At 41.7% G+C, this 288,358-nt stretch overlaps 1 protein-coding gene across 2 annotated transcripts; it reads right to left on the reverse strand.

Annotated features, from left to right (window-relative positions):
* Window positions 1–23,949: 23,949 nt before the first annotated feature.
* On the reverse strand, window positions 23,950–193,713 carry LOC124593973 (lysosomal alpha-mannosidase-like). Of its 2 annotated transcripts, none has more exons than XM_047132425.1 (17): window positions 193,444–193,713; window positions 142,360–142,462; window positions 104,265–104,346; window positions 101,003–101,188; window positions 100,263–100,468; window positions 90,568–90,704; window positions 65,020–65,153; window positions 64,324–64,543; window positions 63,998–64,197; window positions 56,049–56,257; window positions 55,728–55,939; window positions 55,332–55,548; window positions 43,894–44,011; window positions 37,098–37,368; window positions 34,923–35,174; window positions 31,454–31,603; window positions 23,950–24,436 (listed from the first exon to the last, which is right to left on the reverse strand). In XM_047132425.1, exons 1-17 carry the CDS (start codon window positions 193,606–193,608, stop codon window positions 24,185–24,187), a joined length of 3,114 nt encoding a protein of 1,037 aa, XP_046988381.1. In that variant the 5' UTR covers window positions 193,609–193,713; the 3' UTR covers window positions 23,950–24,184. The 2 variants fall into 2 exon arrangements, with proteins under 2 accessions (XP_046988381.1, XP_046988313.1); XM_047132357.1 differs by lacking the exon at window positions 65,020–65,153 and adding an exon at window positions 84,886–85,019.
* Window positions 193,714–288,358: the final 94,645 nt, after the last annotated feature.

Below are 288,358 nucleotides of genomic sequence, written 5' to 3' on the forward strand. Positions count from 1 at the left end.
TGAGAGTTACACGTCTGCATTGCCACCAGAGTGGGGCAGGATTTACGCAGTTAAGTGAAGCAACTGTTAGGCACTATTTACTGTGACGTGTTTCATTTGGTCTGAATTCTTCTAGAAAGATTAACTACGTGTCGCATCACTTGACAATAAGATGATCTTGTCCTTGAGGGTGTTGCATTTTTTTTCATCAGTGTATGTAAAGAGTAAAAGTCGCCGTCATTGTTTTCTACTTAATATAACATCAGTTGTCATAAGGTTGAAGAGGACTGCTCAACAAATACATTTAAAATTTTAGACATTAATTTGACGGATGTATTTGGAGGAGCAGCGACCGAATTTGGAATTGCGTGGGAGAGGGACTAAATTCTTATGAGAGCCCTAACACACTTCAACAAATTGCAAAGGTGAAGAACCTCCAATCCCTTCCTCTCTTTCTCTCTCTCTCACACACACACTCTGTCGTATGAACGTTTTCCTGTACAGTCTCGGATCTAAGGTGAGGTTCATGGGGTGGGGGTTACAATCTGATACTGCCCACCCTCCCCTCCAGCCTAAATATAACATGCCGTCACTCTCATTTTTAACGAGCCACAGGTGCCCAAGACTTTAAAAACAATAACAATATATCGTTATTGTGTTAAAACATTTTGTTTACTGGTAGCTTGTTTACATCAGCTCTTTTTATATAGATCAGAAAATTTCCGAAGTATTACAATTCATATAAACAAAAATGTGGAAAGCATTTGTCCAAAAATTTGAGAATATACCTCTGTTACACAGTTGTTTTAAGAACTACAGTACCAGAAAACAATTAGCGCAACCCTTTAGAGGTTTCCAAATCACCGAAGATTTATTGTTGCGACTGTGCATATGGAGAGCACGCTGAGCTTTGTGGGCAACGGCTGGGCAAGCATTATCCTGTTGCAACAACACATCACTTTTCTGTTTTGAGGTACCAGGTTGAAACACCCATATTAGTATGTGGTGCAACCTCCATGGGCGGCAGTATAGGTGCTCACATCCAGTCGATCATACAGGTGGCGAATATCGTCCTGAGATACGTTATGCCATACCTGTTCGAACTGTTCGTGTAGTTCTGCTAGAGTTGTTGGTTGATGAGTCACACAAATCACTTTTCATCCAATAATTGGAGACAAGTCTGAAGACTGTGCTGGCCAGGGTAGATGCTGGACGTTCTGCTGAGCATGTTGAGTTTTGTGGGCAGTGGGTGTGCAACCATTACCCTGTTGCAACAACACATCACTTTCCTGCTGCAAGAATGGCAAAAGAACGAGTTTAGCAACATTCTGCACCTACCGAGTGCTGGTTAATGTAGCCTCCAGAAACACCAAAGGTGAACGAGCAATGTAGCTTATAGCAAACCAGGTTGGGGCCGTGTGTCTTCGATGAATGCACTCTACGACAGAGTGTTCACAAAGTCTATGTCGTACGTGCCAAGTACCGTCACCGGTGTGCAGGCAGTATTTGCTCTCATTGCTGAAGACAATTGTGGCACTCCACCTTCCAAGTGATCCTGTTGTGTCATCAGTCGAGCAGACCATGTCGATGCTGTGGCATGAGTGAGAGATGGGCTAGAAGTGCGCATGCCCTTAGTCCCATTGCTAACAACTGATTCGCAACAGTTTGTGTTGACATGTCTGGCCTCACAAGCACTCTTATATATGGTGTGGTAGCTGTACGATCTGCCAATGCTGCCTTTACAATATGACGATTCTGGCGGGTATCAGTGCTGTGTGGACATCCAGAATCTCGTCTACGGGTATGAGAATGATCGCGTGACCACTGATACCAGCATCATTGCACAACTGATGCAGCACGCCCAATGTGTGTGGCAACTCTGCCAAAGGACCATCCTGCGACTCAGAAGACCACAATTTCACCCCTTTCAAACTCGCTCATTTGACTGTAAGAAACACGAGGGTGTCTCTGTGGCATGGTTGCCTGCTTGCTTCACACGTCTGCACCACACTGAACCTTCTGGCTGTGAGCATACCCTGTTAAAAGGTAAACACAGATGACACTCTGGTAGCTGTGCCACTCACCATCTGTTGGCGGACGATGTTGAAACTGTTATCAGTACGTCTAGTATTCCCCAGGTGTCATATGCTGTCATTGGATCAAAATCGACGTCGTCTTTCCAGGAGTACCAATTTCTTTTTCTGGCAGAGTATAAAGGCAACAGATTTTTGCATAACTGGCAATGCCATAATTTTTACAGTGCAAAATCAAAGTGTGCACTCATGGCATTATTTCACTTATTGTGAACACAGATCTATGGACTAGAACACAGATCTATGGACTAAGGCTATGCGAGCACATAAAAGTGGGGAATACTCTGTTGTTCTGTCATTTCCTCTTACGTTCGTGAAGGTCAGTCCTTCTGTTACATTTTCTTGGTGGTACATTTTTCCCCTTCTGCTTTGCCTTCCCTCAGCTTCAGGTTGTTTGTGGAATCCATCCATGGACCATGGACTCCTGGCCCATGTCCGATTTGTTATTGGCAGCATATACGGTCAGCCTGTGAAGGGCCACCTGTTGTCACTTGTTTTTTTTTCAGCCCCAGACCACAGACCAACAAATACGAGCCAACCTTCAGCAAATCAAATGAGCACTGTCTTGCTATGAAACAAAACTTGTAATTTTCTTTTTATGAGTTTACGTAGTGTGTAAGTCTAGGGACCGACGACCTCAGCAGTTTGGTCACTAAGGAGTTCAGGTGAAGAACATCACACACCCATGCTCGAGGGATGACTCAAACCTCCGGTGGGAGGGGCCGCGCAATCTGTGACATGGTGCCTCAAACCATGCGGCCACTCCGCACAGCAAATTAATTTAAAACCAGTATTGTGGAATAGTAGAAAGGTAAAGGATGTATGCTTTGTTCATGAGTTCCTTTAGTAGACCTGTGTGACAGTTGACCTACACCATACACTGACAGGGAAAAAAATCGTAAAACCAAAAAATAATTAACAAAGAGTAATGAAAAAGGTAGGAGGAAACTACTCAGGAAACAGAGGAAAAAGGAAGGGAAAGAATGGCTTCCTAAAGACAAATAGAGGGAATTAAAGGGACTTGAACCTGAGACCCCCTAGGAAAAACTGTCTCAGGTTGAAGAGAATACACAGACGCCCACTATGTTAAAGACAGGCAGCAAGAGGCTAAGGGAGGAATCTAAGACTCCCTCCTCCCTGGATAACTGAGCCCAGAAAAAACAAAGGCAAGAAATTGGGAAACAGACCTATAGTACTGCAGTCTCGGTTTTTAAGATGGCAAGTATCCGGGAAGGCTATCCACTGGTGGCCATCACCTCGTAGCAGGATTAATCTGTACAGATGACCCTCTTTGAAAAGATTGGGGGGAATGCTGGTCCACGACCCAACTTTAGGAGGTCCTGTCTAGATCATGGTGCCCTCATTTTTGTCTGTGAGGTGGTGCACATGGTGGAATGGTTTAATAACAAGGTGCCCATGATATCCCCATGGGAGGATGCAAAGCTGCTGGTCAAGATGGCAGCAGAACTTCTTAAGACTGCAAAGGTATCAATATGGGTACCAAAGATCCTTAAGAATGTCTCTCCTAAGACTGTTCGAGAAAATAGGGGCTCAGAACCCAAAAGTCTCGACAGAAGACAGGAGAGTGATCAACCAGAAGGTTGTGCCAGAAGGACGAACCCCCGTGGTGGAGGTCGGAGAGAAGTCCCTGAAGGCAATGTGATAGCAGGATCTGAAATTGTTTTTAGGGTTCTCGCAGGTCACAGTCAGGGTTCTCAAAGACCTCTAAGGCAATGATGGCAGCAAGACAGAGACTGGAGGTGCTGCAGATTAATCTGCAGCACAGTAAAGGGGCCTGTGCTGCCCCGAGCCACTGCCTGGGGAGGTAGGAAGTGAACGTGGCTCTGATACAAGAACCCTATTTATATAAAGAGGGCGTATTGGGCCTTGGTGGCACTGGAGGTAAGCTGATTTATGCTAGAAATCTAAGAAACTCCAGAACATGCATCTATGTAAGAAATGGAATTTCCTTCATGCCAATGATGGATTTCTGCTCCAGGGACCTAGTGACCATTAAAATTCAGCATTGTGAGGGAGGTATCACGAGGGAAATTATTTTGGCCTCACCATACCTTCCTTATGAAGACAGCTCTCCTCCTTCTTTGTAGGTGAGGAGATGCGACGCCAGTGCCCACAACCTAGTGTGGGGCAGCAAGGACATCAACAGCAGAGGTGAGTACCTTCTTAAATTTCGTTTAGCTAACAACTTGGTGGTCCTAAATAGGGGTAATGAACCTACATTCAGGAATAGGAGAAGGGAAGAAGTAATTGACATAACTTTTGGTTCCGTGATGATGGGCAGCTATGTCAAACAATGGCATGTGGTGTTAGAGCCAACCTCATTGGACCACATGTACATTAAATTCAAGGTTGAAATGGGAATCAGACAGACCATGACCTATAGGAATCCCAGGAAAACAGACTGGGAGACATATAGGAGGGACCTTAACTTAGGCTTATCAGAAATTAAAATCTCGATAAGGAATCCAGTAGAGTTTGAGGATGTAGCAGAGGGTGTTACCTCTGCCATAGTGACTTCATGTCAGGACAACTGCACAATCACCAAGAAGTGCACAAGGAGGAATGTGCCTTGGTGGAATAATAACTTGGAAATTCAAAGAAAACGGGTACAAAGACTGTTTAACAATGTGAGAAGTAAAGGACAATGGGCTAAACATCATGAGGCCCTTGACAACTACAACCTTGCAATCAGACAAGCAAAGAAGACATCCTGGAAGGCATTCTGTGAAGAAGTGGAGAGCATGTCTGCTCAAGCCAGACTTCACAGAATCCTTGCTAGAGTGCTAATCAATCCAGGAGGTACATTGAGGAAGAAGGATGGGGAATATACAAAGACAGCATATGAGATGCTGGAACTGCTCCTCAAAACTCACTTTCCTCAATATGCTCTGCCAGACAACACAGACCAGAATGTGATACCAATGGTTCTCAGGCACTCTAAGAGAGGACTGGGAATCGGCCAAGGAGTGTGTGGACTTTAATAAAATCCAATGTGTGGTGGTAACATTCCAACTGCTCAAGTCACCTGGCTCAAATGGAATTTTTCCAGCTCTCCTGTAACAGGCAGAAGAGAATCTCATAAGAGTCCTATGCATGTTATTCAGGGTTAGTCTAGCAGTAGGAATCATTCCCAATGCTTGGAGGGCAGTGAAGGTTGTCTTCATTCCAAAGGCAGGGAGAACTGATCATACCAAGGATATGAGACCAATCAGTCTGTCGTCCTTCATTCTCAAAACATTGGAAAAACTGGTTAATGTATACGTTGGGGAGAGGAGGCTAATTCAAACCAACATGCATATCAACCAGGTAAATCATGTGAAGCAGCTCTCCACCAACTATTTGGGAGGGTGGAGAAAGCACTTCACTTCCAAGAAATAGCCCTCTGCATCTTCCTGGATGTCGAGATGACCTTCAATAACACAACCTTCGATTCCATGATAAGGGCAGCAGACGTGCACGACCTAGAGACCACTATATGTAGGTGGACCAGGGTCATACTTAGTGGAAGAAAGATAGAGGCTACCATGATGAATGAAAAGATGGTAATTAACACCACTAGAGGCTGCCCAAAGGAGGAGTTCTGTCCCCTTTATTGTGGAACCTAGTGGTGAACTAACTCATTGAGGAACTAAATTCCAGACAATGCTTCTGCCAAGGGTACACAGATGACCTGGTCATACTAATACTTGGAAAATTTACTGGCACAGTTAGAAATGTGGCACAAGGAAGATTGGACATTGTGCAAAATTGGGGCATTAAACATCTGAGGATTAATGCTAAGAACACTGTTGTGGTGCCATTTATGAAGAAGCATATCCAACACTCAAGTTGTAATCTAAAGCTCTTCGATCAAACTCTACCTGTGAAAGGGATAGTGAAATACCTACGGGTAACCTTAGATGAGAAGCTAATGTGGACCCCTCATATTAAGAGTATCTGCTCCAAGGCAAAAAGTACTCTAGTGGGTACCAGAAGGGCTCATGGTAAAAACTGGGGCCTCAGCTCCAGAGGTATGCACTGGATGTACACCACAGTGGTTAGACCTAGGTTTTCCTATGGGACCGTAGGGTGGTGGAAGAAGGTAGAACAGCAGGTTGCAGCTAAGGAGGTTGCTAAAGTGCAGAGATTGGTCTGCTTAGCCATAACAGGCAGAATTAGCAGCACACCAATCGCTGGGATGGAAGCCATGCTGGACATGCCTCCACTACACCTTTGGGTCAAGATGGAGGCAGCAGCTGGGACATACAGTCTTAAAGCTGGCAAACTGGATCTCATCGAGATATCCAGAATCACACACTAACATAGTGAGTGAGGTAGACATAGGAATGGTTGGGGAAATGCCTGCTGACTATATAATAACTCACAACTGCTTCAACAAACCTTACAATATAATAATTGGAATGAGGGAGCAGTGGGAAAAAACAGTTCAACACTGTACAGGGGACACTGTTTGGTTCACCGATGAGTGAAGACCAAGGCACTGTGGCAGGCGTGTATGGGGTTCAGCCAGAAAAACTGGCCTCTGCATTCCAAGCTGAAATTACTGCAATCAGGACATGTGTGGAGGAGATTGGGCATAGATGCTACAATGACCGTAGCATCTACATGTATTCAGACAGCCAGGCCACCCTGAAATCACTGGCAGCTCTTGCAACAAGATCTAAGATTGTTGCAGAATGCCACAGGGCTCTGGTGGAGCTAGGGGGAAGCAATAGGGTAAACCTAGTGTGAGTCCCTGGCCACTCAGGTATCTGTGGTAATGAACAAGCCGACAAATTGGCCAGGATGGGGGCAATGACTCCATTTATTGGACTGGAACCTGTCCTGACAATCACCAAGACTATGATCAAACTAGAGCTACAGAACTGGCTCAGGAAACAGCATGTAGAATATTGGACCAAGGTCTGTAAACAAAAACATGGTAAGGTAATGATGTCCAAGCCATGTTTTAAAAGAAGCTCTGTAATCCTCAGACTGAACAGGAAAGACATCAAACTCATGACTGGACTGATGATCAGCCATGGGAATTTCAAAAAACACCTACACACAGTGGGTATAATGGAAGAAGACCCTAAATGTGGGATCTGTGATGAGGGTGAAGAAACTGCATCACACCTAATCTTTGAATGCATAGCATTGGAAAGCAAAAGGCACAGAATCTTCGGGTCAACTAAACTTGAAGAAATTATGTCTAACAAAAAACTGGTAAAGGGACTCGTTGCACTATTTAAGGGTATTGGTTGGCTTTACTAGATATACAGGGAGCGATACCGCACAATAAACTCAGTTTCGGTGCGGGCAGTGGCGGGTTATACCTAAGCTGTTTTAGTTTCCCTGTCAAAATCAGATCAGATCAAATCAAATGAAATTTCAGGAATACCTTTGTCTAGGTAAAATATGTAAATGATTAACATTGCAAGAGCACAGACTACCGTAAGCAACTGCAATAGGGTATTTGACTATTTTCTGGAAATTATCTTAAATGATTAATTATGTCATTTTATGTTCTTAACATGATTTTTTCCCCTCTTTAATTTCTGTATTCTTTTATAAAAACAGAAATGAAATGTAAATAATTTGAAAGCCTGCTAAAACACTCCATTCAAGTCATGTGATGCCTGTGTCGTCACTGGCTAGCTCGCTGCTCCTACTGTCATAATGCTAATTCACAGTGATGTCTTTGTTTTGTAATTTATGTTTCAGAATATGTGTCACAAATAGTGTGTAGAACTATACTGTACAACTACATCTACAAAAACTCCAAAAATCTGTTTTTGAGTGCTCCAGACAATGAAAAGATGCGTAAACTGTGGTTGCACTTTACTGACAAATTGCCGCCATGTGGACGCACAAGTTCACTAACTTGATTAAAAATGTGTTGCCCTGTGAAGTTAACATTAATTAACCTCCAAGATATGCTTTCCCACTATTACAATGAGCGATAGCGTCATGCAACAAAATTAGACTCTTGATGAAAATTGTCGTTTTACCCACCTCTACATTAATCACGTAGTAGTACAGATGCTACAGTGGTAGAACGTCGCACTGAATAAGATGACGACAATAGATCACTGGTTCGAATCCAACCTGAAAGAGTGTTTTAAGTTATTTGGAAAAGGACTTGACAATCATCTCATATGAAAATCAAATCACATCCACAGAACTTCACCGCACTGATCAGAAACAGTATGTTATGGTATTGTGTTTTCCTTGCTGTTTACAAGCGCTTACATTTGCAATCAGTGTTCACATACTGTACAATCAAACAGATATTTTCTAGTTAAAGTGACCCCACACATTTTAATTTATTATAAACATTTCTTTTTTGTCTTCGTACTGTCCACCTAGGATCCTTATTGTTTAAACTTTTGAAGTTTCATCATCTTACACAGAGATGAAGTAAGTCTGCTTCAAACACTGATGCTAGTTTGCACCCATGAACATCAAGCCCTTACACTTGTGTTACCCACTTGTTTTACTTGCTTTATATCTCTCCATATAGAAAATCTCATCATCCTACATCTCATTGTACGATGGGCATATGGTGATGTCTTCACTCGTAGCAATGTTTTCCCCAAAAAGTGATTTGTTTGTTCATGCAGTAAATGTGTTTATCCTCTGGTGCCCATTTTTCAGACTAAGATTAATGTGGAGCTTTATGTAGAACATCCCACCATCGAAACATCTGCTATAATCAATCTTTGCTAATGCTATTTTCGTGTTTCATATGAAACTTTAAAAATATATGACACATCCAAGATTCAAATATGTGTCTTCTGTGCCCACACTCAGATGCACTACCATTGCGTCACTGAGCTCCTGCTTGTTGTGGAATATCTGCTGATTGTCTTCTAGAGAGGAACTCACCTCTAAGATTTGTCAAGAATAATCATATTGTACCTTGGGCCGTAGCTCATGACTGATAGTTGACAGTCTATTTAGAATATGCTGAGCAGTTTGCAAAAGTTCTACAATTACCAGAGTTTAATGATGTCCATATTGCCACTCTAAATGGGTGGAGCAATAAAGCATTAACTTTCGCAAGGTTTCCATTATCAGTGTTCACAAAATTCCTTTCTATTGTTACTTAAAAGCTGTAATTGCGCTTTCTATCGGTAAACAGCTAAACTGTTTCCAGAGAAAGTACATAAAAGCCCCATAACTTTGGCTAACACTTCTATAACACACGTATAGCATTGGCTTACTCCTAGCCTGTGAAGCCACCAGACCTTCAGCCAATAAGAGAGCGTTTTCGATCACGTGACCAAATCTTGATACAAATGATTTTCAAGCTTTAATTACATAAAGATAACAGATATTTTGTGAGAATATTGACCATAAATCCTATTTGAATATTATAATCAATCATAATAACAATAATCTGAACCATATTTTTAACAGAGGAAAATAGCATATTGTAAATGCCGGTATGTTAATAACTGGTGTAACCGCCAGAATATTGAATGTAAGCATGGAAATGTCCATCCACTGAGTTTTACAGGTGCCAGATGTCGATTTGTGGGATGGAGTTCCATGCCTGTTGCACTTGTTCCGTCAATGCAAGGACATGTCAATGCAAGATCAATGTGGATGACTTTGACGTTGTCGGCTGATGATGTCCGTATGAGCTCGATTGGAGACAGAGCAAGCCAAGGCAAAATGTTGACATACCCAGGGGATGTGGGGTTGTATCACTGGTATGTGGCTGAGTGTTATCTTGTTGGAAAACACCTCCTGGAATTCTGTTCATGAATGGCGGCACAACAGTTCGAATCACCAGCCTGACATACAAATTTGCAGTCAGGATGTGTGGGGTAAATCAGGAGGACGCTCCTTTCTCATATGAATTTGCACCCCAGACCATAACTGTTGATGCATTTTTTCATCTTTGGGTTATTTAGGGCACAAGAAATGAAATTCTTTCGGGGTGTTAAATGTTGCACAAGAGAAGACAGGCTAAAAAATAAAGATATTAGGGAAGAACTGCAAATCTGTAGCCTCAATGATAAAATTCGAGATTACAGAAGAAAATGGAATTAACATCTACAAAGAATGGAGAGCGAGAGACTTCCCTTAAAGGGAAGAAATTATAAGTGCCTTGGGAGAAGAGACAGAGGAAGATCCTGACAAAATGGGTACCGTAACAGGAAATTCCTGCCTAATACCTGAAGACAAGATGAAGATAAAGGTGATGATTACTTAGTACGGTACCGTAACTGAACTCTGTATCTTCGTATTCAGCAGTTGGCAGTACAATTGTGTAATTTTTTGCCTTTTGGTCATGTGCCTTTGTGTGGCATGTTCTTGAATAAAGCATGTGTCGCTGAAGTGTGTAAATGTTCATTTTCTTCACGTGTTATTTCAATTGTGTAAATGTTCATTTGTGGTACAGTAAATCTCAGCAGATTATGGGCCCTTGTGTGCGTTAGAAGTGCTCTAAAACGAAAATATAATGCCTTGCTACAAGTATTTTTAAAGTTATGTCCACAAAACTTGTTGTTTTATTCGTGAGGCTATTGATTGCAACCAATGATGGATCCTACAAGAATTGTCAATTGGCTCCAGGAAGAGGAGTTTGGAACTGGATGAGCTTATTCACAAAGACCTGTGTGGTCTGTTTCAGAATTCAGTGATGGGAAATCAGTATTTTGTACTTTTCAAAGATGATTATGCAAAGTTTAGGGCAGTATACTTCATCAAAGAAAATTCTGTAGCTGCAGATAAGTTATGTCAGTTCATAGCTGAAGCAAAAACTGCTAGACATATCATCATTGAACTTCTGAGTGACAATGGAACAGAATTTGACAATAAAGAAGTTAAAGAAATTCTTCAGAAAGAAGGTATGAATCACAATCTCACAATGCTGTACACTATAGAACAGAATAAATGCAGTGAAAGAGAGAACCATACAGTCATGGAAACTGCCAGAGCCATAATGCATGCACATTATGCCACAAGAGCATTGGGCAGAGTTGGTGAATACTAAAACCTACATCTTGAACTGAACAAGGCCTTCCAGTGCTCTAGGAACATATTGATATGAAGTGTGGTGTAGCAAGAAGCCAAGACTGAAACATTTGTGGGTGATAGGCTCCACCTGCTATGCTCATATCGCAAAACATCAAAGAAGGAAGATGGATCAGGAAGCAGTGAAAGGAATTCTTATTGTATATGATCACAGTGAATGTTACAGAATGTATTGTGAAGAAGAAGTGCAAACTCATTAGATCACGAGATGTAATCTTTGAAGAGAGACCACTGAAATCTGAAAAAGTTTTAACTCCTCCAGCAACTACTTTTAATCTCTGCGAACCGACCCCTGAGACTGATGACAAGTCTGTTATTGATACGAGGGTGTTGAGGGTGATAGATCTGTGAATATAGATGAAGACCCACACAAGGAGGATTAAGAAGACATAAATGAAGAAGCCTTACCTCATCTGCATAATCGATCAACTTTCAGAGCTCCCAAAAATGTTTAAGATTTATGTGATGCATCTCTCAACAATGTTCCATAAACCAAAAACATACAGAGAAGCCATTAGGTCTATTCACCAGGAAACATTCTCAACAAATGGGTGTACAAATTGAAAACAAATGCTAATGGATCAATCAATTAATTCAAGGGAAGATTGGTGATCAAGGGTTACTCATAGCAGAGAGGAGTTGAAAATAATCAAATCTTAAAGTCCTGTAGCTAGAATGTCTACCATTCAAGCACTACTCAGTGTTGCAGCAAGTAAGAGCATGAAACTTGCACAAATTGATATTTCAACAGCTTTTCTTTATGGTGGTTTGAAAGAAACCATATAGAAACAGCAACCTGAAAGATATGATGATGGGTCTGGGAGAGTATGTCACTTGAAGAAAAGTCTGTATGGACTGAAGCAGGCACCTCATTACTGGAATGCAAAGTTCAGTAAACACCAGACTAAATTTGGTTTCCAGAGGTGTGAAACCGATTCTTGTCTTTTCATGAGACAGAAGGGCTTTAAGAAAGTATCCAATGTGCTTTATATTGATGATGGTTTGATTTCAGCTCACAGTGAACAGGAACTTTGAGAATTTATTAGTGATTTAAGAGAAGAGTTCAAAATTACTTCAAAAGCTGCATTTCTTCTTAGATCTGGAAACTGATTAACAAAAGGATGGATCTGTTCATGTAAGTCAGTCTCGCTATGCAGGTAAGATATTAGAGTGCTTCCAAAAACTGTGATGCAGAAGAAAGTCCTCATAACTCTTAAGTTTCTGTACAGGCAAGCTGTTGGAGGACTAATGTTGTGTGGGCACATCCTAATATTGCCAAAGCTGTCTAATATTGCCTATTATGTCAGTGTGGTATCTAGAAATCAGGAAAAACCAACAGATCACGATGTGGGAGTGATGATGATTCTACATACTGAGGGGTTCAACAAGTTTCAGGCTTTTTATAAAAACAGCTTAAAAAGGGTATTTTAAAATGCTATAGTGATGCTGATGGTGACATTGGCATGGGACACTGAACATCAGGTGATCTTTTTCTATATTCTGGGGTGCCTATCTCCTGGATTAGTCAAAGGCAATCTTCAGTTGCCATATCCACAACTGAAGATGAGATTGTAGCTCATAGCAAAGCTGCTCGAGAGATAGTCTGAATGAAGAAGCTTTTCACAGAATTGAGTCAGTTGAAAGCAATACCAAAATTACAGATTGAAAACAAAGCTGTTATCTAGCTTGCCCAGAATCCTGAATTTCATTGATAAATGAAGCATGTTCATATAAAACACTTCTTTGTCCATGAGTTAGTGAGTGCTAGTGAAGTTACATTCTTAAAAGTAGACACTGAAGGACAACTTGCAGATATGTTAATGAAAGCATTGTTTTCACTTAGATTTCAGTGTTTGTGTAATAATGTTGTGTCTGCAAGTTATTAAATAATGGAGAGTGTTGTATTTTTCAGTTTTGGTTTATTTAATAACGGAACTCTGTATCTTTGTATTCAGCATTTGGCAGTACAAGTGTGTAATCTTTTGCCTTTTGGTCTTGTGCCTTTTTGTGGGATATTTTTGAATGAAGGATGTGTTGTTCAAGTGTGTAAATGTTCATTCTTCTTCATATGCGTTTTCAAGTGTGTAAATGTTCGTTTGTGGTACAGAAAATCTCAGCAATAACCCCAGGTTTAGGTCCAATGTGTGTAGCACATGGACGAGTTGGTTGCAGGTACTCAACTGACCTCCTTCCAACCAACACACAGCCATCACAAGCACCATGGCAGAAGCAGCTTTCATCAGGAAACACAACAGATATCCAACTTGCCCTTCAATGAGCTCTCGCTTGCCACCACTGATATTTGCAAATGGTGGTGCTTTGGGGTCAGTGAAATGGACACCATAGGGTGTCTGGCTTGGAGCTGTCTTGAAGCAGCTGATTTGTAACAGTTCATTGTGTCACTTTGGTGCCAACTATTGCTCAATTTGCTGCAGAGATGCAGTATGATGAGACACAGTCATAAACTGAACATAGTGGTCTTCTCTTTCAGTAGTGCTGCAAAGCTGTCCAGAGCACAGTCTTATTGCGATCGTACATTCTACCAGTAACCACATACAGTGACTACATTCCTGCCAAGTTTTTCTGCAGTATTGCAGAAGGGACATCCAGTTTCTCATAGCCATATTGCCTTTAAAAACTTTTTCTTGCTGACACTCTCCATTAAATGATGAAAGAAAGAAGTTTATTGCTTACTACATTTTTGCTGTTGATGCAGTAAAACTGCCATATCAGCCATAATACCAGAAATGTCTATCAGTAAGGAGCAACCACAGCAATATGGAGACACACCCACATAATCCCCATTCATGCAGTTGATTTACAACATTATATCTCCAGGTGATATTGTACGCGCTAATGATAAGTAAACAAGATACTTTATTTTATAATCGTACTAGCCTGATCCTCAGGGCTTTGCCCCATACCTGTATGTCACATGTAAGGCACACATCTCATCCTCCTCCTCTCTTCTGGTCATGTTTTCCTCCTCCTCTGCCCTCCTCCCCCTCTTTCTATCCATACCCTTCTGCCACCTCTCAGTGCATTTCCTCCTTGCATCCTGTAGTGCACACTTCCTCCTGTTTCTCCTGGCACCCTCTTTGCCTAGCTCCTGCTCCCCCTCCCTGCCCATCTCTTCCTCCTCACTTTCTCTGCCCAACTCCACTTCCCCCATCTCTGCCCATCACCTGCCCCTCCTGCTTTCTGCCCATCCCCACCTCTCCAATCTCTCTATCCATCTATTTCCTAATCCATTCTCTTTGTGCCAATCTCCTATTCCCTCCCCTCTCTGCCCCTCTCCTCATCCATCTTTTTGTCCAGTTCCTTCTCCCCATTCTCTCTGTTCTACTCCCCTACCCTCTTCTCTCTTTGTCCGTTGTCTCCAACCCCTCTCTTTCTGTCCATCTCCTTCTCCTCCTTTCTCTGTCCATCTCCTCCTTCCCAGTATCTTTACCCATCTCTTCTTTCCCACTCTCTCTGTCCATCTCTCTCTCTCTCTACATTTCTCCAAGTTCATTTTCTCCTGCCCCCTTTCCCTATCCATCTCCTCTTCCCTCAACCTTCTCCTCCCCTCCCTATACATCTCTTCCTCAGCAATCTCCCTATCTGTCTCACCCCTGTTCCTTTTTCACCTGCCCACTACACCTCTGTACTTTCCACATACCTCCTGCTTCTCTCCCTCTCACTCTGACCATCTCCTCCTCCCCCCCCCCCTCTCTCTCCACCTCCCACTGCCCCACTCTTTGATCATCTGCTTCTACCCCTCTCTCTGTCCATTCTATCCTTCCCCACTCTCTTATTGTCTATCTCCTACTCCCCATCTCCCCTGTCCATCATCTCCTCCCCCTTTCTCCATATCCATTTCCCTTATTCCCCACTCTCTCTGTCCATCTCCTCCTGTCCCCTTCTCTCTTTCCATCTCTTCCACCCCTCCTCTCCCTATCATCTCCTTCTGCCCCCTCTCTCCTCTCCCTGTTCAACTCCTCCTCTCTCTCTCTCTGTCTACCTCTCTCTCCCTGTCCATACCCTCTGATCTGCCACTCTTTGCCCATCCTCAACCTTCTCCCAACCATGCCCAACCACCCCATCCACTGCCCCACCTGTAAAACAAGTCAATAAAGAAGACTGTCACTACTCTCATCTTGCATTCTACCAGGGGCTGGTGAAACGATTTTTGCCCCTGACATAAAGAGTGCCATGAAAAAGAAGATTGATAAAGCCAAGTGATACTACTCCAACACACCACATGTGTTGTGCAGGGCAGCCTACGTGTGTGGGACTGTAAAACCGTATGTTGCCCCTGACATGTAGGCTACCCTGCAAAACAGATCGTTTGGGCAGACCAATAGTATTCCCACACAACATAGATGTCATGCTCGACAGCCTAAATGGCAGGGACTGAAAAAAAAACACGTTTTTACTTATATTTGCGCTCCTGTTGGAACTAGCAGGTTGTAAAACTCACATTGCTGATACTTGTGAAGTTGCTGTTTGTGTTCCCAATTTAGCTTAAATCGATCCTGGAGTTTAGGAGATCCTGGATGTACACACACACATACATACATACATACATACATACATGTGGTCTGCTTTATATATCCTAACTGAATACCTGTGGCTTCAACCATAAATGTATATGTCACATGTAGTTTACACATCTCTTCCACCCCCCAATCTTAGTCCCTCTCCTCCTGCTATGTGCCAATCTTCTCCACCCCCTCTCTTCCTTCCCCTCTCCCCATTCATAACCACCTTCTTACTTTCTCTGTCCACCACCTCCCTCTCTTGCCATCTCCCCCTCATTTCCCACTCTGCCTATCTCCACCTCCCCCTCCCTGACCATTTCCTCCTTCCCTATCTCTCAGTCCATCTCTTCCTACCTTCTTTCTCCTCTTCTTTTGCCTCTTTTGAGGTCAATACTACTTCCACAGCCCACCTCTTGTGAAAGGCATTCTATATGCCAGTGTCGTGGAATTGTTGGCCTTATGAACAGCTGGTTTGAATCATACTTAATAAACAGAAAGCAAACGGTTGCACTAAATAATTCAAATGATGTTGCAAGGGTAAGAAATGTTAGTGAGGGGAAAAATCACAAAGAGAGTTGACTGTACCCCATCACAGCTGTGGCGCCACTTAACCATCCTTGTGGACACAGACTTTCTACCAGACGTTGCACTTTGGACAATTTGGCTACTTAAACTTCCTTCTGAGCTACAACTTCAGCTACTGCCCCATGTCTCTGAGCCCCTCGAAGCACGCCTGCGCATCACCGACAGTGCCTATAGCATCATCCAACACCGGTACCTCCAGCATTCGAGTCCGGCATCCGCCGCCCCCATGCATTATGCAGTAACAGAAGCCACACCTACCCGTGGCCGCGGCATGACACGCGCCTCACTGTCAGTGCAAGCAACAGCCCTGCCACCCCGTGGTCGCCCGACTGCACTACCTACTTCTACGTTGCCACCCCAAAGGTCACTGGAGAAGGCCGAGCGAGCACCTGAGTACACTCCGGCCGCGCAGCTGGCTGCCTCGCTACCCAGCCATGCTCCTGCACCACAAGCTGGCTTTCCTTATTGCTGGTTCCACGCTAACTTTGGTGACGCGGCTTGCAACTGCAAACACCCGTGCGCTTTCCCAAACACTTATGGCGGGCACGTTTAGGCACCATGTCCTGCCGCGCTGCCTCACGGCACCTACCGGCATCTCGTCCGACGCCTGCTACACTGTCATCTGCTTCGCGCCTCTTCGTCAAGGACACCAACTTCGTTTTCTAGTGGACAATGGAGCTGACATTAGTGTTACCCCACTCTCCCTCGCCGCTAACATAGATCCCTTATCTGCACCGCCACTGATAGCTGCTAACAATTCCCCGATTCCGGTGCTAGGTTACTCAAATCTCCTGCTCAAATTTGCCCCAGATCAGGTTCTCCCCTGGACATTTTACGTCACGGAAGTTGATGCGCCTGTACTGGGCCTCTATTTCCTTCATCACTATGCCCTCTCCCCTAATCTGCAAGCTGGCTGTCTGACTCACGTCTCCGGTTTGAGTGTTCCTGGTGCGTCACACCATTCCCCCCTTCAGCTCGAAGTTTCTACTGACTGTTCACTCTCTGCCCTTTCAAAGTGTATGTCACTTGCTGCAAGCCTTTCCTCTGCTCTCTCAGCTTTCTTGCACGAGTGTTCAGATGTCATTGTGTTGCGCACTTAGAATGTTGACCTGCATGTTTGCATTGACGAAGTATATGCAAAACTGTTGCAGACGCAACAGCAACTTCTGCAGCTCTGCACACCCACTCTTGCAATCGTGGACACACCTCCTCAGCCTGGACATTGTTCTGCAGCTGCGACCCCATTAACGGTTCGGCCGGCCTCTGCCCCTGCCCCCCCTGGCCCTACCCCTACTGCCCCTACCCCCTACTGCCCCTACCCCCTCCTGCCCCCACCCCTCCTGCCCCCACCCCTCCTGCCCCTACCCCTCCTGCCCCTACCCCTCCTGCCCCTACCCCTCCTGCCCCTACCCCTCCTGCCCCTACCCCAGTGCTTCACCCACATTCTTGCATGCAATTGCCAATGGCACGTGCCACAGAATAAACACGACTGAAGGACCCCCTGTGCGGCATAAGGCACGCCGCCTAAGCGTGCAGAAACATCGCCATGCTAAAGACATTGTTAAAGATTTTTTGGATTCCAACATTCTCCGGCAATCTGATAGTAACTGGTCATTGCCAATCCATCTCGTGCCAAAGAAGGACGGTACTTTCCACCTCTGTGGTGACTACCGTGCTCTTAATGCACGCACTACCATCGATAACTACCCTATCCCTCATATTCAAGACTTCACTCAGATGTTGCATGGTTCCCAGCTCTTCTCCATTCTCGATTGTAGCAAAGCATATCATCAGATTCCCATGTTCCCCGACGATATCCACAAGACAGCCATAATCACTCCATTTGGTCTCTTCGAGTACTGTTCCATGCCATATGGTCTCAAAAATGCTGCACAGACATGGCAACACTTCATTGACTCACTGTTGTTTGACCTCCCTTTCACCTATGCCTACTTAGACGATATACTGATTTTCTCTCCCTCACCTGAGGAACACACTCTCCATCTTTCCAGAGTGCTTGCACTGCTCGCTGCTAATGGAGTGGAAATCAACCACGAGAAGTCTCAGCTTAGCAGTCCTGAGGTCACCTTCTCATGTCACACAGTCACGGCTGAGGGCGTCCACCCTACTTCCTCTCGGGTTGAACTCATACTTAGCCTCCCTCCCCCAGAGGACTTCGTTGAACTTCACCATTTTCTAGGCATGGTGAACTTCTACAGGCTCCACCTGCCCCATGCTGCGTCGATCCAGATCCCTCTGACCGACGCTCTGGCGGGTAAGGATACTAAAGGCAAACGCAAACTCGTTTGGACACTGGAGATGGCCGATTCATTCAAAAATCTCAAAACCGCCCTCTCTAAAGCTGCCACACTCGCTCCTGATGCACCCATTTCTATTACAGCTGATGCAAGTGACACTGCAATTGGCGCGGTCCTTCAGCATGATGTATTGGATACCCCCCAACCCCTCCGTTTCTTCTCCAAGAAAATAACCAAATCCCAGTCCAAATGGTCCACCTTCGACCATGAACTCCTCGCCCTGTATGAGGCCGTCAAATATTTCAGAGCTGATGTCGAGGGTCGTCCGTTCACGATTTATACAGATCACAGACCCTTGGCAGATGCAACCCGTAACCCCTCACGCGATCTCCCCCCCACAATGCTTCCGCCATATGGATTTCATATCCCAATATTTCACTGATGCACAATATATCCAAGGCACTGACAATGTAGTCACTGACTACCTGTCTCGTGTCAACATGATCCCTACCCCACTTAACCTTACCGACCTGGCCCGCCGGCAAACCGAAGACCCCGATATTCGTGCCTTGCAACAAGACACAACCTCTTCCCTCCAACTGGAACAATGTACATTCCCTGGCACCACAGAACCCATCTGGTGTGATGTTTTCACTGGTAGCCCCCGCCCTCTTGTACCCGCAGCTCTGTTTTTGATGCACTCCACAACCTAGCTCACCCAGGCATCAAAGCCTCCACCAGATTGGTCACGGAAAGGTACATCTGGCCCGGTGTTTGCAGGATGTGGGCTCGTGCCTGTGTACCGTGTCAGAGAGCTAACTAAAGTGGGCCGCCACGCACTTCCTCCACCAGGCACCTTCGTCATACCTAAAGGACGTTTACGACATGCCCATATTGATATCGTAGGTCCCCTCCCTCCCTCCAAGGGCTTTCAATATATGCTGTCCGTTACTGATAGGGTCCCTAGATGGCTCGAGGCAGTCCCTTTGGAAGATATTTCGGCGGAGTCTGTGGCTCGGGCCTTTGTTGCCACTTGGATTTCCTGATTCGGAAGCCCTACCTCACTGACCACTGACCAAGGTAGGTAGTTTGAATCACAGCTGTTTGCCTCCCTCTGTTCATACTGTGGTGTCGTTAAGTTTCACACAACCGCTTATCGCCCCCAGGCCAATGGACTTGTGGAGCGCTGGCACCGCACACTTAAAGCCGCACTTATGTGCCACGATGGCCAGTGGTCTGACGCTCTCCCCTGGGTTTTGCTACGCCTCCGCACCGCATACAAAGAGGACTTGCAAGCCTCCCTCGCCGAGATCCTTTATGGGGAGCCCCTGGTTTTACCAGCCAAATTTGTCGAGGATACGCCGCACCAAGTTCTTCCGAGCTCCCAGCACTCGTCGAGAGCGTCTGAGGGCACATCGCGCTCATCAAACCTCCCTTTCCCTCTGCCCACTGTAGGCCTCGTGTGTGCATGCATAAGGAACTGGCCACATGTGAATTTATCATGTTATGTGATGACACAGTAGGGACAACCCTGCAGCCTCCCTACCCTGGTCCATTTAAAGTCCTGTCCCGAGGCCCTTCCACGTTGTCGATACTTAACAACAGCAAACCAGTACCTGTTTCACTCCTCCAGGTGAAACCTGCGTGGACCTTGCAGGAGCACTCTGCAAGTGACCCCGACGTACGCGACACCTGCCCTCCTTCCCAGGAATCCTATCATGATTTGGATGGGCCCACCACCCCTCCCCCCTTGCATCCTACATCACGGGCCGGACGACCGGTGGTTCCAACCCGTTGGCACAGTGATTATGTACTAGCTACAGTCGAGCTTGCTACACCTACTCCCAAGTGTTGTGCGTGTGATTTCACCATAGACAAGTGCTTTTGTGATCATCAAGTGTTCCACCTCCACCGGGCTGGCACAAGACTTGACGCACCACCGTGCTCCACACTGCAAGGGGGGGGGGGGGGGGGAGGGGCTTTGTGACTATTGACTCTAGAAGTGATATATCTTTGCCATAGCAGGCTCTCTGACCCATGCAGACCTATTGTGCGCCGCCATATTGCTTTTCATTCTGTTTTGTGCCGCCGACTGTGTATGACTTTGTAAATATTCACGGATAATGAAGTTGTCTTCACGTATTTTGGTGTGTTATTTAATGGTCGCCGCCACTCCGCATATCAGGAATAGCCACAAACATCAGCTTGGTGCTATAATGTTTGACAAATCAATAGCCTTGTCCCTAGTCGCCCTCAAAGCACCATCACATCACAATTATGTCAGTTCCTGCAAAAAGTAGTGTGAAACTTATTTGACTCATCATTGTGCAACTGTGTTAGCAACACCAATCATGGATTACATTAGCATTTACTCTCTTACGTTTCCCTTCTCTGCAATGGCATAAAATATTCCTGTAACTCTGCCACCACTCACAGTGCAAACCGTCTCTATTTTGTGCCACTTATAACTCAGTCACATCAAATGTCAGTACGAAGAAAACGGGACAAAGTCAAGCGAGACATCAAATAAGAATGTAGAATCGAATAAACTTTTCCAGGAAGAAACATAAAATGAGCATTGACTTTCATAGGCGCTATGAGTTTATGGTACCTAACTGTGACAAACATAAAATCGGAGTACTTGAAATCAAAGTTCCACTCTATTACTAATGCATCAAATTCAATGGAAACATTTAACTTAATGCTAATGAATTGCTTTAGTTTATTATGAATGACTAATTATAACCATTCTGATTTTTCCTTCAGTTACTGATCATAAATGAGATTATTTTGATGTCACTAACTACAATAATTTTATTTTAATTAAGGATATATGAAATTTCTATCACTGGCACTGTGGAGATATTTATGAAATATTTGCATTAAAATCATTCAGAATTTCACTAAAAACAACTAAGAACAAATGCTGTACAATATATTGACTAATGAAAAATGAGCATATGTAGATATACTGTTAACTGCACGGTCCTCCAGAAGTATAAGGGGCGTTCAAAAAGAAAAGAGCAGGAGCTTGAAATGCGCGAACTGGTGACAGGATGGTAATATCGTGGCATGTGTAACAAGGTGTGGTTCCGACCAGAGCATGGAAGTTCACAGCCCACTGCTAGACGACACGCGTGCATGTCATGTGACTACACAGAGCTAGCAGCAGTATGCATCAGTCAACCAATGCTCTCAGGCGCATTGCAGACAGTGACATGGGGCGTCAAAAGAAGAGCAAAGAGGTGTTGTTTGTTTTCTGACAGCGGAAGGAGTAGGAGGAACGAACAGTCATCAACGAATATCACTGGCGAACACTGCATGTCCCTTGCAAGGGTCCAGGCATGGCACAAGCACTTCAGGGAAGGACGGTTGTCGTTAGCCCATTATGCACGGTCTGGAGCACCACACTGCATTACCAGTGACATCATCCAGCTGGTGGATGCACTCATTACCCAGGACTGCTAAGTGTCAGCGAAAGCCATAGCCACCATCGTTGGATTGAGCGTTGGAAGTGTTCACACACTCATGAAGGAATGACTGCACATGTGCAAAGTGTGTGCCCAATGGGTGCCCCACAATCTTGAACCACACCAGGAAACATGTTGAATGGCCCACTGTCTTGCTCATCTGCAGCGCTATGTTCTGGAGGGGAATGAGTTCCTGGCATGAGTGGTAGCTGGAGATGAGTCATGGTGTTGTCACTTCAAACCAGAATCAAATCGACAAAGCCAAGGCCATCCAAAGAAGTGCAGGAAAGGTTATGCTGGCATTCTTCTTTGACCAAGATGGCTCCATTCTGATTCACTTCCTGCAGCACGGGACAACACTGAATGCCCAGCATTACTTGTGAACTTTGACCACCCTTCGCGAAGCGATCAAATCAAAATAACCAGGCAATCTCACCCATGGGCTCATTCTGCTCCATGACAATGCAAAGCCTCAAATGGCCAACACAGTCGTGGCACTCCTGAAGAAATTCAAATGGGAGGTTCTCAGCCACCCTCCATACAGTCCAGACCTCTCTTCCTGTGATTGCGCCATTTCTGGTCCCCTTAAAAAGGCTTAGAGGGGCAAATGATTCACCTTGGATGACAATGTCCAACTGTACGTGTGGAACTTGTTAACATCACAGCCCCAAGAATTTTATGAGACAGCCATTCACCGCCTTGTGTCACAGTGGGACAAGTGTCTCAACAGACAGGGTCAATACTTCTAACATACAGGTGGTTCCTGTAATGATACCTTTGGCACGTTTTTCTTTAACGCCCTTATATAAATCAAGCATGTTATCCTGGTGTGTATTTCCGCAGCAACAAATATTATTTTATTCATTGCTGTCATTTTCAGCAACTGTAGTATTTTTTCCACAATAAATTCTAGTCATCAGTAGCATATAAACTTTATTAAGCTTCACCAGTTTTGACAATTAGTCATCTTTAGAAGCTTAGTTTAGCAGATGTCAATATCTTCCTCATAGAAGGATAATGCTACGGTATGCTCAGAAATATACAATGTATGTGATAATTGTTAACACTGTTTGACAATTTAGAATAACTGAATCATATCACCATGGCATTTTTTTCCCCATGAACCTGCTAAACTAGGCTTCTGAAGATGACAAATTAATTTGTCAAAACCAGTAAAGCATAATAAAATTTATTTGCAATTTATATCTGAAACTGATACTGGAAAAAGATGTAAAAAATATGTTTTAAGAAAATTTTTTATAATATATATATGATGTTTCCCCTCATCAGAAAGCAGCAAGTATCATCCAGAACTTTACACAGTCCAGGTGTCCACTGTTATGATATCATATGAATCCTTACCCCATTTTCAAATTTTCGAAATCAGCAATTTCAAGCATGTTGGAATTGGTATATGTTTCACAAAAATGTGAGATGACCAGGTAAAAGCATGATAAACTTGGTATCTATCACTTTGCAAACAACTTGCAATGCATATCAAATTGAAAGATTTTTATGTGATATCAGATGAATGGTATAAATCATGTCTAAGGCCTCTGAAGAATTTCTAGAGTTAAAATGATATCCTTAATACTTAATCTATCAAAATAATCTTACTCCAAGATGCCTCATTGTGTAGATGGTATACACAGTCACAGAATGCACCACTGTTGATTAACTGTCTCTCTCTGTTTATATGTAATACAATGGGTGACAAGAAATCTCTTCTCTCTATAAAGGATATCCCTAATATACTAGACAACAGGAAATCTCTTTTGTATTAGTCACATGAGTATATGACAGCAATGTGCTTTTAAAATGTTCCCACGCTGTCATTTATTATAGTCAATATAAAGTTATGAACTTTTACTTTCTTATCCTACAAAAGTGGGCCACTGACAGACTTATGAAGTTTTGCACTAAGCAGTATGAGCTGCATATAATTTACAATAATCAGAGTATGTACCACTTTCACACAAAACAGAAAACGAGATTACAAAAAGATAGAAAACACTTTATTTACAAAAATGTATAACAGAGAAACTTAAAACACTTTTTCAACTACACAAACATAACAGTTAGCTAAAACTTAATAATATCTCCTTACCTAAAAATGGAAACCACAAATAGCACAATAATTGAGCACTTCTTTTGTTGTAGACTAAAATTTTAAACACCAGTGGCATAAATAATATCTGCCTCCGTATTACACACTATTGTCCTTGTTGTTAACTTCTTGATTTGATACCATAAAATTTCCCTTTCACTTCAATAATGAAGGTACGAATTTGCATTGGATTGAGTGTAATGGTGAGATCATCATCATCATAATAATAAGAGGATGAATGACGAGAGTAAGTATCACGATGAATATCATTTGATTCTACTCTCCATTTCAGACGTTTCGAATCAGACAGCCATTGATTTGCTCCAAGAGTTGTTTCACGAGCAGATTTAATCGAAAATGGAGCAAAGACATCCTGCAGAAAAACAAGGACATAGATTAGGCACAACAAATTATTGCTTCCATGTTTTATTAATTTACACAGTAAACTATAAAATGAGGAACACCCGCTACATATGTTTCAAAGCAGCAGTACATTAAGCTTAGTTTACACAAAAACATTTCCTTTACTATAAAAGTTCAGCTTGAGTGGGTGAGGATGAGAAACCACACATAAATCACTTAATTAGTTTAAGAATATTACAACAGGGGAAACATACATGGATCACCCATTTCATTTCGTGCATGGCATTTTAGTCATTCTGATGATTAACTTCTAATCATAACCAAATGCATAGGATGTGATAGTCTGAATCAAGAAGCTCAAATGTTAATGAATCCACTGGAATATCCTACAATGGTTATACAAGCATATTCAAATCAGCAACTAGTGCAAGAATGACGATAACTCACTGCGTTTAGGACAAGTATATCGAAACACAAAAAGAACATATGAAGAGCAAACAAGCTGCAATGATTAGAAGTGTGAAAATATACAACATAAAATCACTCTTTCTGATGGATTTTACTCTTTACAAAGTATTTCATTTCATTTTCATTTCACTTACTTTTCATTTCATTCGTACAGAAAAACACTTGATGATATGGTAACCAGAATATGTGATAAATGATTTTTTTTTTTTAACTGCACTGATGGACTCTTATAAGGTACACAATATCACATATCAAACAGTTGCTTGAGGAGAAAACAGATATTTCAGGAACAAAATATATAATTCAGGAATTTTGCAATAAAAGCTATCAAAAATTCAAATATGCATAAGAAATGGTAGTGATGTGTTCTTCTGGGTAGCACTGAATTCTCCTGTTAAATGTTGTAGGCTGTGACACTGGCCATCTGTATGGGAACCATACTATCACCCTTACACATGTCTTTGTTCAAGTTTCATACTTTGTACGAGTGAGATACAAAAATGTACAAGCAAAGAATTTAGCTCAATTGCTGTCAAAAATGAGTGAAAACCACATCCAAGTTGGCAATTATACCAGCAGCAATTTATAGTACATCTTGATGATATAGTCAGTGCTGTTGCTGTTGACAAAATCAATCTGAAGATGGAACTGATGCAACTCTCCATACCATCCTGTCAAACTCTTTTCAACTCTGCATAACTGTTGCACTCTTCATTTATCTGGATCTGTTTACTGTGTTCAAGTACTCATCTCCTTCTGAAATCCTAGTGACAGTGAAACTGAAAAATTTCTCAATAAGAGTCATGAATCAAGCTATTATATAAGTGATTATCTGTGCAGAATTTGACAGTTGGTCAAGTGATGACGGTTTGTCCCAAAACTATAATTTGACTGGTGAATGCAGTGATGTGCACAATAGCAAATTGGGTCCTGATGTTTGGAGAAGTGTGCATTACCTAGTGTGAATAACATTACAGAAAAAAATAGTTAACTATTCAAAGCATCCAGTCACCAGAAACAGTGCAATTTTTCCTTCTATTTTAAGTGGTCAACTTCTACAGACCATTGCAGACAAAACATATCAACATATTGTATCAAAACTTGCTTTTTCCACATTAAACAAGAATTCTATAAGGAATGACTGAAGAAATGAGACTGTAAATGAATTGAAAATATTTTCAGGAGGTGCTGCCCTACAGCTTATAAATATTTGACAAATGTCATGTTAATTGACTGACTATCCTCAGGTTCATAAAAGTATTTGCAGTATCATATTATGTGAAATATAAAAATCATTTCTGTAAATTGATAAAACCATGGATTAGACACTATTAACTTATAAATTATTTATTATAATATAAATAAATTGTGCTAGGTAGTGCACTTGTTAGTGCTATAATTGCAATTGCCGTCAATGTTGTGATATGGATCTGTTCACAACATTACCACCAATCACAGTTATAACACGAATGACTGCACTACCTAGCACAGTTTTACACACTGACTATTTAATTTATATTACAGTATGATTACAGGTTTTATCATCTGACATTAATGGTTTTATATTTTGCCAAACATGATGCAGCAGATATTTTTATGAACCTGAGGATGGTTAGTCAACTGAAACTGGTTCTGTAATCATCAAAAACTTTTTCAGCAGCTCGGGGTGGTAACATGGCATTTTTCAAATTGAAAATACATTTGAGACCAAGGCTGTTGATTCAAAGCCCCTATACCAGAAAGCTATTTATTGAGTTAATTACAATGTATTTTATTTGGATGTGTTTTCAGTTCATAGATTCATACAAATGTTTTGTATGTTATGTGTAAGCCCTCCATCAAAGACTCACATATTCCAAAGTTGCCCGAGTAAGGTACAAAATTCTTTACTGCACCTGAAGATAACATTCTTGTAATACTTTACTCGGAGCCATCACGTTACCACAGACAAAACCAGAGTATGTTCTCACAGATGCATCACCTTCAAAAAGTACAATCCATAAAACCAGCAAAATGGGGCGTGTGTATTTATGTTCTACCTAAGCTGACTCAGGTAATACACTATTACAGCAGCCCTACCACCAGTGTGCTGATGAGACCAGACCTTTAATTGAAAACTCAAATAATTTTTAATTTGTCCAATGAATTATTGTAGAATTCATATGGCTCATGTTTCCACATGTTCATAGATAGGTTCTATACATGTAATATTCTACATATCAGTGCAGCAAAATATGAGACCAGTGCTGACGCTGAGCACTTGCCACAATGTTGATAAACAAAAAGTACATTACAAAGAGCAACTACTACGTAACATTAAGGTTTGGTCTAAAAATCACTGCAGCAGTAGAGAAAAGCATTCTTCTGATTCCTTGAGGTGCCTGTGGTAAACAATTTTAGACTGTCTTCACTTAAAACTTCCGGGCTGATAGGCCGTGGTCGAAGTATAAAACTCTCTCCTGACGTTTCGTCTCCGACTGCGGGAGACGAAACGTCAGGAGAGAGTTTTATACTTCGACCACGGCCTATCAGCCCGGAAGTTTTAAGTGAAGACAATACCGACCGTGAAAGCTTACATTGTATGATCAATTTTAGACTGTATAATAAATGACAAAAAAACAAGGTAGTTAAAATAGTGTTCACACCTTCAGCACAGGAATAAAATTAACTAAGATACTTGTTCCCAAAGTTCAAAGGAGCATGCCAGAACTAAGTGGTCATCTATCATTTACAGACACTGAAGAATGGCTAAGAAGCTGGAAACACTTTGTTACTGTTTCCCTAACAAGAAGAGAGAAGACTGTGTCGAATGAAGTGATTGCATGGCACCAAGCGGATCAGGTGAAAAACTGTTTTACTGCCAGACACACACACACAAAATCCAGAACTTCATCCTAACAGTTTCTGAGATGTATCATACTTTGCAGGAACATACTAATGATGAATCTTGATCAATATTGTATTTTTTTTTTAAATCATGAATCAAAAGAAACTTGTTAGTGTGCATATGTGTATATGTGGATGGCTTTGTTTCATATGGACTGCTGGGTGCCACCAGGAGCAATACAACAGGTTAGTAAAGAATTAACGCACCTAAATTTGCACACACAACTGACTTTTCTTATAAATTTAATAAAGAGTCAGCTTCCTGCACCAAGTATTGTATCAACTCTACAATGATCTACAAAACTGATTTTGCAGGTAGTTAAGAATAAAACAACACACTAAATCATGTGACAAATGCTGCAGTGTTTCTTTTTTCCCTCGAGCTGTATTTATATGGTGTGAAAATATATAAATGCAATTAAGTTAAAATTAGTATCCATTTCCCAAACTTTGTGTAATGATGATGCTTAAGAACAATACTAACTGTTTTTGTCGAAGTAGAGATCAGTCCCAAGTTAACAGTGACATGATCAAATGCAGATACAGCTGAATCATTGCAAAATGAAACAATGAATGTTCATGACCAAAATAATGTAAATAGCAATGTATTCTCAAACTAAGACCTTGAAAAATCATTACATATCTATCTAAATGACATCAATCTTCTTGTTAATATTTGAACAGAAAGTTAGGAATGAACTGGATATGTTTTTTATACCAAGAAGCATGAGTAAACAATGCCATCAAGAATCATAATAATATGCTATATTAAATAACATATAAGAATAAAACAATTAAACTTGGCTGGGATCTAACTGCAATTAGCATTAATTAAATCAACTGAAGTCACCACACTTTAAACTGCATGTAAGAAAAAAGTATATCCTACCAATATTAATTAATTTTAGATTAAAAATTTAGATTTCCTTACGTTAACTGCTTCAAAAAGCAATTCAAATAAATGTTGATCAATATGGGCAAATTTAATAGTATGAAAAAAAGTTACGATAATTTTTATGGCCCCATTGCATTTTCAGTAATCTATGTAGTACTATCCTTTCAAACAATGGAAAATCGAGGATGGAATGTAACACCACCTCCAGTAACTCTCCACAGTTCCCGTTCCTTTACCACACGGTACCCTGCTTGTCACTACTGATACCACTTCCCTGTACACTAATATTCCTAATGCCCATGGCCTTACTGCTATTGAACACTAAATTTCCCAACGCCCCAAAGATTCCAAACCAACAACCACCTTCCTAGTTGCCATGACCAACTACATCATCAACCACAATTATTTCTCCTTTAGAGGCATTACCTACAAACAAATCTGGGGTATGGCTATGGGCACCCACACGGCGCCATTCTATGCCAACCTATTCATGGGCCATCTAGAGGAATCCTTCCTAAAAACTCAGAATCCTAAACCCCTCACATGGTTCAGATTCACTGATGACATCTTTGTTTTATGGATTGAAGGTGAGAACACCCTATCCACATTCCTCCAGAACCTCAACAACTTCGCCCCCATTTGCTTCACTTGGTCCTACTCAACCCACCAAGCCACCATCCAAGATGTTGACCTCCACCTCAAAGATGGCTTCATCAATACCTTCATCCATATCAAATATACGAACCACCAGCACTACCTCACCTTCGACAGCTGCCAGCCATTCCATACCAAAAAATACCTTCCGTACAGTCTAGCCATCCATGGTCATTGCATCTGCTGTGATGAGTACTCCCTCTCAAAATATACCGAAGGTCTCACTGAAGCCTTCACTGACCATAATTACCCTTCCAACCCTTTACAGAAACAAATCTCCCTTGCCTCATCTTTCCAGCCTCCCACCACCTCCCAAAGCCACAGAGGAGCATCCTCCTCATAACTCAGAACCACCTAGGACTGGAGCAACTGAACTACAATTTTGGTAAACATTTTTGGAAACAGCGATCAATAGAGTATTATATTTTAACTAAAGTTCAGTCTTGATCACAACACTTATGTCTCAATAACATAGATGGCCGGTTTCGGTTATATTTATATAACCATTTTCAGACCCATGGCTTCCTTGGAAGATGGTAGGCAGAGTTGACTTCATAGCAGCTGAGGAGAGCTCCACCTACCATCCTCCAAGGAAGCCATGGGTCTGAAGATGGTTATATAAATATAACCGAAACCGGTCACCTATGTTATTGAGACGTAAGTGTTGTGATCAAGACTGAACTTTAGTTAAAATATAACTGAATTACATTCTCTGCCAGCATTTTGATTACCTCTCATCGTGTCCTGAAATGAGAAATGTCCTGCTCACTATCCTTCCAACCCCTCCCACAGTGGTATTCTGCCGTCCACCAAACCTACACAATATACACATCAATCCTTACACAACCCTTGCTCCCAATCCCTTACCTCATGGCTCATACCCCTGTAATAGACCTAGATGTAAGACCTGTCCTATACATCCTTCCACCACCCTCTACTCCAGTCAAGTCACTATAATCAACTATCCCAACAAAGGCAGGACTACCTGTGAAACCAGTCAAATAGTCTACTAGCTAGGCTGCAATCACAGTGCTGCATTCTACGTAGGCACGACAACCAACACGCTGTTTATCCACATGAATGGCCACAGATAAACTGTGGCCAAGAAACAAGTGGACCACTCTGTTTTTGAACACGCTGTCAAACAAAATATCCTTCATTTCAATGACGGCTTCACAACCTGTGCCATATGGATCCCTCCCACCAACACCAGCTTTTCTGAACTGTGCAGGTGGGTACTTTCCCTGTGATACATCCTACATTCCCATAACCCTCCTGGCCTCAACCTCCGTTAGCCACTGTCCTCACCCATCCAGCCCCTTCCCTGTTCCCATAGTCCACAGCTCGTGGTCGTGCGATAGCGTTCTCACTTCCCGCGCCCGAGTTCCCGGGTTCGATTCCCGGCGGGGTCAGGGATTTTCTCTGCCTCGTGATGACTGGGTGTTGTGTGTTGTCCTTAGGTTAGTTAGGTTTAAGTAGTTCTAAGTTCTAGGAGACTGATGACCATAGATGTTAAGTCCCATAGTGCTCAGAGCCATTTGAACCTGTTCCCATTCCAGCACTACACAGTCGCCATTACACCACCATACCCAGTATTTTCATTTCTCTCTTTTATTTCTCTCCTTTTCCATTACTTCCTCCCCCTCCCCCCCCCCCCCTCCCTCCCTGCACACAGCTCTCGTATAACCTGCAGCCTGCAGCACTTCACTGTCCACCACCCCCACCATACTATCCCTCCCCCTCCCCGTCCCCGTCCCAGCCTCCTCCTTACCCCCATCCTGTCGCCACTCTCATCATGCACTCGTGCTACTGCTCGCAGTGTGTTTTCAGCTGCCTGAGACTGCAGTTGTGTGTGTGAGCTGCATTTGCATATGAGTGCGTGTGCGTGCATGTGTGAGTATATGTGTGGCTATTGTTGATGAAGGCCAATGGCCGAAAGCTTTAATTGTCAGAGTATTTTTGTTGTGCCTATCTGCGACTGAGCATCTCCACTATATGTTAGTACTATCCTTTGCCATTCAAAGTGTGCACATAAAGAAATAATATTAGAAATACATCAGAAAACTGATTCCAGCAACAACACATCGAAAACTAACAGGTTGCATAATTTCCTCATAAAATTACCTTAAGATTGATGGTAACTGGTTTTGACAAATCAGGGTCATCAGTTTTTTCCAGAATGTGTTCAATACGCAAAAGCAATGCTGTACCCTTCCACTGTTCCAGTGTAAGTATTTGCACATTCGGTGGCAAGCTCTTCTTCAGTCCAGAATACTGAAACAGATTTAAAGATGATGACGATTAAAAATGTAAACGTACATTAACCTTATGCCACATTTGTTTCCACAGTAACAGTCATTAAGGTGCGACCTCACTCAAAGGTACTCTAGGCCCCAGGCTCACTTTGGGCCAACTTGCATTTGGACAACATCATGACATTGTACAGGCATAGATTGTTCTACTGTTGTTGCTATGCTAAAACCTAAAATATCTGATTTTTTAAGAAGTTAAATAAATTTAACACTTTAATGTAAAATCCTGTGTTATCTAGTTTTTAGTTACTTCAACAGAAATTTAAAATCCCATATATACTTGTGCAACTTGAAAAGAGACCTTTGAAAAAATTAAACTCCGCTTATATCCACTTCAGCACTAACAGTCACTACAGAACATCTGGTACTACATTTGTATCCTGGCTGTCATGTTTTGGTTGAGGTGGTTGCCACCAGAAATTGTCTTTACTGTGTGCAGCTTTGGACACTCGACAACAAAAAGCAGGCTTTCAGACACACTCCTACATTGTTGTATAGGCAACACTTTCAAAAACAGATAGCTATAGTGATTCTGAATTTGACACTGAATTTCACAGCTTAGAAAATTAAGAAGAATGTGATATTATTTCATTAGAGACTGAAATTGGTGACAGTTCATCAGTTGAGCAACAAGTGCTCGTCAGTGTTACAAGATAAATACATCCACTGTGCTTGAACCAGCTCTCAAGGAGTTATGTTCTCAGGAAATCTTTGTGAAATACATGGATAGGCTATGTTGAAACTAAAAAATAACTTCAAGTTTCATGATATTTTAGTCAAAGTCCAGTGTATGAGTATACTCGGGATTTTATTATTCGTGATCTTCAAAATTTTTTAATTCATTATTTTGAGCTTCAAGAGCCTTCTTTATATGTCCCAGAAGTAGACAACATTGCATCAGAACTACCAATAGCACTGGGAGAGCCAGCCACAACAAAAATCTTCCGTCTGGTGTGCAAGATTTATGAGACATGCAAAGCAGCCTCAGATATCAAAAAGAATGTAATAACTGGGTAGTTACATGAGTAACTGAATGAGTCTCAGTGATTGTTTTTGCTCTTTAAGCATAGAAAAGACCAAGAATCATGCTAAAAGACAAAACATTTAATACTGTATTTTCTACATAAGCAAAGGAACACAATTTATTTAATTTAATAGTTTAAGTTTCATTCATATAATGACACTTAATGCAACAAAAAACTTTTTGGTAACAGAATGATATAATTAAGACATTCATATTGTTCTCATTTATAATGCAACAATAATTCACCTCACCCATTCCCCACAAGAAACACCAAAATTTTATTGTGAAAAGGAATACATGGGAAACAAGATGGTATAGAAGATAAATGCATTAAACTAATATTTTACTAACAAAAAAATTGCTAGTAACAGAATGACACTTAATAGTAATGGAATGACACTTTCACTTGAAAATTATCAGTTTTATTATGCACTGCTGATTGAGTAGGGAAAATGGTACTTAGTGCAGCTACTTTCTCTACAATTTGGTCTTTTTCTCTTCCTTTCAGGGAAATGTAAATATCTTTTCATTTGCATCATTCTTTCTAAGATATTAAATTTCGTAACTATCTTAAACATAAATCAGCAACCCCACAAAAAATCTTTATCTGTTTCTTCCAGCAGAGGAAACCAGAGCAAAATCCCCTTCATGCAAGGCCGTATGATTGATCAGATCCTGTGAATTTTGTTTGGCTGAAGATCGCTTTTGAAATTGTGCACAAACCTCTGGGGAGATAGCGAGTAATGCTGGTACTCAATAGTATATGGAGCGAAAGGTGTAACAGCACAGATGGTTTCGGTCTGCTCTATTGGAACTATTCCAATCCACATTTGATCCAATTCCTCCCTATTCTCTGCAATTTGCAAGGCAGAGATATAAAAAATGTTTATGCCTTGACATCTTTCACATGCCATTTTTGCAAAGTCCTCAGCACCAGGTAGTTTGCGTTTCCCAACTTTGCAGATATTCCCGACTGCACACTATCTCGACTGTCATGTTTTGGTTGAGGTGGTTGCCACCAGAAATTGTCTTTACTGTGTGCAGCTTTGGACACTCGACAACAAAAAGCAGACACCTTGCCGTGTGATATGGCACAGAAGTCTCGTAAAATATTTATTCCATAGCATTCTCTGAAAAATGTCAACTTGGCAAACAAGAAATGCTTCTTAAATTGACTGGCTGCACCATTATTCATGCATGTGACAGATTCTACCTCTGGGTTCGTGGATATAATGTGCTCAACAATCTTACTTAGGAAAGCATGCACTGAATATTTATTATGATCAAGTGCATCACTAACAATAGTACAAGAATATCCATTTTTTGTGAGTCCCAAACACATGCTGTAAACAAAATGATTTGTGGTTTTGGCCAATGGGTGCTCTGGACTTCATTCTGCAGTTGAACAGTATAATTTTCTGCGAAATCTACTTGCACCAGGATGCCCTTGTTTGCAGAATTCTTTTTGTTTTCAAAAAAATTTTGATTGTTGTCTTTTAATAAATGTATGTTGTAAGAATTGGGGTAGCATGTTTCAAAGAGCATCAAGATTCTGACCTGCAGTACCATGAATCTCTTTCAGAGTGAATCACTGGTTCACTGTTACAAATCATAGAGGGAGACCAACAGATGAATACACTAACCAGATTCAGAAGGATGTAGGTTGCAGTAGTTATTTGAAGATGAAGAGGCTTGCACAGGATACAGTAGCATGGGGAGCTGCAGCAAATCAGTCTTTGAACTAAAGACCATAACAACATGCAAAATTTGGAAAAAAAGAAAAAAAAAGAAGTTATGTTTAAGGGTTAAAAATCTAATTGCACCATTTCTGTTGTTGTCTCCAACAAAAAGAGAACAACTGTTGTACAGAAAATTATGGTAAAAACACAGTCTAATTTCCAAAACATGTCACTAAGGAATAAAAACAGTGACTACCTCAAACTGGTTATGATGTTCATGACAATGGTTTTTTTTAAACAATATAAAGATCATGGTCCTGTCCCCTTATATCAATGAATGGCAGTGACACACATAGTATTGGAGTTATTTTTTACGCTTCCCCTTTCCCATTTTTCCTCCTCATTATCAAAACTAACCATAATGTTAGGATGAGTATTAACTATAAAGAAAGTCAACAAGCTGAAGAAATGAAATTTAGATAGTAGAAAGTACTGTCCAATATTTATAACTGGTTATAAATCAGTCCTAATTTTTATATGTTAAAACAGATGTTCAAATGGAAAGAAGGTAGATGTACCTCCATCTTGTATGTCTCTTGCCACTGCTCAAAACAAATATCATCTGCTGGAGCAAGGAATATCCAGGGAGCTAACACTTTCTGTTGGATTAGCATTCGCTCTTGAGCAGCCAAAGAAATGTTCTTAAATGTCTTTATGGCACCTCCTACAATGTAGTGTTGTCCTCTTGCAATGAGGCCTTTGCCATATGCAGTTTCATTCAGTGCTTCACCCACACCAAATGCATCATCGTGGAGTAGTCGACGATGCACCTAATGGAAAGAAAAGTAACAAAGTTATTCTTCCATGAATTGAAACCTATTGTATTACAGTCAGAATATGAAAATAGTTTACCACAACACTTTCAATATTATGTTTTTCTGCTGATATTATTATCAAGTTCAATTACACTTACAAAATTTTAGCTTTAACCTGTTAGAGATTATAATCTTACACAAAAAACATGAATAAAGAGAAAAAATACTGCATTTTCCCTACACAAACATAAAAATCTTTACTATTTTCAATATTATGAATAGGATAGTAGTCAATGTCAGTAAAATGAAAATGCCTGTACACTGAAAGGACAGTCTGTGTATGTGCGGATGGATACGTGTGTGTGTGTGTGTGCGCGCGAGTGTATACCTGTAATTTTTTCCCTCCTAGGGTAAGTCTTTCCGCTCCCGATATTGGAATGACTTCTTACCCTCTCCCTTAAAATCCACATCCTTTCGTCTTTCCCTCTCCTTCCCTCTTTCCTGATGAAGCAACCTTGGGTTGCGAAAGCTTGAAATTTGTGTGTGTGTTTTTTATTGTGTCTATCTACCAACCTTTCTCATTCGGTAAGTTACAGCATCTTTGTTTTTATATATATAATTTTTTTTTTTTTTTTTTTTTTTTTTTTCAAACGCATCTCACACACACGACTTCAGTCTCGGGCAAGTGTAGTCACTCAGAGCAAGAGTACCAATGGTAGGAGTGGCAACTGGGTGGTGGTAAAGGGGAGGCTGGGGCATGGAGAAGGATAGTAGGGTAACAGTGGCAGACAGTGCAGTGCTGCTGGGGAGCACACAGGGACGAGGTGGATAGAGGGTAGGGCAGCTATGTGCAGTCAGGAGGTTAGATCGAGGGCAGGGGAGAGGTGGGGAAGGGTGGGGTAGCAGAAAAGGAGAGAAGTAAAAATACTGGTGCAATGGTGGAATGCGGGCCAGATAGTGCTGGAATGGGAACAGAGATGCTGGATGGGTGAGGACAATGACTAATGAAGGTTGAGGCCAGTAGGGTTACGGGAACACAGGATATATTGCAGGGAAAATTCCCACCTGCGTAATTCAGAAAAGCTGGTGTTGTTGGGACCGAAACATATGGCACAGGCTGTGAAGCAGTCATTGAAATGAAGGATGTCATGTTTGGCAGTATGCTCAGCAACAAGATGGTCCACTTATTTCTTGGCCACAGTTTGTCAGTGGCCATTTATGTGGTTGTCATGTCCACATAGAATGCAGCATAGTGGTTGTAGCTTAGCTTGCTGATTACATGCGTAGTTTCACAGGTAGCCCTGCCTTTGATGGGATAGGTGATGCTTGTGACCGGATTGGAGTAGGTGGTGGTGTGAGGATGTGTGGGGCTGGTCTTACATACACATCTATAGGTCTATATACTCATCCATCCCTACACAACTCCTGCTTCCAACCCCATACCTCATGACTTATGCACCTGTAATAGACCTAGATGTAAGACCTGTCCCATACATCCTCCCACACTATCCACTCCCGTCCAGTCACAAACATCACCTATTCCACAAAGGCAGGGCTACCTGTGCAACCAGTCATGTGATCTACAAGCTAAACTGCAACAACTGTGTTGCATTTTATGTGAGCATGACAACCAACAAGCTGTCTGTCCGTATGAATGGCCACTGACAAACTGTGGCCCAAGAAACAAGTGGACCACCCTGTTGCTGAGCACGCTGCCAAACATGACATCCTTCAAAGTATTGTTACATTCAATCCTGGATTTTCCATTGTTTCATTTCTTGTGAGAAAGATATAACACTGGAGGTCATTTTAATTATTCAAAATATTTCTATACCAAAGCAGAGTAGTCTAATCATTCTTCACCACATCTTAACTTTTACGGACATCAAGCTGTTATACTTTACACATTATTAACTTTTTAGGAATAAATCATATTACCATTAGTTCTATCTCTCCATCCTTTATACTAGATCCTCCTTGAGCTCTGTCAGGTATGACTGCCAACTCTGCATCCTTGTCCCGTATGAGAATTCTTGTTGTCACAGGGTAGTAATTTCCTGCAATTGGTTCAGCATTGCTGAGATTCCAAGTGGGTCGGTAATTACGCTTACGCCATAGGAGTTCTCTGCCATTTGAGTCAGTATAAAATACGCCCCGATTTTGAATTGAGGAACTAAACTTGGTAATTACTTCTTTGCCAATATTATCCCTGAAATTAAGGTAAGTACTACTTAACATTTTGTGCACAAGAGCAATTTTACTTCCTACAGGATATAAAAACGATTAAAGCATGGTAGGTACAAAAATTTAACTGAGTATCAAAAGAGTTTAACAATTTTCTATGCAGATTAAAGGTATACAGAGTGTCTCAGCTTGCACAGATATTCAAATAGTTTTCATTATTTAAAGAGAAAAACAACCACAGTCTAAACACACTACGTAGGGCTACCAACAATTTTTGGATGTGGAAAAGGAGGTAAAAGTTACAAATTTGACAAAAAGTGCCTAAAAGTGGCTAACTTTATTAAGGATGTGACAACATCTATTTCAAAAACAACATTATTGATTTAAACAAAATACTCTACCAAAAACGACACTTAAAAACAAAATTAACTGTTTGCATATAAGAAAAAAATAATTTCTTTAACCTTTATTCTAATGTCTGTCAAAATTGACTTGCTTCAAATATGTTTTACCTTTTTATTCTTGTATAAAGAGAAAAAAATTCAATATACCACATAGATACTGATAGGAAATGAATGATTTTGGACATGATTTGGCCACTGATTCCTGTAATTAGATAATTTGTCTACAGTTTACAAACTTTCTAACATTACTAATAAATATGATAATATACGTATTTAAAGTAAGATAAGATTAAAAATTAGCATGTAACTGCACAGAAAATTACATTGGAGTAATTAACACTTAATTCTTTGATTTTTTTGTTAAAAATGGTGTCATACAAACACATTTACTTTCATCACTTTTACACTAGAGAGCATCTTTAATCTTGTTTCCGATTCTGAGCTACTTTCTGGACCTGCAGAGCACCTGTCAACATAGCCTGGGCAAGTCTTGCATTTTAAAAGTCTTTCTTATATACGGCAACCATAAGTCTCATTAGTTTCATAGGCCAGCTTATTAGGTGCCATAACTCTTTTCTATTAATGCCTTTTTCGTTTTTGTTTAAGTATTGCTTCCAGTGATGAAATCCCCTTTTTCTCAAATGTAAGTTTTTGACGACTTCTTGCTGACCTGCTCTTCGTTCCTCTTCATATTTTTGTCTTTTCTTTTCTTCCTTCTTTCTTCTTCTGGACAGTTGTGGCATTTCTTATAACAGTGCACCAAAGAAAGCAAGTATATCTGTAAGATATCTTGTTGATGCAGAAAACCTTTCAATCTCAGCATTCCTGGGAGACAGAGCCAAAGCTGCTTTCACCACATTACATGACTGTGGACATTTTAATTCTCCTGTCATACTTTTCCTACCAATAAACTGGTTCCAATAACTGACAATTGCAGTTTGTGTTGTATTTGAATTTTTTCTGGTTTCCAACAGGAGAAGTTTCCATTCACCTACTGGTTGACCATAATCAATATCCAGCAGTAATGCTTTTGCAGTGCTTCCAAAATCATTGAAACTTTCTGGTCATGTTCTGTTACATGGTTGAAGACACTGGAACTGCTCCACATTCCTTGAACCTGCTGTGTTGTCTTTAAGATGAACATATTTACATGCATCAGTACAATATTTCTTAACAAGCATCTAGGACTGAAGCCCATCCTTTTCAAATAGCTTATGGTAAACTGCTGTAACAAAATCATCACAAAACAGTCTTGTTAAGGCAGAAAATTGGAGTCTTGTGAAATATCATCTGACATTTCACAAGTCTTCAATGCCAGTGATTCACAATGTCTTCCTAGCAACACTTCAACAAGTCTCTTTATTTCACTGTGAAGCAAATGTATCAATGGCTCCTATTTCCGAAATGCTCCAGTGAACTGGGTAAAAATGCGTGCATTGTATTTGAGGTGAATACTACAAGCCTACATCATTAAGTATATTTTTTCTTACACGATAAACTTGTTCGTTAAGCAGTCTCATTACTTTTTAACATTGGGGTTATCACTCCCAGATTTAAGAGTTTATACAATGAAAGGTTTGCTGAAACTAATGTGCTTATAAGTTTACCAACAATATCCTCAGATGTTTTACCAATGAAAAATGTCAGTAAATGATGGCTCACAATTTTATTCTGAGATGCTGACCAATAATGAACCACCATTTCTAACTTCTCTGTACCAGCATTCTTTGTTGTTTCACCAAAAACAGTGATTAATACACATTATTAATGTCATTCAGCAGCTCCTCCTTAAAATACAATTCTAGGGCTTTAGTCAGAATGTGCTAGAATTTAGTTCTATTCAAACTGAGGCCTTGTGGAACAGCTTCAGGAAACAGACTCAAGAAGATCACAAATGCCTTGACAGGCAGCAGCTCAAAATTTGAACAAAAGCTTTTTAAACACATACAGTATTAGTACAGCAATACTGATGCTGTCTTTGACATTATGTAACTTTGCTGTTTCAAAAGACTGTGATGAACTGCCACTTTTCACAGAGGTTGCTGAGCTCCACGATGCAGATTCAATATGGAAGCTATGGTGGTGCCATTTTTATACAAAATAACTGTTTGTGTCTCGATGTCATGTATCTGCATAAACAGGTCAAAAGGTGGTCAAATACAAGTTGTCTGTAGATAGTAACATGCAGATAAGTATGAAGGATCTTGTTAATGACAATGAACCCCTTGAGTGTAAGGTTGCAAAAGGCCAATGATGTTAAAGAAGGCATTCAATGGCCCACACATTGTCTGACTTGAAAACTACAATATTGGTTGCTAATGGCAGCAGAGGGGTGTGACTGGAGGTATCTAGTGGTGAGCACAGCATGAGGCTATAAAGCGTAGTTGAAATGCTTAGTCGACAAGTAACTGGCAACGGTACTACAGTGTAAGTGGTGTTGATACAAAGCAGAGCAATGACAATGACAAATGTTGTATTATATGTGCCACAACAGTTGTTGAAGTTGACATTTTGTCAGAATGGAACCCAAGGAATTTCGCACAGTGAGGAAGAAGTGGCATATAAGATATTAGAGTTTCAGCAGTGTGAGTCAGTGGAATGTGTGGTCTCATATGTTCAACCTTGCGGGCAATTGCTTGAGGAGTACAGTGATCGCCACCTGTGTTTAGCAAGCGAGTGATGCAGAAACATGTGTCAAGCCATGCAGTTCATTATCTTTCTTGGATAGGGAGCCACAAAGGCCATCTCTAATTAAATGTAGTAAAGGACAATCACTCGCCACAGAGTGGGCACTAAGCATAATTATGTACACGGAAAATCATCCACAGCGCAGCAGAAAAACAATTATGAACAGATTTCAAATAAGTCTGCAGCATTACGACCATGTAGTGCATAAGAAAAATTGTGGATATTCAAGGGACAACAAGGCACACTTATGAAAATTGGTGTTTGCATGTTTCAAGGATGCTTGATACAATTTATAGGATGTGCATGACAGTGACTTATGATGTTATGCACATCCAATTGCACACAACATAGATCACAGTGATTTCAAGGGAAGCAATGGACAGCTGCAGAACTTCAAACAGTGCAACAGAATTGGAAGATGTAAGATAACAAAATTTTAAACAAAGCGTCAACCTGACGATGCACAATAAACTGGTGAACCAGACCGAAAATTTGGCGACAAGAGAAACAAACTTATCCCATCATTCAGTAATGAATTTGTTTTCAAATCTGATCAATTGAGATTTGAAAAGGGAATGCGTTTGAAAGTAATCCTGGAAATTCATGGCATTAAAAGAGTTGCATCAAGATCAACTAACATCAATGCCTTAATACATTTGTATACAGTTATGTTGGCTGTTAATCTGGATGGTAGACTTGCTGGAAAGTTATTTATTGTGCTGGGAGAAGTTGGAGGTGCTCTGCCTCCTATGATTCTTTCTCCCGTGCATGATATTGCAAAGGTAGTAGAAAATATTTATGTGAGTGGGAAAATGGGTGTAAGAGAACTACAATTATGGTATGAGCACTGCTTTTGGCCAACAGCTGTTCAAAATAACTTGCTTTTCCTTGATTCCTGGCCTGGATACAAAATCTTACTCCTTTAGAGCAAACTATCCCTCCTGAAAAGTGTGTGACATTGCAATTCATGCCACCTGGAACCAATGAACAAATTCAGTCTCTGGCTGTTTGTTTTTTCCACAGCTAAAACACATTATTGTATTGTCTGCACCTGCACCTTAAAGGATAGCAGTTTCATGACGCACTCCATGACAAACTGTTTTGCATTCGATTGCATGTCATCAAATTCCACCAGTTCTCATCATCCCATTACACCAATACAATTCTATATGCATTCTTTGAGACTGGATAACCTACCTGAACATCCTACAGAGTTTGTAACTCCCAAAGAGTAGGCCTTTGAACCAGCGAACTTGCACTCGAGGGGTTCCTTGCAAGATAGATTGTGATGAATAAACAGTCAAGAAAATTTTAGAAAAATATTACAACAAGACAAAGAGGTGGTCTCAGAAGATTGCACTGCAATCACTGGCACAACTGTTGGAAAGTTGGCAATATTTTCTGTATGTTTTCTTTGGTTGGCAACCATAAAAAGAAGCAGAATGTGAGCTGTTAAGAGTGTGTGCTGTCTGCATCTGTGGTGTGCACATCTGAAGAAGACAATAAAAACTCATGCAGTTTAATGAGTGTGTTTTGTAATATTCAGATAAAGTGAAAACAAAAGAGTAAAAATGCAATAACAATATCTTAAAAGGTACCCTGGCACATGTAGTTAAAATTATAAAGTCCATGGTGTGCTGCATTTAATGGTCCCTGTTGATATTAACTGGTGTTTCTAGTTTGATTTAAATGAAACCTGTTACAGTACTTAATAGCAAGGAATATCATTTTCAAGCCTAATGAAATTCAGTGAGCAAAATTCATTTACAAAATCAATACATCACCATGACTTTGATTTGTTGAGGATTGAAGATTATAATTAACTGCCCCCCAGAACAGAAATAAGACCTGGAAACTAGAAAAAGTTTAGGTTGAACTCTCACTTTTCCAGAGCTTTAGCCTTAAGTGACTACAAAATTACTTCATGTCATTAGCAGGTTTCTATGTTGCCAATATTTCCAGTTTCAAAATTGGTGCATTGCAAGTGCCTTAACACCAATAATATTTTGAAATAATTTATTACTTTTAAATTTTTTAAATATAACGCTCGTGCAGAAAAATAACTGATGTTGACTGAAGTAAGGAGGGTACAAATGAGAAAGAAAAGCCATCCTGAAAAAGAGAAATATGTTAACATGAAACAGAAAATTTAAATGTTAGGAAGTCTTTTCTCAAAGTACTTGTCTGGAGTGTAAAACTACTGTGGCTGCTAAACAGTACAAACAATAAGAGAAAAGAAGGTTCTGAAATGTGGTGTTAGAGAAGAACACTGAAGATTAGATACGTAGACTGAGTAACTGAAGGGGAGGTACTACATCAAATTGGAAATAAAATAACTCTATGACCCAAGTTCAACTGAAGAAACCATATATTGATAAGACACAGCCTGGGGCATAAATGAATACTTAATTTTTTTGTGTAATGAAGGGGAGTTTGGACTGTGGGGGGCAGGTTAAAAATTGTAGGTGGAATGTGTGAGATTTGGGGGGCAAGGGGTGCAGAGCATGAAAATTGTATGAAAAGCTCAACATCTGAGCACACTAAGCATGTTTAAGTGGATGTAGGACATGGTAGTTACGCAAATATGAGAAGATATGCTCAGGATATATTAGTGATGAGAGTTGCTTCAAACGATTCTTCAGACTGATGACTCCAACAGCACTGCTTATGTGTCTAGCGACTCCTTTCACTGTTGCTGACTTGAACCCAAATCAACACCAACCCTCAAATTCTCAAACTTAACCCCCACCCCCATGTTTTCTGCCACATAGGCAGATTCAGCATTGTTATTAAAAAAATTTGGCATGGTTAATTTAAGGGTTGGCAAGGGCCATTCTGTTATCACTGGGACAGAATGAATCTACCCCAACTGTCTGTGGTAGTGTTAGTTGTGAAAGTGAGTGAAAGTTTTCTATAAATTGTGAAACGTATAACTGAGGTGGGACTTGGGTACCAGCCCAGTAATCACTTAGTGGGATGTGGGAAACTGCCTAAAAACCACATCCAGGCTGGCTGGCACAGCAATCCTTGTTGTTAATCCATCAGGCACACCAGAAGTGGTGCTTCAGCATGCACAAGAGTCCAGGAGTGTTTTGAATTCTAAAACCTCTGCAGCCTGGTTTCAGGGAAAATCTTATTACCCTTTTGAGTAAACCACCAGTTCTCTGTGTAACCTAATGGTAATGTATTTCACTTCAGGTTAGAAAAATGCACATAATATAGAAATAAATAACAGTTTAAAATTTCTTCTGTGAATGTAAATCTGTTACTTTACTTCATGCAATGTTACTGGTAAGTAAATCACGAAACATTGTTTAATATTATGTACAAGTAGTTAATTTTATATATAGCTGCAGTGTTAAGATATATCATATCACCAACAATTCAGTGGCAAACTTTTAACTTCTCAATTTTAATACTGTTAATTTTTAAATGTGATCTATGAATACTACACTTACTCAATTGGTATAGGTCCAACCATCCATTCTAGCTCTGCATGGTTCTCTCCTTTGTAAACTCGAACAACTTGGCTAATCCAATCTGAGAAGACTTGATGAACTTCATCAACAAGTGGACCTTAAGGAACACATACAACAATGACAAATAGATCCGTGCACATTTATATCTTTTTTGGAGTGTTACAATTTTACATATACAATTTGAATGATTAATATTAGATCACAAATGCAATCAGATTTATTTAAAACAAAAAAGAAAGGATTGTTTTTTTGAACACTGTATTTCTGAATCACGCAAAGACAAAATGAATATGAAGTCAAACAATGGAAAATACAGCATGGAATAATAACAAAACTTTGAAAAGGATAGTTGCTACTCGCCATTTAGTGAAGATGTCGACTCATAGATAGGCACAACAAAAATACTGTCTAACAAAGCTTAATCTGGAGACTGTGGTCATGTATGAGTGAGTTGCATTGTGTGTGTGTGTGTGTGTGTGTGTGTGTGTGTGTGTGTGTGTGTGTGTGTGTGTGTGTGTGTGTATGTGTGTATGTGTGTGTGTGTGTGTGTGTGTTCTGATGAAGGCCTGTTTGGCCGAAAGCTTTGTTTGACAGTCTTTTTGTTGTGTCTATCTGTGACTCGGCGTCTCCACCATATGAGTAGCAACTATCATATCCATAAGATATTAAATATGAAGTCAATCAATTTAGGTACGTGTTACAATAAAGGACTTCCTGACAAATGGGGAAAAAATGAAAGAGATGACTAGTTAAGACATAATTCACTCAGAACTGATTTGACTTAAAAAACACAGAACAGCCAGTGCATCATGGTTACAGTGGAGTACTAATTAACTGTGCTGTAGAGGCACTACACAAAATGTGCTATTTCAGTGCAAGTAGTAGACTACAAGGAAATTAAAATGAAGGTGTTTGCGACTACACAGTCGTGAGTAGAGGAAAAGCATGACATGTACTGAGGAAATCTACATCTATACTCGATAATCCACTTTACAGTGTGTAGTGGAGCTCACTTCAGTACCACCATCTTTCCCCCATTTCCTGTTCCATTCGTAAATAGAAAGTGGGAAGACTGACTGTTAGTAAGGCTCTGTACAAGCTCTGACCTCCACATCATGGCCATTCGACAAGATATATGTGAGAAGAAATAATATGTTGTCCATATCATCTTGGAGTGCACATACTCAAATTTTCAACAGTAAACATCTCCTTGACACATAATGGCTTTCTTGTATTGTGTACCACTGGGGTTTGTTAAGGATCTCCATAACGCTCATACAATTAGTTGTAATTCTGATTTAGGACAGTTTCAGTTGATATTCCTTAGTATTCTATGGTAGTTACTGTTTCCAGTAATTCATCACCAATAGTGTTTTCAACGAGCAGAGGACCTGTTCACCTACTTATGTGTAATGTGTTCCATTAATTTACATTCAGGGTCACCTGAAAGACACTGCACCAATCAACAATCCCCTGCAGGTCCCCTTGCATTTCACTACAGTCTTCTGCAACCTCACAGAGCCTCCAACACTGTCCTCTAGATTGTTAATGCAAAATGTAAACAATGATGGCCTTGTAACACTCTCTTGGGGTATTGCCGAAATTACCTTCACATCTACCAAAAAATTTTGTTGCATCATGAATGAAGAGTTTTATCTGCAAGGGGTTTCAAAATCAAATCACAAATCTGGTAATGTACTAGGCCAGCAGGTATTTGGCTCACTAAACAACAGAAGTTTTTTTTTTTTTTTTTTTTTTTTTTGTTTTTAATTGTGGTTAGGGCGCTCAACTACTAACGTCATTAGTGCCCAGTCACAAATGTTAGTACACTAATAGTGTAGAAAAACGCAAGGGGGCAACACCAGAAAGTTCTTAAAAAGATGCAGATAAACAAAATAAAAGAGTTAGATCTCTTTGGACAAGTCCATCAATGTAATAAAATTAAGGACATGAGCAGCTGCTCGAGCGTCATCAGCTAAAAGTTCCTGTAAGGTAGACAACACACACAGGACAACACGAGAGTGAATAAAACGGGGACAGGACAATAAAACATGGTGCACCGTCAATGGATGACCACAGGGGCACTGCGGGGTGGGGTTACCGGACAACATGTAGCAGTGGCTAAATTGGCACTGCCCAATCCGCAACCTGGCCACAATGACCTCCTCTCGCTGGGAAGGGCGGGAGGAGGTCGTCCAAGCCACCGGGATCGGTTTGATGGCCCTAAGCTTATTTTCATGGAGAGAGGACCAAGCCTCATGCCACAATGATGAAACGCGCCGACAAAGAACCCCACTAACATCAGTTGATGGGACACAAAAGGAAGCTGTCCGAGGCAGGAGGACAGCAGCCTTGGCCGCAGTATCAGCAGTTTCATTCCCAGGCACACCAACGTGGCCAGGAATCCACAAAAAAAAAAAAAAAAAAAAAAAAAAAAAAAAAAAAAAAAAAAAAAAAAAAAAAGGGCACGAGTGCCAGTATCAGCTAGCGACTGAAGGGACCGTTGAATTCGTTGCACGAGAGGGTGGTCCGTATATGGGTCACGGAGACTCTGAATGGCGCTCAAAGCATCAGAGCAGATAGCATAGGGAGAATGATGATGGTGGTGGATATACTGAACAGCCTGATAGAGAGCAAAAAGCTCAGCCGTAAAGCTTGAACACTCGTCAAGGAGCCGTTATTGAAAGGTATCATCCCCAACGACGAAGACACATCCGACGCCAGCAGTAGTCTTGGAGCCATCTGTGTAAATAAAGACATTATTAGCAAGCCTCGAACGAAGTTCGACAAGCCTCGAGTGGTATATCGAATCCGTGGTCCTCTCTTTTTGGGAGTGAGCTGAGTTCAAGGTGAACGCGAACCAGAGCCTGGAGCCAAGATGGCGTCAGGCTCTCACCCACTCGTAAAGTCGTAGGGAGGGTAAAATCAAGTTGCTGAAGCAAGCGACGAAAGTGAACTCCAGTAGGTAACAGGGCAGATACATACAGCCCGTATTGGTGGTCAAGAGAGTCGTCAAAGAAGGAGAAATATGACAGGTGGTCAGGCATTGACATCAGTCGGCAGGCGTACCGACAAAGCAACATATCGCGCTGGTAGTTTAGCGGTAATGCGGCAGCTTCAGCATTCAGACTCTCAACAGGGCTGGTGTAGAATGCTCCAGTGGCCAGACGTAACCCCCGATGGTGGATAGAGTTTAGACAGCGTAAGATGGATGGCTGGGCAGAAGAGTAGACGAAGCTCCCATAATCCAGCTTTGATCGGACAATGGACCGATATAAGCGAAGCAGAACCATTCAATCTGCTCCCCATGACGTACCGCTGAGAACACGGAGGACATTTACGGAACAGGTACAACGAGCAGCCAAGTAAGACACATGTGGAGACCAGCAAAGTTTCCTGTCAAATGTAAGACCTAAAAATTTTGTTGTCTCCACGAATGGGAGAGCAACAGGACCGAGATGTAAGGATGGTTGAAGAAACTGTTTGTAATGACAGAAGTTCATACAGACCGTTTTCTCACCAGAGAAACGAAACCGTTAGTGGCACTCCTGGAATATAGATGGTCTAGACAACGCTGAAGACAGCGCTCCAGGAGACATGTTCTCTGAGCGCTGCAGTAGATCGTAAAGTCATCCACGAAAAGGGAGCCTGAAACAACAGCTGTAAGGCATTCCATTATTGGATTGATAGCTGTGGCAAAAAGGGCCACGGTCAAAATGGAGCCCTGGGGCACCCCATTCTCCTGACGAAAGGCATCTGACAAAACAGAACCCATACGTACCCTGAAAATACGACCCATTTAATAAATAGAGGGAGGCGACCGCGAGGGCCCCAAGTGTGCATGGTGCGGAGAATGCCCACCCTCCAACAGGTCTCGTAAGCCTTCCCCAAATCGAAGAACACAGCCACCGTCTGGAGCTTACGCAAAAAGTTGTTCATAATGAAGGTCGACAAGGTAACTAGGAGGTCAACAGCAGAGCGGCGCCTACAAAAGCCACATTGGACATTGGTAAGGAGGCGTTGAGATTCAGGGAGCCAAACCAATCGAGAGTTTACCATGCACTCCATCACCTTGCAGACGCAACTGGTATGGGAGATGGGGCGATAACTAGAAGGAATGTATTTGTCCTTTCCTGGTTTGGGTATGGGAACAACAATTGCTTCATGCCAGTGTGTGGGAACATAACCTTCAGTCCAGATACGATTATAGGCATGAAGAAGAAAGCTTTTACCTGCAGGAGAAAGTTTCTTCATCATCTGAATATGGATACCATCGGGCCCCGGAGCAGAAGATCAGGACCGGACGAGTGCACTTTCGAGTTCCCACACGGTGAAGGTGGCACTGTAACTTTCACGATTCAAAGACTGGAAAGAAGGTGGCCGTGCCCCCACTGCTTGTTTACGGGGGAGGAAGGCACGGTGGTAATGGGCAGAGCTCAAGACCTATGCGAAAAAGTGGCCGAAGGCATTTGAGACATCCTCAGGATCCACAAGGACTTCATCATTCGCTACAGTCAGGCCAGAAATCGGGGAGTGGACCTTGGTGCCAGATAGCCGGCGCAGGGCACCCCAGACAATCTCCACTGCCATCCTTAGCCTGACGTTCCTTCCATAGTGTGGCCAGGAAGGGAACGATTTGGGATCGTACTTTTGTGCGTTGAATTGAGCTCGTGATCGCTTAGGGACTGCTGGTGTTTCACCACCTGCAAGAAATGATGGACTAGCCTCATCGCGTGTCATCCGCCCTACTGCCACTCACTCCGACCAGGGGCTCTCCCCAGGGTGCCACCCAGCTGCAGCAACGGCCACATGGCAGGATGGCCATTGCTGGGCGTCCCAATCCCCCAAGGGGATAGGCATCTATCCTTTGGCATATGTGGGGAGTTAATGATGCAGGCATCAGCAGAGCGATCCATGTGTGGTCAGGGGGCTATAACCAACAGGGTGAATGGCAGCCCCACCACAATGGACTGGCTACCATGCTGGATACCAGGTGCAAAGAAGTCCATGGTCATCGTCAACGCAGAAATCAACACAGCGTAGTGCATGTTGGAAAACGCACCCAGGAAGGTGTCCTTGCCCAAGAGATGGAGAATGGGCAGGACTGCAATGCGGCGATGAGAGAGTGGGCTAAAAATCTCAATGCACGATGGACACAATGCACCTTGTAAGGCACCCTTCCCCAATTGGCTTGCTCTTCGGGAAAATTTTGAAGAATGGAGGTCAAACCCTACAGCGGACCATCACATAAAGGCTGAAACATCTGAAACTCCTTTTAGTCGCCTCGTACGACAGGCAGGAATACCTCGGGCCTATTCAAACCCCCGGACCCACAGAGGGGTACGATGAAGTGCTCGATACAGTATCATCATAGTTTGAACAATTATGTGACATCTGACTCACATGGTGCTCGTGCATGGGATACACAAGAAACTATAAACCAACCAGTATAAAAGTCTATTGGTCTGCTTAAAATCTGACAGCTTTGTGAAACACAGCAGGAAATAGCACCAAATTTTATCATCTTACAAACTCTTCTTGTATCTGAACAGGTTTGCAATAAAGTTCTCATACATGTATGGATACCATACACAAACATTATGCTGTTTGCTGCCAATAAAACTCTTCTGAGCTGTTGACCATATTGTCAATATATAAAATTGTCCAACGTTTCGGTCACTACTGCAAATGGCCTTCCTCAGTTCTTTGTGCTGAGCTGACGGCTGAATGAGAGACTTTAGATCTTATATAGCAGCAGAGGAAGCTGTTTATGCAATTTGATTGGGTACTTGAAGATGGGAGGACAGAGGATTAGGCATTCTTTATTGGTCTTTATATTGTTCCTTGTCATTGGTGGATAAAGATGTGCTTGATCGGTGTTTACATTACATCTTACCATTGGTGGAAACAGATGAATTGGAAACAGGCGGCAGCTGTGACATAGCGTTGTTTGCTGGTTGCCAGATGTGGGTTGCGCGTGCCTGTGTTCTATCTACATACAACCACCGTGGTCTGCCACATGCCTGAGTGAGTTGCTTTGCACATTCTGTCCTCCCACAGTGCTGTCGCTGCTGGCAGCCTATACGTGTCCTCTCTATTTATGTAGGTGGGTTGCTCGACTATTTCTATTGCCTCTCTAATCTTTCTCCTCAAAGTAGATGGCTGTTCCGCCAGTATGCGGGCTTCACGGATTACCAGGATGAGTATGACAAAGGAATAATATTCCATGAAGCCCATGTTCTGGCGAAACAGCCATTTACATTGAGGAGGAAGGTTAGAGAGTGATAGAAATAGCCAAGTGATCCGCCAACATGAATAGAGAGGATGGGTATAGGCTTCTGGTGTTGTGGCTGCTAGCAGAGCATCTAACACAGGCGCATGGGAGACCGTGGTCACATGTACATAGAGTGCAGGCATGCCAAAGTCCACACGTGGCAGCAAGTAAAGGGCACTACGTCACAGCAACCTCCCTTTTTTAATTCATGTTTTCACCAATGGCAAGAAATAATATAAACACCAGTCAAATCCTTTTTTATCCACCAATGACAAGGAATAATATAAAGACCAATAAAGAACACCTAACATTCCTCCTCCTATCCTCAAGTACCCTATCAAATTACATAAACAGTTTCCTCTGCTATTATATAAGATAAAAAGTCTCTCTCATTCAGCAGTCAACTTAGCACAGCCCTGAGGAAGGCCACTTGCGATGGTGGCCAAAATGTCTGACAATTTTATATACTGACAATATGATCAACCGCCCAGAAGAATTTTATTGACAGTGACAATGGCTGCAGAAGCCTACACTTACGTTATGCTACTTTTTACTTGAGAGTAGCATTCAACTGCGAAAATGTCCTTCCAAAAAACATTGCTTGTTTCTGAAACCAGATCAATATTTTATCTGATTATGGAAGACTGTAATGATTTACTAATGAGAAATTCAGTCACTGTTCATGTATTAGAATACTGGGTAAAAACATTACCAGCTTTTAATCAATTTTAGAACATGATTCAGATGAAACAAGGAGGAAAATTTATCAAGAACGAAATGTCTAAAAAACGAAATAAACTGATTACAACTGTTGTCAGGAGAATAAATTACGGCTACTCAAGCTTAGCACTACAGAAGAGTTGGAGGGGGAACAGTGATACCAGCTTGCGTGCGAAGTGAGAACTATGGAAGTAGGGAGGCAACTAGTGAGCAGACCACAAATTACATCATTTTGCCAACTATGGGAATGCATACCGCATACCTGGCTTTACAAGAACATGTATCATGTTTAAACTACATGTTTGCCTGAATCCATTTGTACTCTAAATTGAACTGACCTTAAAATTGGACAAATACTCAACAAGAGTATTCACTTCTGCAGTTGATGGTTAAAGTCTAGATGGGGACCAATGGCATACAAATGTATTTCGCACTGTAATGTTCTCGACGCTCAGCGTGACATATGACAGGAATGAAAGGGGGTATGTCAACTGCTGGTTCTATGCAGCCAATGAGAGCGGCGGGCAGGTGATATGTGTATAAGCAAGAGACATTGTAACATTTCACATCAGAATGTAAGTGAAACCCGATATGTATTTGGATAAAAACAAATGTGTTCTCAGGTCCCATATAATCACAACCTCAGAAATCACAACATATGCGGAAGAAACACAATGAAAATTCAAATTTCACAGCTGTGCAGTGAGTATGATGATTAAAAATAGTGATACCACAGATGACAGGCATCAGCAAGTGAAAAATGTGGAAAAGGAAATTATTGTAAAGCATTTCTTTTCATTAATTTTATTTCTCCTTGTATTACAAAAAGTAGACGATCAATAAATGGCATAAATTTAGAATAGGTATAATGTTATCTTTTTAGGCAGATACTTTACGTCAATACAACAGTTTGTAATTTTGACTAGTCAGAACACGTTGAAAATAAGTTTTTCACAAGAGGTCTCTTGGGGGGAGGGGGGGAAGGGGGGGGGGAGTGGTAAGGGGGGTTGTCTTATAATCAATGTCATCTTGTACTCGGATAAATACAGTAGCTTCTTCTTATTCATCTTCATCTCATTTTGGCCATCTGAGGACCATATAAATTCATGTCAGCTTTGTTTCTTCTGATGTTTCTCCTTGTCCAATATTCTTCCACTCTCATACTTTGCAACTTCCTTCACTCTTCTTCCCACGATGATTTTTTTCTGGGCCTAGTCCTGTTTTTGAAACCTGTGAAAGCCTAGTTTTCTATTTAAAGTTCACCATGTTGTATATCTCTGGTTCCTGTATTCCAATTTCCTCCAGATCTCTCGGTACCTCTTGGATCTTAAGTACTTTTGTTTTCTCGTTCACCAGAAACTGTACGAAATGCACTAACCTCCCCTGGTTCATTCTAAGGATGTGTCCAAAAACAAGCTCCTCCTTTTCCTGATGATGTCTGAGAGTCTACCTGGTACACAGTTCTTGGTTTGCTCTTCTTCTAAATCCACCATCTTCTGTCCTTTTAGGTCCGAATATTGTCCTGAGAATCTTTTGTTTCACCACCTCTAGTCTCATAAGTACTCCTGCTCTTACTAGGTCAAGAGATTCTGCTGCATATAAAGCTTCAGGGCAGATCACTGGCTGGTAATGTCTCAGTTTTTCATTAATTAAAATATTATTCTTATTGTAGATGTTCATAGTTTGTATGCTAAATTCATTTTGTGTATGTGTGTGTGTGTGTGTGTGTGTGTGTGTGTGTGTGTGTGTGTGTGTGTGTGTGTTCTCACTGCTTCCTTTCCTGTCAGGCCAGTTTATATCCTATCAATTCTCCCAGGAATTTAAATCTCTCCACATTCTGAATATATACTGCCATCCATCTAGGAGCTGCCTTGATTTTTGTTATGAACTGCATCTTCTTGACAGAGATCTTAGGCTTACTTTAGTTGCTTGTCCCTGTAGTTCTGTCATTTAGCTAACCATCTCTTCTAATGATTCCAACGATATCACAATATCATCTGTGAATGCTAGACCATCTACTTGTATTCTTTTTTTCTTGCACACCAGTCATATTTCACCCATTCCTTTCCTTTCTAATTGCCACTCCCTGATCACCTTATCAAGAACACAGTTAAACGGCAAAGCGGAGAGTCCATCTCTCTGTTTCACACCTGTTTTAATATTTATGGCCACAGAAAGCTTTCCTCTGACCTTCGACTTGTTATTTCACTTAAAGCCTGTTTAATCAGTGCACTGGATTTTCTATCCAAACTCATCTACTCTAAAATTTGGAACAGTGCTCATCTATCTACTGAATCTTAAGATTTCTTGAAGGATGCAAATGTGAGCACAAACTTTTTGCTTCCTTTGTTTTTGATACATGATTACCAGTTTCAGATTCAAAATTTGCTCGGCACATGATATCCATTTTCTGAAGACTCCTTGGTTCTTACCAGTTTAAGCTTCTATTCTCTTCTTGTGAATACTGTTATTTGCCCAGATATGACTTCCTTATAAGGTTACACTCCAAACAAATTCTTCAAAGACTCCCTGACACTAATTTTTTATCAATGTAAAGCTATTGCTCTTTTCCACAAAAGCTTTTCTTTCTATTGCCAGTCTACATTTTATATCTTTCCTTTTATTGTCATTAGTTCCTTTGCTCCCTAAATAGCAAAACCCACCAGCTATTCATGTCTCTGCTCTGGCTGGGCATCCTGATCTAGGTTTTCCTAACTGATTTCAGACAATCTATCTTGTCCACTCTTCATTAAACACATATGTATATTCACACATGTATCTACATGACTTTTGTTTTCCCATTATTTAGTTGACAGAACTATTTCCCATTATTTAGTTGACAGATCATTGTATAGTGCTACTTTGACAGATAAATTGCTAATACAGACACATGCAAGTCTCTCTTATAGTATCATCTGCCTTACACTCTATTGCCCCTAGTTTTAATTTTATTAATGTTCACCTTACAACCTATTTTCTACGCAATATCCATTCCTTGCAGCTCATTTGCGAAGTCCTCGACTACCCTTGACTCACTATGTTCTCAACAAACCTTCAAATTTTGATATCTTCACCATGAACTTTTACTCTCTTTCCAAGTTTCTTTTCAAGTTTCCTTCATGGTTTGCTCAGTGTGCAGATTGATTAACATGGGAGATAGCTACAATCCTGTCTCATTCACTTATCAACTTCTTCAAGCTACCGACTCCTTTCACACCCTTCGATTCTTAGAACTGCAGTTGGGCTTCTGTAGAAGTTGTGAATAGGCTTTTGCCCCCTGATTTTTATTTGTGATGATTCCAGAACCCGAAAGATGTATTCTAGTCAAGCGTCAATAGCTTTTTCTAGCTTTCAAAGGTGAACATTTTAGGATAGGCCTGAATGTCAAATTTATTCATATCAACTGAAAATACAACTTACTTTAACCAGTCATATTTATTATTCTTCTCACAATGAGTCTCTGAAGATTATAGCTTACTCGCCTCATGTATTTACGTCAATTACTTAGTCATGGGCAATTTGCTGTGTATGAATTTTAGATAACTTTTAGCACTGTCTTCTAGTAAGCAAAGGCTGATTTTCAATTCATATTTACATCACAAATGCTTTCTATAAACTGAGCTAAGCAATGATGCTGTATTGATAGTACTGCTATTGCTTTCTGTTGCACATCTCTCTTCATCACAGAAATATACCCTTCCATCATATACTTGGATCACAGTAAAAAGAGAATTGTTCAAAACAAAATATTCCCTAGTTACTGTAACTCCATCTTGTTCCATTATGATAACTTCATCTTGATCATGGCAGATATGGCTACGACTCCTATATCAACTCCCCAAGTAATCATGACAGCTGCAGAGATGGCAATAATATCGATGTCCAGCATTCAATTTTAATTACTTGGTATGTACTATAATAATAATAATAATAATAATAATAACAAAGTCATCATATTTTATAAAAATAAAAAGGGATAATTGTTGCACCATAACTTTTGTGTCCTTTTACAATGGAGAGAAAAAAAATTCATTATGATCTGCATCACATAATATGTGAAAAAATAATATGTAAAATACTACATACAGTATGTTAAATCTGCTCCATCGTCAGGCCAGCACTTATAACAATTTATTTTCATAGATTTATTTAAAGGAAATGACTATACCTAAGACCAGAAATTTTTTAGATGTTATGCACGAATTTCAATGGGTGAATCATACTGCACTAATGCCACATAAGACAACATTGTGTTTCTTGAAGGCAGGCTGCCTGCTTATGCTGTTATCACTGGCCCATTGTATGTTTCTACATGTAAATTTGATGATATACTGTGTGTGTGTGTGTGTGTGTGTGTGTGTGTGTGTGCGCGCGCATGCATGTAGGACATAACTACTTCCATTATAAATGAATGCTTCTTTACCTTTGATAATTTTCTGTTTTACAGATGAACTTGCAAGCACTGCTTCAGAGCCATTAGGTCTAAAAATATATGCACCTGAAGATCTGTTCTCAAATACTTCATTATTTCCAAGGAACCCTTTGTAGTAGTAGAAATCCTGCTTAACTTTTATCTCATGTCCTTGGCTCACAATACTTTTTATTTTCCCAGTAACATCATCAAACTTCAGACTAAATTTCTACAAAAGAACACTTGTATTAATTAATTATAAAGTTAATGCTTAAATGGAAAATCAGTAAATTAATTAGACAAGTCTGTATTTTTGTAAGATATTCCGGAAATTAATTTCAAGCATAAAAAAGGAGCAAGAGTTTAGAGTCTACAGTTGATAAACAGCGTTTTTAATATAGAGCTTACCTTATGACCTATTTCATGTGCTTCATCAAGTTTTTCACTTGTATGTTCTTTCTGTTGCTCTTTATTCAGTTTGGTAACGTAATAGGCTCGGAACCCTAATGGCGGCAAGTCTGTGGCTTTGAATATCAGGTCATTTTTAGCGTCACTCATTCTACCAGGTGCGGTCAGGACAGGCTCAGGTATCGGGACCAGCTGAGTAATTTGTTCCTTCCCTTTTTGAACAAACATAAAAATGAGATGAACATATGTTCATTATTCTTTGGCATAATAACATACAGAATATCAATTCCATATAACAACTTGCTGCACAAATATGCATACCATTTGGGTCTTTTACGCTGTATGAAGTTGAAGTCACTGGAAGTCTCACATAGTGAGATGTAGGATAGCTCAATGGATTGTATACAAAAACAACAAAAGAATTATTCACTTCCGATACCTGGCACTCACTCACATTGAGCTTCAAACATGGCTTGATTGGTATTTCTGAAAGTTCATCTTTCACCACTGATGACTTTGGTATAATTTTCCTGTAAACAGATTTTATTAATTATCCATCACAATCCATAACTATGGAAACCAATGTGAAAAAAAAGGGTAATGGAAAGATCACTAATAATCTCAAAATAACAATTGTTCAGCAATTACTTTGAACATGTGCTATCAGATTATAAACTTTTAATGTGTTTTCAGCTAACAGCTTTATTTCAATGCACCTATTGCATAGTTGCCATTAACATATGTATATGAAAGATGTAACTGCTGTTTTACATCTTTAGAGTGCAAAAATACTGCCTTCTGCCCTTTCTTTTTCCACAATTATCAGATATATTCTTCACCATTTACATTTTTTATACTAATTGTAACCTCAACAATCTACATGGCATTCTCCATCTGTTATCTTCCATAATAACTTTTGTTCAGTACAGCTCACACATTCAGGAAATGAAAAAGTTATTCACTTCTTAAACAAAAAGTCTGTTTTCCTATCTGTTTTCGCTCTCTATGGGCTCTACAACTTGATTTCTCATCCTGTACCTTCTACTAAGTAATCATCTCTTCTGTTCCACTGTTCCCACAATTCATGATTTACTCCCACTCAGTGCTGTGCTCTTGATGCATACTGAAAACTTTCTTCTTCAAATTAAGACCTAAGTTTGATGCTAGTCGACCTCATTTAGTGAAATATGTTCTCTTTGTCTGTGATAGTCCACTTCTTATTATCCTCCATGATTTGCATGTAACATGTGATTTTGCTTCTGCGGTAGCAAAATCCCTTCACTTCGTATACTGCCTGGATTACAAATTTTTACGTTTAAGTTTGTCACTTACCTCATTTCTGCTACTACTCATTGTTCTTATCTTTCATTGGTTTCCTCTAAATCCAAATTCTTTGCTCATTAGCCTCTGCATTCCATTCCATTGGTCAAGTAAATTTTCCTCACTTTCATTAAGCATAGTGTTGTCACTGCTAGTCTTATTGTTGATACCTTTTCACCTGAAGTTCCAGTTTCATTCCAGAATCTCTTTTTTATTTCTGTCATTGCATCTTCTATGTACAGGTTTAAATGTAGGGGATAGTGATAGCACCTCTCTCTCAATAATTTTTTTTTTTTTTTTTTTTTTTTTTACCCGAACTTTTCTCTCTTGTGATCACATCTGTAGCTGAATGGTTACTGTTGCTTGATGTAGAGAGGTTCGGAAGAGGATCAACTCAGCCTCATGAGTCCAAAAGAGGAGCTGTTCGAATAAAGAAACAGTGGCATTGTCAAGATTTATCTACTGGCAATAATAGCTGGAGGGATTGGTGATATCATAGCTGGCTTCTCGTACCGCCTTTTAGGCAGCAGCCAGCCAGTCAGAGCAGGCCTAAGACCTAATCCATGAGTGCTATTTACGTTTACTCTTCTCTCTTGGTCTTCGATTCTACTTGCTCCCTCCTACTTCTTTTACATATTGTACTCATATATTATCTGTCTTTCCTGGCAGCTTATTTTTGTGTTTCTGAGATTTTTAAACATTTGCACCGTTTTGCATTGCTGGATTTTTTTTTAATTGGCGAATCCTATGAAAAGGTTTTTATTTTTCGAAGTATATTTCCAGTAGCAAGCTCTCCATTAGAAAGCACAATGCCAGAATCTCTTCACTTGTGCCTTCGCCTCTCCTAACGTCACACTGATTGTCATCTAACATCGCCTCAATTTTCTATTCCATCACCTTGTAAATTATTCTTGTCAGCAGCTTAGTTGCACAAGGAGTTAAATATTTATCTGCCTTTGAATCACTGAGATTGTGTGGACAATATTCTTCCAAAATTCTGATGTTATGTCTCCAGTCTCAGATTCTAAACACTTAGCTCGAATAATTGTTTAGTTGCTCTTCCCAAAATGATTTTAGAAATTCCAAGGCAATGTTATCAATTCCTTTTGCTTTCTTTCATTATAAGTCTTCCAAAGCTCTGTTAAACAATCTCTACAACTAGGTCACCTATGTCTTTCACACAGACACTTTTATTCTATTACATCAGCAAATAGTTCCTCCCTCTTGTAGAGACAATCAATGTAGTATTTCCACTTATTTGCTCTCTCTTCTGCACTTAAAAGTGGAGCTATTTTTTGCACTTGAAATGTTGACAGCTTTGCTTTTTATTATGCACTATGTTATTTTGACCTTTCTATGTGCTTCATGTCTCCTTTGAATGGCTGTTTCCTTTTTTCTTTATTCACATTTTTTCTATGGCCAATTCAATTCAGCTTCTTTGCAGTTCCTGTTGATTTTACTCCTAAGTGACTTGTATTGCTGTATAACTTCCTTATTTTCCTGTGCATGTCTTTATTTCTTTCTTATGTTGACAAATTAATTTTTTTTCTTTTGTTATCCAATGTTTCTTTTCACAGTTCCGTTCCTTGTATCAACTCCTGTGAATGGCATTTTTAAGGATCTCCATTTGCCTTAACTGAACTGCTTAGTGTAGTATTGATCATCACAATACTTAGAGCCTAAGAGGACTTGAAATACCCAACATCATTGCTTAATATTTCAGTATTACACTTCTTTACACATTGCTTCTTTCTGATGATTTTCTTAAATTTTAAACTATTCTTCACCATTACTAAATTGTAGGATGAGTCTATTCTGCACCTGGGCATACCTTACAATCCAGCATCTGATTTCAGAATCTCTCTCACATCATGAAGTAATCGAGGTCTTTTTCCTGGTATATCTCCTCCTCTTGTGATTTCTGATCAGTATATTTGTTATTACTAGTGAAAATTTATTTCAGTACTCAAAAGAGTCTTTCACCTCTCTCATCCCTACTACTGAGTCCATATTCTACAGTAACTCTGTCTTTATTAGGTTTCCCTATCATATCACCCATGAGTATTAGAGTAGAGTTATCCATTCAACACACTCCTGCACTTTCTCTACCCCTCTATCTTCTGCCTTTGACACGGGCATATATACCTGAACTATTGTAGTTGTCATTGGTTCATTATCAATTCTGAGACAGTAATTCAACCCCTGTACTTTTCATAGTAACTCACTCTTTGTTCTGCTTTCCTATTCATAACTACGCCTACACCATTATGTCCATTTCTGTTGTCACTGATAAATTATATAAATATGTCTGATCATAGAGTCTTATTTTCTTTCCTATTATTTTTAGATTAGAGCTTTCCATTTCTCTTTTCATATTTTGTAGCTTCCCTACCCCACTGAGACTTCTACACTGAGTGCTTCAACACAAGGAATGTTACCCTTTTATTGGTTTTACAATCATTGTCTCACAGTCATCTATCCCTTGGCTTCACTAAGTACTTTCTTTACTCACCAAAAATTTGCTTTAACTTTCTGAGGTCAAGAAATTTCTACAATATAACCCAGAATTCTCTTCTCCATTTATGATCATTGAACTTGAGACAGCCCTTAGCCATACAAAATGTAGAAAAGCTATAGGTACAGATGGGCTACATCCTGATTTTTTTGTGTACAGTGGTCCTACAAAGTGAAAGCAGCTAGTTACCCTTTTCAATGAAATGCTTTGGATAGGAACATCACCAGTGAGTGATAAAGTTATATAAACCAGGAGGAAGGAACAGCTGCAGAGCACTTTCACCCAATATCTTTACTTAGCTTCCCCTTGCAAATTAGTGAAAAGAATCTTCTCAGACCAAATAATAGGACAAACTAATTCTGTGGTACCACTTAAACTAGTTAGATTCAGGCCTCATAGAAGCTGCTGTGAGCAGGTACTCTGACTTCTCACATACAAACTGCATGCCAGGAGAAACTGAAGACCAGGAAAGTTTTTGTTGAACTGCCAACAACTTATGGCATGGTGTAGTGCAAGGCCCTAACACTGAAATTTCTGAAATCAGTACCTCGGAAGACTGTACGTAACCTCTTAGGCAATCTGAGCAATCAATGGTTTCAAGCGTGCTAAGGTAAAGAAGGAGAGTGAATGATGCATACTCGGTGACAGCTTGGCTCAAGGATATGTTCTTGCTCTGGTGTAATTCAGCCTCTACACAACAGTTCTGTCAAACTTGACCAGCAAGAAATTTCAGTATGTAGCTTACCTTGCAATTTCATACTGGAGGTAAGATTTTTCTGAATGTGAAAAACACCTAACAAACAGTCTCATTAAATTGTATGACTATCTTAAGACATGGCAACTTAGACCTAATGTTCCTGAAATGGAAGTACTGTTTGCCCATGATAACTTGACGACTGTGGTACTGCTGCCAGAAGAGGAGAAAATCAGTGCCATTTTAAAGATATTCACTTGTCTCTGTGTGCTACCAACATCAAGCTGTCCCTGAAGTCAAAGTATTATGAAAGGCTTGTGTCCACTACCAAGTAATTTCTGTAAGCACTTGCTGCAAGCACTTTTTGCACAAGTGCCATTACTCTTAAAAATCAGAGCGATCTCCACTGTTGTTACATTATTATTAATGAATAAAAATTGTGAATAAGCACTAAAAAAAAAACACAGAAATGTTAAGAAGAGTACATATTGATGTTACCAAGAAATGTTATTCAGTTAACTAAAATCAGAGGTCTTCACTCAGATTAAAGACTTCGAGGGCATCATATGTAAATTTCAAACATCTCTTGTATTTTGTATAATCAAATATTCGGTAACAGGAAACAAAAATGTGGCACCGTGTCTCACCAAGAGACTGCCTTTTAATTACTCTCATTTTTGCACACAGTATTAATGGCTTTTATCACAAACGTATGCATTTATGTTTATAGTAACTTTAAAAACCAGCAAAACTTTAAAGACATCTGTACGGCCACTTTGCTTTCCCTTTTGGTGGAACACATTGATTGATAAACTCATTTCATACTTGTTTTTCTGATGGTGTCAATTATGTGTGTTTATATGATACCTTTGTTTTGGCCCATTTGTTTTTGTGCCATTCTTCTTTTCAACACTGATATTTTCAAACCAGTACTGAACACACACAGCTTATGTAAGTTTGAGAAAAACTTACACAAAATGAGAAATTCAGCAAGTATTTGCAGCAAGATACAAGAAACTAGAACAAATCTTCAGCCTGCAGCAGGGTGTATGCTGATTTGAAACTTCCTGACAAATTAGAACTGTGTGTCAGACCGTGAGTCAAACCTGAGAATCCGGTTTGACACACAGTTACAAGTTGTCAGGAAGTTTCATGCAAGAAACTGTTTCCCCTTACTTGCAATATGATTTCATGATTATGATGTCAGAATGGTTGCGAGACAGGCAAATAAACTGCAATGTCTCCATGACGAAGGCTGAACTGTTATCCAAAATAAAGGAAAAAAACCAGCCATGAAATTGTACATCATGAACAAAATCGCTGAAAGTAGTGGCCACAAAGCAGACCATTTGCCACCCTGCAACTGCGATCTACATCCAATAAAACTGGCAGGGGCCACGTAAAATACAATTTCAGGCAGAACAATGTCACTGGTGACATGTCAAAGGAAAGAGTGCAGAATGTTATTAATGTTGCTTTTTTTTCAGTAACCCACATGACTTGCAAGGTTACTGCTGGTATGTAGCAGCAGGAGTTAAGAGTATTGGGCACGAGATGCAATAATGGAAATAGCCATCAATGAAGTTATCGTCAATTCCACACCCTCGAGCAATGATTACCATGATCTTGAATCAAACACAAATGACAGATCACTTTCAGGCACAGTTAATTACACTTTGTGAACATTACTACATACTGTCTTGGGTTTAATAAATGCAATGTGCAAACATTAAAAAAATCAGTTCTTGACTTTTGACTTTCGACTTGATGTGCCGTAAGCTCTACATTCATCTACTTTCATTTTTCACTATTTGTGATAAATAAAGAATACATAAGTTGTAGGTAAAACTCTCGGGCTTGAATATGTCAACAAATTAAATGATTTCTGATCTGAGGAAAGTGCCACTTAAGCAGGCAATATTTCTACAAGTGCCACCCCTGATTTCATGTTAAGCACAGAAAGCAGGTAGTGGTGCAGAGCAAGCAGCCAGCACTGCCTTCCCCTCACCGATCCTCTCCCATCTGCAACCTTAACGTGGGGGCATAGCTCGACAGCCACTGCGACAATTGCCAGCTTATCAAGGACAAACAATTTGTCTTTTCCACCTCTCTAACCATCTATAATCAGCAAAGATCAGTTCATGGTTTGGTCACCTTGACATAGTCAAGTGCAATGGTAAGCTAAGATAGCTTTGTGTCACATTAGACAGAATGTTGACATACACAAAAGCCTTTCCAACACAAGTAAGAAAGTATAAACATGGGTGCACCTAGTGAGAAACAGGCAGATAGTATATGGGGAACAAATACATTAGTTCTCTATGGAGCTTCCCATGTGTTATACTCTGCAGCAAAATACAGCAGATCAGTCTCACGACAAAGTGCTCACTAGACGAAAGCTGTCGTTTATTTGACCGAAGCTAAGAGAAACATTAGCAGCAGAGTCAGATTTACTCCTGCATGCTGACTAACAGTACTACTGAACATCTCCCCAGTTCACCTTCATTGAAAGGCAGCTATTTGCAAACTCTGTCATCAATATTGAAAAATTTAATCAATCCTTCTTCACAGACTGAATCTCACTGCCTGTTAGACCATCTCAAAGACAGAAGACTAACATGAGAAGGAATCCAAATGCTCTCCACTTGATTCAGCCAGGGTGCTAAATGGAAAAATGAGTGGAAGGTATGAAAAGCCAGGACCAGGAGCTTATTCAACTGTTAAAAAGTTCCAGGCTTTCATCGTCTTACAGTGGTGTGGGTACAGCTGAATAGATTCAAGACTGAAGAAGTTATGTGCAAATATGCACAAGTGGGGCTTTTGCACTGACAGTACATGTGACAAAGATTCAGGTAGTGAGCCACATTGCAAATGAGTGCCTGACAGAAATTTTCTTGGTGATATCAAGAGCCTACATGAAACATTTGATGAAGTGCTCCATTGAATTGAGTCTTCTGACATTCATGTGTAGCACAAGCTGTTGAATGTTTATATTGCGTAAATAGTTAAACACATCTGTATATTTTGCTTAAGAATGTAAAACAGTTTGTGGATCACTAAAACCCCTTGACCATCCCCACCCAAACTGGAAGACACTTTAATAGAAAAGGGATATTACACTGTTAAGGATTACCTAATAAACTAAATCTGTAAGTAATGTTATATAAAACTAATAGTGTTATCAATACAAGTCAAAGTGTTGCTCCAAGTAAACATGTTTTATTGAATGTCTTAATATTCTTGACTTGCCCTGCATTAGATGTCTACTCAATGTATGCAATGTAACCATAAAACAAAAATAAAAAGCAAAATAATCACTACTGAAAACATCAAAATTTTGTTCCTCCGATATGCCTGTCGGTAAAGTGTTCTACCCTCACCTATATGTCCTTTAACCTCTCTGTATCCAACTTTGACTTTTATACTTAAGCACAATATCTTACTTTAATTGCTTCCACATTTTCTCATACACATTTCCAGAGTACAGAGTGTTGTTAATATACTTCAAACATAACATATCCTTTAAATGTCATTGGTTTCCAAAAATAAATTATACTATTTATAGGATTACCACAAAGTCTACAATATTTATTGACGAGTACAGACATTTGACCTTAATTTCACCCAGAAAAAGATCATTGTTATGGAATATTACTTAAGACTGTACATTAATCACAACATAAGTTATTTTACAAAGAATCCCCAACATAGAACAAGTGGCAATCATGTTTTCAAACTTACTTAAAAGCTGCCTCAATAGCTTCAAGGCATTCTGAAAAGCCATCTGACAATATCCGGGCATAATCCTTTGCTACATGCTCCTTCTCTGTACCTGTTATAGCATCGTGGTGCTGCATGACACCCATTGCCTCTCTCATCCTGTTCAGATCTTTCCAGTCTTCGGGTCCCACACTAGCCAGGGCATAAAGTTGTTTGCAGACCTGTATATGTTAAAGAAGTTTGTTCTAGATGAAAACTCCACTTCAATTGTATTACAGTTTCTGGTTCTAAAAGATACAGGATGAAAAGGGGGAAGGAAACTAATATCCATTTAAATATTCACTCACCTGCAAAAAATTATTCCCTAATCGTTCAAACCTTTTCATGGTTGGCCTTGATGTAAAATAACCAGTCCAGTAGGAATGTGGATCACTTGCATAAGGGAAAAAGTCATCATTTTTCACAGGCCACATCAGATCTTGATCATTAAGAGCCTTTAAATAGCACGCAGGTGTTGAGTAGAACACATTTAATTTGGTTCCATTTGATTTGTTTGCATTGACATACCTATCAACAAAAATAAGGTCAAATAAAATAAATTGGAAACAAAGACCATTATGCAGTCCATCAAATAATCATTCAAACTAAACAAAAAATATTGCATCTCCTTTCAATTAAGAACATAATTGCTGCAAAAATGTACAGGTATTTTGCCTTTTCCTACAAGAGCTATTTCTGCTATGTTGTTTCTTTGCATTCTCATTGTGCTGTACAGAAAGGTCTTATAAATAGTGTTAGAAGTGACTAGCTGTTGATGAAGAAAAGCATTTAATTCACTATAACTTCTTTCTCGCAAAAACAAATCACAGCATCATTGTTACACTTATAAGTCTCTAAAAGGAATAAATTCTTCTTATGAATTCTACAACAAGAATGAAATAATTCATGGATGACTATGGATACTATAAATTGAATGTATTCTGTGCATAGACTATGTCACTGCACTTCAAATTCAGGTTGGCATATAAAAGAGAACTCCTTACCAAATTAGTTTATCCAGATTCTTAAACCACATATGAGCATCCTGATAGTGAAAATCATCTCCCATTGTGATTAATATGTTGCTGGAAGTGTAAAAGTCAGCTTGTTTTTCTGCATATTTAGTAAAAAGTTTCACCTGCAGATAAATACTTTTGTTTTACTTTATAGTTATGAAGCAACCAGCATCAGTTTCAATTACTGTTTGGAACACACACGCAATACTAAATAACACAGGATTAATTGGTAAAGCACAATAATCCAAACACAATAGTTCTGCAGCTAATGATACCATAGTCTGACATATGTCTCTGTTATATATGGCTGTCTACTAACAAGTACACTAATTAAATATTGAGGCTGTAGTTTTAAGAACTTTTAAATTTTTTAAATATTGTGAAAAAGAGAAATGTAGGAATCAAGATGAAAAGAGCAAGATGTATGAGAGCTGGAGAGAAGGGCAGAGGCAGTCAGGAGATGAGTCTCAAAAGCACTAAAAAATCAATAGCTGAGAGTCAGATTGCAGAAAATTATTAATGGGTTTGTAGGGAAACAAGTCACCAGCATCAATTTTTCTATACAATTGGCTACACATGCATTCAGTTCCCACCCCATGATATCTGGGCATCGTTAGTGATTTGGGTTTTGATGAGTTTAAGATCTTCCTCTGAAGCATGACGTGACACCACAGACCCAGCACTGTACCTCTGGTAAAACAGGGTAGCAGGTGCAGATATGGTTACCAGCCACTGCCAGCTAACTTGGTGGAACTCTTGAAAAATCATCAAGGAAAAATGGGTGCTGCATACAATTCCATGTAGTGACTTCACAATATAATTGGTATAATGAACTTACAGGAGGAGTGATACTCCTGTTACATAAGATTTCTTGGGTTGGTCAGACTAAAGAGCTCAATTTGTAAACATCTCATAATTTCTGTTATCTCTAATAAATATGATGTTCATGTTAACGGTGGGGAAGATGATGAAATTTAATATCTTGTAGAATATTAAAAGTTTTTCAAATCAGTATAAGAAATAAGATAACTCAATAAAATATTTGTGCATGGTGCTGCTGATTTCAGAAATGGAAGATTGCTTTTTAAGACTTCCATGCAACGAGCGAAGACCTCACAAGTTGTCAGAAAATTGTAGTCCAAAGAACTAAACTTGAAAGAAATCAGCGTGTGCAAGTGGTGGTGGGAACGTTTTGTAAACAGAAACGAGTGGCTGTTATACAATATATACCAGTTCTTGCTTCTTGTATTTAAGTCAGCATGAACTGAGAAAGTGCCACATCTTGCCTTTTTCACACACAATATTCTGTAAATCCTGCACGTACAAAGCAGATTCTGCATTCCTAATTTCTTAACAGCATTCAAGATTTTATCACACTTTGGACCATTAACAAAAAGCATATGGAATGGGTTCTCAAATATGTGACTGCCCTGAAGGCATTTTAAATAATGTAATGCAGTATGTTGTCCTTGGCTGTGAGTGCTCCTCAGAGACAAAGATAACACCAGATAAGTGTGATTAACTGTTCAGGTTCCTTATGTACTGAGATGGTCAACTAGTGTGGGCAATAATCTAAGACTATTTATCAATAAGAGCTCAGGTACTGAGCATTACATCAGATGGACAGGTGTGATAAAAGAGATTGACTGTGCTTCTTTTGGAGGAACCAAACATTCTTTTAAAATGAGTATGGTAGCAGCACAACCCTGGAACAAAACTGTAAGCACTGTTAAGAACAAATTTAGAGTTTAATGCCTTATTACAGTAGCTCCATTGAAGAAGAACAGGAAAAGGGGGCAGTTAAAGCCCTGTTAACCAATATATTCATTTACAGTGATTTAGGGAAACCACAGAGCATCCAAATCAAAATGCTCACATCAGGATTTGAAACATTTCCTCCCAAGTCCCAGTTGAGGTATTAATAATAACCAATGCGTCAACACACCACAGTTTTCTGCTGATGTCTAGTTTGCATTAACAAGCGTTACTATCACTGGGACTGCTTAACAGTTACTGTGGACTTACTGCTGTCGTGATTCGTAACAAGAGACTAACTGCTTTAAAAGTGTAAGCATATTTTCCAAATTTTTAGCTCTTGCAGTCAGATAGCTTTCATACTTAAATAATTCTTACAATTGACACACATAGCTGCCAACATTGAGAAGTGACTGCCAGTAATCACATGGCAAATATGAAAGTTGGGGTCTCCCATGAAAAATTTGGGGGGGGGGGGGGGGGGAGGGGGGGGGGGCAGCTTAGATCTTAAGAGTTTAAGAGTTCAACAACCCATTGACATCGAGGTCATTTAGAGATGGAGCTGGAGCTCAGGTTGTGTCAAGGATGGGGACAGAAATCGGCCGTACCCTTTCAAAGGAACCATCCTTTCATTTGCCTGGAGTGATTCGGTTGGAAAATTTTAAAAATTAGAGTTGTGTGTTAGGCCTTTAAACACTGTATTTCAGACACTTTCTAGCCCTAAATAATGAAGATCTTCCAGCAATTAAAACAATTGTAAATGAAATATGGCTAAAGCTAAAAATGGAAAAAGCTAAAAATCAGTTTGATAAACAAATATGCTTTAGAAACATTTGTGATTTACAAACACTGCAAAATCAAAACATGCATATATCTCAAATTATTAATTAAAAGGAAAGTAAAAGATGTGAACAAAATCCACTTACATAATGAGATGAGAGGCCTGTCTTCAGTGTTTTATACAAAAATATTTACAAGTATTCTCATCTGCCTCTTCTTCCTGGATCTGCCTCTACTTGTATAACACAGTATCTTCACTGGTGACTGAAGACAATTTTCTCATCAGTGATACTCTTTTTGCACTCTTCGCAGCCTGAATCTGAACTTTGAAAAATTATTTTGGTAACGTGCTCTTCCTGAAGATAAATGTTTTATTTTACTGATGCTCAAAGAATCCGAGGTTCCCATATTCATACTAGACCAAAATTCAACACTGTTTTCCCTATCACTTCAAAAAACTCTCTCACAGGCAGCATTACTATAAGGAATAAGCAGTAAAGCAGACGTAAGCTGGTTAAGTAATGTGTGTTTTTTAATGCCTGATGCATCACTCATAGCAGATATTTTGTACCAAGCAGTACCAGCTCTTTCTTCTTCCACCATTACAAAGTCATCAAACTCTATTTTTTCCCCCCACAATTACTCAGGATGTCAGGAAATATCTCATTTAGCTTTACAACAGATTAAGATTTTGTTTTCCTAGATCCAGTATCCTATAACTTTAAAGTTTTTTAATAAGTCATCATGTAGTGAAAATTTTTCTTTGATTACCTACAGAAGTTGATAAAAATTCTTCTGACATTTTCATAAAAGTTTGTAACTACAGATTTTTCAAGCTTGATATAATGATTGTAGCTTATAGTGTCTGCACCAATGACAATAACTTCATCCCCTTTGTGATATTTTTTTTTTTTTTTTTTTTTGAAATTTCAGTTTCAGCAGACTATCAGAAATATGTGCCACAGAAGAATTGACAAATCTTACAAGCAAATCTGTGAATAAGTTATTTAGGATGCTATGAAGTCTGTGAATTACTGGCTATTCTTTCAGAAGGAATACATTTGCTTTGGTAAATAATGAAAGGTATTACATGAGAAAAGAAGATATGCTTAGTTACTGTATCTTTTACAATAGGGCGCACTCTAGATAAGTGAGAGTTGTTTACAGTTTTTGAAGTTCCCTCCTGAAAAAATTTACAAGAAGTTCCCATTGTTCAATTATTCTTTTCTATTGACTGGAGCAGAGAGCTATCTTGAACAAGCAGAATTAAGCGATTTTATGGGGTTTATTGCCATATATATATATATTTTGACAGAGTTTAAAAGTAAACTGTCTTTTTTGGAGAGAGTAGAAAATCCATTACAAATTCTTCAGCATCACAATATTGTAGGCTTTTCATGCCTTTTTCTGCAGCTAAATGAAACAGGTGCCAGGAACAAGACTAAATTCTTATGTGTGGCTGAACTTTCTTCAAAAAAGCAGCATTGTATCTGCATTATCACATGCAAATGAAATGCAATTTTTCCAGGGAATTCGTTTTCTTAGGAGCTCTCACTACTCAAGAAGTTAAAAATTCCTTCGGCAGTATTTAAATCTGATTCCAGCAAGGATAGTATTGTGGCACACATCTTTCTATGTTTAACATAAAAGTAAGTAACAACAGTTGGATATATGAGGTGCGGCTAGAAAAAAACCGGACTGATGCTAGAAAAAACATTTATTTACAATTATTTACAATTTCATGTTATCTCCTTCAATGTACTCTCCTCCTCGGTCTCTACACCGCTCCATACGAATTTTCCAGTGTTCATAGCAATGCTGCAGATAATTTTCGGTAAGTCCATACATTACTTCCGTCGCTTTTTCTTTTACTGCTTCAACAGTCTCAAATCTAGTTCCTTTCAAAGTTGACTTGACTTTAGGGAAAAGAAAAAAGTCACAGGGGGCCAAATCAGGTGAGTAGGGTGGATGATCTAAGATGGGAATGTTGTGTTTTGCCAAAAACGTCTTCACTGACAACGCACTGTGAGCTGGGGCATTGTCTTGGTGAAGGATCCATGACTTTTTTCTCCACAAATTGTTCCGTTTTCTCCGTACTCGCTCACGTAGGGTAGCCAGGACGCTAATGTAGTAATGCTGATTCACTGTTTGTCCCTCTGGTACCCAATCAATGTGCACAATCCCTTTGATGTCAAAAAAAAACAATCATCATTGCCTTGAATTTCGATTTTGACATTCGTGCTTTTTTTTGTCGTGGAGAACCAGGAGTTTTCCAATGCATTGATTGGCGTTTAGTTTCGGGATTGTAAGTAAAAAACCACGATTCATCGCAAGTAATAACATTTTGTAAGAAAGTGGGATCACTTTCAATGTTTTCCAGGATGTCAGAACAAATCATTCTTCGGCGTTCCTTCTGTTCAATTGTGAGACACTTTGGAACCATTTTTGAACACACTTTGTTCATGTTGAAACTTTCATGAAGAATCTGCCTAACACTTTCCTTGTCAACTCCTGTTAACTCAGACACTGCTCTGATTGTTAAACGGCGATCTTGTCGAACAAGTTTACCGATTTTTTCAATGTTTGCATCAGTTTTTGCTGACAATGGTCTGCCAGTGCGAGTGTCATCACTGGTGTCTTCGCGGCCATCTTTAAATCGTTTAAACCACTCAAACACTTGAGTTCGCGATAAACAATCATCGCCGTACACTTGTTGTTACATTACAAACGTTTCACTTGCAGATTTTCCTAGTTTGAAACAAAATTTGATGTTAACACGCTGTTCTTTCTGTACACTCAACATTTTCCAACGCACAGACAAAACGTCAACTACTTAAAACAGACGCCACGGGCAGACTGAGTGCAGGAGGCAGATGAAACTCGAGCAGTAGGCGGAGTGAGAGTCACGTGACAGGCCACGCGACTTTCAGCCTTATTGCATTCGTTTTATTGTTTCACCAGTACTAGTCCGGTTTTTTTCTAGCCACACCTCGTAGTTTCACATCTTTAATGTCTGTGCTATCATCAGTTGCAATAGAAAAGGTGTTTTCTTTTAAGTATTCTACTACATCATTGTATGTTCCAGATGTTGTTTTAGTTCTTCCACAACTGTATTTTTTAGCAATATGATAATCAGGAAACATGTTTTTGAACAGCTGTGAATTATGATCTGCACAAGAAATTGGCAGGTCTTGTTCAGCAATAAATGAACTACAAATCATTTCAGCACTGGTGACTGAGTCTTCATACAATAATGCATTTGAAGAGTTAAGGTTTGTTAAGTCTGCACGTACTTTAGACAGAACACAACAGCAGTCATCACGACCAGTATGCTTTATAGAAATGTCTCGTGAACACATTGTACAAAACACAAGTCAGTCTGATTTATATGACTTTCCTAAACATGGCCATTCTTTACTTCGCTGTTTCTGAAATTCCCGTCCAATTTTACATTTTTTCATAACACTGCCATCCACTGTACTGACACTTTGGTGTTACACAATATGACTGACTGAACTTGGTACAGTACTTTTCTCACTTTCACTTGGGATATCTTTCGCTCCGTTTAATTTTGCATTATCATTTTTGTCAGGCTTTTCTTTACCAACACTACGAACAGTTGCTGAAAAAACAAAAAAAGTCTAATTACTTACATTTTTAACAAACGACTAAAACTCTTCTTAATGGCTTACACAGTGTTTTTGAATTCTAAATGGATGAATATTACCACCGAACACAATGTAATGAAAAAATGATTTATGGCATTGTTGGCCGGGAGGCCCCATACGGGGAAGTTTGGCTGCCGAGGGCAAGTCTTATTTCAGTTGACACCACATCGGGCGACTTCCATGCCAGACATGAGGATGAAATGATGAGGACAACACAACACCCAGCCCATGAGCAGAGAAAATCTCCAACATAGCCAGGAAACGAATCCGGGTCTGCTGCATGGTAGGTAAGCATGTTACCACTCAGCTAAGCAGGCGGACACACAATGTAATGATTACCAAGCAGTCTATACACAACACATGAGGCACAGTCCTGGCATGTCTCTGTGCATGTGCACTAGGCTTAAATACCCTGATCACTGGAAATACTGTGTGAAACTCTAAGCGGACTGTATGATTTTTGTGGAGTAACTCATTCAAATTAAAAATTTCAGACTCAGGGATGCTGTTTATTAAGCAATTGGTTTTTTTTATTGTTAATTAGGTAATTTTTGTTCCCTTATGTAAATATCAGAACTATGTTCTGGATGCACAGGCACATTATCGCTTCCTAGCATGCATGCTCATATTCACAGGTCATTACAACTTCTGAGCAAAAATGATGAGTCTACCAAATTCTCAATTCCACCGCTAGATGCTGTCACACTAGACTTGTACATTGAAATCATTTGTAGACACATTTATTACACACTCTGCAAAGAAATCACTACAATCTATAAAATGTTTTAGTAGCTTATGACTGGCAGAAAGCTAACTATGCAGTGAAAATGAGAAATCCATAATAATTACACACAATCTGTAATAGTTGGCTGCTATGGGCACATAATGAAATTAAACACTACATGATGTCAAAACGTTTGTATCTCATCTTATGTGGCAATCAACACCTATAGTGACAAGTTGTGTGGTATTAGACACACATCTACGTGAATTAATAAAAGTATCACCCACAGAAAAAAAAGTTACAAGATAGTACTATAGTTTCCATAACCTTTGAACTTCTTCAAAAAGAAATCAGAAAGTAACAACTACACCTCAAATTAAAGAATGTTTATTTCTTTTTTCTGTTTTATTAATAATTATTTATAGAAATGTTTTAAATCAAAGACACAAATTTCTGAAAATACATATATACCTGACTGTTAAATCAGTCAGTAACAGTTTCTTTCAACACGTCGTCATTTTCCAAGTACTTTCCACTACAAATATCTTTCAGTTCTGGTAACAGATGAAAGTCTGTGGTGGATAACCAAGTAATTCCCAATGTCATCATTCCTGCTGTAATGTGAGGCCAAGCAATGTTGTGAAGCAGAATGACACTGCTAGAGAGCAGACCCCGCCGGTGATTTTGAACAGTGCGCCTATGCTTTAATAATGTTTCACAGCAACTGTTGGCATTTACTGTCATTCCTCTTGGCAATAAGTCTACCAAAAGAATGCCTTTCTGATCCCAAAAAACAGTGGCCATGATATTTCCGTATTGAAGATTCTTGCTTGAATTGTCATGGTTTCGTTGAGAAGTTTGAATGATGCCCCTCACAGGTTTGATGTTTATTCTCTGGAGTGTAGTGTGCAATCCACATTTCATCATCAGTCACAATTTGGCTCAAGAGCTCATTATCACCCTTGTGATAGAGCTCCAAAACAGACAAAGAATGTGCAGTTCGCTTTGTTTTGTGTTCTTCTATCAACATTTTCAGCACCCATCTCACACACATTTTTTTATAGTGAAATTAGTGAATCTTGTCAGTAACAATGTGAAAAACTACTGATCTTGAAGCGTGAGGAAATTTCTGATGCCTGTTGTCTAATAGTGAAGCACCTGAACTGCCTCAACTTTTTGTGTCAAACCTTTTAGGGGTTTCAAAAAGGCCTAAAAGGTTTCAGATAGATTATGTAATGGTAAGACAGAGATTTAGGAACCAGAGTTTAAATTGTAAGACATTTCCAGGGGCAGATGTGGACTCTGATCACAATCTACTGGTTATGAACTGTAGATTAAAACTGAAGAAACTGCAAAAAGGTGGGAATTTAAGGAGATGGGACCTGGATAAACTGAAAGAACCAGAGGTTGCACAGAGTTTCAGGGAGAGCATAAGGGAACAATTGACAGGAATGGGGGAAAGAAATACCATAGAAGAAGAATGGGTAACTTTGAGGAATGAAATAGTGGAGGCAGCAGAGGATCAAGTAGGTAAAAAGACGAGGGCTAGTAGAAATCCTTGGGTAACAGAAGAGATACTGAATTTAATTGATGAAAGGAGAAAATACAAAAATGTAGCAAGTGAAGCAGGCAAAAAGTAATACAAACGTCTCAAAAATGAGATCGACAGGAAGTGCAGAATGGCTAAGCAGGGATGGCTAGAGGACAAATGTAAGGATGTAGAGGTTTATCTCACGAGGGGTAAGATAGACACTGCCTACAGGAAAATTAAAGAGACCTTTGGAGAAAAGAGAACCACTTGCATGAATATCAAGAGCTCAGATGGAAACCCAGTTCTAAGCAAATAAGGGAAAGCAGAAAGGTGGAAGGAGTATATAGAGGGTCTATACAGGGGCGTGTTCTTGAGGACAATATTGTGGAATGGAAGAGGAGGTAGATGAAATGAGAGGTATGATACTGTGTGAAGAGTTTGACAGAGCACTGAAAGACCTAAGTCGAAACAAGGCCCCGGGAGTAGACAACATTCCATTAGAACTACTGACAGCCTTGGACCTACATTTCTAGCATTTGTAGACTTAGAGAAAGTTTTTGACAATGCTGACTGGAATACTCTCTTTCAAATTCTGAAGGTGGCAGGGGTAAAATACAGGGAGCGAAAGGCTATTTACAATTTGTACAGAAACCAGATGGCAGTTATAAGAGTGGAGGGGCATGAAAGGGAAGCAGTGGTTGGGAAGGGAGTGATACAGGGTCATAGCCTCTCCCTGATGCTATTCAATCTGTATATTGAGCAAGCAGTAAAGGAAACAAAAGAAAAGTTCAGAGTAGGTATTAAAATCCCTGGAGAAGAAATAAAAACTTTGAGGTTCGCTGATGACATTGTAATTCTGTCAGAGACAGCAAAGGACTTGCAAGAGCAGTTGAACAGAATGGACAGTGTCTTGAAAGGAGGGTATAAGATGAACATCAACAAAAGCAAAACGAGGATAATGGAAGGTAGTCCAATTAAGTCGGGTGATGCTGCAGGAATTAGATTAGGAAATGGAGACGCTTAAAGTAGTAAAGGAGTTTTGCTATTTGGGGAGCAAAATAACTGATGATGGTCGAAGTAGAGAGGATATAAAATGTAGACTGGCAATGGCAAGAAAAGCGTTCCTGAAGAAGAGAAATTTGTTAACATCAAGTGTTGATTTAAGTGTCAGGAAGTTGTTTCTGAAAGTATTTGTATGGAGTGTAGCCATGTATGGAAGTGAAACATGGACGATAAATAGTTTGGACAAGAAGAGAATAGAAGCTTTCGAAATGTGGTGCTACAGAAGAATGCTGAAGATTAGATGGGTGGATCACATAACTAATGAGGAGGTATTGAATAGGATTGGGTAGAAGAGGAGTTTGCGGCACAACTCGACTAGAAGAAGGGATCGGTTGGTAGGACATGTTCTGAGGCATCAAGGAATCAACAATTTAGTACAGGAGGGCAGCATGGGGGGGTAAAAATCGTAGAGGGAGACCAAGAGATGAATACACTAAGCAGATTCAGAAGGATGTAGGCTGCAGTAGGTACTGGGAGATGAAGAGGCTTGCACAGGATAGAGTAGCATGGAGAGCTGCATCAAACCAGTCTCAGGACTGAAGACCACAACAACAACAACAACAACAACAACAACAGTACACTGTCCAGATCATTCTTCATCATTTGTCCTTCCGCCATTAAACAGCCTATACCATTTATGCACATTTCCATCACTCATTGCACCCGCACCATAAACTTAAGCAATCTGCCAGCAAATTTCTGCAGGATGAAGTTGTTCTGCATGTAAGAACTGGATACTGGGCCCACATTACAATCGGCAGAATTTCTGGTTGACTTGGCAACAAACGAAGCAGTGTAACCACACAACCAACACCGGCGCAGACATAAAACGCAATGGTGGCATAGTGAGAGCGGCTGACCATGAACGTACGTCACATGACACAATGTGTGGACACAAAGCTCTGTTGATTCTTACTTTAAAAATTCCCGTTGTACATTTTGTAGAGAAATCAGTGATTATTTTACTGCTTCAGTGACCTTCAGCATGCCTGGTCAAGGATATTTTCTATTGCAATCAAAGCATCATCATCATCTATTTCTATTATATTGGTCCACAGGTGCAACATTTACAAGGACAGCATTGCCACTTTTTTTTTTTTTTTTTTTTTTTGCTCTGCAGGCTTCCACACTATTATAAAAATGTACAAAATCATCAAATATCACTTTTTCTCCAAAATTATAGGAGTGCTCCATTTATTGTGGAAATCCAAGTACATTTCTCTGATCTCCACTTCATTCTGAGCTCCCTTGATGAACCCACATCTCTACAGTTCAAAACTACTGTCAGGGTAACATTCTTCCACGCCATCACTTTCAAAAGATGATATTTGATGATATCCACAATATGGGAGAATGTGTTACATTATCTAGAAGCGATAGATTACGGTAGACAGTATAATTGTCCATAAAGAGCAAGATTTTCCACTTCTGTTGTTTCATGTCTTCGTCCATGGTCAAGAGCCACTCTCTGAAACCCCTTTTGTTGGGGTGATAAGACACAGAAAATGTCATAATATTCTTCAAACATCTGGGGTTAACAGCTTTCACTATCAACAAAGGTTTTGGTTTCTGATACCCTTCAATGTTTACTGCACACAAAAGTATCACATCATTATTTGCCAAATCTCCTCCTCCTCCCCCCCCCCCCCCCCCCCCTCCCCTCCCCCAACCACTCCAATGAAATTTTTAATCCTTAAAAGTTAACATTTGGTTACGAATACATTCGAAAAAAAGTCCCTTTTCATTATGAATCATAATTTGCCAGAAGGCTTTCTAGTTCATTTTTACATATCAGAAAAATGTTATGAATGCTCACATTTCCTCCACAAATCTTCTTAAAATGATGTTAAACAATGGAAACTCCAGGTTGGAATATCAAGAATTATGGAAAGGACAGACTGTTGCTCACCAAAAGATGACAGGGTGAGTTGCAGACAGGCACAATGAAAAGACTGTTATGGAATTATGCTTTTCGTCAAGCCTTCATCATTATTATACCCGTTAAAAATGATGTTATAACTTTGAGTTAGTGAACCATCCCACACTAACTGTGAACCCTTCAGTTCTCAGACTAACAATGGAAGACAGATGTGGTCTTCTGCTTAATAAGCATTTTTCAAGACACAGGCAAGCACCTTGCTGAGTCTGCTTCCTCCTTCCACATGAGATGTTTTCACCCTTATGATTTTTCTGTTTCAGGATTGTCAGCAGCACAAATGGCAGAATCATGAAAGCACCACTACTTCTCTTTTTTACACTCAGTTTTTCATAACCTCAATAATCTTTTTCTTTTCCTGAAATAAATATTTCTCTGGAGTCATTTTTACAAGACTGATGAACAGTCTTAGATACAAAAACTGACCACCGGCCGGCCACCACAGAGACAGTCCAGGTCGTTGACTTAAGGTGGTCAATACAACCGATCGCCCCTGACAATGGTAAGTCTGGCAATCTACACAATTTGGCAACACTGTAACTGTAAAATGCGGAAGTGTCAGGAGGAAGTGTTGTCTACTTCTGAGATGATGTGTGGTGTGAGCCCATAGCCTAGTGGTAATCGGCGTGCATTCTAAACTTACAGTCACATGTTCGCATCCGACTGTATCTAAAGTTATGAGTGTGATTGAACATCGAAGATAATTCACTTCACATTCTACCCACCAGTAATAACAAATCCTTCCAGAAACAATTCCTCAGGATACCTCGTGGCTGCGTTGCAATCATGACAGCTTATGCTTAAGTGTTTCCTTGCACTGCAGTGGCTACCAACCACTGGCCAGATGCCACCTGCTGCCGCCACATGAAATTGGGCGCTGCCCAGGTGAACACAGCACGATGCTATCAGTGTATGTATCAATTGTCATTTTCGAATTGAAGTTCTAGTTATCATCTTGCAGTTTAGCACTGGATTTTGCACACTTGAAAATCATGAACTACAGTTAAGCATTGCAAAATTGGATGGCAGGTGGAAAAAGGTGTAATATCTGCAACACAGTATTTATTTTTGGTATAACAGAGGTGTGAATGCAGCCGAGAGAGCTCAAAAGATTTTAACTGTGTGTGGAGTAAGTACTTTTGGGAAAAATGCGGCAAAAAAATATATTCTTGTTTCAATGAAAATTGTTCTGGCACAAATGATTTTCCACATTAAGGAACAAATGATTTTCCACATTAAGGAAGTCTTGACTACTGATATAAGTGATGGATTACCATTTAACCATCATGCTGCATTTGCATTCAAATAGGCAAGTCTCAGATGTGTGGTATAGGAGTACTGCATGCCCTAATTCGAAATAACAAAAATTGACAGAGCAGCTATTATTGCAGTTTTGCTTGAACATCACCAGGTTGCTCTTTGTGCATTCCTATGCAATACTGTTACTGGTGATGTATTACGGCACTATTATCGTTAGCTTCCTAAAAAGAAATGAATGTGAGCCCTACCAAAAGACAAACTGGAGCAAAGAGTAGTGTGAACATAATATTTTCAATCTGATACCTCCAAAAGTGTGTTCTGCACTACGAATATTTTCCGAATGGTGTGTCCGCCATAGCTGTAATTTGTTGTCAACACCTTTCGGTTGCAGTGATAAGAGGGAAACATTCCATGTGGAAAAATATATTTAAAAACAAAGATGATGTGACTTACCATATGAAAGCGCTGGCAGGTCGATAGAAACACAAACAAACAAACACATACATACACACAAACTTCTAGCTTTCGCAACCAATGGTTGCTTCGTCAGGAAAGAGGGAAGGAGAGGGAAAGACGAAAGGATGTGGGTTTTAAGGGAGAGGGTAAGGAGTCATTCCAATCCCGGGAGCGGAAAGACTTACCTTAGGGGGAAAAAGGACAGGTATATACTCGCACACACACATATCCATCCGCACATACACAGACACAAGCAGACTTTTTTTTTACAAACTTCATTTCCTCCTCTCATATCAGTGCCCTTGTTTTAGTATGTAGTGAGAAAATAAGCACAAAAAACTTAAAGTTTCTGAGAAACATATAAGTCATTTCCTCTTCGCATATCAGAGCTTTTGTTTTGTATGAAGTGAAAAATAAACAGTTTAGGGTTCTGAAGTATAACATGGCACCAGATTCTTATCATAGGACCTATCGGAAACATAAAAAGCAGGAAGCTCTCCATAATTTTGTCCAACAGCCTGTTTCCTTTCATACTCACAGATTCTTATTTAAGGACTTGTGAGCATAAGTTCTTCAGCAGAATGAGCTGTTTGTTATTGTGCTAATTATGGTATGGAAAAAATGCAACAAAGATGAGTTCCCCTAGAGCAGTGAAGATATTTGCACATGTCTGTATCAGCAATGACTGCCAGCTGCCATAACAGTTTACAGAACTCATGCTGCAGGCAACACAACTGAGAGTGCACTTCAGACTTCATTCAGTAAGTCATCAGGAGGTGGACAAAAACGTCAAATTAACATCACTTTCTGAGTCATATTCAATCTAAATTGAGGTTTTATTAAGGTAGTTGAGTGTTCTGGCAAGTGCACTTTAATAATTCCCATGTGAGTATTCCGATAGCCAAAAGGACCCATTAATGGGAAACCATTGGGAACTACATTAATATCAAACTGCAAGAACTCAAGACAATACATTGACTCTTCCCTTTGCTGGGTAACCTCTTACTGTTATTTAGGATTCTCTCTGTTCTGGGTGCAATGTAAATGGAATTTCACATTCATGAGATGCTTTCCGCTATTCTTGACAAACATCAGCAACTTGTAATCACTATGAGTAACAAATGTGTGATGATAGTGGTACAGGTTGTCAGTGGATGTGATGGTGTTATGCTGTCAAACTGCTTACAGTAACGGTAATGGTGCCACACATAATCTAGTGCTGACAATCTAAATAAAGATAGTGTGGTGGCGTTGTCACCTCCCTTTATTTGGCATCAGCTTGATTAATCTGATTTAACGAACGTAGTATTCCATGCACAAGTTGCTTATGATGCAGTATGACTACAGATCATCGTGTGGGTATTAAATTAGTTCTGCCGTAAATTGCTTGACAAATATTACCGTCAGCTTTGCAGCTGAAATGAATCACTACACAGGTACTTTATGTTGTGCACACACTCCTCATCAGATGCAAATTTCCATCCACATACATGGTATGCCCCTGTCCATTATTCCACTTCCTCACAGCTACACTGTATCCCCAAGAGGGTTCAGACAATGACACGAGTCTAGCATTGAAAACTTTTGATGGCCTCTTGAGACCTGAATATTATACAGGATGTTCCAGGAAGAACAGTAAATTTTGTAGGAGATGGCAGTATATACAAATTGTAGAAAAAATTCCATACAACATGTCCAATTTTTATTGAGTACATGAAGTTGGGTTCAATGTATTTTTGTCTCATTTGTTGGTCTTTACAGGACCCCGTCGTCTACGCTTCCTTGAAAACGAGCTTCCAGCATTATTGGAAGAGGTTCCTTTGGCTACAAGAATGCATATGTTCCTCCAGCATGACGGGGCTCCTGCACAGTCTAGTCATCAGGTGACATCATCCAAACCTAACATTTCCAGGAAGATGGATCAGTAAACGTGGGCACTTTTCTTGGCCACCAAGACTCCCGGACTTCGTCCCTTTGGATTTTTCTAGAGGGGGGGTGTTCAAACGTGAAGTCTACCAAGAAAAAGTAAACCCATGAGCCGATTTGATCGTTTGGATTATGAATAGTGCAGCCCTCATACAAGAATGCAAAGACGACCTTAGAAGAGCTACACATGGAGTTATCAAGAGAAGTCAAAGTGCATGGAAGTTAGTGGGGGAATTTTTAAAAATTAACTCTGAAAGTCATTTACCTTTGTTTTGAGTTTGTTAGGGTTGCATACTAACAGCTGTATCTCTGTACTCAATAAAAAGTGGACACATTTATATGGAATTTTTATGCAATTAAACTATACTACCACTTGCTAAAATGTCTACTATTCCTCCTGAAACACTCTGTATATGCATATATGTGTGGTGTCTGTTCTTTCAGACATGTCTGAAGGAAAAGACACCATGAATCGGGTTCGAACCTGGTCAGGCACAAATTATCATCTGCCGCCATAGTTTTATTTTAACAGCCTGGACATCTGTCCTTCAATACGTAATTGATTAACAAGGCTGTCTGTTTCGATTCATAGTCTCTCTCTCTCTCTCTCTCTCTCTCTCTCTCTCTCTCTCTCTCTCTCTCTCTCTCTCTCTCTCTCTCTCACACACACACACACACACACACACACACACTTCTATCTTAAGTGCTATTCAGAAAATGTTTGGCAATTCAGTGATAGTGATGGACTGGAGCTGCATTAACCTACTCATTTCACTAGATATAGTTTCATGTTTAGTAAGTGATAGCGATTTGGAAAATTTATGTTTGCCACATGGTTACTTTATATGTTAATTACAGTGTCTCTCATCGTTTACTTCGTGGGAAACCTGCTTCCTTCTACCCTAGCTTATACTACAGCAATAAGTGAATGCTCACATTCTTGATATCACTCTGGATGTGCTACTGCAATTGTAGTTAAAGATTCAAGTCCTGCTGGAAAATTATATCTAAGTCAGATGGTTTTGCTCCTACTCTACTGCCATTAAAAACTATCACAAGGAAATTAAGTATACGAATCCTATGAAACGCTTGAGTTCATACTGTGGTGCTATGCAGATGAAAAAAGTAGTTTTTCACAATCATCAGATGACAGATGGAGTTTATTAGATTCCACTAATTATGGCTGCATTATTAATTGTTGGTTCACAGGCACTTTTCTGCCACTAATTTGTAATTATTTTTTGAATGTTAAGAGACGGAAGAATAAAAACATCAGATTTTCGCCATATGGAATATTCAAATTCACCTTTAAGTCTTCATGTTTCGAGCAATGGCAGAAGATCCATCAGAAAAGCTGACAACAGTAAGTCAGGTCATGGCTGTCTTCCGGCAGGTGTGCCAATGACAGTGATCTCAATAATAATATTGTATAAGAAAGATATGTTGCCAACTCAACCACTGGAGAAGCTACAAAATTGTGAGTCAAATCTAATGAATGCACTTTCAAGATTTCGGTCCAATTAAGACAATAAAACACAAATAATTGTCACAGTTATTAATTTATGATGTTTTGTTTGCACTCAGTGCATCGATGTATTACAAGTAATTACACTCTAACATCTAAATCTACTTACAGAAATGTGAATAAGACTCATACATATAATGAGGATATTCCAGCCCTTGCTACCCACAACTGTGAGACAAAGCTATAGTCACTTCCAACATCACTCACAGAACACATCAGCTGGTATCCTTTCTGCTAGTATAACTGAAACTTGGCAACAATGCGGAATACATTTGGCAACTCTGTGACCGATGAATTACTTCCTTGATGGCACAGAACTATCCTACTAAATTCACTTGATATTATCATGTCACTTCAATTGAATAATGTGTGTGATTTTCTCTTGAGATGTGATATAAGGATATCATTTAATAATTTTGAGTCAACGAAAATCATTCAACACGGGAATACAACTACTCTCGTACCTTATGTTGTTATTAATCTGTCATAGTGTCTACTGGGCCAATAAGGCCAATAAGTAAGACACATATGCTGCACCTCTTTGCTAGCACCGAGGTAACATGCTTGCCTACCAGGTGCAAGCTGCTTTTGTTCACATTTCGAGACTTGCTGAAAGCCATATTTTTAATTCTTTTGTAGCAGAGCTACAAGCAGGCAGGCAGATAGAAACTCAAGAAGGAAATCCTAAGGCATTGCCGGAGCAAAATTTGTCTTGCTACTTTCAGTACACCTTAGTCTAAAAGTGAAAACTTTATGGCACTGCACAATTCATAATGACACTTTTGTTTTCTGCCAACATATTTTTTGTCATTGTGAATACATAATTTTATCTATGAACTGCCATATTTTCATAATACCTGAGTGTGACACAGGACACGAAATAAATACAGACATTTTCAAAGGCAAAAGTCAGTAATATCCTACTAATTCATTTTAAAATAGGCACCATCGTCTTACAGACATTTAATGCTTCATTAAGATAGACTGCTGTCATGATGTTTCTGTAGTAAGTTGAATTTAATTTGTATTAGGACAGTGAATATTTAAAGTATGTTTTCCAATAGTTTATTTGACAAAAAAGTTATCATCAAAGAGATGTTAATCAGCAACAGTATATTCTTTCACAATATCTGAAACAATCTGACAATGCTAAAGTAGTTTACAAATTCTATGGCTGCAGAAACCTGCTCGTTCTAACGATGTCATTAAACTAGCGTAGTTTGAAGAGCATTTTCATTTGGAAATGAATTGTCTTGATGGTTGACTGATCAAGAGCGAGAAAGTTAAAAGTTTACGAGTATACGACCAGAGGGACAAGTGCCTGAGATTTGACTTCCCTATCAATCTCCTGGATAATTTTGTTTCCCAAATTAACAGAGTGCATTATCATGCAGTAGCACACATGATGTAGCTTTATCGGTCAATTTTCTTACACTGCAACTGAAATGTGTCTCAGTTGTCGGCAACAAATCATAGCTGTGATGGACGCACCCTTGGGGAAATATTCATAGTGCAAAACACACTTTTGGAGCTATCATATTGAAAATATTACGTTCACACTACTCTTTGCTCCAGTTTACGTCTTTTGGTAGGGCTCAGCCTTTCAGTTCTTCTTAGGAAGTTAACGACGAAGGCATCATAACACATCACCAGTAACCGTATTGCATAGGAATGTTCAATGAGTGACCTGATGATGTTCAACCAAAATTGCAATAATAGTCACTCCATTGATTTTTGTTGTTTCGAATTAGAGCATGAAGTACTCCTACTCCAAACTTCTGAACTTTGCCTGTTGAATGCAAATATAGGATGATGGTTAAATGGTAATCCATCACTTATATCAGTAGTTGAGACTTCCTCAATGTGGAAAATTATTCATGCCAGAATGATCTTTGTTGAAACAGGAATATCTTTTTCTGGCACATTTTTTCCAAAAGCACATGCTCCACACACAGTTAAAATCTTTAAGCTGCCTCAACTGCATTCACCCCTCTATTGTACCAAAAATAAATACTGTGTTGCAGGTATTACACCTTTTTCCGCCTGCGACCCAATTTTGCAATGCCTAACTGTAGTTCATGATTTTCAAGTGTGCAAAATCCAATGCTAAACTGCAAGATGATAACCAGAACTTAAATTCGAAAATGACAGTTAATACATACACTGATAGCATCGCGCCATGTTCATCTGGGCAGTGTCCAATTTCAGGCGGCGGCAGCAGGTGGCGACTGGCCGCTGGCCGGTGGCCGGTAGCTGCTGCAGTGCGAGGAAACGCTTGAGCATAAGCTGTTCTGATCGCGACGCAGCCATGAGATGTCCTGTGGAATTGCTTCTGGAAGCATTTGTTATTACTGGTGGGTTGAATGTGAAGTGAATTATCTTCAATGTTCAGTCAGACTCATAACTTTAGACAAGGGCCGAAATATGGTTTTAAAAGAAAGAGGTGATACAGTCGGGCCGGAACATGTGACTATATGTTTACAATGCATGTCTATGACTGCTAGACCACAGGCTCACACAATACAACAACATATCGGAAGTAGACAACACTTCCTCCTGACACTTCCACATCTCACAGTGTTGTCAAATTGTGCAGATTGCCGGACTTAGCATTGTCAGGGATGGTCGGTTTTATTGCCCACCTTAAGTGAACGACGTGGACTCAGTCTCTGTGGCGGCTGGCCGGTGGTCAATTTTTATGTCTAAGACTGTTCATGTATGTACTATTGAGTAAACAAAGGAATGTCACAGCAAGTTGCCTGATGAAGCAATTACTGAGAAACAATTCGAATTCCTGAGTCTTATATAGCTGCTGATTGAAAATATGGTGTTTGCAGGTGGTCTGCAATGTCAATCAATTTGATTTGTACTGTACAAAAAACATATTTCCAACAATGGAAAATCCAAGATGGAATATAACTATATTATGAAAAGAATAGTTGGTACTCACCATATAGCGGATAGCTCGATCGCAGACAAGCACAACAAAAAGACTGTCAGAAAATGAGCTTTCAGAAACAGTCTCTGGCTGCTGCAACTTTCTTTTATTTTATTGATTGGGGATTTATCAAGGGACTGGACAACTATTTCAATTAACCAAGGCATTTGATTTCTAGAGGTTCACATTAGCAAGTGTTAATTGTAAAATTCAATTCAGTACAATTTGAAGACTTGTGTTTTGTTCCAAGCAGTAAATGAATAATGCTGGGCACTGTTAAAAATTAAAATTACCTTATCATTTTGTCCATATTTTTATACCACATATGAGCATCTTGGTATGTGAAATCTCCTCCCATAGTCAACACTATATTGTTAGAACTGTAGTACTGAGATTGCAGCTCTGCATACTTAATAAAAGCTGATACCTGCTCACAAGAAGATGGTTTATAATTACAGAACATATGTAAAATGTTTACTTTATGTATGGCATATCATATGCACTAAAACACTATATACCAAAAAATATGTTATGTTTTTATCATTAGAAGAGACATAACTGACAACAAATCTGCAAAATTTAGCAGCAGTGCATAGAAAACAAGGTGAACCCTTCTGAGATTCAGTCATATAAAACGGCAAACTAAATGATTTCTGAAAATACGAAATTTTTAAGTGTGTCCCTCCCACCCCTGGGAACATATTGATGGAAGAAAGAAGAAAAATAAGACATGTACACCAATATGAACAGCTCTGAGAGCTATGCTAAGGTCACTCACTCATAGGGTCTCATTAAGTAAGTAAAATTGAAGGCATAAGAATAACGACCAAGAATAAAGAACATTGTGGAAATGGTGAAGGCTCTAAAATTGGAGTGGGAAGACATATCACACAACGAAAGGATGGAAGATGGACAAAGTGAGTACTAGGATGTAATCGCAGAGAAAGATTAAAATCACAAGGCAAATCACTATTAGGATAAAGAAACAGTGGAAAATAAAGGCTTCAACTGGCAGGGGGTGACAGGAGATGGAGAGGCATGGAAACTGTTATTGAAATTGCATTTGTTAGAATAAGAATAAGGTGCTACATCTTGTAAAGGTTGAACTAGGTGAACAATAACTAAATATGTGGCAAAAATGTGATCAAATACAAGAAACTGAAGGCGTAGAATAAATTTAACTCACCAAATGTAAGAAGCATGTGAAGTGTATGCTCAATAACAAATCATTGTATCTTTTCAGAATATATGTCAAAAATGTGTGCAACAAAGAATTAAGTAGAAATAATAATATCTTCTACATTTGTTGGTAAAACTTCACAGGTTGACAACAATTCTGAAAACACAGACTACTGTACTTTCAGAATATGACCAGCATTATTTTTAGACAGTGTGAATGAAACTACACATTAAATTTCCTTCCCACTCATTAAATGACTATTTTGTTTTACTTATTTATTTCCTTTCAGTATAGTACATGTATTAAGATGATTTTATCTTCTGAGACAATTCTGAGTTCATCATGAAAACAAATTTTCCTTCCCTGTCTTTCATTCTCTCTCTCTTCTGTTCTCTCTCGTATAGTTGAGAAAAAATGTACAAAGACGAGATTACTCACTTTATGTTCATTTTTAGTACTTTTTATTCTATTTTTCTACCATTCCTACCTCCTTTTCCTCCAACTACAATGACCCCTTTGAGCAGTGTTCCAGCCGCTGCCCTTCTAGGGATGCAAATGAGACAAGGTATACATCAGAGCAAGATTGGATCCAGGTGGGGAGAGGCAGGGCAAATTGGGGTATCTGCCACGGGCAGCAATTTCAGGGGGCACCAAATTCATATTTTTGAACAAAAAACCCTTGTTTCATACAGCGCCTAGCATCCAGTGCAGACTCAAAATCAAGGAAAAAAAGTTTCCCGTATCTAAGCTGCACCTGAAATTTGAGACTCTAAATTCAAGGGGAGAGAAAAGTTTTTGGCCACACCTCCAAATCGAAACAAAGTTGGTCCATTGTAATATGAGACACAATTTAGGTCGAATGAATGACTATACAGCTATAGTAGTTTGGTTCGAGTCGTAAGCTTAGCAGTTAAGCATTACCAGGTAGCCATTGTTATGTGTCTGTATATGTGTGGATGGATATGTGTGTGTGTGTGTGTGTGTGTGTGTGTGTGTGTGTGTGTGTGTGTGTGTGTGTGTGTGCGCGCGCGCGCGCGAGTGTATACCCGTCCTTTTTTCCCCCTAAGGTAAGTCTTTCCGCTCCCGGGATTGGAATGACTCCTTACCCTCTCCCTTAAAACCCACTTCCTTTCGTCTTTCCCTCTCCTTCCCTCTTTCCTGATGAGGCAACAGTTTGTTGCGAAAGCTTGAATTGTGTGTGTATGTTTGTGTGTCTATCGACCTGCCAGCGCTTTCGTTCGGTAAGTCACCTCATCTTTGTTTTTATATATAATTTTTCCTACGTGGAATGTTTCCCTCTATTATATATTATATTTTTTTTTTCTGAACGAGAGTCTAGCGAAAATGTTTCTCCATTTGAAAATCTTTGCAGATGCCTCTTTAGTACATTACATTCTGCACAGAAAATAGAGTCATCTTAGATTTAAAAATCTAGTTAATTGCCGTGCTTCATTTCTGACTGTATCACTATTAGGCATAAGAATAATACGAATATAAACATGACATTATATGTATATTCTTCTGTGTTTGCTGTTGTCTCACTCTAGTTTCATGGTTTATTAGGCAGACAGGATTCAAATGAGATAACAGCACACACAAAAGAATACATGGCCCAAAATGTTTATATTTGTATTATTCTTATGGTGAAGAGAATATTGCATGTGATTCACAATTCATAAAACTTCCTATTACCAACCATCTCTTCTCACAGGTAGAAAAAAATTCTGAACGTAGAGTTGGCCATGTTGACAAACATCCCAAACAATTTTGCCAGTCGGATTTTCTTAGTACATTGAAATGCTGCTACATTCAAAGATGAACAATATGGAATTTGTATTTACTTCATTGGATAATGTATGAAAATGCAGTAGTCAAAACTCGGGGTGCAGAAAAAAAGCTCATCTTCCACCTTTTTTTTTAATTTATTTACTGACGCAGAGGTTTTGGTGCCAGTATTTATCTTTGAGCCTGCAAAGCACGCCTGTGTAGCACTACATATGTTCGACGGCAGAAGTTAGTTGTGGCAGCACCCACCAACATTTTTCAGAACTTCCACTTACTTCGCACTTGATTCTAAGCCACAGGCGGTTTTTTTTATTACAAAAACCGGAAAAAAAGTGCTGCTTAGATTCGAGTAAATACGATATTTGCATTAACAGCTTTTTCAGTATTGGACAGCGAAATGTTTATTTTTCATGTAACAAAACATTTGACAAACTTTGATGAGGTAATAGATTCTTTCACAGAAAGGAAAGCACACCATGTAAAGCTGTAGCAAGATGAGAGAGAAAAAAATGCTGAGAGCTAAAGACTGAAAAAATGTGTATGTCTTGCTTGACTTTTGTCTTCCTGGTTTTATGTTCCCTATATTTAATAATATGTCACACAAGAGAGAAAGTATTTAGCTAAAAGGCAACAAGAGTGCAAATTTCTTGAAGAGTTCTTTTCCTCCCAGTCACAAACAATCCAACCCAGTATTAATTGGGAGTTTTTAAAGGGGTGTAGGATGTCAAACTGACGAACTGGGAGCACAAGAGGCGCCACAAGACACTAATTTCCACTGTCCTGTATGCAGGTTTGATGGCTTCCATTACAAAATATAAATGTTGAAATTCCACAGAGTGAATTACAGTTACGTGCTATATAAGAATGCTGTGTGAAAAGGGGTGGCACTGCACTGTGGCACACTTAAGACTGAATACCACAACTTACCTTTCCTCAAACACATATATAACACTCTCCAGAAAGATCTGCACTACAAAATGAACATATTTTTGAAAAATCTATTTTTTTTTTTTAATTTTCGACATCCTTTCTCAAACGCTGGAGGGGGTTGGGAGGGCAACACTATCAAGTTTTTGCCCCGGTTCAGAAATATTGTAGATCCAGGGCTACATTAGCCACAAATTAATCTGCATAGCTTGACTAACAATTAAATTCATTTGTTATATTCTATTTGTGATTATACACGTACTACAAATGAACAAAAAAATTAAGAGAGAATGTGTTACTTCCAAGGAAGCTGCAGTTTCTGTTATGCTAAATTAGTGCCTTTACCATCTGCCCCCATAGCTGTGTGGTCAGCATGTCTCAGTCCCATACAGTGGGCCTGGGTTCAATTCCCGGCCAGATCGGAGATTTCCTCTGCCTGGGGACTGGGTGGTGTGTCGTCGTCGTCGTCGTCGTCGTCGTCGTCGTCGTCATCATCATCGACACGCAAGTTGCCCATTGGGGCATCAACTGAATAGACTTTCAACTTGGCAGCCAAACTTCCCTAGGTGGGGACTCACAGCCAACAACACCATGTGATCATTTCATTTTCCATGTCTTTACCTATATATGGATTCATGGTGAGGCTGACCAGTTAATTTACCTCTAAGGGGTAGATGTACAAACAATTACGCGCACGGCCATGGGAACCAGGATGGCTACTTCCTCCATCAACCTTTTGACGGAATCTTCGTTGATCCATTATGGATCGTGGGACGACGGCCGGCATGAACTTCTTGATGCAATAATTTACCAACAGCCATAAGTATTATAGAAATTTATTTTATTTTATGAACTGGTTGGAGGGGAGCTTTCCTGGGATTCATTCGTCTCCAACCCCTGGTTTGGTCTGGATACAATGACGACATCTTTGCCATATGGACCAACACCTTTACCCCGTTTCTTCAGTCTCAGCATTACATCTTAATAGCTATTCCTTTCTTCATCTCCATTTAGTTTTCTGTATGTTATTTTCTGATCTGTCTATTCCCCCCTCCCCTCAATTCTATCACATGCAATTATCTTTTACTCTTATTAGCTTGTGGACAATGTTTTGTTAATGATTTCTGTCTTGCAAATTACTATATCTTCAACCTTTAAGCTCTCAGGTTTTCTAATTTCATCCACCTCAGTCCCCAACAATCAATCTTGCCTTCCCACCTTGCATATAAGTCTCCCCTCACCCAGGATTCTGGGCGACTTTTCCAAACTCTCCCCATTTCTTAAACCTCACCAGTCCATTTCCTTCACCCCCCCACCCCCCCACCCGCTCCCCCTCCTTCCTTTCCCTTCAACCCTTCCACCAGAAGAAGCCACTGAATCTGTAAGCTAGCAGATTTCAGTACCTTTATGTGAGTGTTCTTCTGCCACCACTTTGTGAGTGGATTTATTATCCATCAAATGACATTATATTTTCAAGTATTTATTATTTTCATTCAGGTCATATTTACATGACAATACTGATATCTGGCAAAGAACACAAGTTGTATGCAAGTTGCATGAATAAAAGGTTGTTTGGAATTGTTACTTCTCATGCTATTAACATGAGTTTTATATAGCTCTTTCACAATTGACTTGTAAAACTTTTAGATCAGAGTAGCACATAAGCATTCTGTAGCAACAGTACAACCTTCTACACTTAATTGTAACTGAAACCAGAACAATGAAAAGCATAAGAAGCAGCAAATTTTTTAATATTCTGCATTACATTTTGACAGTTGGGGAATAGCAGAAAGCAAAGCATAACAAAGGAATTCACAGTTAAATCACTGACTAGTTTTTAAACAGCAGTGGAGGACGCAAAAACGGAATTTTATGAACTAATGGAGAGAGTGAAAAAAAATCAACAAATCATAAAATAAAGGTAGAAAACCTAATTCATGAGAACGTAAGTACAGCTTGAAGAGGATAGCGGGAAGGGGAGTGGGAGTATTCAATAGGAAAACATATGGAGTAGAAATGGAAATGGATGCACATGGTTCACCACTCATGAATGGAGATAAATGTCAACAAGTAATCACTTTACCCTTTCATCAACATTGTAGTCAGGACTGTCCTTGTCATCTATGATTGGTTCATCAGCACACAAAACATCAAAGCAGAATCCTGGAGGCGGACTATAAGTGTTGAACAAAACACTGGTAAACAGCTCGCTTGCCTTTCCTGTTGAAAAGAGTAGGATGACATTATTGTCATATTGCTGTATTAGTGATCTGAAGAAAGAAAATATTGCACTAAAATAATCAACTATGTGAGAAATTCTTTCCCAGTATTAATGTATCTCCTACATTTGTGGCAAAGAACTATTACATACTTTCTAGAAACAATTGTGATACTCTACAGTAACAAAAAAGCCTAGAATATTTATCATAATCTAAAAATTTTGTAATTATTATTAAGTCCACTATGTTTGCATGGATGTAACATAACTGTCTTAACTGAGGGGGAGGGGGAGGGGCAAAAGTTTTGCTGTAGATTGTGCAGTTTGCTGAATTTTTGAGTATAAAATTTGTCTACGAACTCTGTTAAAGCAAACACCAACCTAGCATTCACAAACATATTAAATCACAGTCATTTTGGAATCAGAATTGCACTCTAATCTGCCCAGAATGAGGTTCATTTGAATCATACTGTGACACATTGTGCAAAAGAAATAGCTTCACTACTACGCCCACAACTGTGTTTCATTCATGTTGACACATAAGTGAAATACACAGATAGAATGGCTTCTGGTTCATAGAACTAAGAAAAATTAGATTAGATATCTTATGAACACTGCGACATTACTTTGAACTGGAATGAAAAACAGAATTTCAAAATGTTACAGCAGAATGCAGAGAAAAAAAGCTCACTCAGAATGCTGTATCACAAGACTCCAGTAAGCTTTTTTTATCTGTGTATATTCTTAATGAACTTTCAAAATCTTCCATTCTTTCTTTCTATCAGTTTACTTCCAATTTCCAATGCAATTAAGGTATTTTCAGAGAAGTGATGCCACTCCAATACCCTGTGTTGTTGTTGAGCACGCCACTTGACAAACCTCTCTCTACTGCCATGTCAAAGAAATTTTTAATATTGATAAACAACTTGCTAGTTTAATAAGACTTAAGAACGAAATTCGACAATACAAGCACGGAAATATACACAGTTTACTTGGTGACTGAATGGAAATTTAACATTGGGTTTGTGTCTGGTATCATCTTCATAATTGTTCAAAATATTTTGAAGTAAGCTGTCAGGATGGCAATCCACAATACAATGTTTTAAACATTATTATTCCGATGATGTTGTCGGTTTCTACTTAACCCTACCATCTTTTACCCATGAAAATACTGGGACCCCCGAAAAGCTGTGATAAGTTAATCAGCAATTTCTTAAATACTGTAACATGTGTGGGACTCAGTATGTAAAACCTGACTTTATTTAAATTTCTTGTAGAAATTACGAGAAAGTATCAAGTCAACCCTCCATTACTGTAATTAATGTGAAAGCTCTGTATCTGAGCTTTGATTTAGTGACATCCGCCAGCCGGGGTGGCCGAGCAGTTCTAGGCGCTACAGTCTGGAACTGTGTGACCGCTACGGTCGCGGGTTCGAATCCTGACTTGGACACGGATGTGTGTGGTGTCTTTAGGCTAGTTAGGTTCAAGTAGTTCTAAGTTCTAGGGGACTGATGACCTCAGAAGTTAAGTCCCATATTGCTCAGAGCCACTTGAACCATTAATGACACCCGTTTAACAAAACATGTTGATACTGGGAATGTTTTACATTTTTAAATACATGTTTATACAAACAGAACGTAAGTAGAATATCTAATAATGTGTGAAATACACTCCACAACAGTTTAAAAATCTATTTATTTATTTACTTAGTTACTTTTTTTTGGCAAAAAAAGAAGAAGAAACAAACTTTCATTTGTCTCATTTATTGTGCTGTAGCCTGCACAATATCAAAGTGTGCAATCGTATAGTATGTTGTAGTGCAAATTTTATATTAAAATTCTTAACCACACTTTTTTTCTTTGAGGAAATGTTATTTTTATTTTATGTTGGAACAAAAGCTGCATTTGCATGTAGACATAACAGCAGTGTTCACACAAATGACAACGCACCACATCAAATGCCAACAAGACTAGTTAATCTTTGTAGTCTGTCTTCTCTGCCCACAGAGACCACAAAAATGTTGTAAGAATAAGTGGGATAAGAGTTGATCCAGCACACCTCATTTCAAGAAATTGAAAAAATTACTTGCTTTTTTAATTAGAAAGACAGTGTCAAGAATATTCAGAACATATTTGCATCCCAGCTAAAATTCTGGCAGTGCAGGAAACAGAAACCAAAAAAAGAGACTGTCCCATTTTCTTTGCAAGATGAGTTCCAGCTGGCAGGTGTGCTTCTACTGTTCACTGAGAGCAGAAGAATAGGCGACAATGAAATTAAATTATTCTGCATTGTTGTTCTTACGTAGCACAGTTAGGTTGAGTAATCCAAGTTGGTCATTTCACCGCTCCATGTTTATAGGAATAATCTTCTTTGCTCGTGTGCTGTGTTTAAAGTAAAAGGCTTTGTGCTCATATGCAGTGTAGTACGATTGGAACTGGATACAGTCTTACAGTCTTTCTTTCTTTCTTTCTTTCCTTTTACATTTTTTTTCTTTTGTTTTCACTGTTGGTGGACAATTTTGTAAGTGCCTTAATATGAATAACAGTGAAAAAAGCAAACGTGCAAAATTAAGTGGGGCGGCATTTTGGAAATTATCGAAGGAAAGCCGAGAACAAGAAGCCAATGTTCTAAAAAGTCTTGGCAGAGTAGATAAATTTTTCGCAAAAAATGTTGCTGGTTCGACTTTGAGATCAAGTAGTCATTGTTGTTGTTGTTGTGGTCTTCAGTCCTGAGACTGGTTTGATGCAGCTCTCCATGCTACTCTATCCTGTGCAAGCTTCTTCATCTCCCAGTACGTACTGCAGCCTACTTCCTTCTGGATCTGCTTAGTGTATTCATCTCTTGGTCTCCCTCTGCGATTTTTACCCTCCACGCTGCCCTCCAGTACTAAATTGGTGATCCCTTGATGCCTCAGAACATGTCCTACCAACCGATTCCTTCTTCTAGTCAAGCTGTGCCACAAACTCCTCTTCTACCCAATTCTATTCCATACCTCCTCATTAGTTATGTGATCTATCCATCTAATCTTCAGCATTCTTCTGTAGCACCACATTTCGAAAACTTCTATTCTCTTCTGATCAAGTAGTATGGATGATATTTCTGGCACTGCAGCTGTTGTAAAAGAAGTAAATACAGACAGAACAAAAAGTTAAAATTGTAAAAGAAGTAAATACAGGCAGAACAAAAAGTTAAAAATGAAGAAAAGAAAACTGTTCCTGATTTCGAGTTCTACGAAAAACTAAGACATTACAGAAAGAAATACCTTCATTAGTGATGATCCTGCAGAATGGTGTGTCAATGAATCAACAATCAACATTGTCTTACAACGTGGCATTAATCAAAATTGTAATGGTGATTTTTCTAATTCAAGAAGATCAATAGGCAATAAAACCAGATATTTGAATAAAAAAATGTATTTTACCATAAACTTTTAAATGGCGGATCAACTCTGTGTGATTTTCTAGTATACTCCTGTAGCACCGGTGCTGTTTTTTTGTGCACCAAGTAAATTGTTCGAAGGTAAGGCCACGATTGCTACTAATGGTATTGCAGATTGAAAAAAATATTTCTAACATTTTATCTCATCATGAGAATTCACTTGAACACAAAAATCCTGAGTTATCACTCTTAAGAAGAAAAAAAAGTCACTTGGAACAATACATAACCATTTCAAGTCATATGTTGAGACAGAAAAAATGTACTGGCGCAGTGTGTTGAAAAGGGTGTTTGGAGTAGTGAAGAAGCTAACAAGTCGTGGACTTCCCCTAAGTGGACACGTTGAAAGATTCTATTCGTTACATAATGGTCAATTTATAATGTCTCTTGAAATTATAGCCGAGTTTGATCCTTTTCTCACAGAGCACATTGAGTGATATGGAAATCCAGGGCAGGGACATACAAGTTATCTTTGTTCAACAATCTGTAATGCAATAATAGAGCTTCTTTCTGAACGAATAAAAAGAATTATCAAAAGTGAAATAAAACTGCGAAATATTTCTATATAATAGTAGATTGTACTGCGGACATTTCACATATTAATCAATTATCTTTCATATTAAGGTATGAGAACGAGAATGGTGAACCTCTTGAATTTTTCCTTCTGTTTTTAGGAAAACTTGGACAAAAGTCCAAAAGCTTAGCTGAGGCCATACTAAAGCCCTGTCTACAAATTCCATTGATATTACTGACAGTAGAGGCCAGTCATATGACAACGCAAGCAATATGTTAGGAACCTACACTGGTTTGCAGGCACGCATTAAAGAATGAAATCTGAAAGTGCATTAGGTGCCTGTGCAGCACATTCTTTGAATTTAGTCAGCACTAGTGCTGCAAACTGTTGCCTGGAAGCATCTTCATTTTTCAATGTAGTGCAAAACCTTAATAATTTTTTCTCTGCTTCTACATAGTGCTGGGATAAACTTCTTTCTTTCATGAAACCAGGAAGCAAAACGGTAAAAAGTTTATCAAAAACATGTTGGTCGGCAAGAGAGGAAGCGTGTGTAAGTCTATATGGAAACTGGGAGGGCATTATCAATGCCCTCACACATATTGCCAAGAATACATTTGAAAAACCACTTGTGCAAATTGAGGCTTCAGCTTTACTGAATGAGCTCAGCAGACTAGAAACAATATTCATGATGACAGTTTGGAAGGATATACTACAGAGGTTTAATAGTGTAAATCTGAAATTGCAAAGTGTAAGTATCGATACTAAAATAGTGCATGAATTATATGAATCACTTGTATGATTTATTCCATCTATTCGTGGCATGTTCGACTATCATGAAAATAAATCCATGGATATTCTGACTGATGTAGATTATGAATGCACCTATAAAAGATCACGAAAACGAAAACTTCATGATGATAAAGAAGCGTACTCTGAAGAATTTCTTCTGACTGGAAGGGAAAAATTTAAAGTCAAAACATTTCTCCTAGTATTCAACAACTTGTACGCCAAATTAGTGAGGAGGAAGGAAAGCTACAGAACACTGTTGGACTGCTTCACAGTTTTCAGTAACATTAAGAACAGTTCACCTGACGATATTGCTGAATGTGCAGCAATACTTCAAGCGTCATATGTCACAGATTTAGAGCCTTCCTTCCCTAGTGAATGTGTAAATTTCACAGAACTTTTGAAATCTTCTGAGATTAGTGATACACCAGTAAAAATGAGCAAATTTTTATGAAGCGAGAGGTTACAGTCATGTTTCTGTGCGTTGACATTGTTCTTAGAATATTTCTACATATGGCACTTACAAGTTGTTTAGCAGAATGCTCGTTTTCAGCTCTTAACCCTTTTGCTACAGTGAACTTCTGCAGAAGTTGGGAGTGAATGTGCCGCCCAGCCGGTGGACTGCTGTAGCAGTTCTGCCTCGTCATATTTCTACACTTCACAAAGCTTGACTTGTGTGGAAGTCTGACCTATGCACCATCTTGCAGCTTTGTTCAAAGTCTGTAGTTAACAACAGAGTCACTGAAGTGACGTGTTGTTAACCTCAATTAGTTTCTACTAGAAGTGATATGGCAGATAAGCGATAGACTGTGGAAGAAGCTCTTTCTCTCACAATGGGTAGTGACTTTGAAGATGAAAGTGACTCATCGTCCGAGTCCGATGATGAACATGGAGCACCTTTTGAAGCTGCTTCTATATCAGGTACAAGTGCTACTCCAGGTGTTCCATTGACATCCCCAGATTTTGACTCGTGCACAGACAGGATACACAACATCAAAAACATGTGAGATTTGTATAAATATTTTCGCAAATAAATACATAGTACAAAAAGTCCAATAATTGCGGTAACACTACGAGTGTGAAAGCAGGACAGAGTAGCGCCACGGGGAGCGTGAAAAATGGGCGGGACTGGCACACATCCACAGCGCATGACACAACAATCACAGTACCAGCGTGAAGACTGAAATCTTACCTACGTTCTACGTTGTCTGAGGAGAGATTAAACGCCTTGTCCATTCTTCACATCGAAGCTAACATCCTGATAACCGTCTGAACTGTGAACATATGATCAATGAGTTTCCTGCCGTCAAAGCCAGATGCCAACTTTGCTGACTGGTGAGTTTGTTTGTTTATTCATACTAGTTTTAAAAATTTAAGATTATAATGTGATTTTCATTATAACTTAGAGCACATTCATCGTATTTACAAACTACGTATTACCTGTTTATTTTACAATTGCCGATGGCAGAATGCGGAACTAAACCTCATTTACGTGCAGACATGACTGAATGTGCCCGACAATACTAAACAATACCCGAACGGCACAGGCCGCTCAGCGCTGTACAGTCAAGTTGCACTGACATTGTAGTACATCACAACTGATGCGTATTGTTGGCGTCTGCTGAAATGTACAGTTATCGTGGAAATATACATTATCGGAGAGTACGCTCACATGAAAAAGTGTTAATAAATAATATAGTTCAGATCTGTCAATAAATATGTAAAAACTTTGCCATACCGCTAGAAAGAGCTATGGTGAGAGCAGTTGCTGCAGTACAAAACTGTTCAGCCCTCACATGGATTAAAGGTATTGTGTACACTTATTATCCAGCATCTAGCTACATAGAACCTAATGCTTTACACATTAACTATTCGATTATAAAACAAATTTGATTTTTCCACATTAGTCTGTAAAATTAAGGAGTAGCAAATTCAGTTCTGCGTGTGTTCGCAGTTCGTGCACCGAAATCTCTATTTCATTTTCATTTCATACACCTTCCTATAGAGTCAAGTATTAATACCAAACACGTTTTTTATCTGCTAAACATTCAAATTACTAGATCGTACAACAACAGTTTAATTTTAATTTTGAATGCACCTCTGTAAAAGTAACTATTAATGTCTATGTATGGCATGTTCTCTTCAATTTTTAGATCGTAACACAACTTTTTTATTTTCATTTTCAACAGCTTCGTATAAAAGAACATATTAAAAGTGAATGTATAACAAAAATCCGTTGTCTCCTACACACTCTGCTAAATTTTTAGGCCATAAAAAAAAGTTATTTTCCTTGTGTTCATTTCCTTTGTCTTTTGACAGAAGAATTTGTTCACAAAAAGCAGTTTTAAGTTCATTTTAACCGCTGCTGTTTAGATTATATTAGATTAGATTAGATTTACTTTCATTCCAATTGATCCGTAGTGAGGAGGTCCTCCAGGATGTGGAACATGTCAGAAAAACAACAATACATGACAAATATTTACAACTAAAACAAATAAGCTAATGTACCATTCCACAGGTCCCAAGTGGAATGATCGTCATTTTTTAATGAACACTAAGAGTCATTTTACAAATACTAATGCACTGAATTTAAAATAAAAAAGTTTTTTATTTATTTATAAGGTAATAAACATGTAATACAATTACTGTAATACTATTTACAATGAACACATTACTGCAGTGAAATGGTGCAGAAGTTAGATTATACTTACACACACACACACACACACACACACACACACACACACACACACACACACAAATTTTCAATGAACACATTACTGCACTGAAATTGTGCACAAGTTATGTTGTACTTATATACAAATCAGTTGGTTTTACTAAGAAATCCATCAATGGAGTAGAAGGAGTTGGCCACCAATAAATCCTTTAGGCTTCTCTTAAACTGAATTTCAATGGTTGTTAAGCTTCTTATGGCTGCTAGCAAGTTATTGAAAATGTGTGTTCCTGAATAATGCACACCTTTTTGTACAAGACTAAGTGACTTTAAATCCTTGTGAAGATTATTCTTATTTCTAGTATTGATTCCATTAATTGCGCTGTTGGTAATACTGTAATCAAGTACAGTTCAGGAACCATATTACATTTTGATTGAGCGCGACTAGACCACTCACGTGTCCTTCAGAACAACGAATAGCAGAGTACGGAAACAGCTCACAGCGCTCGCTTACAAAACGTCAACTGTGAAGTGATTGGGTAATAGTTATTATTTAAAACATGTTTTTTAAGTTCACCAATGGTCCTGACATCACAACCAATGTGAGCAGCACTATTGCCATACAATAAACCACAGTCCTGACAGGCTGTGGTCTTATTCTGTTGAATTCTGACACATGCTGGCAGACATCACTCCTTACAAGGGGCGAAGCATGATCTCACAAACCAGCAACATTTAAATGTGACTGCTGAATGAAAACTCACTGAATAATCTTCTCTTGGATACAGAATGTAGACAGCATTCCTCTTACCTTCTTTGTGCAACTGGCTGAAATGCTGATCATCTGCGTATCCAAGCATACAGTATTTTACACTGAGATAACAAAAGTCATGGGACATGATGTGCACATATACAGATAGTGGTAGTATCACAGACACAAAGTATAAAATGGCAGTGCATTGGCAGAACTGTCATCTAAACTCACATAATTCATGTAAAAAGATTCCGATGTGATTATTGTTGCACAATGGGAATCAACAAACTTCAAATGCGGAATGGTTGCTGGAGCTAGATGCATAGGACATTCCATTTCGAAAATAACTGGAAAACTCAATATTCCAAGATCCACAGTGTCAAGAGTGTGCCGAGGATACCATGTTTCAGGCATTAACTCTCACCACGGACAACAGAGTGGTTGACGGCCTTCATTTAATAACTGAGAGCAATGACATTTGTGTAGAGTTGTCAGTGCAAACAGACAAGCAACACTGCATGAAATAATCAACATAGGATGTACACTGAAAGTGTCCATTAGGACAGGGAGGCAAAATATGGCATTAATGAGCTATGGGAACAGATGATTGCCAAGAGTGCCTTTGCTAACAGCACAATGCTTGCAGCACCTCTCCTAGGCTCATGACTATCGTTTGGAGCCTCTATGACTGGAAAACAGTGGCTGGGTCAGGTGAATCCTGATCCAAGTAGGTAAGAGCAGATGGTAAGGTCCAAGTGTGGTGCAGACTCAATTAAGCCATAGACCCAAATTGTCAAAAAGGCTCTGTGCAAGCTGGTGGTGGCTCCATAATGGTGTGGGCTGTGTTTACATGGAGTGGACTGGGTGCTCTGGTGCAACTGAAATGACTTGACTGACTAGAAATGGTTATGCGTGGCTACTTGGAGACCATTTTCAGTCATTAATGGGTATCATGTTCCCAAGGCAAAAGATGGCCTGACACAATATTAGGAGATATCCGACGACTAGTCACCTCAGTGTACATGCCACTTGATGCTTGTTGCATTACACATTCATGTTGCTCTAAATTTTAATGGCTAGCAGTGTAGATTCTTAATTTCTTTACCACAGCATGGAGCATCTTTGATTGGGCTGTATATATCCAGTATTGGAATCACTTCTTATATGTATTCTATGATTCCAGGAAAGTGGAGTTTAATCATATTTCTTGTAATACCAGATCAACCCTACTTGTCTGTTTGTCTGAACTATTTCACATAATTTGCTTAAAACGAAAGAGGAGGAATCAATGGACATTGCTCTCTCTTTTTGAGCGCAATTTATGACAAACTTCAATTCATCTGTGTAGATGCAAACTTAATTTCTCTTCCAACATTTGACTTTTCTTTCCCACTCACCTAAATTAGCACTAGCTTGCCAGATCATTTCTGCTGTCTTTGACTTAAGTCTTGTCGATTTATCTTGGTAATCTAATCGACCAAACAGCAAACCATCATATCCCATCTGTGCGAACATAGAAGCCATTTCACGTGAGTGACCAAATGGATCTATCTGCCATCCAGCTCGAGGTCTTCCACATTCCCCGAAAGTGTCATTGAGCTTCCTGTAACAATGTGGCAAACAGTGCTCAGTTCGTAATGCCAAAAAATTCATGCCAAACATGAGGATACGAAATTACAAATAAAATTTATGTTGGAAATGCACAAATGTTATTTTATGGTTGTAATATTTGTAGCAGAATTAGATTCTTAAACGATAAGGAGCAGTCAAATAAAACCGAACAACTACCACAAAAAGAACATGGAATGGTTCCTTTCAAAAGTATTCACCACACATGTTAACACATATATGCCACCGGGAGATGATATGATCAATTACTGTTTTGTAGAATGTGGTAAGCCACTGAAGGATCCACGACTGCACTCACTCTTTCACTTCCTTCTCGGACTGAAACTGATGTCTGTGTACATCTTTCTTTAGGTCACCAAAATGTGAAAATTGCATAGTGTTTGGTTTTCATTTGATCATTTGACTGCCCCTCATATAATAGGATCCTACTGCTTATTTTTTCCACTAGTGTTTACTGTGTAAGTTATGTAACACATATAAACATGTGAATACAGCATGTGGCATTTACCTCAATCCCCATGTAAACTGATCAATCGTGGACTGGTAATGTGTCCCAGCCTCATCATTCATGCTCCATGCACCTCCAGTAAACTCCAGTCTACCGGAACTAACAAGCCTTTTTACCTGGTGGCGAACAGAGTCATGTTGTTCTTTCCACCATTTCCAGAAAAAGGCTGTTTCAACATAAATAAACCTGCAAATATAAGGTAAGATGTATATTTTGATGGTTATTTTCTGTAATACACAATATACATAGAATATGAAAGCATTTAACAACAAAAAGCAGAATAATAGCATAAAATGTTCAAACAGAGAAAATGATGACAGAAGATCATATCTCCTTTCTGCAGTTGAAATTAGAAGTTCGTTATTACAAAGTATTATTCCAAGTGAAAACAGAATCAAATCTAGCAAAATGCAATGATGCATGACAAATGGAATGAAATAATAAGCCAGCCATTATATAATATTATTTCACATAGAAACAGAACAAAACCTAATTAAACAATGATGGCAGAAAAATGAAATGAACAGATATCTGCATATTTCTCTACAACATATTCCTTACCCATCATCAGACCTGCCCAGATAGTCATGCATGTTAAATTCCACCTCAGTTACCCAGTTTGCAAACATTTAGGAAACTTTCATCAACTTGAGACCAAACACAACCCTGATGAGGCAAGAAATCTGTGACACATTTGTTCAAGATTGTTGCCATGAAAAATGACATTCTAAAATAACCTTCCAGTTGATAACAGCTATACTTTTTCACAAATTGCAAATAAGAGATTTATATGTACATCATCAACAATGTTGTTATTTTTGCAGAGTACATAACAGTTACAAAAAGGTAAAATGTTTATTCAAGGTAATGTATGTTACATTTATCACAATTTAGAAAAATGGTAACTGCAACTGAAAACAAAGTTTCACTTTCAGAGGAACAAAAAAATATACAATTAGCACATTGCAACAGAGCTAATAAAATGAGTGTAAATTCAGTTTTAAGTGTGATAAATGTTAATTTATCAGTTTATTTATTTATCCACCAGTAGACAATCTGAACTTTGCAGATGGTTTCAGCACACTCTTGCCTCCGTAAAACCTTTTTTTTTATATGTGTGTTCTCCTGCCGCCACTTGCTGAATACATTTTTTTATCTATCCAGTTAAATTATGTACACAATATGTGCTTTACTTTGTTTCATAGTTATACATCACAATTCTGTTGAATTGTATTGTAAAATGCCTCTTAATAACAGCAGTTATGATTAGCATAATTGTCAACATAATTTACATATCCTTTCAGGTAATCCTTGACAGGATAAAAACATTTTGGTAACAGATAATTTTAAAAAGAATTCCTAGAGGCACGATTTCACTTTTATCTTTGATCTTGTGTATAATTTAATTCATTACACAGCACACTATTTTGGGTTTTGTACTGTTTTTCCTACCAAGACATAAATGGTATCTGCATCTGGTTCCACACTCACGTAGAGGACCTGTTCGAAGGATGCTGGTCAGTGTCTCTTCATCTGGATCATTGTTTACGTAATTTATTCACGTAGAACAGCCAAAACCCTCTTATATTTAAACAACTTAGTGCTGAGGCTTCTCTATTTACTTTTCATTATAAATCACACCAAACATTTTTTTAGCTTAAAGGTTGTTTGTATATTCCGCTCATTTGTTCCTCAGATTGTTATATCATAACTATTCATAAAAATAAACATAAGCAAAAAGTGTTTTAGTGCATGAGCTACTATGCCCTCAATTTATTATTCTAAACACATAGCATGCTGAAGCTAGTCACTTCCCAAAGTCAATAATATGCTTAGTCTATCTTCCTTGTGAATTTATGAGGGGTGTGAGAAAAGCAATGAGACTGATATTTTATCCACCAAAGTTTTTATTTTTTTCAAACAACAATATTGTCCCCTTCAAAGAAGTTTCTTTCACCAGCTATATACCTGAGGAGCTGTCATTCTCAGTCCTGGTAGCAGCACTGAAAGGCTTCAATCTGGTAGGACCTTTAACATGTCAGTCACATTCTTCTCAATGTTCTCCTGAGGCTCAAAATGATGTTCCTTTTAAGTCATTTTTAAAATTCAAGAAAAGAAAAAAGTCCCAAGGGCTCAGATCAGTTGAATGGGGGCAGTGAAACAACAGGAATGGCTTTTGAGGTCAAAAGTTCTGTAATGGAAGTGGCCATATAGCATGCACTGTCATGATGCCACATCCACTTGTCTACAATGTCCGATCCCACTCGATTCCCCATTTCCTGAATCTCTCAAGGGCATCTTTGTAAACCACCTGGTTAAATGTTACTCCTGGAGGAACAAATTCTTTATGCATGATACCCTTATTGTCAAAAAAGGGAATCAGCATCGTTTTTATCTTCAATTTGCTCATTCGAGCTTTTTTCAGTCATGAAGATATCTCACTATAACATTCCTTACGATGCAGGTTTGTCTCATAATTGTACTAAAAAATCCACGATTCATCACCTGTGATCACATGACAAACATTCGTGGTCATTGGCAATCCTCTCATGATGATCACTGCACATTTCTTCAATTGTCCTTCTGATCAGTTGTGATATGTTTTGGCATCATTTTGGCACAAACCTTTCGCATGTGCAAAATTTCAGTCAAAATTTGATGTGTTGTGCCTGTGTTGGGGCTTAACAGGTCACCCTACATCCATATTGTTACATGTCAGTCTGATCTCACAAGAGCATGCACACATTTGATGCTTTCATCAGTTTTTGAAGTGAAGGTCTCCCTCAATGAGGTTCATCTTCAACATGTTCTTGGCCTTGCAAGAAAAAAACTTGTGCTCTTGGTAAGGGATGTTCCCCATAGGGCTGCTTCAACTTTTCAAAAGTCACTCTCACAGATTACCCAAGTTGAACATAATGCTACTCTAAACTCTGCTGTTCCGTTTTCGTAACACACAACAAAAACTAAACTTCACTGATGGAGCTTTCAAAAATCATGCGATGGCTTTACGGAGCTGAAAAACAGACTGAGCATCTGGAAGGGATGAACGCACCGGTCTATACAAGTACAACAATACAGCATTGCCATATCATTCATACTGTTATTAGGTCTCATTACTCTTTACATTGCATACATTCAAACTTAGAAATTCTGTTCTTGATATGAGCTCATCTCTCACATTGTAAAACCTTGTTTGCCAAATTTTGTGATGTCTATACAACAAAATTAAATTTATTTGGACACAGAAATAATAATTACTTACTTTTTTGATGGATCACGGGCCAAAGCCTGAATCACCGAGTCTAATATATACTGAACACCAGCCTTCTGTGTCATAGAACGGCCTATGGAAGAAAACAGTCTATGTAAGACAAGAATTGCAAGGCCAATAACAAGGATGATAATTTTATAAAACATACAATAAACAAACATTTTAAGGAGCCATCTTTCACACTTTTACATTCAACTACAAGGCTGTTTAAGAGAAAACAGGCTGCAGATCAAATGTGCCCTTGCAGATTAAACAAAAAATAAAATTATTTTCAAAAATGATACACAAATGTGCAATAGGTAAAATAAGGGAAAAGCAACCACTTACCTCTAGCGGATCAATGAGTGGAGCACAGAAATATGTAACAGAAAGCAGCATTCACACTAGTTTTCAGCAATAGCTCTTTTTCTAGCAATAGTACACACATTGCCACAGGAGTGTGTGTTATGGTGTCTCTGTGTCTTTTATTTGAATGTGTACACTGTTGCCAGAAAAAAGAGCGAATGCCTGGAAGCTAGTGTGAATGCTGATTTCAGTTAAGCCTTTCTGTGCTCCATACATTATCCACTATAAGTGAGTGGTTACCTTCCCTTATTTTACAGATTGCTTCATCCAGGAAGTTTCATTATTGTTACACTAATATGTCATACACAGATAAATAGAAGTATAGTTATGTCCCATAGGTTTCATTAAAAATATTTACCTCAGTAAAATTACACTAAGAAACAATTTTATTTATTTATAATCCATCTTTATATTCATCACACACACACACACACACACACACACACACACACACACACACACACACACACACACACACACACACACAACTTAAGTACTTAAGACCATAGTTAGGAACCCCATTCATGATGGAAATATATTGGATCTAATGGCAACAAATAAATCTGACCTCTTCAAGGATTCCCTCATCAGAACTAGCATCAGTGACCACGACGCGGTTGTTGCAACAAAGATTACCAAAGTACGAAGGACAATTCAACAAGTAGAAAGATATATATACTCAGTAATCGAGATAAAAAATCAGTGGTGTCATATCTCAATGAAGAACTTGAAACTTCACCACAGGGCAGGAGCATGTGGAGAAACTCTTGTTCAAGTTTAAAGGTAGTGTCAAATAAACTTTTAAGAGAATAGCTGACCACACATTGGATAGGTATGTACCCAGTAGAACAGTTCATAATAAGAGGGAACCTCCATGGTATACAGTCACTGTAAAGAAACTTCTAAAAAAAAAAAAAAAACAGAGATTACTGCACAAGAAGTGCAATATAAAGTGTAGGGCTTCAGATAGAAAGATGCTGAATGAAATGCATTTGGCTGTTGAGAGAGCAATGAGTGATGTATTCAGTGACTATCATAGCAGAATATTGTCAAATGACATTTCACAAAATCTAAAGAAATTCTGGTTATATGTAAAGGCTGTTAGTGGCACCAAAGTTAGTGCCCAGCTCCTAGTGAATGAGACAGGAACTGAAATTGAGGGCAGGAAAACAAAAGCTGAAATGCTTAACTCCATTTTCAAATGTTCCTTTACAAAGGAAAGCTGGGACAACTGCCCCAATTTAATCCTCATACCACAGTAAAGGTGAATGGAATAAGTATTAGTGTCAGTGGTGTTGAGAAGCAGCTGGTATCATTAAAATTAAAAAAGCTTCAGCACCTGATTGAATTCCTGTCAGATTCTATACAGCTTTTGCGGTTGAGTTAGCCCTTCTTCTATTTATAATAGATCATAGATGCCTTGAAAAAAAACTGCATCCAGTTCTTGGATAAAAGGCACAGGTCACACCTGTCTACAAAAAAAGTGGTAGAAGTGATCCACAAAACTGCTGCCCAATATCCTTGACATACATCTGTTGCAAAATTAATTTTGAAAACATCGATCACGTGAAACCCAACTCACACTTTTCTGACATGACATACAGCAAGCTTTTACTCAAGGCAACCGAATAGATGCAATGTTTCTTGATTTCCGAAAAGCATTTGACACAGCACCACACCTACACTTATTGTCATAAGTACGATCACATAGGGGTATCAAGCGAAATTTGTGACTGGATTGAGGACTTTTTGGTAGGGAGGACACAGCATGTTATCTTGGATGGAGAGTCCTCATCAGGTCTGCCCCAGGGAAGTGTGTTGGGACCCTTCCTGTTCATGTTGTATATTAATGACCTTGCAGACAATATTAATAGTAACATGAGGCTTTTTGCAGATTATGTAGTTATCTATGATGAAATACTATCTGAGAGAAGCTGCATAAATATTCAATCAGGTATTGATAAGATTTATATGTGGTACAAATATTGGCAACTTGTTCTATACGTTCAGAAATGTAAAATTTTGCACTTCACTTCACGAAATGAAAGAATGTAGTATCCTATAATATCAATGAGTCACTACTGGAGTCTACAAATACCTGGGTGTAACACTTTGTAGGGATATGAAATGAAATGATCATATAGTTTCAGTTGTGGTTAAACCAGGTGATAGACTTTGGTTTATTGGTAGAATACTGGGGAAGTGCAATAATGTACAAAAGAGAGTGCTTACAAATCAGTCATGCAACCCAACCTAGAATATTGAAGTACCAAATTGGACTAACAGGGGATATTGCACATATAATGAGAAGGATAGCATGAATGGTCACAAGTTTGTTTAATCCATGGAAGGATGTCAGATGGATGCTGAAGGAACTGAATTGGCAGACTCTTGAAAGCATACGTAAGCTATCCCGAGAGGGTCTATTAACATTCAAGAATTATCTTTAAATGAATACTCTATGTATATACTACAACCCCCTACATATTGCTCACATAGGAATCTCAAGGATAAGATCAGAATAATTACTGCACACACAGAGGCATTCAAACAATCATTCTTCCCACACTCCTTACGTGAATGGACATAGCGAAACCCTAATAACAGATACATTGGGATGTACCCTCTGCCATGCACCTCATGGTGTTTACAGAGTGTAGATATAGATCTTTAGGACACCTTCTGAATTTCTCTACTAAATACGTCTTTCCTCTGAGTCATTTTCAGTAGGTGCTGTTTCTGAATGTACTCATTTATACATCATGTGACTGAGCTGTCAAAATGTTAAATATGAGAGTTGGAACTTAAATAGTGGAAACTATTTATTCACAACCAATACAAAAAAGTTACATGTTTGCACCTGTTAATGTCCTACAAAGTAGTCACCAGCATTGTGTAGAACCAGTTACCAGCGATGTAGAAGGTGTAGTATACTGTTAGCAGAGCTTGTTCTGTTGATACTGCGAATGGAGCGGTCTACTGCCTGTAGAATCTCTGGAACAGTTCTGAAGCAAATGCCATAAAGTGGTTCCTTCATCTTCGGAATCAAATCAAAGCCACAAGGACTTAAGTCTGGGGAATATGGTGGATGGTACAGTACTTCCCAGTTCCATCGACCGAACAGAGCAGCCACAGCTTGTGCTGTATGCGCCTGTGCATTGTCGTGCAAAATGATGGGTGGTTGCGCAGAAAGTGTCGTTGCTTTTATCGCAAAGCTGGTCACAGGTGATGCTCCAAAAATGAACAGTAATACTGTGCACTGATGGTCTGCCGTGGAGGAACGTAATATGCTAGGATAACACCATCACAGTTGTACACGAGAATCGCCATAACTTTCACCATACTGGGGCTCTGACACACTTTCGACTTTTGCAGAGACCCATAATGACACCATTTGTTAGACTGGCATTTCAGTTTTGGCTTGTACGATGTGGCCCATGTCTCACCCAGTGTTATGATAACAGTGTAAGAAAGCCCTCTCCTCCATGCTCATAGTACTCCAAGTGCGTCTGAGGAGCATCGTAACACATCCATTTCTGCATCTCCGTCAAGTCATGCGGAACACATCGTGATGCAATTTTTCTCATGCCCAGGCATTCCTTCAGGATGCAAAGTACAGTTGTATGCGCTAATCTGGTTTTGTGGGTGATCTCACAAATTGTACGGTGCCAATCACAGTCCACTAATGCAGCAAAAGCATGCGCTTCTTCTTCAGAGACGCTAGGATGACCTGCCTGCTGCATTTCCACCACAGTTTGCCGACCTTCATTGAAGGCATTCACCCAATGTGCCACTTTTCTCTATGGCAATGCCGATTCCCCACATGCCTCTTAAAGACCTTGATGACACTGTTGTGTTGTATGACCTATGGCACATCCAATCTTGATCCAACTCTGTTGTTCCTGTTTCAAAAACATAGTGACTACATTATGTTAGATTGCTCACTCACAATTGACTGCGCTCCCCTCGATTGTGCACATGCTGGTGACGTGGGATGGGCGAGTCCATTTGTTCGGAGGTAAGGTAGGTATCTCAACAATGTGTGCTATCAGCGACATTAGTAGATTCTATTGGATACTGTCTCCACAGCAGTGTTGCCACTATTTAAGTTCCAACCCTCATAGTAGTAAATCTAAGTGTGCATGCGCAGTTTTAAAATCCAATAGCTACGGTGTCAATAAGCTGTTTTTGGCATTTGTCATGTTGATGAGTAGTCTGCTGCAGTTTATGGGTCTCATAGTTGTTTTCTGTTGAACATATTAAGCAATTTAGAATACAGAGGAATATAACTGTTGGAATTTTTAGGGTCCTGTGACTAATTCTGTAAAAATGGAACCGTTTTAGGATCACTTTGTTGTCCATCTAACTGATTATTAAAAACCCTTTTTCCCAGGAAAAGGCACATGTATCAAGTTCAAATTTATGTCACTAAGCTCTACAGTCCCTTGGCTGTGCAAAAATTTTAAGCTTATATGCCTGTTCAATCACAAGATACGGCCATATATGTTACATATTTTGATACTTGAAAACTCACTCAACCATCATTTGTCAAAAGCATAATGGACAAACATTACTGCAGGCAAACATAAAATGTACATTACAGTCATGATGCAGTGAGTAAAAAAAATATTTAATTAAATATTTTATTAAATCTTCTATATCTACATATACAACTAAAGTCCCCCCCCCCCCCTTTTTTTGGTGTCCGGGCTAATCTGAGAAACTACAGTAGAGATTCTGATAAAGTCTTGGATTTCCCCAGGACAGATATCTTGCCAATTACAGCATTGAAAACAGGTAAAACAGTTGAGATGTTGAGATTCTATATATAACCCATCCATACTGGGAATCTAGGTTCTCAATGACACACACACAAAAATTAAGTTTGCACAGAACCCTCAGCGCGCAAATCCCACTCGCATGTAGCCAATTTTTAGTTTTTTGATGTATGTGTGACAGTGTCTCTTTACTGTTTACTCTACAAATTCAGCTAATTTTTTATCTCAAATAATTCTATTTTCTGCAAAGGAATTGTGCATGATACAATATTTTCTATGTCAACAAATCACATAGAATTTTATTTGTAAACATGTTCACAAATTTGGAACTGCAAGCAGTACTCTACTACTTTTCAAAGGATATGTACAAAAGACACTGGGCAGCATCTGTTACAATATGATACATTATCTTTTTTGTTTAAAGGCATAGCAATTCTAATTTTTAAGGGTGAAGGGAAACAGTCACTTTTAACTATCCACATAATCAGTGGACACAGCAGATGTGCTGTTATATTCACTGTTTTTAATCACAAAACTGGAGAGAGAGACCATACAATTCCATGTCCTCTCGTTTTGAGTGATTTTAGTTTGATACGGTTATGATAATGACATTACCTCTTTCTATCAAAACATAGAAAATGTGTATTCAAAACGACTCAGGAAACTGTTGGAATAATTTTAGTTTTGGGTATTGTCAAATTTATGGCCTTGTTCATTTTCTGCAGTCTTATTTGTGTTACTTGCATTAATGAAGTAAGAATTTAAATTAGATACGATACCATACTTGGAGGAAGTATCCTTGTGATCCTTACTTCCATCCATGAACCTTGATAATATGTGGTGCAGCTTTATGATTGTTTTGGGAGCTATTGATGAAAATATATATTGCCTTCCTGTTGGATGGATAGTCTATTTCTTCTCTGTAGTTGTTTTTGAACCTTATGCAGCTCATTTTCTCTGGAACCCATATACTGGAGTTCTGAGCCTCTGTAGTTCAGGTGTGGAACATTTATGCACAGGAGTGAGATCATATTTTCAAGCAGTTTTTTTAACAATACTTTTTAAGTATATCTGAGAGTGCATTGATAAATAATGTAAATGCATCCTCAAGAAGAGCATTTTCAATGACACTATTCCATACTAGCATCTTAAACTGACCTGTAATTATCAGTGTCATCATTTCATTACAATACAGATATTTTAGTTTTTCTTTTTTTAACCTCATACCCTTATAATCTGATTTAAAAAATTAACACACATCCTAAACAACCTTAGACCTTACTGATTTGCTGAATGTTGGTGACAATGTTATCAAGACAGGAAGGTTGTCTACTAGAATTTTAATTAATACAAGTCATACGTCTTTCCATATGAGGTAAATTAAGTTGTCTGCATGCCTTCAGCCAGGCGTCAATAGCAATGTCAGTAAAATCCTATAGTTAGACAATTTTTTTTTTCTTTTTTTTTTTGTCTTAGGGCGCAAAACTTCTATGGTCATTAGCGCCCAGCCCATGACGTAGAAAACAGGAAAAAAACGAAATTTAAAATCAGCAGCAATGGGAACAAAGTCATAAAATTTGAGAAACTAAAGGCAGAAGGAATGCTTAAAAATCCACTATAGAAAGGGGTTGGTTGTCCCGCAAAAAAAGCTTCAAATGACTGACGTCATTTCACTGTCACTAATAAACTGTAGAACACGGTCAGCTGAGCGCGTGTCATCTGCTAAAATCGACGATAGATCAGGCGATAGCTGTAGACGGGAACGTAACGGATTAAAATAGGGGCATTCAATTAAAAGGTGTCTGACCATCCACAGCTGAGAGCAGTGGGGACAGAGTGGGGGAGGATCACCACTTAAAAGATGTCGATGGCTAAAAAGGCAGTGCCCTATCCGGAGTCTAGCTAAAATTACCTCCTCCCGACGACGCGTTCGGGAGGAAGAGGTCCAAGCGCAAGGAAGGGCTTTCACTTCCCGCAATTTATTATGGGGAAGTGTTGACCAATGCGCATGCCATAAATGGGCAACTTGGCGACATAAACCGCTCCGTAGATCGGTAAACGGAAGAGACTGAATAGCTGGCCGAGGAAGAGAGACTGCAGCCTTGGCCGCTATATCGGCCGCCTCATTTCCACAGATACCAGCGTGTCCCGGGAGCCAGAGGAACGCCACTGAGACGCCCCCCAGGTGGAGCAAGCGCAGACAGTCCTGAATCTGGTGGACCAGAGGGTGCACAGGGTAAAGAGCTTGGAGACTTAGGAGAGAGCTGAGAGAATCTGAGCAGATTACGTACTGTATCCGCTGATGGCGGCGGATGTAGTGGACAGCCTGGAGAACAGCGTAAAGCTCCGCAGTATAAACCAAACACTGGTCGGGAAGCCGAAAGTGATTTGGGGTGTCACCAACAATATAGGCACTCCCTACACCTAACAATGTTTTCGAGCCATCGGTGTAAATAAATGTGGCTTCCGTCATTTGTGCACATAGAGCAGCAAATGCCCGACGGTAAACAAGTGTAGGGGTACCATCCTTGGGAAATTGACATAGGTCTCTGAGCAAGTCGATCCGGGGACGGAGCCAAGGCGGTGCTGTACCCCAAGTTGTCAAGAAGGTTTTAGGAAAGCAGAAGGAAAGAGAATGGAGCAGTTGACGGAAGCGGACTCCCGGGGGTAGTAGGGAGGAGGAGCGGCCTGCATACCCGACATCAAAGGAGGCGTCGAAAAAAAGGTCATGGGCTGGATTAGCAGGCATGGAAGACAGATGGCTAGCATAACGACTCAGAAGGACTGCCCGCCGATTGGACAGCGGAGGTTCAGCAGTCTCAGCATAAAGGCTTTCCACAGGGCTGGTGTAAAAAGCTCCAGACACTAAACGTAATCCACGGTGGTGGATAGAGTCGAGACGCCGAAGAATAGACGGCCGAGCAGAGGAGTAGACTATGCTTCCATAATCCAATTTCGAACGCACTAAGGCGCGATAGAGGCGGAGAAGGACCACTCGGTCCGCTCCCCAAGAGGTACCATTCAGGACACGGAGGGTGTTAAGGGAACGCAGACAGCGAGCCGAAAGATAGGAAACGTGGGAGGACCAGCACAGTTTTCTGTCAAACATAAGACCCAAAAATTTAGCGACGTCGGAAAACGGAAGGTTGACAGGACCTAGATGTAAGGAGGGCGGAAGAAACTCCTTACGTCGCCAAAAATTAACACAAACGGTCTTACTGGGTGAGAAACGGAAGCCGGTTTCGATGCTCCATGAGTGGAGGCGATCGAGACATCCTTGAAGACGTCTTTCAAGAAGGCTGGTCCGTTGAGAGCTGTAGTAGATCGCAAAATCGTCCACAAAGAGGGACCCCGAGACATCAGGAAGGAGACAATCCATAATTGGATTAATGGCGATGGCAAACAGTACAACACTCAGCACGGAGCCCTGGGGTACCCCGTTTTCTTGGGAGAAAGTACGGGAGAGAGTAGTGTTCACCCGCACCCTAAATGTGCGCTCTGCCATAAACTCGCGAAGAAAAAGGGGCAGCCGGCCTCGAAAGCCCCAAGAGAACAGTGTGCGGAGGATGCCTGTCCTCCAACAGGTATCGTATGCTCTCTCCAGATCAAAAAATATTGCTACCGTTTGGCGTTTCCGGAGAAAATTGTTCATGATATAAGTGGAGAGAGCAACAAGATGGTCAACTGCAGAACGATGCTTTCGGAATCCGCATTTGGCAGGTGTTAAAAGACTGCGGGATTCCAGCCACCAAGCTAAACGGTAATTCACCATACGCTCCAAAACCTTACAGACACTACTCGTGAGAGAAATGGGGCGATAGCTAGAGGGGAGATGTTTGTCCTTTCCAGGTTTCGGAACGGGAACAACAATAGCTTCCCGCCATCGCCTGGGAAAGGTACCGTCGGTCCAAATTCGATTGTAAAGGCGAAGGAGGTAACGCAGGCTATGGGTTGATAAATGCAGCAACATTTGGACATGGATACCATCCGGTCCTGGGGCGGAGGAGCGAGAAGAAGAGAGTGCATGTTGGAGTTCGCGCATGGAGAAAACAGTATTGTAGCTTTCGCGATTTTGAGAGGAGAAAGCAAGATGTCGCACTTCCGCTGCACGTTTCTTCGGGAGAAACGCTGGCGGGTAATTTGAAGAGCTCGAAATCTCAGCAAAGTGCTGACCCAATGAGTTAGAAATTGCGACGGGGTCCACTAAGGTATCATGCGCGACAGTGAGCCCAGAGACTGGGGAGAAACTAGGCGCGCCTGAGAACCGTCGAAGCCGACTCCAAACTTCCGAGGAGGGAGTGAAGGTGTTAAATAAGCTAATAAAGAATTTCCAGCTTGCCTTCTTGCTATCGCGGATGACGCGACGGCATCGCGCACGGAGCTGCTTATATCGGATACAGTTGGCCAAAGTTGGATGGTGACTGAAAATGCGAAGAGCACGTCGCCGCTCACGTATTGCGTCACGGCATGCCTCGTTCCACCAAGGAACTGGGGGGCGCCGGGGCAATTCGGAGGTGCGTGGTATTGAACGTTCCGCAGCTGTGAGAATAACGTCGGTAAAATGTGTGACCTCATCGTCGACGCTGGGAAAGCGACGGTCATCGAATGAGGCTAGAGACGAAAAAAGTGTCCAATCGGCTTGGGCAAACTTCCAGCGTCGCGAGCGCATATATGGCAGTTGAGGCTGCAGTCGAAGAACACATGGAAAGTGGTCACTCGAGTGTGTATCATCAAGGGCGAACCATTCGAAGCGCCGAGCTAGCGGAACAGTACCGACCGCAAGGTCCAAATGAGATAAATTTGCCATGGAGGCAGACAAAAATGTGGGGACCCCAGTGTTGAGGCAGACTAGATCCGCATGGTGGAAGACGTCTAGCAATAGTGAGCCCCGTGGACAAGGATGTGGAGATCCCCAAAGCGGGTGGTGGGCATTGAAGTCCCCAACCAGCAAATAGGGGGGTGGAAGCTGATCAAGAAGATGAAGGAGATCAGCTCGTGCCATTGGTGTAGACGATGGAATGTATACCGTACAAAGAGAGAACGTGTATCCAGAAAGGGAAAGACGGACGGCGACAGCTTGGAAGGAAGTGTTTAAGGGGATTGGGTGATAATGGAGAGTATCATGGAGCAGAATCATGAGTCCTCCATGGGCTGGAGTGCCTTCAACAGAGGGGAGGTCATATCGGACGGACTGAAAATGAGGGAGAACAAAGCGGTCATGGGGACGCAGCTTTGTTTCCTGAAGACAGAAGATGACCGGCGAGTAGGATCGTAAGAGGATCGACAATTCATCCCGATTGGCGTGAATGCCGTGGATATTCCAGTGGATAATGGACATAGGGTGAACAGAAAATGGAGGAACGTGACCAAGGGTGCTGTCAACTCAACGACTGCTCAGAGCTTGCGACCGACAGCATGGAATGGCATTCAGTCGAAGGCAGAAGATCCTGATCCATAGGTTGGTCAGGAGCAGCTCCTGCCACCAACGATCGGCCAGTTGACCGGCCACCAGCAGTGCGCCTCGGTGACACAGAAGATGGCCGAGGGCGATTTCCGCCAGGTGGTGCTGTAGATGGGACACGCCTTGGCGGAGAAGGAGAGGAACTGTGTTTCTTCATAGCCTTCTTGGAGGTATGATGTTTAGATGAAGGAGGAACCGATGGTTGTGAAGTTGCAGTACATAAAAACTCTTCACGAGAATGCTCTTTTTTCGAAGACTTGGCGTCTGACTTTTGGGCTCGAGATTTAGCAGAACCCGACGAAGGGTGAGCCATAGAGTGGACAGGCGAAAGTGGTGAGGTTGAACGGGCGATCTTTGCGCTGGCCGATCTGACGACCGTGGTACTAAATGTGAGGTCGCAAGTCTGCGTGGCTGCCTCCTTTGTTGGCCGAGGAGAAGCAAGGACAGTGCTGTATTTTCCTTTCTGAGGCACGGTGGGCTGTCGACTGGCGAGTAACTTTCGAGCAGCAAAGGTCGACACCTTTTCCTTCACTCTGATCTCCTGGATCAGCTTCTCGTTCTTAAAAACGGGGCAATCTCGAGAGGAAGCAGCGTGGTCACCCATACAGTTGATGCAGCGAGGGGATGGAGGTGGACAAGCACCCTCATGGGCATCCTTGCCACATGTAACACATTTGGCCGGATTGGAACAGGACTGGCTGGTGTGATTGAACCGCTGACATCGATAGCAACGCATAGGGTTTGGGACATAAGGGCGAACGGAAATTATCTCATAGCCTGCTTTGATTTTTGATGGGAGTTGAACTTTGTCAAATGTCAAGAAGACAGTGCGGGTTGGAATGATGTTCGAGTCAACCCTTTTCATAACCCGATGAACAGCCGTGACGCCCTGGTCAGACAGGTAGTGCTGAATTTCTTCGTCAGACAATCCATCGAGGGAGCGTGTATAAACGACTCCACGCGAGGAATTTAAGGTACGGTGCGTTTCCACCTGGACAGGGAAGGTGTGGAGCAGAGAAGTACGCAGCAATTTTTGAGCCTGGAGGGCACTGTGTGTTTCTAACAACAGGGTGCCATTCCGTAATCTGGAACAAGACTTTACAGGACCCGCAATTGCGTCGACACCTTTCTGAATAATGAAAGGGTTGACCGTGGAAAAGTCATGACCTTCGTCAGACCGAGAAACAACAAGGAACTGTGGCAACGATGGAAGAACTGTCTGTGGCTGAGACTCGGTGAACTTACGCTTGTGAGCAGACATAGTGGAAGGTGAGGAAACCATTGCAGAAGAATCCCCCATGATTACCGGCGTCTCCGATGGCGCGTTCCTCCCTTGTGGGGGCCCTCTCTGAGGGCACTCCCGCCTTAGGTGATTGTTCACACCTCAGGTCACACCTCCCGACAAACGGACGGAGGGACCAATCGGCACTTTCGGAAGGTATCAGCTCGGGTAATCACCCCTCCCTGGGCCTGGCCGTTACCAGGGGGTACGTACGTGTCCTACCTGTCTATCCGGGGCGGGGAATTATGCGTTACCCCGTCACCGGCTACGCATGGAAGTGCGTGGGTCGGTCTTCAGACACGCACAGGGAGGAAAAAAGAGAAAGGGAAAGGAAAGAAAAGGGGGTCTCAAACGCCGCAGCGGAGAAAAGGGCAAGGAGAAGAGGGAAGGAAAAGAGAAGGACAGAGGAAGGACGAGGACTTGCAAGTGTAAAACCAAGGAATTTGGAACAGTTTCGAGCGTCCGTCTCCGGACGTAGGCACAAACCATACTCCCAGAGGGAGAGAAAGGGAAGGAAAGAGCCAGAGGTGAGGGGGGGGGGGGGGGGGGGGGGGGCGAAGATGGGGGACGGGGAGGGATGCGGAAAGGGAAGGGAAGGTATGCAGCCCGGAAAGGAAGGAGGGCCACATTAGCTCGGGGTCCCGTGCTCGCTACGCACGTGTCCACAAAAGAGTTGTGGACCCCCTGGGGGGGTGCATTGTACTGTTGGAACAGCAAGTTCCCTTGCCGGTCTAGGAATGGTAGAACGATGGGTTCGATGACGGTTTGGATGTACTGTGCACTATTCAGTGTCCCCTCGATGATCACCAGTGGTGTACGGCCAGTGTAGGAGATCGCTCCCCACACCATGATGCCGGGTGTTGGCCCTGTGTGCCTCGGTCGTATGCAGTCCTGATTGTGGCACTCACCTGCACGGCGCCAAACACGCATACGACCATCACTGGCACCAAGGCAGAAGCAACTCTTATCGCTGAAGACGACACGTCTCCATTCGTCCCTCCATTCACGCCTGTCGCGACACCACTGGAGGCGGGCTGCACGATATTGGGGCGTGAGCGGAAGACGGCCTAACGGTGTGCGGGACCGTAGCCCAGCTTCATGGAGACGGTTGCGAATGGTCTTCGCCGATACCCCAGGAGCAACAGTGTCCCTAATTTGCTGGGAAGTGGCGGTGCGGTCCCCTACGGCACTGCGTAGGATCCTACGGTCTTGGCGTGCATCCGTGCGTCGCTGCGGTCCGGTCCCAGGTCGACGGGCACGTGCACCTTCCGCCGACCACTGGCGACAACATCGATGTACTGTGGAGACCTCACGCCCCACGTGTTGAGCAATTCGGCGGTACGTCCACCCGGCCTCCCGCATGCCCACTATACGCCTTCGCTCAAAGTCCGTCAACTGCACATACAGTTCACGTCCACGCTGTCGCGGCATGCTACCAGTGTTAAAGACTGCGATGGAGATCCGTATGCCACGGCAAACTGGCTGACACTGACAGCGGTGGTGCACAAATGCTGCGCAGCTAGCGCCATTCGATGGCCAACACCGCGGTTCCTGGTGTGTCCGCTGTGCCGTGCGTGTGATCATTGCTTGTACAGCCCTCTCGCAGTGTCCGGAGCAAGTATGGTGCATCTGACACACCGGTGTCAATGTGTTCTTTTTTCCATTTCCAGGAGTGTATTTGGGGTTTAGCACTGAGTATTTTCAGTTCTGCTGGAAGCCTGTTGAAAATGAAACCAGCTGAACAGCACAAACTTTTCCATACAGTGCTCAAGGAAGTGTGATTCAAGTGCATATTGTTTTTCCCCCTAGTGTTCAATGAATGAATGTTGGATTTCTTCCTCTGCTGTCCCCATGCATATATAATTGCAAGACACCAGAACAACAGCATACACAAAATTCATAAACTCACACCTCATATAAGACTGCTTGCCTATTTCTGGATTACGAATATTCTAGGTGAGAGCACAGAGTTGCCCAAAAGTATAATGCTGCATATGATAAAATAGTGAAAGTGAGCAAAGTAGACAAGCCTCCATGTTAATTGTCAGAGACAGTTTCTGCATAAGAAACTGAACTTCAAAGCGAGTGGAGCTGTGTACACTAGAAAATGGGATGGAAGGGGAGAAATCTGAACATTTCTGACACATTCTTCAATTCGAGTTCAGTAAAGGGGTGACAGCAACGGAAGCAGTCAGAAACATTTGTGCCACGTATGGGGATAATGCCATTGGATGGAGCACAGCAAGAAAATGGTTTTCTTGTTTTAAGGAGGATCGTTTTGACATAGTGACTCTCTTCATTCAGGAAGACCTTCGGGCTTTGATGGAGATATTTAAATGCATTAATCCACAATGATCCACATCAGTGTACTCAAGGACTGACAATTGTGGAACTGTGATCATTCTGCCATTGTGCGACACTTGCATGCAATCAGAAAGGTTCAAAAATCAGGTGCACAGGTACCACATGCTCTGAGCCAAAACCACAAACGTCAGCATGTGGCCACATGTGCGTCTCTGCTTCTTTGTCATCAATTGATTTGTGAACAACACAGGCCATTCCTATCTTGTAACATTACTGGTGACAAGAAATGGTATCTTTATGCTAACATAAGGAAAACAAGGGAATTGTTCATACCAAACAAAGCAACAACTCCCCATACAGAGACCTGCATACACCAACAAAAAATAATGTTATGAACCTGATGGAACAGTGACAGTGTGGTGTACTATGAATTGCTTCCCCATGGTGTATGCATCACTGCTGATATTTACTGTTAACAACTGAGACGTTTTGCAGATGCAATCCAAGAATAATGACCAGGAGGACTGTGTGAAGTGATACTACTCCACGATAATGCCCACTCACTTACTGCTAAACCAACAAAGAAAACTACACATGTATTGAGTTGGGAAGTCATTCCACACCCACATTATTCACCTGATCTTGCACCCACAGGTTTTCACCTTTTGAGATGAAAACACACTCCTAATATGGTTCGACGAGTTCCTTGCCTCAAAACCATGTGACTTCTACAGTCGCACAATCAGAAAGTTATCCCAGGCATTGGCAGATTGTTGTAAATAGTGAAGAAGAATATATTATTGACGAGTCTCTGTTATGTGCCTCTGTCTTGTTTATTAAACTTATGTAAAAATGCTACAAACGTTTCAAGCAGCATATTATGTGTACTGAGGTGTGCTCCTATACATTGGTTTCTCAAAAGATTTTGAAAACACTGGTAGCAAATAAAAAAGACCAGTAATTCTCTACATTATCTCTTTCACCCTTTTTATAAGGTGGTTTTACTAAAGAGCATTCCAATTTGTCAGAAAACTGAACGACATCTGAAAGACTTCTTGCACAGGTGAGCAGTACAGAACTAATGTATGTTACATAGTCTTCATAATCCTACCTGAAATTTTATCATTCCCTTTGGGTTGAACTGGAATGTTGAAAGGACCAAACTACCAGGTCTCAGCCTCTACATCCTATATGCTTCAAGCTGGGAAAAGCTATTGGAGAGGAAAGATACAGAAGACAAATCCTGAGGAACCTGAATGTAACTAAGAATGAATTAAACCACAAGAGAGAGGCAAGTATAGAAGTGAGAGAGGGGTGTAAGAAGGTGAAGGTGGGTAAGTTGCCATTCAGAAAGCAGCTCGAAGCCACCAGGGCATGTTAATGCAATGGTAGACGCACCCTCTGCATCCTGCCAGTTTTCCACACCCTCTAATACCACAAGAAAAACTTGAAACACAGACAAGCTGATAAAACCTCAGGAAAGAGAACAATGACAATGAGACAGTAAACCAATGACAAAATAAAAAAATAAGAATAATTTAAAAAGTTGAAAGGGCAGAAGCCAGGTCAGACCATCAAGCAAGGGCTGCCAATGGTACTGTGTTTTGGAGCTGGCTACGGACCCCTTCAATCCCTGAAATGGTTGGCAAGGCCAATGTGACCTATCCCTCAAAGAGGAGTAGAAAGCAACTTCAAACGTAAAACATTAAACCAGATTAGCTGCATTGGTGTAGGCCAGTAGTCCACTAGTACCAGAGGCAGTGTGTCAGCAAGCTTAAGGTTTCGCTGAGAGGTGGCCAAATTAGGGCTGTCCTGTAGGATGTGGGCCACTGTTAGATAGACACCATGCTGACAGTGGGATGGATCCTCACCTCATAACATATCACTACGGTATTTGTTTCGTTTTGCTTTAGGGCACCAAAAAACAACTCGGGTCACACGCGCCCTAGTCAAAACTAGAGAACACGAACACAGAGAGGAGTTAAACGACTATACGTCAGTCTCAATGGACAGAACAGGAGACAGCTAAAAACTGGCACGTCGAAAAAGGGTAAAGAAACACCTTACAGAAATGGAGGTCATCATCATCATCATCATCATCATCATCATCATCATCATCTTGGACAGTTTCCAGCCACTGTCTGGGTCTGTCGGGAACACAAGCCTCTCCATCGTGTTCTGTCTTTCCACCATTCCCCCTCTTCCACCTTCGTCCAGTTCTCTCCTCTTCTCGTCACACATTCCTTCACTCCCTTCACCCATCTATCTCTTGGTCTTCCTCTGGGCCTCTTCCCCTCCAGTTGCAGATCAAACATCCTCTTTGGAATTCTTCCCTCATCCATTCTCTTCATGTGTCCATACCACTGCAGTCTTGATTTTTCTATCCTGTCCTGTACTTGTTCCTCCTTTAGTCTTTCCCTCACATACACATTTCGCAATCTGTCTCGTCTTGTTACACTCAACCTGCTCCTCTGGAACTTCATTTCACTAGCCTGTATTCTACTTTTGTCGCTTTTGTGCATTACCCATGTCTCACTTCCGTATGCCAATATGGGGACAAAGTAGGTTCGGTATATAATTCCCTTGGATTTCTGTGGCACCTCCTTGCTCCAAATAAGCCCCCTAATGCATTTGTAGAACTGCCCTGCTTTTCTGCACCTTTCATTTATTTCCATTGCGTTTCCCCCCTTACTTTCAATCATGCTTCCCAGGTACTTGAAGTTCTCTACCACTTGTAGTTTTTCCCCTCCACAGGTTATATCCACATTTGGCTTATTCTTCTTCCATGTTGTGACAATTATTTCACTTTTCTTTGCAGAGAAATGCATTCCATATTGTGCTGCCGTTGCCTCCCATACATCTAACTGCTCTTGCACCTCCTTCTCGCAATTTCCCCATAACATCAGGTCATCGGCAAAAAGCACTGCTTTCATTTTATGATCTCCAAATGCATCTGATACTTGCTGTAGGATTTCATCCATAACAATAATAAACAATAAAGGCGAAAGTGCACTTCCCTGTCGCAGCCCATTTTCCAGTTTGAACCATGCAGTACGTTCCCTCCCCAATTTCACACAACTCTCACTTCCCTCATACATTTTTCTAACTTTTCGTGTTATCTCTTCATCTATCCCTTTTGCGTTCAGCACATCCCAGAGCTTGTCCCTACAGATACTGTCAAACGCCTTCTCAATATCTAAAAAGGCCATGATTAAGTCCTTCCCGTACTCACAGTGCCTTTCCTGCAGTTGCCTTACCGCAAATATGAGGTCCGTTGTTGATCTTCCCAGTCTGAAACCGTACTGCTCCTCTTGCAGTCTACTTTCAATGCTGCTTCTTATTCTCTTCTCCAGGATCTTTTCATAGATTTTTCCACAGTGGCATAGCAGGGTGATTCCTCTGTAGTTCTCACATCTCCTTTTATCCCCTTTCTTGAAGATCGAGACTATAATTCCTTTCTTCCAATCCTCAGGAATTCTGTTCTCTTTCCACACCACCCTCAGCACTCTGTATAGCCACTGGGGTCCTACTTCTCCTGCTGCTCGTATCATATCCACTGTTACTTCGTCCGAACCTGGTGCCTTGCCCCCTTTCATCCTCTTTATGGCTTCTTCCACTTCATTCCAAGTTAGATCATCAATTTCCCCACTATTATAATCGTCTGCTGCCTTAGGCTCTCCATCGCTGTTAGTTACCCGCTTGGCGGCATTCAACAGATCTTCAAAGTACTCCTTCCAAATCTTTTTGAGCTCATGCATTTCCTCCACAACTCTTCCATTATTATCCATGATCCTCAGGCACTCGCTTCTGTCGTTCCTCTTATTTCTTACCATGGTGTAAAGTACTTTTTTGTTCCCTTCACTGTCGTCTTCTAACATTCTTGTCCATTTTTCAATCCACTTCTTCTTCTCCGCCCTTAGTATGGTCTGTGCCGCTTTCTTGCTTTCCTTATATTTTACCCTAGCTTCCTCTGTTCGGGTCTGGAACCATTCTCTGAAGGCTTTGTTCTTTCGAAGTACTGCCTCTTTACATATGTTGTTCCACCATGGGGTTTCCTTACTTCTCCTCTTTGTGCTAGTTCTTCTGCACACAGTCTCAGCTGCCTCAACTAGAGCCCTCTTAAAATCTCCCCATTCTTCTTCCACTGTTCTCTGATCTTCCTTTGGCAGCTTCTTCCTGATCAGTGTCTGGTACTGGGTCCTCCGTTCATCCTCTTTCAGCATCCATGTCTTCAACCTTTTCTCCTGTATATCTGTTGCCCTCCTATCTTTTTTCTCTCTCAGGGTGGCTACCAACAGCCGATGGTCACTGTCTAAGGCCTCAGATGGAATGACCTTAACATCTGTGAGGCTGCTCATCATCTGCCTATCCACTAGTACATAGTCTACTACTGAAGTTTGGGACCAGTCTCCACTGTACCAAGTTATTTTGTGGCTACTTCTCTTCTTGTACCAGGAATTTGCGATCGCCAGCCCATTCCTCTTGCAGAATTCCAGCAACAATTTTCCTTCTCTATTTCGGTTCCCCCACCCCTCTGGTCCCATTATCTCCTCGAATCCTTTCCTGTCTGTGCCAACATGTGCATTGAGGTCCCCTATTATAATCTGATAACCTCCATTTAGCTGCTTTTGCATGTCATCTTCAAATTCCTCCTTCTCCTTTTTTGTACACCCCACCTGTGGGGCATATGCTTAGATGATTTCAATGCTTTTTCCTTTCACTCTTACTCTGGCTTTTATCATTCGATCATTGGAGGTCCAAAACTAAAAATTAAATGGCCTTCACCATATTGCTTCCGTGGATAAAAAGTAAAACGCGGTTGACAGCCCGCGCGTCATTCACTAAAACGGCTGATCAATCAGATGGCAAACCCAAGCTGGAACTTAAATTGTTGGAAAAGGGAATTCCAGCAGGAAGTGGTGGACAGTTAAAATTTGGGCACAGTGTGTACAAAGAGGTGGGGTAGTGCCATTTAGCAAATGACAATGGCTAAAAAGGCAGTGCCCAATACACAGCCGAGTTAAAATAATCTCCTCCTGGTGGGAGGGCCGAGAGGAGGTCGTCCAAGGCACTGGGAGAGGCTTAATAAGTCGAGGCTTAATAAGTCGAGGCTTAATAAGTCGAAGCTCATTCCCATGAAGGGAGGACCATTGGCAATGCCAAAGGGACAACACCTCCTGACAGACGGCAACACAGATCATCGGAGGGAATATAGGTACTCCCGGGCTAAGGTACAAGGACTGCAGCTTTGGCAGCAGCATCAGCAGCCTCATTTACTGCTGGGCCGACATGGTCAGGGACCCACAGAAACATGACACTGACTCCACGAAGCAAGTGACAGTTTTATTGGACCCGCTGCAATGAGCAGCGTACAGCACACATAGACTCTGGTGGGCAGTGAGTGAGTCTGAGCAGAGGGCACAATTGGAAAGACTGTATCGCCGGATACAAGGCGAACAGCTCAGCTGTAAATACTGATGAGCGTGCCAGAAGCTGATATCGAAAGACACAGGTGCCAATGACGAAGCCACACCTGACCTCACAGTCAGCCCGAGAACCATCAGTGTAGACAAAGGTACTATCGCGAAGTTCCACGCGAAGGTCGTGAAACTGGAGGTGATACACTGAGGCTGGTGTAGTGTCCTTAGGATGTGAATGAAGGCCAAGGTTAACATGGGCTACTTCACGAAGCCAAGGTGGTGAAGGGTTCACACTCACCAGGAGCGTTGCAGGTAGTGTGAAGTTAACCCACTGTAGCAAGTGGCGAAATCAGACTCCAGGCGGTAACAGAAGAGGGACAAGCCCATACTGACAACCAAAGAAATCATCAAAGAAGGAGGCATAGGAGGGGTCGCCATGCATGGCAGACAAACGGCATACATAACTGCAGAGGAGCAAGTCACGGCGGTAGGACAGTGGTAGTTCAGCAGCTTCAGCATACAGACTCTCAACCAGGCTGGTGTAAAAGGCGCCCATGGCCAAATGGATGCCATGATGGTGGATAGTGTTGAGACACCGTAAGAGAGATGGGCATGCAGACATATAAACAAAGCATCCATAGTCAAGTTTCGAACAGACAAGGGACCAGTACAAACAGAGGAGATTGGTTCGATCGGCACCCCAGGAAGCACCATTGAGGACACGCAGGAGATTGAGGGACCACATACAGCAGGCTGCCAGGTAAGACACATGGGAGGGCCAAGAGAGTTTCCTATTGAGCAGGAGCACCAGAAATTTCATCGTTTCAACGAACAGAAGGGCAACAAGTCCAAGATGTAGAGATGCTGGGTGAAACCATTTGCACCACCGGAAATTCAGACAGACAGACAGTTTTGTTAGGGGAAAAGCAAAAGCCATTGTTGATGCTCCAGGAGTAAAGATGGTCAAGACAGCATTGAAGATGCCGCTCAGTAAGACAGGTCTGTGGAGAACTGCAATAGATGGCAAAATCATCTACATAAAGAGAGCCGGAGATGCCCAGCGGGAGACAGGCCATTATAGGGTTAATGGTGATAGCAAAGAAGATGACTCTCAGGACGGAACCCTGAGGAACACCATTTTCCTTGATAAAGGTGTCTGACAAAGCAGAACCCACACGCACCTTGAAAACTTGATCTTGTAAAAATGCCGGACGAAAACAGGGCAGGTGCCCTCAGTTCTCCAGAAGGTGTTGTAGGCCTTCTCCAAGTCGAAAATCACAGCCAAAGTCTGGGATTTCCGCAGAAAACCATTCATGACATGGGTGGACAAAGTAATGAGATGGTCGATTACAGAACACCGTGCTTGAAATCCACACTGTGCATTCATTAGTAAATGTCGAGACTCGAGCCACCACACCAGCCGGGCATGAATCATACATTCCATCACCTTGCAAACACTGCTGTTAAGAGAGATGGGGTGGTAGCTAGAAGGAAGGTTTTGTTTTTGTCCTTATCAGGCTTAGATATGGGTATGACAGTGGCTTCATGCCAGCATCCAGGAAATGTGCCCTCTGCTCAGATGCAGTTACACGAGTTCAGCAGAAAGCGCTTGCCCGCACGAGAAAGGTGCTGCAACATCTGAATGCGGATGGCGTCTTGCCCTGGGGCGGAGGATTGGGATGAACTGAGAGCACGATCTAGCTCCCTCATAGTAAACGTGGCACTGTAGCCCTAACGATTTGGAGAAGATAAGGGTATCGCCCAAGCCTCCTCTGCTCATTTCCGATGGATGAAGGCAGGGTGATAGTGGGAAGAGATCAAAACTTCTACAAAATGGCAGTCCAAAGTGTTGCACATAGCAATAGGGTCCATGGTGACACTGTCAGTGACTGTCAGGCTGGAAACTGGGGAATGGATCTTGGTTCCAGAGGTTGGCCCACAAGACAGAGGAAGGTGTGGAACTGTTAAAAGAACTAGTGAATGAAATCCAGCTAGCTCTTTTGCTACCCCAAAGAACGTGACACTTTGCACACATCTGTTTATAATTAATGCAATTTGCCAGCATAGGGTGGCAGTTAAAAGGGCAGAGAGCACATCTACATGAGCAAATTGCATCGTGGCATGCCTCAGTCCACCAAGGGACCAGGACACGACGTGGTAGAGAGGAAGTGTGGGGGATGGAACGTTCTGCAGCAGTAAGGATAACTTTTGTGAGATAATCATCCCAGTCATCACAAATGGGGAGATCTGGTTCTTCAAAGGTCACCAGGGAGGTGTAAAGCTGCCAGTCAGAACTAGGAAGCTGCCATTTAGGCATGCACGTGGATGGCGTAGGGGGTCAGCAAACGGATAGCAAACGAGAAATGGTTGCTCAAGTAGGTGTCAGAAAGAACGAACCACTCAAGGCGATGGGTAAGCTGGGCAGTGCAGAAGGACAGGTCCAAACGGGAATAGGTGTGCGAGGAGACGAGAAGGAAAGTGGGTGCTCCCGTGTTAAGGCAGAAGAGGTTAAGTTGGTTAAGAAGATCAACCATGAGGGCATCTGTCTGACAGGCCCTGGGAGAACCCAGACGGGAATGATGTGCATTAAAGTCACCAAGTAGCAAAAATGGGGGAGGTAGCTGCGCAATAAGTTGAAGGAAGCCTGCCCTAGTGACAGCAAATGATGGAGAGACATATATATACCACACAGGGCAAACGTCAGGTGAGGAAGGAAAAGGTGAACTGCCACAGCTTTAAGATTGGTAGTCAGCAAGATGTGTTGGCTATGAATGTTATCCCATATGAGCAGCATGATGCCCTAATGAGAGGGAATGCCGGCCCCAGGGGAACAGTCAAAACGAATTGGTAAGAAATGTAAAAGCTCAAAGCAGTCATGAGGGCACAATTTCGTTTCCTAAAGGCAGTGTACAGTGGGACCCTGCAATGCTAAAAGCAGCCATAAATCCTCTTTGTAGGACCGAAGACCACAAACATTCCATTAGAGGAGTGTCACGATGAGGAGAAGACGTGGAGGTGTCACCTCGGCTGCTGCCAAGTGACAGCTGGGGAAGAGGCGCTATTACAAGGCACAGAAGCAGGAGGATCCTGCTCCATGGGGTCCACAGAAGCATCAGCTTGCTTGTGCTGTCGATTTGTGAAGTCTAACGCCAAAAAACGGTTGTTGGTGTGCACCTGCCACACGGATGCTGGCCGGTCTAAGGTTATCATGTGCTGACACCATTGAAGAGGACCTTCGAGGTGGTGAAGGAGAGGACCGTTTGTCTTTGGATGACTTCTTCAAGCCTCTCAGGTGTTGTTTGGCTGAACGGACAGTGGAAGTCTTCACGGGAGTACTCCTTTCCTTTCTGGCCTACCGGTTGTATAGCAGGTGGTTTCGCCCCTGGAGGCAAGAGTTTGATGGCTTGTTGCACAGCTGGATGGGAGGGGGGGGGGGGGGGGGGGGGAGGATGGGGACGCTACTTTGACACTGGACGATTTCACGACCTCAGATCTGATTGGAGTTTGCATGTCTGCATGACCATGTCCTTCATGGAGCGAGGGGTAACAAGAATAGAACTATAGGTACCAGATGGGAGAACACAGGGTTTGCAACTAGCGAGCAACTGGATAAGGCAGCTTTTCTTTGACCAGGATCTCTTGAACAGCCCGTTCATCAAGATACATTGGACACTCCCGAGGGGAGGCAGCATGGCCACCATTGCAGTTTATACAGTGAGAAGGAGGTGGACAATCACCCTCATGCGCATCCCTGCCACAGGTGCCACATTTGGCTGGGTGTCAACAAGACGTTCTAGTGTGGTTAAAATGATGACACTGGTAGCAGCGCATCAGGTTCGGAATGTATAGCCAGACGGTGATAATTTCATAGCCTGCTTTGAGTTTGGATAGAAGCACCACTCTATCGAAGGTGATAAAGAGAGCGAGTGGGCAGTAGGGATGAATGGCAATAACACCCTGATCTGAGAGGGAAGATTGTATTTCAGCCTTGGTTAGACTGTCGAGCAGCTTGGTGTAAATTACACCACAAGAAGAATTCAAAGTTATGTGAGCCTGGACATGAACAGGGTAACTGTGGAGAAGCAAGGCAGCAAGCAGTTGTTGTGCTTGAGAATCAGAAGTGGTCTTCGAAAGCAAAGTGCCATTCCATAAATGAGAGCAGGATTTCACAGGGCCAGCAATTGCATCTACACCTTTCTGAATAATGAACAGATTTACCATGGCGAAGGACTGACCATCTTCAGTATGTGAGACCACTAGCAATCATGGTGCAGCGGGGAGGTTCTTTGGATCATTAGCCTCGTTGCATTCACGTTTTGTAGAAGATGAATGGGAAGATGATTGCCAGTGTCTCCAATGGCACGCTACTTCCAACTGGAGGCCCCCTTCACAAGGGGCACACTTGCCTTAGGTGATTGTTCACCTCTCAGGTCACACCTCCCGAACACCTGACAAAGGGACCAATCAGCAATTTGGGAAGGTTACAGCTCAGGCAATCACCCCTCCCTGGGCCTGGCCTGTACCAAGGAGTACGTGCGAACACTACCTGTCGACCCAGGGCTGGGAATTACGCATTACTCAGTCACCTGTTATGCATCAGATGCATTGGCCGGCCTTCAGTAGCGCACTGGGAGGAAGAAGAGATAAGAGGATCCTCAAACGCCAAAGCAGAGGGACGAGAGGAGAAGGGAAACAAAGAAAGGAGAAGGGAAACAAAGAAAGGAGAAGGGAGTGAAAAACAAAGGTGAGACTGTTCGCATGTCAGCGACAGAATGCAGAATATTCTCAAGAATACCCCAGACATGTTCCCCAAGGGAGGGGAAAAAGAATATCAAGAGGATAGACATACAGCCCAGAAGGGAAAAATGCTGCATAGGCTAGGATCCCGTGGTAGCCAACCATGAACCTGCCAAAGAGTGGCAGGGGTTTGCCAAGTGTGGCCACTGCGAAGCTGACAGAATGGTAGATTCCCTGTGTGAGCCATGAAGGAAAGACTGCCACATGGCCATGGTCCCCTTTACTGCTCACAGTTTGTTCAGAGAGAGCAGGGCACAGCAATCCATGTTCCAAGCCTCCAACAACTGACAGTGCAGAGTCAATCCAGGGTTGAGTTTCGGTAACCCCATATCCAAAGTCAGCATCCTGGCAGCCAATGTCGCCAACATGTCAGCATGTTCATTCCTTGGGATCCCATAGTGACCTGGGGTCCTGATAAAGACAAGGATGTGTTCCAAGATGGCCGCCGAGTAAGTGACGCCAGAAACTATTTCCAGAAAGTTAAGTGATTTAGACAGGAATATAATTTAGTTTAACACCGACAACAAATTAAATACGTGCATTAGTGTATCGTTTAGTCTTGCCATTGAAGGCTTGACTTTTCTTTGCGTATTTTTTCGGAAAACACGAAAAGATCGTAACTTCGCGAAGTCGCGCTTAGGCTTAAATTTTGTAAACGTGTTTGTTTCTTGTTTCACGGTAATTTAACTAGTTTCTCGGTAACAAATACGTAAACTACCGTAAATAGCGTATAACTTCATTGTTTTAAAACAGATTTCAGAAAAACAGCGTAACTTTATATCAGAAACTTGCTTATATACGTTTGTTTATAGGCTTAATTCTCGTAACGTTTTTGGAGAATCAAACTTAAAGTATCTCGTTTAATTGTCCTTTTTTCATTCCATCGAGTGAAATATATAATAAATAGCGTATACCTTCATTGTTTTAATACAGATCTCAGAAAAAGAGTGGAATTTTAAATCAGAAACTTGCTTATATACATTTGTGAATAGGCTTAATTCTTGTAACGTCTTTTTTTGATTTTCGGTAATTTAATTGATTTATTCTAGCTAAAGTATTATTTTTGCCATGAGTGAGAAGTGCCTGACTTGCCGTAGAATTGTTAGTTCCGGGGTTTGGTGTGATGGATGCAGTAGTTTTTTTTCACTGGGGGGACTGCAGTGGCGTGGGTGTCGGGGAAGTGGATCAGGCTCATCAGTGGTTATGTAGGATTTGCAGCAGAGATAGGAAGATAGTGGAACAGGAGGGAAAAATTGCTGCCCTTCAGGCTGAGCTAGATCAGGTAGGGAAGATCTGGACAGGTTAAGGAGGGAGAAGGGCAAAGAGAGGTGGGAAGTGGCAACAGGTAACAGAAGGAACAGGCCTAGAACTAAGTCTGACAGTTTTGTGGTGAATGTCAAAAATAAGTTTGACCTGTTGCTTCAGTTAGAAACTGATGAGCCTCAAGCAGAGGTAGGTGTAGACAGGACACAACAAACTTTCAATAGGAAATTGAAAAAGAATGTAGGAAAGTCATCGAAAAGGAAGAAAGTTTTGTTGTTAGGCAGTTTTCATGCCAGAAGTGTGGGCCAACTTCTGCAGGAGGAATTAGGACCAGAATACCAGGTCAGAAATTTTTTCAAACCAAGTGCTAGTCTGGATCAGGTGACAGAGAATTTAGGTTCACTCTGTAAAGGATTTACCAGGGAAGACACCATGGTTATTGTGGGAGGGCCAGGGACCAGCATCGACAGAGATCCTGGGTACAGTATGGAGTGTGACCTGGTAAAGATTGCGTCGGCATCGAGACATACCAATGTTGAATTTGTATCTGTCCTGAGATGCCATGACCGGCCTCATTTGAACTCTTCTGTTGGGAGAGTTAATTTGGAGTTGGAACGGCTGCTTGGGTCGGGTGCGGGGGCTCATATTGGTGTGGTTCCTGTTGGTTCTCTCAGTAGGTGGGACTATACCAGGCACGGCCTACATCTCAACAGGAAAGGGAAGGGGAAACTGGCTGGGGTAATAGCAGGAAGTTTAAAGGGGGGAGGCACTGCCATGAATGGTAAAATACCAGTGGTTACAGGTGTTGGAGCAGCACCTTTTTTAGGATAGGTAAGACAGAAAGATGTCAAGTTCTACGAGAGGTCAGGATTGAAACAAATCTTCAGTTTAGGAAAGAAATTAAACAGCACAATTCTAGCATATTGGATCACCAATCACAGCTGTCAATTATAAATTTTCACCAATCACCAGAAACTTTATCTCCACCAAGTTGTATCTCAGTCCTAGGTAATTGCATTGATGAATTAAAGTCACCCAACCCAGTTGACATAATCTGCCTCTCTGAACACCATGTGATCACTGGTATAGGAACTAGGCCTAAGCACAATGAGAAACTCAGACAGGAGAGTACTGCAAATGTTAGAATAATGAAAGGTTCTCATAAAAGTATAATTAAAAATAATGTAAGTATATTTCATCAAAATATTGGGAGTTTAAAGAATAAAATAGATGAGCTTCTGGTTTGTTTAGAAGATTTAGAAGCTGAGGATGAAACAGATATACTATGCCTGTCTGAGCATCACATTGTTACTGATATGGATAAGGTAAATGTAAGTGGATATAAGCTCTCTGCACATGTAATGAGAGAAAGTATGGAGAAAGGAGGAGTTGCCATATGTGTCAAAAGTTATCATTGTGCAAAAAGTATAGAAAAAAAAAGTTTTGTGTAGAGAAACATACAGAAGCATGTGCCTGTGAGCTTAAATTAAATAAAGGCACATTTATAATTGTAACTGTATATAGGTCCCCATCAGGAAATTTTCATCTATTTCTGAAAAATTTGGACTCCTTGTTGTGCTATCTGTCAGACAGGGGGAAGCAAATTATTATTTGTGGGGACTTCAATGTAGATTCTCTGAAAGAGGGTAATAGGAAAAATGACCTTGAAGTATTACTCGGTTCTTTCAATTTGACACCCGTTATTGATTTTCCTACTCGAGTGGTAAAGGACAGCAGCTCACTGATAGATGACTTCTTTATAGACCAAGATAAGTTCAACCAGATAAATGCTCAGCCTGTTGAGAATGGTCTTTCTGATCATGGTGCACAGCTAGTTACAATATATGACATAGCTCCATTCAGCACTACTAAACAGTCTTCCAAAGTAGTACGTTCAGTCAACGATTTAACAACTGCAAATTTCAGGTAAAGCCTACAGCAGTTAGACTGGGATGAGGTGTACCGTGAACCTGATGCCAATTTAAAATATAATTTATTTCATGACATTTTTGTAAATGCATTTGTAAACTGCTTCCCCAAGAAAATAGTTAAATATACTCGTAAGAAACCTTGTAACAAGCCATGGCTTACTAAGGGTATAAAAATATATTGTAACCGGAAAATGGAAATGTATCTGACAGCAAGAAAGAGTAGTGACCCAGAAACTATCAAACATTATAAAAACTACTGTGTTATATTAAGAAAAGTTATTAAAAAATCCAGGAGTATGTGTATCATGTCTGAAATCAGCAACTCTGATAATAAAATTAAAACAATTTGGAATATTATTAAAAGAGAAACAGGTCAACCAAGAGTACAGGAAGACAGTATTACCATCAAATTGCATGAAAACTTTACGAACAAAAAGTCAGAAGTTGAAAATATTTTTAATAATCATTTTCTAAATATTGTGGATATAGTAGGATCCAGGTGTTCATTAGAAGATGCTAGGCTGTTAATGGAAGAGGCCATACCTATGCAATTTGATACAATTGAAATCTCACCCACTTCTCCCTCTGAAATTAGGAAAATAATAAACTTGCTTAAAAGCAAAAACTCACATGGAATTGATGGCATTTCCAGCAAAATACTAAAAGCTTGTTCTCAACAGATAAGTAAGATTCTCAGCCACCTGTGTAATAGCTCTCTGGAACAGGCCATTTTCCCTGATAGACTGAAATATGCTATTGTGATACCTTTGCATAAAAAGGGGGATATGCCATATATCTGATGTCAACAATTACTGTCCAATCTCCCTTCTAACAGCTTTATCCAAAATTTTTGAGAAAGTAATGTATTCAAGAGTAGCTTCACATATCTGTAAAAATGAAGAACTAACAAAATGTCAGTTTGGTTTCCAGAAAGGTTTTTCCAACAGAAAATGCCATATATGCTTTCACCAATCAAATTTTGAATGATCCATTGGGATTTTTTGTGATCTCTCAAAGGCTTTTGATTGTGTAAATCATGAAATTCTGCTAGAGAAACTCAAATATTGTGGTATGAGTGGGACAGTGCACAAATGGTTCAATTCGTACCTAACTGGACGAGTGCAGAAAGTTGAAATAAGCAGTTCTCATAATATGCAAATATCAGCACATTCCTCAACTGGGGGAACTATCAAGAATGGGGTTCCACAAGGGTCAGTCTTGGGTCCTTTGTTGTTCTTAATATATATTAATGACTTGCCATTCTATATTCATGAAGAGGCAAAGTTAGTTCTCTTTGCTGATGATACAAGCATAGTAATCACACCTGACAAACAAGAATTAACTGATGAAATTGTCAATAATGTCTTTCAGAAAATTACTAAGTGGTTCCTTGTAAACGGATTCTCACTGAATTTTGATAAGACACAGTACATACAGTTCCGTACAGTAAATGGTATGACACCATTAATAAATATAGACCTTAATCAGTAGCATATAGCTAAGGTAGAATATTCCAAATTTTTAGGTGTGTCCATTGACGAGAGATTAAATTGGAAGAAACACATTGATGATCTGCTGAAACGTTTGAGTTCAGCTACTTATGCAATAAGGGTCAATGGAAATTTTGGTGATAAACATCTTAGTAAATTAGCTTACTATGCCTATTTTCACTCATTGCTTTCATATGGTATCATATTTTGGGGTAATTCATCACTGAGGAATAAAGTATTTATTGCACAAAAGCGTGTAATCAGAATAATAGCTGGAGTCCACCCAAGATCATCCTGCAGACATTTATTTAAGGATCTAGGGATATTCACAGTAGCTTCTCAGTATATACACTCTCTTATGAAATTTGTTATTAACAACCAAACCCAATTCAAAAGTAATAGCAGTGTGCATATCTACAATACTAGGAGAAAGGATGATCTTCACTATTCAAGATTAAATCTAACTTTGGCACAGAAAGGGGTGAATTATACTGCCACTAAAGTCCTTGGTCACTTGCCAAATAGTATCAAAAGTCTGGCAGATAACCAACAAGTATTTAAGAAGAAATTAAAAGAATTTCTGAATGACAACTCCTTCTACTCCATAGAGGAATTTTTAGATATAAATTAAGAAAAAAAAATTTAAAAAAATAAAATAAAAAGAACACAAAAAAATAAAAAAGTTGTTATATTAACTTAAGTATGTTGTTAAATTAACTTAATTATGTCATGTATTGGAAAATTTGACTCGTTCCACATCATTACGAAATATCGTATTCATGATCCATGGAACTAGTATTAATCTATCAAATAACTTCCGGGAAATCAGCCAGGTAACACTTTCAGCGACCGCCGATATTTCGGCGGGAGAACACCCCGCCATTTTCAAGGCAAACTGCAGTTTGCCTTGAAAATGGCGGGGTGTTCTCCCGCCGAAATATCGGCGGTCGCTGAAAGTGTTACCTGGGTGAATTCCCGGAAGTTATTTGAAAGTTGTATACGCCAGGAGAAACTCAGGTCTAGTATTAATCTGATCTAATCTAATCTGACCATCCAGCTCGATGGACGTCAGAAAGGAGATCCTGGATAGTCATGAGCAACAGGTGTCAAGGGTAGCACTGACCAATTGCCTGAAGATTACTCAGGGAGTCACTGATGATTGAGAACATCTCTTAATGCAAGAACCAACATGACTGAGGGCTTGAGTGATGGCCATCATTTCTGTGGTGAATACACTGCATTCCTTCAGCAGGGAAGATTGATCACTGCATCTTGCATGTGTGTAGTCAAAACCAGTTCATCTGTCAACCATAGAGCCATCAGTGTATACCACTTCTGAACTAGGAAATGCATCAAGGATGGCCAGGTGTCCGCAGCTCGTGGTCGTGTGGTAGCGTTCTCGCTTCCCGCGCCCGGGTTTGATTCCCGGCGGGGTCAGGGATTTTCTCTGCCTCGTGATGACTGGGTGTTGTGTGATGTCCTTGGGTTAGTTAGGTTTAAGTAGTTCTAAGTCCTAGGGGACTGATGACCATAGATGTTAAGTCCCATAGTGCTCAGAGCTATTTGAACCATTTGATGGCCAGGTACAGGTGGCAAAAAACAATGGGGTCAACAGAGAGTTTCAGTCCAAAAGATGGGTCATGACAGATTTGAGGAAGGGGTGCACATTGTGGGGGCATATGTGATTGCTCCTTGACTAGAGCCAACACTGGAGAAAGTTAGAATTCAGATCAGAGAGACTGTATGTGAACTGCAGTCCTGAGCCTGCGTTGTGAGAGATGGATTTCCCTATCAAGAAAGAGGACATTGTGTTTTGGATGCTCAAGGCAACAGAAAGTGTGTATCGCATAGTTCAGCTGTGGTTGGCACCTAATCTGTTGTCAAGGGACCCCAGCCTCTGGAAGAAGACTGTTCACAGCACTGGTTCATAAGGCAACCATCACACACTGGACACCACAATGGTGTGTCAGATACAGCATTTGCAATTCTGAAGGTGATACCAGGCCATATACCAGACACCCATTATCAAGATGGATCAGGATAAGAGCCTCGTAAAGTTGCAAATGTGTTGAGTGGTCTATGCCACAGGCGGTGTTACTGAGGCAGCACAATATAAAGGTGTGGCCAACAAGTTTGCTTAAACTGACAAAAATGGGGAAAGTTTGTCAACTAAACATTGAAGACCAGTCCCAAAAAGTGATAACACTCCACCACATGGGGCAACTGGTTACTGAGGTAGAGTTCTGATAGTGGACGGACAGCGTGAACACGGTGAAAGCGTATGATGCACATCTTGGCAGCTGAAAATCGGAAGCCATGGTGAGAGCCTAGGATTGCACCTTTGTATGACACCCTGCAGCATGTGTTCAGCAACACCCACAGTGGAAAAACAATAGTTAATGCAAAATTGTCAGCATACAGAGAAGATAACACTGTACATCCCATAGCTATATCACTGTATATCCCATATCTGCAAATGTATCGTTGGTAGCCACTAGAAAAAGAACACTCAATAAAGAGCCTTGCAGGACTCTATTCTCTTGTATATGGCAGATACTGTAGGAATCACTAATTTGAACCCAAAGAGGATACTGTGACAAGACTTTACAGACAAAAACATGGTGTGGGGCCTGGAGACTCCACTAATGTGATGACGCCATGTGGTGAGTATGTGATGACACCATGTAGTGTCATAGAAGACAGTGATAAGATGTTGACACCGGGCAAAAGCTGCCTGCATGGCAGACTCTAGACAGACCAAACTGTCTGCAGTAGAATAGTCTTGGAAAAAACTGCTTTGGGACAGAGCCAAAAGACCCCAGGTCTCAAGATATCAACATAGCTGCTGGCTCACCATACATTTGAGCAACTTGCAGTGAACATTAGTAAGACAATGGATGATAGATGTTTACCTCAGTGTGGTGTTTGCCCATTTTCGGTATCGGGGCAAACACGTGATGGCAACTCACTCTCACTTCAGATACAGCCAAAAGTGTCTAGGATGTGGCATTGGTGATGGACTGATAGGTGTTTCAGCATTTGGCTGTGGATGTGGTCTGGCTCTTAGTGGTGCATCAGGGCAATGGGCTAGAGCACTGCAGAATTCACATTCAGTGAAGATGGTTCTAGGTGATGTGTAGTTAAAGGTAAGTCAGTTTACTCCATCCACTGTTTGAGAACATGAAATGCAGGCTGATAATTCTGAAAGAGGCTCAAGCAAAACACTGAAAAATTTTTCAGTAACATCATCATCTGTTCAAGAAAGGGTCGAGGGAAGATATGGGAAACTATCGCCCTATTTCTATTCTCCCAATCCTGTCAAAAGTGTTAGAGAAAGTAGCTGCAAATCAGATCAAAAATTTTATCGTAAAAAATGATATTATTGTAAGTAACCAATTTGGATTCCAACAAGGAAAAAACACACTGGATGCAGTAAATAGCTTTATTGAGAAGATATGCAAATCATTGGATCAGAGGAGTAAAGTCGCAGGTATCTTCTGCGATCTCTTCAACTGCATTTGACTCGGTGAACCATGACTTGCTTATCTAGAAATTAAACAAATATGGGATTAAGGACAAAGCTCTGAAATGGTTCACATCATACTTGCACAACAGAAAGCAAAGGGTAAGTGTCACATCAAATGCAGTGAATTATTATTCTAAATGGAGCACAGTATCACAAGGTGTGCCGCAAGGCTCCATTTTGGGGCCAATCCTGTTCCTATTCTATGTAAAAGACTTGCCCATAAATATAAATTCCTCATCAGTTCTGTTTGCGGATGACACTTCTGTTTTAATTGAAGATGATGCAGAAAAAATTCAGAGCTCCATTGTGAGCACAATGGGCACTCTAGAAAACTGGTTCCAGTTAAATGGCTTGAAACTGAACATTACAAAAACCAATATGGTACATTTCAAAACCAAACATTTGAAATGTGTGGATCTTAAAATACATCATCACAATCATCCTATGGAAGAAGTTAACACAGTCAAATTCCGAGGACTAAATGTGGACAACAACTTAAACTGGAGTACACATATTGAGTTACTATTAAATAGACTAAGCAGCTTCACATTTGCAATGCAAATACTAGCAAACTCTACTGACATGAGTACACGGAAAATAGCATATCATAGTTATTTTGAATCTGTCATTAGGTATGGTATCATTTTTTGGGGAAATTCAAATAGTGTATCTCGAATACTGAAACTGCAAAAGAAAATTATAAGATACATGTGTACTGCACAACAAACAGAATCTTGTCGCCCATTATTTCGGAACCTGCAAATCCTAACAGTTCCCTCCATATACATTTATGAAATTATAATCTTTGTACACAGCAGACAAAAATTATTTGAGGAAAATCATTTTAACCACATATACAACACAAGAAATAAAAATAATTTTATGTTACCCACACACCATTTGAAATTATATGCACGAACTCCACAGTATATGGGGATGACAATATATAACAAGCTAATGGACTAAAATATATTTAATATGAAGCCAGAGAGTCTAAAAATAAGGCTACAGCAGATTCTGTGGGATAAATGCTACTATTCAGTAGAAGAATTCATAGAGGATGAAATGATAATTTGAGCAAGGGGTAAATAATTGTTAGTCTTTTATTGTACGTGAAACAAAATTGTATTATTATTATGATACCATTTGTTAAAATCAGTTGTTGTAATTAATTGTTAGTTTTTTATTGTATATGTATTTTTATATTGTATTATTGTTATGGTACCATTTGTTAAAATCAGGTGTTGTATGTATATGGTCAAACTTTACCAAAATTTTGACGTGTCTCCTGTACCTGAATCAAATGATTTAGATTATGTACGTTATGAGACTAATAAACCACAATTCAGTGTAGAAAACACCATTCTGTTATACACCAAGTACACCAGTGGGGGACTGGTATCCACAGAGGTGTTGAACCTTTGCCCTAACATGCAAAGGAAGAGTGCAAGGTCCAGCGCATACTGTTCCCAGCATTCTTGTTTCTGTCATTTTGTTAGGTACCAGGCGCTGGCATGGAGCTGTTTAAGGGCAATGAGGTTCTCTGCCGATAGATGTCACTTATAGCATTGGAGAACCCATCTCCAGTCTAACAGTCATGGTGATTTCTGAAGTCCACCGAGGACTGTCTTCCGACAGAAGGATCCCGAGGAATAGGTAATTGCTAAGTCCACTGCCAATAAAATAACTGTGGTTGTGCTCTGGACAGCTACATTGATACCATCATGTGGTATTATGCTAAGGGTAATGACAGAGGTAAAGGCATCTCAGTCAGCATTGTTGAGAGACCATCTGGATGGACACCCAAGTAAGTGATGCAGAGGAAGGGAGAGGACAACCAGAAAATAATCACTGTCACACAGGTCATCACGGACTCTCCCATGTATGGAGGGGAGAGAACCAGGCAAGGATCAATGGCCAAATAAGAGCCATATGCCTGTGCCCCTGCCCCCTCCCACAACAGGATGGCTACCGTGTTGGGTTTTGGTGTATTACTTTTGCTAGAAAGGAAGGTTGCAAAAATACGAAGCACAAAAGATGGAATGTAGACCACAGTCTGCAACCTTTAATGCATGATCCACACCACTGTAAAACTTAGAAGAGGAATTGTAGGTCAAACCCAACAAAGGTGACTATATAGTAAAGGATGAAAAGCTGTGGAAAGTGCTGGAAGAGAGAAAAAGGAGTGTCCAAAATAATAAATCAAATTGAAGCATGACTGGCATCAAGAACCCAATGGAAAGGCAGAGGGGAAAAAGAAGAATAGTAGAAGGATAGACTTGCAGCATGGAAAGGTAAGTAGCACTGCAAGGGCCGGGGTGCCATGGTAGCCAAGCATATACTCAGAAAAAAAGATCTGTGACCCCTGGGGGTAAACCCTTGGGAGTTTTTACTCTTTAATGGTGCAATGACTAATTCAGTTTTGTCTTTGTTTCCTGTAGCTGTATGTGATTTAGGTGCATCAAAATACCAGCTTTCAAAGTTCTACATATTTACTTGTACAAATAAAAGTTTCATTTTACTCACCAATTATTGACATGAAGCAATTGTTAAATATTTTGCACAACTATGGTGGATCACTAATAATTTCATTCTCACACAAAGAAGGTGTAATACGATGAGCACCTATATTCATAAATGACCATATAGTTTTAATACCGACCCGTGAGCTTCCTATTTCTCTTGGCATAATATATTGTTTTAGCCTGACTGATGACATTACTCAGCACTTTTCAGTATTATTTGTACTAAAATTCTGTTACTGAGCTCTGAATGTTCTTCATATTATGATAAAGCTTTTATTTCTTCCTATTATTTTAATGCCATTAGTTATCCAAAGAGGTTGCTTATTAGCACTGCATATGTGACTGCATTTTTTTTTTAAAGAGGAACTACTATTAAAGCATGTGATAAGGATCTGAATAAATGTATTACATTCGTCATTCAGGTCTTTTGCAGTGCAGACTTCTTGCCAACTTAACCCCACGAGACTGACTAAGTGTCCGCATTACAATCTTTTGTTTACTACTTTGAGATATGAGTCTGCCTTGATTCTTTCCTGTATTACTATCTGTGCATCATGATCTGACTGTTACTAATTTCTCTCACATTGTGCCCATCAAATAGGTAATAATATGGTCATGTTGCTGTTCTCATGAACTCCAGCTAGGAAGTATACTATCAGTATCAGGTTGTAAGATTCAAATAAATCCATTAACATTCATTTTTCTGGAGAATTAGTCAGAAAGTTTATGTTGCAGCCCCCACAGAAAATCAGTACCATGTTCTTCTAAAGAATCCAGCCTAGCACAGTCTGGAGAGGACAACCCAGCCTAAACTAGGGACCTGAGAGGCCTCTAAGGAAAAGTTTTTTTCCAAGAAAATTTAAACACTCCTGGACTCACTTCAAATATTTTGTCCATGCAATGTTTTGTTCTTTTGAATGAGTCAGCACATTTGACATAAATGGCTCCTCTTCTCTTCTGCAACAAACTCTCTGTATAGAAATCATAAGATGTATCCCTCCAAAGAAAGCCTTTGTATTTCTTCGCCCAGTAAATAATGCTCTGAGATACTAGAAATGTCAGTGTCGAGATTTATTAGCAATTCACTGATTTTTCCTTTAATTCCATTAATATTTTGCTGAAATAATATTGTTGTATCTTCTGATCTGCATTCCCCTTTACTGAAATCTCTACCAGCGTGAAAGGAACTTTCCTCAGGAGAGACACCTTCTACTCAATTTCATCTTAAAAAAAGGTCTAGCTCTTCTACACATTATCACCAGAATTTGGCCTAAAGAGAGCCCAGGTCCACCGACACTACAATCACTTACAGTCTTCACCAACCATTCCTTCTCAATCCAGTTTAGGTGCAGGCCTGTCTAGCTGGAGCTAAGGATACATTCAACTGGTACCATCAAAGTGTGTGCCTTGTCAGTAGTCATCAGCACCCTCTTAAGTCCAACACATGCTGCATAGCACTGTTAATGTAAGGGTGACCATAATGTTAGAGCACCTGTACAAAATTAACATTAATGGTCTGAGTGAGTAGCAATCCTATCCAAGTCACTGTCCTACCATAAGCCTAGTCCCTATCAAGACTATTCCCAACCATGATCCTCTTTAGTAAAATCCTTACTAAGTCCTCCCTCACCTTACTGAGCACAACAATTGTTTTAAAAATGATCATGACCTGGTACTCCTCACCTAAAGTCTCAGCCGTGACTGCTACCTCACTGCAGAATCCTCTCCTCCTCAATTTTCCTCTCGGACTTCTGCTTCCTAAAACTCTTTGAGTGTCTACTGCAAATTACTTGCTGCTATAGCTACTGGAGGCTTGTCTCCATATGACTAACAGCCCCGGTTACCAAAATTCAAAATGAAATTATCAGAGTACATTCTCTTCCTAATGGCATCATCCTCCATGTGTACCTAGCAGAGGCAGCAAAACTCTTGCATAGTTTGAGTTTCCATTTTTTATTAAGTTAAAGGCCCTGTTCTGTGAATTCTCTTGCAGTAGCAAATTGTAGTACATGACAAGTGCAACAAAGTTGCCACACACATCTACTAACTCTATTACAGTGCAATTCATATTCTGTATGATGCTAGATTTGTAAACACATTATGCTATGGAAGAAAAATGGAAATAAAAGAGCACTCATTCAAGAATTAAAAGAAGAAACAAGAATGCCAACACCATTAATATTTAATAGTTTAAATCATAAACACACAAAATAAAATGACTGGATAGAAAATACTGAAATAAAACGCTCTGCTGATCAGAAAAACAAGCATTTTGCCTGAAAAAAATTGTGAACAACAATATACTTTATGAAAAAATATGCTGTATATGCTGTATATGCAGTTTTTCATATAATCAAGAACACACACTTTTTCATCAGTACCATTAGTACTGAAATGACAAAAAGTATATAAAATGTAAACAGGAAAATTTCAAGACTACTAGTACAGATTAACTGAAAAATGATAAGTTCTTAAGACATTTCATTTGTGAATCATAATCTCATGAACAATCATTGCATATCAATGTAACCGTGGAACAGCCTAGCAGACTGTGGTGGACATTGTCTAACTGTGATCCAAGAGAAGATACTCTGGGAAATTGAGTGATTTCCCAGAAATTACGGGTGAAGCCGTTAATTGGATATTGAATACTGATAAATATCTTTAAATTACAATACCGTGTCAAAGCCATATTTTTCATAAAATCTGTGAGCTGAACTTCTCTTTTAAAATTCATGGCTTGGTACATTATTGACAAACTGACTCTTATTACAAGGTGACAACTATGAGTATATAAAAAACAACCATAGTTTATGTAAAATGAGAAATACTCTATTTTTTCCTTACTTTCCCCTTAAAAATGAGATGGGGAATAGAAAGTAGGGTAGGGGGCTGGAGCAAAGGGTGAAAATTGAATCATATATATATAGTCAGATGTTCAACGCATTTTAAAATTTTACTCACTTCCATAGTAATACTGGTCCACTGTTTTCAGCCAACCAACATCATCATGTGTGTGTGCCACCAAGTGCACATTCAGATAACCAGGTTTTGGCTTTGGACATGCCTGTAACAAAACAATAATACATCACTTAGCAGTTCCCACATTTACTTTCCCATAAAACAATTTTTTACAATTAAAATAATTTATTTTTCCCAATACCACAATATAATTCAATATATAATTACTTTCTTTTACAACATGACACCTCTCCAAGTCGTCTTCTTGCCTCGAAAAAGAACTTCAAGGACAATGTAACTTGCTAGACATACAGACTCTTGTAGGCTCTTTTTCAAAAGTCTTCTATACAACAGTATTTTCAGGATGTTTATAGTTACGCTTTCACTACATGAGACAGTGTTGGAGGAAAGCTATTTATCATGTGGGTAACCAACTTTATAGGGATGTTGTTGAGGCTGGGCTGTAGATTTGTATTGTTAGTGGTGTCAGTAACATGACATGCTGTTAGGTGCCAGTACAGGTTTGGCAACATAGGGTTGAAACAAGCTTTCGTGTGCATTACAGTTGTAGACAGTCAACATAAGTCTGAACAAAGTGAACAGGACTTTACTTGTAAACCAGTTTTATCAAAATATGTAGCATAGTGCTGCTGCTCTTCATTAGTACTGACAAATTAAATAAATGAAGAGTGTTCAAATTAACTGGAAATTTGGGAATTGCTTCTGAAACAGGCTACCAGCTATTTTTGCCACAAACTGTTGAAGAAATTACTGGCCCCGTGGATGAGAATGCTGGACACAATGTGACATCTTCAAGCAGTACACGAGCAGGGTCAGGACAGCTGAATATTCCATGGCCCATCATTCTTAAAGTGCAGTGAACAGTTGTGAAAGGGAACATCTAGTGTGATTCCAGGCTATCTTGGATACAGATGGTGGTCACACTGACCAACAATTGTAGCCTGCAACATGAACTTGGCATGTAATTAACAAACGTTACCTTCTAATTTGTAAACTAAAATGTATTTCATTCCATTGTTTATTCATTTCTAACTTAAGAGTGTGTGGTTTCACATGCTTGGTTCGTACAGTTCTCTCTCTCTCTCTCTCCCTCTCTTTTTTTTTCCAGATGTATATGTTGTTCACAAACTGCAACATCTTTTTAAGCTTTTCACTCTAATTAAGGCCACAGAAGCAGTTGTGGCAACAATGATAACCAAAGTATGAAAGACAACTAAAACAAGTATAAAAGTATCCATAAACCCCCAAAAATATATGTTTTTCATATTAGGTGCATTGTGCTGCCATCTACTGCCAGGTACCCCATATTAGCGACCTCAGTAGTCATTAGACATTGTGAGACAGCAGAATGGGGCGCTCCACGGGACTCACGGACTACGAATGTGGTCAGGTGATTGGGTGTCACTTGAGCCGGCCGAAGTGGCTGAGCAGTTCTAGGCACTACAGTCTGGAACCGCGCGACCGCTACGGTCGCAGGTTTGAATCCTGCCTTGAGCAAGGATGTGTGTGATGTCCTTAGGTTAGTTAGGTTTAAGTAGTTCTAAGTTGTAGGGGGACTAATGACCTCAGAAGTTAAGTCCCATAGAGATTTCCACACTCCTAAACATCTCTAGGTTCACTGTTTCAGATTTGATAGTGATGTGGAAACGTGAAGGGGCACGTACAGCACAAAAGCGTACAGGCCGACCTCGTCTGTTGACTAACAGAGACCGCCGACAGTTGAAGAGGCACCTAATGTGTAATAGGCAGACACCTATTCAGACTATCACACAGGAATTCCAAACTGTATCAGGATCCACTGCCAAGTGCTATGACATTTAGACGGGAGATGAGAAAACTTTGATTTCATGTTCGAGCGGCTGCTCATAAGCCACACATCACACCAATAAATGCCAAATGATGCCTCGCTTGGTGTAAGTAACGTAATCAATGGACGATTGAACAGTGGAAAACGTTGCTTGGAGTGCTGAATCATGGTACACAACATGGCAATCCGATGGCATGGTGTGGGTATGGCGAATGCCCGGTGAACGTCATCTGCCAGCGTGTGTAGGGCCAACAGTGGTGTTGGTGTTGGTGTTGGTGTTGGTGGTGGTGGTGGTGGTGGTGGTGGTATGGTGTGGGCGTGTTTTTCATGAAGGCTTGCACGCCTTGTTGTTTTGCGTGGCACTATCACAGCACAGGCTTGCATTGATGTTTTAAGCACCTTCTTGCTTCACACTGTTGAAGAGCAATTAGGGGATGCCGATTGCATCTTTCAACACGACTGAGCACCTGTTCATAATGCACGGCATGTGGCGCAGTGGTTACACGACAATAACATCCCTGTAATGGACTGGCCTGCACAAAGTCCTGACCTGATACTATAGAACACCTTTGGGATGTTTTGAATGCTGAATTCGTGCCAGACCTCATCGACCAACATCGATATCTCGCCTCAGTGCAGCACTCCATGAAGAATGGACTGCCATTCCCCAAAAAACCTTTTAGCACCTGATTGAACCTATGCCAGCGAGAGTGGAAGCAGTCATCAGGGCTAAGGGTGAGCCAACACCATATTGAATTGCAGCATTACCGATGAAGGGCGCCATGACCTTTTAAGTCATTTTCAGCCAAGTGTCCGGATACTTTTGATCACATAGTGTATGTAATCTGTAGAAAGTTCCTAATGGGAGGTAACCTCCATGGTATACTGTCGCTGCAAAGAAACTGCTAAATAAACACAGAGACTGCTGCATAATAGTTGGAAAACAAAGAGTAGGGCTACAGATAGAGAGATGCTGAATGAACACTTTTGGATGTCAAGAGGGCAATGCATGATTACGTCAGTGAATGGCATAGCAGAATATTGTCAAGTGATCTTTCACAGAACACAAAGAAATTCTGGTCGTATGTTAAAGTTGTTAGTGGAAGCAAAGTTGGTGTCCAGTCACTAATGAGACAGGAACTGAAATTGAGGGTAGTAAAGCATTTGCCGAAATGCTTAATTCCATTTTCAAATGTTCCTTTACAAAGGAAAACACAAGATACTTTCGCCATACCACTGCAAAGAAGAATGGGATAAGTATTAGTAACAGTGTTAAGTACGCTTCATGGCCCGATGTCCGCCCCAGTAGCTGAGTGGTCAGCGTGACGGATTGCCGTCCTCTGGGCCCGGGTTCGATTCCCGGCTGGGTCGGAGATTTTCTCCACTCAGGGACTGGGTGTTGTGTTGTGTTCCTCATCATTTCATCCCCATCCGGCGTGCAGGTCGCCCAATGTGGCGCCGAATGTAATAAGACCTGCGATATGGCGGCCGGACCTGCCCCGCGAGGGGCCTCCCGGCCAATGACGCCAAACGCTCATTTCCATTTCCATGGCCCGATGGAAGTCGCCGTCGCATTCTATTCTGAATTTGCGGCTGAGTTAATCCCCCTTCAAACTATAATCTATCATAGATCCCTCGAACACAAAACTGCGCCCAGTTCGAGGAAAATGGCACAGGTCACACCAGTCTACAAAAAAGTAGTAGAAGTGATCCACAAAACTACTGTCCAATATCCCTGACATCTTTTTGTTGTAGAATCTTAGTACATATTCTAAGCTCAAACATAATTATGGCAACCAGCATGGATTTAGAAAATATCTATCATGTGGAACCCTACTTGCACTTTTCGCGCATGACATACTGAAAGCTTCGGCTCAAGGCAACCGAATAGATGCAATGTTTCTTGATGTTCGAAAAGCATTTGACTCGGTAACACATCTACGCTTATTGTAGAATGAACAATCATAGGGGGGTATCAAATGATTTTTGTGACTGGATTGAGGAGTTTTTGGTAGAGAGGACGCAGCATGTTATCTTGGATGGAGAGAGATTGTCAGATATAGAAGTAACTTTAGGTGTGTCTCAGGGAAGTGTATTGGAACCCTTGCTGTTCATGTTGTGTAATAACGACCTTGCAGACAATATTAATAGCAAAATCAAGCTTTTTGCAGATGATGCAGTTATTTACAATCAAGTACTATCTGAAAGAAGCTGCATAAATATTCAGTCAGTGGTACAGAGCTTGGAAACTTGCTTTAAAAGTTCAAAACTGTAAGATTTTGCATTTCACAAAACGAAAAAACGTAGTATCCTATAACTAACATCAATGAGTCACAGCTGGAATCGGCCAACTCATACAAATAGCTGGGTGTAAACTTTGCAGGGATATGAAATGGAATGATCACACAGGTCCAGTCGTGGGTAAAGCAGATGGTAGGCTTCTGTTTATTGGTAGAATACTGGAGAAGTGCAATCACTCTACAAATGAGATTGCTTAGAAATTCTAGAATATTGCTCATGTGTGTGGGACCCGTGCCGTATATGCCTAAGAGGGATACTGAACGTAAACAGAGAAGGGCAGCACAAATGCTCACAGGTTTTTTTAATCCATGGGAGAGTGTCACAGAGATACTGAAAGAACTTATCTGGGAGACTCTTGACGACAGACAAACTATCCCGAGAAAGTCTGTTAAAGTTTCAGGAACCGGCTTTAGATGAATACTCTAGAAATATACTACAATCTCTTTAGTATCGCTCACTTAGGGATTGTGAAGATAAGATTAGAATCATTACTGCACGCACAGAGGCATTCAAACAATCATTCTTCCCGCGCTCCATACGTGAATCGAACAGGAAGAAACCTTTATAACTGATACAATGGGACGTACCCTCTGCCATGCACCTCACGGTAGTTTGCGGAGTACAGATGTAGATGTAAACGACACCATCATCAGCAAACACTCTAAGAGCTGATCAAATTGTTTCCTAAATCGTTTATGTGGAATAAAAGAAGTGAAAGACCTATAATACTTTGTTGAGGAACCCTAGGTATCAGTTCCGTTTTACTAGACGACTTCCTGTCAATAACTACGAACTGGGGCCTTTCCGGGGGGACATCACGAAGCCATTCACACAACGGAGTCAATACGCCATAGGTTCGCAATTTTAGTAAAAGTCATTTGTGGGGAACGGCGTAAAAAGATTCTAGACACATGGAATAACTTGAGATCTTCTGTCGACAGCACTATTCCACCATGGATTGTGGAACACACATTTACAGCAATCATCAATACAAGACAAAAGCAGTTTGTGTTCACTGTTTCATAAAACCTTAATGGTATTCTTATTAGTTCACAGCTTCTATTTAAGCACCAGAATTTTTATATCACGCAAAACAAATCTCCTGCAACTGTAAGGTCAAAATTAAGTTCTCTATTTCACTGTAGTAATAATTGTTAAATATATATATCTGTGTGTGTGTGTGTGTGTGTGTGTGCGTGTGTGAGAGAGAGAGAGAGAGAGAGAGAGAGAGAGAGAGAGAGAGAGAGAGAGAGAGAGAGAGAGAGAGAAAATATCCCTGCCTAATAATTATAAGCAAATGATGTACGGTACGCCATAATATGTAAAGTTTTCTGGATGATTTTTTTTTTTTTTTTTTTTGAAGATGATGGTTGGTTGGGGAGAGGAGACCAAACAGCGAGGTCATCGGTCCCATCGGTCTAGGGAAGAATGGAGAAGGAAGCCGGCTGTCCCGTTTCAAAGGAACCATCCCAGCATTTGCCTGAAGTGATTTAGGGAAATCACGGAAAACCTCAGTCAGAATGGCCGGACGCAGTTTTGAACCGCCGTCCTCCCGAATGCGAGTGCAATCTGCTAACCACTGCGCCACCTAGCTCGATGAAGATGATAAAGCGAATTGAAAATGTAGGAAAATAACAAAGAGAAAACGGGGATGTGATCCTCATTTGCGTATCAAAACAAAAAATATATAAAACAAGCGTCGGAATCCGGGGTTATCTTCAACGGCACCCAAGTTATTACGTATCTCATCCAATTAAGGAAGGATCCACTCCGCTGTTAACATTGACTGGAATTACTGTGTCCAAAAAATGTTCAAATGTGTGTGAATTCCTAAGGGACCAAACCGCTGAGGTCATCGGTCCTAGACTAACTAATTTAAACTAACTTAGACTAACGTATGCTAAGAACAACACACACACACACACACACACACACACACACACACACATGCCCGAGGGAAGACTCGAACGTCCGGGGGCAGGGGCCGCACAGTCCATGACATGGCGCCTCAAACCGCGCGGCTACTGTGTTCTTAGAGCGCTACGTTTCAGAAACAGTCAGGAAGCCCTGTGGGTGTGCATTGGGTAATTGCAGCGAAATGTTAAGATTCAAAAATAAGTGGCCATCAATCAGCATCGGCGTAGTAACGTTTGAGAAAGGGCAAACTCTCGTTGCTGAGCACAAGCATGGAAGACTGGCAAATTCTTTCTTCCGAAGGTTTTACAAAGGTGCATATACAATGTTATCAATCTATGGTTATTATCTTCACGTATGTTTCTGCCCTTGTTTCCACCTGTTAGTTATGTCAATATAACACCCTCGGGTCTGCCGCCAGATCACGTTTTGTACAGTAAATGTCACAATATTTGTTCGAGGCAATTGCTCGATATCGTCAGGTGGTGGCTGCTGGTTAGTACTGGCAAGTAGTAGTGAAAAATATGGCAACTCGTTAATCATTTACTGGTACGTAAATGATTTTCAGTTTTTTTTAAGACAGTTAAAAAAATGTGTGTGAAATCTTATTGGACTTAACTGCTAAGGTCAGCAGTCCCTAAGCTTACACACTACTTATCCTAAATTATCCTAAGGACAAACACACACACACACACACACACACACACACACACACACACACACATCCATGCCCGAGGGAGGACTCGAACCTCCGCCGGGACCAGCTGCACAGCCCGTGACTGCAGCGCCCGACCGCTCGGCTAATCCCGCGCGGCTTGGGGGTAGGATGTCAAACGGGCCGACTTGGAGCAGGAGAGGCACCACAGGACATTTTATTTTCTACTGTCTATACTTTTACAAATAAATTCATAAGACTTTGTCAGCATGACCAGGAAGGATTCACACTCACTCATAGCAGTGGAAGTGCAAAAACATAACAAAATAATTTTTTTTTAGATATGAAATTTCATCATTTTTTCCACTTACTGTTGGCTGCATTTGTTGCTCTAGATACATTTTTCTTCACAAGTAAGAGAGATTCTTTGATGAATTTTGCACAGCATACAAACCATACTTACAGGTGTATGAAACTCTAGAATTTTCCAAATCTATTAAAAACTGTGGTAAAAATTGAAATAATTAACTACAAAAATTTGATTTTTTTCCGAACATAAAGTATAAAACATAACAGCTCATTCATTTTTTCATAAATTAAATAGATTCTAGAGTTTCAGACACCTGTAAGTATGGTTTGTATGCTGTGCAAAATTCATCGAACAGTCTCTCTTACTTATGAAGAAAAGTGTACCTATAGCAACAAATGCAGCAAGTGCACGTCATTCTTTTGCCCATACTCGTTCTCTCTTCATCTTGATATATATGGTGATCAGAAACGGTCTGATATGCTTGCAAGGGTGTCGCGGAGTAGGTTTTGCAGAGATATAATTGTTGAGAGAAAAATCGATACTTTGCGCCGTCTCCGAGTTTATTAGCATTGAAGTTAGCCAGGCAGGCAGTTGGCGTTGCGCGCAAATTCAGGCAGCCCGCCAGATAAAATACACTCCTGGAAATGGAAAAAAGAACACATTGACACCGGTGTGTCAGACCCACCATACTTGCTCCGGACACTGCGAGAGGGCTGTACAAGCAATGATCACACGCACGGCACAGCGGACACACCAGGAACCGCGGTGTTGGCCGTCGAATGGCGCTAGCTGCGCAGCATTTGTGCACCGCCGCCGTCAGTGTCAGCCAGTTTGCCGTGGCATACGGAGCTCCATCGCAGTCTTTAACACTGGTAGCATGCCGCGACAGCGTGGACGTGAACCGTATGTGCAGTTGACGGACTTTGAGCGAGGGAGTATAGTGGGCATGCGGGAGGCCGGGTGGACGTACCGCCGAATTGCTCAACACGTGGGGCGTGAGGTCTCCACAGTACATCGATGTTGTCGCCAGTGGTCGGCGGAAGGTGCACGTGCCCGTCGACCTGGGACCGGACCGCAGCGACGCACGGATGCACGCCAAGACCGTAGGATCCTACGCAGTGCCGTAGGGGACCGCACCGCCACTTCCCAGCAAATTAGGGACACTGTTGCTCCTGGGGTATCGGCGAGGACCATTCGCAACCGTCTCCATGAAGCTGGGCTACGGTCCCGCACACCGTTAGGCAGTCTTCCGCTCACGCCCCAACATCGTGCAGCCCGCCTCCAGTGGTGTCGCGACAGGCGTGAATAGAGGGACGAATGGAGACGTGTCGTCTTCAGCGATGAGAGTCGCTTCTGCCTTGGTGCCAATGATGGTCGTATGCGTGTTTGGCGCCGTGCAGGCGAGCGCCACAATCAGGACTGCATACGACCGAGGCACACAGGGCCAACACCCGGCATCATGGTGTGGGGAGCGATCTCCTACACTGGCCGTACACCACTGGTGATCGTCGAGGGGACACTGAATAGTGCACGGTACATCCAAACCGTCATCGAACCCATCGTTCTACCATTCCTAGACCGGCAAGGGAACTTGCTGTTCCAACAGGACAATGCACGTCCGCATGTATCCCGTGCCACCCAACGTGCTCTAGAAGGTGTAAGTCAACTACCCTGGCCAGCAAGATCTCCGGATCTGTCCCCCATTGAGCATGTTTGGGACTAGATGAAGCGTCGTCTCACGCGGTCTGCACGTCCAGCACGAACGCTGGTCCAACTGAGGCGCCAGGTGGAAATGGCATGGCAAGCCGTTCCACAGGACTACATCCAGCATCTCTACGATCGTCTCCATGGGAGAATAGCAGCCTGCATTGCTGCGAAAGGTGGATATACACTGTACTAGTGCCGACATTGTGCATGCTCTGTTGCCTGTGTCTATGTGCCTGTGGTTCTGTCAGTGTGATCATGTGATGTATCTGACCCCAGGAATGTGTCAATAAAGTTTCCCCTTCCTGGGACAATGAATTCACGGTGTTCTTATTTCAATTTCCAGGAGTGTATGTCAGTTGTTCTCATAGCGTAGATGATAGCCAACGAGACTGCTAAGCCTTTGGCTCGGATTCGGTCCTAACTAGCATCCCATGTCCTATTTTTGTATCGCTCTCTTGTTCGGTTTTTGAAAACTAATTAAGAACACACCTTGGGGAACGCCAGAAATCACTTCTGTTTTACTCGATGACTTTCCGTCAGTTACTACGAACTGTGACCTCTCTGTCAGGAAATAACAAATCCAATCACATAACTGAGACGATATTCCATAAGCACGCAGTTTCACTACAAGCCGCTTGTGTGGTACAGTGTCAAAAGCCTTCCGGAAATCCAGAAATACAGAATCGATCTGAAATCCCTTGTCAATAGTACTCAATACTTCATGCGAATAAAGAGCTAGTTGTGTTTCACAAGATCGATGTTTTCTATACCCATGTTGACTGTGTGTCAATAGAGCGTTTTCTTCGAGGTAGTTCATAATGTTCGAACAGAATATATGTTCCAAAATCCTGCTGCACATCGACGTTAATGATATGGGCCTGTAATTTAGTGGACTACTCCTACCACCTTTCTTGAATATTGGTGTGACCTGTGCAACTTTCCAGTCTTTGGGTACGGATCTTTCGTCGATCGAACGGTTCTATACAATTGTTAAGTATGGAGGTATTAAAGCATACTCTGAGAGGAATCTAACCGGTACACAGCCTGCACCAGAAGACTTGCTTTTATTAAGTGATTTAAGTTGCGTCACTACTCCGAGGATATTTACTTCTACGTTACTCATATTGGCGGCTGTTCTCAATTCGAATTCTGGAATATTTACTTCGTCTTGTTTTGTGAAGGCACTTCGGAAGGCTGTGTTTAGTAACGCTGCTTTGGCAGCACTGTCTTCGATAGTATCTCCATTGATATCGCGCAGAATATCAAACGACCTCATCTACTGGTGACTGTTAGCTTCGTGTCATTTTTCCATTTACAGCGCTGCGGCAGATTCTTCAGAAATATAGTGACACAGTTCGCTATTCCAGTAGCTTCATCCTTCAGAGAAAACTCAAGGGGAGTGGAATAGCTGGAAGTGCGGGAAAAATCTATGGTTGGTGAAGCCAAGTACCTGGATATGACTAAATTTCCGTCTAGTTACTAAGTCGAGGTATTGTTTTCCTTGTGTGCCTCCACATGGGATACTGTTCTTTAGCATACACATTTTTTTCTGTAGAGACGCGTCACATTTGTGAAGTTGTTAAAAACTTCTGTAGGTGTCTGCAAGAAGGAGTTCATTTTGCACGTAGTTAGTGTGACAGTACAGAGTTCACGCGGAACGTTCTCTCTCTCTCTCTCTCTCTCTCTCTCTCTCTCTCTCTCTCTCTCTCTCTCTGCATAATGACTTTAAAACTGTCAAAAAGTTACTAAATTTTTCTCTGTCTTCCCAGCTCCCAATAGAAGTGACAGGATGGTGCTCTTTATGCATTATACACTTACTTACCAGTCAGCCACTAACTGTTTCATTTTGGATCTTTATATAGATCACTTTTAGCATATTATTATTATTATTATTATTATTGTTGGTTAATGAAATTGGTCTTGTGCGAGGATGTGCTGAAAAGTAATGCTTCGAATCTTTTATGTGAAAACCCTTACAACTTTTTGAATAAAGAAACGCTAAGATTCTACATCGTTATCCTTCATGTCTCTATATTTGCTGCCCTTTACCGCTAGAGCGCCCCGAATTGCAGTGTCTAATATGGCAGTGTGTAATGTAACTATATCGGTGATAGTTCAAATGGCTCTGAGCACTATGGGACCCAACTGCTAAGGTCATTAGTCCCCTACAACTTAGAACTAGTTAAACCTAACTAACCTAAGGACATCACACAATCATGCCCGAGGCAGGATTCGAAACTGCGATCGTAGCGGTCTCGCGGTTCCAGACTGCAGTGCCTAGAACCGCACGGCCACTTCGGCCGGCTCGGTGAGTGAGAAATAGCTTGCTGTAATCGAGTTTCTAATCGAAGAAGACGTGCCTCCTATTGAAATTCATTTCTTTCAACTTGACAATCCCAGACCACACTCGAGCGCTGCGACATCTGATCGATGCTCCTCCATACGGCCTCGATTTGGCCCCATTCAACTGTCATCTGTTTCCAAAGTTTAAAGAACATCTTTGACAGTGATGAAGCGGTAGAAGCAGAGGTGTGGTTGTGGCCCTATCAAGAAACTCAAAGATTCTACAGTGGCGTTATCAACAAAATAGTCATCCCGCTGTGAGAATTTTAACAAAGTTTGCTTTATTTAAAATCTTAAAAAGTTTCATATAAAAAATTCGGAGGCGTTACTTTTCAGCACGCCCTCTTAGTTTATTTTCTGATATGGTTTGTTGACCAGTGCTTGGACATGAATGACGCCGCTCCCATGCTCCCATGACAATAAGGCCAACTTCGAATAGCATTCACTTATCGCGTCAGAAGCTGTCACCAATTAAAAGAAGCTATCACAGCTGCTAGAAAAAATGAATTTTGTCTAACTATTGAATTGTTCTGCAGCGATCAATCTGCTCGGAATGCTTTCGCTAACGTTTCGCATGCTGTCGGGACTGTTTCATGGTCCTGACACGTTTCCTGCAGATGGAAGATTCGTACATTACTTCCGTTGTTAGCGCCTTCGCGCAAGGGCTACTCAGCACTAATATTGTTCGACGGAGTGAACTTTGTGTTACCGGATGCATACGTTCATATTCAGCAAAGACGCTGATTACAACGTTGTTAAGCGCTTAGAATCCTCTACCAAGACCTTCTCCTTCTTCATTCTCCCTGCCTTTTCCCGTCCTCCACGGGGTCGGCAATTGTTATATGGTTGATGCAATGTTAGTAACAGTTGGAGATGAATACCCTTCCTGACGAAGGCATCCCTCTCCCCTCTCCCCTCCCCCCCCCCCTCCCTCCACCTCCGTCGCAATGCACCACCTGGGAGAGAATCTGTGTATCCCATCTGTATGCGTCCAGCGCAAATCTCATGTTCAGCTGAGAGTCTTCTTCATGTTTCAAATGGCTCTGAGCACTATGGGACTTAACTGCTGTGGTAATCAGTCCCCTAGAACTTAGAACTAGTTAAACCTAACTAACCTAAGGACATCACACACATCCATGCCCGAGGCAGGATTCGAACCTGCGACCGTAGCGATCGCGCGGTTCAAGACTGTAGCGCCTAGAACCGCTCGGCCACTCCGGTCGACCTCCGTATATCCGCAGTCGGCCGGTGTGGCCATGCGGTTCTAGACGCTTCAGTCTGGAACCGCGCGACCGCTACGGTCGCAGGTTCGAATCCTGCCTCGGGCATGGATGTGTGTAATGTCTTTAGGTTAGTTAGGTTTAAGTAGTTCTAAGTTCTAGGGGACTGATGACCACAGATGTTAAGTCCCATAGTGCTCAGAGCCTATTCGTGGCGCGCTAACCTGTTCATCCGGGCGGCACCCATCCGGGTGTGACCCACGGAATAGAGACATTACCTGTGTTTCTCCGACATCTGAACTCGCTCCATCCCAATATACAGTTCACTACGGAAGTGGAAAAGGATGGCATCTTACAATTCCTGGACGTCTTAGAAGACGAGCTGATGGTACGCTGGGACACAGCGTCTATCGCACAATCAACTCATACAGAGCTATATTTGCAGGCCACAAGTTGCCATCATCCTGCGCAACGCGGTAGCGTCCTATGTTCTTTGGTGCATAGAGCGCATGTAGTCTCAGATGCTGACAGTCTACCTGGTGAGCTACAACACCTGAGAACGGTATTACAACAGAATGGCTATTCCGATAGGCAGATACGCCATGCATTCCGTTCCAAGCAAACTCGAAGCAGGTATGTAAATGAAGATACGCAGGCACCCACTGCAACAGCGTTCTTGCTCTCCTTTGGCGGCATGTCTTTGAGAATAGAAAGAATCGTCAAAAAGCACGACGTCAAATGTGTTTTTCGGCCACCAGCAAAATTACGGAATTTATTGTGCTCGGTCAAAGACGACCTTGGCCTTAGGAAACGTAGCGTGTATAAAATCCCATGCCAATGTGGAAAATATTAATTTGGACACACATGCCGAACCGTGCAAGAACGTTGCGTCGAACACCATCGTCATACACGCCTGGGACAACCTGATAAATCAGCAGTAGCGGAGCATTGCGTATGCGTTACGAACAGACGGAAATTTTATCCCCAGCGTCATCTTTCTAGGACTGTGTCGTTAAGGAGGCCATACATATCCGCACGGTGGACAATCTTATCAACAGGGATGCAGGTTTTCAACTAAGCGCCGCCTGGAATCCAGCACTGGCTGCCATTAAATCAAAAACAGGGAAAACAAGAACTTCCGATTCATCAAGTGGCCCAACGCGTAACTGAGATTTAGTTCAAACTTTAACCGGAGCACACTCATTGTCCATGGCGCACGCACGGACGGCCTTTCTGCGGCTCCCAGCAGGGGGCACCAGGTGCGCCGCTTTCCTCCAACTACGAACGTCTTCCCGCGCACGCGTATTGCCTGCTCCCGTAATGATAAATTCCGACGCAGTCGCGCGATTATAATCAATCGCGCCTTATAGCAGTGACAGCAGCAGCTATCACCATCTACATCTACATATATACTCCGCTAGCCACCAAGCGGTGTGTGGCGGAGGGCACAAATCGCGCCAAAGTCATATTCCCCCCCCCCCCCCCCCCCCGCCCTCTGTTCCACTCGCAGATGGCGCGAGGGAAAAATGACTGTCTGAACGCCTCAGTACGAGCTCTAATTTCCCTTATCTTTGAATGGTGATTATTGCGCTATTTGAAAGTCGGTGGTAATAGTATATGTCCCACATTCTAGGCGAAGATCGGATTTTGGAATTTAGTGAGCAGCCCCTTCTGTTTAGCGCGTCGTCTATCTGCAAGTGTGTCCCACTTCAAACTTTCTATGAGATTTGTAACGCTCTCGCGATGGCTAAATGTAGCAGTCACGAATCTTGCAGCTCTTCTTTGGACCTTCTCAATCTCTTGAATGAGACCCAACTGGTAACGGTCCCATGCAGACGAACAATACTCTAATATAGGACGAACTAACGTATTGTAAGCTATTTCCTTTGTTGAAGGACTGCATCGCTTCAGGGTTCGCCTTGCCCGTTACTTGTGTAATCTGATCATTCCATTTGAGATCATTTCGAATAGTCACACCCAGATACTTGACTGATGTTACCGCTTCCAAAGACTGATCATGTATTTTGTACTCATACATTAATGGGGATTTTCTCCTTTTTACACGAAGTGGGTTACACTTACTAATATTGAGATAACTGCCAGTCATTACAAACCGCATTTATTTTCTGCAAATCCTCATTGATTTGTTCACAACTTTAGTGTGATACTACTTTCCTGTAGACTACAGCATCATCGGCATACAGTCTAAGGCCGCTGTCAATACCATCAACCAGATCGTTTATGTAAATAGTAAAAAGCAGAGGACCTATTACGCTGCCCTTGGGCACACCTGAAGTTACTCTTGTTTCTGTTGAAGTTACCCCGTTCAGGACGACATACTGCTCCCTGTCTGTTAGAAAACTTTCTATCCAACCGCATATGTCATTGGATTGACCGTAAGCGCACACTTTTTGTAGCAATCGACAGTGAGGAACTGAGTCGAACGCTTTCGAAAGTCGAGAAATATGGCATCAACCTGGGAGCCTGTATCTAGAGCCTGTTGTATATCATGCACAAAGAGGACCAGCTGTGTCTCGCATGACCGCTGTTTCCTAAAACCGTGCTGTTTTCTGCAGATGAGCTTCTCAGGGTCTAGAAAGGTCATTATGTCTGAACACAAAATATGTTCCATGATTCTACAACAAATCGAAGTCAGTGAAATTGGCCGGTAATTACGTGCATCCGATTTTCTACCCTTTTTATAGCTTGCTATGATCTGGGCCTTCTTCCAGTCCCATGGAACTTTCCGCCGTTCCAATGATCTCTGATAGATGACGGATAATAATGGTGCTATATTTATAGCATAGTCAAGATAAAATCTTACGGGGATACCGTCTGGGCCAGATGCCTTTCTGGCGTCTAAGGATCTTAACCGTTTTACAATCCCAGATAAACAACACTATATCAGCCATCCTTTCATTTGTTCGATAACTGAAAGGGGGAATGGTGCTGCAGTCCTCTATCGTAAACGTGTTTTTGAAAGCTAGATTTAGAATTTCGGCCTTCTGTTTATCATCATCAGTTACATTACCCGCACTGTCAGCAAGAGGAGGTATTGAATTATTTGTAGCGTTCATAGATTTTACGTACGACCAAAATTTTTGGGGGTTATTTTTAGAATCTGCAGATAAAATATTGCTTTCAAATTCTTTAAAAGAGTCTCTCATTGTCCTTATGACAACTGCTTTCATTTCGCATAAATTCTGTTTGTCAGCGGGGCTGTGACTACGTTTAAAGCGACTGTGCAAAATTCTCTGCTTTCTCAGCAACTTCCTAATATGTTTGTTGTACCAAGGTGGATGCTTTCTCTTCCGTATACTTTTGCTAGGCACATGCTTCTCTAGCACATGGTGGACAATACCTTTAAATTCCGATGATGTCGAGAAGTTGCATCGAGAAAATATTGTGCGAGTTACACAAGACGATCCGGCGGCAAACCCGAGAAGCGTATTTGCAACAGATCCGTCGGGAAAGCATTAAATGTCACAACCGCAATGACTGTTGCTCAACACGTATCCTGGACAGGACACGGAGTTTGGATTGTGTCCCCTCCTTGCAGCGGTTTCACATCAAAAATTTTGCCAATAACACGCACAGTAACTTGAGAGCAAGGAAAAATATTCCTTGGACAGGGAACAGACAAAAGTATCAAAGGTGAAAACTAAACCACGATTAGAAACTAAATGAGGTTTGTTCGGCAGATAGCTGTAACAAAGGGAGTTTTGCTAGGCGTGAAGGCTCTTCCGAGAACAATTCGCCGCCTAATTCCAGCCACGAACTTCGTCGGTCCCTGGATCAGCACTGTAGTTCGAAGGCCGGTTGAACGTAAAGTCGTGGTACAGTACGTTTCTCCAAGCACGCACAATCCACTGCTCAAACGTCTGATATTTGCCGGGTAATAATCTATTTATTCACTGTATCCGCATTACGGAGTGTGACCAGTACAGCTCACAGTGCATGCAGCGGGCAGCTATCTGGCCACGTGCCTGTTGCAACGCAAACAGCTCGTGCAGCTAATTCAAGGTTGCTAGCTACTCGACCGCAAACGCCTGTCCTACGAGCTGTTCTGCTAACAACTGGTTTAAGATCGCTCGGGATACACAGTTCCGCGGCCCCTATTTACAATATGTTCTAATTTTTTTAAAATATTTTACTTCCGTATAATATCTGAATTAAAGACACAACAAAATTTTATTTCGTAAATTTAAGTGCTAACAGATGCTTTGCACCTTCACTTTTGAACCATAATTATCTGGAAAACGTAACCAACATTACTCAAGACATCTTCAGTTAAAACTTCCTGGCGAGATTCTTGTTCCCTAACGTTTCGTCTTCGACAAGGTTCGTACCAAGGGGATGGCGACATAGGCTCCGGCCGTGGGCGCAGACAAACAAACAAAAAAAAAAAAAAAAAAAAAAAAAAAAATGGTTCAAATGGCTCCGAGCACTATGGGGCTGGGACTCAACTGCTGAGGTCATTAGTCCCCTAGAACTTAGAACTAGTTAAACCTAACTAACCTAAGGACATCACACACATCCATGCCCGAGGCAGGATTCGAACCTGCGACCGTAGCGGTCTCGCGGTTCCAGACTGCAGCGCCAGAACCGCGCGGCCACTTCGGCCGGCCGAGGCGCAAGACATGGTGGAAAGAAAGAGACAGCAAGGTTTAAGAACCAACCAGGAGAAGTATGTGAGTCACACTATCTCTGGTTTCTATCTTCCGTCTATGGTAATAAGCCTTCCCTTCGACACACGCTGTTGTCACAATGTCATTTCTTCTAAGTAGCGTAATACAGACAACGACTACTACTACTACTGAAGAGACGACTATCGCTAACGCTGGATTTGTGTACAGTGCGTATCACAGTTAGCAGCGAAAACTGACAGGGGTGGAGGTGTACGAGATAAATGGGGGGGTTGGCGGCGCCAAATGATGTGTAGAAAAATGTTCTCAAACCGACCCTAGTTTGCACGGTGTGCTTTGTCAATAAAAAAGTTCAAGAAGAGCCCTTCTATGACAGCTTAACCCTAGAAACACCAAGGTATTTCAGGTTACACGGAGCACCAACCAAGGGCCAATTTTGCCCGTGTTACAATAAGTTGTAAATCTTGCAATTTGTTGTAATATGTATTTATTTTATGTAATTCTGTTTCCATTGAGATATTAGTTTAACAGGAAATAGTGACAACATAATTGAATGCTTAATTTTTTGCACTCGTAGGGCGAATACAACAACCAAGAATGGTCAAATCTTGGTCAATGAAAGTTTGCGTAAACAAGATAAGAAGGTTTGTAATTGAATACAAAGGCTGTCTAAAGTTTCTATGCACTCTTTGATCTATTAACTGAATAATACAGCTTTATCATTGAGAGAAAGTTTCAAAAACAGAAATGCCAACACTTGCTAAAATACATGTTGTTGTACATTGAAAACTTTCGGAAAACACTTTTCACATGGAGAGAATATTTTCACTTACAGATGACATTTACCTCCTGCACACAAAATGGTTGATTCTGAATGAGTCTTACACAGGTGGCGCCCACAGCTTCCACATGTTAACTTGGTTTTTGTGATGTTGTCTCCTGCTCCCTGGTTACTTGCATTCTTCAAGCAAAAGTAGCACCTTGCTTTCCTAGTTGGCTCTTCATTTGCAGCAATTTTGTTTACCTCTAGTTTCTTTCCTAGGATCTCTCCAATCGCGCAAACAAAAAGCAACTGGAGTCCTTTCAAATCCTTGGCTCACTCTTCTACGTATGGTTTCAAAAGATTGTGGCCTAATTCATGGAGATACAGTTTTCTGGCATTTGGTTTCCCTTCATTCCATTTAGGAGCATTATCTTGAACGGTATGTATGAGTTAACTGCAGCTATATCAAGTACGCTGTAGAACATTGACAGTGGCCATCTTCTCGTACCCCTTTTTGTAGAGTTATGTCCCACCCATTTGATCTACGGCATCCACTCCTCCCTTAGTGGAATTGTAGTACAGGTTCATGTGTGTTTTCTTTTTTGGTGTATCAACTTCTACTCCTGCATTACGCCGTTGTGTAGACAACATCAACAGATTTTTCTTTTGTTTTTCCTTTGTGATTTAAGAGACAATTGTTACTGGCGGCTACTTAGAAGATGGATCTGTGAATGCGAATTTGGAGGAATACAGCTCTCTGCCTGCTGTCGTCTTAAGTTCCTGCGGTACATGTTTTCTGTTTGATTTGAGTGTCCCAACCAATGTAAGTTTGTAGTCTTGATAGAGAATGTCCGCCAACTCCACAGAAGTGTAGAAGCGGTCAGCTGTGACATTGTAGCCTGTATTCTTTATTGGCTCCACCAGTCTCTTCACACTCTCACGAGGACCTCGTTCACTGGCAGGTCTACTGTCTTTTCCAGCATACACTTTCATTTTTATTATATATCGTTCAGTTCAAAAAAATGGTTCAAATGGCTCTGAGCACTATGGGACTTAACATCTTAGGTCATCAGTCCCCTAGAACTTAGAACTACTTAAACCTAACTAACCTAAGGACATCACACAACACCCAGACATCACGAGGCAGAGAAAATCCCTGACCCCGCCGGGAATCGAACCCGGGAACCCGGGCGTGGGAAGCGAGAACGCTTCCGCACGACCACGAGATGCGGGCTATCGTTCAGTTGCACTACAAAGCATTCTGGCTATATTCCATATTTTTCCAGGTTTGTCTTTGAGGAAAACTTTCAAAGGACAACGACCTCTGAAAAGACACAACATTTCATCAATTGTATTGTCAAGTCCACTTTTGAAGTATCTTGGGAATATTCCATTCAATACTTCAAATACTTCACGCAGCGGCGCAAATTTGTCTCGTACACGTCTTTCTGATTTGGTACCTTTATCATCAAAGCGAAGAATTTTAAATAGCTGATATGCTATTGTCTTACCCATAGCTCCTCTGACCGAGCGAGGTGGCGCAGTGGTTAGCACACTGGACTCGCATTCGGGAGGACGACGGTTCAATCCCGTCTCCGGCCATCCTGATTTAGGTTTTCCGTGATTTCCCTAAATCGTTTCAGGCAAATGCCGGGATGGTTCCTTTGAAAGGGCACGGCCGATTTCCTTCCCAATCCTTCCCTAACCCGAGCTTAATCCTTCCCTAACCCGAGCTTGCGCTCCGACTCTAATGACCTCGTTGTCGACGGGACGTTAAACACTAACCACCACCACCACCACCACCATAGCTCATCTATAAATCGCTCTTCCCAATAAATTAGACCATCAATCAGATAAAGAAATATTGGTGTCCTGGTAAACTCCCATTAGAATTAAAATTCCCATCAATGCATATATTTCAGAATCGCTAACGGGAGATACGTTTTCTCTTTCAGCTTCTTCATTTGTATGGTCAAGTATTTTCCGTACTAATTCAGGAGTGAAATTTTTTTTTTTTGAAATGATTCACATATGCTTGTTACTTTCCCAGCATTGGTTATTCCTTGACGTTCACGGACTGTCACCAAAATCCCTTTTACTATGTCTCGGAGCTTCTACAAGATACACTCTGCCAGAACGTTTAACGTATTTATTTGGAGCGTTACCTGCATGGTTTGTTTCTTCTTCATTGTCCTCCGCTTCTTTACTGGAATCCTTTTCTGCTCCTGTATGATCTGACTGAATCACTTAAATCTGATAATTCGTCGTCGAGTAAGAGTTCTGCAAGAACTTCTGCGTCGTCCAAGCCTCTATAACTCATCTTACAAAACCTACTTCACAATAAAGGCGTCGCTCCACTGTGAAAACCTGCTAATAGTAATAATGGCAAGTCTAAAATCAACAATGAACTTGAAACTTAACAATTAGATGCTCAACAAACCACTGTAAAACTCATGTTCGAGGTTGCCAACTGAATAAAAGAAAGAACAACGTACGGGCAAATTTTGCCCGTGCTTGGTGGTTGTAGGGAAGATAATAAGAATTATGGTCGCGTGGAGTACCAACCTCGGACAAAATGTACCCTTTGGTGCAAAATTCCTATTTCGTACTTGCAATTATAAAAATTTAACCATGGAAACGTACAGAATAGTATATTATAAGGTAACAGACAAATAGAAAAGGACCCAAAAACATAGGATATTTGCCATGACATTTTTAAAAAATAAAAATGTATGGTCAATTTTCACCCGTGCTTGGTGTTTCTAGGGTTAATAATATTACATCAGTTTTCAGACCGTCTCTGTAGCCGAATGGACCATGCTTTGTCATCGGTCAACGGCTTGCTAAAGCTCGTTATGTCTTTTAAGACCACTCTGACTAGGCCTTACTTGTGTATCAGGTAATTTGTCGTTTTCCAACGCGAATGAAAGCTTCACTTACGCTAACGCGCTGTAAGTCTTAAATTTCTTTGTTAATCACTGTGCTAAACGTTTAACCCACGTATCATATCTCAGCGAATAGTTATATTTTCAATTATGCTTCATTTTTATTACACCTATCTACAAGATTGTAAACTCTGGTACATTCACGTAGAAATAAGTCAAAAAAGTAGTTTTACCGCTGTGAGACGGGAGGGGGGACACTACTTTGTTAGTTCTCCCTTGGCCGCAGGATCACTTCAGTACGCGTCTTCTTTCAGACTGCGAGACATCTTTGGTGGAATAGCGGCAACCGCATAAGGGGTACGAGGTACTCCGAATTTATTGACTTGTATATCTATATCCGAACTCTGGAAACCAAGGTGAAGTTCATGGCGCAGTAGTAGTAGTAGTAGTAGTAGTAGTAGTTGTTGTTGTTGTTGTTGTTGTTGTTGTTGTCTTCAGTCCAAATACTGATTTGCTACAGCTTTCCATGCTACTCTATCCTGTGCAAGCCTCTTCATCTCCAAGTAACTGTTGCAACCTACACCTTAAATCTGCTTGGTCTCCCTCTACCATTTTTAACCCCTATGCCTCCCCCCAGTACTAAACTGCTGATCCCTTGATGCTTCAGAATGTGTCCTACCAACCAAGTAGTTCCCACTGTACGAGCTACTACGGCTTCTCCCCGTTCCATTCACGTATGGAGCGCAGGAAGAATGACGTTTGAACACCTTTGTGTGCGCTGCAATTAATCTAATATTGTCTTCACGATCCCCACGTGAGCGGTGCATTACGTAGGGAACTGCAGTATACTCCTATATTCATCATTTAACGCTGGTTCTTAGAACTTTCTAAGTAGGCTTTCTCGGGATAGTTTTGCAGACTGATTGCATTTCCCTAATAAATCGAAGTCTATCACCTGCTTTACCTACGACTGAGTCTATTTGATCGTTCGATTTCTTAGCCCAATAAATTGTTACGCCCAAGTATTTGTAAGAGTTGACCGATTCCAACTATGACTTTTTGATTTTGTAGTCAGAGGGCACCACATATTTTTCTGAATGTTTAAAGCAAATTGACAATGTTTGCACCAATGTGAAATCCTATCAAAATCCGACTGCCTTTTTTTTTCACTCAATACTTCACTATAGATAACTAAATCACCTGCAAAAATTCTGCGGTTACTATTAATATTCTCTGCAGTGTCAAAAATACACAACATTAACAACACAGGTCCCAACACACTCGTTACTTCTACATCTGTGGATGACTCTCCACCCAAGACAACACGCTGTGTCCTCCCTACGGGGAAATTCTCAGTCGAGTCCCAAATTTCGCTTGCTACCCCAATACGACCGTACTTCGATAACAAGCACAAGTGTAGTACTGAGTGAACTTCTCGGACGTCAATAAATACTGCATCTATCCGACCGCCTTGATCCATGGGTTTCCTGACCGTCTTGATACATTGATTTCAGAATGTCATGTGAAATAAGTGCGAACTGGGTTTCACATGATCGGTACTGGTTGGTATGAAAGACGTATGATCTTAGAATATTTTCTAAGATTCCACAACAAATGTATATCAATGATATTGGACGGTAGTTTTATGGATCACTTCTGCTACTCCTGTAGACGGGTGTGACCTGTGTTCTCTTCGAACTACAGGCCACGGTTTTTTGTTCGGTAGATTTTGTTAAAAGACAGGCTAACTCAGTCGCAAATTTGGTACAGTATCTGATAACGACTCCATGAAGCTTTAGAGCTTTGTTGAATTTTCTCAACACCGCTGACACTAAATGTCGTCTTTGCAATGGTGTGATGATTAAATTGGGGCAATACTCCTGGATTTTCCTTTGTAAAGGAATATTAAGAAGGAGTTCAGCAGTTCTGTTTTCCTTTGCTACCCTCAGTTTCAGTTCCTTAAGACAACTCCTTTACAAGTCTCTTTACCTCACCCCTTTTGTGCCCATTCCAATCGAGCTTTCTACCGTTCGCAATTTCGTAATATATTTTGAGGGTTTCATTTTTCCATCAGTCTTACAAGGGGAGGCAACGACGTCGGGATCACGGATTTACTTCAAGCTTTGTACATCTTTAGTGGGCCACTAAAACGACATAATGTGCAAGTAGTAAGATGCGCTATTCTGGCAATTCCGAGAAAACCGTAAGAGAAGTTTTACGCGTGTATTATGTTATCTGATCCGTTTCTGCGAAGGTGCTCGCCTAAGAAGTCATTGTGGTCAAGTCATTAGCGGCCGCGCTTTGCAGGAAGGTCGTGGATGAGACGCCGGTTCGAGTCCCGCTAACGCTCATTTTTTAATCTATACTGTTTTCATTCCTGGTCACATTGTTTTATATGACATTTCCTACAAGAAATGGTCCTATTCATTTTTCTCTCTAGAACACATGGTTTGTGCGAAGAGAGCGCGAGAATGTTGGAAAACTCGCTCGACGCGCATGCTCTGTAGCTTACGTAGTTTTTGTAGGCCAATTTGAGGTAGTTTCCCGACTTGATAGACCACAAGTGTCCCGTATCAAACTGTTCGTCTCAACTTGCTCTAAGCTACTGTGGTACACTGTAAATCTCAAACTGGCCTACAAAAACTACGTAAGCTACAGCGAATGCGCGTCGAACGATTTTTTCAACATTCTCGCGCTCTCTTCGCACAGACCATTAGGTCTAGAGAAAAAAAAATTAATAGGACCTTTTCTGTAGGAAATTTAATATAATTCAATTTTGTACTGCGACACGTCTTCGCTGGAGAGTGCGGTTTTAGAGTTATTCAAGAAAAACTTACAAAAGTTATATTAAATGTATTCTACCTCGGAAACCATTCGGAGTAGGGCATACGTTCATATGAAGGTCTTTGTTCAGAATCACGAATACCACCATCCATCAAAGCGAGGACTCCGAGATGTTGGCAAGGAATTAGTGTAGCATTCGTGTCTTTCCGATGTGCGTACGTTAATGCGGAAAAATGAACTAAGGCGACGTTATTACGAAATCTACATCTACATCTACATTGATACTCCGCAAGCCACCCAACGGTGTGTGGCGGAGGGCACTTTACGTGCCACTGTCATTACCTCCCTTTCCTGTTCCAGTCGCGTATGGTTCGCGGGAAGAACGACTGCCTGAAAGCCTCCGTGCGCGCTCTAATCTCTCTAATTTTACATTCGTGATCTCCTCGGGAAGTATAAGTAGGGGGAAGCAATATATTCGATACCTCATCCAGAAACGCACCCTCTCGAAACCTGGCGAGCAAGCTACACCGCGATGCAGAGCGCCTCTCTTGCAGAGTCTGCCACTTGAGTTTATTAAGCATCTCCGTAACGCTATCACGGTTACCAAATAACCCGGTGACGAAACGCGCCGCTCTTCTTTGGATCTTCTCTATCTCCTCCGTCAACCCGACCTGGTACGGATCCCACACTGATGAGCAATACTCAAGTATAGGTCGAACGAGTGTTTTGTAAGCCACCTCCTTTGTTGATGGACTACATTTTCTAAGCACTCTCCCAATGAATCTCAACCTGGTACCCGCCTTACCAACAATTAACTTTATATGATCATTCCACTTCAAATCGTTCCGTACGCATACTCCCAGATATTTTACAGAAGTAACTGCTACCAGCGTTTGTTCCGCTATCATATAATCATACAATAAAGGATCCTTCTTTCTATGTATTCGCAATACATTACATTTGTCTATGTTAAGGGTCAGTTGCCACTCCCTGCACCAAGTGCCTATCCGCTGCAGATCTTCCTGTATTTCGCTACAATTTTCTAATGCAGCAACTTCTCTGTATACTACAGCATCATCCGCGAAAAGCCGCATGGAACTTCCGACACCATCTACTAAGTCATTTACATATATTGTGAAAAGCAATGGTCCCATAACACTCCCCTGTGGCACGCCAGAGGTTACTTTAACGTCTGTAGACGTCTCTCCGTTGATAACAACATGCTGTGTTCTGTTTGCTAAAAACTCTTCAATCCAGCCACACAGCTGGTCTGATATTCCGTAGGCTCTTACTTTGTTTATCAGGCGACAGTGCGGAACTGTATCGAACGCCTTCCGGAAGTCAAGAAAAATAGCATCTACCTGGGAGCCTGTATCTAATATTTTCTGGGTGTCATGAACAAATAAGGCGAGTTGGGTCTCACACGATCGCTGTTTCCGGAATCCATGTTGATTCCTACATAGTAGATTCTGGGTTTCCAGAAATGACATGATACGCGAGCAAAAAACATGTTCTAAAATTCTACAAGAGATCGACGTAAGAGATATTGGTCTATAGTTTTGCGCATCTGCTCGACGACCCTTCTTGAAGACTGGGACTATCTTTGCTCTTTTCCAATCATTTGGAACCCTCCGTTCCTCTAGAGACTTGCGGTACACGGCTGTTAGAAGGGGGGCAAGTTCTTTCGCGTACTCTGTGTAGAATCGAATTGGTATCCCGTCAGGTCCAGTGGACTTTCCTCTATTGAGTGATTCCAGTTGCTTTTCTATTCCTTGGACATTTATTTCGATGTCAGCCATTTTTTCGTTTGTGCGAGGATTTAGAGAAGGAACTGCAGTGCGGTCTTCCTCTGTGAAACAGCTTTGGAAAAAGGTGTTTAGTATTTCAGCTTTACGCGTGTCGTCCTCTGTTTCAATGCCATCATCATCCCGTAGTGTCTGGATATGCTGTTTCGAGCCATTTACTGATTTAACGTAAGACCAGAACTTCCTAGGATTTTCTGTCAAGTCGGTACATAGAATTTTACTTTCGAATTCAATGAACGCTTCACGCATAGCCCTCCTTACGCTAACTTTGACATCGTTTAGCTTCTGTTTGTCTGAGAGGTTTTGGCTGCGTTTAAACTTGGAGTGGAGCTCTCTTTGCTTTCGCAGTAGTTTCCTAACTTTGTTGTTGTACCACGGTGGGTTTTTCCCGTCCCTCACAGTTTTACTCGGCACGTACCTGTCTAAAACGCATTTTACGATTGCCTTGAACTTTTTCCATAAACACTCAACATTGTCAGTGTCGGAACAGAAATTTTCGTTTTGATCTGTTAGGTAGTCTGAAATCTGCCTTCTATTACTCTTGCTAAACAGATAAACCTTCCTCCCTTTTTTTATATTCCTATTAACTTCCATATTCAGGGATGCTGCAACGGCCTTATGATCACTGATTCCCTGTTCTGTACATACAGAGTCGAAAAGTTCGGGTCTGTTTGTTATCAGTAGGTCCAATATGTTATCTCCACGAGTCGGTTCTCTGTTTAATTGCTCGAGGTAATTTTCGGATAGTGCACTCAGTACAATGTCACTCGATGCTCTGTCCCTACCACCCGTCCTAAACATCTGAGTGTCCCAGTCTATATCTGGTAAATTGAAATCTCCACCTAAGACTATAACATGCTGAGAAAATTTATGTGCAATGTATTCCAAATTTTCTCTCAGTTGTTCTGCCACTAATGCTGCTGAGTCGGGAGGTCGGTAAAAGGAGCCAATTATTAACCTAGTTCGATTGTTTAGTGTAACCTCCACCCATAATAATTCACAGGAACTATCCACTTCTACTTCACTACAGGATAAACTACTACTAACAGCGATGAACACTCAACCACCGGTTGCATGCAATCTATCCTTTCTAAACACCGTCTGTACCTTTGTAAAAATTTCGGCAGAATTTATCTCTGGCTTAAGCCAGCTTTCTGTACCTATAACGATTTCAGCTTCGGTGCTTTCTATCAGCGCTTGAAGTTCCGGTACTTTACCAACGCAGCTTCGACAGTTGACAATTACAATACCGATTGCTGCTTGGTCCCCGCATGTCCTGACTTTGCCCCGCACCCGTTGAGGCTGTTGCCCTTTCTGTACTTGCCCAAGGCCATCTAACCTAAAAAACCGCCCAGCCCACGCCACACAACCCCTGCTACCCGTGTAGCCGCTTGTTGCGTGTAGTGGACTCCTGACCTATCCAGCGGAACCCGAAACCCCACCACCCTATGGCGCAAGTCGAGGAATCTGCAGCCCACACGGTCGCAGAACCGTCTCAGCCTCTGATTCAGACCCTCCACTCGGCTCTGTACCAAAGGTCCGCAGTCAGTCCTGTCGACGATGCTGCAGATGGTGAGCTCTGCTTTCATCCCGCTAGCGAGACTGGCAGTCTTCACCAAATCAGATAGCCGCCGGAAGCCAGAGAGGATTTCCTCCGATCCATAGCGACACACATCATTGGTGCCGACATGAGCGACCACCTGCAGATGGGTGCACCCTGTACCCTTCATGGCATCCGGAAGGACCCTTTCCACATCTGGAATGACTCCCCCCGGTATGCACACGGAGTGCACATTGGTTTTCTTCCCCTCTCTTGCTGCCATTTCCCTAAGGGGCCCCATTACGCGCCTGACGTTGGAGCACCCAACTACCAGTAAGCCCACCCTCTGCGACTGCCCGGATCTTGCAGACTGAGGGGCAACCTCTGGAACAGGACAAGCAGCCATGTCAGGCCGAAGATCAGTATCAGCCTGAGACAGAGCCTGAAACCGGTTCGTCAGACAAACTGGAGAGGCTTTCCATTCAGCCCTCCGGAATGTCTTTCGCCCCCTGCCACACCTTGAAACGACCTCCCACTCTACCACAGGTGAGGGATCAGCCTCAATGCGGGCAGTATCCTGGGCAACCACAGTCTTAGTCCGATCAGGGGATGCGTGGGACGAGCTGGCCGTCCCCGACAAACCCCCATCCGGACCCCCACAGTGATGCCCATTGGCAACAGCCTCAAGCTGTGTGACCGAAGCCAACACTGCCTGAAGCTGGGAGCGAAGGGATGCCAACTCAGCCTGCATCCGAACACAGCAGTTGCAGTCCCTATCCATGCTAAAAACTGTTTTGCAAAGAACGTCTGAACTAATCTACAGAGAGCGCAAACAAATCGACAAAATTTAAACGGTTATTAAAATACAAGATTGCCTAGTAAATGCAGTAATGCTGCTACTTGCGCACTGCTGACACTGCTCAGCGGCGGAAGGAGACTAAGCGAAATTACACTATTCAGGTACTAAAACACGATGCTACACTCTCAAATACTATAATACGCCCGAAATTTATGAATTAAACAATGCAAGTACCAAAAACACGCAAAGAAATTAAGAATTAAACTATGTAACAAATGAGTGAGCTAGGAGTATACGACTTGCTGCTGCAGCTGCTTATCCAACGGCGGCAGGGAGCACACTGACTGCGACCAACCGACACTGGCCGCTCAAAACAAAACAGTCGACAAAAGACTACGCGAATTTACACTATTCAGGTACTAAAACGCGATGCTACACTCTCAAATACTATAATACGCCCGAAATTTATGAATTAAACAATGCAAGAACCAAAAACACGCAAAGAAATTAAGAATTAAACTATGTAACAAACGAGTGAGCTAGGAGTATACGACTTGCTGCTCAGCTGCTTATCCAACGGCGGCAGGGATGCGTCCCAACAAGACCAACCTCCTATTAAACTTACTTGGGTGGCAAAGGACATCCATCACAGAATGAAGAATGTGTATGGGGGAGCATGTCTGTCAAAACCACCATTGTGGAATGATGCGCTAAGGGGTGCTGCTGCTTCATGATAACTCATGCCTCCATATCTTAAATGTCGTAAAGCAGAAGTTACGCCAACTCAACACTCTAGCACTTAACTCTATAGTCCCACGCTCTCCACATGCGATTAGCACACCTTCGGTCCCTTAAGAAAGGCCTTGAAGGGTCAACGGTTCCTGTCTGACAAGGATATGCAGAAGGCAGTTGCGAAATTCTTCAAGCACCGGGACAGCAGGCTGTTTTACCAAACTGGTATCTTCAACCTGTTGCGTTTGAGGGATGATTGCTCCTATGCTCAACGTGGTTTTGCCTGATTGACATTCCGATTCTAGACTGTGCGGCCTTCTAGCGGAAACTTTTTTGATCGCCCCTTATTTTTATTCACAATGGCGATTCCAGCCTATTGCCCATTGTCAAGTGACAGCACACTTAAGTACGTCAATGCGTAGTCGTTCATTTTAAGAGTACACGCCGGCCGGGGTGGCCGAGCGGTTCTAGGCGCTACAGTCTGGAACCGCGCGACCGCTACGATCGCAGGTTCGAATTCTGCCTCGGGCATGGATGTGTGTGATGTCCTTAGGTTAGTTAGGATTAAGTTGTTCTAAGTTCTAGGGGACTGATGACCTCAGCACTTAAGCCCCATAGTACTCAGAGCCATTTGAACCATTTTTAAGAGAACACTTTCCTCATGTCAGCCATTTTTACATATGTTATCTGTGTAAAATGATAGAAGTCTTGGTCATTTGTATTAAATGACGTAGTGAGCCATGTAATAATTCCTATAGAATTGACGCCATACTGGAAATTAAGAAAACCAAATGATGTAATACATTCCGCTCATAAACAAGGCACCGTTCAGCTGGTCTGTGGAAATTTCACATGCGTGGGACGTTTACAGGGGACGAAATGAGACTTTTTCATGTGCCTGCCGGTAATACTGTCAGAATCATGTGGATTCGCTTGTTGGTCAACTGCGGCCTATGGGTGACCTGTACTTTCAGTACGGCAATGCAACGGCCAATTGCTCCCGAATTGTTTCAGAGCAGTTTGAGGAAAATATGCCTAACGTTAAGGTATCTTGTCTCCTCCCCACTTCATCCGATATCAGTCCTATTGAGCACATCTGGTACGCCACTGAACAAAATGATCGCACACGGCTCAGAGGTATCTCTGTACGCTGCGGGAGACACCGAGGCAGGCAAAGATCAAGACGCTCCTCCATCGTTTTCAATGTCTCCTGATTTCCAGCTACCACGTGTCGTTGCAACCGTCATTGTTCAAGTTAGGTCTTTCTATAGCTATTGCTCTTAACTGTATTAAACAAAGCGGCTCCAAAATGACTGGCAATGTCCAGAACACGGCCACATCCGTTAAGATGTGCTGATTTCTGATGACTGGCCGCTGGATTGTTGAACACATGCGGTTTCAAGCTTGAGCTGAATCCAGACCAGAGGACCAGGATACCGCTTTCTTCGTTCCTTGCTCCTCTTCCGAAAACTCCTTGCGTTTGTGCCCAACTCAAGTGCTCAAGGTGCAGTTCACCGATCGCAGGCGCTTTGCTCAGTTATATAAATCATATGCTTCCCCATTACCTACGTGTGTTGGACGCCACGCTTTTTATATACACAAACTGTTTAGGTTTCTACAATTGCCCCAATACATATTTAATCTGTAATGACGACATGAATCTGAACTTTGGTTCTGATATCAGAGGTCTTTCTAGGTACGGTGCTACTGGAAGGAATAAGGTACGCTCAACTTTACTGAAAGGCAAACTTAGGAATGATTAGAGACGGAGCTTTAACTAAGCTGGTGAATGGTGAGAAAAGTAAGTCGGCGTGGTTTGTCGAAGGAACTACTCCAGCACTCGCCGAAAGTGATTCAGAGAAGCTACATAAAACTTATATCACAATGGCCGAACCCAAATTTGAAGGACGCGCGTCCAGAACACGAATACAGCGCTTTCAGGTAACGCTGTGTCACCTCAGTCGGTAAACCTGCTAGAGGTACGACCTTGCCCCCCCCCCCCCCCCTCCGCGCGCATCAGCATCCGGCTCATACAGCAAGTCTAGGGGGGGAAGGGGGGGGGGGGAGACGACAGCTACTAGTGATAGCTTACAGACAGAAGGACCTGACACATTCACCTTAACGAAATATAGCCAAAGCTGAATGTCACTAAGCTGAAAAGGGTCCTAGAACGAGCAAAGTCTTGAACGATATCCTACTAGGGTTTTATTTTGCTCCACCCCTTCCATTCGTCAACTACGTCGTTTTCCGGTCAGCTTGAATCTTCGATATGCAGGATGATATTCTTCAGACCCATCATCAGACCTTAACCGCAGATTAGAAACATTTGGATTTATTCCTGGAATGATTACGTTCCTTCAAGTGTCTGGTATCTGTAAGCCACCGTCCTCATCATCAATGGTGTAGCCCTTTCTTCTCAACTTCTTATTCGGCAAACGAGACAACGAACCATACTTTTTCCGCGTCGAAACTCTGTGACGGTTAAAAACAAAATAAACTAAAATAAAATCGCTGTCAGTTACTTTATATTTACTCCCAGTATGCCATCCAAGGCAGTCTGGCATATCATCATACGGTTCCGTTGTTTACAAAGTTAAAATACACATTACATATAACTTTGCACTGTGGACAAAAGGAAATGCGTAAAAGCGCTGAGCGTTTGTGTGTAGTCAACACATCACCAAATGCATTCAGCATGAACATACCTGTGTTTTATATGTACAGTTCATGCATTTATCATTTTTACACGCCTTCAGTACCAGACATTATTCGCACCAGCTTGAGCCGGTAACAGGACACAAAACGTTAAATGACTAGGTGACGTTTTCTCTTAGCTTATATTACATGAAAGTCGCTGTTACATTCCTACGCCACTTGATAATTTTTTTTTAATCCCATTTCATACGTCAGAATTATAATTCAGCGCCGAAGCAATGATTCGAAAATCTGGACAAACTTGGCCGTGCAGCAATGTAGTTTTATGTGACACCCTAATTTCGTCAAACGCGAATCATTCGCCAACCGACTCCTTTTAATACAATAGAAGTTATGCAAACACCCGTTTCGGTAACAACTTGTAAACACACTGAACAGAAAGAAGAGTGATCCTTACTTATACGCAATGTTCACTTTTAAACACATAAGCACAGAATGTTTCCTGAAAGAATTGGAGAAACATTTATGAAATAAGCTCACAAATACATTTTAGGCATAAATACTGTAAGTCCACGTGGTTTGTCACTCACGACACGTATCGAGTATGCACCACACAGAATCCTCCAGACATAGTTTAGAAGCAAACACCTTCAATCAAAGCAATATAGATTAACACAACGAATTATTTTAGTTATTACGCTGGCTTTTCAGTTGTCGTAATGTTCCCCGTATACGCTTAAACTTGCAAAGTAAGAAGTTATGCCCTAACATTTTTGCAAAAAAATTACCCTCTGAGAAAGTTTGCCTCTACTTAGTCTAGTTTCCAACTTCGGTTTATATTTAGACAGTAGCATGTCATAAGACTGATTCTTCAGTTTTTCCCTGAAAGAGCATTGTGGTTCTCCTTGTCTGATATCAAGGGAAAAAAATAGGTACAGCCAAGTTTTGCTCCGATGCTGAACAGTTATGACTAACCACATTATCGATAAGATCATCAGAAGTTTCGTATCCTCGTTGTAATATTATCTACAGGAAAAATCCCCTATAAAGTTATCTACAAATGGAAGAACCAGATAATATGGCGATAACTCCCACTGGAAATCAAAAGCAGCACTGCATTGGCGTTACGGAAGACGACCTTGGCGCAGCTTGGTTGTCCGGAAAACGGTCTTCCAGGTAGAACGGTGAAAAATGAACAAGGCACTGCTTTGATTCCGACACCCCTTTTCTTATAGACATCAGTCTGTTTCTTGAGAGTGGTAGACAATGGTAAATCCCTGTTATTGGCCTAGGAGAGGGGGCAGTTTATTCCACAGCCTCAGACTGACGTTCAGAAATTCACTGCGGCCCTATTATGAGTATTTCTATTGCAAAGTTGCACACCATTCTTTTTTTTTTAATTTCTCTACAACATTTCTGGAGGAAGAAACGGAGTGGGATTTGAATAACATATTTGTTGTTACTCCCTACTACTGATACATGGAATCAACTTCTGTACAGTTGCAGGGAATAATAGCCCATTGGCGCTAAAAGAATAGACAAATTTGCTCAACGAAGTCGTGCGAAACAGGCGCTGAAAGTTCATGGCGTTGCACTTTTATGTTAAGCTTACTTTAGTACTTCACTGCGCTAACGTCGATGCTTTGTCTGCGTTGCACCATTCGTAAGAGTGAATGATATATTAGAGTATTACATTTCACCTTCCAAGTACAGTAACCAATTGGCCTCAGATTCTTCAAAGGCTTTGAGTGGCTTTTGGAGAGTCAAGTACGGAAGTCTTCACTGGCAGACCACCGAGGGGTTTTTTCAGCTGCATAAAGCCTAGTTTAATGGGAACGCGTTTCCTCAGCGCACAATGATACCATTACTTCGACAAGTGTGCCGGCCGGGGTGGCTGAGCGGTTCTAGGCGCTACAGTCTGGAACCGCGCGACCGCTACGGTCACAGGTTCGAATCCTGCCTCGGGCATGGATGTGTGTGATGTCATTAGGTTAGTTAGGTTTAAGTAGTTCTAAGTTCTAGGGGACTGATGACCTCAGAAGTTAAGTCCCATACTGCTCAGAACCATTTGAACTTCGAGAAGTGTGAGTGTTCTGTCTTCTGTGTATCTGTCCAGTACAGATAACTGTACCGAGTGTGCAGTCCTCGCATCGACTGCACACCAACCAGTGCAGCGCCGCAAAACAGCATCAAGAAGGCGCTGACTCTCGGGCCAATAGAAAGAGCGGGCAGCGCCACAGCTCCTGAAAGAGTTCAGCGTCCCCTGTCAAGGCTGACTTAACCGGCCGCCCATCGCTGGTCGGGCGAGTTCAGTCGCAGTCTTCAAGAGACAGCGGTAGAGAGACAGCTTGCAGGTGCAGAATGAGATTTTCACACTGCAGCGGTGTGTGCGCTGATATGAAACTTCCTGGCAGACTAAAACTGTGTACCGGACCGAGACTCGAACTCGGGACCTGTGCCTTTCGCGGGCAAGTGCTCTACCAACTGTGCTACCGAAGCACGACTCACGCCCCGTCCTCACACCTTTACTTCTGCCAGTACCTCGTCTCCTACCTTCCTGCAGGAGAGCTTCTGTAAAGTTTGGAAGGTAGGAGACGAGGTACTGGCAGAAGTAAAGGTGTGAGGACGGGGCGTGAGTCGTGCTTCGGTAGCTCAGTCGGTAGAGCACTTGCCCGCGAAAGGCATAGGTCCCGAGTTCGAGTCTCGGTCCGGCACACAGTTTTAATCTGCCAGGAAGTTTCAGCTTAAAGGTGGTTCATTGAACCCTCTGCCGGGCACTATATTGTGAATAGCAATCACGTAGATGTATATGAGAAATAAAGTGCTCTCTTAATCGGCACGTGGTATGTACAGATAACTTTGGATTCCTGCCACTGGCCATCGCAGCTTCTCTTCTTCCCACAGTAGCTGACAACACTGAGAGCGTGTAGATTTTAATGTCGTGTTTGTGTTGTTCATGACTATGAGAAGGGGAGGGGAGAGAGAGAGAGAGAGAGAGAGAGAGAGAGAGAGAGACTGCTTAACATCCCCACCTGATGGACGATCACCATCAACAGTGTAACAAGCCCTCACTCCACGAGACACGGTGGAGAGATTTGGATTTTAAGGAAGGACGTTGGTGCAAAATGTGGTGATCAAGATTACTGTACGCTAAACCTCCCGTCCCCTAGTTCGCCAAACACTAACGCTTTTCTTCCCCCGCCAGGATTGGAAGCGGCAGCATCTAAAACTATTACCGCAATACAAACTTGCATTAGCGACCTCGGCAAAGGAGGCAGGTTTGTCCGGTTTACATGATAGGTATAAACACCAGCGGCTGTACTCCTACCATCCAACCGTTTCCGTGATAACGGATAAAGTTTGGATTGAAGCTTCTGCCAACACACCACGCCCTCCCCTGAAATCGTCAAAGAATATATTCGCACACAAAATGAAGCTACACTCCTTAAAGGTGCAGGAAGGGTGATTCGGTGTTTATGTTAGGTACGCAGTCTGGTCACTGTGGACTAGTCACTAAACTGAACGAGTCAGTGCAATGTAATCTCGTTTGGGAGGACGCAGGTTCAGATCCCTGCCCGGTCATTCAGATTTTGGTTTTCTAGTTTTTCCCCAAATCTTTTGAGGTGAACGTCGGGAAAATTCTTTGAAAAGGACACGGACGATTTAATTCTAAATTCTGAGCTTGAGCTCAGTCTTTGAACACTTCGTCATCGGGACGTTCAGTACTCATTTTTCTTCCTCTCTTACATCGTCATTTGTTCCTTGCTTATTACAGCATAAAACGAAAAAGCGAATAGGACGCAACTGTTAAGCTGTGCGGGTGTAGAAACACGCACTCAAATCGCAAATAACTGCTACCGATTAAACATGTCACCGACCCATTATACGAAAGTATCCTACGCACGAAACATAACGTATAATGTACGCTTCTGTTTGCCCACCGTTTCATGGGCTTTTAACACAGTAAACTGCCATGAAAAGATAAAAATCAAAAAATGGGCTGCTTTAGAGATACCCGAAACACTTGTTGTTGTTGTTGTTGTGGTCTTCAGTCCTGAGAAAGTTTGATGCAGCTCTCCATGCTACTCTATCCTGTGCAAGCTTCTTCATCTCCCAGTACCTACTGCAACCTACATCCTTCTGAATCTGCTTAGTGTATTCATCTCTTGGTCTCCCTCTACGATTTTTACTCTCCACACTGCCCTCCAATACGTAATTGGTGATCCCTTGATGCCTCAGAACATGTCCTACCAACCGATCCCTTCTTCTGGTCAAGTTGTGCCACAAACTTCTCTTCTCCCCAATCCTATTCAATACTTCCTCATTAGTTACGTGATCTACCCACCTTATCTTCAGCATTCTTCTGTAGCACCACATTTCGAAAGCTTCTATTCTCTTCTTCTCCAAACTAGTTATCGTCCATGTTTCGCTTCCATACATGGCTACACTCCACACAAATACTGTCAGAAACTAAGAAACTACTTCCTGACACTTAAATCTATTCTCGATGTCAACAAATTTCTCTTCTTCAGAAACGCTTTCCTTGCCCTTGCCAGTCTACATTTCATATCCTCTCTAATTCGACCATCATCAGTTATTTTACTCCCTAAATAGCAAAACTCCTTTACTACTTTAAGTGTCTCATTTCCTAATCTAATTCCATCAGCATCACCCGATTTAATTTGACTACATTCCATTATCCTTGTTTTGCTTTTGCTGATCTTCATCTTATATCCTCCTTTCAAGACACTGTCCATTCCGTTCAACTGCTCTTCCAAGTCCTTTGCTGTCTCTGACAGAATTACAATGTCATCGGCAAACCTCAAAGTTTTTACTTCCTCTCCATGAATTTTAATACCTACTCCGAATTTTTCTTTTGTTTCCTTTACTGGTTGCTCAATATACAGATTGAATAACATCGGGGAGAGGCTACAACCCTGTCTCACTCCTTTCCCAACCACTGCTTCCATTTCAAGCCCCTCGACTCTTATAACTGCCATCTGGTTTCTGTACAAATTGTAAATAGCCTTTCGCTCCCTGTATTTTACCCCTGCCACCTTCCGAATTTGAAAGAGAGTATTCCAGCTAACATTGTCAAAAGCTTTTTCTAAGTCTACAAATGCTAGAAACGTAGGTTTGCCTTTTCTTAGTCTTTCTTCTAAGATAAGTCGTAAGGTTAGTATTGCCTCACGTGTTCCAACATTTCTACGGAATCCAAACCGATCTTCCCCGAGGTCCGCTTCTACCAGTTTTTCCATTCGTCTGTAAAGAATTCGCGTTAGTGTTTTGCAGCTGTGACTTATTGAACTGATAGGTCGGTAATTTTCACATCTGTCAACACCTGCTTTCTTTGGGATTGGAATTATTATATTCTTCTTGAAGTCTGATGGAATTTCGCCTGTCTCATACATCTTGCTCACCAGATGGTAGAGTTTTGTCATGACTGGCTCTCCCAAGGCCACCAGTAGTTCTAATGGAATGTTGTCAACTCCCGGGGCCTTGTTTCGACTCAGGTCTTTCAGTGCTCTGTCAAACTCTTCACGCAGTATCTTATCTCCCATTTCGTCTTCATCTACATCCTCTTCCATTTCCGTAATATTGTCCTCAAGTACATCGCCCTTGTATAAACCCTCTATATACTCCTTCCACCTTTCTGCCTTCTCTTCTTTGCTTAGAACTGGGTTTCCATCTGAGCTCTTGATATTCATACAAGTGGTTCTCTTCTCTCCAAAGGGCTCTTTAATTTTCCTGTAGGCAGTATCTATGTTACCCCTAGTGAGACAAGCCTCTACATCCTTACATTTGTCCTCTAGCCATCCCTGCTTAGCCATTTTGCACTTCCTGTCGATCTCATTTTTGAGACGTTTGTATTCCTTTTTGCCTGCTTCATTCACTGCATTTTTATATTTTCTCGTTTCATCAATTAAATTCAATATTTCTTCTGTTACCCAAGGATTTCTATTAGCCCTCGTCTTTTTACCTACTTGATCGTCTGCTGCCTCCACTACTTCATCCCTCACAGCTACCCATTCTTCTTCTACTCTATTTCTTTCCCCCATTCCTGTCAATTGTTCCCTTATGCTCTCCCTGAAACTCTGTACAACCTCTGGTTCTTTCAGTTTATCCAGGTCCCATCTCCTTAAATTCCCACCTTTTTTCAGTTACTTCAGTTTCAATCTGCAGTTCATAACCAACAGATTGTGGTCAGAATCCACATCTGCCCCTGGAAATGTCTTACAATTTAAAACCTGGTTCCTAAATCTCTGTCTTACCATTATATAATCTATCTGATACCTTTTAGTATCTCCAGGATTCTTCCAGGTATACAACCTTCTTTTATGATTCTTGAACCAAAACACTTAACAGAATTTATTAGCACAGCACTGGTATGATGCGAATTCGGGACATTCGGAATTAAGGGGTTAACGCAGCTTTTGACATCGTTGGACGTGTCAGAAAAGAAAGAGATAAAAAGCGCCGTGCATGCTTAATCAGAAATTTACGACACTTGGAAAATCAACTAAGCTTCAACACAGGCACTGTACGGACCGGAAAGAAAGAAACACCAGAAGTTCGAACTGTCTACGTTATTCTCCCAGTTATTTGCTACTACAGTGTTACAGCCAGGATACTGCCAATGGAAAATGCTGTGCATGTGATAACCGCGGTCGTGGACAGTAGCGTCCGATAAGAAGGTCATCAGTTCTGTATGGCAGCCCACCCCCCGGGATCCTTTGCGATAAGAGACCTAGACGATGCACTAATGGAAGAGGCAAACAGAGATATAATGTCGCATTGGAGACGTCTGTGAGTAACAAAACTTTGTATTTTATTTGACTAACATAATAATTTTGTCGTTTTATAATTTTTCACTAATTTCGTCCACTCATTGGTTTTCAGAACTAAAAAGAAAGTAATAACACATTATGGTGAAATCAAACACCGGATGTGTAATTTACAGTAACACATCAGAGAACACGGTGCAGCAAGCTAAATCATCTTGTACATGTAGATGCCACGCATTGCCATTAAAGTCGTATTTACAAATAAAATATTACACAACGTCTCCTAGATACTTTTAACCGCGTACTAATTTTTGAAACTAGTAACACCATCACATAGTTTTCAAGATTTCAAGTACATCACATATATGTCAAAGTCACGACCCACAAAAGTAGTTCCAATATACATACCTAACAGCTCCACGGATGAATATTGAAATATATACCCTATGTTATTCAGTACGTTGAACGACAGAAAATTTAATTCTGATCGAGGACTGGAATTTGATTGTGAGAAGACAAGGAGAAACGACAGAACACGGGATGGTTCAAATGGCTCTGAGCACTATGGGACTTAACATCTGAGGTCATCAGTCCCCTAGCACTTAGAACTACTTAAACCTAACTAACCTAAGGACATCACACACATCCATGCCCAAGGCAGGATTCGAGCCTGCGACCGTAGCGGTCGCGCGGTTCCAGACTGAAGCGCCTAGAACCGCTCGGCCACTTGGCCGGCTAGGTAAAGTCACCTGATAGAATTTTGCTCAGAACATTTTAATCATTGCCAACATTTCGTACCTGCTTCATGAAAGAAGGTGCTACTTGCGGAAGACAAAATGAAGTTTTCAGGTAAATATGCTTCGAAACCAGGTTTTAAACTGCAAATCATTTCCAAGTGCAGATGCTGACTTTCCCCCATAATTTATCGGGTACGAAATGCGGACTGGAGCTGACGACACTGCAAAACTGGGAACTAAGAATATGTGACCAGGATAAGCTGTAACAACCTGAGTTCGCTGAGAGTTTCGAAAGGTGCTTTAAGCAACGGAAAACAAACAGGGAAGGAGAATACAATGGAAGATGAATGGGTAGCAGAGGAAAAAATTAGGCAAAAAGACGACGTACAGCAGAAATCCTTGGACAATACGCGAGACTTTCAGTTAATTAAAGAGGAAAATCTACTGGTATGCAAAACAAAGTTGAAAGCAACTTTCGCATGAAGTGCTACAGCCAAGTAACATATCGATGAAACGTGAACCACATGTAGAAAGTGCTGTTACGGTATAGTACAGAAGTACGCAATGAGACGAAGTGAAATGACACTTTTATTTAAAGACAAGAATTACACTGAAGTCACCGCAATTCATGATGCTCCCTTGCACAATATGTCGCGTCTGTAGTTTCCTGTGAGCGGATCAGGACGGGAGCTAGGCGCTAAATCCAGCAATGAGGTGGCTCGTCCAACTCGAAGTCCTGGTGCTGGGAAACAATGTGGAAATTCTTTGCAGATAAGGGAACTCGGTGGAATATAGGACGTATACTTCTGATGAAGTAACTGAGATGAAACACGAGGTAGGATAAGACCATTGTCGAACCCTAAGAGGCACCAACACATTGAATGTAAGTTGGGCAATCCCGCATGTACCCAGTGCAGCTAAGTGCCACGAGAAACTAAGTCCTGTCCCGAGGGCAGAGTAACTCAGGTCCAGCGTCTGAGCCGGTTAAAGGCGCTACAGTCTGGAACCGCGCGACCACTACGGTCGCAGGTTCGAATCCTGCCTCGGGCATGGATGTGTGTGATGTCCTTGCGTTAGTTAGGTTTAAGTTCTAAGTTCTAGGGGACTGATGACCTTAGAAGTTAAGTCCCATAGTGCTCAGAGCCATCTGAACCATTTGAACCAGCGTCTGAGGCAACTGTCGAAGGAAACTCCTTAGCAGCAGCAGCGGCCCTGCTTATATAGGCTCGTCTGATGCAATGCCCCGCGAACACGCGCGTCTCCCATGTCCTGTCGTCCATCCAGAACATTCTGTCGTAGCTGGCCATGTAGCTCCAGCGTCCCTTGCCACAAAAACGCAACCTCTCCTGCTTCCCAGCGCCCTGGCTGACGTTAGGTTGCTTTCATACATGTTCATCTTATGCAATCTTATGCATTTCTACTCACATCCGCGACCCATTAGCGACAATTACAAACGGCAGGTCGTGGTGTGTGATCACAGTCGAAGGCACTGCAAGCTCTGCAATGTGCCCCCACACTGGCTCCAAAGTTGGTAAGATTTCTTGTTGTAGGGCGTTCCAGTCCACCAGCGAGACTCACCAGTGACCAGTTCAAAAATGGCTCTGAGCACTATGGGACTTAACATCTTAGGTCATCAGTCCCCTAGAACTTAGAACTACTTAAACCTAACTAACCTAAGGACATCAACACATCCATGCCCGAGGCAGGATTCGAACCTGCGACCGTAGCAGTCCCGCGGTTCCGGGCTGCAGCGCCTAGATCCGCACGGCCACCGCGGCCGGCCCCAGTGACCAGTGCTGGATGGTTGCTGATGCATGTGGCCATGCTACTACGTATCTCCCCAACCCAACCCACACGTGCTCGATGGGGAACTGGCGAGGAACTGGCAGGCCCCGCCCATTCGCCGAATACCCTCTCCTTCTAGAGCTTCTCCACCTGCCCTGTTCAGCGCGTTCGTACATTGTCATCCACAAAAATGAAATCAGGGCCGAATGCACCTATGAAAAGACGCACATGGGGAAGGGGTACAGTGTCAAATAGCGTTGACTAGTGAATGTACTGTTCAAATATTTGGATGTTGGTATACCCACGCAACACACCATGACAACTGTACCACCTAAACAATCATGTACGCACAATATTCCTGAGTGCATTACCTACTCTCGTATGGGGAGAGATGGGAAAACGCAATGCACCCAGGAACATCGTCGGTCATGATCGTTTGGTGGTCCTACTGTTATGGCGTAGGGAGGCATAATGTTGCGTGGGCGTACTGACCTTCAGATCTGAACACGATGCACCCACCGGTCAATGTTGTTGTGCTACTGTACTTCTTCCTTATGTGGGTCTTTTCAGGGGTGCATTCGGCCCTGACTGCATTGCTGTCGATGACAATGCATGAAAGCATCGCACAGCGCTGATTGAGGATACTGGCGAATGCATTGGCATTCCAGGTTGTCCCGCCCTAAATCCCATACAGCATGTGTGGGCCGAGATGGAAAGACGCACTGTGACTTCAGCGTAATTATTGTCTTTGAATAAAAGTGTAATTTATCTTCTCCTCATTGTGTATTTCTTTCAGTTACCGTCTGTACCATACTATAGCAGTTCTTTCTACGTATGGTCCCAGTTTCATCGAGCTACATTACTTGGCAGTGACACTTCATTCCAAAGTTACTTTCTTCCTTACGTTTTGCACACCAGCGTACAAACATTCAACTGGTGAAGCAGGCAGACTTCTAAAAAATTAAACTGATAGGAAGTACAAGGTGGCAAAGCACGATTTGCAAGAGGATAAGTGCCAACCTTGTGTAGACGGGCATGGTTAAGTATAGCTGCTAATGTTACAGAAGCATCAGTTGAATAAATCACTGTTGTAAAATACAAATACAGATTATTTTCGGAAGAATGGAAATACTGGTAGCAGGAGACTTGTGGGAAGGATCAGTTTGAGTTCCAGAGAAACGTAGGAACATGCGAGGCAATTCTGTACAGAAACCAGCCGACGAACATGCAAGAAGCAATGAGAAGGGAATGAAACAGGATTGTAACCAATCCCATATATTATTAAATTTTACAATGAGCAAACAGTAAAAAACCAAGGAAAAATTTGAAAGGAGATTACTGTTCAAGGAGAAGAAAGAATAATGTATCGTTCCCCAATGGCACTATAATCCTGTCAGAGACAGCAAAACAACTTTTGGGATCAGTTGAAGGGAATGGATAATATCCTCAAAAGAGATTACATAATGAACACCAATAAAAATATAAAGAAAGCTAATAGAGTGTAGTAGAATCAAGTCGGCTCGGCTGAAATGAAATGTTTTTAGTTAGATATGAGGTTGATTTTGCGTGAAAAAAAAATGGCACTTGAAGAATAGATTCTTCGCTATACTGCTGGAGAAAAGAGAAAATCTTTACATTACATTTTATGATAAAAATCACATACATGACAAAACGTAGCGCTTTAGCCTTTTCTTAAACGCAACAGGACATTGAATTGTGCGCAGAGTCCAGGATAGTTTCTTAACAGTGGCGGACCGCAGCAAGAGAGGAGTTTTTTTTTCTTTTTACTTTGGATTCAGTACAAATAAGATATGAGGTGGACCTCCACAGGATCGACGGAGAAAGAAATATGTGGGAACCGCTGGCTACAAGTAGGGACATGATAGAACATATGTTAAGACCTAAAGCTGGCCGCGGTGGCCATGCGGCTCTAGGCGCTGTAGTCCGGAACCGCGAGACTGCTACGGTCGCAGGTTCGAATCCTGCCTCGGGCATGGATGTGTGTGATGTCCTTAGGTTAGTTAGGTTTAAGTAGTTCTAAGTTCTAGGGGACTGATGACCTCAGATGTTACGTCCCATAGTGTTCAGAGCCATTTGAACCATTTGAAGACCTAAAGCGTTGGGTTGGGGGTTGTTTTGGGGGAAGAGACCAAACTGCGAGGTCATCGGTCTCATCGGATTAGGGAAGGGCGGGGTGGGAAGTCGGCCGTGCCCCTTCAAAGGAAGCATCCCGGCATTTGCCTGGAGCGATTTAGGGAAAACCTAAACCTGGCCGGACGCGGGATAGAACCGTCGTCCTCTCGAATGCGAGTCCAGTGTGCTAGCCACTGCGCCACCTCGCACGGTCAAGACATAAAGGAATAACTTGGCATTACAGGAAGACATGAGAAGATCGTTTCATAGCTTCTGTTATTGCTAGTAACTAGACACCAGTACCTACGAGCTTTAATTTTTACGCTAAAGGTATGTTCTTAACAAAAATGGCTCTGAGCACTATGCGACTTAACTTCTGAGGTCATCAGTCGCCTAGAACTTAGACCGAATTAAACCTAACTAACCTAAGGACATCACACACATCCATGCCCGAGGCAGGATTCGAACCTGTGACCGTAGCGGTCGCTCGGCTACAGACTGCAGCGCTTAGAACCGCACGGCCACTCCGGCCGGCGTATGTTCGTAACAACAGTTGGGTTATACTCAGGTGTATTTGTGGTATTTTGTTCCTTATTCACTGAGCGCTATGTGAAATGTTTAACTTCCAGCACTGTAGATGATGATTATGTGATCGAAAATCGATTTTGCTGTTAATAAATCATCAAAATTACGGCCAATGCTGACCTTCCTTCTAATTTTAAAAACTGTACGGATATACAGAGATTGGAATAAATCCAACAAACAGGAGGACACCGAGTGTAAATGCAACGGTGAGATGGCGATAAAGTTGGCAGGAGGAGGAGGGGTGCGTTGGGTGGGGGTTAATTCGTGGGGTGCCGCAACAGACCAGTCAAAAGGCTGATGATGATAAAATAAACCATCATTAATGTGATCACCTGTCAGATGCTTGAATAACCGCCTTTTGAAGCATGGACCGATACGAGACGCGCAGAAAGAGAGCCAATGGTCAATGAGATTCTGGAAGGTACTGACAGGGATATGGAGCCATGACGACTCAATCTGCGCTACGATTCTCGGTTGAGGATCCATGGCAAAAAAAACACCGATCGAAGTGGTTGCACAGATCCTCAATTAGGTTCAAAACAGGGGGTTTTGATGGCCCGGGAGTGCGATAACTCCATCCTAGTGCGTTTCGAACCACGCACGTACGCCGCAAGCTGTGCGACTCGTTGGAGTGTCCTGGTACGTGCCGTCGTGAAGAGGAAACACAAACGTGTAGGAGTGGACATGGCCCCATCGATAGACGCTTACCTGCATTGACCCATCGTGCCTTCCAGTATGACGAGATCTCTCAAGGAATGCCTCGAAAACATTCCCCAGGCCATAACGCTCTCTCCACCGGCCTGGACCCTTCCGACGATTGTTTCAGTATGACGCCGATGGTGCATAAAACGTGATTCGTCAGAAAGTGCCACCTACCACCGCTCATTGGACGTCCAGTAGCGGAAGCAGCGTACAAATTCCAGCCTTCGTCACCGATGCACAGCAGTCGGCATGGATACACGAACCAGTCGCCTGCTGTGGAGGACCCTCATTGGGGAGACACTGTTAGTATACCCTTGGGTCACCTGGGCGATCGGTTGCTCAACAGTTGCACGTCTATTTGTCCGTACACATCTCCACATCCACCAATCACCCCTGTCAGCTATAGCCCGTGGTGCACCGCAGTTGCCTCTGTGCTGATTTTGGACGGCGTCATTTTGCCATGCATGGTACACTTCAATCACAGCGGGAGGCGAATTGTTCACAAACTGAGCCATTTCGCAAATACACTACTGGCCATTAAAATTGCTACACCACGAAGATGACGTGCAACAGACGCGAAATTTAACCGACAGGAAGAAGATGCTGTGACATGCAAATGATTAGCTTTTCAGAGCGTTCACACAAGGTTGGCACCGGTGGCGACACCTACAACGTGCTGACATGAGGAAACTTTCCAACCGATTTCTCATACACAAACAGCAGTTGGCCGGCGTTGCCTGGTGAAACGTTGTTGTGATGCCTCGTGTAAGGAGGAGAAATGCGTACCATCACGTTTCCGATTCTGATAAAGGTCGCATTGTAGGCTACCGCGATTGCGGTTTATCATATCGCGACACAGCTGCTGGCGTTGATCGAGATCCAATGACTGCTAGCAGAATATGGAATCAGTGGGTTCAGGATGGTAATACGGAACGCAGTGCTAGATCTCAACGGCCTCGTATCACTAGCTCGACTGCTAGTGATACGAGGCCGTTGGGACAGGCATCTTATCCGCATGGCTGTAACGGATCGTGCAGCCACGTCTCGATCCATGAGTCAACAGATGGGGACGTTTGCAAGACAACAACCATCTGCACGACCAGTTCGACGATGTTTGCAGCAGCATGGACTATCAGCTCGGAGACCACGGCTGCGGTTACCCTTGACGCTGCATCACAAACAGGAGCGCCGTGATGGTGTACTCAACGACGAACTTGGGTGCACGAATGGCAAAACCTCATTTTTTCGGGTGAATCCAGGTTCTCTTTACAGAGTCATGATGGTCGCATCCGTGTTTGGCGACACCGCGGTGAACGTACATTGGAAGCGAGTATTCGTCATCGCCATACTGGCGTATCACCCGGCGTGATGGTATGGGGTGCCATTGGTTACACGTCTCGGGCACATCTTGTTCGCATTGACGGCACTTTGAACCGTGGACGTTACATTTCAGATGTGTTACGACCCGTGGCTCTACCCTTCATTCGATCCCTGCGAAACCCTACATTTCAGCAGGATAATGCACGACCGTATGTTGCAGGTCCTGTACGGGCCTTTCTGGATACAGAAAATGTTCGAATGCTGCCCTGGCCAGCACATTCTCCAGATCTCTCACCAACTGAAAACGTCTGGTCAATGGTGGCCGAGCAACTGGCTCGTCACAATCCGCCAGTCACTGCTCTTGATGAAGTGTGGCATCGTGTTGAAGCTGCATGGGTAGCTGTACCTGTACACGCCATCCAAGCTCTGTTCGACTCAATGCCCAGGCGTACCAAGGCCGTTATTACGGCCAGAGGTGGTTGTTCTGGGTACTGATTTCTCAGGATCTATGCAACCAAATTGCGTGAAAATGTAATCACATGTCAGTTCTAGTATAATATGTTTGTCGAATGAATACCCGTTTATCATCTGCATTTCTTCTTCGTGTAGCAGTTTTAATGGACAGTAGTGTAGTTCCTTTTCCGCATTACGACGACGACTTCACTGTGTTTTCCGCGTCTCGCTGCCACAATTCCTATACTCTCCGCTGCTAGTACTGCCATCTGCCGTCTGCGGGTGGATAATGCACGTGCCGGCCGTTGTGGCCGAGCGGTTCTATGCGCTTTAGTCCGGAAGCGCACTTCTGCTACGGTCGCAGGTTCGAATCCTGCCACGGCATGGATGCGTGTGATGCTCTTAGGTTAGTTAGGTTTAAGTAGTTCTAATTCTAGGGGACTGATGACCTCAGATGTTAAGTCCCATAGTGCGTAGAGCCATTTGAATCCATTTTGATAATGCACGTTGACGTCCAACGTACGCGGTGGTCGTATTAAATGCGACTGGACCGTATAAATATGCGAGATCTATGACAATATGTGTTTTAGCATGCACCAATTTTAAAGTCAAACATTACTTCAGAGCAGCATCATTCGAAGTGCTAAAATTATGTAACTTTAAACTGTTGTTTTCGTTAGACAACTGTGTACATCACTGCTGTAACAAATACTGTTATGGGTAAGTGCGAGACTACATATTCAAAGGTCCGTGGTTCTATCTCCGGTTGGACATAAGGGGTCTTTTTTGTCACTTATCGCCTATGTCCCCCCTTGGCTATGGCTTGTTAATGTGAAAAATGCCAAGTTGCACCGTTCGGAGATCACATCAAACTGTGGTCCCCATTCAGCTGATAGGGGAAGTCGGATCAAGGATCAGAGGAAAACAAGGGTGTAACAAATGGTTCAAATGGCTCTAAGCACTATGGGACTTAACTTCGGAGGTCATCAGTCCCCTAGAACTTAAAACTACTTAAACCTAACTAACCTAAGGACATCACACAACACCCAGCCATCACGAGGCAGAGAAAATCCCTGACCCCGCCGGGAATCGAACCCGGGCGTGGGAAGCGAGAACGCTACCGTACGACCACGAGATGCGGGCAACAACAATTTGTAAAGTATCTCTAAGAGTGTTGTGCCAAGATTAATTACAGTGCGCGCACTTGTCTTGGCTCCCTAGTACAGAATCTGAATGGGTCGGAGGACTTCGGGAAGCTGGCTATCATTTCCTCTCAGCAGGCTACACTCTTCACGACTATTCCTAGCCTAGATTTCGGGTTCAGGCTGTTTGTGTCAGAGCGAAAGACGAAGCAGTTCCTGAGCCTTAGTGGGTGCCGAATCGATAGTCCTCTGGCCTATGGATAAGACATCTCTCCGCATTCTAGTGCGTGTTCTATATCTTTTGCAATTCCTCTGCACTGTGGCACTTGCCTCATATACAAACAAGTCATCTCCGTATTGTAGCAGTTTGGCAAGGAAGCATGTTGTTCCACGTAGATCTGTCGCCAAGAGGGGTGGCAGAATTCACTCTCAGGGCAGATCGTTACTTGTTCTTCTGTGATCCGCATATGTGATGCAGAAAAAAAGGACTGAATGAGATTTTCACTCTGCAGCAGAGTGTGCGCTGATATGAAACTTCCTGGCAGATTAAAACTGTGTGCCCGACCGAGACTCGAAATCGGGACCTTTGCCTTACGCGGGCGAGTGCTCTACCGAGTCTCGGTCGGGCACACAGTTTTAATCTTCCAGGAAGTTTAAAAAAAAAAGGACTGTTTGCCTTTAGGTATGAGTGCTTATTGATCTTCAACTGTGTTCTTTTACTAGTTTAATCAAATTTCATCAAAATTGATGCGCTCATAGGTCCGTTACTACTGATCGGTTCTTAAGCTCCGCTGGAAGGTGAAAACGGCTTTGCAGAAGCTGTCATTCAGAAACACTATGAGTAAAAACGTTTCCAGGCACGAATGGATTCAAACGTCTTCTGAACATATCTGGCGCGTACACAGTTTTGTAGGTGCTCTCGTATCAAAAATGATAACCGTCTGTGGTAAAAACTGTTTGACTACTGAAACTCAGTTCACTGGTTTTGGTGAAACTTGTCACAGCGTAAGGACAAAGTTAAAGCTCGAAACACGAAAGCGCAAGGGAAACAGTTCTTTGGTACTATGTTAAGTCTCATTTCTTTGTGTCTAAGTAGAGGATGAGTAGCACCCCAAAATCTTTCAAGAAAAAGTACGCGAATAGCCTGACTTCGACGAGGAAGACGAAACTATATGAAGTGTGTACCCTTCTCGGATATTACGATGTTGCACTATGGACTTTTCCCTGGACTATCTCAGTCGTAATCCTGTAGCCCTGACCAGGTATATGCAATTGGATGGCTTCCATAAATCGCTTCATGTAACTGTCAGGCTACTTTTCAAAGCTTGGTCGCAACCGCCTCTCTCAAGTAAATGTACATCGTTCTAGTAACCAGAAGATAGTCGAACAGTAACCAAATGTTAAGGGAGGAATAAGAACAATAGTGTCCTAATTAAAATCTCCTCAAAATCTACATTTGATCAATTGCATGCCTACGAACTTCCGAGAAAATGTCGAAGTATAAAGGGCACTCAAATTAAAACAAGCCAAACAGAAAAGTAAGCAGGCCTAAACTGTTTATTATTTCAAAAGTAATCGTCATAACTGTTAATAGAATTGTCCCATAGGGAGACAGGACGGTCAAAACCCCCATAGAAAAATGTTTGCAGTTGCCTACGGAACCACGATTGTACCCAGGCGTACATCTCTTCGTCCGAAGCTAATTGACAGCCACCAATGTCTTTCTTAAGATCTCCAAAAATATGGAAATCGCGTGGAGAGAGATGTTAAAGAGCATCCCAGCGAAGCTTCTGCAACGTACACTTGGACGTTCTCGCATGTTGTCTACTATGCTGCAGAAATTTGATCGGAAGTCCCCATCCCTCCCCATACGGTTTCTTCATTTTCGGAGTTCTGGAGAAGACGTTCGCGATCGTCGATTTGCTTCGCGCGAAGAGCTGCACGTCTGGATACAACCATAGTTCTGTAGGCAACCGCAAATTCTTTTCCATGAAGGCATTGGCGTCTTGTCTCACGGTGGGATAAATGTAAGAGTATTAGCGGTTATGGTGATAACTTCTGAAACAGCTTGCTTACTTTCTTCCATCTGTCTCGTTGTCATTCAACAGTTCCTTGTACATGAATACCGATGGATAAAATTGTAACAAACTAGAAAAAAAAATTTTTTTTTCATATCTATAACTTTAATTTTCGACTTGGCAACCTACCATTATCGCACACTTCGGCGCGCTTTCTTCGAACCATTTCGAAAAAAAAAAAAAAAAGTCGCTGAATTCCGCCAAATAAGAGTTCACATTTACAATGAACCTCAATTAGAAAATAATTTCTGTTCCCAAGACGGAGAAACAGATTAAAGTCAATTGTGTCAGTTGGCGATTTACAACAATCGAAAGGAGAAACTGCACGTTATCCTACTAAAAGCTCAATTTTTTTGCAGACTATTCTTGGACGTTTCACTTGGTGTGAATTGGCTTTGATTACTGAACAAACCTGGTAAATAAAATTAATGTTAACCACTCTCCGCGCCGGAGAGGCTTTGGAGTTGTTTTCGTGGGCGCACACCGCGTACGTTTGGAACAAAGCTTGTAGTCAAACAGCTGATCTCAAACCAAGCTTTTATCACCTACCCCAGCCTACACTATACGATTCTGCACTGAACCGATTGAATAGTCAAAACCGATGCACTTAAGGGCCTCATCATCGCAGAATTAGCCGGACAGTGTGACCGAGAGGTTCTAGGCGCTACAGTCTGGAACCGCGCGACCGCTACGGTCGCAGGTTCGAATCCTGCCTCGGGCATGGATGTGTGTGATGCCCTTGGTTAGTTAGTGGTTGGGTTGGGTTGTTTAGGGGGAAGAGACCAAACAGCGAGGTCATCGGTCTCATTGGATTAAGGAAGGACGGGGAAGGAAGTCGGCCGTGCCCTTTGAAAGGAACCATCCCAGCATTTGCCTGGTGCGACTTAGGGAAATCACGGAAAACCTAAATCAGGATGGCCGGACGCGGGATTGAACCGTCGTCCTTCCGAATGCGAGTCCAGTGTGCTAACCACTGCGCCACCTCGCTCGGTGGTTAGTTAGGTTTAATTAGTTCTAAGTTCTAGGGGACTCATGACCTCAGAAGTTAAGTCCCATAGTGCTCAGAGCCATCGCAGAATTGGTTGGGTTTCTACAGCAACTTCATGTCTTTCGTAATTCAAGTTTCTGAGGTTTCAGTTCCTGTGAAACGGGCACAATCGATTTCCTTTCTGATCGTTCCCAATCCGAGCTTACGCTCCGTCACTTCACGCTAAGCAGTAATTTCATTTGTAATTCAAGGCCCTTCATGCATTCGCTGTCTCAAAATCATTAAAATTCTTAATCCTGTCTTGACAACACTAAACTTTATTTAGAAAGTTCAACATGTTTTGCTGACGATTCATCCGGTATTCGCAAACTCAGAGTTAATCTGATGGTCTCAAACAGAAAAATAAACTACGTATGTCGTGTCTTAGTGTGCAGTATTTGCGCATAACTAATTAATGTACGCCTACGGCAAATTGCGGTCGAGGCAGTACCTATTTGTAGAAACCCCATCTCATCAACTCGAGCATACACTCAAAACATTAAGCTTCGTGGCTATATTCACGTAAGATCGACAATAAAATTTAAATCTATCAGTTTATTACAGTGATGTAGCAGTGTTTAAAAAGTAAATTACTTCGTTTACACTGCAATAACTGTGTCTTAATAATTCATGAAAAAAATTGGGCAATATCAGAATTTGCAACACACAAATCACAGCAGTAAACACAACTTAAGAAAGAAACTATATAAGCAATTTGTTACAGTGTACATTTGCGAGGTAAAATAATGACTCTTTGCCTTAAAACAACAAAACTCCTAGATTGTTTAAGATTCAATGTACAATCTGTTAAGCGCAAAGCAAAAAAATTGTTTCTTCCTGGATTTTTTTTAGGTGTCTGAAGGACCTTTAAAGCAACGGAGTGGTTTCTTAAGCAAAGTTCCTGAAGTAATTATACAGACCATAATTTTAGAAAAATTATCACTATCTTGAAGTTCGATCCTTCAATCATTCATCGCACGTGTGGCAATCTTTAAACAATTTCCACTAGCAATTATGTGACCACTCCTAGCACACGCTACTTCCCGTCAGCCCCAGCAACGCAACTATCAGTATTCAAAACAACCATTTTTTACAAACCGCATCTTCCTTTAAGTGTCACAGACTGCAGTAACAAATATTGTTGCAGTAGTTTATCTGACATAAGTCCAGCCACCACAGTGTACCGGTACATTAAACACGTCAGAAGGATATTATAATTGATTTGAAGTACTCGACTGGTACCTCCGTAGAACAATACTGGATGATAATAATGATGAATACTGTTGGCTGCTATGTGCGTAAAGCGTAGTAACGCGAACCTTTTTAGTAGAAGTACAACCTCCATATACAGTATTAAGAAAAGGCAACAAGCATGCATTACAATACAAGTACAAAGTCATAAGCAGTCTTCCAATTAGTGAATGTTAAACGTGATATTGATGTAATGCCTTACCTTGTATCCACAAACGTTTTCATCCACGGTGTCCAAATACCTTAACGAAGCAGAACCCTTCGAATTATATACGGGTTTTGGAGGCATTCGTGGTACACATGATATTCCATTAGTAACAAACAAGATCACACCTATAACAAACAACATAATGTTTGCAGCAGTCATGTCCAACAGCCATACGTCTTACAGCAATGCCGACGCACTACTGCCGCGGAAACTAGCAGACTTTGCTATTTTAAACTCCACAGCTCCGTATCTTATGTACCCCCAACGCTGAACTGTCGCTAGCGTCAGCTGTTTTCTGTCCGTTGACCAGGTTAGGTAACCGTCTGCCGTTGGCAACACTGCTTACGCCAATCGACTCTCGCTGGCCGCTTCTCGCCACTAATATCGGACTTAAATATCTGTCACGATTTTCGCGCCAAATACGACGGAATACGTAATCTATCAAATGTTTCATGAGAGCCGGCAACGAAAGAATGAGAGTCTAAACTCTCAGAGCATATACCAAGACCGTTATTAAAGAAGCAGAATCGGCTCTACTGCATAGACGATACGCGGAAATTTACAGGCCACCAAATCGTCGATGTGAATCGAGGAAACAGTTCAAATTATATATTCTCTCTGTTTGGACCGTTTGCTTTTGGCTCCAGAACAACATAATATAAGGCGTTACTCTTGTAGCCATGCAAGCACCATTCACGTGCTACCAAATTCGTTAATATATTCAACAGAACGTTAGAAAACACCAGGTGAATATTAAAAGCGTTGTACTACTGTTAAAATTATCATTTATTGTCCTTATTTCTAGCAAGAACATCTGAAAATCGGTTAAGTATCTATAACCTGTCGATAGAACTCGTTTGCTTCATTAAAAAAATCTTCCAGTGTCTTTTACTGCACCTCTGGTAATAGACGATTTCCTGTTCCGGTTTCACATTTCATCTTCAAATTTACTTCGTCAGAATTTAAGACTGTGGTTTTCTCAGCCAAAACTGTCATTGGTGGATGAAAAAAAATAAATAAATAAACAAATAAATAAAAACCCTGTGGGAACAATTTGCAGTGGTCCTGGTGTTCTTATCTTGTAGATTTTTATACTTTTTTATTAAGGATGATAATCATTGTATTGTTCATTGCAAGCATGTAATATTACAATACAGCTAAGCTGTAATAAATTGTGGCGTGAGAGAGTGTGGGTTGTGAGGGGGTGGGGAGGGGAACACACACAGCTCGCCTAGTGCGCCAAAAAACTTGCAGTCGGCACTGATTAGGCGTTCATTTGATGTTGTCCCAGGACACATTCGATAAGTACGTTCGTGCTGAAACCGTCGTCATCTACGTCCGAATGTAAGCGTCCTTTGCGAGCCACTGTAAGTGAAGGCGTGTATTTGCAAGGTACCTTGGGTTTTCCCGCCACAGTCACAGATGAACGATGTAAGAATTACTTATCCTTTGCCGGCAAGCGAAATTCCGAATCCAACTGATTACTTTTATCCATGCATTCTGGATTTCAGAGTAGATCATTACGTTTGAACTCAGAATGTGCTCGTGAATTTTTCAACTACTAGAGGTGAAGGCTATTGGGCGGTAGTTCAATGAAACCATTAGTGTCTGTATTACTTGAATGGAGAACTAGGGGTGGCGAACATCAACCAAGAGTAAGTGAAACTAAAGTAGTAAGTTACTAATGAGAGAAGGAAATCTGCAACGTCTAGTCGAGAGTACTGAATTAAAGGAATAAATTACTACACGACCAAATTTTTCATTTACTCCCCAAACTAAATTTATTTACTTCGTAACTGGAAGAGGGCACCATGAATGAGTACGATTATACGTTATTAACTTAAGAAGAAATAAGGCAAAACTACGTATCAGATCGCAACAGGGGATCTCGTTAACATCCACCGTACGACTGCTGGAAGTGCTTTCAACAGTTTACTTACCTTAAAGCCACTGTATGTGTCCATGCCACAGAACCAAGAAAATACATCAAGGAACAAAGGGATATACTAGCCAACTGGTGGATTCCCGAAAAGTCATGCACAAGCAGAGCCATACAAAAATCGAAAGAATTTATTTTCTGTCCATACAAAAATCATTTGCGATGCCTATGTGAAGACTTTGGTAAGCCGTTCGTCGGGCTCCAGACATGATGCGCGCCTTAGGTACAACAGCAGAGTTGCTGCAGAATTTAAAATGACAGTATGATGGGTTGCTTGTTGGACGTCGTGGATGTGTTCTCTTCAGACATCTTAAGACTCCTGTGTTTCGATCTCACACAAGAGCCAAAAGGCGCTACGATAGCGCCCATATTGCTGTCTCGTGTTTGGAAGAAACACTTCCAAATCATAACTGAAACCATGCGATATAAGAAACAAGTGTGGGAATGATATTGTGGTTGTAATTCTGCACAGCCTTGGAATATAAGTTGGAACATGTTTTTTGCTCGCGCATCATGTCATTTCTGGAAACCCAGAATCTACTCTGTACGAATCAACATGGATTCCGGAAACAGCGATTCTGTGAGACCCGACTCGCTTTATTTGTTCATGAGACCCAGAAAATATTAGATACAGGCTCCCAGGTAGATGCCATTTTCCTTGACTTCCTGAAGGCATTCGATACAGTTCCGCACTGTCGCCTGATAAACAAAGTAAAAGCCTACGGAATATCATACCAGCAGTATGACTGGATTGAAGAGTTTTTAGCAAACAGAACACAGCATCCAGAATGAGATTTTCACTCTGCAGCGGAGTGTGCGCTGATATGAAACTTCCTGGCAAATTAAAACTGCGTGCCCGACGGAGACTCGAACTCGGGACCTTTGCCTTTCGAGGGCAAGCGCTCTACCATCTGAGATACCGAAGCACGACTCACGCCCGGTGCTCACAGCTTTACTTCTGCCAGTATCTCGTCTCCTACCTTCCAAACTTTACAGAAGCTCTCCTGCGAACCTTGCAGAACTAGCACTCCTGAAAGAAAGGATACTGCGGAGACATGGCTTAGCCACAGCCTGGGGGATGTTTCCAGAATGAGATTTTCACTCTGCAGCGGAGTGTGCGCTGATATGAAACTTCCTGGCAGATTAAAACTGTGTGCCCGACCGAGACTCGAACTCGGGACCTTTGCCTTTCGCGGGCAAGCGCTCTACCATCTGAGCTACCGAAGCACTACTCACGCCCGGTGCTCACAGCTTTACTTCTGCCAGTATCTCGTCTCCTACCTTCCAAACTTTACAGAAGCTCTCCTGCGAACCTTGCAGAACTAGCACTCCTGAAAGAAAGGATACTGCGGAGACATGGCTTAGCCACAGCCTGGGGGATGTTTCCAGAATGAGATTTTCACTCTGCAGCGGAGTGTGCGGTGATATGAAACTTCCTGGCAGATTAAAACTGTGTGCCCGACCGAGACTCGAACTCGTGACCTTTGCCTTTCGCGGGCAAGCGCTCTACCATCTGAGCTACTGAAGCACGACTCACGCCCAGTGCTCACAGCTTTACTTCTGCCAGTATCTCGTCTCTTACCTTCCAAACTTTACAGAAGCTCTCCTGCGAACCTTGCAGAACTAGCACTCCTGAAAGTAAGGATACTGCGGAGACATGGCTTAGCCACAGCCTGGGGGATGTTTCCAGAATGAGATTTTCACTCTGCAGCACCGGCCGTGAGTCGTGCTTCGGTAGCTCAGATGGTAGAGCGCTTGACCGCGAAAGGTAAAGGTCCCGAGTTCGAGTCTCGGTCGGGCACACAGTTTTAATCTGCCAGGAAGTTTCATATCAGCGCACACTCCGCTGCAGAGTGAAAATCTCATTCTGGAAACATCCCCCAGGCTGTGGCTAAGCCATGTCTCCGCAGTATCCTTTCTTTCAGGAGTGCTAGTTCTGCGAGGTTCGCAGGAGAGCTTCTGTAAAGTTTGGAAGGTAGGAGACGAGATACTGGCAGAAGTAAAGCTGTGAGCACCGGGCGTGAGTCGTGCTTCGGTATCTCAGATGGTAGAGCGCTTACCTGCGAAAGGCAAAGGTCCCGAGTTCGAGTCTCGGTCGGGCACACAGTTTTAATCTGCCAGGAAGTTTCATATCAGCGCACACTCCGCTGCAGAGTGAAAATCTCATTCTGGAAACATCCCCCAGGCTGTGGCTAAGCCATGTCTCCGCAGTATCCTTTCTTTCAGGAGTGCTAGTTCTGCAAGGTTCGCAGGAGAGCTTCTGTAAAGTTTGGAAGGTAGGAGACGAGATACTGGCAGAAGTAAAGCTGTGAGCACCGGGCGTGAGTCGTGCTTCGGTAGCTCAGATGGTAGAGCTCTTGCCCGCGAAAAGCAAAGGTCCCGAGTTCGAGTCTCGGTCGGGCACACAGTTTTAATCTGCCAGGAAGTTTCAGAACACAGCATGGTGTTCTCCATGGAGAGACGTCTACAGCCGTTAAAGTAACCTCTGGCGTGCCACAGGGGAGTGTTATGGGACCATTGCTTTTCACAATATATATAAATGACCTAGTAGATAGTGTCCGAAGTTCCGTGCGGCTTTTCGCGGATGACGCTGTAGTATACAGAGAAGTTGCAGCATTAGAAAATTGCAGCGAAATGCAGGAAGATCTGCAGGGGATAGGCACCTGGTGCAGGGAGCGGCTACTGACCGTTACCATCGACAAATGTAATGTATTGCGAATACATAGAAAGAAGGATCCTTTATTGTATGATTATATGATAGCGGAACAAACACTGGTAGCAGTTACTTCTGTAAAATATCTGGGAGTATGCGCACGGAACGATTTGAAGTGGAATCATCATATAAAATTAATTGTTGGTAAGGCGGGTGCCAGGTTGAGATTCATTGGGAGAGTCCTTAGAAAATGTAGTCCATCAACAAAGGAGGTGGCTTACAAAACACTCGTTCGACCTATACTTGAGTATTTGCTCATCAGTGTGGGATCCGTACCAGGTCGGGTTGACAGAGGAGACAGAGAAGATCCAAAGGAGAGCGGCGCGTTTCGTCACAGGGTTATTTAGTGACCGTGGTAGCGTTACGGAGATGTTTAGCAAACTCAAGTGGCAGACTCTGCGCAAGAGAGGCGCTCTGCATCGCGGTGTAGCTTGCTGCCCAGGTTTCGAGAGGGTGCGTTTCTGGATGAAGTATCGAATATATTTCTTCCCCCTACTTATACCTCCCGAGGAGATCACGAATGTAAAATTAGCGAGATTCGAGCGTGCACGGAGGCTTTCTGGCAGTCGTTCTTCCCGCGAACCATACGCTACTAGAACAGGAAAGGGAGGTAATGACAGTGGCACGTAAAGTGCCCTCCGCCACACACCGTTGGGTGGCTTGCGCAGTATAAATGTAGATGTAGATGTAGATGTGTTTCACCCAGATGCTGTTGAGGTGAATGGCATCGACCAATTTGCATTTCACCCGGAAGCTGATGCTGCATTCCAAGCTGTCAGAAGGCCTATTATATTTCATTATTTTAATTAAAATTGTAACTAATTACCTAGTAAAATAACGATAGTGTAAAGACTTTTACCATCTTAAGTGGATAAATAAGGCACTAGGTCGTCACTTGAAATGTTCCTCTCTCGCTTTTTTCTCTTTCTTTTCTTTTTTTTTTTTTTTTGCAATTGAGGGATTAATATTTTCATTTTATGTCTTACTGCAGTACACAAAATTATACACAGAAGATGTTTTCTAAGAAAAACTGCATGTCTACTTTTATAATTTTGCAATACAAATATGTATTAGGTTGTGGTAATTAGAAAAACTAAATTTGCCGATGCTGAAATAATAAACACAATGCAAAAACGTGACATGACATATTAAAATGACGTATGAACCAGTGGAAAAAATCTCATGCAATTAAAATATGTTTTCTTTGTACAAAACATACTGATATTCCACAATCCTGAATGTGACCGACGTTCGGCAACAGTAGAAACAGCCAACCAGCTCTGAAGCACGTTGTCTGAAGAACCGGAATTGATGTTTTCTCCATTTCGTAACTGAAATTCATTACTTTCGTTTTAAGGTTATGGTCTTCTTCCCTGATTTCGCTTTGTCTTTCACTTGAAACTATTTTTGCATTATATTTCTCTCGTATTAAACGCAATTTTAACGAATGAAGGTCGTCTACTTATTGCAACAACTCCCCTGTCCTTCACTAAAACCGCATGTTCTCTGCCTTTTTTCATGGGCGCATCTTCTGCCAAGCTCCCGACAGAGAATGCAAACCAAGGTTTGTGACTATAGGATAAAGTTCCACGTCATCATCGATGTTGCTTCAAAGGACCAAATTACCGTATGTTGTGCATTGTCTTTTAACTCTAGTTATCAATAGGCAGCTTGTGAGAAACAAAATTGACTTGCCGACACTGTGCAGAAATGGCTTTTTTCTTTAGTAAAAATGCGTTACTAAATAGTTAGAACTAAAGAAGTAAATAGAATTTGATCTATCCTACAGTTATTCAAAGAATGTATTGGTTGGTTGTTGTTTGATTCGAAGGAGGGGACCAAACAACGACATCATCGGTCCCATCGGATTGGGGAAGCAAGGGAAAGAAGTCGGCCGTGCCCTTTCAAAGGAACCGTCCCGGCATTTGCCTGAAGCGATTTAGGGAAATCAATGAAAACCTAAACAGGATGGCCGGACTCGAGTTTGAACCGTTGTCCTTCCGAATGCGAGTCCAGTGTGCTAACCACTGCGGACACCTCACTCGGTAAAAGAGTATATTGCTACGGAAGTAATTTACTAAAGTAGTCCAGGGTACAGAAGCTCAGGAAGCAAAGACAGTTGCTTTCGCGGTACAAGAAAGATCGGGAGAATGAGGAAAGGCAAAAGTTAGTAGAGATTCGTGCTTATGTAAAAAGAGCTATGCGCGAAGCATACAACTACTACCACCGTCATACCTTAGCAAAAGATCTTGCTGAAAACCCAAGGAAATTCTGGTCTTACGTAAAATCGGTAAGCGGGTCGAAGGCTTCCATCCAGCCACTCACTGATCAGTCTGGCCTGGCAACGGAAGACAGCAAAACGAAAGCTGAAATTTTAAATTTAGCATTTGAGAAATCTTTCACGCAGGAGGGTCGTACAAACATACCGCCATTAGAGTCTCGTACATATTCCCGTATGGAAGACATAGTGATAGACATCCCTGGGGTTGTGAAGCAGCTGAATGGGTTGAAAATAAATCGCCAGGTCCTCATGGGATTTCAATTCGGTTTTACATAGAGTACTCTACTGCACTGGCTCCTTACTTAGCTTGCATTTATCGCGAATCTCTTGCCCAACGTAAAATTCCGAGCGACTGGAAAAAAGCGCAGATGACGCCTGTATATAAGAAGGGTAGAAAAACAGATCCTCAAAATTACAGACCAATATCCTTAACATCGGTTTGTTGCAGGATTCTCGAACATATTCTCAGTTCGAATATAATGGTTGGTTGGTTGGTTGGTTTGGGGAAGGGGACCAGACAGCGAGGTCATCGGTCTCATCGGGTTAGGGAAGGACGGGGAAGGAAGGCGGCCGTGCCCTTTTGAAAGGAACCATCCCGGCATTTGCCTGGAGCGATTTAGGGAAATCACGGAAAACCTAAATCAGGATGGCCGGACGCGGGATTGAACCGTCGTCCTCCCGAATGCGAGTCCAGTGTCTAACCACTGCGCTACCTCGCTCGGTGAATATAATGAATTTCCTTGAGACAGAGAAGTTGCTGCCCATGCATCAGCACGGCTTTAGAAAGCATGGCTCCTGCGAAAGGCAACTCGCCCTGCGAACCATGGATGAAGGGTATCAGACGGATGCCATATTCCTTGACTTTCGGAAAGCGTTTGTCTCGGTGCCCCACTGCAGACTCCTAACTAAGGTACGAGCATATGGGACTGCTTCCCAAATATGTGAGTTGCTTGAAGAACCCAGTACGTTGTCCTCGATGGTGAGTGTTCATCGGAGGTGAGGGTATCATCTGAAGTGCCCCAGGGAAGTGTGGTAGGTCCGCTGTTGCTTTCTATCTACACAAATGATCTTTTGGATAGGGTGGATAGCAATGTGCGGCTGTTTGCTGATGCTGCTGTGGTGTACGGGAAGGTGTCTTCGTTGAGTGACTGTAGGAGGATACAAGATGACTTGGACAGGATTTGTGATTGGTGTAAAGAATGGCGGCTAACTCTAAATATAGATAAATGTATATTAATGCATATGAATAGCAATGTTTGAATACTCCATTATTAGTGTAGCGCTTGACACAGTCATGTCGATTAAATATTTGGGCGTAACATTGCAGAGCGATATGAAGTGGGACAAGCATGTAATGGCAGTTGTGGGGAAGGCGGATAGTCGTCTTCGGTTCATTGGTAGAATTGTGGGAAGATGTGGTTCATCTGCAAAGGAGACCGCTTATAGAACACTAATACGACCTATTCTTGAGTACTGCTCAAGCGTTTGGGATCCCTATCAGGTCGCATTGAGGGAGGACATAGAAGCAATTCAGAGGCGGGCTGCTAGATTTGTTACTGGTAGGTTTGATCATCACGCGAGTGTTACGGAAATGCTTCAGGAACTCGGGTGGGAGTCTCCGGAGGAAAGGAGGCGTTCTTTTCGCGAATCGCTTCTGAGGAGATTTAGAGAACCAGCATTTGAGGCTGACTGTAGTACAATTTTACTGCCGCCAACTTACATGTCGCGGAAATACCACAAAGATAAGATAAGAGAGATTAGGGCTCGTACAGAGGCATATAGGCAGTCATTTTTCCCTCGTTCTGTTTGCGAGTGGAACAGGGAGAAGATGCTAGTATGGTGGATTGCGGAGTATGTATGTAGATGTAGATGTAGAAGTAAGAGGTACTACAAGTGCAGTTTCTACTAGTTGGTGCTCCTGAGCTTGCGTACTTGCTGATCCATGTCAGCAGCACCGTCCACCATATTGCAGTTAGACAAAAAGCTATGATCGGTCTGTACATGATTCAGGCTGTAATAGTGCCTGAAGCACAGAACTATACTGCCTGCAATGCTTCATTACACACTAAAGCGCCAAAGAAACTGATATACGCAAGCTTAGTCAAATACAGACATACATAAACAGGCAGAATGCTGCGCTGCGGTCTGCAACGACTGTGTAAGTCAATAAGTGTTAGATCGGTTACCGCTGCTACAATGGCACATTATCAAGATTTAAGTGAGTTTGAACGTGCTGTTATAGTCGGCTAAGAGCGATGAGACACAGCATCTCCGAGGCAGCGATGAAGTAGGGATTTTCCCGTACGACTATTTCACGAATGTATCGTGAATATCAGGTATCCGGTAAAACATCAAATCTCCGACACCGCTGCGGCTGGAAAAAGATTGTTCAAGAACGGGAACAAAGACGACTGAAGCGAATCGTTCAACATGACAGAAGTGCAGCTCTTCCGCAAACTGCTGCAGATTTCAATGCCGGGCAATCAACAAGTGTCAGCGTGCGAACCATTCAACGAAACATCATCGATGTGGGCTTTCGGAACCGAAGGCCCACTCGTGTACCCTTGGTGACTGTACGACACAAAGCTTTACGCCTCGCCTGGGCCCGTCAACTCCGACATTGGACTGTTGATGACTGGAAACATGTTGCCTGGTCGGACGAGTCTTGTTTCAAATTTTATCGAGCGGATGGACGTCTAGGGGCATGGAGACAACCTCATGAATCCACGGACTCTGCATGTCACCAGGGCACTGTTCTAGCTGGTAGAGACTGTAATGGTGCGGGGCGTTTTCATATGGAGTGATATGTGACTCCTGATACGTCTAGATACGATTCTGACAGGTGACACGTACGTAAGCATCCTGTCTGATCAACTGCATCCTTTCATGTCCATTGTGCATTCCGACGGACTTGGGCAATTCCAGCAGGACAATGCGACACTCCACACGTCCTGAATTGCTACAGAGTGGCTCCAGGAACACTCTTCTGAGTTTAAACGCTACTGCTGGCCAACAAACTCCCCAGACATGAACATTATTGGGCAAATCTGGAATGCCTTGCAACGGGCTGTTCAGAAGAGATCTCCACATCCTGGTATTATTACAGACATAGTCGAGTCCATGCCAGGTCGTGTTGAGGCACTTTTGCTTGTTCGCGGGGGCTCTACGCGATATTATGCAGGTGCACCAGTTTATTTGGCACTTCAGTGTATTATTACACACACAAGAAAACGAGAAAAGTTCATCCAAAGAGGTATAAACTGCAGGCTGTATGTAGCATCCAAGGAGCTGTAACAGACAATAGAAATTCATAGCTTTTTATAGTATGACTAAGCAGTGCTTCAGTGATTTGGTGCAACTGACTTCTACAGCTCTAACACATCGTTACTTTTATTTTGAAATCACAAATATCTTGAGATTTGTGTGCACGGAAATGTGGTGGTGGTGGTTTGTGTTCGTTAAGTAATTTGTATGTGAACACATTGTATTTATATGGATCGGAGATTTCTGGCTTTTCACTGTTTGTTTCCAATTGACACTGTAATTTCACAAAACAACAAAAGAATACTGTCAGTATGATCTACAGTTTTATACATTTGCTTCCATTGACTTAACGATAATTTTATTTTAAACAATAGATGCGTAGTCCACTACACACCTCATACGAAATTTTATTCTCGCTTTACACCTGCTTTGTGCGTCACACTTCTCCTTCAATAGCACGAGAGCTTGTAGTTGTATAAATGAGATGTTCATCGACTTCTCGTACAAAGTTTATGTTCATCTTCAAATTAAACGAATAGAAAGTTGTGTTCGAGGACACGACACAACTCACATCGCTTGGCAATGGGGGCGCCGGAACTGGTTGGCAACGTGGAGCAAGCAATTGACCGCGGAGTCACTTTGCAATCGCGCCGTCTACTGAGCGCTATTAACGTGGGTCGTTTGAACAGTAGCTGTGCGTGTTTGGGGTAAGCCTTTTTTATTTTTAGATTTTTAAACTTATACACTTCGTCCAATGCTGCTTTATTCTGTTGATCCCTTCCAAATAATAGGAATTATCCAAGTCTGCAAAACAGCTATTAGTTGCTGCAATCACCTCCTTGTTTGAATAAAATCTTTGTCCTGCCAGCCATTTCTTCAAATTGGGGAACAAATAGTAGTCTGAGGGATCCAAGTCTGGATAATAGGGGGCATGTGGAACGAGTTGGAATCCTATTTCCATTAATTTTGTGACCACAACTACGGAGGTGTGTGCTGGTGCATTGTCGTGATGGAAAAGGATTTTTTGCAGTCCAATCACCGACGTTTTTCTTGCAGCTCGGTTTTCAAACGATCCAATAACGATGAATAATATTCACCTGTAATAGTTTTACCCTTTTCCAGATAGTCGATGAGGATTATCCCTTGCGGATCACAAAAGACAGTTGTCATAACCTTTCCGGCCAAAGGAATGGTCTTCGCCTTTTTTGGAGCAGATTCTCCCTTGGTAACCCATTGTTCAGATTTTTCTTTCGTCTCAGGAGTATAGTAATGTATCCATATTTCATCCATAGTGACGAAACGACGCTTAAAGTCCTGTGGATTCTTCCTGAACAGCTGCAAACCATCCTTGCAAAACTTCACACGATTCGTTTTTGGTCAAGCGTGAGCAATCACGGAACCCATCTTGCGAATAGCTTTCTCATGTCCAAATGTTTATGCAAAACATTATGTACCCATTCATTTGAGATGCCCACAGCACTAGCAATCTCATACACCTTAACTCTTCTGTCATCCGTCATCATATAAAGGATTTTATCAATGATTTCTGGAATCGCAACCTCCACAGGGCTTCCAGAACGTTGAGCATCACTTGTGCCCATATGCAGGCAGGCAGGCACTCCGTCTTCAGGCCACAAGTGGCCCATCGGGACCATCCGACCGCCGTGTCATCCCCAGTTGAGGATGCGGGTAGGAGGGGCATGTGGTCAGCACACCACTCTCCCGGTCGTTATGATTGTGCCCATATGGCCACTCCGAAAATTTTGAAACCACTTATCAACTGTTCTAATCAAAGGTGCAGAGTCACTGTAATGTTTATCAAGCTTCTCTTTAGTCTCCTGAGGCGTTTTGCCTTTCATAAAGTAATGTTAAACCACCACACGAAATTCTTTTTCGTCCATTTTTTGACAATCACTCGACTTCCTTGATTCATATGAATGCCAAACACCAAGAAATAGACCAATATGGCTGACACTTGGTGTGCGATCTTTCCAAAGATGCTACTAACTAAACATGAGATCGATGCGCGCCGGTGGTGCCATGTCTCGGACTTTGCACGGACTTTTCAAACGCCCCTCTTAAATACACGGGAAGTGATTCGCTGCCGACCCGTTACCAACTCACGTCGACAACGAGTTACTTGACAACCACTCCTTGTACGAAGGACCTTTACGTGTCAATAAAAATGAAGGAATGATTAATGAGAGTGGAGACGTAAGTAGTGAAGAATGTATCGGAGAAGACTCGTCGTGATCGCCTGCCGCGCTACTGCCTTGATTCACTGTGGTGTCACCACTCACAGACACCATAGCAGGTGATACCTAAGATTGGTTGGTTGGTTGATTTGGGGAGGAGACGAAACAGCGAGGTCATCAGTCCTATTACATGAGGGAAGGATGGGGAAGGAAGTCAGCCGTGTCCTTTCCAAGGAACCGCCCGTCCTTTGCCTGAAACAATTTAGGGAAAGATTTGTACCCAAAGATTGGAAAGTTGCACAGGTCACACCAATATTCAAGAAAGGTAGTAGGAGTAATCCACTAAATTAGAGGCCCATATCGTTAACGTCGATATGCAGCAGGATTTTGGGACACATATTGTGTTCAAACATTATGAATTACCTCGAAGAAAACTGTCTATTGACACACAGTTAACATGAGTTTAGAAAACGTCATTCCTGTGAAACACAACTAGCTCTTTATTCACGTGAAGTGTTGACTGCTATGGACAAGGTATTTCAGATCGATTCCGTATTTCTGAATTTCCGAGAGGCTTTCGACACTGTACCACAAAAGCGGCTTGTAGTGCAATTGCGTGCTTATAGAATATCGTCGCAGTTATGTGACTGGATTTGTGATTTCCTGTCAGAGAGGTCACAGTTCATAGTAACTGATGGAAAGTCTTCGAGTAAAACAGAAGTGATTTCTGGCGTTCCCCAAGGTAGTGTTATGGTCCCTCTGCTGTTCCTTATCTATATAAACGATTTGAGAGACAATCTGAGCAGTCGTCTTAGGTTGTTTGCCGATGACGCTGTCGTTTATCGACTAGTAAAGTCATCAAAAGATCAAAAAAAATTGCAATACGATTTAGAAAAGATATCTGAATGGTGCGAAAATTGGCAGTTGACCCTAAATAATGAAAAGTGTGAGGTCATCTACATGAGTGCTACAAGGAATTCGTTAAACTTCGGTTTCACGAGAAATCAGTCTAATCTAAAAGCCATAAATTCAACTAAATACCTAGGTATTACAATTACGAACAACTTAAATTGGAAGGAACACACAGAAAATGTTGTGGGAAAGGCTAACCAAAGAGCGAGTTTTATTGGCAGTCAACTTAGAAAATGCACCAGATCTAAGGAGACTGCCTATACTACGCTTGTCCGTCCTCTTTTAGAATACTACTGCACGGTGTGGGATCCTTACTAGATAGGACTGACGGAGTACACCGAAAAAGTTCAAAGAAGGGCAGCACGTTTTGTATTATCGCTAAATATGGGAGAGAGTGTCACAGAAATGATACGGGATTTGGGCTGGACATCATTAAAAGAAAGACGTTTTTCATTGCGACGAAATCTTCTCACGAAATTCCAATCACCAACTTTCTCCTCAGAATGGGAAAATATTTTGTTGACACCGACCTACATAGGGAGAAAAGATCACCACGATAAAATAAGGGAAAGATATAGGTGTTCGTTCTTTCCGCGCGGTATACGAGATTGGAGTAATAGAGAATTATGAAAGTGGTTCGATGAACCCTCTGCCAGGCACTTAAATATGATCTGCAAAGTATCCATGTAGATGTAGGGAAATCACGCGAAACCTAAATCAGGACGGCCGGACGCGGGTTTGAACAGTCATCCTTCCGAATGCGAGTCCAGTGTGATAACCACTGCGCCACCTCTCTCGTGATAACTAAACGTTCGCCTAAACGCTAATCAATGAAATGCGATGTATTATTTTTAATGGGTTGTAAGTGCATCATTTACTTTGAAAATACAAGTACCGCAAAGTGTGCGATATTTAGAATCCTACTTTGCTATAGAGACAATGCGGACAATCCAACCGTGTCGTGGAAACACCGGTGGCAGTAGACGTAGCACGAAATAAAAAATATATGTAGTAAAGTCTCTTAACACTGGGAGTGGGCCCCCGCTGGCATGAGAGCAGACCTGAAGTATTTCTCAGGGCACACACACTTAACTTGTGGGCTGGTGGTGGGAATCGATAGGTTAGCTGTTTTTTTTTCTGTTCATAGGAGAGTTCATTTTGTATTATCGAGTTTACTTGTTAGTGTTTGGTTACTGATTTTGATTCGTATTTTCTTAATGGTTTAGGTTTTCATAGTACCGTTGGCTGTGTGTTAATTGAAATTATGAAAAATTCCTCCAGTGCACATGTTTCAAACACGTTGCATAGAACAGACCCCATTTCGAACAACCGGGATAGTCAATACAGCGATATATAAATAACAACAGGCTGGTACAACTGTGAAGCTGAAGACTGCCCAAATTATTTCACAAGCCCAAAGGGACATACCCTTCTGATTCAAGAAAGGGGATAACGTTACATAACACTACTTCTTCCAAGGTTCTCTTGGATATTTTATGGGGATGGAACATATTTTGTGTTCAGACTCTAGACTCTGATAAGCTGATCTGAAGAAACCAGCACGGTTTTAGGAAACAGCGGTCATGCGAGACACAGCTGGCCCTCTTTGTGCATGATATACACACAACCTGCTCCCAGGTTGATGCCATATTTCTCGACTTTCGAAAGGCGTTCGACTCAGTTCCGCACTGTTGCTTGCTCCAAAAAGTGTGCGCTTACGGTCTATCCGATGACATATGCGGTTGGATAGAAAGTTTTCTAACAGACAGAGAGCAGTATGTCGTCCTGAATGGAGAGACTTCAACAGAAACAAGTCTAACATCAGGTGTGCCCCAGGGCAGCGTAATAGGTCCGCTGCTTTTTACGATTTACGTAAACGATCTGGTTGAAGGTATTGACAGCGGCATTAGACTGTTTACCGATGATGCTGTAGTCTACAGGTAAGTAGTATCACACGAAAGTTGTGAACAAATCAATCAGGATTTGCAGAAAATAAATGCGTGGTGTAATGACTGGCAGTTATCTCTCAGTATTAGTAAGTGTAACCCACTGCGGATAACAAGGTGAAAATCCACATTCATGTAAGACTACAAAATAAATGCCCAGTCTTTGGAAGTGGTAACATCAGTCAAGTATCTGGGTGTGACTATTCGAAATGATCTCGAATGGAATGATCAGATTACACAAGTAACGGGTAAGGCGAACTCTAGTTGCGGTTTATTGGTAGAATCCTGATGCGATGCAGTCCTTCAACAAAGGAAATTGTTTACAATACTTTAGTTCGTCCAGTCTTAGAGTATTGATCGTCTGTATGGGACCCTTACCAGCTGGGAGTGATTCAAGAGACTGAGAAGGCCAAAGAAGAGCCGCAAGATTCGTGACTTGTACATTTAGCCATTGTGTGAGCGTTACAAACCTCACTGAAAGTTTGAAGTGGGACGCACTTTCAGATAGACGACGCGTTAAACGGATGGGGATGCTCACTAAATTCCAAAATCCAGTCTTCGCCGAGAATGTGGAGCATATACCATTACCACCGACTTCCAAATAGTGCAGTGGTCACCAGTCAAAGATAAGGCAAATTAGAGCCCGTACTGAGGCGTTCAGACAGTCGTTTTTCCCTCGCTCGATCCGTGAGTGGAACAGAGGGGGGGAAATATGACTTTGGCGCGAATAGTGCCCTCTGCCACGTACCGCTTGGTGGCCTAGCGGAGTGTATATGTAGATGTAAATCTTGCAGTGACAGAGCTAAGTGGAATATGTTAGCTTAAAAAGTTTGACAATATGAAAATGGATAAAATAATAGGAGCCTGTGTTATGTACCTCTAAACCGTAAATAAATAACTGCAGTGAGGAAAACCTATTAGCTATTCCCAAATATAAAAAAGATTAAATGTGAGGTGTCTGATGTAAATGCCTTGTGACTAGGGCCTCCCGTCGTGTAGACCGTTCGCCGGGTGCAAGTTTTTCGATTTGACGCCACTTCGGGGACTTGTGCGTCGATGGGGATGAAATGATCATGATTAGGACAACACAACACCCTATTGTTCGTTGCGTTTGGTCTGGGCGGACGTCACAAGACATCCGATCAAGTGGATCGTTCATTCATTGACTCTGTTACTTTTATTACAGAGAGCACGCAGTCCTCTAACCGAACACACCGAGCTACCGTGCCGGCGTCACTCAACTACCGGGGGCGCACAGGTGTCTGATGTCAAACAAATATACACTGATAATCCAAAACATTCTGACCACTTCCCAACACGACGCTGGATGCCGCCTGGTGGCTGTGTGGGCACATGACGCGGTAACAAAAGTATGTAAGCGGAGCAGACGCGGATGGGGGATCACCCTAGCGAATGGGGAGATTCATCGAGAAAAACGACTTTGACGAAGGGCAGATTATTATTACGCAAAGCCTGTGAACGCGTATCTCGAAAACGGCGAAGCTGGTCGAATGTAGTGTGCTACTGTCGTGGCCAATTACCAAAAGAGGTAGAAGGACAACCAAACTACTGCTAGACGCTAAATGGTTGGACGTCCACGACTCATCACAGAACGTGGGGTTCGGAGCCTTGTCTGCCCTGTCTGTAAATTATTGTTCTTTCTATTTTAAGACATGATGGAATAATAATATAAATTTTGGCAATAGGTTATCCAAAACTTGCTTTTTTCATTTATTCGCTCATGCTTTATTTAAGGCGTTGTCATTTATATGTGCAGGTTACGCCGTCATCGAGGTGAACGGCGGTTCGAGTCGTGCAGCGCACCAGGGACGCTGGCTGGTTGGAGCAGTACTGAGCTATGGGAGTTATTCCCCTACGCTTGCATGCGACCTGCGGTAGTAAACAAAGACACGCTGACAGCTGCAAACCACCTGCATTCCATCATGCTTCATGTCTTCCCCGACGGCGATGTCATCTTTCAGCAGTAGCAGAACCGTGTTACAATGGTTTGAGTCGCGTTATAGCGAATTTGTCCGCAGCTCGTCGTCTTGCGGTAGCGTCCTCGCTTCCCGCGCACGTGGTCCTTGGTTCTATTCCCGGCGGGGTCAGGGATTTTTCTTGACTATAGATGACTGGGTGTTGTTGTGTCGTCATCATTATTCACCCCCATTGCGGTCGGAGGAAGGCAATGGCAAACCACCTCCACTATTACCTTGCCTACTACAGCAGTGCGGGTCTCCGGCATCATCCCCTACGCTCCTCGGAGTACGGGATCTCATCATCATCATAGCGAATTCACGTTGATGTCTCGGCGAGCAAAGTCGCCTTATGTAAATCCTGTGGAACCTATCTGGGTCGCTACTGGGCGCCATAGCCTCTTACGCAAATCAGTGGCCCGTCATTTATGCGAATTACGTGACCTGTGAGTAGATATCTAATGCCACATACCTCCACAAACCTACCAACAAACTTTCGGATCCCTGATACGCAGAATCAGTGATGAATTTCGTTTCAAAGACGGACAAACAAGCTATTAAGCAGGTGGTCACAATGTTTTGGCTTTGGCTTGACGTGGCAAGCGACTCGTCTCTAATCGTAATCAAAAAGAGTATGTTAACTTGGTGTGGACGTCTGTGATTGTGGAAGGATTATAAATAAAAATAAATAAATTTCTGGAGCGAGTCCACGATCATTATGAACTTTTCTAAGTGGAGGAATTATAAATAAGGAACATAAATTTCTAGAGTGAGTCCACAATCATTATGAAGTTTTGGGAGTACAATAATGATCTTTTTCATTTGCTGTAGCCGGCCGGAGTGGCCGTGCGGTTCTAGGCGCTACAGTCTGGAACCGAGCGACCGCTACGGTCGCAGGTTCGAATCCTGCCTCGGGCATGGATGTGTGTGATGTCCTTAGGCTAGTTAGGTTTAATTGGTTCTAAGTTCTAGGCGACTGATGACCTCAGAAGTTAAGTCGCATAGTGCTCAGAGCCATTTCAACCATTTTGAACCATTTGCTGTATTATTGGATCACATCGTCAGATCCTGCAATTAAGATTAAAAGAAATATGAGATGTGGTATATGTAAACTATCTTGCCAATAACCATAACAAATCGAGAATTTGTGAGGCATATATTCGCAATAAAACGTACGTCGTAGCGAGTCATCAACTGCCAACTCTTTCGAAAGTTTACACAAAGACAGCTGCTAGTTGAGAAGGTGTGCTAGTAGAGAATATGTTTCCCTCGTTTTTCTGCTCTTATGCGTATGAAATGACAGAGGCCTCTATACCTGCAAACACTGCAAATCGTATTTTGTAACTCAACAGCGTTTTCACGTATGTATGATTTTGAGCGATTTTTGTGGTGTCACCGCCAGACACCACACTTGCTAGGTGGTAGCCTTTAAATCGACCGCAGTCCATTAGTATACGCCGGACCCGCGTGTCGCCACTGTCAGTGATAGCAGACCGAGCGCCACCATACGGCAGGTCTAGAGAGACGTCCTGACACTCGCCCCAGTTGTACAGCCGACTTTGCAAGGAAAGGTTCACTGACAACTACGCTCTCATTTGCCGAGACGATAGTTAGCATAGCCTTCAGCTACGTCATTAGCTACGACCTAGCAAGGCGCCGTATTCAATTGATATTTATTATGTGAAGCATGTATCATCAAGAGAGATGTTCTACAATTGTGGATTAAAGTTAAGTATTACATCATCTACGTACTTTATTTGAAATTCTCAAGACATTGTCCTGTTCCAGACCTCACGCCAGTCAGCGTGTAATTAAACGCGTGCATTTCGGCCTCCTCTAGAAACACAGTGTTGGCTCTTCTGCCAACACTACAATTTTGACAGTTGGGATTGCAATGATTGAAGATAGCTTATGATACATGGTTATTACAGGACAGTAAATAGCAAATGGTTGCTGTTTCTGCCTGAATCATCCTCTATTTTGTGCATAATCAAAGAGTTCTGTAATGTCAATACTGGACGACATGCATATGCAATGAATTTTTTATTTTAGAAGGAAGTTATTGAAGTTGGACGACCATCCGATAAAACTAGCCAAAGAAATTCAGAGAAAGAAAAGTGATTTAAAAAAAAAGTGGTTCGTCATGTTATTTTTTCGCACATTGCTGCACCTAAATTCAGCCATACCGTTTGTATCATTATACATTGTACGGGATGTTATTATCCCTGACCACGAGAGAAAGAAAACCTTATGTGTGCGAACTTACACAGCAACACATGATCAGCTCGTGCTGATGCACGTGTTAACTAATTTGTGAACATTGTTGAACTGCATCATTTAAACATATATAACTTATCAAATTATATTCTTGTAAACTGACATACGGCCGAGAGAGCGGTGTGCTGATCACATGCCCCTCCATATCCGCATCCACTGACGCCTGTGGATGAGGATGACATGGCGGCCGGTCGGTGCCGTTGGGCCTTCCAAGGCCTGTTCGAACGGAGTTTAGTACTAAGCACGAGAATCACAGTATTTTTATCAGTTATTTTATCCAACATTTTTTCCCTTGGAGAAAGGACATCCGCTACCGTCAGCACTAGTTTTATTGAATGGCAGCTCCAGCTGTATCAAAAAATATTGCGCGTCCAGTTTTGACCATTGCGCCATTCTCATGTGTTCAGTATGTGACTATAATATAAAGACAATAAGTATCTGAAAATAAAAGACTAGCAGCTATACATAATATTTGGACAATATTAAGTAACAGCTCATCATTAGTAAAATATATGTCACACTTCACTTATGACGACTTGTTCACAGCATTATTTATAGTTACACTATGTATAACTGCTTACCACTTGAAACTTCCTGGCAGATTAAAACTGTGTGCCCGACCGACACTCGAACTCGGGACCTTTGCCTTTCGCGGGCAAGTGCTCTACTGACTGAGCTACCCAAGCACGACCCACAACCCCTCATCACAGCTTCAATTCCGCCAGTACCTCGTTTCCTACCTTCCAAACTTCACAGAAGCTCTCCTGCAAACCATGCAGAACTAGCACTCCCGGAAGAAAGGATACTGTTGAGACATGGCTTAGCCACAGCCTTGGGGATGTTTCCAGAATGATAGTCTCACTGTGCAGCGGAGTGTGCGCTGAAATGGAACTTCCGGGCAGATTAAAACTGTGTACCGGACCGAGACTCGAACTCGGGACCTTTGCCTTTCGCGGGCAAGTTTTAATCTGCCAGGAAGTTTCATATCAGCGTACACTCTGCTGCAGAGTGAAAATATCATTCTGCTAATCTCATAGTATTGTCTGTCTTTAATGTCAGCTAATGGACACGTGAAGCCAACGGCCTTACCGCAGTGGTGACACCAGTTCTCGTTAGATCACGGAAGTAAAGCACTGTCGGGCGTGGCTAGCACTTGGACCGTCCGGCGCTGCTGAGCACTGTTGGCAAGAGGGGTGCACTCAGCCCTTGTGAGGCCAATTGAGGCTACTTGGATGAGAAGTAGCGGCTCCAGTCACGAAAACTGACAACGTCCAGGAGAGCAGTGTGCTGCATATCTGAATCCAGTGGCTCCTATCGTCTGAGGATGACACGGCGGTTGGTCAGTACCGTTGGATCTTCCGAGGCCTCTTCGGACAGAGTGAGAAAGAATTAACACATGAGAATGGTCCAACAGCTGAAATGGACGTGTAGTTTTTTATATACAACTGCCACTAAATAAAACTAGTTCTGACCATTACGGATGCCTTGTGTTCAAGGGAAAAAGAGTGGTATAAAACAACTGGTACAATTCAAATCAAATGTGTGTGAAACCTTATGGGACTTAACTGCTAAGGTCATCAGTCCCTAAGCTTACACACTACTTAACCTAAATTATCCTAAGGACAAACACACACACCCATGCCCGAGGGAGGACTCGAACCTCCGCCGGGACCAGCCGCACAGTCCACGACTGCAGCGCCCTGAGACCGCTCGGCTAATCCCGCGCGGCCAACTGGTACATTTACTGTGATTGTCTTGCTTAGGAATGTTAATATTATAGGACAGGCTATGTCCTTTTAAATGATGCAATATCAAAACGTTCACAAATTAGATAACATGTGCAATTATTTTGGCGCACCAACGCTAAATGATCACGCACTTTGCCTGACGACAAAAATGAAGCACCCAGAGCATGTGGTGGGATTTCAGTGCAACTTGATACACACACAGACCATCAACGGTTATGTAAATCATTAGAGTTGCAATTCTCTGTGACAGGTAGAACAGCCAACAGAATGCATAGGTGTTGCTCATGTTTCCTCTTGATATTAGAACTGTTGATAAAATATCGATGCATTAATAAATTTTCCAATTGATATACAGTGGCGATACATTACCCCCGATATATCGATATCAAAACTGCAAATCGAGTGCCATTATTCTTATTTTATATTACATTTTTTTCACAATTTTCGGAAAATATTTGAAGTTGTTCTACTGAAATTGTAGTAGGACATAAATTTACTTACATTGTGTGAAGGAGTCTTACCACTCTTTGAGCTTCCACCACGTCCAATTTTTCTCTCTGACTGTGTGAAGCAATTGCGTGTGGCACAAAAGAAGAACTCTGACTGCACTGGCGCATGTCGGTGTGAATAAACGGCACACTAGTCACGTTAAAAAACAAATTTTAACGCGCCTATTGTGCTATTTCTTCACATCGCCGTTCTTCAAAAACAGTTGCTGAAAATGATGAACAAGAGGCTAAACGACAAGATTGGTGTTCGTGGTGGCGGAGATGTGTGAGGGGAAATGCTGACATTATCGGTGCTCGGCGATACCAAAAGAAACTGTGGCGTTTAGCTTCACCACGCAATTTTGGCACCATAACTGCTATGTCGCCGCCGTTTTCCAGAAATGAAAACGGGAAAGTCAACGTGAAGTGTTCCGGACAGATCCGATATGTGACGAAACCGAACGATGGACCCTTCAGACACCTTTTATTGTGCCACTTATATGCAGTAACCATTGTTACCAAAGTGATTATCGCCAATATTGAACGTGCATCGTTTTCCTTTCAATTCTTGCTCTAAGGAGGATAATGAGTCTGCTAGCTTGTTGATTTACAGAATATGTAATAATAAATCAGTTTTTAAATGTAGAGCTCTAAAACCGGCAATATATTTACAATGTGGAGTCGATACTTTCATAGGCAGATATACCGAGAGCAGATAATGAATTTTTTTAAAATACCGATATATCGGATTCTCGATATTTTTAAAAATATCAACAGTCCTAGTTGTTACCAAACCTAGTAGGGTAGGGACTTAAGGAGCACGAACAGCGTAAGAAGCTGACTGATCACTGTGAGAACACGGAGATGCCGCGTACTCGTCCGAGAGAGCATTAATAGCACCAGACAGAGCTGGACAGGGGCGTCATTGGGGGTCCATTTGGTTGGCTGATCGACTCTTACAATATCCAGATTAGTCGGCCATCAGGATGTGCCAGTGGCTTGATGTTGGACTGTATGGGAACATGAGGGCAGACATACTGTCTTCTATGTCCCTGTCGACACCATCTGACCGTCGTCTTACGCAATAAGCACGTCGTTACTCTATCAGTGCCTGTCATCTCGGGAACATGCAAAGGACTTCCTGCAATCTTCTGTGTCATCCCACAGCACTGGACGGAGACTAGCAATAGCCAAACTAGGGAATTACCGTCCCATGCACAGATCGGTCCCAGGCGGAGGCAACACAAACGGCTGTGTTTAAAGTGTTCGCGTGGCCGCATTGTGGTATGGCTGAGACCGAGGGACGTCACATCCTTCCAACGCTTTGGAGAAGCACAGTGGTGTTACTTCCAGCATCGTTATATGGGGAGCCATCAGGTCACTGCTGGCAGTGATTGAGAAATCCCTGAGAGCACATCGTTACGCCACGGACATTCTACGTCCTCATGTGTTACCTCCCATGCGACAATGTCGTGGTGTCATTTTTCAACATGACAATGCTCGCCTACACATTACACGTGTGTCTATGAACTGAGTGCGCGTTTTGGATACCCCCTTTTTTTTCAGTCTTCAACGCCACGAATTCCCCTCCTGTTCTAACCTCTTCATCGAAAAGTAGCATTCGCACCCTACGTCCTCAGTTATTTGCTGGTTGTATTCCAGTATCTGTCTTCCTCTAGAGTTTTTGCCCTCTACAGCTCCCTCTAGAACCATGAAAGTCATTCTTCCCTCATGTCTTAACAGATGTCCTATCATCCATCATCCCGTCCCTCCTCCTTATCACTGTTTTCCACATGTTTCTTTCCTCTTCGATTCTCTTCATTCCTTACCTTATCAGTCCACCTAATTTCAACATTCGTCTGTAGCACCACATCTCAAATGCTTCGATTTTCTTCTGCTCCGGTTTTCCATGTTTCACTACCATACAATGTTGTACTACAAACGTACATTCTCAGAAATTTCTTCCTCAAATTATGGCCGATATTTGATATTAGTAGACTTCTCTTGGCCAGGAATGCCTTATTTTGCCATAGCTAGTCTGGTTTTGATGTCCTCCTTACTCCGTCCGTCATTGGTTATTTTACTGCCTAGGTAGCAGAATACTTTAACTTCATCTACTTCGTGACCATCAATGATGATGTTAAGTTTCTCGCTGTTCTCATTTCTACTACTTCTCATTACCTTCGTCTTTCTTCGATTTACTCTCAGTACATACTGTGAACTCATTAGAATGTTCATTCCGTTCAGCAAATCATGTAATTCTTCTTCACTTTCACTCAGGATAGCAACGTCATCAGCGAATCGTATCATTGATATCCTTTCACCTTGAATTTTGATTCCACTCCTGAACCTTTCTTTATTTCCATCATTGGCTCCTCGATGTACAGTAGGGTCGAAAGGCTACGTCCCTGTCTTACACCTTTTTTAATCCGAGCACTTCGTTCCGGGTCGTCCACTCTTATTATTCTGTCTTGGCTCTTGTACATCATGTATATGACCCGTCTCTCCCTACAGCTTACCCCTACTTTTTTCAGAATTTCGAACATCTTGTACCATTTTACATTATCGAACGCTACCCTGTTAGCAGAATATGGAATCGGTGGGTTCAGGAGGGTAATACAGAACGCCATGCTGGATCCAAACGGCCTCGTATCACTAGCAGTCGAGATGACAGGCATCTTATCCACATGGCTGTAACGGATCGTGCAGCCACGTCTCGATCCCTGAGTCAACAGATGGGGACGTTTGCAAGACAACAACCATCTGCACGAACAGTTCGACGACGTTTGCAGCAGCATGGACTATCAGCTCGGAGACCGTGGCTGCGGTTACCCTTGACGCTGCATCACAAACAGGAGCGCCTGCGATGGTGTACTCAACGACGAACCTGGGTGCACGAATGGCAAAACCTAATTTTTTCGGATGAATCCAGGTTCTGTTTACAGCATCATGATGGTCGCATCCGTGTTTGGTGACATCGCGGTGAACGCACATTGGAAGCGTGTATTCGTCATCGCCATACTGGGGTATCACCCGGCGTGATGGTATGGGGTGCCATTGGTTACACGTCTCGGTCACCTCTGGTTCGCACTGACGGCACTTTGAACAGTGGACATTACATATCAGACATGTTACGACCCGTGGCTCTACCCTTATTCGATCCCTTCGAAACCCTACATTTCAGCAAGATAATGCACGACCGCATGTTGCAGTTCCCGGTTGGCTCTGAGCACCATGGGACTTAGCATCTGTGGTCATCAGCCCCCTAGAACTTAGAACTATTTAAACCTAACTAACCTAAGGACATCACACACATCCATGCTCGAGGCAGGATTCGAACCTACGACCGTAGGCGTCACGCGGTTCCAGACTGAAGCGCCTAGAACCGCACGGCCGCACCGGCCGGCTGTTGCAGTTCCCGTACGGGCCATTCTGGATACAGAAAATGTTCGACTGCTGCCCTGACTAGCACATTCTCCAGATCTCTCACCAATTGAAAATGTCTGGTCAATGGTGGCCGAGCAACTGGCTCGTCACAATACACCAGTCACTACTCTTGATGAACTGTGGTATCGTGTTGAAGCTGCATGGGCAGCTGTACCTGCACACGCCATCCAAGATCTGTTTGACTCAATGCCCAAGCTTATCAAGGCCGTTACTACGGCCCGAGGTGGTTGTTCTGGGTACTGATTTCTCAGGATCTATGCACCCAAACTGCGTGAAAATGTAATCACATGTCAGTTCTAGTATAATATATTTGTCCAATGAATACCGGTTTATCATCTGCATATCTTCTTGGTGTAGCAATTTTAATGGCCAGTAGTGTAGATTGGATGCTATTGATCAGAGTGCGGCCGATTGTGATTTAACAGAGACCTCACATGAGTAACTAGAAGAAAACTATATATTCTATAATTACTCTAGAAGTCTTTCATGTTTAACAGGTGTGGTATAGTGAAGTCATTATGTTAGGAATATATGAGAAGTTGGTGAGGATGACGCAACATTTCCTGAGAATCTTCTTTAGTGACTATCTAAACTGACTCCCACTTACGCATGAGAGGCAGATGGATTGTTAGTAACGAGGAGTGGTTCCATACGGAACTCCTTATCATCAGGCTGCTTCTCCGTCGAACGACGTCTTCATTTACTTACCATGCAACAGTCACCTGTTTGTGGTGTTTATCGGTAGTTCACAGGCCGACATAAGGTTTCCAGTTCAGCCGCCAGCTATCACTTAAAGTTTTCCGTGCTTCTTCTAACAGACGCAGGCAATGTTCCGAAAATGTTTCTTATAGGCTCCTCAGTTTACCTGAACAGTAACGCACCGCCTTTATAATTACGAAAGGTACACCAGCACTAATGTTCAATCGTTTCTAAGCACATAACGAGTTTCTGTTGAAGCCTGGAAACCAGTACAAATTACGCATTGGACATACCTTAGTTGGTTTATTCGTTCACAAATAATTTGCGCAATGATATTTGCAATGTTATATTAAGACAAAGAGACGAAGAGTAAAAAAGTTAATTAAGTCAAACATATAGCCATATTATTATACAAACGTTTAGCTGACAAAAGTTTTATATATTGTGTGTAAAGCCTTTAGAAATATGTTAACCAACTGTCTTAAAAAATATTGGTGTAATATTTAGTCATATTGGTTTACTGGTCTCTGCTTACAACAAACACACACACTCTCACACACAGCACGGCCACACACCACCACATGCATTACAGGCACTGCACACAGCTTTACCTGGCATCAGACGCAGGACGATACTAATACCTTTGCATTATGTCCTTCTAGTTATTTCATCTGTCTGGCTGAAAAACTGAATCTGTACCCCTACACCTGTTAACAATATTTCGAGGTCAGGGAAACGGAAGGAGATTGTAGGCTATATCGCCGTTCCGGAAGAACGACGACATAACAGACAAAATGAAAAAGTTCACAGGAAACACTCAAAACCAAACGACATTCTTTAAAAGCTTCATTAAACAACAGTAAGATTATCTATGTAATTGAAAATCGGCCTAATTGTGACACTAAATGTTCTCTACAAAATAAAAAATAAAATTATTTCTGCTTAACTGCACAACACTCACCCTATTGCAATCCTTTTGGCAAACATGCCATTGTTCTTCTGACACTATTAACCAAAAATAACAAATACAGCCAAAAAAGATGTGTGGGAAAAACTTAAATTTATTTCTAAATCATTAGTTTTTGATCATTTTTACAGAGTTTCATTGTTCTGTTATTTTTATTATTAGTGTTTGTACCGTGTGCACATACAACGCAATCACATATCTGTAATAAAAATGGAAATTTTAATCAATGTGATTTTTACAATACAAACATTTTGTTACATTATTTCTGCGAATCACTATTTGAATTTTTGGTACTTACTTGTTCTTCTGTGGTCCTCTACAACTGTCGGAGTAAAATACGACATTCGTCTCAGGAAGGCTCTTAAATTGCCCTTCAAGATATTGTAAGACACAAGCTGCTATTTCTACCACGCCTCTGTTTCCACTTCCCTCATGCCGAAATAAGCAGACAGTTTTATCATTTGCTCTTTCGATCACCTGAAACAAATAACAAAAATAAGTAAAACAGACTTCTAGAGTAATGACAGATTGTGAAAACAATGTATGTATGGACACTTACTGTGAAATTGTAAACAGTTGAACCTCGACTTGTAGAAAAAGGTGGATGTTTGTCTTGTTGTCATCGGTAAGACAGCTTGTAAATCATAACTGCTAGTTGTCTTGGCCAGCTCCTTAACCATTGTTTTCCAGATGTTCTCGAAATTCTTTATCTTGTCTTCATCTGCATTGTTTTTGTAAACTTCTCATTGCTTGCCCTGATCCATCTTTGGCAGAAAAAGTTCGATATTAAATTCAGTATTCAATATACAATCGTAGGCGTCGTAATTCGCAGGCTAGCGTAAAATCGCCCTGAATAGTAATTTCTGCGAGTTCTGCGATGGATGAGCAACCGTCGATGAATTCTATTATTGAGTTTATGTGATTTCTAACTGACTACAACATGTTATGGATGAGTCTCACCATGCTTTATATGTTGTCCATTCTGTCCACCGATGCCATCCCAGTCACAGTCAGTTTTGCTTCGATAAGAGTACGGATTTGTCTTTCGGTTATTCCCAAGCGTTTATCGGAAATATTTTGTACACTCAAATATTCTGCTCACCTTTCATGACGTAGAAAGCACTATTCGGCTTTTTAGGCTCTCGGCCAGTAATGTGACAATATTTGAGCAAGAGTGTTCAGAAACTTCCGTTGTCTGTGTACGATCGCAGTGCCCCAGTAATTCTTGAACAGCTTAAGTCTGTGGTGTACTAATAACTTCTTTTTACAAGAGAGGATACATTTATCGGTACACGCAGCACCCATTTTTTGAGCCTTGACTATTTTACCCGTTCTTGGTATGTAACTTTTCCCACTGTTTCTCAACATTTAAGCTTTTACTCTGCCCCAATTGCTAACACTGCATTTTTCTTTATGCGTTAGTCATCTTTCACTTGAATTTGACGACTTATCGGCGACTCATGACTGATAATTGTTGTTTGAACAGAGGACAAATCTGAACTGCTTGCGGAACTGCTGAACGCCAAAGGGTATGGTACCGGTACTCAGAACTGATTTTCTTGCACTTGTCTTTTCAACCACATACACACTTGGAACTTCTGTCATTTGTTTCACGCCGAACTTTCGTTTTCATGGTGAACCTGTGTTTTCACCTTACTCACTTGTTTTTTTGTTATTTCACGGTGTGGGATTGATGGCTGTTCCTCTATACAGCTGCCCCGTGTTTGCGTTTTCTTTGTCATGGAACAATTTACCTCCCTTGTCGTTTTGTTATCTTCCATTAGTCTTCAAGAGCAAGGCGCTTAATCTGCTTTACTGGGTCGCTCATTTTTGCGCTACAAAAGAGAAATAAAAGTGACTTAAATGTATTCAAGCTATTTTACTTACATCAACGATGACGCTAAGAACAGTTATGACACAAAAATTATTTAAACGTTGATAAAACAACGACGCTAAGAACGATTATGACGAAGAAGTTACTCAAATTTCGGGAAAACAGTGACACAATATAGACCTACGTCGTTATCGCACCTAGGATTTCAGTTGAAATGATTCTCAATCCTCACTATTCAACTCTTGCGTCGCTGTATCACAGGATACGTTACTTCACTCATCGTAGTGATAAACCCACCTGACAGTTATGACGACGTTATTCCCAATCTGAGTCACACCAACTGATCTATCAACAAAGACGCAATTACTCTCTAGTGGCACTATGTATAACAGATGCGTCGTCTATTTCTGAGATGAGTGAAGCAATAAACTCAATGCGTCGAATTTTGCATTTGCGTCATTGTCCTCCCGGAGCAGCGATATCATCCATCACAGATCTTGGGCATAAGGTTTTACGCTACGTTTAACTGTAATAGTAGAATAACAACGGTGTTTATTACAGTTTTTTGTTAATTATTGGAGGAACGCAAAAAGAAAAAAAGAAGACTAGTAACGTGTAAAGATCATTAAATAACATGAATAAATTGAAATTATTACCTATCAGTCCAGTTATCATCGATGTCAGAACCTCCCAAAACCGCAATTAAATCCACAACACCCGCTTTTCTTTTCAAAATAAATAAAAAAACCAAAATTTCTTTCTTTAGTATAAATTTTGTCACCAATTTCTAAAAATTATTCAAAAACACGCAGATTTTCTGGGAGATTTCTTCTCTGCGCACTCTCATTTAAATAAGAGTGCAACTGTGATATTCGCCGCTTCCACCGCCCAATCATACTTTTCCTTCGCTACCCTTTCCCGTGCCCCAGATCCCTATATTGCTCAAGAGCCAATGCCATTGTGAGGCAGCACCTCGGGCTGCATGTGTTCCTATATTGTTATTAGTACTTTATGAGCGACCAATAGACTATGCAGATATAGTAAGGGCGCGGTAAGTTGGCAGCCAACCCGTAAGTACCGATTGTTGGAAATCGGCACCGTACGGAACATTTCGTGTCGACTGTTCTCTGTTTCTCATTGCTGCCACCCTCAGCAACCCCAACACCGTGACACAGTAACTGAATGACCGAGTGTTACTGTGTTTCCCTTATGAGCGGATGATTAATTAATTGATAACAGTACTTGTGTTTATAATTAAATGCGTTATGCAGTATGGGGGCACGATCACAAATGTTCACTGAATGTTTTCAGTGTCATTTTTCCTCTGCTCATTACATTGTATTACAACAGTCTTAATTTAATTTCACATCCCTTAATACAAATAAGTACCGCATTTGAAGGTTGCCGCCTCTGTAATGCGCTTTCACGAATCCATGTTACTTCCGTGTGAAAATTTATACCAGTAGCGGCTGACTGGTCCGAGTCGCGCACGCTCTTGAGTTGTCAGTATCGGAAACCAAACAACGAAACTTTCCCCTTCTTACATCCTCTAACCACACAGTGGCCGCGCTATTTGCCCCTCACTCCCTGAGGTCAGCGAACACCTTCGCTTAGCTCACGGCCGAACTGACCACAATTAAAATTAAACACATCTTAAAATTTTACTGTCTCTGCAAGTATTTTTATTTATTAGTGAACAGGAAAACTGCACTATTAAGAAGCTCTTAACGTTAACCGACGTTTTTCAATTCGGCTGTTAGTTGCCAAATGCGTATTATTTGCTATACAGGGTGATTCAAAAAGAATACCACAACTTTAGGAATTTAAAACTCTGCAACGACAAAAGGCAGAGCTAAGCACTATCTGTCGGCGAATTAAGGGAGCTATAAAGTTTCATTTAGTTGTACATTTGTTCGCTTGAGGCGCTGTTGACTAGGCGTCAGCGTCAGTTGATGCTAAGATGGCGACCGCTCAACAGAAAGCTTTTTGTGTTATTGAGTACGGCAGAAGTGAATCGACGACAGTTGTTCAGCGTGCATTTCGAACGAAGTATGGTGTTAAACCTCCTGATAGGTGGTGTATTAAACGTTGGTATAAACAGTTTACAGGCCATGGATCGGCCGCCAGGCAGCCCGTGACAGAGCACTTCGTCACTGGCCTCCAAGAAGCCCTGATCTTACCCCCTGCGATTTTTTCTTATGGGGGTATGTTAAGGATATGGTGTTTCGGTCACCTCTCCCAGCCACCATTGATGATTTGAAACGAGAAATAACAGCAGCTATCCAAACTGTTACGCCTGGTATGCTACAGAGAGTGTGGAACGAGTTGGAGTATCGGGTTGATATTGCTCGAGTGTCTGGAGGGGGCCATATTGAACATCTCTGAACTTGTTTTTGAGTGAAAAAAAAACCTTTTTAAATACTCTTTGTAATGATGTATAACAGAAGGTTATATTATGTTTCTTTCATTAAATACACATTTTTAAAGTTGTGGTATTCTTTTTGAATCACCCTGTATAATACAGTTGAGAACTACAAACCACACGAATATTTGATTCGCGCCGCGGTTTGACGAACGCTGCGTTATTGTATGTGTATATGTCACAGTGTCTTTGTTTCTAATTCCATAGAATGGTTCACCGCTAAATGTTTATTTAAAATGGTTCAAATGACTCTGAGCACTATGGGACTTAACATCAACCGTAGCGGTCGCGCGGTTCCAGACTGAAGCGCCTAGAACCTCTCGGCCACAACGGCCGGCTATACCCAATTTCGTCTAACCCTTTATAACCGGCTGATCCACCTGACACTGTTGATTCAATGGTTATAAAATTTCTTATGAAGCATAACATAGCGATGGCTCTTCAAGTTCCCACTAACTTAAAAACCATATCAAGCCTACTACTCCCTCAGAAACAACTGCTCCCACAGTTAAGGTCCAAAACACAATGCCCTTCCCCGCCCCCGCTCCCCTCTACTTCTTCCTAAACCGGGACTCACCAGCTTCAATGGTAGTGGCCTGTTGTGCTTTGAAAATTCCTCTACAGAATAAGAATCAGTCAACAGCCACACATGATCTTTACTGCAACGGCACATCAATTAGCTTCAGGTATGTTACTCGAAAACGTTCTCCAACTGCATATCGCATCACCCCTCCTCCCAAACACAAACATCGTATTCACAAGGATTTTCTGTGACTTTAAACTTTTTCGTTGGCTCCCTGATCTTCTCACACAAATTCAGTATAGCGTAATCTTCTTGGGCAGTTTATTGGACAAATTTATTAAAAATTAAAATCTGTCCGAACAGTCATGAAAGCCCAACGGCACCATCCGGCCACCGTGTCATCCTCAACCTACAGGCGTCACTGGATGCGGATATGGAGGGGCATGTAGTCAACACACGGCTCTCCCGGGGATATGGAGGGGTATTTGGTCAGCACACCGCTCTTCCGCCTGTTGTTAAGTTTCCCTGACTGTAGCTGCTTCTTCCGAATCAAGTAGTTCCTCTGCTGTTCCTGATTTACATAAATGATCTAGGTGATAATCTGAGCAGCCCCCTTAGACTGTTTGCAGATGATGCTGTAATTTACCGTCTAGTAAAATCATTAGACAATCAATTCCAATTAGAAAATGATCTAGAGAGAATTTCTGTATGGTGAGAAAAGTGGCAATTGGCACTAAACAAAGAAAAGTGCGAGGTCATCCACATGGCTACTAAAAAAAATCCGATAAATTTTGGGTATACGATAAATCGCACAAATCTAAGGGCTGTCAATCCGACTAAATACCTAGGAATTACAATTACGAGCAACTTAAATTGGAAAGACCACATAGATAATATTGTGAGCCGGCCGCGGTGGCCTCGCGGTTCTAGGCGCTCAGTCTGGAACCGTGCGACTGCTACGGTCGCAGGTTCGAATCCTGCCTCGGGCATGGATGTGTGTGATGTCCTTAGGTTAGTTAGGTTTAAGTAGTTCTAAGTTCTAGGGGACTGATGACCACAGCTTTTAAGTCCCATAGTGCTCAGAGCCATTTGAACCATTTTTTAATATCGTGAGGAAGGCGAAACAAAGACTGCGCTTTGTTGGCAGAACACTTAGAAGATGCGACAAACCCACTAAGCCGGCCGGAATGGCCGTGCGGTTCTAGGCGCTACAGTCTGGAGCCGGGCGACCGCTACGGTCGCAGGTTCGAATCCTGCCTCGGGAATGGATGTGTGTGATGTCCTTAGGCTAGTTAGGTTTAATTTGTTCTAAGTTCTAGGCTACTGATGACCTCAGAAGTTAAGTCGCATAGTGCTCAGAGCCAAACCCACTAAAGAGACAGCCTGCATTACATTTGTCCGTCCTCTGCTGGAATATTGCTGAGCGGTTTGGGATCCTTACCAGGTAGGATAGACGGAGGACATCAAAAAAGTGCAAAGAAGGGCAGCTCGTTTCGTGTCACCGCGCAATAGGTGTGAGAGTGTCACTGATATGATACGCGAGTTGGGGTGACAGTCACTGAAACAAAGGCGGTTTTCTTTGCGGCGAGATCTATTTACGAAATTTCAATCACCAACTTTCTCTTCCGAATGCGAAAATATTTTGTTGACACCCACCCACGTAGGGAGAAATGACCATCATAATGAAATAAGGGAAATCAGAGCTCTAACGGAAAGATTTGTGTGTTCCTTTTTCCCACGCGCCATTCGAGAGTGGAATGGTAGAGAAGTAGTATGAAAATGGTTCGATGAACCCTCTGCCAGGCTCTTAAGTGTGAATTGCAGAGTAACCATGTAGATGTAGATGCTGTGGTTGAGTGGAAGACGGGCTATAGGTACGTGTACCCGTAGTCCCATTGCTAATAACCGGTTGGGAACAGTTCATGTTGACACGTCTCGGCTCACAAGCCCTCTTATCCGTGCTGTGGTCGCTGTACGATGTGCTACTGCTGCCCTTACTATACGACGGTTCCGGCGGGCATCTGTGCTGCATGAACGTCCAGACTCTCGTGAGAATATTCACGTGAGCACTAATATCAGCATCGTTGCACAACTGAGGCAACGCATCCAACTTGTGTGGCAATTCTCCGAAAGGCCAGTCCCACAACTCGAAAGGCCACAATTTGACCTCTTTCAAACTCACTAAGTTAGCTGCAGAAAGCACGGGTCCATCTCCACGTGTAAGTAGGCTGTTTAGGTTTCCTTATTGTCTGAAAATCGCTGGCTGTGCTGTGTGCAGTCTGTGGCTAGTTTGCATTGTTGTCTGCCATTGCAGTGTTGGGCAGCTGGATGCGAACAGCGCGTAGCGTTGCGCAGTTGGACGTGAGCCGCCAGCAGTGGTGGATGTGGGGAGAGAGATGGCGGAGTTTTGTAATTTGTCATGTACTGCTACATATATTATGACTATTAAGGTAAATACATTGTTTGTTCTCTATTAATATCTTTCATTTGCTAACTATGCCTATCAGTAGTTAGTGCCTTCCGTAGTTTGAATCTTTTATTTAGCTGGCAGTAGTGGCGCTCGCTGTATTGCAGTATTTCGAGTAATGAAGATTTTTGTGAGGTAAGTGATTTCTGAAACGTACAGGTTAATGTTAGTCAGGGCCATTCTTTTGTAGGGATATTGAAACTCAGATTGCATTGCGCTAAAAATATTGTGTGTCAGGTTAAGGACAGTCTTGTATAAATTTTTCAAAGGGGACGTTTCATATGTCGACCCTTAGCCGAGGATACCTCACTGGAATCTTCTGATTTTTTCTTGTAGTTTGTGTAATTAGTGTAGCTTTTGTTTATTGCTAGCGCGTAATTGTAGAGAAAATCTCCTTTGTAATTGTAGTTTTTCATTGTTGTACAGTAAAACAGTTGTGGCATGCATGTAGATTTGCACCAAGTATTTCGCAGCTGCGCTTGCAATTAAGTAGACATTATTTCCATTGCTATGTTATTTTATTTTGCTCTTCAGATTGTGCTTTTCTGTGTTATCGTGTGAAATATTGTGACTATTATGGCGTGTGAAAAACGTAATACTAGGCTCCAAAGTAAACTGAGAAATGACAGTGAAGACGAAAGCAGTGTGTTAGCGCCGCAGAGTAATGAATTAACTAATGTTCAAAGTAGTAATTTGGTAATTGCGCATAGGGAAATGGAGCGGATTGCAAATAATGGTGTACACAATGAAACAATTAGTGAACAGGGAAGCATTATCGATCGATCGGTTGGCAACAGCTCGCCTCAGGAATCCGAAATGACAGGAAACAATCTCGGAAATACTGTAGATTCAGGTTTTGGGTCCTCACCGTTTTCTCAAATGAGTCAAGACACATTTTCTGCTTGTCAAAATGTGAATGTTGCCGGTGAAAATGCACTGCCAAAAAGCATAGAGAAACAGATTCCAGACACTAATACATTATTATTGCAATTAATGCAACAAATGGAACAAAATCTTCAAAAGTTAGACACAATGGAACAAAATCTTCAAAAGTTAGACACAGTCGAACAAAATCTTAAAAAGTTAGACAGAGTGGAACAAAATCTTAAAAAGTTAGACACAATGGAACTACACCAGAGACAAACACAGCAACAGTTAGACGCAATGGAACAAAATCTTCACACCATGCTTGAACAAACACGTGAAGATTTAACTACTGAGTTACATAACATCGAATCGAAATGTCAAAAAGTCTATAATGACGTAAAAACACAAATTTGTGAGCATTTCCAACCTATTTTTTCGCGTCATGAAAATGCATTACAGAATCACGAAGCAGCCATAAAAGAACTGCAAACTATTGTTCATGAAAATCATGAGACCTTGAAAGCTAAATTTGACTCAGTTGCATCTACCGATTCGGTTACGCAACTTGCAAAAACTCAGGAAAACTTAAAGGACACAGTAGATACTCTGAAACTTGGTTCAGAAAAACACACTGAGGAAATAAGTACACTATCGGAGAAAGTAGCCGAACTTTCGGATCAGTTCATTAATTTATCTACGAAGGTAGATGATAATCTGAATGACACAAAACCGGTAGTCTTTAATGACACAGAAGAGTGCGAACAAATTAGGAAATTCAATCAAAATCAAATCAATACACAGTACAAAAGAGAAATCCGGGAACTACAAGATCACTTGGCACAAGTAATACAAGAATTACATATTTCAGAGGACACTCGCGCTCCAGTACGGGAAGAGGGACATAGAAATACGGAACAACCACAAAATAATAACATAGGGCATTTCGGAAGTTATGAAAGAAATTGGCAATGTGCACCGAATTTTGAGATGGAACGGCCGACACGACCTAACAATGACCGATATGCGACTCGCCGACATGATGATTTTGACTATAAGCTGTTCATTACTACACGTAAATTCAAAACATTTAAGAATTCTGGCAGCGACATTCATCCACAAGCATGGCTCCATCAATTCTCTCATTGTTTTCCTCCCAACTGGTCGTTAGAACACAGATTAGAATTTATGTGTGGCTACTTAGAGAATGAACCAGCTGTAAGAATGCGATCGGTCATTCACGATTGTCACAGTGAAGGAAATTTTTACCATGCCTTCCTCTCAACATATTGGTCTCAAGCTACACAAGACCGAGTAAAACATAGCATCATAATGATGGAACGTTTCGAACAATCTGAATTTTCCAGTCTTGTCAAATATTTTGAAGACATGTTGCATAAGAATCAGTATCTTTCAAACCCATACAGCCCCTCAGAACTCATCCGCATTTGCTTAATGAAATTGCCTGAACATTTAAGAAATATTATTTTGGCAGGACGTTGCAAAGACGACATTGAAGCTTTTCGGGGACTCCTACAAGAATTAGAAATTGACACAGACAGTCGCCGGATGCGAAAACAGGAAAACAATCACTACAGGTCACATTCGTCACAATTCCGTGACGACAGAAACAATAACTGGACACGACAAGTCTATTCTTACAACGCAAATCGTGACCAAAACAGACACCACCCATATGACAACCACTGGCAGAGTAATACTAGTTACAGAGAAAGATCGCATTTCCGCAGTAATGAATATGACAGAGATTACCATAGAAACAGACAATATGGGAACAAAAACAACTATGATCAAGGGAGACAGAATAACTTCAGACGCAACAGTTCAGCGCGAAGTTACGATTCCAGGAGAAATTCTCCACCACATGACCGACAAGAAAGAAACTATGGAATCTACCGACATGACGACAGACGATATGATCGTAACGACAGACCTGAATTGCATCAGAACTGGCGAACTTCAAACAGAGCAGGGCCTTCTCGTCAAGGTGAATTTGTAGAAGTTAGGTCTCCTAATCCCAATAACGACGCGCGCCAACAAAGGGACAGACAATGACTCGCACCGCAGGCAGCCGCTTGCGCCGGCTGGCTCAGAGGAAAATAACACAGACGCTAACCTTGAGAAAAGATTTAACATTCCTTACCGACGTATAAAACATGACAATTGCTTTTCAGTTGTAACTCTGCGTACTAGGAAGAGTAAAGGTTTACACCACATTTCACATGTAAAACCGTTTATTGAAAGATAATCTGCTTTTTAAGTTTGTCTTTGCCATATAACTTTTCACTTTACATTGCTAGTATGCTTGTCAGACTTAGAATCTGTTAATATGCAACAATGTTTGAAGTTAAATATCCAGTCAAGAACCAAGAGAACTTGTTTAAACAGAAATTACGAATGCATTGTTATTGCGAACAGACGGCACAGTGTTACTGTGTTGGTTGGTTGGTTGGTTGGGGAAGGAGACCAGACAGCGTGGTCATCGGTCTCATCAGATTAGGGAAGGATGGGGAAGGAGGTAGGCCGTGCCCTTTCAGAGGAACCATCCCGGCATTTGCCTGGAATGATTTAGGGAAATCACGGAAAACCTAAATCAGGATGGCTGGACGCGGGATTGAACCGTCGTCCTCCCGAATGCGAGTCCAGTGTCTAACCACTGCGCCACCTCGCTCGGTTGTTACTGTGTGTGTACATTCTTGCTTGTTAGTTGCACGATTACGTAATGACTATAAGGCTCACATACTTAGAACATATACTAGTACTGCTAATGAGATTCTAATGCAACATTTTGGTTTACTTGAAAATACATTCTGGATTTAAAGTACTTTCTGTGAGATACCAGATGACACAGAGGTTAGTTTATGTGACAGCTACACGATTTTATCATGACACTACTAATGAGTGACAATTTACCTTGTTGCTTTTGCGGTGTATCTGTTTTATATCTGCACAGTTTTTCTGAATTCTTCTGGAAAGTAAAACATGTTTTAGTAGTAACTTTTGTGGTATAGCAACAGTGAGACAGCCTTTTTCGTGGCACAACAATACGTTACTGTACAGTACTTTCTTCATCACGCCAATAAACATAATAACTACGATATCTATTTGCAAAGCATTTCACTTTCGTTTATGATGAGGTAAGTACATTGACTTCAGCAGAACTTTGCTTACAGAGGACGATAACTACGACACTTCCACAGAATTATCTTACAGCAAGACGCACATTTAGCGCTACAGGACACGTATTTGAGTGATTAATTTTGCACTTAAATCATTTATTTTTAAAGATATTTGAAGTACAATGATACAAAGGTTTTCCGTGACACATTTCATTCCATTGCTGTAATCTGTAACACCTGAGGGTATAATTACATTAATCCTCAGGGGGGTACACGCTTACTTTGTGTACCATGTGTTTGGCAAGCACAAGGAGCCCTAGCTAATATGGTATTTGCTTATACAAATTTACACATTGGTACCATATTTCTCTAACACACAAAATACACAGCTATCTGATCATTTAACTGAGAGATAAACTTTTTTTACTACATCAGTGACACATGTTTACGCAATTTCACAGTTGGGTAACTTCACACTTATGAAATTGTATTTTGTCTGTACTTTGTAAACTGTTCATATTTTTTCGGAACCATTGTGATACTATAGGAGCTTTGAATGATGTATTTGGTAAGGGAGCATGATTTTAAAGTACGTTTGAGGTAGATGACACTCTTGAAATGAGCAGAGAATTTTTTTTAGGTTTTGACATTATTGCAAAAAGCTACGACGTTTTTGAGATTTGACTGAGGTGTTATGATGTTATTATTACGACGACGATGTGTATTATGTTGTTGAGGAATGTTTATTATGCTACGTATTTCTCATGATGAAATATTGAAGAAGTGTCGATGAATATGTATATGTATAATGAGGTAAGGAATAATGAGTAGTGGTTAGGGACTCTGATTTGTGGAACAGGATGTTGGAAACCAAGAATCATACTTTAAGAGTTATGAAATGTGTGTAAATACTTGAATGTACCACAATGCCGACGAAAATTTTTTGGACACTGTTATATTTACAGGATTTTGTTTCTACACATTTGTGATGTAAATTTTCTACCTGTGAAATTTTCATGTGAGACTGTCACTGTAGCGGAAACTGGTGTCGTAAATATTTTGGTAAGAAAGTTAAGTGACCACCTGCACCTAATGCGTCGTGGGCACCCAGCTGGGCGACAGTCGCCTTGAAAAAAAGCCATTAGCGTGTGCCTTCCAGAGGCACAGGTGGAAAAAAAGGGAGGCCATTATCCTCACTATTGACGTTCCTTTTGTAGAAAGCATCGTAAATACGACACCCTCAAACTTGAAAACATGATTACACTGTAGAGGTCTTAATTTATGACATTTACTGAAATGAAATGATGAGAAACATTTTATGTCTATTGTCTTGCTAGTTGAAAGATTGTTTACTGCATTATGAAATGCCATATGGCTAGTGAATGACATTTGACGCCTTGCTTTGCCTATGTTGTTTAATATTTAGTTCCTAGCTGCACTGCAGCATTGGTTATTATAAAATTTAATATATGTACTAATATCACTATTTTCTGTCTACAGATCCAGTAAAGAATACGTTTATGATATACTTTCTTAGAAAAGAGAGCACAAATAGACATTTCCTTTCACAGGAATTGCATAAATAATTTTTTATTGACTTGGTAACTTTCTTGCAGAGTAAGTTTTTGTGATGCATCACTCTAGTGTTAAGATGTGACATAGGTATTAGACATGGCCATTTTTAGTGTAATATTTTTCTGCTTGAGCTATGTCATGTTTAGATATAAGTTATTTCATTTTCGTGCTACTGAATTTTAATTTATGTTACTCTGCTAAGCCAGATTTATTTATCTTGTTTGCTGCGCATTGCCTCATATTAGTTGTAATGTTGAATTGCTTGGTAATTTAGATTTACTGTAGCTTGCTTTGCAAATTTCCATTTTTTTTATTGCTGTTTGTATTAATTGTTTTATGCTGCTGCATTGCCTCGTCCCTTAGTTTAGCATCTGAGCTCAGTAGATTTAAGTTAGTTTAAGAGGGGGTAGCCTATAAGAGAATGAATTGCGATGAATTTGAAGAAATGCACTGAGAGGCTATACGAGAAAAGTACAGAAAGCAGGTATAGATAGGACTTTTGGAAATAATGAAGAACGAAGGGAGATCTCCGAGAAGTAAAGAAAGTTTTGTTGGCAAAATACTGCAGTAAAACAAACCCTGTCCTTTCCTTGTATTATTCCGCTATATGTTTGTGTACCCTTGGGTATTTATGTTTTTCCTGTATTTATATGTTTATCTGATAAGACTTATGTTGTAGAATTTTTCTAATACTAAGCTACATTCACTATGATAAGGAATACTGTTATCCTCAAATATAATTGGCATTAATAATATGTTATTTACCTTGTAAATATGCTTAGACATTATTTATTCTGTTTTGTTGCTCATATGTGAAGGTGATGTTTCAAAAGTTATTCTGATCTTTATGTATGTACTTATGTCATTATTTTTGTAACACTGATGTATATGTTTATTTCTATTCTTTTGTAAAGCCTGTGTTACTACAAATGTTATCTGTATTGTTATGTTCTTTAATAATGTATTTTGTACCTTTGTCTTTGTATTCTCATGTTATAATTGTATAGACACCAGTTCTTCAAATTAAGTATCATTTCACTGCACACGTTTCTGTTGGTCATAGTATATGGACAATATGTGAGAAGTAGGGACTGTTAGTGTTTGCACGTGTGTTAATGATTCAGCAAGGGACTGGATAACAGCATTGCTGGTTCTAAGGACAATTCCAAAAACTTTGTGAGTGCACAAGTGGTGGTTATGGACTTGCTATATTCTCCGCAAGAATCTTCGATGGTGATTGTGCACCTGCACAGTCACAACAGATGGCTGCTGGCCATCTCTACAAGGACTACATTGGGGCTGCATCTTTGATGGCCCACCAATACCATTATCTCTACAAGGATTGCAGTGGGTCTGCACCTCTGGTGGCCCACCAATACCGTAATCTCTACCAGGACTACAGTGGGTCTGCTCTGTGATGACCTACCTACCAATACTCTTCAAAATTTCGACTGACTCTGCTGTGGGTTTGCTCTGTTGTGGCCCATTACTTGTCTGCATGTCAAGAGTCAGCACTGTCTTTCCGATGGAAGGACACTACTTCTTCAAGACTGCATGGAAATCCACTACTTCTGTGTGCATTCTCTTTTACTGTTCAGACTTTGAAAACAAAAGAAAAACACTGTAATTTTACTGTGATGAATCAGGACTGTCTTTATAGACAGTGAGAAAATTTTAGCTTTTGACCAACATTATATCAATAAGTGTGTGCATTTGATATCTTTGTTATTGTAATTATGAAAAATTTTATCAAATCATTATTGGCCACTGCCCAAAACAATTTGTAAAAATTTTTGTGGGGAGCATGGGGGCTATGTAAGTAGGCTGTTTAGGTTTTCTTATTGTCTGAAAACCACTGGCTGTGCTGTGTGCAGTCTGTGGCTAGTTTGCATTGTTGTCTGCCATTGTAGTGTTGGGCAGCTGGATGTGAACAGCGCGTAGCGTTGCGCAGTTGGAGGTGAGCCGCCAGCAGTGGTGGATGTGGGGAGAGAGATGGCGGAGTTTTGTAATTTGTCATGAACTGCTATATATATTATGACTATTAAGGTAAATACATTGTTTGTTCTCTATTAATATCTTTCATTTGCTAACTATGCCTATCAGTAGTTAGTGCCTTCTGTAGTTTGAATCTTTTATTTAGCTGGCAGTAGTGGCGCTCGCTGTATTGCAGTAGTTCGAGTAATGAAGATTTTTGTGAGGTAAGTGATTTCTGAAACGTACAGGTTAATGTTAGTCAGGGCCATTCTTTTGTAGGGATATTGAAAGTCAGATTGCGTTGCGCTAAAAATATTGTGTGTCAGGTTAAGGACAGTCTTGTATAAATTTTTCAAAGGGGACGTTTCACATGGCATGGTTGCCTGTGTTTCACACGTTTGCACCACACTGAACGTTTTGGTTGTTAGCATTCCCTATTGAAAGGTAGGAACAGGTGGCGTACTGGTAGCTATTCCACTACGCTTTATGTTGGCGGACGATGTTGAAACCAGTATCAGTGCATCCACTCCCCAGGTGGCATATGCCGTCATCGGATCAAAATCGACGACGTCTTTCAAGGTGTACTAATTTCTATTTCCAGCAGTGTATGTTGTCAGATTTAGTGATTGTGTTAGAAGTTTGTTATGCAGCAGAACGTAAATGGTCTGTGATGGAGGCCAGTATAAGACAGGAGCGCATTTGCTCATAATTTTACAAAACTTATTGTTCTCAAAGGTCAATTCTGTATCTCTTTTTTCAGTATTTACTATTAACACACGGTTTCTATTGGAGTCAAAATTGGCTAGTGTGCACCTTAGTAATGCTATCAGACCCCCATTATATCAACATCCATTGGGCTACATACGGTCCTGAAACGGTTCTAATTTTTGCTACTGTAACGATAACTTTTTTTTTGCAACTTGAGTGAATACCGCCCACACATCCAAAGTTCTAAAAAGAGTAACACTTGAGCGGCCACTTATTCAATCTTTATTTACTCGATTAAGTAACTTTAAACACTACTATTATTAGCCAAGATATGGTAGATGTTAGAGAGGGCAATATTAAAATTTGTCTTGCTGCCTTCGTTACAGTAACTGTGGAAATACAATTCCTCTTAGCTTTCTGTTAGTATAGTAACTAGGACTGTTGATGTTTTCAAAAATATCGGGGATCCGATATATCGATATGTAACATAATACCTATAAAGCCCCGAATTATCGTAAAAAGTATCGATGTATTGAACGGAGGAATAATATCGACTGCATATTGTAAATATACTGCATGTGTTAGAGCTGTATACTTAAGTAATGATTTATTATTAGATGTTCTGTACATCAACAAGCTAGCAACCTGCCTATCCCCTTTAAAGCAAAAACTGAAAGTAAACCGATACACGTTCACACTGGGCTATAACCACTTCGCTAACAGCACGGAAGTGGCACAATAATAGGTGTCCGATGGGTCAGTCGTTCGGGTTCGTCACATATCGCATTTGTCCGGAACGCGTCCTGTTGACTTCTCTGCTTTTCCTTTTCTGCCGACTCCAACGACCTAGCAATTGTAGCGTCAAAATGGCTTAGTGAAGTGTGAAGTTGCAGTTTCCGTCTCCGCCCATCATAAAGACCAATCTTGTCATATAAAGTATTGTTCATCATTTTCAGCAACTGTTTTTGAAGAATGGCGATGCGAAGAAACAGCACAATAGTTGCGCAATTTTTTTTTTTTTTAACGCAACTGGTGTGCTATTTCCTCACAACGGAAATCTTGTTACACCATTCACATTGCCACTCCCCCTCCCCAGCGCAATCGCACTTCTTGTATTGTGCCACATACACTTACTTCATACAGTCAAAGAGAAAGATTAGACGTGATAAAGGCTAAAAAAGAAGTAAGACTCCTTCTCACAGTGAAAGTAAAATTGTGTTCTACTGCAATTTCAAAAGGACAATTTCAAATATTTACCGAAAGTTGCGAAAAACTATAATATAAAATAAAAATATTGGCATTCGATGTTGCCTTTTCGTATATCGGTATATTAGTGGGTAACGTATCGCTCATGTATTTCGAAATTTTTCGGTAAAGATATCGATATGTCGATATTTTGTCAACAGCCCTAATAGGAACGGTGTTATATCTGTCTATTGGATAAGCATACCAAATCTCTGAAAAACATATATGTCTCATTTGGGAATGTATCGTTCTTTCCGATTCTGTCAAGGGACTGTTCACACTGAGACGATATGACATGCGTTACGACACGTTGCAATAAAGGTTTCGCGACGCAACATTTATCGATGCAACACTCGTGATCCCACTGGGGTGATGATGCCACAAGCGGTACTATACGTGAATCGGCCGGCGTTACGACGAGCAACAAGACAGGACGCATCACGTTTCTGGCTCACTTCTAATCATGAACTCTTCTGAAGAGGACGTTACCGTGGCGTATCATTACTTAAAAGCTCAAAAAACTAAATAGGAAATACTGGGTGCGCGCCTACAGCACTATTAATATCAAATGTATTTCGATTGCGGTCAGTTTTCTCAACATGAACGCAAATTCCAGGAATTCTACAGATAGTTTCCATTTCTTGGAGCGACTAGTATCAGGTACGCTGACAAAACAGGTTTTAAATTTTTGACTCGTTATTCCTCTTGCTGAGAAGGTAAGTTGAACAAAATGTGAGAATGACGTAAAATGCCACTATGAAAATTTCATTTTTAGTAAGACGATTTAGTGAGATACTTTATTCAGTGATGCGCGTATAAAAGTAGTGGTTTCGAAAAGCTAAAACTGTTCAATATCTTAAGAGAGGAAGTGATTCAGCTTCAGGTGTATTCACAGGAAATGTAACTAGATTTGAAGTTAGATCTGCACACGTCTGCACACTTAACTCGCTGCACCGTACTCTGACATGCACCAACATACCTCTGCGTATGTGGACTGCTGCCAGCGCCACCGAGCGACGACCGCAGGTCAAATACACCGCACGGTCATACCCCGAGGTGATTGAAACCAGCAAACCAGCCACCAGAGCGTTGTTTCGCCATGTATCAGCATTATCCTTAATTTATGAGCTTGAGTGTAGTTACTATTGTATTGTGCTGTCAGTTAGTTCGTTTATTATTGCGAAGTGAATAATGAAGTATTTATGCTCTATTGTGGGAACTACCTAAAATTCTGGAAGACCTTTTCGTGAGATATTTACGTATATAGTCATGTATATGTCTCAGTTTTATTGTCATAGTTACGTAATGCAAAGTATGGAGTATGTGAGGAAGGTGTTGTTCATACAATCATTTCATAAGCCTGACACACCGTATCACGCATTAACGCTTATATTTAAAAAAAAAACAAAAAAAATTTATTGGAGACTTATGTTCAAATGTGTGTGAATTCCTAAGGGACCAAATTACTGAGGTCATCGGTGCCTAGAGTTTCACACTACTTAAACTAACTTACGCTAAGAACAACACACACACCCATGCCGAGGGAGGACTCGAACCTCCGGTGGGAGGGGCCGCGCAATCCGTGAAATGGCGCCTCTAACCGCACCGCCACTCGGCGCAGCATTGGAAGCTTATGTAATCAGTATTACGGTCGTACGCAATAGTGATAATAGAATTGATCTTTCAAAAGTAATTTAGTTTCGTACAGAAATACAATTGAACCTTTTTGTTTTATCCCTAAAAAAATTTTTTTTACCCCTTGGGGAGTAAGTACCTCCAAGTTGATGAAGAGAAAAATTCCGTCTCCTTCTCGGTTTCCTCCATCTGCTTATTCAAAAGTAACAGGAATTTTGCTTTTAGAGATCTTCTACATGTGTCACTAAGTTTCTGGAAATCAGGAAGCATGGACTGATAAAACATCCAGTCAGCTTCATCAGCCGATGACTCCTAGCGCCTTTACATTTGTAAGTAGGCTGTTTAGGTTTTTTTTTATTGGTAACGCCACGCAGTGCTCTGTATGAAAGTCACTGGGGCTGGTTTGCATTGTTGTTCGCTATTGTAGTGTTGGGCAGTTGGCTGTCAACAGCGCGTAGCGTTGCGCAGTTGGAGGTGAGCCGCCAGCAGTGGTGGATGTGGGGAGTGCGATAGCGGAGTTTCGAGAGCGGGTGATCTGGACAGAGACAGTAAATTTGTAAGACTGGATGTCTTGAACTGATATATATATATATATATATATATATATATATATATATATATATATATATATATATTAAGGTAAATACATTGTTTGTTCTCTATCAAAATCTTTCATTTGCTAACTATGCCTGTCAGTAGTTAGTGCCTTCAGTAGTTAGAATCTTTTATTTAGCTGGCAGTAGTGGCACTCGCTGTATTGCAGTAGTTCGAGTAACGAAGATTTTTGTGAGGTGTTATTCATAAAAGGTATAGATTATTGTTAGTCAGGGCCATTCTTTTGTAGGGATTATTAAAAGTAAGATTGTGTTGCGCTAAAAATATTGTGTGTCAGTTTAGTGTTGATCAGAATAAGTAAAGAGAGAAATGTCTGAGTACGTTCAGTTTTGCTCAGCTGTTTGAAAATCAAATAACATAAGGGGTTTACCAGCACAGTCATTTATAATTTTTCTAAGGGGACGTTTCACATTTCATTAAGTTTTTTTTTTGTTTCCCAGCCCGTCCTGTCGGCAAATGCTTTATCGCATCACTCTTGTTGGCTTCATCTTTTCTTTTGGGGGAAGGTGGTTGTGCTATCACGTCACATTCAACGACATTACCTGTTTCTTCTGAAGTTTGATAGCTTTCCGCTGCCTGAGAGTTTCTGATGAACAGCGTTGCATTAAAACTGGGATGCGGTATTCATTTTTGTTCAAGTGGAAGTACATGCCCAGAAGAGGGTAACCCCTTCATGGTTTTTTTTTTTTTTTTTTTTGTAGCACTTGCAACCTACGTCCTCAATTATTTGCTTGACGTATTCCAATCTCTGTCTTCCTCTACAGTTTTTGCCCTCTACAGCTCCCTCTAGTACCATGGAAGTCATTCCCTCATGTCTTAGCAGATGTCCTATCATCCTCTCGCTTCTCCTTATCAGTGTTTTCCACATATTCCTTTCCTCTCCGATTCTGCGTAGAACTTCCTCATTCCTTACCTTATCAGTCCACCTAATTTTCAACATTCGTCTATAGCACCACATCTCAAATGCTTCGATTCTCTTCTGTTCCGGTTTTCCCACAGTCCATGTTTCACTACCATACAATGCTGTACTCCAGACGTACATCCTCAGAAATTTCTTCCTCAAATTAAGGCCGGTATTTGATATTAGTAGACTTCTCTTGGCCAAAAAGGCCTTTTTTGCCATAGCGAGTCTGCTTTTGATGTCCTCCTTGCTCCGTCCGTCATTGGTTATTTTACTGCCTAGGTAGCAGAATTCCTTAACTTCATTGATTTCGTGACCATCAATCCTGATGTTAAGTTTCTTGCTGTTCTCATTTCTACTACTTCTCATTACCTTCGTCTTTCCCCGATTTACTCTCAAACCATACTGTGTACTCATTAGACTGTTCATTCCGTTCAGCAGATCATTTAATTCTTCTTCACTTTCACTCAGGATAGCAATGTCATCAGCGAATCGTATCATTGATATCCTTTCACCTTGTATTTTAATTCCACTCCTGAACCTTTCTTTTATTTCCATCATTGCTTCCTCGATGTACAGATTGAAGAGTAGGGGCGAAAGGCTACAGCCTTGTCTTACACCCTTCTTAATACGAGCACTTCGTTCTTGATCGTCCACTCTTATTATTCCCTCTTGGTTGATGTACATATTGTATATGACCCGTCTCTCCCTATAGCTTACCCCTACTTTTTTTCAGAATCTCGAACAGCTTGCACCATTTTATATTGTCGAACGCTTTTTCCAGGTCGACAAATCCTATGAAAGTGTCTTGATTTTTCTTTAGCCTTGCTTCCATTATTAGCCGTAACGTCAGAATTGCCTCTCTCGTCCCTTTACTTTTCCTAAAGCCAAACTGATCGTCACCTAGCGCATTCTCAATTTTCTTTTCCATTCTTCTGTATATTATTCTTGTAAGCAGCTTCGATGCATCAGCTGTTAAGCTGATTGTGCGATAATTCTCGCACTTGTCAGCTCTTGCCGTCTTCGAAATTGTGTGGATGATGCTTTTCCGAAAGTCAGATGGTATATCGCCAGACTCATATATTCTACACACCAACGTGAATAGTCGTTTTGTTGCCACTTCCCCCAATGATTTTAGAAATTCTGATGGAATGTTTATTCCTTCTGCCTTATCTGACCGTAAGTCCTCCAAAGCTCTTTTAAATTCCGGTTCTAATACTGGATCCCCTATCTCTTCTAAATCGACTCCTGTTTCTTCTTCTATCACGTCAGACAAATCTTCACCCTCCTAGAGGCTTTCAATGTATTCTTTCCACCTATCTGCTCTCTCCTCTGCATTTAACAGTGGAATTCCCGTTGCACTCTTAATGTTACCACCATTGCTTTTAATGTCACCAAAGGTTGTTTTGACTTTCCTGTATGCTGAGTCTGTCCTTCCGACAATCATATCTTTTTCGATGTCTTCACATATTTCCTGCAGCCATTTCGTCTTAGCTTCCCTGCACTTCCTATTTATTTCATTCCTCAGCGACTTGTATTTCTGTATTCCTGATGTACGGGCGAAGAAATGAGAGATGGGTGGGGGAAATTCTAGAGAATTGATGGTTATGCTCTAAATATCTGTTATAGGTGGTTGCTTCTAGAAGAATGTGAGAACTCTGTAATGAATAAACACTCTGTACACCAGACTCTGGAGGGGGGAGTGTCCGTTTTTGCTTCTCCCCCCCCCCCTCCTCCCCCTCTGTACGCCTCTTGCGGACGCCTACGGCTCCCGGAAATCTCCTAGCCGGACGCAGGCCGTTACGTGTGCTGGAACATGGCGGGGCGCGCGACGCACTGCCTCCCAGGATGTGCAGTTTGTGCACCGTTGTTACTTGACTGGTAGCGGCGATACAGTCGGACACGGACTTTTTGCCCTCACGCTTACTGCCAGGACTGCGCGTACGGTACGGCAAGGCTAGCGGGACCCGTGCCGACCTGCACTCCGCTCCTGTAGATAGAGCACGAAGGCGCCTCTACGAGTTTCCACAGCTTCAGCTTAACCGACGGGTGACATAATGTCTGAGCAACAAACTGCACGAATGCCGAAGCCAACTGCGCAATTCACGCAGGCTGTTCGCCTGCGCGAGAGCCTCATCTTTTGCTATGATAAACTGCGCAGCTCTCTCCGGTAATCGTGCATTTCGCACAGTTTCGTCGTTGTCAGTAACGTAGCCCTCATGCTGTTGGCATCCTGAGTCCTAGGAAAAAGGAAAGGCGCAATTTTGACTTTTATTGATGACCTTCGGAATTTTCGTAAACTTTGGCACACATCGGTCGAAAAATATTTAAAACGACATACCCTGGGAGGTTGCACGGGATACCGAAACAAACATCTTTCTCTACTGTCATAATTGCCTGCGCTCATTTTTTTTTTACTTACGTAGGGGACGAAATCGTTCTCAGCAGTCGTGCAATTGCGCGCAACCTGGGGACAAATTAGAGATAAAGTAAGAAACGTCCTTCACAAGCAATTGTTAATCCATTTCTCATACAGCGTATGCTCAACTTGGAACCAGATGATTATCCACTCAGAGCACAGTTTTCGCAGTGGTAAGCCTACATGGAACAGTGTCAAGTGCATTCTACATTTCCACCCTCTGTGCTGTTTATAGATTAATGGAGTCTGCAGCATCCACAATTCGTATATTTTGAGTGAGGTTAATCCACATGCCACATTTACTCGCGGCCAGCAATTCTACGTGAATGTGTGGGCAGATGTTGTTGCTGACTGTTTAATTGGGTCATATCTCTATCTGGGCCAACCTCTTCATCTCAGAGTAGCACTTACAACAAACGTCCTCGATTATTTGCTGCACGTATTCCAATCTCTGTCTTCCTTTACAGTTTTCACTCTCTATAGCTCTCTCTAGTACCATAGAAGTCATTCGCTGATGTCTTAACACATGTCCTATTATTCTGTCCCTTCTCTTTGTCAGTGCTTTCCACTTATTCCTTTCGTCTTCGATTCTGCGGAGACCTCCTCATTCATCACCTTATCAGCCCACCTAATTTTCAACATTCGTCAGTAGCACTACATCTCAAATGCTTCCATTCTCTTCTGTTCCGGTTTTCCCACAGTCTGTGTTTCACTAGTATGCAATGCAGTAAACCGTAAACGTTAAACTCTAATCTCTTTACATTATTACAATTTCCTCGCCAGAGCACTGAATGACGTGCCACTCACTACAAGACAGCGCATGTGGTTCCGGCCGGCGTATAAGTCGTCCTGTGCGTCGATTCTTGAACTGACAGAGAAGTGGATTGCCAGTGTTGACCCTGTACCATGCCCTACTCGATTACTTGATTTGACCCCTCTCGATATTTTTTGTGTGCCGAGAGATGCGCAACCTTTTTTTCAAAAACCCCCATTGAATCAGAAAAGCATAGTATCAGCAGCATTAGAAATAAAGGAAACACCTGCGCCTTTGACCGTGTTAGAAGAACGTAACCCACCGGTGTAACCTAAGTAGCCGGCCGCTGTGGCCGAGCGGTTCTAGGTGCTTCAGTCCGGAACCACGCGGCTGCTATGGTCGCAGGTTCGAATCCTGCCTCGGGCATGGATGTGTGTGATGTCCTTAGGTTAGTTAGTTTACGGATGACCTCAGATGTTACGTCCCATAGTGCTTAGAGCCATTTTTAACCTAGGTTACAAGTTCATGGAGGCAAATTTGAACATCTACTGTAACTGAACTAACTGTGTTGTGTTAATATTGTTCTGTTTTGGTAATAAAGAATTAAAACTTGTTTGTGCTACTTTTTGTCCTCGTAGGGAAAATTGTTTTCATTGCCCCGTGCAGCCTTCTAGAGTTTGTTGGTATAATTAATTTTCATCCAGAGGAAACTCCCTCTATCGGTTTAAAGAAATCCTCACAGGAAAATATAAGACTGGAGAAAAATATGTCTTTCGATGTTCCGTGCAGCCTACCAGAGTTTGTCGATTTAAATAATTTTCATCATGTAGAATCTGCCTCATATTCTAATCGCGTAAAAAATAAATAAATAACGGCGGTCGCATACCATGTATTAAGAGGAAACTGAAATTTATGGAGCCATGCTTGGCTTGCGATAGTGTAGTGAGGAAGATAAACAGCCTTCGAGCAGCTTTTCGTGAAGAATTAAAGAAGCAACGCAGCTGCTACCACACAACAAACTCCGGTCTCCTTTTTCTGTCAGCAGTCATCACTCTGTCGTCTCGAACTGTGTTCAGAACGCCAGAACTAAGAACAGGACTGAGGGAGGAAACTAAATGTAGTCTACATACCTTCAGTTCAGGTAGCTGTACAGATTTTGATTTTGACGGATAACTGCACAGTTAAACTGAAGGTGTGCAGGGCCCTCTACCCCAAGAGCACCTTGTATCAGCAGCCGACGTGAAAGCAGACGACAGCCTCAACTGAAATACGTGGAAGCGTTCAACCGGAAAGTATTTCAGGCAACTTGTTTGACGGAGCGCTTATACAGTAGGACGGTAACTGAAATAATGTTGCAAGGTATTACCCTGTTTACCAGTGCCATGAGGCAGTTGTCTACTACGAACTTATTAAAAATCGTTTATACTAATTGATTACATGACGTTGCTCAGTTCTTTGTATATACTAGTCATCCCCACTCTCAAATCCGCCCTTATGAGACATGCGTTCGACACTAATACCTGCCATTTTTATTATTTTTACGTCAGCTCTTTCCCAGACTCTTCCAGAGATGGAAAGAAGAAAAGTTAGAGTTCTGCGTCCCGTCGACGTCAGTGTAGGGGGAGTTAGGATAGAATTGGGTATGAGTGTAAGACCGGGAATCCTCATACTACAAAAAGCCGGTGTTTTTCGAACTAACCATCGCCGCTACGAGTGCTTGCTGGCCTGGCAAGGTAACTTGTTCTTTTCACTGGCACGCCATATCGAGTGCTGCAGGGAGCCCCTGTAAAACTGGCAGTAATCATGGTGAACAAACTGTGCGCATAACGGAAACGCCTGGAATCCTACTACATTTAATCGTGGCCGTAATCGCTAGCTTACGGTGAAACAACCCGTTGCAATCAATGTAAAAAGTTTTCCATTACAACGACCAAACGAAATTCATAGATGTGGCAAGACATAAATTATTCAATCAGGCAATAAATGAAATTTATGATTTGAAAGCGAAACAAAAATGAATTAATGTATACTAATACTGGGTCGCCACTAACGGAAGCCGCTGGACCATAGGCACGGCCAGGATATGATTTCGGGGAGGGGGGGGGGGGAGGGGGTGTTCAACAAATGGACATCGTAATAAAGTAGAGTTGTAATAGAACAATATATATATAGTGGATCATTTAACTAATAAATATTATCATTATCAGAAATAGTAAAATTCTTTTGTCGATGGTATCTCCACGAAGATGTTTTTGTATGGCAGTAAACATTGCTTGGAGATGGCAGTGAACATCTGCGCAATCCACGTCCATCCAACAAGTGGTTTAAATTCATACAACGAGTTAGTGAGCTGGACAAGTAACACAATGACCATCACAAAGAGAGGAGAAGTGAAGAAAAGAATTTTCGTTTTGCCGAAATGTCAAAGAAAGTGTCGTTCGTTTGTAAATATCACCTGTTACCAATTTTATGGAAAACGCTTGGTTAGTGACAGTAAATTTTTTACTTTCCAACCATTGGCTTTATGTTGTATTCATTCTTGTTGTTTCATTTATTTAGCAGAACACTGATTCTCTGGATTTTGTTGTTCCGCTGTCGAAAACGTGTTCTTTCTACCGGGTGTTTTTTTTAAACTGCCTTGGGCGCTCAATCCACACGGTAAGCCAGTGCTTCTATTCAACCTATGCCACAATGACAGAAGAATGGATACAGACACAATATGAACTCCAGCATGTAGTAACACGATACGGAACACATGGTTTTCACGCAAGCCCTGCCAAAACAAGAGATTTTACCAGCCGAATGACCGCAGTATTTGTGAACTGTTCAATTAACATTGTGAAAGTATGCAGAAAACTGCAGGAAAATATGAATGTTAATAATAAAACTAGGACTGCAGTAATGTGACTCAGTTTTGTATTTGCGCACTGATTATTTTCATGAGTAATAAATCTGGCAGTGGAGGAGGCAACAGACAGCTGCTGAGCATTGTTTACTTATGTTCGTCAGAGGGAGTCAGCACGACGTCTCAAAGGTTTATTTGTAGTGAAAGTGTTATGAACGAACTAAATTTGATACGGCGAAGGAAAAAGACATGCAAACGTTTATTGACAGGACTAAGACGAGAACGATGGTAAACATGTTTATTTTGGTGAATTGTACCGCTGTTGTTGTTGATAAATGCAGGAAACCTTATTAAAAGGATCATTATGCAAAAACTGGTACAGGCAATGGGAAATAAGTCCTACATTTATCGATCGCCAGTTTGTTTTGTGCGAAAAATGTATCACAGGGTGACATGAAAAACGAAATGTAGATTCAAAAGAAATCGGGTTCGTGACGTTACAAAGACATTTCAAAATCGATAATGGAATTGGTGACAAAACGGAATAATGACTGGGGAACTCAAGTAAAACTTGAGGTAGGTCACATTGAAGATGATCTTGTTTTTGAGTAAAGAAATTTTAACGTTAGAAATGAACAGTAGGATCACCGAATATGAACAAAGAAGTTCTGAGTACAGATAACGGAAGGATATCTGAGAATGCAACGTATATATCTTCAGAGGATCATTATAATAACGATTAGGGGAGTCAGGCCAACTACTGAGGCATAAAAGCGGTCTTTTTTTCCGCGTAATGTCCGTGAATGGAAACGACGAGGAGGAGGTGATGGGGTACTTTAGTATCACTGTCTCATTTACTATGTCATACCTTACGGAGCACATTTATACAAATGTAAATGTAGAAAGAAAACATTAAAAAACAGATTATGATATTGCACACATTAGTTGTTTCTCTTATACATAACTTTAATTAAATTAAACATTTTTTTAAATTCTCACCACGTCAGTAACAATTTCTGCAGTTTCCGGGAAGCGGGATGCCGATGGTAGTAGTAAGCTGCTGCCGTGTGAATAAATGACTTCTCAGTGTGCCCAGCTTCGGAACTGTGACAACTAGGGTGGCCCTGATGCAGGGACTGCGCTGCCTGGAATTTCCAGGGCTCCAGACAAACCGAATTTTTTTGAGGCTCAGTCCAGCCATTGGTGGCAGTATTGTCGCCAACGCTGGCTCTTCGTTGCCATATTCCCATCGCGCACTACGCCACGCTGTCATAGCCGCAGTTTGAAAACACGGTAGAAAAAATGGTACAAATGGCTCTGAGCACTATGGGACTCAACTGCTGAGGTCATCAGTCCCCTAGAACTTAGAACTACTTAAACCTAACTAACCTAAGGACATCACACACAGCCATGCTCGAGGCAGGATTCGAACCTGCGACCGTAGCGGTCACGTGGTTCCAGACTGTAGCGCCTAGAACCGCTCGGCAACTACGGCCGGCGAAAACACGGTAGCTTTGAAATAAAGATTATATTACAATCGATTTTAAGGTCAGTTCCCCCTTTTCTTTTTTAACTTCGTCAATTTTTCTGGGGGTGGGGGGGTTTGAACACCCAACCTCCCCCCCCCCCCCCCCCTTGGCTAGGCCAATGCGCTGGACAGTTAATATCCAAATGGCGGTCATTAAACAAATGACACGACATTAAGGTTAATACACCGACAACTGAGTACAAAACAAAAGCAAAGGACAAAACCCACAATTGAGATGTACTTTAACATCAATAACTTCGCAACTACCTCTACCATTAATTAACAATATGGGCCCCAGACTCTTCGTGTCCCGCCCGGAGGTCGCATCCGAAAGGATGTTACGAAGGTCCTCCTGCGTCAGAACCCACGAGAAATGCGAGTTCGGAGGCCCCCACTCGTAGCTCCAGAAACTGTTGCCACTTGCAGAACTGTAGATAGAAGAAAGAATGTAGTACCGAAAACAGGGTAAAGAAGGTTGTACTCAAGATAAAACTAACTACACCACCCATCGAATGTCATAACCACTCCCCCCCGTGTTATTTCACATTTTTTATTTGACCTTCAGCAAGGCTACATCGCTGTCAGCCGTGCCTTGGTTAGGACTCTAACAACAGGAAGCAGTCCACCAGCACATACAAAAGCACTGTTAAAAAAACTGAAATGCAAGATTGAATTATTTACACATTGATGTAGTTCTACGTTGTTTAAAAATTGTCAGGAAAAGGGCAAAACGAGGCCGACACTCACATTATTTTTCTTCACCAGTTGGTAACAATGGTTTTCCTTTAGACCATGAAGAAAGCACGCAATTTCAGTACCGCCATGAGGTTTAGTAGGTCATACTCGTTGTTGTTGAGCAAAATAATTTGTTAGATTTTTTGTGATTGCGTATCTTACTTTGTGATACTTTGTGTTCAATAGACAACTTATATCATAGTATTATAAGTTCAAACTAGTAATATAATAATAATACTTTTAACAGGACTTATGAACTTATGCCATGTTAAACGATTCTTCACTTTCCTTCTTATGCAGGAGGAATTTTACAGATAAGCTCTGCCGGCCGGGGTGGCCGAGCGGTTCTAGGCGCTACAGTCTGGAACCGCGCGACCGCTACCGTCGCAGGTTCGAATCCTCCCTCAGGCATGGATGTGTGTGATGTCCTTAGGTTAGTTAGGTTTAAGTAGTTCTAAGTTCTTGGGGACTGATGACCTCAGAAGTTAAGTACCATAGTGCTTAGAGCCATTTGAACCATTTGAACAGATAAGCTGTAGTGGGGGTAAAACCGTGTAGAAACAATGGTGCAAAAGCGGAACTAATTGATATTATCCCATGACTTTGTTACATGTACGTGTGAGGTTAGGACTGTATGCTTTTAACGGTACACTACTTTTGCACATACCTTCAATAGCTGCAATTTAATAATTACATGTAAGATTTATAATTATTTTTCGTCAATTTATTTTTAGTTTTTTGTCGTTAATAATTTGATTAACTGTCTCTTATTGAAGAGGTATATTTTCATTTGAGATGGGATCATTAAGCGATTTACACGATCAGGAAATTAAGACATAGCTTAAGAGTTCTCTGGGAAGAGAGGAACCCTAGCACCAAATAATCAGTTGTTTGGCCTTGCATATACTAGAATAGGAAAAATGCGAAATGACCTATGCTTAACGCAAATGCATTTGGCGAAAAGTAATTTGCACCATCAGATACAACAGAAAGAATAGTGCCATATTCCCAGAACACCATAGATTCAGTTACTGCGTCTTATCCACATCCTGGTCCATCGATCGATGTGCAGACTCAATCTTCATTCACTGTTTCACCGGAGAGTGTGAAGCTAGTTTGTCATCACGAGAGACTACCGTCAACCAGGTGAAGAAGGAAATGCGCAGTGATCACGAAGTAGCACTACAAAAATGAGCTCAATGCAACAGAAGCATCTTCCCGAGAGGTTAAAAAAAATTTTGAAGGACTTCCGGTGTAGGCTATAAAAAAGTGTCAGAAGTGCCTGAAGTCGTCTAAGAGAAACAGCTCTATTGAAGATGAGAATGAAATGCCTTGCCTTCTTTGGAAAGAGACCTAATCAAAATGGCTCTGAGCACTATGGGACTTAACTGCTGTGGTCATCAGTCCCCTAGAACTTAGAACTACTTAAACCTAACGAACCTAGGGACATCACAAACATCCATGCCCGAGGCAGGATTCGAACCTGCGACCGTAGCGGTCACGCGGTTCCAGACTGTAGCGCCTAGAACCGCACGGCCACTCCGACCGGCGAAACCTAATCGTCTACAAGAAAAGTCAGATGACTGCGTAAGGTATTTAAAGAACGAGAAGTGGGCCCATGAGGTTTGTGCAGGGTGGATTGAAGATGACTTGTATGAGTATCGGTGTGTCCCATGTCTCAAACGGAAAATATAACATTGCCCCTTTGTTCCCCATAGAGTCCCTGCTTTTACCCCTAGGTATGGGGCATACTGCACAGTGTAACCTCCCACCGCAATTTTAAAAAGAAAAAATTGACAATACTTAATAGAAATGGGAGCCAAGTGTAACCTCCCCACAAAAATTTTAAAAGAAAGAAAATATAGCAATACTTAATAGAAATGGGGGCCGAGTGTAACCTCCCCGCAAAATTTATAATAATTGACAATATTATTTAGGGATGCTAATGGACATTGCTCTATGCGTAACCTGCCCACAATGAAATGTACTGACAATGGCAACAAAAACGTGAAATTCGCAATCTGACTCAAATATAAATCCTTCAAAATTAAAGTCCATTCAGTGACAAGAAATTTCAATTAAACCGAAATATTGGTCTTTGGCCCTGTGTAAAACAATCAGAATTAAAGTCTTACCTCAGAATAAATAGATGTCACATATCTGGTCTTGTTGTTGCGCACCGCTCGGAGGAACTGCATTGCAAATAATAATATTCTCTTTTTTGTTTGTGATTCTAGTGAAATTTTTTCTTCAAAAGAAGTGGAATGAAATGGGAAGTGCAACGAGATCTTTAGTTCAATAAAAAATTAAATTTTTGAAAAAATGCTTTTGAAATAAAAAATTATTATTGGGAGACTTGTTGGAGAATAATTACAATAAATAAAATTTTTCATTATCTAATGATTATATTAATTAACAGTATACCTTATTCCTCATCTTGACCATTGTTGCCGACCGCCTACATCACACAACCGCACTGGGCTGCTACTACTGACCGACCGCTCTGCATGACGACTACAGACTGAGTACTGCTCTCAACTAGACAGAGCTACAGACTCGCAACGACTGAACTGACAGACTCGCAACGACTGACTGACTGCTACTCTGCATAGCGACAACTAACTCGCAAAGACTACTACTGACTGAGAACCGCTCGCAACACTCGCGCGGTCAAGCGCATACTCTCTGGTCACAGATGCTACAATGCCTCGCCATCGCTGCTGCGTTACATACGTGTTTCAACAGTGCTGAGTTATATTAAATATAATTTAAACTATCAAAAATAAGTCCTCCTAGTTCATATATCTTGTTCGTGCCTTATTTCACTGCAATAGATTTGAAGTCCCAACAATGAAAATTGTCACTGTTATCCAGCTTACCCCTTAGCTACCCGATCATATCCCAATTTCCCCTATACTCCTATCAGAGAAGAGCATGCGACCCTACACCACGTTGTCTAGCCTTTTCTCTGGGCAACATCGTAAACGGCGCGGGCTTTGCGGGCGTTGAATGGAACACAAGGTACTGACCGTCGGGCAGAAAGATTACTCCCACGCAGCCGTCGTGTCACGGTGCAGCGTGAGACTGCATACCTTCAAGTCCTGTTAAATGAGCTTGTAACTGCACTCGCTGTTTGACGCCACCTGCTGCTGCAGTTGACAGTGATCGACCATCTCCTCTCCTTCGGGCAGCACTGCCTGTGATTCAGAACGCTCCCCAAGCAAGTGAAACACTACTACAAGCAATACCAAACTCCTGGGTTACACACGTCACACTTTGTTCTTTGGCCAGTTCCCGATGATTCTTCCCCGTATCAAGTCATCTAAATGTTGTCTTCTGCCAGTGTTATCATTAAAGACACCACCACAGTGCACCGTAGCTGCTCGCTGGTTGACATACATTGTATTTTCCCGTCCTATCTCAAAAGTTTTGTCTCAAGTACAGATAGTGTTGAGGATCAGTGGATAAAGTTCAAAACCATCGTACAGTATGCATTAGATGAGTATGTGCCAAGCAAGATCGTAAGAGACGGAAAAGAGCTACCGTGGTACAACAACCGAGTCAGAAAACTGCTGCGGAAGCAAAGGGAACTTCACAGCAAACATAAACATAGCCAAAGCGTTGCAGACAAACAAAAATTACGCGAAGCGAAATGTAGCGTGAGGAGGGCTATGCGGGAGGCGTTCAATGAATTCGAAAGTAAAGTTCTATGTACCGACTCGGCAGAAAATCCTAAGAAATTTTGGTCTTATGTCAAAGCGGTAGGTGGATCAAAACAAAATGTCCAGACACTCTGTGACCAAAATGGTACTGAAACAGAGGATGGCAGACTAAGGGCCGAAATACTAAATATATTTTTCCAAGGTTGTTTCACAGAGGAAGACTGCACTGTAGCCCCTTCTCTAGATTGTCGCACAGATGACAAAATGGTAGATATCGACATAGACAACAGAGGGATAGAGAAACAATTAAAATCGCTCAAAAGAGGAAAGGCCGCTGGACCTGATGGGATACCAGTTCGATTTTACACAGAGTTCGCGAAGGAACTTGCCCCCCTTCTTGCTGCGGTGTACCGTAGGTCTCTAGAAGAGCGTAGCGTCCCAAAAGATTGGAAAAGGGCACAGGTCATCGCTGTTTTCAAGAAGGGACGTCGAACAGATGTGCAGAACTATAGACCTATATCTCTAACGTCGATCAGTTGTAAAATTTTGGAACACGTATTACGTTCGAGTAAAATGACTTTTCTGGAGACTAGAAATCTACTCTGTAGGAATCAGCATGGGTTTCGAAAAAGATGATCGTGTGAAACCCAGCTCGCGCTATTCGTCAACGAGACTCAGAGGGCCATAGACACGGGTTCCCAGGTAGATGCCGTGTTTCTTGACTTCCGAAAGGCGTTCGATACAGTTCCCCACAGTCGTTTAATGAACAAAGTAAGGGCATATGGACCATCAGACCAATTGTGTGATTGGATTGAAGGGATCCTAGCTAACAGAACGCAGCATGTCATTCTCAATGGAGAGAAGTCTTCCGAAGTAAGAGTAATTTCAGGTGTGCCGCAGGGGAGTGTCGTAGGACCGTTGCTATTCACAATACATATAAATGACCTTGTGGATACCATCGGAAGTTCACTGAGGCTTTTTGCGGATGATGCTGTGGTATATCGAGAGGTTGTAACAATGGAAAATTGTACTGAAATGCAGAAGGATCCGCAACGAATTGACTCATGGCGCAGGGAATGGCAATTGAATCTCAATGTAGACAAGTGTAATGTGCTGCAAATTCATAGAAAGAAAGATCCTTTATCATTTAGCTACAATATAGCAGGTCAGCAACTGGAAGCAGTTAATTCCCTAAATTATCTGGGAGTAGGCATTAGGAGTGATTTAAAATGGAATGATCATTTAAAGCTGATCGTCGGTAAAGCAGATGCCAGACTGAGATTCATTGGAAGAATCCTAAGGAAATGCAATGCGAAAACAAAGGAAGTAGGTTACAGTACATTTGTTCGCCCAATGCTTGAATATTACTCACCGGTGTCGGATCCATACCAGATATGGTTGATCGAAGAGATAGAGAAGATCCAACGGAGAGCAGCGCGCTTCATTACAGGATCATTTAGTAATCGCGAAAGCATTACGGAGATGATAGATAAACTCCAGTGGAAGAATCTGCAGGAGAGACGTTCAGTAGCTCGGTACGGGCTTTTGTTGAAGTTTCGAGAACATACCTTCACCGAGGAGTCAAATGTGTGTGAAATCTTATGGGACTTAACTGCTAAGGTCATCAGTCCCTAAGCTTACACACTACTTAACCTAAAGTATCCTAAGGACAAACACACACCCATGCCCGAGGGGGGACTCGAACCTCCGCCGGGATCAGCCGCACAGTACGTGACTGCAGCGCCTAAGACCGCTCGGCTAATACCGCGCGGCCACCGAGGAGTCAAGCAGCATATTGCTCCCTCCTACGTATATCTCGCGAAGAGACCATGAGGATAAAATCAGAGAGATTAGAACCCACACAGAGGCATACCGACACTCTTTCTTTCCACGAACAATACGAGACTGGAATAGAAGGGAGAACCGATAGAGGTACTCAAAGTACCCGCCGCCACACAACGTCAGGTGGTTTGCGGAGTATGGTTGTAGATGTAGATGTATAGATGCCTTCTTTTGCGTGGCCAGTTGCCGTCCAACTGTCTGTACATGAAACCTATGACAACATGATTTCCACCGAGTTGTTTTACATCTACATTAACACCTATACTCTGCAAACCACCGTGAACTGAATGGCAGAGGGTGCGTCATATTGTACTAGTTATTAGGGTTTCTTCCCGTTGCAGTAACGTATGGGGTGCGGGAAGAATAATTGTTTAAATACCTCTGGGCGGCCTGTAATTAATCAAATTTTCTCCTCGCGATCACTAAGTGAGCGATACGTAGAAAGCTGTAGTATATTTCTAGAGTCATCATTTAAAGCTGCTTCTTGGCATTTTGTAAGTTGGCTTTCTCGGGATAGTTTACATCTAACGTCAAGAGCACGCCTGTTCAGTTTCTTCGCCATCTCTGTGACACTCTCCCATGGGTCAAACAAGCCTGTGACCATGCGCATCGAGCGAGGTGGCTCAGTGACTAGCACACTGGACTCGCATTCGGGAGGACGACGGTTCAATCCCGCGTCCGGCCATCCTGATTTAGGTTTTCCATAATTTCCCTAAATCGCTCCAAGCAAATGCCGGGCTGGTTCCTTTGAAAGGGCACGGCCGACTTCCTTCCCCGTCCTTCCCTAATCCGATGAGACCGATGACCTCGCTGCCTGGCCTCCTCCCCCAAACAACCCCCAACCATTCGTGCTGCCCTTCTCATTATACGTTCAATATCTCCTGACGGGACTGTTGATGCGGTTGCACACACTTGAGCAATACTTTAGAATGGGCCGCAGGTATTTATAAGCAATATTCTTTGTAGACTGACTGTTTTTCCCCATTATTCTACCAATAAACCAAAGTCTGCCAGCTGCTTTACTCACGACTGAACCTACGTAATCGTTCCATTTCAAGTTCCTACTAATCGTTACACTCAGGTATTTGTATCAGTTTACCGATTCCAGTTGTGAAATTTGCAATTTGTGGTAAGGAGTATGGGACCAAACTGCTGAGGTCATCGGTCCCTAGGCTTACGCACTACTTAATCTAACTTAAACTAACTTACGCTAAGGACAACACACACACGCACATGCCCGTGGGAGGACTCGAAACTCCGAGAGGGGGGAGTCACGCGAACCGTGACAAGACGCCCTAGACCGCACGGCTACCCCGCACGGCTATTCCAGTAGTGACACACTGTTGTTACAGACATACGATACTATGTTTCTTCCTTTTGTGACGTGCACAATTTTACATTTTTGAACATTTGAAACAAGCTTCCAATCATTGCCCCACTTTGAAATCTTATCACGATCTGACTGAATATCTGTACAGCTTCGTTCAGACTGTATTTCGCTGTAGATAACTGTACCATCATCTGAAGCTTCTATTAATGTTGTCCGCAAGACCATTAATATACCACATGAACAGGAAGGAAGCCAACGCGCTTCCCTGGGGTACTCCTAAGTTACATTTACATCTGTCGATGACTCTCGATCCAAGATAACATGTTGGGTCCTTCCTACCAAGAAATCCTCAAATCAGTAACATATTTCGTCTGATCATACTTTTGATAATAAGCGTAGGTGTGGTGCAGAGTCAAATGCTTTTCGGAAATCGAGAAATACTGCACCTACCTGACTGCCTTGATCCATTGCTTTGAGGATATCATGTGATAAAAGTGTGAGTTGGGTTTCGCATGAGCGATGTTTTCGTAATCCATGTTGGGTGGCATGGAGAAGACCATTCTGATCGACATACGTCATAATGTTTGAGCTCAGAATATGTTCTAAGGTTCAACAACAAATCGGTGTTAAGGATATTCGACGATAGTTTTGTGGATCACTTCTAATATCCTTCTTGTAAACGAATGTGACCTGTGCTTCCTTCCAACAACTCGGCACGGTTTTTTTTTTTTTTTTTCGAGGTATCTACGACAGATTACAGCTAGAAGAGGGGCTAACTTAGCTGTAAATTCAGTACAGAATCTGACAGAGATTTGATGGATCCTGGAGCTTTGTTCAGTTCTCACGATTTCAGCTGTTTCTCAACACCACTGTACTAACACTTATGTCACTCATGTTTTCAGCGATACGAGGATAAAATTTGGACAATAGTCCTGGATTTTCCTTTGTAAAGGAATTTTTGAAAATGGTGTTAAGCATTTATTTCCTGATTTCCTGTCCTCAATTTCAGTTCCAGTCTCATTCGCAAGTGACTGGGCTCTTACTTTGGTGCCACTAACAGCCTTTACATATGACCCGAATTTCTTCGAGTTTTGTGAAAGATCATTTGACAATGTTATGCTACGGTAGGCACTCGAAGGCTTCACGCGTTGCTTCACAGCCAAACGAATTTCATTCAGCCTCTCTCTCTCTATAGTCCTATGCTTTGTTAATATGTATGTTACTTTTGCGGAGCAAAGATGTAAATACGTCGTTTGTCAAGTTAAAATTATATTTTATGACGGAAGAAGAAGTGTTTAAAAATTTAAACATAGTTTATTTTTAAGTCTCAGTTTCACATTTTCACTGATTAGTCTCGACCTCGCTGGATCACTCTCAGATCTAGAAACAAAGTTAAACTATATACTCTTATAAAGCAAGTAAATTCATATGGCATGATTGGCTGACAGTCCCTCTAGAGTGGTGTTCAGCACTTGTTTGCAAGCTCTCTCACTTGGACGCCACTTTGTTGGCCTTTAACCTACCCCCAGTAATACTGTCGTGGAAAGTGACCCAAAGATTAACGTGGAATCCGAGCCACGTGTCGTTCCTGGCATATCTGTACATCACTGAGTGGGGAACACCAGCGTAAGCGCAGACTGAAAAATTTTGTTGCCTGATCGGGATTCTATCCCGCGACCTGTAGCACTAGATCACCAACCCGACTAAGTATTCTGATATGTATTTCCGGTGTAGACTAGACGGAATGATTTAGAGCTGAAGAAGTTCCTGTCATACTGTAAGAACGTGCAAGTGAGACTGAAAAATGATCTGTCTACATATTTTTTATATGTATCTTAATTCTCTCGCGGCGAATAAGTCGGCTTTAAAGAAATAACGTTTGTTTCAGGAAGGAAGAAAATGTGTAAGACGACTACTTGCGAATCGTAGGAAATCCGAGTTTGAGCCGCAGTCCCTCAGACACGATATTTCATTACGTAGAGGGTTGAGCATTTTTGATCGGGTTTCTCGTGAATGATTTCAGTTGACCCTAAATAACGAAAAGTGTGTGGTGATCCACATGAGTGCTAAAAGGAACTCGTTAAACTTCGGTTATACGTTAAACCAGTCTAATCTAAAAGCCGTAAATTCAACTAAATACCTAGGTATAACAATAACGAACAACTTAAATTGGAAGGAACACGTAGAAAATGTTATGGGGAAGGCTAACCAAAGACTGCGTTGTATTGGCTGGACACTTAGGAAATGTAACAGACCTACTAAGGAGACTGCCTACACTACGCTTGTCCGTCCTCTTTTAGAATACTGCTGCGCGGTGTGGGATCCTTACCAGACAGGACTGACGGAGTACATCGAAAAAGTTCAAAGAAAGGCAGCACGTTTTGTACTATCGAGAAATCTGGGAGAGAGTGTAATACAGGATTTGGACTGGACATCATTAAAAGAAAGGAGTTTTTCGTTGCGACGGAATCTTCTCACGTAATTCCAATCACCAGCTTTCTCCTCCGAATGCGAAAATATTTTGTTGACACCGACTTACATAGGGAGGAACGATAACCAAGATAAAATGAGGGAAATCAGAGCTCGTACGGAAAGATACAGATGTTCATTCTTTCCGCGCGCTATACGAGATTGGAACAATAGAGAATTGTGAAGGTGTTTCGATTAACCGTCTGCCAGGTACTTAAATGTGATTTGCAGAGTATCCATGTAGATGTAACAACATCCTCGTTCATTTCATCCCCAGCTCCATTTATTTCAATACAGCGAATTTAATTCAGTTTTACAATCAATACAAAAAAAAATGGTTAGGTGTGTGTAGGAAACGCGCTCTGAGGGATCTTTACAAATTTAATTATGCATATAGACTTCTCATCCATTTCGTAAATCAAGAATATCATCGAGTTTTGCGTTATTGACGCTGATACTGGAAAAATATCGGTCCCGGAGATTCCAAGACTTTAGAAAACGTTATAGTTTCAAATCTGCAGACGGATAATAGATAACAACAGTAATTTTTTGTGTGATATAACCACAAATTAATAATCTTAGGATTTGTTTCTTTAGTTGCTTCCTGACAAATTTAATGTTTCTGGATCAACGGGAAGTACCCTACAGGTTTTAATAAGCGACTTTGCGAATATCAAAATGTATGACATAAATGACCGTATCTTTCGATTGCATTGACTAAGAAGTTTAACTTTTTAACACCAACAAGCGACTATAAACCACCGTATGTGACATAAATTTCAATCTGATACTTCTACCAGTTCCAGAGAAAAGGTGGTTTTAACAGACGACAGTCAAAACAAATGACAAACTAAATATTTTCCTTGTGTGACATAATTACAAATTGATACTGTTCGGATTTTTTTCCTTCACTTGCACTGTGAAACTTTGCTTCCTGCCAAATGTCATGATTTTAGATCAACAGGAAGTAGCATAAAGGTTTTGATGAGTGAGTTGGCGAGAATCAAAATATGTGACATAAATGGCCGTATTTTTTTAATGCACTGACTTCGAAGCAAATGTTTATTACTTCGCCAAGATACCATACATCTCAGCATTTGAGATAGATTTTCTACTTCCTATGTCTACTCGTTTCCGAGAAAAAGGGGTTTTAACATACGGACAGACTGCTAGATGGAAAAATAATTTTTTTTTCCTTGTGATATTATTATAAATTAACAATTTTCAGATATTTTCCTTTGGTTATACTGTGAAATATTGCTTCTTGCCAAATTTCATGATTCTGGGGCAACTAGAAGTACGCTATAGGTTTTGATGAATGAGTTTGCGAGTATCAAAATGTGTGACATAAATGGACGTATATTTTTATTACTTTGACTTAGGAGCTTGAATTTTTTACACCGCCAAGGGACCATAGACCTCAGTACGTGACATAAATTTCAACATGACATGACTACCCGTTTCCGAGAAAGAAAGGTTTTTAACAGGTGAACTGGCAGACAAAGTGATCCTGTAAGGGTTCCGTTTTACCTAACGGAATCCTAAAAACCGAAATATATAAAAGGCAAAAAATTGTTCTCCAAGGTGTGTAACTGTCCCAGTATTTACAACTGGAATTTATTTCATCTGATGCTTACTTACAGTGGGTTGTTAACAGAACCATAGGAAATATTCCCTGCTGGTAAGTGGCCGTGTATAAATGAGGGTCTGCGCCAGCCATGTTATCACCCAGGATATGAAATTAAATACCTTTCAGCCGTCAGTTTTCAGCCTTACTTTATTTGGCAATCAATTTCAGCGTTTTACCACGACATCTTCAGGCCTCTGACCGACGTGTAGGAAGAATCTACCTCGGTTGTGATCTTTGGTCGGCAGGTGATGGTTGAAGAGATTACTATAGCAAATATCTAATGATACCAGTATTGCTAGCCCCTGTTTTGATCACAACCGAGGTAGACTCTTCTTACACGTCGGTTAGGGGCCTGAAGATGGCATGGGAAATCGTTGTAACTGGTTGACAAATAAAATAAGGTTGAAAACTGACGGCTGAAAGGTATTTAATTTGACATCCTCTATCGAGCAGACGAATACCTCAACCATCTCTAAAAAGACGCACATACAGAGATGTTATAACCCTCTTGCTCGTTTGCTCGTCCGCGAAAACGAGTAGACGAGTTGCTGCTGACTGCGTCAGGAAGCGACGACCGACACGTCTGCTCTACGGTGCCCCAGAAGACGTCAGCAGAAATGCAAGCTGTTGCTCGACACAGCACTGGGATGTAACACGTCGCTAACTTTTTGTAGCAGATAATCAATACACTAAGCAGCGGGCTGTCTTGCTATAGCAACGTCTACTCCTGTCTCCACACCAAGACAGTTAACAAAGAAATCAGACATCTTCAGCTTTTGTAGGTCTGTCGTCCTCAGCTGCGTGTAATATCACGGTATGTTGCCAAATATTACACTGTTGTTGTTGTTGTGGTCTTCAGTCCTGACACTGGTTTGATGCAGCTCTCCATGCTACTCTATCCTTTACACTAATGGCCACTAAAATTGCCACACCACGCAGATGACGTGCTACAGACACGAAATTTAACCGACAGAAAGAAGATGCTGTGATATACGAATGATTAGCTTTTCAGAGCATTCACACAAGGTTGGCGCCGGTGGCGACACCTATAACGTGCTGACATGAGGAAAGTTTCCAACCGATTTCTCATACACAAACAGCAGTTGACGGGCGTTGCCTGGTGAAACGTTGCTGTGATGCCTCGTGCAAGGAGGAGAAATGCGTACCATCACGTTTCTGACTTTGATAAAGGTCGGATTGTAGCCTATCGCGATTGCGGTTTATCGTATCGCGACATTGCTGCTCGCGTTGGTCGAAATCCAATGACTGTTAACAGAATATGGAATCGGTGGGTTCAGGAGGGTAATACGGAACGCCGTGCTGGATCCCAACTGCCTCGAATCACTAGCAGTCGAGGAGGCAGGCATCTTATCCGCATGGCTGTAACGGATCGTGCAGCCACGTCTCGATCGAACAGATGGGGACGTTTGCAAGACAACAACCATCTGCACTAACAGTTCGACGACGTTTGCAGCAGCATGGACTATCAGCTCGGAGACCATGGCTGCGGTTACCCTTGACGATGCATCACAGACAGGAGCGCCTGCGATGGTGTACTCATCGACGAACCTGGGTGCACGAATGGCAAAACGTCATTTTTTTATGAATCCAGGTTCTGTGTACAGCAACATGATGGTCGCATCCGTGTTTGGCGATATTGCGGTGAACGCACATTGGAAGCGTGTGTTCGTCATCGCCATACTGGCGTATCACCCGGCATTATGGTAGGGGGTGCCATTGGTTACGCGTCTCGGTTACCTCTTGTTCGCATTGACGGTACTTTGAACAGTGGACGTTACATTTGAGATGTGTTACGACCCGTGGCTCTACCCTTCATTCGATCCCTGCGAAACCCCACATTTCAGCAGGATAATGCACGATCGCATGTTGCAGGTCCTGTACGGGGCTTTCTGGACACAGAAAATGTTCGACTGCTGCCCTGGCCAGCACATTCTCCAGATCTCTCACCAATTGAAAACGTCTGGTCAATGGTGGCCTAGCAACTGGCTCGTCACAATACGCCAGTCACTACTCTTGATGAACTGTGGTATCGTGTTGAAGTTGCATGAGCAGCTGTACCTCTACACGCCATCCAAGCTCTGTTTGACTTAATGTGAGGGCGTATCAAGGCCGTTATTACGGCCAGAGGTGGTTGTTCTGGGTACTGATTTCTTACGATCTATGCACCCGAACTGCGTGAAAATGTAATCACATGTCAGTTCTAGTATAATATATTTGTCCAATGAATACCCGTTTATCATCTGCAGTTCTTCTTGGTGTAGCAATTTTAATGGCCAGTACTGTACTGTGACACTGTCTAATCACAACTGAATAAAACACAATTTGTTTGCCATACGTGTTCGGCCTTTATTCTTTGCAAGACACCATCAGTGGCCTGGAATGTCTACATGTTTTTATTTATGCTGTTTAGTTTACATTTAGGACATCGTATATATATATAGTGTTCGAACAGTTACGCCACTTTTTGCTTTTCTATGATACAGTATAAACTTAAAGTTCTACTTACAGATTTTTTTTTTCTTCCCCCATGGACCATAGACCTTGCCGTTGGTGGGGAGGCTTGCGTGCCTCAGCGATACAGGTGGCCGTACCGTAGGTGCAACCACAACGGAGGGGTATCTGTTGAGAGGCCAGACAAACATGTGGTTCCTGAAGAGGGGCAGCAGCCTTTTCAGTAGTTGCAGGGGCAACAGTCTGGATGATTGACTGATCTGACCTTGTAACATTAACCAAAACGGCCTTGCTGTGCTGGTACTGCGAACGGCTGAAAGCAAGGGGAAACTACAGCCGTAATTTTTCCCGAGGACATGCAGCTTTACTGTATGATTAAATGATGATGGCGTCCTCTTGGGTAAAATATTCCGGAGGTAAAATAGTCCCCCATTCGGATCTCCGGGCGGGGACTACTCAAGAGGACGTCGTTATCAGGAGAAAGAAAACTGGCGTTCTACGGATCGGAGCGTGGAACGTCAGATCACTTAATCGGGCAGGTAGGTTAGAAAATTTAAAAAGGGAAATGGATAGGTTAAAGTTAGATATAGTGGGAATTAGTGAAGTTCGGTGGCAGGACGAACAAGACTTTTGGTCAGGTGAATACAGGGTTATAAATACAAAATCAAATAGGGGTAATGCAGGAGCAGGTTTAATAATGAATAAAAAAATAGGAGTGCGGGTTAGCTACTACAAACAGCATAGTGAACGCATTATTGTGGCCAAGATAGACACAAAGCCCATGCCTACTACAGTAGTACAAGTTTATATGCCAACTAGCTCTGCAGATGATGAAGAAATAGATGAAGTGTATGACGAGATAAAAGAAATTATTCAGGTAGTGAAGGGAGACGAAAATTTAATAGTCATGGGTGACTGGAATTCGTCAGTAGGAAAAGGGAGAGAAGAAAACATAGTAGGTGAATATGGATTGGGGGGAAGGAATGAAAGAGGAAGCCGTCTGGTAGAATTTTGCACAGAGCATAACTTAATGATAGCTAACACTTGGTTCAAGAATCATAAAAGAAGGTTGTATACATGGAAGAATCCTGGAGATACTAAAAGGTATCAGATAAATTATATAATGGTAAGATAGAGATTTACGAACCAGGTTTTAAATTGTAGGACATTTCCAGGGGCAGATGTGGATTCTGACCACAATCTATTGGTTATGAACTGCAGATTGAAACTGAAGAAGCTGCAAAAAGGTGGGAATTTAAGGAGATGGGACCCGGATAAATTGAAAGAACCAGAGGTTGTAGAGAGTTTCAGGGAGAGCATAAGGGAACAATTGACAGGAATGGGGGAAAGAAATACAGTAGAAGAAGAATGGGTAGCTCTGAGGGATGAAGTAGTGAAGGCAGCAGACGATCAAGTAGGTAAAAAGACGAGGGCTAGTAGAAATCCTTGGGTAACAGAAGAAATATTGAATTTAATTGATGAAAGGAGAAAATATAAAAATGCAGTAAATGAAGCAGGCAAAAAGGTATACAAACGTCTCAAAAATGAGATCGACAGGAAGTGCAAAATGGCTAAGCAGGGATGGCTAGAGGACAAATGTAAGGATGTAGAGGCTTGTCTCTCTAGAGGTAAGATAGATACTGCCTACAGGAAAATTAAAGAGACCTTTGGAGAGAAGAGAACCACTTGTATGAATATCAAGAGCTCAGATGGAAACCCAGTTGTAAGCAGAGAAGGGAAGGTAGAAAGGTGGAAGGAGTATATAGAGGGTTTATACAAGGGCGATGTACTTGAGGACAATATGATGGAAATGGAAGAGGATGTAGATGAAGACGAAATGGGAGATATGATACTGCGTGAAGAGTTTGACAGAGCACTGAAAGACCGGAGTCGAAACAAGGCCCCGAGAGTGGACAACATTCCATTAGAACTACTGATGGCCTTGGGAGAGCCAGTCATGACAAAACTCTACCATCTGGTGAGCAAGATGTATGAGACAGGCGAAATACCCTCAGACTTCAAGAAGAATATAATAATTCCAATCCCAAGGAAAGCAGGTGTTGACAGGTGTGAATATTACCGAACTATCAGTTTAATAAGTCACAGCTGCAAAATACTAACGCGAATTCTTTACAGACGAATGGAAAAACTGGTAGAAGCGGACCTTGGGGAAGATCAGTTTGGATTCCGTAGAAATGTTGGAACACGTGAGGCAATACTAACCTTACGACTTATCTTAGAAGAATTGTAAGAAAAGGCAAACCTACGTTTCTGGCATTTGTAGACTTAGAGAAAGCTTTTGACAATGTTAACTGGAATACTCTCTTTCAAATTCTGAAGGTGGCAGGGGTAAAATACAGGGAGCGAAAGGCTATTTACAATTTGTACAGAAACCAGATGGCAGTTATAAGAGTCGAGTGGCATGAAAGGGAAGCAGTGTTTGGGAAAGGAGTGAGACAGGGTTGTAGCCTCTCCCCGATGTTATTCAATCTGTATATTGAGCAAGCAGTAAAGGAAACAAAAGAAAAATTCGGAGTAGGTATTAAAATTCATGGAGAAGAAGTAAAAACTTTGAGGTTCGCCGATGACATTGTAATTCTTTCAGAGACAGCAAAGGATTTGGAACAGCAGTTGAACGGAATGGACAGTGTCTTGAAAGGAGGATAGAAGATGAACATCAACAAAAGCAAAACAAGGATAATGGAATGTAGTCAAATAAGTCGTGTGATGCTGAGGGAATTAGATTAGGAAATGAGACACTTAAAGTAGTAAAGGAGTTTTGCTATTTAGGGAGTAAAATAACTGATGATGGTCGAAGTAGAGAGGATATAAAATGTAGACTGGCAATGGCAAGGAAATCGTTTCTGAAGAAGAGAAATTTGTTAACATCGAGTATAGATTTAAGTGTCAGGAAGTCGTTTCTGAAAGTATTAGTATGGAGTGTAGCCATGTATGGAAGTGAAACATGGACGATAACTAGTTTGGACAAGAAGAGAATAGAAGCTTTCGAAATGTGGTACTATAGAAGAATGCTGAAGATAAGGTGGGTAGATCACGTAACTAATGAGGAGGTATTGAATAGGATTGGGGAGAAGAGAAGTTTGTGGCAAAATTTGACTAGAAGAAGGGATCGGTTGGTAGGACACGTTTTGAGGCATCAAGGGATCACAAATTTAGCATTGGAGGGCAGCGTGGAGGGTAAAAATCGTAGAGGGAGACCAAGAGATGAATACACTAAGCAGATTCAGAAGGATGTAGGTTGCAGTAGGTACTGGGAGATGAAGAAGCTTGCACAGGATAGAGTAGCATGGAGAGCTGCATCAAACCAGTCTCAGGACTGAAGACCACAACAACAACAACAACAACTTACAGATTTAGTGGATGTTGATCTACATGTTGTGGAATAAGGAACAGGAACACAACATGCAGATTAAGATCCACAAAATCTGTAAGTAGAAATTTAAATTATTACTACATCGTAGAAAACAAAAAGTGACTGAATTATTCATAACACTTATATGCAACGTCCTAAATGTACACTAAATAGTATAAACAAAAATATGTACATATTCCAGGCCACTGAAGATACTTTGCTAAGAACAAAGGCGAAACGCATGTGCCACAAGAATTGTGTTTTCTGTTATGGGTAAATGGTTCCAAAGTAATAATTATCAACATGCTGTAAGAGCTCACACATCTACAGCTACATCTATATTTATACTATTTTACACACCGCCGTGTGGTATGTGGCGATGGGTACACTGTGTGCGCAGACAAAGCCAACCCTCACCACCCCCTCCCCCAATAGACACGTTTCATTCACGGATGATACGCGGGAAGATAGATTAGCCAATGTTTAAACTACACGTAACAGTCTATGATTATTTATTTATTTAGAGTATGGCAAAAAGACTACAGCGATACTAACACGCATTAGTTGTATAATTTTTCAAAATCAGTATAATTGATGTACTAAATCTAAAAATTAAAGTCTAATTGTTTATTCCATTCAAGCGCTGCCTTGGACATTTTAAAAAATCTTCTAGATTTAAAGATAAGCTTGTCCAGTATAATTTGTTAGATCGTGTTTGGTGGTCTGATGTCCATTGCCACAGTCAAACTTAGAACGTGAAGAACAGGCTACTATGTAATAGATAAGTGTTGGTACTCCTCTTCACTGGCCGGAGTTTTAGCGTTGTGGTCATTACGCAACAATTGTGTTGGAGGAAGCAGTACAGGGTGTCTATAAATTATATTTACCGCTTTACGCTTAAATAGTTTTAAAGGTATACTAGATAATAAAAATCTGGTTGTCAACATGTGAGAAAATAACTCTTAAAATTATTTTTTTTGAGTACTTTGTCATATGTTGAAAACTGGTTGTAGAGTTTTAAAATTATTTAAGTCTAAAGTTATAAAGATAATTTCTGGATATTCTTTATATTAATATGCGATATGTTATAAAAGCAGCTACCAACTATTAATTTAAAGAAGTTTTTGGTTAACACATTTCATTCCTCGACACCATTACTGGTTTCGAAAACTAGTTTATCTTGAAGTGGTTGCATTACAAAATGAACTGCTGATCAGGCATTGGTTGTTTTGCTTGCCGTAGTGCCATAGCATGAAAATGTATTAACTGATAAATATTCATGAAGGAAATACGGATAAATGAAATTGGGAAATTTCGTAATGGCTGTTTGGCACCAGTAGTTTCAGTGAATGTATCTTGATAGCTTCAAAGGCTTGTGTTTACCACGCAGTAATTTATTTTACAAAAATTAATACTACACCAGTGCATATACAACAGCGTTACTTGTTGACTATGTATTACAAATTCCTTGAGCTCTTCCGGTCGTGAGATCAGTTAATTTTTTTATGCTCAAGTTAAGCTGTTTGGTATTGGCAACCAGTTTACCTCCTGAATTAGGAAAAATTAACAATGAAGATTGTCTATGTCACACATTAATTCCGTCCCAGGAGGAATGGGGTGGTGACAGGAAGGGCATGTGACCACCCCTTAATACTAACCTTGCCAAATCCGATCCTAACCATGCTGACCCTGCGACGCTGCTGGACAAAGGCACAATCAAAAGAAAGATGACATTTAATGTGCATAAGTTGAGCAATACCATTACGCAACTGTTTTGCATATGACTAATGGAGCTGTAAGTTTACATAGTTTAACTTGAGCCTAAGAATATTAATTAATCTTACTGACAGAAGAGGTCAAGGAATCTGTAGCAAATAGTCAAAGAATAATGCTATTGTATTGTATATGCAGTGGTGTTGTGTAATTTTTGGTAAAAAAAATTAATGTGAATAGGTGCACCTGAGGTTGGGGCTGGCAGTTCTGTAGCGATTGTCACAACACAGATAAACAGAATATCATTTTTTTTTTTTTTTTTTTTTTTGCAGAGCCAGATTTGTTCCTAATCTCAACTTATTATACTGCTGCATTCCTTGACGTTCCTTGACGATGGAATGCTTATATCACGTATGGGCTACCGGCGGCTTCCAAGTTACGGGTGAGCAATTGCGGCCTGCGGTGCCGGATGCGACGTGCAATTGGTTTCAGTCCGGCTTGCGGAAGAAATTCGTAGGAGGGCGAGCGAGGCGCTCGAATTGTATTCCGCCGAGGAACTACGAGGGGAGTTCAATAAGTAACGCAAGACTTTTCGGTTGAAAAGATGCGGTCATCGTGGAATACGAGGGGGGTTTGAAAAGTCTGTGCAAAGTCCAAGAGCATATCGAGGTCATGTTTAGTTAGTAGCAGCTTGGAAAGAACGCACACCAAGTGTGAGCCATATTGGTCTATTTCTTTGTGTTTGGAATTCGTGGGAATCAAGGAAGTCGAGTGATTGCCAAAAAATGGACGAAAAAGAATTTCGTGTGGCGATTAAACATTACTTTATGAAAGGCAAAACGCCTCAGGAGACTAAAGAGAAGCTTGATAAACATTACTGCAACTTCGATTAGAAGAGTTTATAAATGGTTTCAAAATTTTCGGAGTGGCCATATGGGCACAAGTGATGCTGAACGTTCTGGACGCCCAGTGGAGGTTACGACTCCAGAAGTCATTGATAAAATCCATGATACGGTGATGGATGACAGAAGTGTTAAGGTGCGTGAAATTGCTAGTGCTGTGGGCATCTCGAATGAACGGGTAGATAATATTTTGCATAAACATTTGGACATGAGAAAGCTATCCGCAAGATGGGTTCCGCCATTGCTCGCACCTGAACCAAAACGGAATCGTGTGAAGTGTTTCAAGGATGGTTTGCAGCTGTTCAAGAAGAATCCGCAGGACTTTAAGCGTCGTTTTGTCACCGTGGATGAAACAAGAATACATTACTAAACTCCTGAGGCCAAAGAACAATCTAAACAATGCATTGCCAAGGGAGAATCTGCACCAAAAAAGGCGAGGACCATTCCTTCGGCCAGAAAGGATATGGCAACTGTCTTTTGGGATTCGCAAGGGATAATCCTCATCGACTATCTGGAAAAGGGTAAAACTATTACAGGTGCATATTATTCATCGCTATTGGACCGTTTGAAAACCAAGCTGCAAGAAAAAAGCCGGCGATTGGACCGCAAAAATGTCCTTTTCCATCACGACAATGCACCAGCACACACCTCAGCAGTTGAGGTCGCAAAATTAATGGAAATAGGACTCCAACTCGTTTCACATCTCCCCTGTTCTCCAGACTTGGCTCCCTCGGACTACTATTTGTTCCCCAATTTGAAGAAATGGCTGGCGAGTCAAAGATTTTATTCAAACGAGGAGGTGATTACAGCAACTAATAGCTATTTTGCAGAGTTGGACAATTCCTATTATTCGGAAAGGATCAACAAATTATAACAGAGTTGGATGAGGTGTATAAGTCTAAAAGGAGACTATGTCGAAAAATAAAATAGGTTTGCCCCAAACACGAAGTAGTTTTTATTTTTGCACGGAGTTTTCAAACGTCCCTCGTATTCCAGCTTCTGGCCCTATAGTTCCGTGAAGTTCCGATAGCTGGCAGCTTCATAGGTAGCCTTCAAAATGGTGTCTGAAACCGAGGTGCGTTCCAAGCAGAAAGCTGTCACTGAGTTACTTTTGTCGGAAAACCAGAGCATCGCAAACATTTATAGACGCTTGCAGGATGTCTACGGTCACCTGACAGTGAACGAAACCACTGCGAACCGTTGGGTGAGACCTCTATTGTCATCGCAAAAATGTCGTGCAGACCACTCCGATATTCCGCGTGCCGGCCAGCCGCACACAGCTGTGACTTCCGCAATGTTGGAACGTGGGGACACTCTCATTCGAGGTGATGGACGGTTGGAAACGAACACCTCCTGCTCCATGTCAACGCAAGGCCTCACACAAGTCTGCGCACCCTAGAGGAACTCACAGAACTTCACTGGACTGTTCTGCCTTATCAACCCTACAGCCCGGACCTCGCACCTTCCGACCTCCATCAGTCTGACACAGTGAGTAGATTACGGGAAGTTTATTGATACAGCATGACGTTCGCTCCAACGTCGACCAATGGAGTAGTATCATGCGGGCACGCAGGACCCCTCTGTAAGGCGGACTAAGGCCGAAGCATCAAACAGAGATACACATCTACATCTACATAGTTACTCTGCAATTCACACTTAAGTGCCTGGCAGAGGGTTCATCGAACCATTTTCATACTACTTCTCTACCATTCCACTCTCGAATGGCGCGTGGGAAAAATGAACACCTAAATCTTTCCGTTCGAGCTCTGATTTCTCTTATTTTATTATGATGATCGTTTCTCCCTACGTAGGTGGGTCTCAACAAAATATTTTCGCATTCTGAAGAGAAAGTTGGTGATTGAAATCTCGTAAATAGATCTCGCCGCAAAGAAAACCGCCTTTGTTTCAGTGATTGCCACCCCAACTCACGTATCATATCAGTGACACTCTCACCCCTATTGCGCGATAACACGAAACGGGCTGACCTTCTTTGCACTTTTTCGATGTCCTCCGTCAGTCCTACCTGGCAAGGATCCCAAATCGCGCAGCAATATTCCAGCAAAGGACGGACAAGTGTAATGTAGGACGTCTCTTTAGTGGGCTTGTCGCATCTTCTAAGTGTTTTGCCAACAAAGCGTAGTCTTTGTTTCGCCTTCCCCACGATATTATCTATGTGGTCTTTCCAATTTAAGTTGCTCGTAATTGTAATACCTAGGTATTTAGTCGAATTGACAGCCCTTAGATTTGTGCGATTTATCGTATACCCAAAATTTATCGGATTTCATTTAGTACCCATGTGGATGACCTCGCACTTTTGTTTGTTTAGTGCCAATTGCAACTTTTCGCACCATACATAAATTCTTTCTAAATCATTTTGTAATTGGAATTGATCGTCTGACGATTTTACTAGACGGTAAATTACAGCATCATGTGCAGACAGTCTAAGGGGGTTGCTCAGGTTATCTCCTAGATCATTTATGTAAATCAGGAACAGCAGAGGGCCTATGACACTACCTTGCGGAACGTCAGATATCACTTCTGTTCTACTCGATAATTTACCGTCTATCACTACTCTCTGAGAGGAAATCACGAATCCAGTCACACAACTGAGACGATACTCCATATGCAAGCAATTCGATTAATAGTCGCTTGTGAGGAACGGCATCAAAAGTCTTCTGGAAATCTAGGAATATGGAATCTATCTGAGATCCCTTGTCGACAGCACTCATTACTTCATGGGAATAAAGAGCTAGCTGTGTTGCACGAGAACGATATTTTCTGAATCCGTGTTGGTTGTGTATCAATAAGTAATTTTCTTCAAGGTGATTCATAATGTTCGAGTACAGTGTATGCTCCAAAATCCTACTGTAAATTGAGGTCAGTGATATAGGTCTGTAATTCAATGAGTTACTCCTAATTCCCTTCTTGTTTACTTCGTCTTCGTCTTCGTGAAGGAATTACGGAAAACTGTATTTAGTAATTCCGCTTTAGAGGCACCATCATCGGTAACATTTCCATCGCTATCGAACTGTGACGGTATTGACTGTTTTTTGCCACTGGTGTACCATATTGGAAAATATGGTTTTGTAGCCAAAAGAGTGAGGAATGATATAGTGCATTGGACTCCTGAACAAAACCACGTTGTTTTCAAGAAAAAAATGTGTTGCATTACTCACTGAAGATTCCTCGTGTGTTAATAAGTCTACTTTTACATATTCTACACAGGGTGTTTCACAGTTGTTACAGTCTTTAAGGATTTTCGCTGATGACCTTTCTGTTTAGCGCCCTCCGCCATAAATCATCATCTTAAGGGGTCTGGAGGGGAGTTAGATAAAGTTTTCAAAAGGAACCCATGTCCGGAAATGCACCGTTTGGATGTAAAATTATAATTTAGAAGATCGAAACAGTTTCAGATCTCTCCATTCACGGTACGCACGCTATGCTCTACAGGACTCATGGAAAGTGAAATGTTTCATCGGTTTCTGTTCCTCGTGACGAACGACGTCCCCTTTAAAGTCGAGACTGCAGCGCACCACTGCCAAGCCCCCTACTTGCGAAGGTACCTGTTAGGTGGCTATTGTTGTAGCTCGACCAAAATGGTTGAGAAAAATGACCAAAACGGGACCCCGCATACTATTTATACTTTTAAAAGACAGAAAATATTTTTAAAAAAATGTATCTTAAAAGCACATAATATTTACTTTATAATGTCTTACAACTTTGACGTTTAACTCTTAGAAAATGTAATGAAAAGTTCTCAAGAAAAAAAATCAAAAATCTTCCACATAGCGAGTTTTAAAAATAGTTGCCACATTCGGATCATCTGTAAAATTAATCAAAATAACGATAAACAAAATTAGAAAAAGTTATTTAATCAGGGCAAACATAGTCTCGTTTCGAAGCACAGGTTGGAAATACCGCTTCAGTTGCAAGGTCCTTGTTATTTTTCAGCAGTTAAAACACGACCGGTTTCGGGCTCTTACATGCCCATCATCAGGTGTTATAACTTTTGTGCAGCACAGAGTGATAAGACCTGATGATGGGCATATAATAGCCCGAAACCGGTTGCGTTTCAACTACTGAACAATAAAAAAAGCCTTGCAACTGAGGCGATATTTTCAACCTCTGCTACAATGCTCAGTTGTAGATGTTCCTCCGGAAGGATCTTCCAGGAGGTTGTACAATTTCTCTGTGGTTTCCTTGCTCATCCCAAGAGCCTTGCTATAGGATGTTCGTTTAGGCTTTATTTCTGACAAATTGGTTTCGTGGCGTTTAAGAAAGGACTAATCCATTTTTTTCCCAGCTATTTCGTCTTTGAAAGCGTGTTCACTGCTATGCCTCTCTGCTAATTGTACGTCCATTCTTCAGAAGTCATTACGAGTAAGCCAAAAGGAGGAAGTTTCCATAACAAGACAATATTAAACCAAATCTTTTACAAGATATTTACCCAGAATTGTAGGTCTGCCGCGTTTTATTTTTGTTGCTTCCTCTGGTGTTCCTTACTTCATGCTGTACAACGTCGCAGGTGTGGTTTTTGTAATATCAAACTGTTTACTGGATTTATTCCAACCCACCTCTCTGATCAATAGCTTTTGTCATTCTAGACGAACTCCACTTTACTTAAACAACCTCCCTCTTGTAGTCTGAAAGAGAATTCCAAGAAAATATGAGTCCATGCTAAGACTTTAAACACAAAAATAAGTACGAGGTCCGGTTTAAGCAACTGGAGGGAATCCAGTTTACGCGACTAGAGCCTACATTTTGTTATCAGAATTCATTTTAACCAAACATCTAGACGAAACGGTTCGATCATAAACATTAAGCATAAAGCTTACTATTCAAGAATATTTACATATTGAAAGACGTGTTAGAGGCCTAAACTGCTGTTTACACTGGGTCCGACTAGAGTCGTGGAGAACGCAGAGTCAATAAACCTGGGGGTCTCCTTTAGGAGGAGAGTCCGGTTTAGGCCACTTTACTCTACATGATTTCACGATGACAACAGCAACTGATGTCTTCCTCTTCTCAGTTTGTGTGCGTAGCGAGAAGCGCGAGATTTGAAAGCGATCCAGTCTTCAAACTTATTTTGTATCCAAACGATACATTTCCGAACAAGGGATTCTTATCAAAACTTGGTCTACTAAATTCCATCTACAACCCGTTGAAGTCTATGATAGGACTTGTACAACACCCTATGTAAGAGATCATATATTAGGGCGCTGTCTACATTTAAAACTGTTATTTTTTTTCCTAATTGTAAGTGCGTTCTTGAGTGAATGTGCTCCACTAAATCAGTTTAAACGTATGGCAATGTGGTCTTTGCAAGATCGAAACTCAACTGTTTTCATTAATATCCGTGGTTACAATGCAGTTCTTCGCTGACCATGAATGTCAATACCTTGTAGCCGGAGTAGGAAAAGAAAGAATGTTTAATCTACGTATTGTAGCTACACACGATACAAACAACTTCACGGCCACTCCCTCATGTAAAGTTTTTTGGATGATACACCGTAACACTGCAGCCTGACGGTATATTTGCATGGGCTCACTAATTTGGTTTTCCATAAACGTTTCTCCACTACGCGTCTGGTTACGCATGTAACACTCCAATATCGATTCCGGGAAATGCTAGTTTGGCTGTCGGATTTAGGCTCCCTCTGAAAGCTCAACTTTATTTGAGTCGTGGGCAAACTGTTGGTTAATGTGGGTAAGTGACTTTCTATAAACTGTAGGAAGCAGTTTGTATTCGACAGGTCAGAATTTATTCACTTCCTTTACTTAATTGAACAGAAATACTTTTTACCTTTACATGTGTGGAAAGAGATTCGTAAATACTAACATATCTGCTGAATTAACGAAATTGACTTTTGGCAACAACAAAGCTATTCGCTTCCTTTATTTAACTGAAGAGAAGCACATTTTATCTTAACTAGATGGAAACACATACATAAATGCTTGTCTGTCTGCAGAATGACCGAAATTGGACTGATTAGCAGCAACACTCTGCCATATTCACTCCCTTTTAGTGTCAGTGGCTCTTGTACACAGTCAATGGATGGCGACAAACATTCGCAAATTCTGTGTAAACGAATAGTTATGTTTTCTTACTGATTTGAAATTTTTCTATCCATTCCAACTCTCCATAATGTAAGGAGTAACGGTAATGTGCCATCAAAGTTCACTTCACAGATTTTTCACAACGCGCGTAATTTAGGTGCGTGTAATAAAACAGTTTCGCTTTTAAATACTTCTTCTTCAAAATCTCCCTCCTCCTCCTCTTTAACGGGATCGTTAATATCTCTAAGAAAATAATCCACGCTGTTCTTAAAAAATATTACGAATATCCTTATCTCATCGTGCTGACGAAATCGGAACATCTGATTTACCGTTTGGTGTTCTGTGATTTATGGACACCGTCCGTCTTTAAGAGCTGCCGTTCGGAAACCCGATATTCAGTCAGACTAGCTAAATCGATTCAAGTCTTCTAACATCAAAATACAGCATTGAAAATCGGTTTCCGACTAGGGACTGCTCTTCCAGCAAGATCAGCTTCCTGCTTTTACTTTGCGTCAGGTGAGAACACAATATCACAGCAATGTGCCTGCTAGCGCTGAGTGAGAAATTCTTTTTAAATGGGTTACGTAGCACGGACGCAGTACTGTCGACGCCTCTTCGCCTTCAAAGACTTCTGTTCGCATGTATCTTGCGACCATTCATTATTCATTCTGTTGGTATTCGCCGATTTGCAGCAAAGATTCCAATCAGAGGGGATATGTTAGTGGGTTGAAATGCCTATTGTACTGATATTGAAATAGCGGGAAATTTTATTACGCGGCACAACTCAGTACTATACAAATGCTTATTAACAATGTACGATGATCTGCATTTATGTCTACGTCTGTGCTCGGCAAGGCACCTTGAGATGTGTGGCGGAGGGTACTCCGTATACCAATGTCATTTCCCCTTTCTCTGTCCCAATCGCGAGTGGTTCGGGGGATAAACGATCGCTGGTAAGCCTCCTTGTGGTCTCGATTCTCTTTAATGTTTTTTTCATTGTCTTTTCGCGAGATATACGTCAGAGGAAACAATATATTGGTTGACTGTTCTAGGAAAGTACCGGCACGCTCTCGGAACTTTGACACTAGACAGTATTGTGATTCAGAACACCACTCTTGCAGCGTCTGCATGTGGAGTATCTGAAGCAACTCCCCACACTTCTCTCCAATTACTTAATGTATTCAATGAGTGTCTTAAGCTGGATATGACAAACCTGAAGATATTATAGGACTCTTCCTTGCCGAACAGAGGTCATTATCGTGGTTACAGGCAGTGTTACGGGGCAATGGTTTGCTGTATCCTAGGGGGAATAATTTTATGTCAGATGAGCTTAATTTTTTTTCGGTACTGACTGTTTCAGTGACCACGTCGGCAGACATAATACACCTATGAGCTACTGAATTAGAGACAGAGATGTTGGAGAGAGAGCACTCGCGATAATGTACGTCGCGGTCAGGGGTGTCCAGCGACAGAGATTTCCTCAGGGTTTGTACAGAAAGTCGAGTGCTCGATGGGCAAATTCGCGAGGTTAGCGCGTTTTATCGCGGCCAGAGCGTAGGTACCGAACTCAGTATTATATTTATTTATTTATTTGCAGTCATTGACTTTTTACCTGCTGCCCAGGTACTATAACAAATCATGTTACACCTAATATGTGGAGCCAATACGACTCCAGAGCTGCGGACCGCTGCGGTAGGTTTCTCGGTGGGGAATACATGGCGTGTACAGCCCGATCGAGGTGGTGTAAGACCCAAAATATAGAGCCCATAATAACCACCCTTTCTGTTGCAAAAGAAATAGAAAAATTAGTCATTCTGACAGTGACGGCAGCTACTGACAACAAAATTTACACTCTTCTCAGTTTGATTAACAGGAATGTTATATAAATGCTAATGAATATCATAAGTAAATGACTGAATAAAAGAATACCATGTGATACAAAACCGAAACTTTAAAGGAAGAATTCAAAAATCATTATTTACGAAGGTTAAAGCCCAGACCATAAATCGACCAAAGATAACATTTATCCTAGAAGAGAGCTGTTGCCGTATCGAGCTGTAAGTTCGCTGTGACTGCAATGTAACTCGCCAATGGAAATGTTAACTTCATTTCTCTCTTGTATTCTGCAACAGTATTACGCATGTTAAGCGCTACTAGATTATTTTAAAACCGATCTGAAGTTTAAAGTTTTACGATATAGACTGGAAGTATCAGTCAGCAGTCGGACTAAAGTAGGATCTTCTTTACCGTCTGGACGAATAGCGGGATTTTGACGTATGTGACAGAAAAGCGAATCGTGTGATTACCGATTTGTGATGGAACTTAGCCTTCGTGAGACTAAATAGTCACGAACGTCAAAGGACACAGAAAGAGACTGATCGCCGACATAAACTCGATTATTAGACTTGAGTAGGCTACAACTAAACGCAGTCACGAAGAAATTACAATTTCGCTGTGTTGTCAGAAGCTAACGTCAAAGTCAGGAGCACTTTATGTTAACGGACATAATTCCCTGAATAACATATCGGTGTGTGTGCTCAGCGTAGGGACGGACAATAATTACGAAAGACAATAAACCTTAAGTCAACTTTAATTCTCCTTGTCGCCTACATCATTTAATGGATATTTAAAGTGTATTCGTGAAATTAACTGATAATTCCGATAACATAAAAGCGCTAAGTGATATAGTGACAATTCAACTGTGGACAGTAATAACTTTACAACAAAATTACGACGAATTCTGAACATTGCTCAAGGGTATGTTATTTCTGGAGTTACGTCGTGCAGATGTTGAATACGCGACTTAGCGACGCCTTGACGACGGAATAATAACTAACAACTTAATATCCTCGCAAAATTCATAATGTGGCCTCGGCTTGGTCGATGGAATGATGATTGACACTATTTGTTAACGTTTGAATAACCATTCTCAAACCGGGCATAAGAACTATACTCAGAAAGTTCGCGTAAACTGGAGGGTCTGCCGCGAACACGCAAGGGACTTGTGGTTATTTCAGGTCAATGGAGGCATCGCATTATCGAGTGGTGCAGTCACTACATTTATAAGTGAAGAAGATGGACAGACAACCAACACAATTGCTTTCACACACTCCAGCGTGCTGCTCCATCGAGACAGTGATATCATTTTCGAGATACAGTATCTGAAAATAACCAAACCACGCGAGGAGTTTTTTTTCTAATAGTTACAGATTGGCGTTGTCGTGATCGACGGACGCCGTTCCACATCATCTCGACTGGGACACCCATCACCATCGAGCCGAGAGAGAACAGTGCCACAGTGGTCTCACAGATTATAAACTGGGTTCAAATCTGGGGAGTCTGGTGGTTTGGGGAGTACGGTAAACTAATACTGGTGCTCTTCAAGCCACGTACATACACTGCAGTCTGTGAGACATGTTGCATTGTTCTGCTGTTAGATGCCATCGTCCTGATGCAAGTAGGGGTGGATGTTGTCCCAAACGATAGATACATACTTTTGTTGATCCATGGTACATTCCATAACGAGAGATCACGCAGGGACCGCTACGAAAACACTTCCCAGACCACAACGCTCCTTTCTTCGGTTTTCGTGTTTACTTTCACGTCGTACACGCCTACGGCCATCTGTCTAATGGAGCAAATTTCAGCCTTTGTCGCCGACGAACAGCAGTCAGCACGAACCAGGCACCTGCTGCGAAGACCCATACGCGGCAACATTCGCTAAACGGTCGTTGAACAGACACTGTTGGTAACACCTTGGTTCATCAGTGCGGTCCGTTGCTCAGCAATTATACGTCTGTACACCCGTACACATCTCTGCAGCCGTCGTTCACCCCTGTCACCTATGGCCAGTGGTGCACCGCAGTTGTTTCGGCGCCGATTTTGCTATGCACGGTATGCTTCAATCACGGCGGCTCGCTACGAGTTTGCAAACTGTGGGGTTTCGGAAATGCTTCCACCCTTGGCCCGAAAGCCAATGATTATGCCCTTTCGGACGTCAGCTATATCGCTCCGTTTCCTCACTATGACTGTGTTTTTTTCTGCTTCTCCCCAATATGCTTTATATATCCTCCACTTTTAGTGCTGCCACCTGCTATCTACGAGTGATTATTGCACGTTGGCGTCGAACATAGGCGGTGGTCACATTACTGAGACTGGACTGTGTACTAACAAGGGACACCTTTTGACTCCGAACGCTCGGTACCGCACAAAACCTTGCTTACACTAACACTCGATCATAAAAACAACAGTGTTCTCTCATTTTCATGCAAAACTCCGAGCTTGTCTGCTATAGTGCGCGTCATTTACGACGGCGGCCGAGTTTAGGTTCGTTCTGCGCATCTGTCGTCACAAAACACAGTCAGCCAATAAACAGAGAACGACGTTGCCAGAGCTTGACTGCAGCGCAGATCACGGACGAGTGTCTTCAGTTTTGAAACGTTCAGTCATAAATAAAATAATTGAAAAAAAGCAGTGTCTTGATAGCAGACTTTCTTTTATAGAAAGTTTGGAAAAAGCGTTCTTTATACTAATTGCTCCATATTCTATTAATTAATTAAACCAAACAAGCAATAATAAGCCTCCTAATTCAGGTGATAGCAAGAAAATGTGTTTGTATCATTCTCACGAACCGCTTTTTCGCAATAAAGAACAGCGGTAATTGTTTATTTCCTATTGTACTTCGACGAAACGTGAGTAATTCATAGTCATACCAACAGTGTTTGTTGGTATTTTGCGTGATTTTTAGAGTCCCCCAGGAGTTCTGTTGAGTGATGGGCTGCGTTAGGGTAACGAATAAGGTGTTGGGTTCAAACCTTGTTCGGTGCTTAATATTTTCTTTATTTAAAAACAATATCGAAGTGTCTTACTTCATGAATTTTATTCGTTTGAATGCAATTTTTTGAAATTTCTAGTGCTTTGTCTCTTCATTATAATCATAATAAGTTTTCGGTTTTTCTGATTTTGTTCCCCAATATTTCTTTTCACAGCAATTAAAAACAACGAAAAGGCACACATACAATATTCATGTTATCTGTTTAGTTTGTATATCTTCTCTTATGCAGTTGCTGTTTTACTATTCATATTGAGACATATTATTTTGCGACAGTATTAAAAGTATTATGTAGAGCAGAATTTCGGCTCGTATGTTGCCGAGCTACTTGATTGTCTGACGCAATTCTTTGCTTCGCTGCTTTGGCAACATCATCGTATTCAATGGTTCAAATGGTTCAAATGGCTCTGAGCACTATGGGACTCAACTGCTGAGGTCATTAGTCCCCTAGAACTTAGAACTAGTTAAACCTAACTAACCTAAGGACATCACAAACATCCATGCCCGAGGCAGGATTCGAACCTGCGACCGTAGCGGTCTTGCAGTTCCAGACTGCAGCGCCTTTAACCGCACGGCCACTTCGGCCGGCCGTATTCAATGTTTTCGTCGACTGATCTATGTTTTGGCAAGTATTTGCTGTCTGTTGTGACAAACACAAATTATTTGCGCACTGCGCCTCACAGACAATATATTTTAGTTTCTGTGTTTTATTACGTCCACAATTCAGTTTTGTGTACTTCGCCAACTTTGTTTTAATCAGAACTTTTTTTAGAAAAAAGCGAAATGACTCTGGTATAAATAAAACTTTTATTACAGTCGCGAAAGACGGGCTATTTCTCAATATTACATACGACACCTATCTGGTACTTCAATTAAATGAGATATTGTTATACAGTAAATTTTATATGAAGTTTAGGTATTTTGTCCACATTTCATTCTCAACATTGTGGCAACTAAAATCGACCATATGGAAAGTATACACTATGGACTTTTACCTCTGCAAACTCTTCAAAATTTTGTGCAATGGTTTACTACATTTAATGCTGCACAATAGCTGCGTTGAACATCGAAACAAAATTAAGTCATTTATGGGAGGAAGGTATCAGTCAAGAAGATGTGTAAAAATCAAATATTTGGGCCAAATAGTTTCTGTGAAATCGAATGATGTGTCAAAGCAGTCGGAACAACATGTGTCAGCACAGGCGAGCAGTGCAGTGATGACAAAATCGCGCACAGCGCGAAATGCGGGGAGCATGTATCTGTAGCAGTGAAAGGGTTAATGCGGCCGTAGTGGCTTTACTTCATAAACTGCGCGCTCCCCCCTAAACGTAAGTTTGCGAACTATACTATACTATGGCGCTGCTTCTCTTAGCGTCATCTGCAACTAACAACGCAGCAATCTCCCGCGTCTGGGCGGGCATGCGCGAGCCGCCAGGATAAAAGAATTGAACTATAGCTAGAGATGGGTCGTTCGCGAACTAACGGGTCCAATGGAACGGTTTACCAAGATGAACGGAACGAGCGAGGAACGAATTCTAAGGAACGGGCTTTCATAGCTCACTTCGGTTGCGGCTTTCTACTTACAGTTCCCGGCAACGGGAAACAGTCGGTGTCGTTCCCGCAACGTCACGTCGGCCGGCCTCGTTCCAGCCTCCGTCCCGTTCCCTTCTGTCTCGGTCTCGGTCTCGCTCGACCGGACTCGTTCTTCCTCACGTGGCCACTCGTCGCAGTTCCACTGCCGACTGCTCATAGTTCAGTATCGAGTTGTTGTTGTTGTTCGTTTCCTTCGCTTCGCACGCCCATTCTAGATCTGTTTCAAACCTTCTGTGAACTCTGAACTTCTGGTTCTTTTAGTATTCTATTCAGCGTCCACGACCGGTAATTAAAATGTATTTTATAATTATGTGAACTACATAAAAATTACGTAGTATGTAATACAAACATTTTTTTCAGGTAACAAAACGGCGTATCAGTTTACTTCACTATTTCGATAAAGAGCAGAACAAATACTTGTAAAAAGGCAAGATTTTTTTTATTACACATGCAAAGGACGTCGGCACGGCACACACGAGTGGCCATTTTCCGTCTTTTTATGATACAAGGTAAAATAGCGTGCTCACTGTTATGGAAGGCAGACCGGCTTAACAACCGAATGAAGCCCGCGCTTCGTAATCGAGTGAATGGTGTCACATCTTGTAAAGAGAATACGATAACTCCTACAATATTATTCCAGTGACACCTGAGAAATCGGCCCCGAGTACTCGACTGTTCATTGTCGCTTACCAATCGTCATCTGTTGTTTCGAAGTTGTTTGCATTAGCTTATTCGTTATTTTTTCACTGCCTAATTATTACATGTTTATCTATTCTGCTCGTAGCGATCAACAAATCGTGCGTAATTGGCGAGCAGTCTGTACTCGGGGCCGGTTTTTCGTGAGCCACCTTATATTATTTCACTGCGATCAGCCACATAACGCTACAGTTGGCTAAAGGAGATGTTTTGCTGAATCACGAAAATTAAAAGTGTGTGCGAATTCTGTTATGAATAAAAACTCTGTACTCCAGTGGGGAGGCAAGTGCCCTCTCTTGGCGCCTTCCATCTTCAGTCACCAATGCTACTAATTTTCACTTTTTCATAAGAACCATATACCAAGCAGAATGAACGTTGAACGAGTAAAAATGAACGGTGCCCAAAAAAAGCGATCACCAGTGAACTAGTTCCCAAGGATGAGCGACTTTGCCCATCTCTACTGCTAGCGGTGGCACTTAGTAGCAGCACTAACAAGCTCTCGAATTGCGTGAGTGGTATAGCTGCAGTACGAACGTGTGTCTTGAAGTGTTCGCAAGCGGGTTACTGTGTAAACTACGAGGGTAAGTCAATTATTATCCTGAATTTAGTTATATTTTTGTTTATTTTGGTAGTACTGTCGTTTTACGTTGATGAAGCATGCTTTGTTTATTTGTTGTTATATCTTTGAAATTTTCAAGCTTCCAGCCTAGTTCCGTTACCGTGCTGTTAATCACGGCTGCTCCGCTATCTATTTGCACCAAAGAAGAGCAACGTTCAGTGATCCGCTTTTTGTGGTCGGGAAGCATATCAGGGGCCGAAATTCATCGAGGACTTTCGGTACAATACGGGAACAGTGTTTTGCCACGACGGAGTGTCTACGAATGGATTGAAAAATTCCGAAATGGTCGCACAAGTGTTACACACCATGAAGAAGCCGGGCGACTGTTTACCGACACAAATGAAGAAACCATTGAGCGTTCACGTGAAATGATTCTCTAGACAGACGATTAACTATTGACGAAGTGGCACATCGTCTGCAAATTATTCACGGTTCTGCCTACGAAATCATCCTTCCACAACATACTTGGGTTTCATAAAGTTTGTGCAAGATGGGTCCCAAAACAACTCACACAGTTGCATAAACAAACGCGCTTGGACATCTGCAAAAAAACATTTGGATCGCTATGGTAACGAAGGGGACAACTTCTTAGACAGGATCATTACGAGCCGGAGAGTAAACCGCAGGGTATGGAATGGAAACATCCAAATTCGCCGGGTAAGAAAAAATTCAAGACCCAACCGTCCGCAGGAAAACTGATCCTTACGCACAAGGTCTGGGACGCACAAGGTCTAGTGCTGGAACATTATGGGGAAAGGGGCACAACAATAAACAGTGTACGTTACAGTGAGATGCTTACTGCCAGGCTAAAGCCTGCAATGCGAAGCAAACGCCGAGGATTGCTGTCAAGAGGGGTTGTGTTGTTGCACGACAATGCCCGTCCGCTGGAACGCTCCAGAAGCTCAAATTTGAAATACTGGATCATCCTCCATATAGTCCCGATCTAGCCCCTTCTGTCCATCACTTGTTTGGTCCACTCAAACAGGCGTTAAGGGGCCGTCGACTTGCCTCGGACGAAGCAGTGAAAGAAGCGGTGCATTCCTGGCTCGCAGCTCAACCGAGAACCTTCTTTTATGAGGGCATCAGGAAGCTTGTACAACGATGGACCAAGTGCGTTGAAACGCAAGGAGACTGTCGAAAAATTATGTTCTTGTAAGTTTCTTATTTGATTTTAATCAAATTTTATAACTACTTTGTGGATAAAAATTGGCCTACCCTCTTACGTAGAATGATACCATGAAGATTATTTATCCTATGAGTGTGGTCGCAAAGTTGCGACGTGCTAAATGTTGAAATAAAATCGGGGTCGAGGACAGAGAGTTCCCGGATATATTATGTATCATAATAATTAAGAAATGTAATGGGGATGACACAGAAATACATGACATTACGTTGAATAGATATACTGATTTTGATGGACAAGAAGAAACTAGCCGTTCAAGCAGTAAGCGTCGTTCACCTACAGAGCAACAGGAACAGTTCAGTCAAAGTGCGTACGTACTACCTCCTCTAAACAGTCGAGGCAGAGTGTATTAGAAGAGGTTGATAACAGCGTACTAGAGAGTGTTTATGACGACGATAACAATCGTGGCTTCAGTTCCTATAGCAAACTAATTAGCTGCTATAAGTGTAAAAGCAAATCAAGTTGCAGATTAATTCTGAATTATGTGTCTAGCAAAAGGCGGACAGGGTCTCGTTTCAGAGGAAACAGACTGTCGCAATTACAAACTATAAAAGAGCAAGTAATATCGCAATTTGATAGAGCAAAGCCGTGTGGATCTACAGTTCATTATTGGTGTCTGTAAATGTGGGCACTAGAAGCGTCTGAAATGGTTGGCTTCGATTTCTTTTATCGACAATCTTAAGGCTGAATGTGGTATTTCATCCTGGTCTATTACTATGTTTGTCACACGCAAGGACACAAAAGACGATAATACGAAACAGCCTGCCCGCGAAACAGCAAGCAAAAGTGGAAAAATGACTAAAGAACACATGAAACGTTTTCTGACTTCAGTTCTTGCTGTGTGATTCCTGGCTGGGTCATGCAGATCGTACCCTTCTAGATCCATGTTTTCCAAACAAAAATGTTATGCTGGAGACAGTTCCATCGAAGACAACAAAATATTGGCAACCGCTTTATGTTTACTCTACATCAGAAAGGTTGCTCTTTTTGTAAGACTACGATGTGCCAAACTACAAGCAAAGATACATGATCGTTATTTCATCACCAAACTTCACCTGTGTTTTACAATCAGGTTTCAGCACTACATGGTGCTCTTACTGTGCTTAGTAAAACGCTAAATACAAGAGAGTATGAACACATTTTACAGTTTTGTGTACTACGCATATTAGAGGAACTGTTCAGAATCAATGACTGTTTTGTTCGGCAGTGCACCCTGTTGTAAAACAACATGGCAATGTTTTATGGACAATAACATGCCTGAAATGCCCAGAGCCCCGACCTCAACCTAATGGAACACGTTTGGCACGATTTAGAACCTGGACTTCTCTCCAGACCCCAGCGTTCAGCGGCATCACTATCTTCTCTGGTTTCGGCTCTTGAGAAAGAATGGACTGTCATTACTCCACAGACATTCAGACACCTTTTTGGAAGCGTCCCCAGCAGAATTCAAGCGCTCATAAAGGGTTGACAGCCTATATTAATGTTCACCAATAGTAGTCCACATACTTTCGATCAGATAATGTATACGAGGATTAGAGTCCATACCCAGATACAAAGTTGACCCCTTGTGGGAATCTAGTGCTTCACTGTACTTAACTCTTCAGCATTTGACAGAAGTAAACTCACGCCATCACATGTGTTTTCCCACATACGTTGCCTTTTCTTATCCAACAATCGCCGTACAGCGTCTTTACTATCCTGTACGCCACATGCCTCCGTCTGTCTCTCTCCATGGCGTGATGTAGAGTTTTATCCTACCTACTGGAGGTCGTGCATCTTTCACCTATCTTGGGTCGACCATCTGTGACACAGAAAGCTGCGAAGATGAAATAAGAAATCGGATGACGCTAGGGCGAGTGTTTATAAAGTAGTACCCCAATATCTGGCAGAACAGAGCAATAACGAATACCACAAAGGCCCGTCTTTCTGAAACACTCCTGTTTTCCCTCTTCTTTTATGGTTGCGAAACATGGACCCCGGAGGCTAGAAACAAGCAGCGTATTAATACATTTGAGCTTTGGTGCTGGCGCTGGATTTTCTTCGCGTGTCAACCGAAAAATTCTCCAAGTCTTATTGTGAGAAATCTAGAGAAAATAATCAAGGAAGGGAAAACTGGGGGCAAAAGACAGGGGGGAAGATCATCGTGCGGCTTGATAGATCAAATCAAGAAGACCTCTGGCCTACCTCTTCAGCAGGCTCTAAAAGAAGCTGGTAACTATCTGGGATTGAGAGCTTGGTTCTTGCGGTCATGACGCTCAGCAATGAGCACTACGACTTGTGGTGGTGATGACTGCGTATTACTGTATTGTTGATTTTGGTGTTTACTTAGCTTAGCGTGTTTTTGTGTGTCCTTCCGCCGTGGTGGCATTTCACCGTTATATTATGAAGATGCAATAGCGCCACAAGCTGCTTGAAGTGGTCAGTATCTTCATTTCTCCGTCTAAGCTGACGTATACTATCGAAGTTCCTCGCCATGTCCTACACTTTTTTTACGTGTTTCTGGAGACCGTGGAACACTTGCTGTTCCTTCGCTGTTTCGTGGAAGTGACTGGCGGGAAAGTTCCGAGGGATGTGGAGTATGCTACTGAGTTTCTGTTTTGCTGACATTTTCTCCAAGTGTGTTTTGGTCGTTGTGTGTCAAAGTAGGTAGGCATCGTCCGCGACGGGTCTGATGCCCTATATGCTTGTAGACCATATTCTGTAAGTAGAGTTGAGTTTTCGTTAATCAGTGGGAATAACACTCAAAGGGTCCCTGAGGCTTGCAGAAATCGTAGATGTGTTGTCTCCAAGTCAGTTGGCGATACAGATAACTTCTAGCTATTTTGCTGTTCGCGTTAATTGTATATGTGCGACGAATAGGGGAATGTTTCTTAAGTGCGAAGGTCGTGTCTTCGTAAGCAGGAGCGCCTGACTTTATGCAGCATTTAATCTGACGGGTCTATACGCTGCCCACTGTTAAAGGTTTGTGCAGGCGTCTTGAAGTTGCCTCTGTTTCACTTGGAATTATCTACTTCTGACGATTAGGGCAGTGTCGTAGGCGTAAACATACTTTCTGGCTCTTGGGGATGTAGGACGATAAACTGTGTAAACACAGGGGCCTGCGACTGACCCTTGAGGCACTCCAGCACGGGCTTCGCTAACAATAGAGCCCCTATTACCGAACCTTAAGACGAAGTTGCGACCATCGAGGTATTCGGTCGGCGGTTTCACTAATAGCCCTGGCAGCTCCTTAATGAAGAGTTTTGTAGATGAGTTCCCTGTGCATAAGATATGCGAAGGCTCGAACTACGTTAAACAGGGCCACAGCGCAAAGCTCCCTGTTGTTAACGAGCAGATGGCTTCTTCTGCAGCCCGCAGCAGATGCTGTGTGATAGAGTGTCCTTTTCTGAAAATGAACGTTTGTTTCATTCGAAGACTTTGCTCACTATGGGTAGCAGTCCAGAACCCCATTCGTCCACGCTTCACTAATACTTCCTTTACCATGTCACTTTCTAGCAATCAAGTCGCCGAAGTGGTGTCAACTCGAAAGACTTGCACCCGGAGAACGGTCTACCCGACGGGAGGCCCTAGTCACACGACATTTACATTACTTTCCCGTAATGTCACCAGGCAACGATCAGTATCACAATGTGTAGAGCTTATTTCTACATGGAACGTTAGATTCTGCTTCTATACTGTGTTAGAAAGTGCAGGGTTGATACTGAGCTATTGAAGAACTGGGCTCAAGCTCCATAGCAGTTGTATATCATTTACACATGTCGCGAGGCAAGCCTCAGTATGTGCCAAAATGCAACACCACTAAAAGTAATCCTACACAAAAAATACACGCTCCATTCACATTAATGTGATCCTCGCCTATGTTCGACATCAAACCACTCACAAACGGCAGGTGGCAGCACTAGCAGTGGAAGATGTATAAAGCTTGTCAGGGGACACGAGAAACAATGCAGTCATTATATATATGTATGAAGATGGTATCTGTTCTTTTGGACATGTCCATCGGTGACCATGCATCTCGTTAGAATGAAATTACAATGAAATGAATACCCCTAGCTGCATACAGGCGTTGATATACGTCAATGGGGACGGTTGAAAATGTGTGCCCCGACCGGGACTCGGGATCCCCGGGATCTCCTGCTTACATGGCAGACGCTCTATGCATCTGAGCCACCGAGGACACATATGTTAGTGCGACTGCAGGGACTTATCTCTGGCACGCCTCCCGTGAGATCCACATTCCCGTTTTATTGTCCTGCACTATATTCATAGTACCCCTGCCCATTATACTCATTACTCATGGCTTGTTGCCGATTCTCGTACGAGTTCGGGCACTGTTTGTGCATCAGCATAGAAGATGGTCAAATGACCGGTGAGCCTTAACTATATATATGTATATAAAATAGAAGATGGTACCTGTTCTTCAGGTGTAAGAAAAAACAGATGCCATCTTCATATATATATATATATATATATATATATATATATATATATATATATATATATATATATATATATATATACAGGGTGTTACAAAAAGGTACGGCCAAACTTTCAGGAAACATTCCTCACACTCAAAGAAAGAAAATATGTTATGTGGGCATGTGTCCGGAAACGCTTACTTTCCATGTTAGAGCTCATTTTATTACTTCCCTTCAAATCACATTAATCATGGAATGGAAACACACAGCAATAGAACGTACCAGCGTGATTTCAAACACTTTGTTACAGGAAACGTTCAAAATGTCCTCCGTTAGCGAGGATACATGCATCCTCCCCCCGTCGCATGGAATCTCTGATGCGCTGATGCAGCCCTGGAGAGTGACGTATTGTACCACAGCCGTCCACAATACGAGCACGAAGAGTCTCTACATTTGGTACCGGGGTTGCGTAGACAAGAGCTTTCAAATGCCCCCATAAATGGAAGTCAAGAGGGTTGAGGTCAGGAGAGCGTGGAGGCCATGGAGTTGGTCCGCGTCTACCAATCCATCGGTCACCGAATCTGTTGTTGAGAAGCGTACGAACACTTCGACTGAAACGTGCAGGAGCTCCATCGTGCATGAACCACATGTTGTGTCTACTTGTAATGGCACATGTTCTAGCAGCACAGGTAGAGTATCCCGTATGAAATCATGATAACGTGCTCCATTGAGCATAGGTGGAAGAAACTAAAACGAGCTCTAACATGGAAATTAAGCGTTTTCGGACACATGTCCACATAACATGCTTTCTTTATTTGTGTGTGAGGAATGTTTCCTGAAAGTTTGGCAGTACCTTTTTGTAACACCCTATATATAGTTAAGGCTCACCGGCCATTTGACCATCTTCTTCTGTGCAGATGCACAAACAGTGCCCGAATTTGTACGGGAATCGGCAACAAGCCGAGAGTAATGAGTATAGTAGGCAGGGGCACTATGAATATAGTGCAGGACAATAAGTTGGGAATGTGGGTCAGACGCGAGGCGTACCAGAGATAAGTCGCTGCAGTCGCACTATCCTCTGTG

The sequence above is a fragment of the Schistocerca americana genome, chromosome 1, assembly GCF_021461395.2.
Source record: "Schistocerca americana isolate TAMUIC-IGC-003095 chromosome 1, iqSchAmer2.1, whole genome shotgun sequence".
NCBI lineage: Eukaryota > Metazoa > Arthropoda > Insecta > Orthoptera > Acrididae > Schistocerca > Schistocerca americana.

Excerpts from the sequence above, each read along its gene's own strand:
- LOC124593973 (XM_047132425.1), bottom strand. The coding sequence starts at position 193,608 with ATGACTGCTGCAAACATTATGTTGTTTGTTATAGGTGTGATCTTGTTT. Across the intron at positions 101,189-104,264 it reads GCCCGTGATCCATCAAAAAA|GTTTATTTATGTTGAAACAG; the intron begins GTAAGTAATTAT and ends TTATATTTGCAG. Across the intron at positions 65,154-90,567 it reads ACTACAATGTTGATGAAAGG|GTGAAACTTTTTACTAAATA; the intron begins GTAAAGTGATTA and ends ATTTATCTGCAG.